We start from the raw sequence: 270981 nt of genomic DNA, 5'->3' as shown, positions 1-270981 counted from the left end.
TAAGTACAGTAATGTAGTTACACACAGGGAAAACAATCCTTCCTGCCCTGCAAGCGGAGCTATAAATGGAAAGATAACTAAATAGAGGCCAAAGATCATTCTCCCTTCTCCCCCCACCCCCAAGGAAATATTTGTGTTTTAAAACACTCTCAGACATGAGACTACTTATTTTGTCTTTAGCTAGTGGGCGGAAAGAGTTGCGTCATTGTGATGCTACTTCCTGACATTGCATCAGCCCATGATAAGGTCTTGTCCTTGCCTAGTGGTGCAACATCCTATTAGGAGCCAAGAGGTCATGTGCTGGCATTGCAGGGGAGCCCTAAATAAACTGAAGACTTGTAGCTGACCTAAGTGGGCAGACCCATGAAATCTAGGACTTTTCTTTTGAAGTCCTAAGCAGCCTGCAATATTTATTGAGAAGGAGCTCAGAATAATCTCACCCCCCAGAACCTTTTTACAGTTGTGCAGATTATTATATATTAGGACAAGGGTCAGTTTTTTGGAAATTTTGAGTGCACACAGCTCATATTGAAGTTAATGGCACTCTCAGTGTCCCTGCAAATCAGGCCTTTAAACTCTGCAGTTAAACTAGGCGGGAAGTTAGGGCAACATCACTTTTCCAACAGATATTAAAGGCCTGATTCTTCTCTGCCTTGCTTAATTCACCTCCATGCAGAGGACACCCAACCTGATATGGCAGCTATTTACAGGCACTTTGCACAAGAAAAGTTGACTACACAAAGTGCAAGGCTCTGGAGCATCAGGCCTTAAGTGCATTTCTTGCTATTGATATTTAGCCCTTACCTCTTCAAAGGGCTGTGCAAACATTACCTAACCAACAATTAACCCTCAACATACTCCAGGAAGTATTGTCAGTGTTACAGAAGGAGACATAAAGGTTAAGTGACTTTCCCAATACTACACAGTAAGCCAGTGGAAAGGCAGGATTAGAACTCACAGCTGCCACTCAGCCATGCTGTGTCTTTCTCATCATATAGAACAGTAAAGAGTGGATGGTCAATTGTCATGGGAGAATATTTCATTGCTAGATGATAATACTGCCACATACACACCCAGGGTCTTACTTCATTTCACCTACCTTATGTAGAAACTCCACCAGCTGCTACTAGGTCAGGTCTAGAACAGCGTTAAGGGAGAGCTGCCTACTAGTCAGCTCCTTCTCTTTTATGCGCTACCTCCTGGCTTCTCCTCTCATATACACTGCAGGAGTCGAGCTCTATTCCTGTAGAATGACAAAGCACAAAGAAAAGAAGGCCATTAGCAGTTAACCAGCAGCAGTAGCTCTTCCTTAAATTGGAAGAAGGGGCAGGAGCCATGGTTTGTTGCATGTCCAACCCCTGCTCAACCGGGGATAGGCTGAGTAGAACAATACAAGTGTGTTGCAACTGATTGGTTACACAGACTAGCGTTAAACTGGTGTCACTCTCATGTGGGAGCACTGTTAAATCAATTTGGGTGTGGCTAAAATTGATGTAATTTACTTAATTTAAGGGCCTTAAATTAAGGGATTTAATTACATTGATTTAGTAACTGATTTAGTTGAATCTGCAATTTCTATGTGTAGACCAACCCTAAAACAATCAACAGTGAAAAAATTAGCCATGTTGGCATTCACCATTCCAGCATCAGGTTTCTGAGTTAACACTCCGTTGTGATGAATGAGATCAGTTCACACTTCTTTCAGACCTATTGTTATATCTGTTCTAAGCAGAGAAACTCAGTATTGTCTCATTTCTCTAGCTCCCCCATTCCCTCTCCACTTCCCTTGGGGTCCAAGAGGAGAAGTGAGGGAAAGAAGAAAAGTGGCTGACACTAGCTAAATCATCAACCTCTGAATGGGGATTATATGAAAAATATGTTGTTCTCAGGGTCTATATTATTTTTTGGCTACTGATTCAATATAGCATTATTGTAGCCAGAAATTACTGCATTTAAAAAAATGAAAACTGGTTCTTTGAAGGAATTCAAGAGTTGGGGGGATGGAGGGGGGTTCCATTTCTTTTGGAATTTTTTCAACCAAACAAAATGTTTTGATAAGCATAGAAAGTTTTCATTGTGTGTATTTCTTAAAATTATTTTTCCTCACTATCCAGTGGGAGAAATTTTTTTAAAAAACCAAAACTTCCATGAAACAAAAATGTGATTGGAAATTAAATGACATATTTTGTTTTAGTCAAAAATTCCATGAAAAACTTCAGATAAAATGAATTTTTATCTCATTCAAACTTTTTCCACAGAATATACTTACCTTATTTGACCAGTCGAATTGTGGCCCATCAACTTTTATTGAGGATATTGCTGTTGTTAGGAAGGTGATAAGGTTTCTTATTTGCATGTACTGATATCATCAGAGTTTACTGTAATTTAATTATGGCACAAAATTTCACTTTTATTTAGTATGACAGATAAGAATCCATCTATATTTGAGATGTATAATAATACATCATTTAAGCTTTTTTGCGACCATGAATGCACTCCACTAGACAAGATGAAAGCACAAAATATTCTTCCGCCAGTTAGAAAATGTACTCACAAACCAAATCTCTTTAAAACATCTACCATGAATTATAGATCCACTCCACACACTCAAAAGCCTCTTCTGAGAGAGACGTAAATAGTGGTGTCCCCCAGGGGTCTCTACTGGGCTTAGTCCTATTCAACATATTAATAAATGATCTGGAAAAAGGGATAAACAATGAGGTGGAAAAATTTGCAGATGATACAAAACTACTCAAGATAGTTAAGTCCCAGGCAGATTTAAAAAAGCTACAAAAGGATCTCTCAAAATTGGGTGACTGGGCAACAAAATGGCAGATGAAATTCAATGTGGATAAATGCAGAGTAATGCACATTGGTAAACATAATCCCAACAATACATATAACATGATGTGGTCTAAATTAGCTGTTACTACTCAAGAAAAAGATCTTTCTTTTGGGTTTGTTTAGTCTGGAAAAGAGAAGACTGAGAGGGGACTGTGATGGGTTGGGTCACAGAAACCCCCTTGGGACCACCCCATGTGTTGAGTCTACCTCGCTTGGGACTTCAGTACCCTGCCTTGTTGAGCCAGACACACTAGCCTGCTACAAACACAGACCCAGGTCTGAACCACATCCCTCAAAAGCTGCAGATTTAACTGAAAACAGCTTAAGAAGTGATCCTGTCTCCAGCAGCCAGATACCCAGTTCTCAATGGGGTCCAAACTACAAATAAATCTGTTTTACTCTCATAAATTGTTTTAGTACTAAATTGTTTTACTAATAATAAATTGTTCATCCTCTATAACACTGATAGAGAGATATGCACAGTTGTTTGCTCCCAAGGTATTAATATTTGCTCTGGGTTAATTAATAAGCAAAAAGTGATTATATTAAATATAAAAAGTAGAATTTAAGTGGTTCCAAGTAATAACAGATAGACCAAAGTAAGTTAACAAGCAAAATAAAATAAAACATACAAGTCTAAGCCTAATACATTAAGAAACTGATTACAGATAAAATCTCACCCTCAGAGATGTTCCAATAAGCTTCTTTCACAGACTAGACTCCTTCCTAGTCTGGGTCCAGCAATCACTCACACCGCTGTAGTTACTATCCTTTGTTCCTGTTTCAGGCATCTCTTTGAGGTGGAGAGGCTATCCCTTGAGCTAGTTGAAGACAAAATGGAGGGGGTTTTAGGGCCTTTTATATTCTCTCTCTTGTGGGAGGAAACCCCTTTGTTCCCCTGACCAAGATCACAGCCACAAGATGGAGTCTGTAGCCACCTAGGCAAGTCACCTGTCTATGAATGAGTCAGCTTTTTGCAGGCCAACGCCATTGTTTACATGTTAGTTTGTGTTACCCTAAATTCGGCCAGCTAGTAAGCTTAGGGAGGACTAATGACCCACCAGAGTTTGGCAGAAAGCAGCATGTTTATTATACTGATAGCAAAGCTCAAAAGAAGGGTGGCAGGGGTCACACTCACATAGGCATACTCACGCTCCCAGGACAGGCACGGCACTGGAGATGTCAGAATCCTTTAAGGTAAGTGTCCCACAGTGCAACGATGGACGGTGCAATGTGGCGAACCACTGGCAAGGCAGTCTGAGCAAAGGGCCTTTATGGGAGATACAATCTTGTAAATGCATTCCAGAACACATGACCCCTTCCCCTTTTAAGGATCTGCTCCTCATGGCCTGCAACTACAGGTGACTTGGCCGTGTCTGGTTGGTCACACTCCACCTTAGGCAGTGTCCATGAAGTGTCCATGCATTGGGTGTGTGATCGCTGCCTAATTAGAGTTCCAGACACTTTGTCTACCTGGGAGCTCTTCTGATCTTCCAGCTGTTCAAGCAGCCCATTCATCCCACAAGCATTCCAGGAGGAGGAGGGTAGGGGGGAGGGAGAAAGTCACTTCACAGGTATTCAAAGAGGGAGAGGAGACAAAAGGGAGGGGGGAAGGCGTAACAGACCTTTTGATCATACAGGTTATACATAGCATACAGATCACAGCTGCTCCTATAACAGTTTGAACATTCCCAGGAAAGCTCAGATGTGGATTGGCGTCTCCCACAGTCCATTGTCAGTTAAGTGTTACTTGACTGGGTACTTACTGAGAATAGTCCTTTCTCAAGAAGCTGACCAAATACTTCACTGAGGCTACTTAGAATCAAACAAGTACATAGCCTATATTCATAACTTCAAATACAAAAATGATATTTACATACAGACAGCATTCAACCCCCTGGTACCCCCGATTCTTATCCGCACCCCTGTCCCCTGACCACCAGCCTGAACTCCCCTGCCCTCAAGCCAACCCCTCCTCTCCCTGCTCCCTTACCATGCTGCCTGGAGCACCAGTGTCTGGCGGCACTACAGCTGCACCGCCCGGCTGGAGCCAGGCCATGCTGCCACCTCCGCCACCACACAGCACAGAGAATCGGGTCAGGCCAGGCTCTACAGCTGCACTGCCCCAGGAGCTCACAGCCCCACCACCCAGAGCATTGCACCGGCGGTGTGGCGCACTGAGGCTGCGGGGGAGGGGCTGGTGGCTAGCCTCCCAGGCCAGGAGCTCAAGCTGTGGGCCGAATGTGGCCTGCAGGCCATAGTTTGCCCATCTCTGGTCTAGATAATACTTAGTTCTACCATGAGTGTAGGGGACTGGACTAGATGACCTCTCAAGGTCCCTTCCAGTTCTATGATCTTGGAGTCATAGTGGACAGTTCTCTGAAAACATCTACTCAATGTGCAGCAACAGTCAAAAAAGTGAATGGAATGTTGGGAATCATTAAGAAAGGGATAGCTAATAAGACAGAAAATATCATACTACCTCTATATAAATCCATGTTGTCCCACATCTTGAATACTGCATGCAGATAGGGCCGGCGCTTCCATTTAGGCAACCTAGGTGGTCGCCTAGGGTGCCAGGATTTGGGGAGGCGGCATTTTGCAGCCCTCGGCAGCAATTCGGCGGCAGGGGGGTCCTTCCATGCTCCAGGTCTTTGGCAGTAATTCTGCGGCGGGTCCTTCACTCTTTCCAGAACCTGCCGCTGAAGTGCCCCGAAGACCAGGAGCGTGGAAGGACCCCTCCACCGCAGAATTGCCGCCAACGACTGGGAGCATGGAAGGACCCCTGCCTAGGGTGCCAAAACCCTGACGCCGCTCCGGCATGCAGATGTGGTCACTCCATCTTAAAAAAGATATATTGGAATTGGAAAAGGTTCAGAAAAGGGCAACAAAAATGAATAGGGGTATGGAACAGCTGCGAGTCATATGAGGAGAGATTAATAAGACTGGGAGTTTTCAGCTTGGAAAAGAGACAACTAAGGCAGGATATGATAGAGGTCTATAAAATCATGACCAGTGTGAAGAAAGTAAGTAAGGAAGTGTTATTTACTCCTTCTCATAACACAAGAACTAGGGGGTCACCAAATGAAATTAATAGGCAGCAGGTTTAAAACAAAGAAAAGGTATTTTTCACACAGTGCACAGTCAACCTGTGGAACTCCTTGCCAGAGTATGTTGTGAAGGCCAAGACTTTAACAGAGTTCAAAAAAGAACTAGATAAGTTCATGGAGGATAGATCCATCAATGGCTATTAGCCAGGATGGGCAGGAATGGTGTCCCTAGCCTCTGTATGCCAGAATCTGGGTCTGGGCGACAGGGAATGGATCACTTGATGATTACCTGTTCTGTTCATTCCCTTTGGGGCAGCTGGCATTGGTCACTGTTAGAAGACCATACTGGGCTAGATGGACCTTTGGTCTGACCCAGTATGGCTGTTCTTATGCATGTGTCAGATTCCTGGGGAAACTGAGCTATGTCAACAACTGTTCACTATCGCTGTTAGTATTATTTTCAAAGAATCAGCCAGTTTTTAAGTGGAGATCCCAGCATGCCTTTCTGCAGTGAGAAGTGATTGTGTGAAAACAACATTATGGTGTATTCCATGCTTTTGTCTCTTGGTGATTCCCTAGAAAATTTGTCCTTGGAGCAGTATATTTTTATGAATAGTTCCAGTTATAAATTTACATTTATTTCCAGCTATTTATGTAGTACTCCCTTTTAAAACAGTATTAAGACTTTATTTAAATAGTTCAACTTTTTCCTCATTTTTAGTAGCTTTTCTTGGAGTAGATTTATTTTCCACGTGTTGAATTATATTTTTTTCTTATAAAGAAATTTTGATTACTGCTGGGCATGACAAAGGTCCTTCCTAAAGCCTCCCCAGATTTCCAGAGATGCAGTTTTGTTTTGGCTTTTTCTAAAATAAATATTTGTTGTCATAAAATTTCCTCCCAAGACCCAAAATCATTAAGACCTATTACAGTCACTGTTATTGTGCGTTCCTGTACCTAACCCGCCATTCTAATATCTGACGCATCTTTTCTTTTCTGTCAGTGTTTATACAAATAAATGCATGCTTCTTAGGCAGTGATCCAGCAAGGCAGACTGATATAGTGACAGATTCAAACTTCTCCAGAGTTCAGAGGTATTTGGACCTCAGAGTTTGATTCAGGACTATGATTCATTATCACATCCCCTCTGATTAGCTCATCTGGATCCGCCACACCCATTCATTCTAGTTATGACCATAGCAACACGTTTGAATTCTTGAATGAGAGTAATGTGAGCTCAAAATTGTATCTAATTTTTTTGAATTGATTAAGAGCCTGATTCTGTCCTGACTCCAGTGCAAATCTGAGGATATTGAGCATCTGGCAGGAGAAGTTCAGCACCTTTATCCTTGAATGTTCCACACACAGACTTTCAGTTACATCATTTAGTGAACAGTTAACATTCAAGGCTACCTGGATGATCTTATTTCAGTTTAAACCAGGTTTTCGGTTTAGTTTAAGTTGACGAGGCACAGGTTTAAGCTTAAACCAAAAATAAGCCATTCTTAAACAGAAGTGTCCACAAAGGCATCTGCACTGCTTTCACTAAATCAGCATTCAAACCCCTCTGTAATCACTTTGTTGTTCTTTCCTTTTCAAGATTCTCCATGATATATCTGAGTGCTGGTCTACACTAACGCTGTAAGTCAATGCAAGTTACGCTACTTGAGTTACGTACAATCAACTTACTGTGGTGTCTACATTGCGTTATGTCAATGGGAGAGCATCTCCCATCAACATGGCTTCCATCTTTCGGGGAGAAGGAGTACAGAGGTTGACGGGAGAGCACTCTCCCATCAACTTAGCGTGTCTTCACCAGATCCGCTAAATCGACATCGCTGCATTGATCACAGCAGTGCCAAGTTAGCTGGTAGTGTAGACATGGCCTGAGAAACTGCCCCTCCTTCTCTAAAGCTATGTCATCACTGCCAAAAAGGTGTGGGGGCAGGGGAAGTAAGTTACAGATAGATCACTGACACTCCTTGGTTATCTCACTGTAAAGTCTTAGTGAAGACAAAGCACTTGTACTGTTTATAGTGCAGTAGCTAGGCAAGGGTACTGGATTCACCTCAACCTAGTTTACCTCCTGGTACAACTTCAGAGCCTTGTCTCCACCATGATTTTACAGCAGGATAGTTAATGTGTGACTGTTGTCTAGCCCACGGTGAAAACACATCTTTTTTAAGCAGAGGAGGCAAAGCCTAAGAGTTTGTCTGCATTAGTGCTTTTTGCATGGGTCTGTAGCTGTATTGATGCACACCCCCAGTGTAGATGCTCTGCATAGCGGGGCTTCCTCCAGTATGACAACAGGCTTGGTCAAACCAGTGTGAACCCCACTTTAAACCAATGCAATGCATCTACATTGGGGATAGCACTGGGAGAGCTACATCCAAAAATACCTAGTGTAGGCAGGCCAAGTAACTGATGTGTGACTGGGCTAAAAGCAGCAAGAGACGTGTGGGTTGTCAAATTGTGGAGGTATGGTTTCCACATTTCTTTCTGAGGCTTCTCAGCCACTGCAGCAATCATTCCTATCTTCAGCTTCATCACTCGAGTGACTTTATCTGTGATTTGCTGTCTTTAGGCTTTCTGTGAGCACTCAGGAACCACACTGGCTTCAGATTTCTGGCACGTGACCTCCGTTCCTTCTGAACTGCTGCTCTGTCTTAGTCTCCATTGTACCTCTGACTCTGTTTATTTTTTCAGTCCTGACCAACCACTTGTCCTCTAGAGACAACTTCCTACTACTTGGAGTAAGATATTTATAAGCTGTGTGTGACACAGGAACCTCTTGGTGCCAAATGGCATAGGGGTGGGAGGACGTAGGGGTTTACAGGAATCACCTGGGCCTGTCTACATAATAGTGCACCAAAGAGTGGCATGTGAGGTCTCTACCAACGGCCAGTACTGCACTGCTCATTCTAGTCATTGCAAAATGTCTGTACCTATATACACTGGAAATTATGTTCTTAAAGTGTTGAAGTTAAAGGCAAATCACTAGGCAGAGACCAGCCTTGGATGGATTCTGTTCAGGCAGGGGATAGGCGACACTTCTCTCTGTGTGTCTAGGCAGACGTGTACTGTGTATCTCACGATTTCAGCCTATCTGCACGTGGACCCAGATGCTAATTAAAAGACAAGGAGGCCACAGGGAAGATCAATCAAAAGGGTGTGTCCTCTTTATGAATAAAGATCAGAGGACTGTTGTGATATATCTAGGATTGCAAAGAGGCACAGGAGATCTTTCTACTGAGAAGACAGGAGGATAATGTGACATCTCATGAATGGAAGATAGCAACCAAACCTGGCTGTAATGTATTGGAAGGATTTTGGGTGAGTGTGACATATACAGGATACACTCTAAACTAATGAGTAGCTGTGTCCCTTGCCCTCTCACCTGGGGTGCCCTTTACACTGCTTTGCTGTTGTTCCACTCATGGATTGCTCACAAACAGCCTCTAGCATGTAAGTCACTTCCAGCTATGTCAGTGCACTGCAAACTACCAGTCACAGTCAGGCTTTTACCAGCTTGAAATATATTGCAGGGCGACATCAGCACACTCCCTCATTTCCCCCCCCGAAGTGTGTGTCGTGCACTGCAAGGCCTTATCCTGGACAATACAAGTGCAGATCATGTTCACCATTTTATTAACGAGATTTGTGCATATTCTTTCTGTTATCCCAAGTGGAGTTTCCCCAGATACTTCCATTCAAACACACTAGGTTAGATAAAACAATAAAACAAGCTTATTAACTACAAAGAGATTGTGAACTGTGTCCGTTGGCCCACTGAGCCGCTAGGGGGTGGTGGGGAGATACGGCATCACTGGCCAGCCTGGGTCATGCTTCTGTCATTGGGGAATTAGTGGCGGGAAGAGCACCGGCAAAAGTCTATAGTGCCCCTCAGGCAGGGGAGAGCCAGCAAAAAGGCTGAGGCGCTGTCCGGATTCTGTTCCCGAGGCAGGTCAGGCAGGATGGGGAATGCAGGCCCACCGTACACCACTGCGTTCCAGCCCAGGGCCCTGACAGTGGCAGGACCCTTGCCTCGCCACTGGGTCAGCGGGGGTCCTTCCGCAAAATAGACTCAGTGCGGTGCAGTTCTGTCTCTGGGCTACCTCCTACCCAGTTGCTCGTACGAGTCCCTCTGGTCCCTCCAGTTCGTCCAGGTAGTCAGCTGCTGGCAGCTCCAGCTCTACTTGTGGCTCAGGCTCCTCCCGTTCCTCCCAGTACTCGGCTGCTGGCAGCTCCAGCTCCCACTCCGACTCCTCCAGCTCCTCCAGGTACTCGGCCGCGGGCAGCTCCAGCTCCTACTCCCACTCTCACTCCTCTAGTCCCTCCAGGTACTCGGCCGCGGGCAGCTCCAGCTCCTACTCCCACTCTCACTCCTCTAGTCCCTCCAGGTACTTGGCAGTGGGCAGCTTCAGCTCCCCCTCCACCTCAGGCTCCTCCGGGTACTCGGCTGCTGGCAGTCCCGGTAGCCCCAGTCCTTCCTCCAGGTCAGGATTCTCCTGGTCCAGGGCCTCCCCTGGCACGGCGGCAGGGTCCGAAGGGAGCAGCCCACGGTCTGCATCTGCCTCCCTCCCTGGTGCTGCCCTGACTGGGCTAAGCGCCCTGCCCTTTGTACTTCCTGTCCCACCCCTCCCCTTCCGGGGGGTGGAGTAAGCTTGGCCTGGCCCCCTCCACGCAGGCTGAGAGAGCGGCTCTTTGCCCTCAGGTTTGGATGGAAGCCACCCTGGCTCCCTACAGAGATTTTAAGTGAACACAAGTAATGAGGCCTAAATGTCAGAATTGGCTACAAGTAAAATAAAAATAAAACACAATTAGTGTCTAACTTAACAAACTGGGGTAAATGGAAAGCAAAGGTTCTCTCTCAGCAATTCTCCTGGCAGAAAAAAGTTCAGCCAGGATTCCGCCCTTCCAGTCCAACACTGCTTCTTTTGTTCCTTGGGTGTTGTGACTGCCGAGGCAGAGAAAAGGGAGGGATCATTTGGGGTGTTTGCCCCTCCTTTTTATAGTCCTCTCCCTTCTTTGAGAAACATCTCCAGCTGGGAACATGGTGACCGACAGACCATGTGGCTGGGAACCCCATGCTATTTCTGTGCTTAGATGTAGATTTTTTGCCCATGTCCCTTTTTCTGCCAGTGAATAGCCACTTAGAAGGTGATGGCCCATTTGACCTTGTTCACACCTGGCTGAGGCATCAGTTTATCCTTTGTCTCTGAGGAACTGGTTTGACCACTCCCGGGATTTGGAATGTGTTTTAATAACTGTGGTTGTATAAAAGAAAGGTCACCATGTTTACACTGACGTATCACACTGTTGTGATAAATCTTGTACAAAGTATGCCACTTTATCATTGGAAAAGTTCTAATCTGCTAAGCACGATTATCCTGTCTCTATGCATGTATTGTCATTGTATGTTAAGTTATGAAATGTTGCTAGGTGTTTGTATCTCAAACCTGTTGTGTTTCTGGATAACACTCCCAACACAGATTTACATAAAGGCTAGCCAGGCTGCTTGATAGCCCATTAAGGACAATCAGCTTTTCCAGGGACCCCTCCTGAGGTCTCTTTAGGCAGCACATAGGCAATGAATTCCTCATGACTCAGCAAGGCACAGGTGACCCAGGACTCCATGTCTGTACCCGTAACTTTCCATGCACCTGGATTAAGAAGTATAAATTGCAGACGATGACATCGTTCTTAGTTTTCAATCCTGCTCCATTTTTCTGGACTCTGATTTACAAACAAGCAGGAAGATTTAAACAAAGGACTGATCTTTTTGGGCGATCCAGAAACACTTATTGCAAGTTAGCAGAGTTACTGTCACTGCTATTATACTGACCTATAGACTCTGAAATTGATTGTAATGTATATGATTCCTTTAACCATTTAATAATGCTCTGTCTGTAAAAAACAAACAGACAAACAAAAACGTTAGTTAGTTTACTAAAGTTTGGCTGCAGTGTGGTATTTTGTAATATCCTGAAAGTACATGTTGACCTGGGAGTGAATGTATGATTCTTTGGGATTGGAATGTATGGTAGAGTTTGGTTTTAATAAACTTTCATCACTAACTCCAGTTGTCTGGGTGGTAACCAGGGGCTGGAGTGAGTAGAGGACTGTTGTGTGTCTCTCTGCGAACTAGTGTAGTTCCACAAGAGCTCACTGTTCTTTCTGGCTTGGTAAGATCTTAGAATAGAATATACCACCAGTTCTGGAGTGTGTCTGCCCTGTTTCCTATAGTCTGCCCTGAATCTGGAATTCTCAGCTGTGACCTGAATCAGGAAAAGTCTGACAGTAATGCCATACAGTGAAATCTTATAACTTTACGTACAATGTTGGCACACATTTTACTAGGACAATAATGATCAGCAAATTATGAGTATTCAAATGACACCTCACAAGGCATACTTTGCACAAAGATTATTACAAGAGTGTGCAAAGGGTGACTACAGAGGCACAGACTGTCACAGTGAACTTTTGCATTGTATGACAGGATAGTGCCTTGTTAGTTAAGTTTAGGCTCCAGAAAGCATGTTATGATTTTATTTTATATGTAACCATTTCTTTCTGCTACTTCTACTTGCTTATTCACAAACCTCTGTTCTTTGTTAAATAAACTTCTTGTTTTTACTACAAACATATCTAAGATATATACAGATTTCTGAAATACTTCCAGTTCCATGTACAGGGTCAGGAAGACAGGCAGAACTACAGGATCTTAATGTATGGATGAGTCTATAATATTGGTCATCAGGAACTGGGGAATATTTTGGGAAAGGAGGAACCTCTCCAGCAAGGATGGGCTTCATCTAAATCAGAATGGAATCAGACTGATGGCATGTCAAATTAAAAAGGTTACAGATAATTTTTTTAAACTAGGAGCTGGGGGAAAGCTGACTGGTGCAGAGGAGCACACGGTGTGGGCAGACATATCCCCTAAGGGTGAATTTATTAAAGAGGGAACTCTAAGGATAGGAAATAAGTTGGCAAAAGTAGAGGTAGGAGCTCGTGAAGAACAGTCAAACGTAAGAGTCCCATTTAATATAATACAGGAAGGCAAGCAACTGAATATTGATAAAATGTACACAGCTTATATACAAATGCTAGAAGTCTAGATACTAAGATGGGTGAACTAGAGTACCTTGCATTAAATGAGGATATTGATATAATAAGCATTGTAGAAACCTGATGGAACTTGATGGTAATCAATGGGACATGAAAGTACCAGAGAACCAAACATATAGGAATGATAGAGTAGGTTGTGCTGCTGGGAGACTGGCATTATATGTGAAAGAAAGCATAGAGTCATAGAAAGCGCAAATATTAGAAGACCCAAACTGTACCATAGAATCTATGAGGATAGAAATTCCATATTTATACAAGAGTGTAGCAGCAGGAATATGCTACCAACCACCTGACCAGTATGGTGACAATAACTGTGAAATGCATGGGAAGATTAGAGAGACTCCAAAGGCAGAAAATGCAACAACAATGGGTGATTTCAACTATCCTCCTACTGACTGGGTACATGTCACCTCAGGATGAGATGAAGAGATAAAATTTCTTGACACCATAAATGACAATTTCTTGAAGCAGCTTGTCATGGGACGCAAAAGTAGAGAGGCAATTCTTGATTTAGTCCTAAGTGGAACACAAGATCAAATCCAAGAGGTGAACATAGCTGAACCACTCAATAATAGTGACCTTAATGTCACATCCTTTTCGGGGGAACAATGCCAAAGAAACCCATCACTGTAGCATTTAACTTCAAAAAGGGGAATTGTACAAAAATGAGGAAGCTAGTTAAACAGAAATTAAAAGGAACAGTCACAAGGGTGAAATGCCTGCAAACTATTTTAAAACTCCATCATAAAGGCTCAGATTAAATGTGTACAAACAAATAAAGAGTACAAAAAAGCCAGTAGAGGTTATTATTACTAATTTATTTATTCAACATTAATGAATTCAGCACTGCACAGCACAAACAGCATGAGCAGTTCCAGCCCCCAGATGTTTATATGCCAAGTAAGACAGACACGCCATAGACAGGATGCACTGAGAAGCCCAAGGAGTGAATAAGTAGGATGTTTAGACAAACACACACACACACAGGCTGGCAGGACTTCAGAGATCTGGTTTCAATTCTTGGTCTGTCACAGACTGCCTGTGTGACCTTGGGCAAGTCACTTCATCTCTCTATGCTTCAGTTCTCCATCTAGGGATAATAATATTTCCTTTCTCCCATCGTGTCTCTGTCTTGTCTGTTTAGATTGTAAGCTCTTTGGGGGCAGGGACTGTCTCTTTCTGGGAGTGTCTATAGTGCCTTGCACAATGGGGCTGCAATTGTGGTTGGTACCTTTATGCAGTACTGCAATAATAATTAAATTATAATACAAATTCCTTTCTAATATCAGAGGAGTAGCCGTGTTAGTCTGGATCTGTAAAAGCAGCAAAGAATCCTGTAGCACCTTATAGACTAACAGACGTTTTGGAGCATGAGCTTTCGTGGGTGAGCTTTCTAATGATGCTCTTGGCATGGTGGAGGAGCAGTGGATGCAAGAACCGTTGGGTTTGACCGCTCAGGTCAGTCATCCATTGTCATAGTAACAAAATGACAATATGACTGGTAAAACTAATAAAAATTTGATCTGTGTCACCTTTGGTTATTAAGCTGTACTGTCCCTTGCCCCTCCCATCCCCCACAAAAGGTGCCGCAATCCAAAATCCTTTGCTCCAAACACACTCAGAGAGCTGGAACCGGAGCCAAACAGCATGGCTTGGGCCCATCTACCTCTGTTTTTAACATGTGTATTTCAGTTGCAGTCATGTACCTAATGGCCATGTGTCCCCATCACAAAACCCACCACAAGTGATTCTGACGGTCCCCCTTTACTGCAGTGGCTGGGCTGGCATTTCACGACCATCAGTAACTGGTGATTAAAGCTGCAGTGTGATGAGGCATTGGACAGGGCCAGCCCCATGGATGCAGGACCCCCCCATTGCTCCTAGCCCCCATAGGCTCTCCATTCCTCCTTTGCCCCTAACCCTTGCACTCCCCACCTTCTCCCCTAGCCCCCACACTGTCCTCTTCACAGCCCTCCTGCACTCGCATGGTGAAACTGACCTGGATGCATGGAGCAATTGGCATGGCTGATCTCTCTCCTCGCCCTCCTGCCCAGATGCTGCTCCTACATGCACCCCTAGGGTGCTGTGAGGGGAGAGCGAGGAGTAAGGTCAAGGCTCCCTGCATCCTGGTCACTTTCCCCACTTGGGCTGTGGGGAGAGGGCAGAGCACAGCAGCTCCTGATGCTTGCCTCACTGCACAGCCCGGGTGGGAAAAGTGACATGGATAACAGAGCACTTGGTGTTGCTCCTCACTCCCCGCCTCACAGTCCCCTAGGGGGCATGGAGGAACAGTAGGGCAGAGGTGGGCAAACTACAGCCCGCGGGCTACATCTGGCCCACAGGACTCTCCAGCCCAGCCCTTGAGCTCCTAGCCAGGGAGGCTAGCACCCGCCCCTCCCCCACTGCTCCCACACACACACGCAGCCTCAGCTCTCCGTGCCACCAGTGCTCTGGGTGGCATGGCTGCAAGTTTCTGACTGGCAGCATGGCTGTGAAACTGTGTGGCACATGGCTGGCTCTGGCTGGGCAGCATGGCTGCCAGTCCTGCTGCTCTGAGCAGCATGGTAAGGGGGCTGGGAGGGGGGGGGGGGGGTTGGATAAGGGGCACGGAGTTCCAGGGGGAAGTCAGGGGACAGGGAGCAAGAGGCGGTTGCATGGGCCAGAGGTTCTGGGTGGAGCAGTCAGGGATGATGAACGGGAGGGTTGGATAGGCGTGGGAATCCTGGGGCAGGACTGTCAGTGGGCAGAGGTGTGGATAGGGGTCAGGAGACAGGGAATGGGGTAGATGGATAGGCGCGGGAATTCTCGGGTACTGTCAGGGGGCAGGGGTGTGGATAGGGGTTGGGGCAGTCAGGGGACAGGGAGTGGGGGGTTGGATGGGTCCGGAGTTCTGAGGTTGGCAGGCAGGGGGCGGGAAGTTGGAGGGGACGGATAGGGAGTGGGGGCCATGCTGTTTGGGGAGGCACAGCCTTCCCTACCCAGCCCTTCATAATGTTTTGGAACCCCAATGTGGCCCTCAGACCAAAAAGTTTGTCCACCCCTGCATTAGGGGTGTGAGCTGTATCTGCGTGTCAACAGTCCCCTGCATGTTCCTCCACTGGGAAGAAGTGGGAAGAAATCTGGGTGTCCTGCTCCCCAGGGAGCAGTCTCTGACATTACACCAGCATCATGCACCTCTGTGCTGGTGCACAGCATCTGCTTGACCACCTCTAAGGCTGGCTCTGAGTTGGAGGGTGCGTGTTAGAGTGTCTGGAGGGTAGGGAGAGTTACCTCACACTGATTTCCCAACAGGGCCATGCTCAGCTGCCTACAAGAATGTGAATTGGTAACTCTGCTGGACACTAAAGAACATGGCCTTAGAGACACTGGTTTTATGGCTCATTACAACAATTCATAACACACTCTGCTGCCTGCTAATCCTTTATTACTCACTTCATTAAGCCTTTTATCCTCAACAATCTATCCCACCTTGGCTTCAGCTCAGACACTGTCTGGTTGCCGGTCCCAGACCTGAGGCAGAGCTCTGTGAAGCTCGAAAGCTTGTCTCTTCCCCCGTCGGTCCAATAGGAGATATTGCCTCACTCGCCTTGCTGATTTGTTTACTCATTGCTGAAATGACAGTTATTTCTCCTCCCAAATTTTCTAAGGAGGAGAAAAGAGGAAAAAACCCACAAATGATTCTGACCTGCTCAACTTTAGCATTAAATCTGAGGGCAGGAATTGGGGACTGCCCACCTTGCGCAGGGCTATTGTTTCAGGCTGGCATTTTCAAAGGGACCTAATGGAGTTATGTGCCCAATTTCCCATGGACATTTAATGGGCTTGGCGTAGCTAACGCCCACAGGCACCTTTTTGAAAGTCTCTGCTTCAGTCTTTGCAGATTCAGGAAGTGCCTGATCCAAAGACCATTGAAGCCAATGGATTTTGAATGGGTTCTGGATCAGGCTCTAAATCATGGACTTTAAGGCCAGAAGGGGACCATCATAATCATCTAGTCTGAGTTCCTGCACGTTGCAGGCCACAGAACCTCACCTACCCACTCTTATAATAGACCCATAACTTCTGCCTGAGTTACTGACATCCTCAAATCTTGATTCATAGACCGCAAGTCAGCACAGCATCATATTATACTGGAAGGTCTCTATGCAGAAGGGCTTTTTTTTTTTTTTTCCTTTCTTCTTCTTCCTTCCTTCATTTAGATTTAAATTCTTCAGAAAACTGCAGATTTTTCATAACCTGCCCCAACCTGCACAGAATGCCCAGCAATCCTGCCCAGTCAGATTCCTGGTGCCCTTAGAGTCTGTTGGTTTGGGGAGCGGGCAAGGATACACCTTGTCTGCATTGCTGCAGGAGGCCAAATACTGGAACTTTGCCAGCTGCCTTAATGACATCCCATCAGTAACCTTGAGCTGAGAGAGGGAGAGAGGCTGAGATCCTCCTCCTTAGGCATCTCCTGGAGGGTTTGTACTTGTTCACTACTGTTAGTGAGACACCACTACCAGCAAGGAGAGAGCGAGAAGGGGGGTTCTCCTTAGAGCTGCAAAGGATTCATTGTGGTCACACGAAAGGAATGAAGACAACAGCCAGCTGTCAAAAGGCTGGTGTACTGTACAGTACAGATGAGTCTCCCCCCCCACCTCCCTGTGATCACACTGACTCGCACATTGCTGCCAGATCCCTGTCAGCGAAGGTGAGCATACATCCCATTTTGGCTGGGACAGTCCCTTTTTAAAGCCTTTTCCTGGCCATCCCAAGTTTTTAGGCAAAAGTGGACATTTGTCCTGTTTGCCAGAAAAGTGGGGTGCGGTACGTAGGAATGTGCAGGGGCTAAACGGAGATGCCAGCTCTGTGCAGGGGGGAGGCAGGGCTGGGGAGAGGGGTGGCAGGAAGGGTTTCAGTGTGCAGGGGCAGGCAGGGCTCAAGTGACCAGCAACAGCCTTGAGCGAGGGGCTGGCAGGATCTGAGCGACCAGACAGCCTCTCGGGGTGGGGGTAGGCCCTTGAGCAACCAGCAACAGTCTAGCGGGGGACAGACATGTCGGTCGATCAGCTGTGGGGGGAGGCACAAGCCAGCCCCTCTGAGAAATATGGTCACCCTAATGTCAGCACATGCACTGGTTACAGTGGGGAGGAGAGGTTATTGATGGTTATCACTGCACCTTGATCACCCTGAACTCACAAGGATTTAATGAAATTCAACAGATTTCTTCCTGTATCCAGCATTTATTTCAAGTTTCCCAAGGTCAGTGGACACAGTGATAAACACAACAAGCTCATCCCTGCACCCTCCCCACCAATACACACACACACACACCAAGCCCTTAGAGAACGCCTTCCAATCACCCTGACTGTTCATCAGAAACCTGGAAGTATCTTGCATCATCCTCTGCATCTCCCTCTGGTTTCCTTCCCTTTTCATTCTGTGTCCCTGCTGCTATTTGTGAAAGGCTGGAAGGGGAGTTTGGGGAAGTGCGGGGGATGTAGGGCAAGCTGGAAGCATGTCTTCTGCTGGTCTGTGAACAGCTCATAGCAATGTGGTGGTGAAGAGCGATTCTCACTGCGGAGGGTAGTGACAGGACTTCCCTGTCGCATCAGTAAAGGGAGCAGGTTCTTGGCAGCCACCTTTTGCTTTCCTTGAGTATCCAAGCAACACTACCAGCAAGCGCTTGGAGCGTGGAGGCCCAAGGCAGGGAGGGCTCAGCAACCGGGGAGGCTGTGAGGTCTGATAACTGAATCTGCCAGTGGGAAACACAAGCCTCCTCTCACTGTTTAAGGCTTGGGTAAGAATTCCTCGTGGCAACTATTCCAAGGGAAACAACTCTCAGAACTGGGTGGTTGTGCATGGAACCAGGCTCTCCCCCCTTGCCCCCCGGAAGGGCCTCATCGTATTACATTACAGCAGGTTCTACACAGCTTGATGCTGAACATGATTAACCAGGGCAGGCGAGCAGCACTTTATCACCTCCTTCCTTGCCAAATGCCCACAAGTCCCCATTCAGACACAGTGAACTCTTGAACAGGCTCAGACATTAAGCAAGGATCATGCCACCCTCCCAGACATCATGCTAGAAACAAGACAAATGGGACATACATTCCGGGCACTTGGGGCCAATTTCACCCCTGCTGTAACTCCATTAAGTTCAGTGGATTTATACCACAGATGACTTTGACCCATGAATACACAACAGGTATGAAACCTGGACCTGCAGTGGCTGGGCTGGCATTTCATGAGCATCAGTGACTGGTAATTAAAACCGTGCTGTGATGAGGCACCTGGAGGGTGCATGTTGGAGAGTCTGGAGGGTAGGGACAGTTACCTCTCACTGATTCCCCAAGGGTGCCAGATTAATTGGCCCCTATGCTCTGATAATGATGTAAACGCCACAGGCATTGATTACAGAGGAAGGTGTGAGGGAAGAGGGCAGAGGAGAAGGACAAGGGAGAACGAAGTGAAAAGCACGAATGTGCTGGGACTGGAAGTCTACAGAACAAAGAGATGATGCCTCCAAAACAGACGAGGGAGGAGCCACAGGAGGGTAAAGAAGAATTGAAAGACCTGCCCGCAGCAGGAAAGGCATAGCACTTGGGCTTGGGTCCAGATCCTCAGCTGGTGTAAATCAATGTAGCATGGGGCTTTTGTATCTGGTGAGGATCTGCTCCTCAAGCTTTTTAGTGGGCTTTTTCTTTAGCCCCTCCCATCAGAGGACTGCAAAACTCCTTACAGATAGCCATGAATTATGCCTCACTACATCCCCCTGAAACAGCTATTACAGGAAGTCCCTGGAATGCTGCAAAGCCCAGGTTGACAAATATTCAAACTGAAATTCAGAACAGCTGTTTGGTTGAGGCCACCTTCATGCCCTTACTGTTAGCGATGTGTGATCATTGGGCTTTTGTTTGGAGGGAATGGTTGTTCTTTAAACAATCAACTATTTGCATGGGAACAAGGAAATTATACTCCTCATTATGTTATTCTCCTGTTTAAAACCTCACCCAATGAGGAAACAAGCACAGTGTATACGACTTAAGCATGAGCTGTCACAGAGCTAAAACACTAGCTATAAAGAAGAGCTCTGTGTGTCTGTGGCTCAAAAGCTTGTCTCTCTCACCAACAGAAATTGGTCCAGCAAAAGCTATCAACTCCCCCTCCTTGTCTCTCCAACATCCTGGGACCTACACAACTACAAACAAAACTTCATACAAGTAGTAAGGTGTCAGAATGAAAGAGTTCACAGCTAGACTTCCTCCCCCATCTTTACAAATCATTCCTGATGTGATCTTGATTTTTTGTAGCATGTGCATCATTCACAACACGTTTTTAGTAAATGAACCAAACATTGATTCTTTGTAGGTGAGCTAAAGTCACTCTGCTTTCGTGTTTATAATTCTTTGTACTTAAACTGAACTTTAGCTGACCTTCTTGTCTTATCATAAGCTAAGGCCTTGTCTACACTGGCAAGTTTCTGCACAGTAAAGCAGTTTTCTGCGCTGTAACTCCCGAGGTGTACACAACTGTGCAGTTGCAGTGCTCTAAAAAAACCCACCCCAACAAGAAGCGAACAGCTTTCTGCACTGCAGCTACAGTGCTGTGGTGCCGTTGTAGACACCCTGGTCGATTACAGCACTGCGATTGGCTCCGAGATGTGTCCCACAATACCTGTTCTTGCCTCTCTGGTCATTGGTTTGAGCAATACTGCCTTGCCCTCAGGTGACCAATCATCCCCACCCCATACATTCCTTTGCAAATTTGAAAGTCCCCTTCCTGTTTGCTTGGTGATGCATGCAGTGGTCTCAGCGCATGTTTCCAGGTGACCATACCTGCTCCACGCACCAGGCAATCCCCTGCTGGGAGCAATGCCAAGCTGCTGGATCTCCTCAGCATTTGGGGAGAGAAGGCTGTGCAGTCCCAGCTGCGCTCCAGCTATAGGAATTAGGATACCTATGGACAGATTTCACGATGCATGACCAAAAGGGGCCATGACCTGGACACACTGCAGTGCAGGGTCAAAGTGAAGGAGCTGCGGAACACCTACCACAAGGCACGGGAGGCAAACTGCCTCTCTGATGCTGCGCCCATGAGCTACTGGTTCTGCAAAGAGATGGACACAATACTTGGTGGCAACCCCACCTCCACTGCAAAGGCCCCTGTGGATACTTTGTTGGCTTGCGTGCCAGTCAAGAGCAGACTGAGCCAGGAGGGGGGAATCTTGGATGAAGAGGGGGAGGACCCAGAGACAGAGGATGACTCAGAGGCCAGAGATGCATGCAGCCATGAGCTGTTTTCTATCCAGGAGGAGCCTAGCCAGTCACAGCAGACCGATTTTGACAAAGCGCAAACAGGAGAGGAGGCCCTTGGTAAGTGGATCTGATCTGGGGAATTGCTGAAGCGAGTTGTTGGGGGCAGGAGGGTTGCAGAAAGCAGGCTTGTCTCCCACCGCATGCCTAGACTGAGTGGTGGAATGAGCTGTTGATTGACTCCCTCACTTCACGGTAATATCCCTCAGAGTTCTCCAGGAAACTCTTGTGGAGACACTGGGCAATCTGCTGCCACAGGTTCCTTGGCAGAGCTGTTTTGTTTCTTTCCCCATTAACGGTAACTTTCCTGCACCACTTTGCCATCATGGGGGGGTAGGATGGGGGTAGGGGGAGAGACCATTGCTGCACACAGGTGAATAGCACTGCAAATGCCACAAATGTGAACACACTATTGCACAGGCAGCTGTCAGTGTGAACACACAACAGCCGTTTTCCTTTTGTGTTCCTTGCGCAGTGCTGTAACTGCCAGCGCTGTAACTGTGCCAGGGTAGACGTGCCCCAAGTTTTTCGCTGGACCTCAGTATGTTAATAGAGTGTGTGCCCTCTTCCTCTAACCCGGCTGACATAGTCTAGATGCTCAGAAAGCAACTACTTGTAATTGATCAGATCATAATCCTGCAAGAGATGCTTTTAACTTATCAGGATCTCCCCAAATAGGTGTTTTGTCATAAGTGTGCACTATAATTGATATAATACTGGTAATTAATAAAATGGACAGGGAACATTTGTTAATAACACCTGTGCTCCTAAGTTCCCTTGAAGCTGCATGGCCATGTGGCTGCGCAGCCGGCTATCAAGGGCCACGCAGATGGGGAGAGGCGCCTCTCCCAAGGCCCCAGACTGCTGCAGTGAGAGCGCCATGGGAGAGTTTTCTCTCCCCGCTGCAGCCCTGGGACAGCCTGCACCCTAAACCTCTCATCCCCGGCTCCACCCCAGAGCCCACACCCCCAGTCGGAGACCTCAACCCTCTGCCCCAGCCCTCAGCCCCCTCCCGCACCCTGAACCGTTCATCCCTGGCCCCCCCCAGAGACCCCAGACAGAGCCCTCATTCCCCACAACCCAACCCTCTGCCCCAGCCCTGAGCCCCCTCCCGCACTCCGAACCCTCGGCCCAACCCCCACCACACATCACCTCCATATTGGTGCACATAACAAAATTCATTCCTAACATGGATGTAAACAATTAGAGGGAACATTAATCAATATAACAGCAAACTATTAAGTAGTAATGTACTGATTAATGTCTAAGTATTAAGAGCTAGATGTGGTCCCAGATGGTCTCCATAGTGATAAATTAGTTACAAATATCATTGGCTTATAGATTCAAAATAGTGACAAAGAATTTTCTGTGTTCTAAACCAGTATTTGAAGGGATGAATTTTGAGAAGTTAGTTGGAAGTGGACAAGCTACCACCAGCGCAACACTTACAGAGGGGGTTGTTAATAATGTATATTTTTCTTTCTATATTCTGTATAGTGCTGTATTAAGTACCGAGTGTTAGTCTTAAATAAAACTTCTGCTGAGTTGGTTATTTGACATCACAAAGTGTTAACCTAATCTAGCTACCTCCTAGTAAATGCTACAGGATTAGCAATTTACAGTGAGATAACTATGGCCATTACAGAACCAGTTTCTCCTCTCTTGGTTTTCACACCTCAACTGCTAGAACAGGGCCTCATCCTCCCTGATTGAACTGACCTCGTTATCTCTAGCTTGCTTGCTAGCATATATATACCTGCCCCTGGAAATTTCCATTACATGCATCTGAGGAAGTGGGTATTCACCCACAAAAGCTCATGCTCCAAAACGTCTGTTAGTCTATAAGGTGCCACACGATTCTTTGCTGCTTTTACAGATCCAGACTAACACGGCTACCCCTCTGATACTATGGCCATTAGTTATCCAACCCTAAACAAAAAACAATCACCTTTGTGGCAGAGAAGACAACGCCTTAATCATTTCCTCGGGCCAGATGTCAATTTATTCATAGATTTTAAAGTCAGAAGGGCTTTAATCTAATCCTACCTTCTGTATAAACACAGGCCAGAGAATTCCATCCAGTGACTCCTGTTCTCAGCCCAACAACTAGGGTTTGACTAAGCAGTTCTGCCTTAGAAGCATCCAGTCTCAATTTGCAGACACAAAGAGACAGATTTGGGTTTACATCATCTGAAGATTTAGCCCCCTTTTCGATGGCCGTGGCTGATATTGGGGTGGGGATACAGTACCACAGGAAGACTAAGGTAAAACTAGAGCTGTTTGAATCATGAAAAAATGAGGTACTTGACTATATTTGCAAATAGGTGCACAGGCTAGGGCTATATTACTGTGAGTATTCAGAGCAGCAGCAGGTATTCAGCATTTGCTCCCAAAGATGGCAAGAGCTAGGTTGTGGCTTTATCCATGTATAAGGGGACAGGCACGGGCAAGGCCGCTGAGAGCGTGTTCCAGCCCCTGTGAAAAAAAAATTTTGGGCCCCCCAGCAAGGGCAGACTGGTTAAACAGGGCTGACGAAGCCAGGCCCCAGGCCCCCTTCGGACCGCCGGACCCTGGTAATTTGTACTGACTTCCCTCCCCACTTTTGTAGGCCCTGGGCATGGGCTGAGCCGGCCTAGCCAGACTCCCCCAAGGCACTGAGTACAACTAGATGGAACTCTCAGAGTGGATTTTTGCCAGTTTTTTTGTTTTCTTTTAAGTTTAATCATCAAACAAAAATGTTTGTGAAAATTTCTCCTAATTTTTCAGCCAGCTCTGGCATAACCTAGAGCCACAATTTCTCGCTCCAAGGTGGAACAGGAAGAAGTAGGTTACTGCAGTCCTGAAGCGTTTTACTGCAGCCTTTTCATCATCCAGCTGGATATTTCTGCTAAACTGATCAGTGGTGATATGGTTACATATTCATTTAAATGGCCTTCAGCACTCGCACCCCTCTGAGGTCAATGCAGGTCAGTTCACACCTCTGCCCGCTTTTGTTTCAAGCTGTTGGCAGATTCAGGTATATTTTGCACTGATTTCACATTTTGAATGTTCTTTTCACAACTCTGAAGGCTAGAGAACCTTCCTTGATATAAAGCCTTGGGAATTGGTGTTTTTTTTTAATTTTAATGAAGCTTTTAACCCCTGAGCAGGGATCTGAGGCAATTTATGAATAATTCCAATGATGCAGCAATTTGTGCAGCCACATGATCACATTACACTCACAGCCCGTGGACAGATCAGTAGTGCTTTTGGACTTGCAAATTACATGCATTTTTGTTAAAATTATAGTCTACCTGAAACGGTTTCTTTTCACGTGATTGAACAATTGTGCCTTTAAAATACCAGTGTAAATGTTATGGGTCAAATTCCTCACGGGTGTAAACTGACTAACTTGTCTTAAATGGAGTTACATTAAAGAATTTGGCCTAATAACTTTGAGCATATCACCAAATCAGGGCATGCTCACTCATGGAATAACACTTACCCTACCCAGCCATTCCCAGCCCAATGGGGTGACCATCCAGTTCCTAGCCAGACTCATGCTAGCACATCATTTTCCAGGCTAGTTAGTGACTCCAAGCTGGATACCTCTGAGAGCAGGGCCTTGGGGAGATGCTTTCAGGCAGACAATGTCCTTGATGAGCTGCTAATTATTGTGTTAATTGGAATGAGATATACAGATGGTCTTAATTTACAGTGTGCACACTCCCCAAGCTCAGCCTGTCCGGGTTCTCTTGCATCATTCTTGAGTGCTAGTGAAAACACATCAGCAAGGGGAGGGAGAGCTAGGAAGGAGAATGTAGGCGGCAGGGTATAGGGAACAGAATGGAGAAAGAAAGAAACTTAGAGACCCAGGGAAAGAAGAAAGGGAAGATCAACTCTACAACATATGTGCCCCATCAGCCTACTTGCTGTGAAAGGGAGCAAGATGGGGCAATGTTCTCCTCAGTCTCTTATTACTGGAGTCCCTGTGCTGGGTGAGGGTGCTTAACGAACTCCCAGTGGCACCATTATCCTGGCGTAAGGGAGAGGTCTCTGAGTTCAACGCCGGGACAATTACCCACAGGGGAGATCTCAGGAGCCCAGTGTTAGGCACTACTAGCATGGGCCCTGACAGCCTGATCCAAAGCCCATCAGAGTCAGTGGAAAGACTGATTGAATTTGATGGGCTTTAGATCAGATCCTTTCTGAACACCTATTGGTCCTGGAGAGACCGCTTCCTGACCTCTCACTGGTCACAACTGACGACCTTTCCTTGGCATATTAATGGCACTGAAGTGCAGCAGAGCCATGTCTAAGCTGGTGGAGCATCTATGTCAGGGGAGGAGTCACTACTCCAAGAATCTGTCATTCAAAGCACTAACAAGGACCAAACATGCCCTCCTACTGCATCCAGACATGAAACCTCCTGAATCTTAGCAGCAGCTGTGTTACAAACAACCACAATGCTACACGCTCCTGTCTGCACTGCCAACCCCAGAGACCTGACACTATTACCCGATGCCTCCTCGGGGAGACCAAGTAATGTCACCCCCTTTCTATTTGCTCCACAGTCTCATGCCTCGTGTGCCTCTCAGAAGCCAAGCACGCTTTGTTTGTCTGGTTATTGTTTGCTGTTTACGTACCCAGGAAAGCTCAGTGCAGACACCGATTGGGAATATCAGCAACTGGCAGCTTCGAGTCCCAGTTTTCTCCCTGCATGGCTGAGGAGACCAAGTGTCATTACACCCTAGGTCACATAGTAAGGGAGTAAGTAGCTCAGCCAGGCATATGAACAGAGGTTCTTCCTCATTTCCAGCCCTTTGCTGTGACCAGCATTTTACAGCCGCTCTCCATTACCTGAATACACTTCTAGGAGCATATCCTAAGATGATGTAAATTAGCACCAGCTGAGGATCTGAACCCTTGATCTCAGTTACTCATGTAAATCCAGAGTAAACCCCCCAACTTCAATGGATTTCCACCACTGCAGCTACATGCAGCATTTGGCATTCTGTGTATGGTGTGCTATGGGTGCCATTAGCATTCAGGTTCTGATCCAAAGTCCACTGAAATCTGTGGAGACATTCCTGTTGATTTCATTGGGTTCTGGATCAGATCCCCAGACAAAAAGCTTGACCGTTAACCCATGCAGCTCTCCTTTCACTTGTCAGATCTTCTGCTATTCCCCATTAACCCATTGCCATATAACCCCAGCCCATGGCACCAGCAGGGTGCAAGAAAATACTGCCTTGGCTCTGGGAGAGGAGGTGACCCCAGGAGGAAAGTTTCAGAGACTAGGTGCCAGAATGCAGTAGTGTCTGACTGAAGCAGCAGTGATCAGGACCGGCGCTAGGGTTTTGAGCACCCTAGGAGGACGGCAATTTCGCAGCCCCACACGCTGGTCCCGTGGCTCCGGTAAAGCTGCCGCAGTCGTGTGTGCAGGAGGTGCACCGGAGCCGAGCGAGCAGCCGACTGTCCACAGGCACGACTGCGGCAGCCCCACGGGAGCTGCCTGCAGCCCCACGGGAGCTGCCTGCAGCCCCATCCGGACACCCTGGACTGCTGGCTGCCGCAGCGGCGTCCTAACCCAGGGTCAGTGTGCCTCTGCGGCAGCCAGCAGCCCAGGATTTCCCTGGGCCAGGGGACCCCCGCCCCTGGGCTGCCGGCTGCCGGGGTGGCGCCCCAACCCGGGGGACACCCTGGGCTGCTGGCTGCCGTGGCGGCGCCCTGACTTGGGGGACACCCTGGGCTGCCGGCTGCCACCGGCAGCTCAGACTCCCTCTCTGTCCCAGCAGCAGCGGCTGCTCAACCATTTAAAAAAAAATTGGGGGCGCTTTTTGGCACCCTCAAATCTCGGCGCCCTAGGCAACCGCCTAGTCCACCTAAATGGTTGCACCGGCCCTGGCAGTGATGAGGGGCTGGGATGCGGGGAGCTGTGGCTAGGCTGCAGAGAGTCAGGGACTGGGATCCATAGATACTAGAGAGGCACTCATAGGTTTCAGAACACAGAGGTACCGAGACAGAGTTTTCAAGCCCTTATATACATGCTGGCAGGGCAGACTAATGAGAAAAAGCCAGGTCCCTGTCCCGGGGAGCTAACAAGCTCCCAGGGATGAGGCAATCATGCTGAAATGCTAGCCCCCCCAGAGGAGCAAGCTATTCCAGCTTGTTAAGTCAGATAAAGAGCAGCCATTCCCTCAACCCCCTGCACAGAGAGCGGATGGCACAGTGCAGACAGCTCTGCATTTTTCACTGTACGGCTTGGTGATCAACTGTTCCAGCAATCCATGGTGTGGGGCATCTAGCTCCTGAACCATGAATAAAATCAGAGCTAAGTGTCGTTTTGCACTTCAAAAGTGACCTCAGCAGGGAAACAAAAAAGTGCCTCCTTTTTTAGTTTTGTGATGTATTAAAAAAGCCTGATTTTTTAAAAAAAATGGTTTGCTAGAGGTCTCCTTGGAGATTCAGGGAAGAAGACCGACTTCACAGCCCTTGAGAAGTCACCAAATGAAATTAATAGGTAGCAAGTTTAACATAAACAAAGAGAAGTATTTCTTCACACAGCGCACAGTCAACCTATGGAACTCTTTGCCAGATGATGTTTTGAAGACCAAGACTATAACAGGGGTCAAAAAAGAACTAGATAAGTTCATGGAGGATAGGTCCATCAATGCCTATTAGCCAGGATGGGCAGGGAGGGTGTCCCTAGCTTCTGTTTGTCAGAAGCTGGGAATGGGCAACGGGGGATGTATCACTTGGTGATTACCTGTTCTGTTCATTCCCTCTGGGGCACCTGGCATTGGCCGATGTCAGAAGACAGGATACTGGGCTAGATGGACTTTTGGTCTGACCCAGTATGGCCATTCTTATGTTCTTGATGGAAGAGACAGGGATATTGAATCCTTAACAGAAATCTTGTCTTACAGCTGTTCTTAGGCATTTGAGTTTAATAAGCATTTTCAAAAACAGCAAAAGAACAATGCTTGAACTCTGAATTCAAAGCACTTCGCTCAAACAGATTTCATTTGGTTGGTATCTATGATATTCTTACTAGTTTTCCTGCTGTGTAGAGAGTCTTCTAGAAAAAACAGGTCAGCAAGACTCCATTACTAATGTAGAAAGAGCAAAACTTTCTTTGAGACTTGTTTAATCATCAAAAAGCAGCAAGAGAAAGCACAATTTTCCCCGCATGCAGGTCACCTGTAAGTGACAGTAAAATACATCACCTCATCCAGCTTGTCTCTCAAAGTGTCAATAAACTCTTTGAGAGCCCGTCATTGAGAAGCGCCTTGGAAGACGTTTATAACAAACAGGAGGTGAAACTGCAAACATTGTCATTTTTATAGTCAAATGGCTTCCTCAAATGTCTCAGATTCTGGGAATCCCCTGAAAGTTTGCTGACAGCTGTCCAATTTACACCCAGCCTTGTATTCTTTTTACTGCACAGATACTAGAACTAATATATTATTTCTGTTCCTGATGATCTTATCTCTCCTAGCTGTCTAGGATTTTCAGGCAACTTGTCCTGAAAGACTATTAGGGGAAACTGAGGCATGCAGTGTGAGGTGACTTGCCCAACCTCATGCCACAGGCTATTGGCAAAGGCAGGAATAGATCCCAGGGGTGATCTTGGCTGCTGCCTCCCAGAGGCAGCACAGAACTTGCAACCCAAAAGAAGGGGAGGCTAGGGTGGCTGCAAGCCACCTTTGTGCCTTCCTGATCATGGGTCACTCTGAAGCCTTTGGCATAACTCCCCTGGGGGCCTGGCTGAGTTATGCATCCTCCCCAGGCTGTGCTAGAATCTCAGCATCATTGCATCCTGTGGTCCCATGCCCCAGTCCAGCCATTAACACAGGGGTGGGCAAACTATGGCCCAGGGGCCGCATCTGGCCCTTTAGACATTTTAATCCAGCCCTTGAGCTCCCTTCAGGGAGCAGGTTTGGGGGCTAGCCTCGCTCCACATGTACCGTGTCTCCACACGGCTCCTGGAAGCAGCGGCATGTCCCTCCTCTGGCTCCTACATATAGGGGCAGCCAAGGGGCTCTGCACGCTTCTCCCGCCTCAAGCGCCACCCCTGCAGCTCCTATTGGCCAGGAATCATGGCCAATAGGAGTTGCAGAGACGGCACCAGCATTTGGATCTGCACCCCAACCCCTTCCTGGGCCAAAACCCCCTGCTCCAACCCTCATGCCCCTCCTGCCCTCTAAACAGAACTGGGGCTTTTAGAGTCCCTTTTCCACTGCTCTTTTAACTGGTGTAAAGGAGCCAGAGCAGGGGTGGGGATCTCACCCCACAGCTCCCATGATTATTTAACTAGCAATAATAATGATGTGCAGGGAAGCTGGTGGGGAAGATATGACACACTAGACATATTGATGGCAACGCAATGATAAAGTACCCAGGTCTAGGTGTTTGTTCCACCTGGGTGGGCCAGTGCAGCCTTGCTGCCTCCCCCAGCACCTGATGACAATAAAGGCAAGTTAATTCATTTCCCTCTCTGGTAGGATGGTTTCCCCCTGCTCATGCTGCACCACATGCCTTGGCAGAAAGAGAGAGTCAGGGAATGATGCTTTAGAAGTACAGCTAGGACTGTCACATCACTACTTGACAAGAGGCCAAAGTTCTCTTCTCCATGCAAGGCTGGTCAGAAGACACACATGGCCAGCTAGAGGGAAATCAGAACTCTCCCCACTGGGCTCAGAGCTGGAGTCTTCATCTCACCCCAGGAAGAGCTGGGCAAGTATGGAGGAAGGTAAAGCAGATGAGGCAGGGTCCCTAAAGGAAACACAAGGTGCGGACACTCACCTCCAAATCACACACTGTGTCATAACTACTAGAACTGGGAGAATAACATTTCAGGGGATTTTTTTTTGGTAGTGGTAGGGGCTTGGGGGCTGAGTGTTTTCTGCATTTTCATCAACATTCACCACGAAAATTTCAGCTTTTCCAACAAAAAAAGTTAAACTGAAAACCAAACTTACAGTTTTTGAAATATTTTCCATTAAAAAAAACTTAGTTAAAAGAGCCATTTTTTTTTAGAAATTTGAATCAATTAATTTTCCAATGAAAACTCTAGATTTTGATGAATAGCGATTTTAATTTTGACTCGCTATATTAGGTACTAAACCGCTGCTGTCCTCTCAGGGGGCTCATAACATCATACAACCCCTTTCAAAGAGCGAGTCTTGAACACCCACATAGGTATGGAGAGACTGAGCTTCGGGAGTCTGATGGAAGATTAAAGGGAGGGTTTGGTCAGTGTCTCAGTATCTACGTGAGCATGGGTGGCGGGTATTGTAGGCAGTGGTAGGCTGTGCCTCCCCAAACAGCCTAGAGCAGAGGTCCCCAACATGGTGCCAACGGGCACCATGGCACCCGCTGGGGTGTCTAAGTGTGTCCCTGTACTGGCCGGCGGACGAACGGTCATCGAAATGCCTCTGACAAACTGTGTCATCCAGAGGCGTTGCAGCCGATTTTCAGCGGTATTTTGGCAGCAACGCCTCTGGATGACACTGCTTGTCGGCAGCATTTCGGCAGCAACGCTTATTGATATTGCCGCTTGTCAGCGGAATTTCAGCAGATGCTTGTCCACCGCCTCAGTCCTCCATGGCTCATCATCTGGCGCCCGCCAGATGAAAAAGGTTGGGGATCACTGGCCTAGAGTGGCCCCGCTCACGCTTCGCCCCCAGGCCAGGACCCCTCTCTGTGGTTCCCAGTACCCTGGCTGGCCGGTCTGCCTCCTGCAGGGACTCAGGGTGGCTGGTGCTGCAGCCATGCTGTTTGGAGCACCGGGGCTGGGGGGGCTGGCTGCGCCGCCTGGAGCACCGGGACTTGTGGCACTACCGCCCAGCTGCCTGTAGCACCAGGGCTGGGGCCTCACCCCCCCCCCGCCCCCCAGCCACCCAGTGCTGGGGTCCAGACCACAGTGCGGGTGCACTGGGCTCCTGTGAGGGAAGGAGACAGAAGGAGAGGGAGAAGGAGGGGGGGGCAGGAGGGGAGGGGCATGGCCTTGGGCACAAGGGGAGGGGCCAGGGGCCAGCATCCCCTAGTGGCTGGATCACCAGCTGTCCATGTACGTGAGCATTCAAGACTCACCATCCCAGAGAACCCCCTCACAGCAAGGCCCAGCATTGCAGCATGCCCACCTCAATCTTCCCCACCTCATTCTTCAACCCACTCCAGCCATACATATGACTTGGCTCTGCAGCCAAGTCACTTCAGAGTATGACACTCCTTCCAGGATAACAGAGCCCCCAGTCCAAGAACATCAGAACAAAGTCTTCAGTCCTGCTGGTGTCAGCCTTCAGCCCCCTTCCTTACAGGCAAGCTTCCAGCACCAATAGATTATCTCCTGATCTACTCACCAGCTCCTGGGCACCAATCAAGTCAACCCAGCCAGGTCAGCTCTATCCTTCTGCCAAGGGTCTGTGGCAGGCCTCAGCCAGTTTCTAGCTGAAGCCCAGCTTCTTGCCCTACATCACCAGGGCCCCCCAATCCTCAACTGTTAGGCCTGGGCTTTCCTTTTTTTAAGCTCTGAACACTGCATAGATGCAGCAGGGTGGGGCTAATTGCACAGGGCTTACTGGCTCAACACTCCCTCTGTTACAAGTTGAAGCTAGACACATTCAGACTTGAAACAAGGCACAAGCTTTGGAAAGTGATAACCATTGGGAAAACTTACCAAAAGTTAGTGGTGGATTCTCCATCACTGGAAATTTTAAAATCAAGGTTGGATTTTTTTCCAAAAGCCTGCCCTTGTTCAAACAGGAGTGAATTCAGGGGTCTTCTCTCGCCTGTGTTATAAATTAATGGAGATATCCTATCTCCTAGAACTGGAAGGGACCTTGAAAGGTCATCGAGTCCAGCCCCCAGCCTTCACTAGCAGGACCAAGCTGACCACAGTGGTCTCTTCTCACCAGTTTGAATCCAGTTGTGATCAAAAGCCTTTACCATCTAAAAGCCATTTGCTGGCCTGTATGAAATGATTTTTGGTCTTTGTCCCCATCACAGAAACTACAAGCCAAGAACTGAATGAGCCTGAAGACTGAACTATTGTCTCCCCTTTGGAGATAGTTCATCCAATACAGGTCTGAGGCATCTTGTTGGGAGCTGTGGGGGAAGGCTGAGCTGCGGTTGCTTTGCCTGTTCTCCCTCAAGGGTTGATTTTGGTTGTCTATCTTGTACCTCTCACTTAGGCTAAATTCATAGCCTCCTCCTCCCCCCCCACAGTTACTGGCAAACTCACATTGAGCTTGTGATGCTCATTGCCATACTCAAGTATTAAGGAGACCATCGCAGAGTTCCAAAAAGGATCAGGTGTTTATATAAGTGATGGAACACTCCCTGTGATATTAGACAAGATATAAAATTCATAAGGGATATAAACCATCATGCTTCAGCTGACTGCTGCCTGCTTGAAGTCAGGAAGAAAATTCCTTATGGAAAAGTTATTCCATAATTGTGTCAGAGGAAAGTACAAGGAGCTCCATGATGCACATCTGGTTCTGGACTGTCAGAGACAGGATACTGCTCTGGATGGAGATTGATAGGAACTTAGGAATGGCCATAGTTAATCAGATCAATCTGTTTCTCTGCCAATTCCTCCCACCCCACCTGCATAAAAATATGGCCTAGTGCTATAATATGACCTGGCCTGGCTGGACCTAGGATAGGCTCAGAGGCTTTGTCCTAAGAAATTCTTCCAAAAATTACCATTACGAAACCCCTGAAAACAAAGATTGTGCAATAAAAAAATCAGTGAAGCAAAATTCAGTTGCAAACAGTTGGTAAGTCTGAAAGCTCTAGAACCTAGCAGCATTGACCAAGCTATTGCTATCATAGTCACATACTGTGTCTTCCCTGCCAATATAGGGTGTGGCGGGGCGTACAGCGAGATAACTAAACCAGGATAGTTATCTCCCTATAAAATCCTAGTGGAGACAAGGCACTCATAGGTGGGAGGTAATGAGACACAGTTAACACTGTACCCCCCTGCCCAGGTTTGATCTTACCTAGTTTACTTCATGGTAAAACTCCAGCACCTTTTCTCCACTAGGGTTTTACAACAAGCTGCTAGAGATAAAGTGTGTGAGTTACCAGATGGTCAAAAGACACCGTTTTTTAGCAATGAAGCCAAAGCCACAATCTGGCCGTTAGGCAGGATCATGAATCAGGACTTTGACAGCCCTTTGCACTTCAACTAGAAGGAAAGCTGTGCTACTTCCTGGAACATGGCTGGCAGGCACCAAAACAGACAAGCTGAGGAGTGGTGACCAAGTGTGTGACATGTGGGAGAGCCTGTATCTGGGATTTGTTTGTCCAACCCCAAGACTGAGTCTGCTGCAGAATCTAATTCTCTCTCTCTCTCTGGCTCCTACAATAGGAAAGAAAAACTTCTAATGTAATAATTCTAATGTAAAATAGTTTTAGGCCTTGTCTATATTAGATAACTTGTAAATAATCAATCTGAAATTAATCTAGCTACACCAGTGCAAACACCGGATTGAATCAAGTTTATACCTATTTAGTTTAATGTTGTTTAAATACACTTTAAGCAGATTTTAGAACCACTCGATTACACTGATGCTACCACAGACAAGGCCTTAGCATGAATTGGTGCAAACTACTGTATCCATCTAAACAGGTGTTGATTCTGGAGCCTAACAATTACACTTTCAAAAAATGCCTTAGATGCACAATTTTATGACTGTATTAGTGCAGTTAATCACTCCAGTTGTGCACACAAATTGGGCAACTGAACACACAAGTGGCCAGATAAGGGCAGACAAAGTTCTCGCCCTAAAAGTGCCCAACTGGCTGCCAAGTAAGTAGCTCCTCAGTTAATCCTGCGCATGCAATGCATAATCAGAGTGAGCTTTTTCCTAGTCACTCTCTCTCCCTACTTTTCTAATAGTTATGATAATAATAATTAATAGATTGCTGTTAATGCTGACACCTCAGGATCTGACAGTGCTTTTGCTCACCTGAGAGCTAAGTCAGTTTCATTATCCGCATTTTAGAGAGGGAGGAAAATGAGGCACAGAGAACAGATGTGACTTTTTCCACAGATTTGAAGTCCAGCAGGGACCCTTAGATCATCTTGTCTGACCCCCTGCATAACAGACCAGAGAATTTTACAGGGTTACCCATGCACAGAGCCCAGTAACTTGTGTTTGTGTCTTGTGGCAAATTGCCAGCACTACTATGATGGGTCTCGCCCTTTCTCTTCGGGGCAGGGAGGGGGGGGTTCAGGACACCATTTCTTGCCCCAGAACTGGGATATTAACTGTCCCACTAGCATCCTAGAGGAGGGGAGTGAAGAGGGAGGGACCCAGGCCCACCCTCTATTCCGGGTCCCAGCCCAGGGGCTCTAGGGATAGCAGTAAACCACTTGAAATAGCAGTTCCTTCCCATGTGCTACTTCCCTCTCCTGCCCTTCAGCTTGCGGGGGGGCTTCCTGCCCACCCCCTGCACAAGCCAGGTGTCCCTTTACCTAGGGTTTTAGTCTTCTTAGCCCACCACAGCACTTCTCCAAACTTACCTCTGCTTCCCTCCAAACTGTTCTCTGCTCCAACACCTCCACTTGTCTGATTGAAGCAGGGGGGTTTTATCAGGTGATTGGCTTCAGGTGCTCTAATTGGCTTCAGATGCTTTAATTGGCTTCAGGTGCTTTAATTAATCTATAGCAAGCTTTCTTCCCTCTACAGGGAATAAGGCTCCCTTCTAACCCTCTCCTGCTGCCCTCTGGCCATGCTGTATCACAGTCTGTACAGCACCTAGCACTACGGGGCCCTGATCTCGGTTGGGGCCTCCAGATGTCACTGTAAAGCAAACCATAATAAAGAAGTTGGTTTGATAAATGAGATGTGATTTGCAGAAGTGAAGGTGCACAAAAGCCTGCTCAAGTATGCACGCTGATTTGCATGCATACTTACTGCCATGCACTGACAGCAATTGCAAATCCTTTGCTCCCACAAAGTGTGCGAATGCACTCACAAATCTTCCACGTGCCATTATGAGCCCTGATTATGAGGAGGCTTGTAGCTTCCGCCCTCCAAAGATCAGCTCATCCAAGTGTCATGGGACAGGAAGGGCAACCACCGAGGGAGAAGGAGAGGGTGGGCTGGGAGAGCTGGAGATATCATTCCTATTGTTGCCTATTACCTGTCCATGCATGGCCCCAGTGGGAGGTCAAGGCTGCGGAGAGTCAGTGGGGGTGGGGAGGGCTGTCTAAAGCAGACAGCCTCTCTGTACCTGAACCCATCCAGCAGCAATATGGGACAGCGTCAAGTGCCTGTATATGCAGCTCATCACCACACTCTTTGCAGAGCTAAATTATACATAGCAATGCTGCTTTATTTATCGCCCACTGGAGGCCCCATTACCATAAGGTCAGGAAACCAGCTGAGTGGACGGAGAGGAAATAACTGCAGCAAAGGAACCACAGGCAGAGAGGAGCCAAGTAAGGGTGTTCGGGGACTTAATGCTGGAGCTGACCCAGCGGCCCTGCTATGGATGTGATCCCAAACTGAACCCCACTACAGTAAGGCTGGCTGCCAACAACACAGAATCAGCACCTCTTTTGCATTTGGGTGAACATAAGAACATAAGAACGGCCATACTGGGTCAGACCAAAGGTCCATCTAGCCCAGTATCCTGTCTACCAACAGCGGCCAATGCCAGGTGCCACAGAGGGAGTGAATCTAAAAGGTAATGATCAAGTGATCTCTCTCCTGCCATCCATCTCCACCCTCTGACAAACAGAGGCTAGGGACACCATTCCTTACCCATCCTGGCTAATAGCCATTAATGGACTTAACCTCCATGAATTTATCTAGTTCTCTTTTAAACCCTGTTATAGTCCTATCCTTCATAACCTCCTCAGGTAAGGAGTTCTACAGGTTGACTGTGCGCTGTGTGAAAAACTTCCTTTAATTTGTTTTAAACTTGCTGCCCATTAATTTCATTTGGAGGCCCCTAGTTCTTATTATGGGAACAAGTAAAGAACTTTTCCTTATTTACTTTCTCCACACCACTCATGATTTTATATATCTCTATCATCTCTCCTCCCCCCTATTTCCTCTTTTCCAAGCTGAGAAGTCCTAGCCTCTTTAATATCTCCTCATATGGGACTCATTCCAAACCCCTAATCATTTTAGTTGCTCTTCTCTGAACCTTTTCTAGTGCCAGTATATCTTTTTTGAGATGAGGAGGCCACAGCTGTAACCAGTATTCAAGATGTGGGCATACCATACATTTATATAATGGAAATAATATATTTCTTACCATCTTACTCTCTATCCTCTTTTTAATGATTCCTAACATCCTGTTTGCTTTTTTGACCGCCTCTGCACACTGCGTGGACATCTTCAGAGAACTATCCACGATGACTCCAAGATCTTTTCCTAATTTGTTATAGCTAAATTAGCCCCCATCATATTGTATGTATAGTTGGGGCTATTTTTTCCAATGTACATTACTTTACATTTATCCACATTAAATTTCATTTGCCATTTTGTTGCCCAATCACTTAGTTTTGTGAGATCTTTTTGAAGTTCTTCACAATGTGCTTTGGTCCTAACTATCTTGAGCTGTTTAGTATCATCTGCAAACTTTGCCACCTCACTTTTTACCCCTTTCTCCAGATCATTTATGAATAAGTTGAATAGGATTGGTCCTAGAACAGATCCTTGGGAAACACCACTAGTTACCCCTCTCCATTCTGAGAATTTACCATTTATTCCTACCCTTTGTTCCCTGTCTTTTAACCAGTTCTCAGTCCATTAAAGGGCCTTCCCTTTCATCCCATGACAACTTAATTTATGTAAGAGCCTTTGGTGAGGGACCTTGTCAAAGGCCTTCTGGAAATCTAAGTACACTATGTCCACTGGATCCCCTTTGTCCACTTGTTTGTTGACCTCTTCAAAGAACTCTAATAGATTAGTAAGGCATGATTACCCTTTACAGAAACCATGTTGACTTTTCCCCAACAATTTATGATCTTCTAGGTGTCTGACAATTTTATTCTTTACTATTGTTTCAACTAATTTGCCCTGTACTGACGTTAGACTTACTGGTCTGTAATTTCTGGGATCACCTCTAGAGCCCTTTTTAAATATTGGCGTTACATTAGCTATCTTCCAGTCATTGGGTACAGAAGCCGATTTAAAGGACAGGTTACAAACCATAGTTAATAGTTCCGCAACTTCACATTTGAATTCTTTCAGAACTCTTGGGTGAATGCCATCTGGTCCCGGTGACTTGTTAATGTTAAGTTTATCAATTAATTCTAAAACCTCCTCTAGTGACACTTCATTCTGTGACAGATCTTCAGATTTGCCACCTACAAAAGCCGGCTCAGGTTTGGGAATCTCCCTAACATCCTCCGCCGTGAAGACTGAAGCAAAGAATTTGTTTAGTTTCTCCACCAAGACTTTATCGTCTTTAAGCACTCCATTTGTATCTCAATCATCCAGGGGCCCCACTGGTTGTTTAGCAGGCTTCCTGCTTCTGATGTACTTAAAAAACATTTTGTTATTAACTTTTGAGTTTTTGGCTAGCCATTCTTCAAACTCCTCTTTGGCTTTTCTTATTATATGTTTACGCTTAATTTGGCAGTGTTTATGCTCCTTTCTATTTACCTCACTAGGATTTGACTTCCACTTTTTAAAAGATGCCTTTTTATCTCTCACTGCTTCTTTTACATGGTTGTTAAGCCATGGTGGCTCTTTTTTAGTTCTTTTACTGTGTTTCTTAATTTGAGGTATACATTTAAATTGGGCCTCTATTATGGTGTTGTTAAAAAGCGTCCATGCAGCTTGCAGGGATTTCACTTTAGTCACTGTATCTTTTAATTTCTGTTTAACTAGCCCCCGCATTTTTGCATAGTTCCCCTTTTTTAAATTAAATGCCACAGTGTTGGACTATTGAGATGTTCTTCCCACCACAGGGATGTTAAATGTTATTATATTAGGGTCACTATTTCCAAGAGGTCCTATTACAGTTACCTCTTGGACCAGCTCCTGCGCTTCACTCAGGACTAAATCGAGAGTTGCCTCTCCCCTTGTGGGTTCCCATACCAGCTGCTCCAAGAAGCAGTCATTTAAAGTTTCGAGAAATTTTGACTCTGCATTTTGTCCTTAGGTGACATGTTCCCAGTCAATACGGAGATAATTGAAATCCCCCACTATTACTGAGTTCTTAATTTTGATAGCCTCTCTAATTTCCCTTAGCATTTCATCATCGCTATCACTATCCTGGTCAGGTGGTCGACAATAGATCCCTAATGTTATATTCTTATTAGAGTATGAAATTACTATCCATAGAGATTCTATGGAACATGTGGATTCACTTAAGATTTTTACTTCGATTCTACATTTTTTTTCACATATAGTGCCACTGCCGCCCCCCCTCTCCCCCGCATGACCAATCTATCTGTCCTTACGATATATTTTTACCCCGGAATGACTGTGTCCCATTGATTGTCCTCAGTCCACTAGGTTTCTATGATGCCTATTATATCAATATCCTCCTTTATCATAAGGCACTCTAGTTCACCCATCTTATTATTTAGACTTCTAGCATTTGTGTACAAGCACTTTAAAAAACTTGTCCCTGTTTATTTGTCTGCCCTTTTTTGATGTGTCTGATTTTTTATGTGAATGTTTCTCCTCTGATCTGGCCCTTACATTATCCTTTTCCATCCTCTGCTCCTGACTATAACCTAGAGAATCTCTATCAATAGACTCTCCTCTAAGAGAAGTCTCTGCCCAATCCACATGCTCCTCTGCAGCAGTCAGCTTTCCTCCATCTCCTAGTTTAAAAACTGCTCCGCAATCTTTTTAATGTTAAGTGCCAGCAGTCTGGTTTTACTTTGGTTTAGGTGAAGCCCATCTCTCCTGTACAGGCTCCTCCCATCCCAAATGTTTCCCCAGTTCCTAATGAATCTAAACCCCTCCTCTCTACACCATTGTCTCATCCACACATTGAGACTCTGAAGCTCTGCCTGCCTACCTGGCACTGCACGTGGAACTGGGAGCATTTCTGAGAATGCTACCATAGAGATCCTGGATTTCAGTCTCTTCCCTAGCAACCTAAATTTGGCTTCCAGAACATCTCTCCTACCCTTCCCTATGTCATTGGTACCTACATATACCACAACCACCAGCTCCTCCCCAGCACTGCACATAAGTCTATCAGATGCCTCAAGAGAGTCGCAACCTTCGCACCAGGCAGGCAAGTCACCATATGGTTCTCCCGGTCATCACAAATCCAGCTATCTATGTTTCTAATGATCGAATCTCCCATTACTAACACATGCCTGTTCCTAGAGACTGGAGTTCCCTAACCCGGAGAGGTAACCTCAGTGTGAGAGAATACCCTAACACCATCTGGAAGGAGGGTCCCAACTATGGGAAGGTTTCCCTCTGCTCCCATCGACTGCTCTGCTTCCCTGGGCCTTTCATCCTCCTTAACAGTGCAGGGGCAGTCTGAGCAGAGTTGGGACAATTCTACAGTGTCCCGGAAAGCCTCATCAACATACCTTTCTGCCTCCCTTAGCTCCTCCAGTTCCGCCACCCTGGCCTCCAAAGCCCGTACATGGTCTCTAAGGGCCAGGAGCTCCTTGCACCGAATGCACACATAAGGCACCCGCCCACAGGGCAGGTAATTATACATGCTGCACTCAGCGCAATAAACTGGATAGCCCCCACTCTGCTGCTGGGCTTCTGCCTGCATTGTCTCTTGCAGCTACCTAGTTAATGAAAGGGTTTTGTTTAAATCAAGAAGTTTTGAATGTAGTTTAGTTTACAGGTTTTAAAGGACGGCAAGTGAACCTTGCCCCCTTTCCAACTCCCTTGCAAAACTCCCTGTTAGCAGCCCCTGTTTGCAAAGCTCCCTGGTTGCTTGCCACTGCTTTATAAAGCCCTGGCCTTCTTGATAGCCCCGCCCACTGACTAAGGCTCAGCCAATTAACAGAGAGGCTTCTAGCTTCTAAACCTTTCTTTGAAGCTCACAGCTTCCAACTGACACTGTGACATTGCATCACTGTGTCGCGACATTGAAACAATGGGACAGAAGGGGCTGGCACTTCCCTGCAGCCCTCCTGGAAGAGCACTGCTCTGGCAGCCTGTCCCACCAGAAGCAGCTGGCATCTGACTTGTTGGCTATTGGGCATAGCATGGACCCATGAGTCTAAGCCCCATGTCATGTCTGCTTCTGCTTTTCTGCTCTTCCTAGGGGGCGCTGCATGGAGCTGAAGTAGAGATGAGAGTGGACACAAATCCAGATCTGAGTGTCCTGAGCTCAGATCCAGGATTTCAATTCAGGCCCATCGCAAACCCGACTACAGCACCCCACTCCCAGTCCCCGCTGAGCCTCACAGACAGAGACAGCTGTGCTGGGGCAGATGTTTCTGCTTCTGACAAGAATGCTGCCTCCCCCGTGCCCCTTGGCTGAAATGACGCATCACCCAATGCATGAAGGGCAGCTGCTGCTAGCTTAACCCAATTTGCTTCATTGCAGCCCCTTCCTTTATCTCAGGGCACCTGTGAAACCCAACACCTCTCCCATCTGCTGGCAGTGATTCCACTTGCCACAGTCCAACCTCCTCCCTCCTGATCGTGGGGGTGGGTAGGCTTGAAAACACGGCTGCTAACAGCCAGCCACAGCAAACTATATGAGACTGTAGCAGCCACACAGACAGAGCTGGTCCAGATAGGCAACTAGCCTCTGACTGAGAAGAGCCCATTGTGCTATGGAGGGGATGGGTGAGGTTTGGTGTGCACACTCCAGTGTAGTGCAGTTAGACGCTGCATTAGCAGATCAGTTCCCTTATCTCTGTCCTGGCCAGGGCCTGCTCAGAGGAAACCTCCTGTCATGTTCCTCCCAGCCACCCCTCCCTGAAGACAGACAGACACACACACAAGCTCTGGGCAGGATTTCCATTGCTCACACATCCTCCTTCCCTCCCTCCCCACGCCAGCTGGCATGACTCAGCAGTTTGGAGCAGATGTGTCACATTGAAGCTTGGGCCTTGCAGCCAGGGAGAGGGGCCAACGGACCGGTTGTGCTGTGGTCCCAGGTGCACCCGATCTGGCTCGGCGCTTTGACAGAACAGGCCAGAGAGGGTCCAAAAGAGGAATTATGCTCTTATCGGTCAGCTCCACATGCAGTCATGTCTGGCTTGATATAGCACCTCAGCCTCACATGACCTTCTCCCAGATGTTGAGACGCAGAGGGACTGACAGGCCAGAGCAGAGTGAGCTAGTGGTGCTTGGCTGCTCTCAAGAAAATTGCAGGAGAAATTCAGCTTTCATTTAATACTGAAAGTAGTGTGTTCCTAGCCCTGTTGGTTGCAGAGAAAAATCTGATAATGTGCCACAAGTGTACCCTAAAGGCTCCTCAAACTAGCAGGCCATATTTTCAGCTGGTGCAAATCATCATAGCTCCCCCTGATAAGGATCTAGCCCACAGCCCCTAATAACAGCCCAGAAATGCCTGACAGGAGAAAAACTCCACACAGGCACAAGGAAACTATGTTCCAACTCGTGGACTTTCCTTCTCTTCCTGACCCCCCAGTATCTCCCCTCTACAACACTGAAGCCCTGACTCTGCAGACTTGGGGCAGAGGGGCTCCAGTGGGGAAGGGGTGTAACTTGCCAGGAACCTGCTGCTCCCCCACCCCTTTATGCACCTCCTTCTCCACAGCCACCTCTTTTAGTTCCTCTCCTCCACAGGAACCTGAGGGGGGTGTCACGACCTACTATTTCCTGTAACATATCATATCAAGGTCTTGATTCTTGCTTTCAAGTGCTCACTGATATTTAAGAATGCTTAAAGCTCTGGGACAAGGACTATTCTCCTTGAGCACAGGGGAATGAATGGTCCACTCCCAGGATAAAGCTCGACTATGGAGGAGACAACTCCCGCAGGAACCAGGAACCACCTGAAATCTCAGCACCTCTCACCCTGCATGCTTTCTTGGGCCTGACTCTGCTAATGAAACACAGAAATAATATACAGAGACATAAGTATAAATGAGTTTTAAAAAGAGTCCACACACAATTTTTCAAAAGAAAGAAAGAAAGACTAAATCACAGTTGATAGATGCTAACACTGGAAGGTTTCTGCGCCACTGTGATGGGTACAATACATGAACTAGAAGAGAAAGAAAGTTCTTGCATAGAAGAAGAGCTAACAGCTTTCCATGGATATGATGGTAAATGGGATGTGGCCAAGCACTGGCCCAAGAATGTCCAGTCTGAGCACATGTGACCTGGCATGGATTCTTCAGAGGCTGCTTCTACTCTTGTTTCTTGTTCCAGAATCCTAGTCAGGTTGATGGAGGGGATCCTTGAAGGACATTATACTTGCTAGTTAATTTCCCACAATTCATTTTTCTCCTTCCCCTTCGGAGCCCCCTCCTTGTCCCCTAGATCCCCTGAACCCTAGAAAAACCCATAGATGAACAGTTGGCCAAACCATGCTAGTAGAACATTATTCATTGCGGCTAGTGAGCGAAAAGAAACAATATAGGAACACTGTAAAAAAACCATGGTTCAGCCTAGAGCCCAGATTCTCAGCTGGTGTAAATCAGAGTAGCACCAATGGGTTTCCTGATGTACACCAGCAGAGGATCTGGCTGTAGGTATCTGCCAGGGTTGTAACATGGTTTTCTGCTGTGCCTGCTCAGGCACCTCATTACACAGTTTGGACACAGCCATGCTGAACCATGATTATTTTTGTAGCACAGGCAGGGATGTGGCTCTGCTTTTGATGCCTGTTTTACATTAGTGATGCTCCTCAGAGTTACTCCTGATTCCACCAGTGTAAGTGGGAGGAGAATCAGACCCTGGGAGCTCCCCTCTAATCTTCCACTAATCAAAAGCGGGCAGTGGGGTGGGGTAGGGGGCATAGCGGGGTAGCAGAGACAGTAGGTCCCAGGGATTACAGCTCAGTCCAGCTTTAATAAAAGCTTATCATGTTTATGCAGCAGAGAATACAGGATCTGGTGATTGTGACGCCTCCTTCTTGATAAAGCCATACACCCTTTCCCTGAGTACAGTGTGTACCCAATGTTGAGAAAAATCCTTAACCACACATCACTTGTGATCTCAGGCAGCAGACCCACACCACTGTCCATTGTGGCACATCCTGCCCCTCCTAAGTGCACTGAGCATTGTCAAAATGCCTGCTGCTGCTGTGCAAATACATAATAACAATGTCTATCTGCACCACTGCGCTCTACTTGACAGAATGACTAGCCTGCTCAAACAGGTGTCATAGGCCCAAATGCTGGCAGAGGAGATTCTCCCACAGCTCAGGTGGTAAAGAACTGAGCTGGTTAGTTCTGAGTTCAATCCCCACTTGAGCTGCGTAGTCATAGCTCCACAGCAGCCTCTAACATCAGCTCTTTACGGATCCCAATTCTCTGCCACAGGGAGACAGCTCTGGAGCACTCCTGATACTGGCCCATCTACCCCCTAGTCTCCATGCTATAATTCTTCCCATCTAGCTAGCAGCTTTGCACCCTGAAATGGACCCAGACTTCATACACACTGCCCCCAGGCACCTCACATTTAAAGGAAAAGGTCTGTCTGTGTAAAGAAGACCTGAGCACTCTTTTCCCCACCTTCTTGATTTTCAAGAACACTTCTTCTACTTGTTTTTCACATGAGAAATATTACATCTGGCCTTCTGCTGGAAGATCAAGGTTTGCCAAGCCAGCTAGTGATTTGGGAGCCCAACGTGAGACACTTTAATTTTCAGAGGGGAGGTGTTTCAAACAGAGCACCCCAAATTTCAGGCACTCAAAATCACTAGTGACATTTTAAAACAATCTGGTGAGAAATCCCTTCCCAAATGTTCATATCATAGAAATGCCATAAACCCACAAGGTTCCCCAGACCCCAGATCTCTGCAGCTGAACTCTGCAGCTGCCCTCATCATCTGTGGGGCTAATCCAAAACCTCAGACCTGAACTCATGGAATCCCTGGGAACAGTCAAACCTGGACCCAAAGCCTGCAGCTCAGGCCCATCTTCATCTGAAATGCCAGATGGAGTATGCAGTGCCAAGCACCGTGTGCTCCAGGTCTTCCTTCTTCACCATGTAATGTTACTGCTTTTTGCTATTGTTTCATTTCTGTTGATTTACAGTTTCAAAAAGACCCTAGATACAATTCTTTCACCAGGTCTCCTTCATATGTTCTAATGACCATCGCATCCCTCCATGGAGAGTCCCTTTCCCAGCACACAATGTGGTAGAGACCCCCCCATGATGGTCCTGTAGCATTTGTCTGTACTGCATATGCTGTGGGTAGGCTACCAGCATGGATGCATCCTGCTTTCTCATGGTTCCTAAAGAGTTGGCAAGTCTTGTTTGCTCTAAACACCAGACTTGATACAAGCTTCCTACACTTCAGAGGATAAACGTGGCAGGATTGTGCATATGCACAACATAGCACGGGCGGGTGGCTCATTCCTTCCTGCTGGCTTCTAACAATCTCACGGTAGGCAGCAGTTGTAAGCCCCTTGACTGGTGTTGTCATCACTCCTTGGGGAACAGAGACCGTGTCATTACACGTAATGAACCAAGAGTTGTAGGTCTGCCAGGCATGGGCAGGCAGACACAGGCCCTGGTGCACTAAGGTAACATGCTCACTCAGCACTGATTTAAACACCTTCCAGGTGCAGCTGTATGGCTGAGCCTCCAGAGAGGGTTTGGCATTGGGTTCTAAAGTTGGGGAGGGCCGAGTTACAGCTGAGGATGTGATGCAGGACCCAGCCAGCATGGAATCAAGAGCCTTCCTATTATCCCAAGTGAGAGCTGTCAGCACCTCCCCCTGCCCAGACTGACTAGGGGAGCTGCAGAGAGGACATCCTGTTTTCTTTCCCCCCAGGTGTCCTCTTCTTTTTGATGCTTTGCCCTCCAAACCTTCCACTGTGTAGCTCAGGCCACTCCCAGCAGCCATCTCGTGCCCCTTCCCCTGTGACCTTTACCCTGCCTCCCTCCCTTATATCATCTCCAGATCCAGGGGCTGCAGGAACGTGGCCTTATAAGAGAAATCCCATAGTGATTTCTAGGTGACTAAAAGAACATGGGATTTAGGACTGGAAAGGACCTCCTGGGCCATCAAGTCCAATCAGTCAAGAATGGCCATGAGACAGTGGCCAACATGCGGATCAGAGTAATTGCTGGAGCAATGATAAATAGGCAAGAGTCAGGCTGGGGTCAGAGACTGGAGATCAGAGACAGTTACCAGACTGGAATCAGGAAGCCAGAGTCAGGCTGGGGCTGCAGACTGGAGATCAGAAAGCAAGGTGAGGTCTGCAGTCACAGCAGGTCAGAATTCTGCACAGTTGCCCAGCCAACTTCCTGGGGTGCTCTCCAGGGTTAAATAGTGAGCATGGCCAATTAGAAGGGTGCTGTCACTCTGGATCCTGTGGGCGGCACTTCCTGCAGTGCCTAATCTCCACAGTGCTCCCTGGTGTGGCTGTGCAGGGCCTCCCAGTGGGATGGGTGAGCATGAGCTGGTCCAGGTTCCGCAGACTTAGATTCTTATGCCATGGATGCTTACACAGCGCCCTGCTATAGTAGGCAACCCCATCATAAACTTATCAAGCTCCATCTTGACACTTGTATGTTTAGGATCCCAGTCTAAAATTGCTCCCATATCTCTCCATGGTGTCAATATCTCAAGGGCAGATATCTTCAGCTCTTCAGACTTCTGGGCAAATAATGGGAGGGTGAGGGAGGAGGAAGGCGGAATGCATTGCCAGCTGCATGTTGTTGACCTGAATTTGATGGTTTAGTTGTGCCTCGCCACTGATCGCATCCGACCAGAAGATTTATAGTCCAATTCAGACTACAGGGTCCAAGAAGTCAGAGAGTTTCATAGCGGGAGAGGACTCTTGGCGTGCCTGGCAAAAACACGTACACTGAGGACAATACTAAATTGATAAAACCTTTATTGAGATTAACAAAAAAATAATAAATGTTATGAAACTTATGACTGCAAAACAGTAAACTAATTCCAAAACTCCTGGTAGTAATATTCCTAATATAAGTACCTTAACCTAACATACTCTCACCCTTCCTTGAGTACCTGGTAATAGGAGGTGAAGGATCAGCCTCACTCCTGGCATGCCCAATAACACAATGGTTCCAGCTTCCGCAATGGTTAGGAATGTTGAGTAGTTGCACTGTACTTCATAAGCTAAGCTGATAGTGGGTTGGAAGATAGAATGATAGGTAGATTAAAAATGATCCTATAGGAGAACAAAGAAAAGGAAAAAAGCTCTCTAAGATATCCTTACATGGTATTTTATAGGATCCTGACCTATGTAATTCAGGCCCAACCTACTATACCCAAATCTTATTTCTGTACCCTAAGAAATTTATGGGCACCCTTATCCTATAGGTTAGTGGATTATGACACTTACTCTCTACATATTAATAAGGATTGTCTCACTCCAAAAACTGCCAGCCTAGGCTGTCTTGGCGAATTTCATAGATTCATAGATTCATAGATTCTAGGGTCAGAAGGGACCAATGTGATCATCTAGTCCGACCCCCTGCACAAAGCAGGCCACAGAACCCTACCCATCCACTTCTGTAACAAACCCCTAACCTATGCCTGAGTTATTGAAGTCTTCAAATTGAGGTCTGCGGCAGGGAAAGGCGAAAAACCTCCAGGGCCTCTGCCAATCTGCCGTGGAGGAAAATTCCTTCCCAACCCCAAATATGGAGATCAGCTAAACCCTGAGCATGTGGGCAAGACTCACCAGCCAGCACTCAGGAAATAATTCTCTCCAGTAACTCAGATCCCATCCCATCCAACATCCCATCACCAACCACTGGGTATACTTATCTGGCGGTAATCAAAGATCAATTGCCAAAATTAGGCTCTCCCATCATACCATCCCTTCCATAAACTTATCAGGTTTGTGGTACCCTGCGGTTACCAACCGGTCACAGACACTGGATAAACCTGTTCAGCGCTGGGTGTAGTTCCTCCCTTTGGTTCCCCAAAGTTCAGGGACCATTTCTATCTGTGCCAAAAGTTGCCAGCCTTTATGCTGACTTACTCTTAACTGATCATACTTTTAGTTATTTAGCTGATCTTACTGGATACAGGCTGGTAGGTTTCTTGCATTTCAGCAAAACTTATTCTATGTATAATTATTAGGAAACACATATCATGTGCCTCAACGCATCCTCATTTCATAGGAATGAATACCGATAAAATAAAAGAATCATATATGAAATGGATTAATTCAGCAAGAGAAACATATTATGTATACGACTTGATACAAGCTTCCTACCCTTCAGAGGATAAACGTGGCAGGATTGTGCATATGCACAACATAGCACGGGCGGGTGGCTCATTCCTTCCTGCTGGCTTCTAACAATTAGTAGGCTATAATAGCTAGCAAAGTAATCCTGTGGGCTACAGTGTCAAAGAGCTACCCCAAGTTCAGCTCATTGGGCTGACACAGTTCAGGCATGTCAGTTTCACAGTTAACAGTAGACAAGGAAGTGCTGTGGCCACCATCACATCTGACTGCCCTAACCCAAGGGGTCAGGATCCATTTTGCAGCTGCTGAACTGGAGGGGGCTTTTCGGTATGTGATCAAGCAACACTAGCCCACTGCCCTCAGGCGTGTAGCTGAGCGCTTTAACCGCTCAGCCAATGCATCTCACCAGCCTGAGCCATGGCCCACTGAAAATCCACTGCCAAAAAGGCCGGTGGGGTGGCTTAGCATGCTGTGCATCGGTTCTGTAATACCAAGACATCCTCAAGTGAAACTAGATATTCAGATCCTGGCAGCGTCCACTCAACCCGCCATCCATCTGAGGTAGATGCATTGGATGCTGCTGACTTGACTGTTTCAAGTGTGGGGTTTTCTGATGTGTCCTTGAAATTTGAGGGCCTGTCTGTTTCTGGCTCCTAGACAGGTATGCCTTTTTACATGCACATCCACGTGTGTACAAAGAAAGTGCCTTCCCAGTGGAAACTAGGCCCATACTTGTGTCTATTGCACCTCTCTAGGGTCTGAAAATTAGACCCTAAAGATCCCATGGTCCTTGTTGTAAGAGAAAGGGTAAACCCCACTGTCCTTGGTCAGTTTCCCTTTCGGCCACTGGTATGAAGGAGGTCATGCACCATATGCCTGTGTGCTGCCACCTCCTCCCCCTAGAAGTTGCTGCATGTCAGTGTGGTGAGGATCTAGCTTGTGAAGCTCCTTGGGAATAAAGGCGCTATCGAATAATGAAACACATTCACATCCATTCTCTCCCTCGGCTGATCTTTGAATGCAGAAATCCCCAGCTCTGTGGATCAAGGCTCTATCCTGGCTAACCTGTAAACCAGCATAGCCGGAGACTATCCCCCCACCCAGCCTGGACTGATACACAGGACACAGCCAAAGACCAGAAGGGGAGAGGTTCTGTGTGATGCCTCCAGGGCGTGGGCCCCAGGGGAGGGGGCACAAAGGTGGCTTTTCTTCACTCCCTTCTCCCAAACCTAGGGGGGACAGCAGGAACCTCTTCTCCCTCTGCCAGAGCCGGTGTTGCTGAGATGCAGGGGTGCGGGAGGATGCGACAGAGCCACTCTGAGCAGCTGGGCTCTGTCTGCTCCCATCCCCTCCTGCTCCTGTGACAACGGTGCTGGCTGTTCCCCCTCCTCCCCTCACTCCCCAATAACTCCTGTGGGCTCCTGAGGGGAAGGAGATCAACGTGCTTCCTGCAGCAGCTCTGATTGGCTGCTTTTCCCCAAGAGACGGGCTAGTGGGAAAGGCAGCCAACCAGAGGAAGTTTCTCCCTTAAGCAGGGCTGAAATTCATCCCAGGGCTGGAGCATGTGGGGTCATGGCCACAGCAGCTCCAGCCCTGGCCAAAACTGTGTCTTGAGGGAGGAGGCGGGGGAGGCATGGGGGGTGGGGAATAGCAGGCGATGGCTACACTGTAGTCTGGAATGTGTTCAGGTGGGGTCTGCTCCATGCCTTCAACAGCTACGTATCCTCAGTGGTTTGCAGGGTGGCCTGTGCCAGGGTGATCCTGCACCACCTCATGCCAAGGTGACCTCGCACCACCTCGTGCCAGGGTGACACCGCACCACCTCGTTCCACAGTGACACTGTTTCATGCCACGGTGACATTACACTGCCTCATGTCACAGTGGCACCATATCTCCATGTCCTGGTCTTGCCTGAGTTTGCCCAAGCACCTGGCAACTTGTGTCATCCACCTGGAAATAGACCACAGCTGGCCTTACCTATTCTAACTGAGCAGTATATTTTTAGAGGCACTGACTCTGCAGCAGCACAGCAGGGCAAGAGAGTTAGGCTAAGTCTTCACTACATGCACTACAATGGTATTGCTGCAGCGCTGCAGCTATGCCATTTTAGTGCCATAGTGTATATGCTTCCTACATTGACCAAAGGGGTTATTCCATCGCTGTAAGTAACTCACCTCCTTGAGCAGTGATAACTGGGTCATGGGACATGGATCAGTAAGTGGTTAAAAGACAGGAAACAAAGTGTAGGAATAAATGGTCAGTTTTCAGACTGGAGAGAGGTAAATAGTGGTGTCTCCCAGGCAGGGCCCTAGAGGAGTGTGGGGCCCGGGGCAGAAATGATGAATCCGGGACTGACCCATCACTTCCAGGACTGACCACGCTGGCCAATTGCACTGGCAGCCCGCGGGGCCCCCCAAAGCACGGGGCAGGAGTGGTCACCCCAATTTGCCATACCCAAGGGACGGCTCTGCCCCCAGGAATCTGTACTGGGATCAGCGCTGTTCAACATATTGCTAAATGATCTGGGAGAAGGGGTAAACCGTGAGGTGGCAAAATTTGCAAATGATACAAAATTACTTCAGATAGCTAAGTCCAAAGCTGACTGCGAAGAGTTACAAAGAGATAGCACTGAACTGGGTGACTGGGCAACAAAATGGCAGATGAAATTCAATGCTGATAAATACAAAGTAAGGCACATTGGAAAACACAATTCCAACTATACATACAAAATGATGGGGTCTAAATTAGCTGTTACCACTGAAAAAGAATCTTGGAAAACATCTGCTCAACGTGCAGTGGCAGTCCATTAAGCAAACAGAATGTTAGGAACCATTCGGAAAGTGATAGATAATAAGACAGAAAATATCATAATGGTACTATATAAATCCATGGTATGCCCACACCTTGAATAATGCATGCAGTTGTGGTCACCCTGTCTAAAAATTAAGATAGATTAGAATTGGAAAAGGTACAGGGCATGACAACAAAAGTGATTAAAGGTATGGAACAGCTTCCATAGGAGAAAAGGTTAAAAAGACAGACTTTTCAGCATGGAAAAGAGATGACTAAGGAAAGATATAACAGAGTTCTATAAAATCATGAATGATGTGGAGAAAGTGAATAAGGAAGTGTTGTTTACTCCTTCACATAACTCAAGAACCAGGGATCACTCGATAAAATTAATAGGCAGCAGATTTTAAACAAACAAAAGGAAGTATTTCTTCATACAATGCACAGTGAACCTGTGGAACTCATTGCCAGGGGATGTTGTGAAGGCCAAAACTATAATAGGGTTCAAAAAAGAATTAGATAAGTCCGTGGAGGACAAGTCCATCAATGGCTATTAGCCAAGATGGTCAGGGATGCAAAACCATGATCTGGGTGTCCCTTACCCTCTGGCTGTCAGAATCTGGGATCCAGATGAATGGGGATGGATCACTCAGTGCTTGCCTGGTCTGTTCATTCCCTCTGGGGCTGTGACTCTTTGGGCTAGCTTGAGCTGTGCACGCACCTATAGGACTTGGGTGGGGGGACTGGTGGATACTCAGACAGGTGTGACATTCTGAGGGTCTGCAAGTGTATTTGTGTCACCTCTAGAGCTTTGCTGGACATAAGAACTGATTTCTGCCAGTCAGGGGGATCTCGTGAAGAGTGCAGTGGCAGGTTCTCTATGTCAGGGCCGGCCCCGGTATATGGTATTAATGTGGCTCTTGGCCTTGTTAGGGGAAATCACAGGAGGCTGAAGAAAAATAATCTAAACAGCTTCCAAGCCACCCTCGGGGAGATCCTTTTACAGAGCACTATATCCTTCTCCTGACAAATACAGAACAAGCCTGAGACTGTGGGATTGTGCTGATGACTGCTAATGAGGGCCATGATGTAACTCTGGGGCAGGCTTGCAGGAGATCAGCCTGAGTAAGTCGCAGCATCTGCACAGGACTTGTTTACTTCTTCTTTGCCTGGTGGTTGCACTGGACAATCCTCAACAACTCACATGTCCCCCTCCCCACCTCTTACCCCTGCACTGCACACATCCAATTTATTTAAAGACAGAAATAACTGACATCTTAATGCTCCGGCTTCTTTCACGCTTGCTCGCTGCAGCAGCTGAGGGCTGCATTTATTGCTAAAGTAGCCAGTTAGCAGCCCTGACTCCGAGGGACTAGCGATTTGGCTGCTGTTGTGCAACCTCCCTCCCATAAAAGGCTGTAAGTGAATGTGATATCAAAGGAGAGCAGGGAGGTGGACTCTAGCAAACAGCTAAAGGTGCCGAATGGAAGCTGATGGCTTCATTACTGTTGCATGGAGCTGATGTTAACCAGGAATGGACAAACTATCTCCCATCTATTAACAGCTGAACTAAACTAAGCTCCCCCCTTAAACCTGAACTGACCCAGAAGTGAATTTTTAGAGGCCAAACACCACTTTCAGCAGGCTTTCAATTTCCTAGTGTCGGCTTAAGGCTTATGTTTAGGAAATGAGCTAGAACCAAACCCTCAGATCCAAACTCCCCCAAATCTAGAGGGTGCCTGAAGTTTGAACCTGGCTTAATTTGGGGGGAAGAGGGGAAGGGGGCCACAGAAGGGGCAGATGCAAATTGGTCTGTGCCCCCTCATTTCTGTGTGTGAAGCAGGGGTTTCAGGGTGGGAAGCAAAGTCTGGATTAGTCAGAAGCACTTTCTGCAGGCTGACCTTATAGCTGGTAATCAAACATCCTGGCCCTTTGCTTCCCAAATCCTGTCTCAGGTCATACACTGCCAGTCTCCTGATATTATAATGTATAATGCAGTGGAGAGGTGGGTTGGTGAGAAGACTCCACTAAGGGGCGTGGTGGAAAAGATAGTGGATGTGATTGTCAGAGCCCCAGGCAGCTGGTCCATGCTCTTGGGGGTGTGTGTGTGTAAAGCAGCACACTCAGCCGCCTTGCTAGTGCCTGGGCCTGTGTCTGGTGCTCAGGTGCAGAGCTGAGGGACGGAGGTTGAGTGCCAATGGATGTGCTGTGTGCATGATCCACTATTGTGCAGCCAGGCTCAAGGAGAATGTGCTGGCAGCAAGGGGAACCAACGCAGTGCGGGGGAAGGGGAAGACAGAGAAGCAGCCTGGCATGGGGAAAGGAAGGGCAAGATCCCAGCTGATGATGTAGCAAAGGATTTGGCCATGCAAAGGGTGATCCCTGTTTCTCCATATTCTTATCGTAGGCCCGGTAAATCCTGGCTGCTGACCAAGGTGGGTCAGGGAAGGATTAGTTCAGCTGGAAAGGTCAAAGCAAACAACAAATGTTCACTGTGAATGGAAGCAACTTGTGGCGATCACTGTCGGATCCAGCGCTGCAGAGTGGTACCAGCTGTATTCAGTGCATTGGGAATGGTGACAATGGAGCAACGCTTTCTGTGGAGAAAGGGGCATGTTAGTACACGTTTCCATGCGCAAGCCCTGAACGGTGTGCGAGTGCCCTGCTCTTTGCTTTCCACATAGATAACACACTCACTTTGCTCAGGGAGGGGAAACGTGGAAAATACCAGTCATTCCAAAATAATAGCAGTGAAACTGCTGGATCTGATGTGGGAGCTGGCAGCCAGACAAGTCTGCACAGACCACTTGACTGCAAGGAAGTGCAAGTTCCTTTTTTCCATGACCTCTGAGCCGACCCCCAACTGAAAAGGATCCCACAGGGCTCATTTTTCAAAAGTAATCCTGGGCAAATCCTTCTTTCTGACTCACATGTTTGTCACCCGCATCTGAGCACATCCATCTATGTAACAGTCACAAAATGGACTGAGAGGACTGGAGAATTTGCAGCAACAGATCCACAAGATAAATAAATTCTGCTGCCAACAAGGCATATTGTGTATGCTATGAGGGTTGGATTAATGCATGTGCACTATGGGCCAGTGTCTAGGGTCCTGGCTCCTGGAGTCATGTGATTCCATCAGTATCCCAGCTTTCATTTAAAATATACATTTTTCTAGCCTACATGAATGAAAAACTTGAAAACGTGACCTGAGTGTAACTGACATTTGCCTGAGTCTGCAGACAACCTGAAGCAATAGTCCAACGTTTTGGCTCTGAAATCTACTGCTACCATAAGAAATGATGGTGGGGCGTGTGGTCACGGCGCAGGGGTGGGACCATTGGGGCCCTACATGCTGGTGTGTTCCAGGCCCCTGGATTGCCTTAATTGTGTGTGTGCAAGATGTGGTAGCGTGGCAGTTTTACTCAAATGGCTTCTCAGCTTTACACTGCACAGGAATTGTTGGTAGATTCTATAAACTCTGGGCTCAATTCTCTGTTGCTCCAATTGGCAGATCCAGCCATTTAGGAATACCTCTTCTTAGCTGATATTTATTTAGCCAATGTTATGCCTTTTTAAACATTCCGTACTTATGCTAATTGAACCTCACTCCCGGTGTGCTCTGCACTGGATATGTATTCAGCTGTGCTGCTTTCATTGTTGGCATATGTAACCATTAAGGACAAAAGAGTGTTTTGCAGAGGTTTGCTAGACTAATGAGCAATTCTTATAATTGTTGCAGTTTGCTAGAAATCACTGGGCGCAGAAGTCCAGTAACCTTGAAAAGCAGGTACAAACTGGATGAGAAATACATAATGAGACAATGGAATTCAGGGAGTTTCCTTTCCATTGTAAACTACAGAGGCATATATACAGCTAGATGGGAGTTACTGGTTTTGGAGTGGATTATGCTGCAGTGAGGGCCCCAGATTAGGTAAGGAACTATTAACCTTTGCCTCTCTGTATGTGCTGCTAGGCTTTTACTTACTAAACTTAACTGAGCTTGGTTGTTTGATGTTTCATCTCATTAATGGTCTATAATCAAACTCTGTCACCCTGCTCTAAGGGGGAAACCTCTGGATGCCTTATAGGCTCTGAGCCACCCGTCTCTGCAGCCCTTGGCATGAGGTTATGGTTAAGAGAAAGTGGGTGTAGTTGGGGCACTTCGCTGCTCCAACAATTTCTAGCTGCTGGAATGGCCTCAGAGGCTTTGGCCCTTTGCCACCGTCAGAATTAAGGAGCCCCAGAAAGGTGGCATAAAGTCACCTTCATCTCCTCCCCTCACAAGTTCTGAGCTGGCCTGAGCCAGGGCTGGAATGTCCATTTCTGTAGAGCACAGAATTACTATTTCTGTAGCGCACAGAGTGCTCATTTACACGGTGCTTTGCAGGGTGGACTTCTGCTAATTCATCCTAAATAGTAGGGACGTTCGGATGCTCTGCTGCTTGATGTGGCCTAGGATCTGCATCCTAATAATAGTTTTTTCCTCCCTTTTCACTTGCCTCCAGCAATCTCCCTGCCTAAAAGGCCCAGAGACCCCTCTCCCTTGTCTTTCAAGTCTTCTGAGAGACTGTCCCAGTGGCCTGCGCCCTCTCCCCAAGCCTGGCTCCACTCCACGTGAGGTCATTGCTCCCTTTGCTCTAGGGATATTGAGGTGGCATTGGATGGCTTCTCCTCCCTTAGTGAAGTCTCAGCTGGGGAGAAGGGGGAAAGATGTCAGCTGGACCCACTGTCCTTCCTAAATCACAGGAGGATCTTCTAGAGGATGGCAGGGGAGCTCCCCTTCCCAGATGCTGCAGAAGCTATTGGACCATGTGCTCCTTGCTGCACTGAGTCATGGAGCTGGAGACAATCCCAGAATTTCTTCCACTGATAGGTCCTTCGAAATCAACATTCCATTAACTTCGAAGATCAGGGCTAGGCAGCCAAAAGTTTTTTTGATAAACCACCAGAACCATTCCACTCCCCTGCTCCTCAAGTCCCCTCGCTAGTGAGATCACTCCTGCCTGCTGGCACAATAACCTGCATGGAACAGTAATGATGGAGCTGCTAAGGAGACTCTCCCATCCTCTTTGACATGTTTCACATGCTTCCTCCATTAATGCCTAAACTATTTTCAGTGCCAGTATAGGGGACCCCACTGCCAAACACCACTTTCAGCAGGCTTTCAATTTCCTAGTGTCAGCTTAAGGTTTATGTTGGTGGCAAAATCAGGAATGGAACCCAGGAGAACTAACTCCCAGACCCCTGCTCTGACCACTAGATCCCATTCCCTCCCTTAAAAATGAACTGCAAGGTTTCATATCCTGTGTGATGAACTATATGAAAATACCAAGCATAGCAGGTCCTCACTTTCCTCTCTGAGGAGGTCTGTCTCAGCTGGAGCTGAGAACGGATGTCACACATGCTGTAACTGGAGCCACAGATCTCCCTCCAGTTTTCTTTCCTGTGCAGTTCACCTTTCAGTGCCCTCAGGGGCACAGGGCTATGCAGATTACAAGATGGAATTATGGAGCAAGTGTAAAACCACCAAAATAGTAGCAAGACCATCGTCCTTATCAATTAGGTTTGATCAGTGATTGTCTCTTGCACCCTCCAGGAGTGCAATGTGATTTCTTGGGTGGACAACCGGAAGAAGAAACTTCTCTCCTACCCCCCTTGTTTCAAGATTCATAGATTCTAAGGCCGGAAGGGACCACTGTGATCTTCTAGTCTGACTTCCTAAATAACACAGACCAGAGACCTGCCTTGGACCTGGCAGAAGCACTCATAGCAAGAGCCTCACTGGGTCAAACACAAAGAATTTTGGGCTTGTCAGGAGGGTGTCTGTGTGCCCCAAGCTGACAGTACCACTGAATGGTGAGTTTCCAGGGCTGCTTTGCCTATCAGCTACAGTTCACATCAGTGTCTCCCAATGGCAAGAGTCATGGGCCACTCTGCCTAGTGCTATAGTCCTTGATAGCGTTGCCCAATGGCGAGAGTCACAGGCCACTTCGCCTAGCAGCTATAGTCCAAGCAGGGGTGAGTAGGAGAACCCGACTCCACTGGGTTCATACCGAAGGCTCTGCAAAGCAGTAGGCCATATACATGGCCTAGAGTCTGGTACCCTTACTCATGCTCCCTGGGTCACTTCTAGCCCTGTTCCCCGTATCTCTGTCAGTATCACAGCTCAGTCTTGGGATCCCTTCTGGATTCCGCCCCAGTTTCTCTCCCGAGCCCTTTCCCCTGGTGACACTGAGTCATCATCCTCAGCTCCCGGGGTCAATGAGCTTCTAGCGGCTTGGCTAGGAGGCTCGGTCCCAGCAACCTGGGAGACCCAGCGGGCTTCCCTGGCAGGAGGCTGCTGCACCCAACTGCTCTCCTCCTCGGTCAGCCCAGAGTGACCTGAGCTGCTCCTTTTCGAATGCTTCCACCCCGGTAGCATGCCCAACAGAGGTGAGGGGGCGTGGCCTCCTGTGTCCAGAGTGGCTCCTTAACCCTCGCCTTACTACTGTGGGGTTGATAGATTCTGTCACAGGGCTGCATGTGGTAGGGTGCCAACTCTCAGCTTGGCCCAGGGTGCCAGTATCCAGAAAGCCAGTTTTCAGTTAGTGCATGAGCCTGGGAATCAGAACTCCAGGGTTCTATTTCAAGATAATCAGTTAACTCTGTGTGACCTTGGGCAAGTCTCTACTTTCTGGTCTCAGTTTCCCCATCGGTAGAGAGGGGATAATACTTATACCTCCTTCCCAGGGCAGATCGAGTGCGGGTTGATTAATGTTGGTAAATTCTAGATCCTTGCATGCAGCGGAAGTGCACAACTGCCTTGAAGTGCAAAGGAGGAGTAGCAGGTTACGCCTGCATGAAACTGGTGCACTATTTTCTCATGCAATGGTGCCCCAATGAAATATATACAGAAAAGAAGGAGCCCAGAAGGGAAATGGGAGGATAAAGCTCCTGGGTCTAGTGGGCTGCAGAAGACATCTCACCGCTGAGGGATTGGATTAGTGTTTCCTAACTGCTGCCCGCAGCTCCAGTACCAGACACAATGATAACCAGGGCCAATCGGGGGGTGGGGGGGAGGGGAAGGGAAGGGGCAGAAGGGCCATTTGGCTTGGGCCTCAAGCTCAAAGGGGGTGTCAGATTTAGACACTTGTTAATTTTTTGACATTTAATAAGTTTCACAACTTGTTTTTATGTGCATCCCTATCAGACCAAAATGTGACACATCCTCTCAGCTTAGAGCTGCAAATTTAAGCAAATACGAGATGTGATTCGGTAAAAGACATACTTTTTTTTTGTTAACTGATATAGATTTTGTCATATTAAAGAGTTAAAAATGTTCATACATATTAATAAAAATATATCCGTTCTGATGTCACAAGATTAGATCATGTGTTGTTATTTTTTTGTTTTTATTATGGCTAGGGGCCTCAACAGCTGGAAGTGGCCCAGGCCTCTATGGATCTCTGAGAGGGCCTGCCTTTAACACTAAGACTCTCCACCCTTTTTCAGCATTTGCTGGAGCTCCAACTGGGGGTTTCATTGCTTAGCTCATGAAGAATTACACTATATCCTGAAATCTTACTCAGGCCTGAGCCTGAGAGATGCTGAGCTCCCATAACTCCACTGATGTCCGTGGTACTGTGGGGTACTCATCATAGAGGGGGCTGAGACACAGTGGTTTTCACGGGAGTTTTGCCTGAGGAAGGATGGAGGATTTCAGGGCTTGGCCCCAGGTGAGGAGCAGCGTGAGGAAGCAGACGAGTAAAAGAATCCCAGGCCTGAACTCTCACCATGGATATGTGGTTAGCTCTAGATGAATAATCCATATGCATCTGGGTGCAACCTGGACTTCAGTGGGGTAGTCACATGGGGTTTTGCAGTACACTGCTTTCGATCCATGCGCACAAGCACGGCTCCATCCACTCTTCGCCCGTTTTTGAGGGGTGCTAAGCAAGCTGAATAACGTCCTCCCAGGAGAGCTGCACTCTTGTTGGAGATTTCCTGCCCATTGACTTCCCTATGAAACCCAGTTACATGCTAAAACGTTGGTTTCTCCATGAGCGAATGGCCTGGGATGTTGTGAAAATCTCACCCTCTGTCTCTGAGCCAGCAAGGACACAGCAGAAAAGAAATACCAAGCTCCCTCTTTGTCAGGACATGTGGTACACCTGGCTTTACCTTACTGTCCTCTGTGCTTTGTTTGAACAACTTATCTTATCTCACCATCATATAATTTGCTACAGTAATTCTGTATGTCTGTGCAGTCAGGCTGACATGACCTTATCTGATGCTGCAGGGAGTGGCAGGGCCTGCTGGATGTCGTTGGAATGATAATTTCCCCTGGCTTTCCAGTGAGGGCTTGGATCTGACCCATATCCTCTCTGAATTTACATATGGCACTATGGCTAGCCTCCAGGGCCTCTCGACACTGCTATAGCTGGCAACTGGATAGAGACAGCAAGGACATTATTAGGTCTCCAGTAAGCCAGGGGTTAACTGTCTTCCCGGTCCTCTCCCCTACAGTGGGATGGACAGGAAGGGCTGTAAGAATGGCTAGTGGGGACCTAGAGAATGCTTTGGGGAAGGCACCACTCCATACGGTTTCTGATGACTGGCTAGAACCCCAAGCTCAGGGATGCTTTTTGTTCCATTTGTTTGGGCTCATGGGAACTTGTCTGGATCCATGGTGATCAAGATCCTCCCTTGGTTTACAGATCTGGGTGGGTGCTGCTGTGATCTATTTCTACTGAGCCATCTCACTGGTTTAGAATAATCTCTGGGAGGCTCAATTCCCTCCCTGCTTCCCCTTGCTTTGGGGTGCAGGGAGTGGCCATTTGCTGGCCTACACCAGCAGCAAGTTATGGAACCCCTACAACAGCTCAGCTGCACTGTCCAGCATGTTGGGAGGCCAGAGCCAAAGGCTCTCCCTGAGCCAGAGGAACGGTGGGTGCTTGGCTCTTAGCCTTATTAGATATTAAAAGTCAGGCCATAGTTAATTCAGATGATTTACACTGAGGTCTCAAATGATCCTGGCATCATGATCATTTACACTATACCTATTAATAGGGCAATCCTGTCTTGTCCTTCTGGCAGTCACAGGTTTAGGGTTGTGCCAAGCATGGGGTTGCATCCCTGACCATCTTGGCTAACAAGACCATTGATGGGCCTATCCTCCATGAACTGATCTAGATCTTTTTTGAAGAAGTACTTCCTTTTCTTTGTACTAAACTTGCTGCCTATTAATTTCATCAGGCGACCCCTGGTTTTTGTATTGTGGGAGAAATCACTGACTATATGCTTAGCTCTTCAGCAATTCCCCTTTTTCTCAAGGAGTCTGTTCTCCCTAGACCAGCAAATTGCTCTTTAGGGACAAGTTGTGCAGCTTAGTGTGGTCACCTCTGCTTTGCTTTAGGTCATCCCCCCCGCAGGCCAGCTGTTTGGAAAACAGCCACGCCATGCTCCCATACTTGGTACTGTACCAATGTATTATGGGACTCCTACCATAGTTTCTGGCTCAGCTTTCCAGAGCCAAGGGTCGTGGGAAAATCTGTACTGTATTGCGGGTCCCAAAGAGAATCCTAGGAGTGATGTGAACAAGATACATGATTTCAGTGCTCCAGCACAGGGTTGTGTGCGGCTGACATGTGGCTAGATTTCATATGCTGCAAATATGACTTGCAGTCTCTAAATAAATTAAGCTTATTTAAAGGCAGCAAAGAATCCTGTGGCACCTTATAGACTAACAGACGTTTTGGAGCATGAGCTTTCGTGGGTGAATACCCACTTCGTCAGATGCATGGAGTGGAAATTTCCAGGGGCAGGTACGCACCTGCCCCTGGAAATTTCCACTCCATGCATCTGACGAAGTGGGTATTCACCCACGAAAGCTCATGCTCCAAAACGTCTGTTAGTCTATAAGGTGCCACAGGATTCTTTGCTGCTTTTACAGATCCAGACTAACACGGCCACCCCTCTGATACTTATTTAAAGGGATTGTGATTCTTAAAGGTGATGTGATACAAAGAAGATTCATAGCTTTGTAAGGACAGAAGAGACCATTATGATAATCTAGTCTGACCTCCTGCATAACAAAGGCCAGAGAACTTCACCCAATAATGTTTGCATGAAATCCATGACTTCCCTTGGAGTGCTTGCTCCTGTTAGCATTTCAAATCCCCAAGCAACACTGGAAGAATGAGATGAATTCTGTTCTGCCTCATGCCACCTAATGCCACATTTTTTACTTAAAAATGATAATCTCACTGGCAAGATGATGAGAAGAAGACTGGTTGTGTGCATAAAGCACGGAACTGGGACTCCAGAGGTATGGCTCAATCCCTGACTGCCACAGACACCTTGTGTGATCACAAGGAAGTCACTGCAGCTCTCTGTGCTATCTGTAAAATGGGGATAATGCTGCCTTTGTCCGTGTTGTGAATTGACTGTAAACGCTTGAGCAGGGACTGATTTTTACTGAGTGCATGTGCAGTACCCAGCACAATGGGGCCAATCCTGTAGGCACTGCTGTATAACAAATGTAAGGACTGGCCTGAGTTCTTTCTCCAGTCATATAATTACCACCTACAAGATTTAAGGACCCAAGGCAAAGACCAAGAATCACAGCTGCTTTGTGAATACCCACAAATGGATCGTTAATCCTTTTACAACCTATTATAACTATATGCTGTAAAAATATGAAAGGGTTTTTTTCTGCCTCTGCTCTTCTTGGCATCGTTTGCACAGAGCGCTGCAGGGAGCGTTTGAATGGTTTGCCAGGAAATGTTCAAGGGAAACATTTCTGCCCTTAATATTGCCCTAGGGATGCCCACTTTTCCACTGCTCATCAAGTTGCATTGCCAATAACATCATGGTAAAGGTTCAGTCAGTACAATATTGATCTCCTGCTGCTGTGCCAAGTATCAGGGGGTAGCCATGTTAGTCTGTATCCACCAAAACAACAAGGAGTTCAGTGGCACCTTAAAGACTAACAGATTTATTTGGGCATAAGCTTTTGTGGGAAAAATACCTCACTCCATGGATCTGAAGAAGTGAGGTATTTTTCCCACAAAAGCTTATGCCCAAATAAATCTGTTAGTCTTTAAGGTGCCACCGGACTCCTTGTTGCTGCTGTGCCATTGTGTTTGAGGTTTGGTTACAGCAGATTCGTTTTTTCATAACACATATTTGTAAGTAAAGTAGGATCGTCCTAAGACAGCTAGCCAATACAATTCGGCCAGATACCAAATCAGGTAACCACATCTGGTCTTCCTAAAATTCCCCTTTTAATGGATAGGATAGGGTAGGTAGGGTACTCTTCAGTGCTTTGTTCTGCATCATGTCATTGGCTTTAATTGCTGTGTGCCGTTAAACAGCTGCCACAGCCTAGAGGTGGCTGCATTTCATTAGTGAGTGGCTACATACCGCATCTAGCATGTAACATTTGTGGAATGCCATGTGATCTTTGGGTGAAAAGCACCCTGCAACAAATGCCAATTCCCTTCATCCTTATCTTGATCCAGTATGAATGTTTTATTCTGGTTGACTCAGCTGTTTCCCCTTTTGGGGGTTTATCTACAGGAAACAAATCACTTCAGGTATTACTAGTTACTCTTACATCTTTCTGTGCACATACACAATTAAAATATTCCAACTGTTAATGTGGAAGCCCATCCCTTCTAACACAAACACCACCTTGGCAGCTTGGCAACTGACTCTGTTTCACAATGCGTGGGCTGAGGGTTCCTTGGAACAAGTTCCTGTGTGTCAGCCTTCTTGTGTATAAATGGGCAGAGCCAAGGAGCAGCAGCTGCATTTCTCAGTCTGACAGCGCTGCCAAAACATAGAGAAGAGAGAGTTCTTGATCAAACAGGTCCTGCACCTCTGTTTGCTGCTTTGTGGACCAAAGCAATCTCCCCCTTTTTTTCCTGCACACTGAATGGGCAGAGCACATCTTTCTTGCTGTGAAGTCTGATTAAAGGCGTCAATGATGTTGGTCAATAAAGGTCTTGAATGCAGAGGGCAATCGGGTTGGCTGAGGACATGCCGAACAGAGCCTTTACAAGACTGTAATTGCATGAGTCAGAACTCATTAGGCAAAGGATTGAAATGAGCATTTTATGAGGGCAACAATGCACCCAGATTTCTGCAGCTGGCCTACTGGGAGACCTTGGGCAAGTCACGGAGAGACTTTGTGCCTTGGTTTCCCCATCAGTAAAATGGGGATAATTATACTGACTTCTGTTGTAAAGCGCTTAGAGCTCGCCGGCTGAGAAGAGCTATAAGAGCTAAGGAGGAGTGTTATTTGATTTTCTTGGGAAATTGCACTAGCTGGATATTCATGATGGGAGATCAGGCCTGGAATTCTTTTAATCCTCTGCTACTTCATGCTGCTCCTCATCCGGGGCCATGTCCTGAAATCCTCCATCCTTCCTCGGGCAAAACTCCCATGAAAACCACTGGGTCTCAGCCCACTCCATGATGAGCAGTCCCATGGACATCAGTGGGCGTTATGGGAGCTCAGCATCTCTCAGGATCAGGCCTGAGTAAGATTTTAGGATATGGCCCCTGGGCAGGAGAAGGGAACTCAGCCTGCACAGTGAGCTTCTTTACCTCACCCATCAATCAACCTGAATGCAAGCTCTGCAGAGTGTCTCAGTATTTGGCTATAGTGCATAATAGCAAGAGCTTTAGAAGCTTTAAATGTCAACAGGACACGAAGAATGGGGCCAAAAGTTCCGTGATCTAAGCAATGAAACCCCCAGTCGGAGCTCCAGCAAATGTTGAAAAAGGGTGGAGTGGCTTAGTGTTAAAGGTTATCACTGTGTCTGGTACTGGAGCTGCGGGCAGCAGTTAGGAAACACTAATCCAATCCCTCAGCGGTGAGATGTCTTCTGCAGCCCACCAGACCTGGGAGCTTTGTCCTCTCATTTCCTTTCTGGACTCCTTCCTTTCTGCATATATTTTGTCGGGGCACCATTGCATGGGAAAATAAGTGCACCAGTTTCATGCAGGTGTAACCCTACTCCTCCTTTGCACTTATAAGCAGTCGTGCACTTCAGCTGCATGCAAGGATCCAGAATTTACCAACATTAATCAACCTTCACCCGATCTGCCCTGGGAGGGAGGTGTTAGTATTATCCCCTCTACAAAGGTGGGGAACTGAGATCAGAGAATTGCAACTTGCCCAAGGTCACACAGGGAGTTAACTGAGGAACCTGAAATAGAACCCCGGAGTTCTGATTCCCAGGCTCTTACACTATCTGAAAACTGGCTCCTGGGATATTGGCACTCTTGGCAAAGATGGGAGTTGGCACCCTACGAAATGCAGCCCAGAATCTTTTGCCCTTTTCCCAGTGAGGATCTTGCTATCAGGGGCTCCGGCCAGATCCTACACACATCCTCTGGCTTGTGGTATACAGGAGGTCAGACTGGAGGAGCACAATTGTCCCTTCTGGCCTCAGAACCTATGAATCAACCATTTGACTACCTGCTCTTCCTCCCGTTGCTTGCAGCAATCTCCTGTAGGCCCCAAAGGATGAGTGGCCCTGGCATTCATAGCACAGTTCTAGTCCCCTTTAGATGTGCCAACCTATCCTGAAGGACAATCCTTCACTCTCACAGATCTTGGGAGACGGCCAGTCCTCGCTTACAGACAGCTCCTCAACCTGAAGCAAATACTCACCAGCAACCACACACTACACAACAAAAACATCAACCCAGGAACCTATCCTTGCAACAAAGCCCGTTGCCAACTCCGTCCACACATCTATTCAGGGGACACTGTCATAGGACCTAATCACATCAGTCACACCATCAGGGGCTCATTCACCTGCACATCTACCAATGTGATATATGCCATCATGTGCCAGCAATGCCCCTCCGCCATCTACATTGGCCAAACCAGACAGTCGCTACGCAAAAGAATAAATGGACACAAATCAGTTGTCAAGAATTATAACATTCAAAAACCAGTTGGAGAACACTTCAACCTCCTTGGTCACTCAATAACAGACCTAAAAGTCGCACTACTCCAACAAAAAAACTTCAGAAACAGACTCCAGAGATAAACTGCTGAATTGGAATTACTTTGAAAACTGGAGACCATTAAATTAGGCTTGAAGAAAGACGGAGTGGATGGGTCACTACACAAAGTAATTTTTCCCCTACTGTTCCTCACACTTTCTTGTCATCTGTTGGAAATGGGCCATCCTGATTATCACTACAAATTTTTTTTTCTCCTGCTGTTAATAGCCCACCTTAATGATTAGTCTCGTCATAGCTGGTATGGGCAACACCCATTTTTTTCAAGTTCTCTGTGTATATATATCTTCCTACTGTATTTTCCACTGCATGCATCTGATGAAGTGGGTTCTAGCCCATGAAAGCATATGCCCAAATAAATTTGTTAGTCTCTAAGGTGCCACAAGTACTCCTCATTCTTTATACCTAACACTGACTCCAGGATAACCAACAGACTACCCAGTTTCCCTTAAGAATGGAATGTGTTTATGCTGATTTACTCTCTTCCTGCAAACTAACAGCAGAAATAAACCTTGCCTCTCCTGGTACCAAGTGGAGTCAGGAATCTGCAAAGAGCTTTAAATCTGCAAAGGTGTCAAGGGGGCAGTTTGAACTTGAAGGAATGTGGAAGATAGAAGGATTGATAAGGAAGACATAAAGGTGCCACAGGAGATCTGGGAGATGTCCACCGGCAGACAGAGCTGCATTAAATGTTAATGCCCTGTCATGGATAATAGCAATGAATCAAAACATAATCTGGCTTTAAGGACATTTCCCTTGGTAATCCCTTTTTGTCAGAGGCACTTTAGCAATGTAATACAATCTTTCAACTGAGGCAGCTGAGTCAGGCTAACGCCTAAGTGCAAATTTGGTTTCTCTCTGTCTCGCCTTGAAAATATCCGAGGGCTCCAAACAGATCTAAAAAGAATTTCCGTGTGCCAGGTCCTTGGCTGGTGCCTATTGGCTTCGTTCCTTCGACTTCAGTGGAGCTGCAGTGATTTATACCAGCTGAGGAGCTGGTTCCGTGGTTTGCAAAAATGAATCTAAAGAAACATAGATTTTCAAATAGCAGCTGTAGCTCCTGTTATGTGAGAGACCAATGGGCGGGGCAGCCTCCTAACCCACCAGAAATTAACAGCAGTGCTTCGTGGACACATGGGGCCTGGTTTGTTCTCTGGGTCTGCCGGTGGAAGCCGACGCAACCCAGGCTTAGCCCTCCTCATCCTGGTGATAGCAGAACCCTCCTGGTCTTCTGCTGGATGGGATGATGCAAAGAATGGTGAAGAAAGAGGGCCTGAACAACCAGGTGATACTCATCTCCCAGCGAATCTTCTATGGAAACCAGGCTGAATGTATTTGTGCTCTGCAAACAGCACCATGGCATTCCATCTTTATTGTCTCTCGGTGACTCCAGATCAAATGTGCTCAGTTTACAGGTAAAAAAAAAGATGTGTTTTTTTTTTTGTTTTTTTTTTTAACTGCCAGCCCTGCAAACCCAGTCTGAGATCTGAACACCAATCTGGGTTCTTTCTGGCTCACTCATCACCAGCACTGGAGATTCTACAATCTGAACATGGTAAAGAATTGTGTTGATTATGCAGGATCCAGAACAAAAATCCAGCGTCTTCCCTCCTAAACGTGAGAGTTCTGCAGGACTAATGGGAGTTAAAAGGTATCCAAGTTAGCACAGTTGCAACAGGCAGCTATGAATCTGAATTCAGAAAAGCTGAATGAGAAGGTGCCACTTTTACAGGATCCCTTTTCAGAGACAAACAGCACTTTATAAGTGCCCTGCCCTAGGAGTGGTTTCCCCCCTTACGAGCAGGGTGGTGGTACTGGAATGAACCAAGCTCATTGCATAAAAGGTACCTCGTCACTACTGCTCACCTTGCTTAGCAATCCTCAGAAGGCCCTTCCCAGCCCACAAGTCATAAAGAGCAAAGCTGTTGATTGAGTCTTGGGAAGAAGCTGGAAGGATTGGGCAACAGCCTTAGCACCCAGCAGTGTTTTCTCTACACTCTGTGAGCTGGAAAATTAACCCCTCTGGCTTCAGGCTTTGAGCTGAGCACTAACCACAAACATCCTCTGTCCTTTCTACTCTGCTGCCAGGTTGTCAGCAAAATCTCTGTCTCTTGTAAATAACCCAAGGGAACACCAGCTGGGAAGCTTCAGAGCTCTCTCTCAATGCCAGCCATTGTTCACCAGGAGAAAACATTCCACCTAGCAACTGTTAGAGGGTGGGACTTCCCAAGGGCTCCATTGGATAAGAGGCTGCCACCAGTGAAGGAACCACAGAGATTGGCTGGAGACTTGCCTCACCTTTCGCCTCCATTTTCTTCACCACAGTCCAGTTTTAACCTGTTTGAGACCCACGCTGCAATTTGGGAGCACTTCCAGAGCGAAGGAGAGCTACTGCCTGCTCCTCTATGGGGGTGCTCTGCTGCTCTTTTCTTTTGATTGTATGTGTCTTCTCCCAAGGACACAGTCCTCACTAGCCTTGGTGTAGCTCAAACCCTCCCCCATGTTCTTTCCACCTCTTCCCCCTCCTCCCTTGACTCTCAAAGTTCTTCTGCATGAGGCCCGGATATCCCTCAGAGCCCAACAGTGTTACTCCATAATTGCTACAAAGATTACCAGTAAGTGATTACCAGTTGGCTCCCTCCCATCTTCCATCACTCTACTCAGAACATGAGTGCCACCTCCAGAGGCTTCCCACTCCCCGAAGCAAGATTTTGGTGGTCCATGGCAGCTGATTGTATAGCTCAGCTTGACAATCTTTTCAGAGGGATTGATTCTGCAAGAATCTGAGTGCCCAACCCTCACTGATAACAGGAGCTCGCAGGATTGGGCCCTTACTGAGGCAGTCATCTACTCAAATCCATAGCCCTTCCCCTTTCAGCATGAAGACATTTAAAGGTGAGTTTTTTTAAACCTCAGGGACCAGATTCTCCATTGCCCTGCTCCTTTTATAGATTATTTTCACCCTGTAAATTGAGTGCAAACTGCTACCCATTCAGAATGGCAATGACTGACACCGACTTTGGACTGATGTACATGACTGCACAAGGTCTAGACTAGAGAAAGACTGTCCAAATGTCGAATTTGGAAGCTCCTTGACTTTAGGGAAGTCTGCATCCATATCCCGACCTTGCTGCTGAGCCCCACAGCTCACCTCTCTCTGACTAATCACTTCTTTAGGTGATTAGGGAAGGAAGCATGCAATCCCTCAATGTGGCTGACCATGCTGGTCAATGGACTACAGTTTGCAGACTGTAGTCCTGGAGACCTGTATGTGTGAAGAGTCCCTCTGGACAACTGGGTGGAGAAGGATCCTCAGAGGTTAAAATGGAAAACCACTGCAGGTAACCAGAGATAAAGATATGGCAAAAACCTCCGTTGCCTGAACACCCAACCATGGGCTTCACAAACGACAAGGAGGGTTTTTTTGGTTTGGTGTTTTAAAAAAAGACTTCAAACACAAGGAACAAACAGCTTGGCAAGTCTGAACCTGTGAGCTTAAATCTTGAAACAAGTCCTAAAAGTGAGCAAACAGCTGGTATTGCTACAGGGCAGATGGCAAGGAGCACTAGGTATACCGAAATATACCCCACCCAGACAAGGCTATCCCTAGCCATTTTGGTGCCTACAGATCCACCCCCCCCCATACAGGGGGGCTGTGTGGGGCGCCAGGTCTCCGGGGGTGGGGGGGGGATGGCTTGGGGGGCAGGGAGAAACCACCCTCCAGCATAAGCCAGCAGAGTGGAGCAGGTTGGGGCTGGGTCATCCCACTTCCTGCCACCTAGTGAGTGTAGGACATGGGTGGGTGGGAAGTGGAGCGACCTGGCCCCAGCCCACTCCACTCTGCTCCCCTGGCTCCCAGCCTTGGGACTTGGGCAGCAGGGGGGAACTTCCCCCCAACACTCACAGGCAGCATGGCTGGGACCCAGGGGAGCAGAGCAGGCTGGGGCTGGGTTGCTCTTCTTACCGCTGCATGCAGGCCTGCCCCCTGCTGCAGTCCTCAGGGGAGTAGGGGTGGGAAGAGGCAGGGTGGAAGCAGAGTAGGGGCGGGGCTTTGGGGAAGGGGTGAAGTTGGGGTGGGACTGCATTTGAGCAGGGCCAGGGGCCATGGGGAAGAGGTGGAGCAAAGGCTGGAGCAGCACACAGCTGCACAGGGCACCAGGAAATTTGGTGCCCTATGCAACTGCGTACTTTGCATATGGGTAAGGATGGCCCTGCACCCAGAAGTCAAAAGACAGTTTTCTGCAAGCCAAAATAGCTGAATAAGCAAAGTAATCACCTTGATCTACATTTTGTGACTGCATTAAGTAACCTGTGGGGCTGCTGCGCTGGGGTGAGTCAGAGTTACACAGGCTGGCTTCTCAGCAGGTATAAATCAGCACTGCTGAGGGCTTGGCATGCTAGCTAGAGAAAGTGAGATTTATTTTCAAAATAATAATAAAAAAGGTTTTTTTATACTAGTCAGTGAGCGAATTACTGGAGAAGGAGCTCAGTGGGATAAAAGAACCTATTCCTCCACTAACACATAAGAGAGAAACTCAGTAACTCTATTATACAGAAACAATCAGCCAGTTGATTACACAAACAAATGAAACCTAAAGGCAGCACCAGGCTAGATAAAACTTTCACAATAATGAATAGAATGTGTCCATTAAAGGGGATGGTTTGTCTTCAAGTTAAGGCAATGGACCACGACTCAAGAAATCTCCATTCTGTTCCTTGCTCTGCCACAGACTCTATGTGGGACCTTGGCAAGTCACTTCCATCCAATGATTAAGCACTAGAACAGCCTGCTACGGAAGTGGTGGATTCTCCATCCCTTGAAGGTCTTCAGATCAAGACTGGATTCCTTTGTGGAAGAGATGATTTAGTCAAACACAAGTTATTGGGCTCTGGAGTAACTAGGTGAAATTTAATTACCTGTGATCTAATGGTCACTTCTGGCCTTAAAATTGATGACTCTACAAAAATCTCTCTGGCTAAAATTTTCAAAAGCACCTAAGTGTCTTCAGAGCCTAAGTCCTATTTTAAAAAGTGACTTAGGCACTTTTAACTATTCACATGTGTAAGTATTCGCAGGATCGGGGACTACAGACCAATCCCTGAAATCTTTACTCAGGCAAATCTCCCATTAAAGTCAGTGAGTGATTTGCCAACAATAAAGGCAGAGTGAAAACTAACTGGGAGCCTCATGAATTGGCCCAGTGTTAATTGATCTGACCTGGCTTCTGTGATGCTGACAGACCAGCTCAGGCCAGAGCCATAGGCCAATTAACTTGTGTGTGAATATCAAAGGAGTGAAATGTATTAGCATATATTCGGGCCAAATCACTTGTGTGTTAATAGAGATCAAAGGAGATGTTAATTATAGTTTTTGCCTATCTATATCCTGGTGTTTATTATTACATTACATTTACATTATGCAAGCCTGGTAACTAAATAACCCTAGATCAAAGTGTGTGTTAATGTGAGAGTGTATTCAGGTGTAAGAAATTCATGAAAACTAATGGAATGTTACTTGTATTGTTTTCACTTATTTATTCCTATTATAATGTAATGGCAGGTATTTACATTATGTATATCCCTGTAACTAAATAACTCATCGAATGCAAATGAAGAAGAATGCAAAATTCAAAGCAATTGGCCATTGTGAGAGTAAAAACACTTAGGAGATTGTTATCTGTGAAAAGAAGCTATAAGTACTGATTCAAAGAAAGATTCTTTATCTCTGGACTGTTTGGATTCTAACAGGGCAGAATAACTGAATGAGAAGACAGAAATCCCCAGAATTATTCTGGGTAGCTCTGGAAAAGACTTTGGGAAATTGGCAGTCTATTACATCGCCACCATTTGGAGTTACAATCTGTGGTTTACCTGTTGTTATATTTTACCTGATTGAAGAACGTGTCTTCACTTGCATGTCACCGCAAAAGCATCACTGGTAAGACCTGTATGCCTCTCGAGGAGGTGGTTTTCTTTTTACCGTGGAACTTCTCAGTTTCACGGCAAAAAGTCATTGGCAAGTCTAGACGCTCCCATAGTTTTTGCCCAAAAAAAGGGACTTTTTCCGCTTTAAATGGCAAGTGTAGACATGCCCAAATCCTGTTTACGCATCTTTTAGCCTCCAGAGGATATCCCACAGTGCCTAGGTGACCACACTAGCCAGCAGCTCTGCTGCTCTGCTGCCAGGTGAACAGACATCCACCCCTCCCCTTGTAAAGCCCCAGGAACTTTGAAACTCCCCTTCCTGTTTTCTTGGCAAGTGCTCACTTATCTGGGCAGGTGACAATGCCTGCTCCAGGGAGCAATCGATCCACTGTTTGGAGCTTATCAGTGTTTGGGGAGAGGAGGCTGTGCAGGGACCTGGGTAAGTGATTTGGGGTAAGTGACTGTTCTCTTGGAACTGGGAGAGACCTGATGTGGTGTGATTTTAGATTTAAGTAACATTTTGTCACAAAGTTCAGTTTGTTTTGGTGACAAAGTAGACTGGAGAGTCTAAGGGGATTGTCTGTGACTCCAGGATAAGACTGGTATAGAAATGTTCACATTTGTTACTGGCTTGGTGAAATCTAATAATGAAATACACCACCAGTTTGGGGGGTCTGCCCTTGTTTTCTCACAGTCTGCCCTGATATAGACACTCACAGTTGTGAGCCACTTCAGACAGTGTGACAGCTTCCATTCAAGTAAATTGGAGCTTTACCATTGACTTAAATGGCAGGAAGATCAGATCTAGTAGTAGCAGCTTCAACCCAATCTAATTCCCATGGAAGTCAATGGAAAGACTCTCATTGACTTTAATGGGATTTGTATTGGGCCTATAGCTGGCCTCTCAGAAATGCTATGCCCCATGGAGGGCTACGCCAGTAAATCACAATTGAACCCACAATAATTCTGACATATTTAAGGCACGGTGAGGTAGCACAGCAAATGTAATTGGTATGGCAGCTCTGCGGCTCTGGAGATCATTTCTTAGTTCAACAAGTATGAAATTACCTAACGTAGATGTGTCAGCTATTGTAGAACATAATGCAGCCTGTTGAGGAGCATGGCCAGTTTGTTCTAGAGTCCACAAAGAAAATTAATTTGTTCTGTAGATTGTCTTTGGTGTGAGGTTTGGCACATGGATAAAGACTGGGTAAATCTAGCTCTTTTCCTAAGGTCAGTAGATTGGTAAGTTCAAATAAACATTATTCTACCTTCAAGTGTTAGCAGATGAACCAAATGAACATGAACATTTGCGGATGAACCAAAGTCCCATAATGCTTTGTATCTATAATCCTTTGTATTCAGGCTAAATCTTAGTGTGTTGTTGAATGATGTGTGTGACCTCTTGCTCTGACCTGTTGACCATTAGAAAATATGCTCAGATGCCCAGGAAACCAAGAAAAGGAATATTCTGTGTTACTGATGTGTCCTATGGCTGATGAGATAATGATTTGTTGTCAGATGTCTTTAGCTTATCTGTTACGTAAATTGAAAGGAACTCCATGGGTTAGTAGATCATGAGAATGCAATTTTCTTTGTCCCTTTTTTGTAAACAAGTATGGTGTACTTTCTGAAAGATAGCTGGAATGGATCAGGCTGCAGGACTGCTTCCCTGTGTGGGTAATGTATTGCCTTTCTTTATCATACTCATTAATCTTTGACTAATAATCTTTGATTAATAAACCGATTGAGCCTGGTTATCTGATATCTTATTAACAACAGAATAGAACATTTAGCTAACACAAATAATCCCTATAATGGAACTATGCTTTATAAACTCTATTTAGCTCTCTTCTCAGGGTGTACAGCATGCGAGATCCAGCAGGGGAAAATAGTTCACAGTTTCTGCTTCCAGCAATCAAGGGCAGGCTTGGGTGTTGGATACCCATACATTGAAAATGTCTATCTTGGCAAGCACAGAAAACCTGTTAATGACCTGTAAATCCCCCTTTACCAGATAGCAATTATCAATGCCTAGAAATAAAAATAAATGAGTGAACTGCCTGGCTTTCCCAGTCATGACATTTCTGGATTCAGGTCCAAAAATGTGGGCTCGAGGACATGCCCCAACATGGTGATGAAGTGAAGCTCTTGGTAGTTACGTAGTTTCAAATTCAGGATCTGTCTATTATTACTATAGTATCTGTGAGCCCTGTTCCTTGGTTCTCAATTTTTCTTAATAAAGTTGTGTCCTGGGCTTTACTGAAACTCTTTTGGAAAAAATCTCTATAAATTAAATCCTGAATTTTAAAGTCACCTCATCAACCACCTTCAAAATCCTCTTCAAAACTGCCATGGCTACTACCAAAAACTTGACAAGGATCAAAAGGCTGGTGTGCAGAGACTACTACCTATCATGCTGACCAATACTGTCTCATTGTTTCCCTGTGCTCTCCATCCATCTATTATCCATCTGTTGTCTCATCTTGTACTTAGATTGTAAGCGCCTTGTGACAGGGGCCATCTTTTTTTCCTCTGTTTGTATAGCATCTAGCACAATGGGGGACTAGTCCATGACTAGGCTTCTTGGTGCTATGGTGATGATAATCAGTCCTCCTCCTCCATTGGCACTGCTTTATCTGCTGATTGGCCAGAAGTTCACATAACTCTGAATAAACTTCTGAACTTTTAGAAGCTTATCCAGACAATACAACTGAATACCCTCTGCTTCGCCCACCATTGTTAGCCTTAACCTGGTATCAAATCAGAGCTATTCTGATAGGAACCATGGCAAGAAAAAAGTTTTGTCTTTCTCTCCGATGAAAGAAAATAGCAAAACATTTAGAATTGCTCTTGTGTAACATAGAGATAAAGTGGGCCAACTTCTGTTGGTGAAAGAGATAAGCTTTGGAGCTCACACAGAGCAGGGTGTTGGATATCCATACATTGAGAATGTCTTTCCTGTTAATGACCTGTAAATCCCCTCTTTCCCATGCAGCAATTTTCAATGCCTGGAAGAAAAAATAAATGAGTGCATAGCCTGGCTTTCCCAGGCATGACATTTCCCAATGTGGTGATGGTAGGTGAAGAAGAGCTCTGTGCAAGCACCAAAGCTTGTCTCTCTCATCAACAGAAGTTGGCCGAATAAAAGATATTATCTCACCCACCTTGTCTCTCTAATATCCTGGGACCAATATGGTTCCAACACTACTGCTTACAACTTGTGCAACAACTTATTCCAATCCTTTTGGAGAATAGAACTCAAATACAAGAACATAAGAATTGCCATACCAGATCAGAACAACCTTCTGTCTAGCGTGGTACTTTTTTACTGGCAATGGTCAGTAACTATCTGTCAAGGCAGAAATGTTACACAGCCAGGGTGCTCAGGTCACTGTTTCCCTAGACAGTTGCTCTTGTTGTATGGGAGCTGAGGCTCTCTTTTTCCTTTCCAGGTCACTACGGACATACAGAGCCCATTTCTGTTCTGAATAATCATCATGTGGAAGAGGAAAACAGGAAGAAGCAGAAAGGAATATCTATGCACTGGGCAATGAATGGCAGGCAACCACAAAGCAGTTATTTGCTAGCACATAACTGATCTGGTCTTACACTGATGCACTACCAGAACATCAGCTAGTAATGGTACTTGTGCGGCCTCCGTTACTGTAGCATCTGTGCTCTGGGAGGGATGGAAGTGTTTATATACTCAATTTTACAGATGAAGAACAGAGAGAAAAAGTAGCATGCCCAAGGTCTCCAAGGCCAGCCACACCAGAACAGGGAACTCAACCTCTCCCAAAGAGAGCTGAATGAATAATTGAGTTTTCTGTTTTGGGGCCCAAACAAAAATATCAGGGACAAATAACTGTTTCCAAAATGGAAAAAAAAATCTCACCAAAACAACAAAAATCATTCTGGATTGAATAAAATGTTACGTTTGACTCATAACACTTTTTTTCCATTTAATTTTGTTTCAACAGAATGCGTGACTTTTTTTTTTTTTTTTTTTAACTGTCACGTCTTTTCTGGTCAAAACTATTCATCCAATTTGACCCGAATTTGTCTATAGTTTTGGTCAACCTGGCCTTGCATTTTTCAGCAAATAATCTATTAATTTAAATTTTTTTGCCCAACTCAGCTCCCAAGTCCCAGGCTAGCCTCCCAACCATCCTATTCTAGCCACCTTTCCTTTTTGAGCATCTGTCTGTTGATATGGATGTAGAGAACCTTGCAAAGGACTATGCTGCACACTAGGAAAAGCAGCAAGGCTGGGGAATCCCCACTGCCACCATTCTGTCAGTTCCATAATATGAACCCAGATCTCTTACATGTTTCTAGTAACCTTCTCTTAGGGCTAACACTCAAAATGTTACAGCAGCGCAGCTGCACTGCTGTAGAGATTCAGTGAAGACCCTATGCCAACAGGAGGAGTTCTCCCCTCAGCATAGGTGCTCCCCTTCCCCGAGAGGTGGTAGGTAGAGTGATGGGAGAATTCTTCCATCAACCTAGTGCTATATACACTGAGGATTAGGTTGACTTAACCACATTGTTCAGGGATGTGGATTTTTACCTATTTATTAGTTCCAACTACTTTCTTAGTGTAGACCACCTGACACTTTAATTGCTCTGAGTTGCTACGCATTTGCTGTCGTATGGGGCTACTGTAGGCCTATTTGATGAGCTTTTCCTTCACTGTGGGATCCAGCGTATCAGTACCACCAGTTCCACAGTTCAAAGCCAGGCTGTGTTATCGGGTAGTCTCTGAACCAACTTTCCTATCTTTCTCTGCTACTCACGGTCATACAGGGAAATGAAGTGAGGAGAAGCCTTACAGCACACACCTAGCACCGGGTTCCTCTCCCTACTACATTCCCTGTGGCAGTCTTCCTCTCCATGACACTGTTCCATTGCAAGGCCACAAGGCATGATATCTTCCAGGGCTCACATGTCATACAACTCAGTGCTGAAGCCTTCATGGTAGGGAGGGATTTGAAATGCTGCCGCTTCCACTGTGGTTCTATAATGCACCACTTCCTCCTTGTGAAAGACAAAGGCCAAGTCTTTTTGGCAGCAGATTACTATCAAAGATTGCTACCTTGAGTGGATTTATCCTCCACTAATCCCTGTGTATTCCATGCCACTGTTGGGGTAGAATGTTGTCCCCCGGGTCATTCAACAATGGGACCAATCATGTTCTGAGAGATTGATAGCTCCACATGACTGCCAGAAAACCCCATTTCAGCAATATTTGAATGGGGTCACTGACCATCCACAACAACACTGGTTAGAACAACCCCAGGTGGTGGCACATCGTGAGCCTGAACCGACCCATGTGGCCTGGACGAGGTCTGGCACGTTCATGGGCACAGATACTTCAGTCTAGGGGGCTCTTCTGAGACTTCTGCAGGGGAAGGCCAATGCTGTGTTGCTATTCCAAGCCGTGTTGTGCAAGCAGACACCTCACTAGAAATCAGTGGAATGAGGAAGCAAGGAGAAGTAGGAAAACAATTGTCAGCTGCTAGCAAAGAGGTCTAGTAAAGATATTAGCCATGACCATTGTGTCTGCACAATAATTGCTCCTTGTAGGAACTGGCTTCCCCGGATAGTCCCTTATGGGAGAATGGATGTCTCTGGGGCTGGATGATGTGTGGGGCTGGGACTGAGGCAGCCATAGTAGGTAAATTAGCCTGTCTTTGATTATTGGTGGGGGGCATTAGGATATGGATTTGAGGGGACAGTGCAGGCATGGCCCATTAAAGGGAAGCAGTGAGAGAGACTGGGGACCAGATATAGGAGAGGGCAGAGGCACTGGGCCAACTTCATGGTCGATGAAAGCTTATGCAACCCTCACTGACTTCAGTGACTAGGCTGATCTGGGTGCAAACAATGAGGAAAAAGCCTCTTGCTAGAGATAGGAAGAGAATGAAAGAGTGAGATAAAGACAGAAAGAGGGAGGAGAAGCAGTCAGCAGACAGACTGGAGGAGAGACAGAGAAGTAAAGATAAAAGCAGATTAAAAAGGGAAGTGGACAGAAACAGAAAGAAAGAGTGAGGGAGTGAGGGTGGGGCAGGTACCCAGATAACCACTGGAAAAGAGAGATAAAGAGTGAGGGGGGTGATGGTTTGACCAAGCTACAGGATTGTGTTTCAAAGAGCCTTTGTCCATGTTCAGGAAATGCCCTGGGTGTTGGCAGCAAATGAGCTCCGCACACCCTGGGAATTTACCTGATCCTGCTGGCTTGGGGAGCAGGCATGTCTTCAATCAAAGGGCCATTCTGCCAAACATTGAAACAAACTCTCAAAAAAACCCAAACCAAAATAAAGTCCCCCAGCTGCACCCTCTTCCCAAAACCACAGGAGGGTCAGAGATGCCCGTGGGCCCTTCCTGGGTGTGCTGTGGGTATCAGTTTTTAATCACCTTGCAAACTCCTATCTTCAAAAGGAAGAGCTCCCCTTAAATGCTGCAAAGCAACAGTAGTGCTGCTCCATGCTTTTAATAAGGTTACTCAGTGGATCCCCTGGCCCATGGCATCTCTGATAGCCCATGGCTATGCTCAGCATCCATGGAATTACAGGACTGAGACAGAGTCACACATCTCAGGCTCATGTTCTTTGCTAAACTGTCTTCACCTGTAGCGCAGACAGGGCCTCAGGCAGTGGTGAGCTGGAGGGATGTGGGAAATCTCTGCTTTTCTCCTCAGCTCAGCTCAGCCTCCTGTCCTTCCTCTCCTCATTTGTCTGTTGTGTCCTTTCTGTCATGTAGACCATGAGCTTGCTGGGGTAGGGACTGCCTTTTTGTTACAGAGCCTAGCACCATGGGACCCTAGTCAAGATTTCTGGCTGCTACTGAAATATAAATAATAAACAATTACAATAGTCGCATTATCAGTGAAATTCACTCCTGTGCTGAGAGCTAACACCAGATAAAGCCCTGCTTGGGATTGTTTTTAATCCTGCTCCTGTCCCAGCTCGCAATCACAGAATCACAGAATCTCAGGATTGGAAGGGACCTCAGGTCATCTAGTCCAACCCCCTGCTCAAAGCAGGACCAATTCCCAACTAACATCCCAGCCAGGGCTTCGTCAAGCCTGACCTTAAAAACTGCTAAGGAAGGAGATGCCACCACCTCCCTCAGTAACTTATTCCAGTGCTTTACCACTCCCACTTGCTCCTGCATTGTTTCTTGCATTTTTATCTTGCTCCCACTTGCAAAAACCTTAGATCCCATAAATCCCACAAGAGAGACAGATTTCCCCATGCTACTAAAAAAAAAAAAAAAAAATCAATTCCCCACAAAAAACTGTTGTTTAAGATAGATAGACAGGTTAGATAGAATTCAGACACAATTTTTACCACTAAAAGAATAAAACAAATCTTGCTTAAACCATATAAAAATACTCTAACTGCCGTTACAACAGACATCAAATCTCTTTCTATTCCTCACTTAAATTTAAGTATTAAAACCTTTATTTTTTTTTAAAAGAAAATCTTGGTTTATATTTCTGAAATTCTATTTATGACAAACTGACAAGACATTTTGTGTTTTCCCACAAATTACCACTGGCTTTTTTTTTTTTTTTTTTTTTGGCCACTCAAGCCCAGCCAAAACAAAGTACATTTTACCTGCTTCCACTATTATGGCAGTGGGTCCTGCAGGATCCATGGGATCCCAGTCCCACAGCAGGGGACTACTACCAGGTATATGCACCATTCTCCTAACTCCCAAATTAGAGCTTTAATGTGATTTAGGTCTTGTCTAGATGCGGAAATTATTCTGGCAAAAAGGTAGTGTGTGAATTTAAAGTACAACAGCTATTCTGGAGTAACTCTCTGTATGGACTCTCTTAATCTGGAACAAAAGTGCCTTTTTCTGGTTTATTTTATTCACTTCCAAACTGGAATAAGATTGTCCAAACAGGTCACTATTCTAAAATAGCTACTGTGGAATAGTTTATTCTGCAATAGGTATTTTGTTCAGTTTCCTCATATAGTCAATCCCTAATGTGGTGCCTGCACCTGGTGCTGGCCCTCTACATGTGGGTGAATGTTACTCTATGTGATTAAGGCATGGAACTGGGAGATCTGAACTCTCTTCCATTGACTTGTATGGCATTGGGTAAATTGCTTCACCTCTATGTGCCCCGCTTTCCCCATCTGTAAAAGTGGCTAACACTACTTACCATTCCTCCTACAGATGCAGGGATGATTAATTCAATTATGTTGTTGACCTGAATTTGATGGATTAGTTGTTATGGCTCGCCACTGATCACATCCAACCAGAAGATTTATAGGTTCTTGTCCAATTCAGACTAGAGGGTTCAAGAACTCAGAAAGTTCTAAATCGGGAGAGGACTCTCGGGGTGCTTGGCAAGAACACGTACACTGAGGACAATACCAAATTGATAAAACCTTTATTGAAATTAACATAAAAAATTAGAAATGCAATGAAACTTATGACTGCAAAAGAGTAAAATAATTCCAACACTCCTGGTGGTAACATTTCTATTATAAGTACCTTAACCTATCATACTCTCACCCTTCCTTGAGGACCCGGCAATAGGAGGTGAAGGACCAGCCTCACTCCTGGCATGCTCAATAAAATGATGGTGCTGGTTTCCCCAATGGTTAAGAATGTTGAGTAGTTATACTGTACTGCACAAGCTGAGCTGATAGCGTGATAGAAAATAGAATTAATACATAGATGAAAAGATAGTCTCTAGAGTATAGGAGAACTGGAAAAAGCATTCCAAGAAACTGAAGCTTCAGGAGTTGGAAGAGCCTAGAAGCTAAAAGAGCTCTCTTACAGGTATTTTATAGGATCCTGACCTATGTAATTCAGGCCCAACCTACTATACCCAAATATTATTTCCGTACCCTAAGAAATGTATGGGTACCCTTATCCTATAGGTTAGTAGATTATGACATTTACTTTCTAAATATATTAATAAGGATTTTCTCACTCCAAAACTGCCAGCCTAGGCTCTCTTGATGACCTCCAAGTTGTGGTATACCCTGCAGTTACCAACCAGTTGTAGATGCTGGATAAACCTGTGATGTGATGTGGATAGTTCCTCCCTTTGGTTCCGCAAAGTTCAGGGACCATTTTTATCTGTGCCAAAGGTTGCCAGCTTTTATGCTGACATATTCATAACTGATTATACTTTTTGCTATACAACAGATCTTACCAGATCTTACAGGCCAGTAGGCTTCTTGCATTTCAGCATTTCAGAAAAACTTATTATCAGGAAATACATGCCTCCACACATCCTAAATTCCAAGGAATTGATACTGATAAACTATAAGAATAAAATGGATTAATTTCAGAAAAAGAAACATTAATTGATATTGCTGGCTGGATTAGTAGGATATAATAGCTAGCAAAATAACCTTATGGGCTACAGTGTTTGCAAAGCATTGTGAGATCTTCCATAAAAGATGATCTGGAGGTGGAACCTGCTGGAGGTGGAATAGCGAGTAGACACTCTTCTTGTCTTCATTTGATTCACAGTGAACTCTTTGCAATTGTTATTTAAGGGCCGAGGACTGGATGTGCTCTGTAACTGAGACACTGCCAGAGGCAGAATATTTCTTCACATTTATCCAACCCACTGACCTGAACATCCCCCAGTTTCCTTTCTTACTCTAATTTCATGCATCTGGACTGGGTCTGGTCTTCCCAGCCTTGCATCACCAGAGAATACAGACAGCTATAGATCAGTTCGACTTTACCCAAACTGGGGCTTGTCTACACCACGCAGCTTCAAGCAACAAGGCTGTGTCAACACAGCTTTGTTGCTAAATGTCGGCATGTGTAAATGCTCTTTGTCGGCGCTTTTGCTGACAAAATACTTCCAGCCTCACGAGCGGCGTTCACTTTGTCGGCAGGATAGTGCGTCTGCCGACAAAGTCGCGTTCACACTGCCACTTGCTGCAGCAAAACTTTTATCTTTCAGGGGGAGAGGGACTTTTTTAAGTACCTGTGAAAGACAAAAGTTTTGTTGACAACTTGGCAAGGTAGACAAGCCCAAGCTTGAGGTATGTTCATTGCTTTGCCCTCAAAGAAGGTTTTCCATTATTGTTGTGAATCCTGACCCATCTGGCAAGCAGAAAAACCAAAGCCAATGTCACAAAGTCACTAGCGAACTTCCAAAAGAGCTTCCCAAATCCTAGTCTCATTGTGCCCAGAGAAAGGTAATGAGTCAGATGCCAGAGAAGGACTCTACATATATTAAGCATGAGATGAGTAAGTGGATGCAGCTGGAGTTTGGCAGCATTTAAAAGGATTACAGATAAAATTACTGAGGCTTGAAGAAACTGGTTAACCTTATTGTCAAGGTGACATGCATGGACTCAGGGCCTGAGAAGTTAATAAATGAACTAATGTAAAGATAGTTAATTGGCTGGTGAGACTGCAGGGCATTCTCAGAGCAGGAATGAATTCTTCCCCTTTGTCTCCTTTCCTTGTTCCCTGTGCATGTCTCTCCTTGTTCTCTCCTCACTATGGCTTCCCTGCCCCTTTCTTTCTCATCCTCTCCTGGATGTTCTGAAGACTTTCATCTCCTTCCATACTCTCTTCTTGCACAAGAGGCATTCTAGTGGGTGTGCTATGGAGAGGGAGCTGCGTGTTAGGAATTAGTGGGAAGAATGCACTTTCCTAGATTCATAGGTTTTAAAGCCAGAAAGAGGGACTGTTATAATCACCCAGTCTAACCTGTTTGAACACACACTGGCTGACCCACTCACACTATGTCGATCCTAAATCCCAGAGAGGTGGATCTGAATGGTACTATCACACCAGGCAGATAATAATATTGTTACCAAGCAGCTAATCAACGTTTGGAGCCCTGAGAATGTTCGAATTGGGAGTAGAAATTGATGATGGAGTCTGGTATTTTCTTTGATGCAATCTTGTTTCTTTACAAGGAATTTACACCCTGCTTCTCCACATGCAGGAGGAATCAAAATCAAAACAGTTTCTTAGCTCACAGGCTCAAAACTTCTTTCAGCCAGCATCCCCTACCCAGAATCTTTCTCTATGCTTTTTCCAGGATCACACCTAGCTTACTGGCTGCTGCTTGGCTTGCTTTCAGAGGTGAAAGTAAGCCAGTACAGTCCGGTGCGGCATACCAGCAAGAGCCAGTATGCCATGCCAGACCAGACCAGCTTCCCCAGGCTGGCAGTTTAAAGGGCCCGGGGGTAGCGGTGGCAGGGCCGGAGGCCTAGGCTCTTTAAATCGCCACCTGAGCCTGGCTGCTGGAGCCCTAGGGTAGTGGTGGCAGGGCTCCGGTGGTGCTTTAAAGGGCATGGGGCTCCACGGCAGTAGTGGTGGCCAGAGCCCCGGGCCCTTTAAATCGCCGCTGAGCCCTGGGGCGCCAAGCTGCCTCTGCAGCTGGTAGCTCCAGGGGTGATTTAAAGGCCCCAGGGCTCCCAGCTGCAGCCGGAGCCACTTGATTTAAAGGGCTGGGGTGTTTAAAGGCCCTGCCTCTTCTGGTTGAGAGCACACCTATTCAAGTTGAGACACCCCCCCTGCTCAGGACTCCGGCGTACCAGTTAGTCTTTAAGTTACTTTCACCTCTGCTTGCTTTCTCTGCTTTCTGTGGACATGTCTACACTGCAATAAAACACCTGTGCCTGGCCCATGTCAGCTGATTCGGGCTCGCAGGGCTAGGGCTGCAGGGCTACAAAACTGCAGTATGGATGTTCAGGCTCAGTCTAGAGCCTAAGCTCTGGAGGTGGGTCTCAGAGCCTGCAGCCTGAACCCAAGCTCGCAGACATGAGCTCTGAGACTCAGTGCCACAGGTTTTTTATCGCAGTGTAGACATCCCCTATTAGGCCTCCTGTCTACCAGGTTTTGATCTGCCCAGGCACCTGTGGTTGTCTCTGAACCGATTTCGAACAGGACAGGGTAACTGTATGGACAGTCTCTTTAAATGATGTTTATCTAATGACCCGCGATGCAGCTGTAGTCAACTTCAGACTATGTTGCATATCAAGGTCGAGTGCCCACTGACTTATTTTGACGGCTGGCTACAGCTCTTCACCTGGTTGATGATGACGCCATTAAATGGCTGGGCACATTGCATGTACTGCCGATGATGAATAGGCCTTGTTTTAGGTATGACTCCATAACTGTCCCTTATAGCAAACTTAAGTGAAGGGCACATTTGTACACTAGTTTCGGTGCAGTTTTAATTCAACTCATAACAAGGTTTAACCCAACTCATAACAATATTCTACCTTAAATCCTTTGCACTCCAACAGTAGCCACTTCTACAACATGGACTTCATTATCACCTGCCTAACCTGCAGCAGAATGCACGAACAGACTCAGATCCCATACTGCCTAATCATAGGTAATGAAGGGACAAACGTCATTATCAGTTTATGTAATGGAACTCATACCAGCCTTCTTAGCAGAGATGAATTAATAACTCACAGTGACTAGTTCAGTGGTTCCCAAATTGTGATCTGTGCAGAACTGGGTGGTCACACGGTCCGGGCTCCTCCTGCTTTTTTGCAACTACTGAATTCTATTAAAAGACAGCTACAGATACATGAAATAATGTCCTAATGTTACAGTTATACATAGGTTATTACTGTAGCTGCCAGAGAAATGTTATGAGACCATGAAGAGTGGTGGGCTGCATGACAGCCAATCAGAGAGGATAGGGTCCAAGAAATAATCACTCTTTAAAAGATGTAGTCCACAACTTAAAATGGTGGAGAACCTCTGACTTATTCAATGAATTCATCTCCTCGTTTTGTGTTCACAAATTGCCAGCAGTTTCAGCTTTCCTTTAATTTGTTACTCAAAATTGTTCATGGAATAACTTCTGTAAATAATTCTTGGTTCCTTGACAACTCAGGAACGGTTCATTTTAACATATTAATTAGCATTTATAAACTGTCGTCGAGGTGCACTCTGCTGTTTGAAAGAGTGACTTGTAGCTGTGACACTAGACTGATACTCAGGAGATTGGGGTTCAGTTCCAAGTCCTGCCACAGAATTTCTTGTGTGACCTTATCTCACGCCATTTAACTTCCCTGTGCCTCCATTACCCATCTGTAAACTGGAGGCAATAATTCTGCCCTAGTTATTGGACAGCAAGTTTTGTTGAGCCAGGCACTGTCTCTCACTGTGTGTCTGTACAGTGGCTAGCACAATGGGGCCGTGATCACAGTTGGAGCCTCTAGATAACAAAATCTACATAATACAGACATAATACAGACGTGTCCCTCCGATGAGCATTACGTATATACACAAACAGAGACAATTACCAAAAAATTATTATAAAATTTAATTGTGTCTAGCACTGGAATAGCTATTGTATGGGACAATCCCCCACAGGCAAAGGCTGGACTGCATGTTCTAATAGGATGTATCTGCTGCTAACATTAGCTGTGATTTAGTAGAAAGTGGATCATAACTTTAATGTTAACATCAGGAGAATAAATCATTAATCCATTAGTGTGCGGCTTTTCTCTCTCATGCCCTGCCCAGTTCTCATCATGGCCAGGCCTTTTGGAGATCCCACTGCCTCATGCTTCATTTAATGAGCAGCAGGCTTAGGATGATTGGCTGGCTTGGGCAGTTACTCCTGGAGCATGGCCCAGGGTCAATGTGAGACGTCAGGAGAGTCTCATAATTAGCCAGCTTAACATGAAGGCGTTTCAAAGAAAAACAACAACAAGAGAAAGAGCCCTTTGGGAGCGAGATCTTGGGCAAGGGACAAGCCAGCTTGGCTGGGGTGGAGGCATCACTGATGTTTCTTCTTCACTGCTGAGACTAAGGGAGAAATAACAGGAGAGGGAGAGAAATCACCACTGAAGGACTTCTGGGAAGGATTCTCAAAAGCAGTCACTCTGCATTTGGCTTAGTTCTGCACCCATTGAAGAGCATGGTAAGACTGCTGGTGACATCAAGAGGGGCTGAGTTAGACCAATGCTCAGTGCTTCTGAAAACCGCACCGAGATTAACCCCAGTTTATCACTACAGGAGACTTTACAACATTAGAGTGACACCCCCAGAAAGGCCAGGGCCTGCTTCTATGAGGCTCTGATCTTCCCCTGGCATCAGTGCGAGGTGTGGGCTGTCTGCACCTCGCAGGATCAGGCCACTGGTATGTGCCAAGGATTACGGATGAGTTTCCTGACTGAATTGTGATTGGGCACCTTCCACACCTGTCACCTGAACACATCAGCTGTTTCTGCAGAATCAGAACAGTTTAGCTGGGTGCAAAGTCCCCGCACTGCTAACAGCTAATGGTGATCCTCCTCTAGACTAAGTGCTAAGAGCCTGGGTTATAGCCAGATTCTACAGGATGTTGAGCAGGACGTCAAACACAGCTTCCAGCAGCCCAGTGCCCCAGTGACCCCCCACAGTGCCATCCCAAAAGTCCTGCCTCCTTCTCCAGGTGGATCAGCTCCCCCTCGTGTCCCCCCCCCCCACACACACACATTACACATACTTACCTCGCTCCTCTCCCAGGGGATAAGCCCAAGTAGGCTGCATACTGCTGGAGGCTAGGCCTGAGGATTGGCAGCCATATGGATTTGGGTGAAAAAACAGAAAAGCTGAAAGCAGGAAATGGAGGCATCTGGTTAACAGAGCTAGCAGCTTCAAACACCTGTGTAATTTTCTACAGATCAAAGGACCTGTTGATAGCAGCCACTAATACCTTCCAGCATAACAACACCCTCATTTCAGGTCCACCCTTCCTCCCAATACAGTTTTAAAATGTTGTCACCCTGAAGAAGAAAGGGATGGGGTGGGACAGAGGAATGAGGAGATAAGGGAGTGTGCACACAGAGCCCCTGGCATGAAGCAGAGAATGGGGGGCCCTGGCATGGGAAGAAAGGGGCACACAGATCTCCTGGTGGGGGAAAAATGAGGGATCCTGGGAGCAGGGCGGGAAAGGGAGAAATAGGGGTAAAGAGAGTTCATACAGAGCCTCTGGTATGGGGGCAGAGAATGGGGGATGCTGGTATGGGGGAGAGTGGTAGGGGGCACACAGAGCCCCTGATGTTGGGGAGAATTGGTGACTGTGGCAGGAAAAAATGGGGGGTGCAGTCGAAAGAGAGAGCCTGAAGCATGGACCTGGTGCAAGACCTGAGGTTTGAACCAAAGTTATGCTATGAGCAAAAGTCAGGCCCTGTCAAAATGTAGACGCTTGCCTGCAAATTCAGTGTCTCGTACATGAACTTACATATTCAGTGGCTAAAACACACAGAATTATGGAAACACATTCCAGCAGGCAAGCACACGGACACCCCAACCTAACACATGCTGGTTTGGCAGAAGGGATGAACAGGAATGTGTTGTCTGAAACATCAGGAGTAAAGTACAAAGCCAGGTGATGAATAGAGATGTCTTATCTGAAGCATCAGGTGACTGCTACAAGGGGAGGTAACAAACATGTCATGAAACACGTGAGATGGTAGGTAAGTTGTTTATCCCAGATTGATTGTCTCAGTCTATAAATGTTGGAATGCCTCGCCTTAACCTTTCACCTGGCATACAGGGAGGTGGAAAGTCCCACTGGTTCCTGAGCCGGTCCACTGTAACGGGCATATGTGTGTTAGTGCACCTGTAGCACAGCTAGGGCACTAGGACCATGCTTTATCAATAATAAACCTGGCCGAATGCCTTCACCACCGAATTGTGTCTGTCTCTCTTTGGGCAGTTTGATCAAGGTGTGCTGGGTCGGCTACCTGGCGAGAGCTGGCACAGCACACAAAGAGAGCTAACTGACAACAGAGGAATGAGGGGAAGAAGGCATAGGTAGAATGAGGGGCATGGGGAGAAGCAGGAGGAATGGGAGAGCACAGAGCCCCTGGCATGAGGGAAGGTGGGTGGGGGAGTTCCTGCAATAGAGGGGGATGGGAAGGTGGCACACAGGGAGCTGGGGATGGGTGGCAGTGGAGGGATTGCAAGGAGCCCCTGGTGTGTGCTGTGAGCTGAGTCAACAGAAGCAACGAAGTGTGACTCCCTCGTATTTTTAACACACATTAGAAGAAGGCAGGGAAGTTTTCCAAATGTGGAAGCAGAAAAAAACTTCCCCAAAACACAGAACTACTGAAAATCTGAAGAAACAAACAAGGCCAGGATGCAACATGGCAAAGCAGAACCAGACCCCAATATGAGCTAAAAATGCAAAGTGAGACTCACATCCTGGTCTGGCTAGATGCCATGAAATGAGAACAATTCACTCACGTAGGTCTTGGTTTCTGAGGCAATGGAATGCCAAATATTGCACAATGCTATTGATTGAACAACAGCTAGAAGGCAAAGCTATATCTGGATTTACTTATCTCGGTAGCTAATAATATTGTCTGATGTGCATATTTCATATTTTGTGTGTCCAAAATTCCCACCAGTATACTTGAGCTTTGCACTTATAAGGGCAGTTACTTCTCTGCAGGGTGGAACTTCCCTTCAGAAGCCTGGTGGCCATGGAAATGCACTGCAGGGTTAAAAACATACATATACATATAGAGAGACCTATCTCATAGAACTGGAAGGGACCCTGAAAAGTCATTGAGTCCAGCCCCCTGCCTTCACTAGCAGGATCAAGTACTGATTTTGCCACAAATTCCTAAGTGGCCCCCTCAAGGACTGAACTCACAATCCTGGGTTTAGGGGGTCAATGCTCAAACCACTGAGCTATCCTTCCTCCCTACCTAGGTTCTGGCAGATTTAGTTTTTTTAAAGCCTTTAAAGTTCTCTTCAGCAATGGAGTGTTAACCTTGGTGTCTTGGGTAAATTCCAGCTCAGGAAAATGGACTCTGACTTTCTAAATTCTCCCTGCTGTCAGTCTTAGTATCATGAACTGGGCTGAGAAAACAGTGCTTTTCGAGGAGAGGGCTTTTTTTGTGATTAGATCATGGGCTTGGGACTCAGGAGATCATATTGAATTCTGGGCTCTGCTACAGATTTTGTGTGTAACCTTGGGAAAGTCAAGGGTCTACTGGGTGCTGAGGACTTCTAAAAAAAAATTAAAAAAAAATGTTCAGTTCATTTAGGTGCCTAAGGGAGAGCTGAGTTCTTCTGAAAAATCAGCCATTAATCTCTCTTTCTCCAAAATGGGGATGATTATTCTTCCATTGCTCACAGCTGGGTTATGAGGAACTAAGCTGTCAATGTTTACAAAGTATTTTGAAATCCCCTGGTGAAAAGCTTGGTTTCTAAGCAGACTCCAGACCACCATTGTTTTCAGATGGGTTGAGCCAATCAAGCTCTCTGCCTGGTTACTGCAGATTGATTGATTTTCTTTCTCCAGATGAATTCACTGGATACAATCCTGTCTCACTGAAGGTAATGGCAAAGCTCTCTATCCCAGGCTACCAGCGCATTAATCAATTTCTACAAAACACTCCATAATATATTAACACAGGGCTCTCCGCCACTCTCCACTGAAGGAAAGTGTAGTCCTCCTGAAATACCTTCCTGATCCTGGACAAGGGGCATGATTCTCCATTGCCCTAAGACTCCTTTATGACTCTGGCACAGGGGGTATGCTGGTAATGTTTTGGGTGGGGTTGATGGAGAAGGTGTGACCTGAGAACTATTGTGCTTTAGCTCTTCTGGCTGTTTATGAGCTTGGGGGGCCATGGACCATCTGACAATATGTTAGAGCAAATGTGAGCTAGCTGGGGAGGCTCCCAGCCAGGCCCAGAATACTTGGAGTGCAAAGGGGTATCCCCTCTCCCCATTCATGCATCTCTGCTGGAATCTAGAAGCTGGCCCAACATCTCCCAGCCCATCCTCCCACAGACTGAAATTGTCTCTCTAACTGATGCCCCCAATCCATCATCGTCCTCCCCAGAAAAGCCTGGGCAATCAAATGAGGCCTGCATATTGCTCTAGCAGAGTGAATGTACATCAGTGGGAACTGATTCTCCAAAGTAGCATATTCTTATGCCCAGTTTGAACAGCAGTAACTTAGAACAAGGGGAGAAATAGTGAAGAAAAGAGATCTATAGGAAATAAACAACAAAAATGGGGTTTCAATTATTTTTGCAGCGTTTGGCGGGGCGTGGAAGGAATAATATCCAGTAAAGTTTTACTGAAGTCGGAGACGTTTTGTCAGCTGTTTGATTCAGCCAGTTAAGCAATAAGCACTCCTTGCCAGTTGTTGCCAGTTGTTCCCAGTGAGCAAAGATTGTGAAATCGATTGATTGCATAAAACAGATGTTAACATTTTTGTAACCTGAAAACACACAGGCATGAAAAACACATTCCCCATGTGACATCCACAGATTCCTCCTGCACACACGTGGCTGCTAATGAAAATCAGCAACATGAATGCAGCAGGGAAGATGGCCAAGGAACAGCTAGACAACAAGTGGTAGCTGACCTTTCACAGGATCTCACAGAGAGCCAATATAAGGTCTATGAACCACTTAAATCCCACTTCAGCCCACAGGATTGAGATTTAAGTGATCCACAGACCTTGTACTGGCCTTCTGCACAGGGATGGATTTCACCCAGAAAGCAAAGCACAGGACTCTGATATGTATGACCGATCTGCCTTGTAAATTGTCATCTTTATCCTCCTTCTGGGAGCCCCATGTCAATGTCAGAGGTATGTAATGTTCAGTTTAGTCTTCTTGGTGTTACTCTCACATGTATTCTTGGGCTGTTCCTAATCCTGGATATGACTCAAACACTACCTTGAAAAAGCATTGCAATTACAATTAATCCATTCTTAGAAAGACTCAGTAAACACCACTTCTCTCCTGTCCATCTCCAGTGATTGACCAGGTGGAAGATAAAGGCCTTGTGGCACTTGATCAAAACAGGAGGGGATTACCCCAGTGTCCTTGACCAGCATTCCCTCTCTCAACAATACAGGTTCCAACGTCCAAGGCTCCATGTATCAAATACCAAGCACGGTCTCTCTGTCATGTATATACCAAGCTCAGCATCCTGTTATCAGTGACAGACCAGCCACTATATCCTTCTACGCAGTCACTGTGGTTCTAGAATATAGATTCCTGCTTTGTAAAATGCTTTGTGAAACCTTAAACATGGAATGATCTAATCTAATCTATCTATTGAGTTTGTAATGTGCCCATCGCCATCATCCCGGGGCCAATGCATCACTATAAATCAATTCTAATCTCATTTTAAAAGTTTTAAAACATTCATCAAATGTAGAGATGGGTGACACGTACCTGAAATTCATGCCCAATACAGCTGATCTGTAAAAGAGGTATAAATATCAGTGAAAAAACCCACATACACACAAACAAACAAAAAGTGTATATAAATTTCCCTTTTCATGGCAATTTGCTGGTTTTGTTGTTGAGGCACTAAAACTGATTTGAAAGATAATTATGCATCCATGCAATATATTGCCACAGTCATTTAAAAAAGCATTTGGCTAGATCCAAAGTTGGTGTAAATTGACTTAGCTTTAAAGCAGGTAATGGGTTTACACTGGCTGAGGATCTGGATCTTTAACACACTCCAGAAAAGGCTTTATTTTTGCTACTGTCTTCTGAAGAATCCAGAGGAATGTTAAAATGGAGACCAGAATGTAGTCTAACCCTCAGGAGAAGAAATCATAAATTACGACATCTGCATTGCTTCAGCAGTAAGGATGGCCCCAATGGTCTGTTATCATTCACGTAATGACTGGCCTGGACAGTTAAAAGTTAGAGGGGAAGAGGAGGGTAGGATGTCTGGTCCTTATCTGATAGATAAAGCTACAGCAGTTGTTATTGATATAAAAACTTGAGTCATATAAATAAGTGTAAAACCTCAGGGACCTGAGCAGCTGTGTTTTGCGATATGCTTCATGGAGAATAACGGGTCGGGACCATAGATGTTAGTGGTGAAAGAATCCTATTTGACCACACAGTCCATCTCCCTGTCAGTGCAGGATTATTCCTTATTGCAAATGTATTAGCGCTTCTGCCAATTTAAGGGCCTAATTTTCAGGAGGCTGAAAGGGTCATGCACAGTGGTGAGTGAGCATTTGCCTGCCTCATCTGAACTTAAACTTGACACAGCCACAGATGGGATTTTTTCAGTTGGATTGTGCTATTTCCAGCACGGAGGGATGGGCATGTGAGGAGGGAGGTGTGTGGAGGGAGGTCTCCTGCATGGAGCCTCTCTTTCCATGCTGAATGGATGGGGTACCATCTCCACAGCATCACCTTCCATCTGAAAACCCTTCTACTGGTGATCCAGGATGGAGCCTCCAGCACAAACTCAAGCTAAGTCAACCAGGCTTTTTCCTGCAGGCTCCTGGGTGGTTCACACACACTGAAGCAAGAGCTGCCATAAAACAGCAGAGGATGTATCATGCTTCCTGCAGGTTCTGTGCAGCCAGAGATTTGGCTAGCTCTGCTTGGGGCCAGTTCACCCTACAAACTATTACCATGCCTGAATAGGATAGCGAACAATTGCAGATACTGATACAATGTTGGACATAGCTTGTATTGGTTTACGTTGATTGTTAAACCATGTTCAGTATCATGTTAGCTAACAGGGTGGTTCAGACACAGTGACGTTAACGTAGGGTGGCCACTCGTGCACCCCTAGAATACCGGACATTCTGGTACTAGCAGGAATGGCGTGATCCCACCCCACAGGTGTGATCTCATGTGCACTGTGTGTGTCAGGTCATGTTGGTTGGGGGCAGAGCAGTGCGCTGTTAAGAATGCCATCCCCTGTCCGTGATACTGGACGAAACCAGTTTTATCTCAGTACCGGACAGGGGACAAAGCATTGAAAATTAGGGCTGTCCAGGTTAAAACCGGACGAATGGTCTGCCTACTTTAATGTAGACAAAACCTTTACTGATCACAGGACCATAGCAATGTCACAGATGATCACCAGCGTAGCTGTGTTTGGGATCAGTGGCACAAGATCCTTTTGCCCCGCCTCCTCTCATGACCTAGATAACACACCCCGCGAGTGGGGAGGAGCTAACAGTGTTGCAGTCTCCTCCAGGGCAAAGGGCCTTATGATTTTGGTCCATTTTAAAACTGAACGGCAGGAGCTGAGAACAAAGGCTTTCCTGGAACACTGGCTGGGCTTGAAATTTGTACAGCCAGGATTTTGAAACACTCTTTGAGCCAGCAAAGCAAACATTACCAAAGAATTACTGAGTCATATAAACAAGCAACTAATTAAAACATTAAATAAATCTTATACGTAACCTTTCTATTTAAACACTGTCCAGGCTGGCTTGGCTCCAAGGCATCTGACCCAATGGGCCTTATGATCCTCTTTCTATGTGATGCAATCAAGGGTTTGCTTGGGCCTGTGTATTTTTTTTCTTCTTCCTCTATTATTTATTTAGCTGAATTTTATGCTGCTGAAAAGTGCCAGCTTGAATACCCTGAAGCCACACAGGTATGGCACAGGCAGCAGCACTATGCCTCTTAGCTCTACCCACGTATAAACTTTATAACACTGGACTCAGGAGAGCTGGGTTCTATCCTTGGCTGTCACTGGCCAGTGGGGTGACACTAGGCAAGTCACTTTAGCTCCCCATGCCTCAATTTCCCCATCGATAAAATGAAGATAATGATCCTGACCTCACTTGTAAAATCCTTTGAGAGCTACTAATGAAAAACAGCTGGGTATTATTACTGTTATTCTAGACCAAATAATAACAATGATTAGAGATGGGTGCGAGAAGCAAAGTTTGAAACTTGATCCCAACTTCCCTAAAGTTTGGAGGAGTTCAGATCCGGAGTATTAAGAATAATGCTGTACCCCTCTGTAGCACCTTTAACAGCATGGCTCCAAAAGTTCAAAAATCATGTGAGGCCTGAAAAAAAAAACCATGAAATTATCTTTTAAATCATGAGATTTGTTGTAAGATCATATATTTTAGGTCCTTTTACTTGCCTTCAGGTTTATTGTGCCTTTGGGTTCACTTTTTCAAGCTTCTGTCACCAACTAGGAGAGCTACAACCATTCAAACAAACAAACAAAGCTGAGTTTCTCATGTAATCAGATTAATCCAGAGCCTGGGGCTCTAAGAAAAGCACCAAATATTGTGATTCGTAGGATCAGTTTGTGAGAGTTGGAAGTACAGCTAGCTGAGGGCTTTAGAAATCTGAACCAGTCAAACCTCAGAATGTCCCTGGGAAGCGGTATTGCCAATTCTCAAGATTTTATCACAAATCTTGCACTATTTAATGGTTTCTCAAAGCCCCAGCATCTGGAATCATGATTACGTGAGAATCACAGCTTTCATTTGGGAAAAAAAAGTAAGCTTCTCGACCTTATGGTTACAAACAGAAGCTTGAAAACATGATCCAAGTCGAAAGATACAGAAACAAAAAGAAAAAATAAAATGAACCCCCAAATTACCATTTTCTCAATCTGAAGGTTTTTGACTGCTTGACCTTCATACTAGGGTGCAACACGGATCTACCAAGGTCCCAAGGTCTATCAGAATGGTTACTGAGAGGGCTTTGGGTCATCTCAAGCTGATATTCAGGTCTGCTTCAGGCTGGCTTGACAGTTAATGCATCCATGACAACATGTATCCATAAGAGTTAGCAGGCTATTCCTGGTGTGTTGCATGCAGCACAAACGCAGCCATGAGTGGCAGAACACCCTTGCCTGAGGGGGCAGAGAGTGATAATCTCATAACCTTGGCAAACGTGGTTGATCAGGGGTGGGGTTGTGGATGCTCAGGAGCTGAAAGGGCATGAGGGGAAATGGAACTGGATGGTGACGGCAGAACTGAGGCACCGGCCTAACAGCCAGTGGGGCCTAAGCCCCTGGACCATAAGAGAATTGTCAGTGAAAAGTGATTAACAGACAATAGTCATTCAGGCCCTGGGAGATGTCTCAGAACGCATGGGCTGTACAACGCAGCTGGCAGCGTCATCACAGGGGAGATGGGATGGACTGGCAGCATCACTCATTGACTTTTTTATACCTTTTGCTATGGTTGCCTTCTTGAATGGCTACCTACAGTGCATGCTGTACAAACCTGGGTGGCTGCCTCTGCACTGGCACTGCTCTGCCCATCTCCAGTTCAGAACTGGAATTTTCAGTACTAGAATGGACTCTGGCATCACCTTCTCTCTCCCATGATCCACAGTGCAGGTCAGGGGAAACCCATCCCTGACCTGCATTCCACCACCAGCCAAGGAATATCATCTTACCACCAGCCCCAGGGACCGCTCCCCCCAGTCACATCCACCTCAGGCAATAAAGGAACCCATTCCTCAACCTACCATCCAGCACAGTGTGAAAGCAGGCTGGCCCATAGCTAGCCAGCTACCCTACAGCCAGACAGGAAATGCACCTGTCATTGCTACTGCTGCTCTGTGGAACAGGGACCTGGAAGGGAAGCCACCTTGAGGAACCTCCAAGAGGTGCTGGGAAGGGGGAAGCATGGTGGATTGAGTAGCAATAAAAAGAGATATAGTCTTATATGGAGAAGAAATCATTTAAATAGTAAGCATAGAGCCAAATTCTGTTTACACAATATAAATCTAGAGTAATTTCATTGACTTCAGAGAATTTACTCCAGATTTACACAGATGTAATCAAGAGCAGCAATTGGTCCAATAAGCAATACCTTGCATGACTGAGCCCTTATTTCTCCTTCTTTTTTGCTTTACCTATTCTCAGACATTCTCCTGTTCAGACCCCACCAGTCTCCTGGCCTGAGATATGATGTTTGTGAGGGATGCTTACACCTCCCTTTTTTGCTCCTCAGTTCAGCTACTAACTCATTCTCAGCTGTAAAATTCGAGCAGTTGCCTGATCTCTGCCCCGCTAGGGTACCAATAGTCTTTTCATAGCTGAGAGACGGGGGTGGGGGTGGGGGGAAGGGGTAATTTTTTTGCGCTATGCAATGATTTTAAGCTCATGATTTTTTTAAACTCTAAAGCACTTGTTTGTCCTAACTGAATCTTTGGACATTTGGGTTCATTCACTGCAACATGCTAAGTGTTTTTTTACTGTTTTTGTATTTGTGCAGCACTCAGTACTATGGAGCCCTGATGCTGACTGGGGCCTCAGGGTGCTACAAATAATAATAAATTTCTTCCTCTTTTTAGCAGTTGCAGGCTGGACAATAGCAGGGCCCCACCTGTGATCCAGTGGAGTCACACCCAGCTTAGTCATGACTATGTATGGTGAAATCAAAGGGGAGGGGCATCATGAACAATCTAATTTTCCAGGGTCATGTTTTTGTGTGCCCAGTAAGCCAATAATTAATTCATCACTGGATTGTCAGTCTCCTCGCTCTACATCCTCTCCATGGATTGCCATATGCAGTGGTCGAGCGTCTCCACCAGATAAGAAAGTGCCCAAGATGGGGCAAAGACGACATGTTGTGGGAGGTACTGCCTTTCTCCAATGCAGAGAAAAGTGAATGCAAGGAGTGGAGGGAAGTAAACAGCAGGCAGAAAAAATCATAAGTTTGTTAATGACACTACTGAGCAGATGATTATAGCCATGGAGAAGCAAACACAGATGCTGAAGTCCTTAATAATGCTGCAGATTGAGCAAATGCATGTCTGCCCTCCCCTGCAGCACATTCAGAACTCTTTTCCTTGCCGCCCCAAACTCCACCCACAAAGTCCTTTCCACTTTCTGGGACTTCTTGGTTTCCCCTTCACTCTACCTCCTTGGACTACTTTCAAAATGATAGCTGGACCTATACATAGCTCTGAAAATCTGCCTTTCCCTGGTACCTCCTTTCCCACCAAGCCTCTGTGTGTGTGTCTGTGTGTGTGTGTGTGTCTGTGTCTGTGTGTTGTTTCTTGTGCAATAAAAGCAAAGTTTTTTTAATGTAATTCATCTTTATTTGTTTCCTACAAACTGAGTTAGCAGGCACTACCAATACATATTCAGGCAGTTTAATCATTTGCATACTGGAATGTAAGGCCCCAGATGTCACCATTGCTTCCCAGGAAAACTACATGTAATGTAACATTGCAGCATCAATCATAGAGATATACATTACTAGTTCTCATTTTCAAAGTGTTGCCTCAAAGCCTCCCTGATTCAAATTGTCCTCCTTTGGGCCCCTCTGATAGCCCTGGTATCTGGCGGCTCAAAATCAGCAGCCAAGTGGTCTGCCTCAACATTCCCCCACTGAGCAAAACTTTCACCCTTAGCTTCACAAAGATTATGCAATGTACAGCACATGGCTATGACCATGGCAATAGTATCCTCATTGAGGTCTAACCTGCCATAAAGGCATCACCAGCGTGCCTTTAATCTGCCAAAGGCACATTCCACTGTCATCCAGCACCCACTCAGCCTGTTGTTGAACCGCTCCTTAATTCTGTCCAGGTTTCCCATGTAAGGTTTCATAAGCCATAGGTGTAAGGGGTACACTGGGCCTCCCAGGATCACCATGTGCATTTCAACATCCCCCACTGTAATCTTCTGGTCTGCAAAGAAAGTCCACACTTGTAGCTTTCTATACAAGTCAGCGTTCCTAAAGATGCATGCATCATGCACGTTCCCGGACCATCCCGTGTTGATGTCAGTGAAACGCCCACAGTCAGGGCCAGCTCCAGGGGTTTGGCTGGCCCAAGCAGCCAAAACAAAAACCGAACAAAACAAAAAAAAGCAGATCGCGATAGCGATCTGCGGCAATTCAGCAGGAGATCCTTCGCTCTGAGCGGGAGTGTGGGACCCTCTGCCAAATTGCCACTGAATACGTGAAAGTGCCACCCCAAGCACCTGCTTGAAAAGCTGGTGCCTGGAGCAGGCACTGCCCACAGTGATCCACAAGTGCCTGCAACACGATGGAGAAGTACCCCTTCCTATTGATATACTCCATTGCAAGGTGGTCTGGTGACAAAACTGGAATGTGTGTGGCATCTATCGCTCCTTCATTTAGGGAAACCCATTTCTGCAAAGTCATCCACTATTTCATGCACATTACCCAGAGTCATGGTCCTTCGTAGCAGGATGCAATTAATTGCCCTGCACACTTTCATTAATGCAGCCCCAATGACCGACTTCCCAACTCCAAATTGATTTGTGACTGACCGGTAGCATTCTGGAGTCACCAGCTTCCACACAGCGATTGCCACGCACCTCTCTACTGATAGGGCAGCTCTCATTCTGGTGTCCTTGCACCATAGTGCTGAGGCAATCTCTGCACACAGTTCCAGGAAGGTGGCTTTCCGCATCTGAAAGTTCTGCAGCCACTGCTTGTCATCCCAGACCTGCATGACAATACGATCCCACTATTCAGTGCTCGTTTCCCGAGCCCAAAAGTGACAGTCCACCGTCTGCAGCTGTTCCGTGAATGCCAAAAGCAATCTAAAGTTGCTTCTATCCATATCACACAGCATGTCAGGCAACTGGGAGTCTTCTTCAGTTAGGAGCTTTGTGATTAACTGCACTACCATCCACATTGTCTTAGTGATGGTTAACAGAGCATAGGAGAGCTGTGTGCGATCCATCCCTTCTCACAAAGATGCTGGGCTGCAGCACATCAAACAAAAGCTGTTGAAAACTGCCACGAAAGAAAGCTGGAAGCCCATGGAGTGCTGGGAGAGAAAACAATGCATCATGGGACATTTAGCCCAGTCCCAAGATGCACTGTAATCTGCTCCGCCTTCCCACAAGACCTATCAACAGAAGGTATCGAGGTGGACAGTGGAATAGGTACCCACAGTGCATTGCTCACACTATTGATGATAGTGCCCCAATTGTGGACCCACTCTGACGACAGAGGGAGCAAGTGTGAACATGCAATACTGATTTTTATTATATTGCTTTTTGAATGTCGACATAATTTTCATCAACAAAATTCTGTGGTATAGACAAGGCCCTACAAAATGGGGAATAACTGTCCAGGCAGTAGTACTGTAGGAAGCAGTTGGTGCTGGCCACGTTGGAAACAGGAAACTGAACTAAATGGACCATGGGTCTGATCCAGTCTGACAATTCCTATGTTCCTATGAAATAAACTGTTAGTTTCAACTAGGGTGACCAGATAGCAAGTGTGAACAATCGGGACAAGAGGTGAGGGGTAATAGGCACCTGTATAAGATAAAGCCCCAAAATATCATGACTGTCCCTATAAAATCAGGACATCTGGTCACCCTAGTTTCAACTCAGTTCTAGTGGACATTACAGTTGGCACCACAAGGCTCTCCTAATGGCAGGCTCAGTAGAGAGGCCAAGGACTTAAAAGATACGGGGAATGAACTCCCCTCTCAACCCCTAGAGTTGGGTCCTTCTTGCTCAGGGTTGAGGCACTTTGCCAGGAAGCGCAAAAGCTTCCACTGATGCTGCATGTGCTACACCTGCTCTATGGACAGAGGAAGGGTTCCAGTCTCCAAGGTTGTCAATGTGGTGCCTTTCCCAAGCTGCTAAAGCAATCTAAAAAATGATGATAGAGACTCCAGGGAGCAAACAACTGTTTTAACTCATGAGCTGGAACAGAAGTCAGAAGTCATTCAGGCAGCTAGCAAGAAGGTCCATTCCTTTGGGGAGCACAAGGGCGGGGGGGTTGTCATTGGCACAGACAAATAGAGGAGTGCCATCCAATGTAGACACTAATGATAAGGACTCTAACAGGACCCTCTTTGTCTTTCTGGTGAAACTTTAGCTAATGGCCTTGTTGTATCAAGGATCATTCAGCTCTATCTACTCCTTGTTCTCATAGCTCCCTTTACTCCCTACCGGAGCCTAGGGTCAAACTGCCTTGAGCCAACAGAGGTAAAAAACACATTGATCCTTATTTTGCTGGTTTTAAACAAATGCTGCTATAGCTGCCATGCATCAGTGCCATGGCTGGCTGAGGTGGTTGCTGGGAGAAGGGTTAATAGATGATGAAACAGGAGGAACAAGTTGTTTTCCCTTCTGATGAAGCGACCTGAGGGGGGAATTCTTTTGGGAGAACAATGGCATGTTCACAAGGCTGGGTGGCTTGCCAACTCTCCAGGCCTAATTGTCACCATGTCCCTGCCAGGCAGTGTGTGTATGTGTAATTACAGGGGTGACACATGACCAGGCTGCAAATAATTCCCTGAAACAGCTGGGAATAAGCATTAGCTTCTGAGCCAACGTGAGCCATTCCAAGGCATCTAGTGGCTTCACGGTGCAAGGAGAGTGAGGCAAAATTGAGGGTGGTATCCACGGTCCAAAACCCACATCTGGTTTTTGGCACAAGCAGTGGTGTTATTTTCAAGCACATGGGAGCGGATCATCAAACTGGCATTTAGAAAAAGATTAGGCCAAATAAGCCCCATAACCATCACAAACACATTACCCTAGACTGTAAATTAAGACTGGGGCCTGGGCTACACTAGCAAGGAGGGAGGGTGTCAAATTAAGATATGCAACTTCAGCTACAAGTCAAAGTATCTTAGTTTGATTTACCTGGCCATCCTCACTGCGGCGAGTTGACTGCCACAGCTTCCCCGTTGACTCCTCGACTTTGCTTACTCCTCCTGCCGAGGTGGAGTACAGGCATCGATTAGCGGATCAATGAGACGTGATAAATTGATCCCCGATACATCAAACACTATCCGCTGATCCGGTGGGTAGTATAAACATACCCTGGGTGTCTGTCTAGCTCAATCAGAAGCCATGGGCTTGATGCAGGAATTACTGGGTGAGGTTCCCTGGCCTGTGTTAAGTAGGAGGTCTGACAAATGATCAAAATGGTCCCTTCTAAAGTGGACAATAGTTGGCAGGTTCAATGGAAAAGCCAAAGGACAACCAAATCCTCCCCCTCCCATTCCTCACACCCAAGAGATGGTTCCTTCCAGCTCAAGGCTGGAAATTGACGGGTTGTAGGATGAAGCCTGTATTGCTTCCACCTTAGCTATATTCTGTGTGGCTGTCAGTCCAGCACACGTCATCAGCACTAAGATCCTGAGTCAATGTGCACTGATGTCCGTGGAAACGCTCCCAATGATTTCAACAGACACTGGATCAGACACCACATTCACTCAAAAGTTGGTCAGTTACTCTATGTGCCAGAATGTAAACCAGGGGACAAACTCATCTCTGGTGTAACTACACTGACTTCAGTGCAGTTACACAAGGGATTAATCTGTCCCCATGCACTATTGTCTAGCAGAAGCTAAAGGTTATCCCCCCAGAGTAGTTCCACTTTATTGGGTGCTCCCTGTCCCATTCCTTATAATTACTCATTTTCCTAGTTGGTCTGACAGAGCCTGACTTTGTCATCAACTTCACAGGATGTTGCACGGGCTCTCTGCTGGCTCAGGACCCAGTTCAGCAAAGCATGCACTTAATCCCATCCATATTTAGCAAAGCACTTAAGCACATACTTAAACAAAGCATATACTTAAGTCTCATAGAAGCGAATGGGCTTACGTTATGTTGTTAAAAGAACAGAAGTACTTATGGCACCTTAGACACTAACAAATTTATTTGAGCATAAGCTTTCATGGGCTACAGCCCACTTCATCAGATGCATAGAATGGAACAAATAGTGAGGAGATATATATACATACAGAGAACGTGAAAAAATGGGAGCTGCCCAATCAACTCTAAGAGGCTAATTAATTAAGATGAACTGTTGTCAGCAGGAGAAAAAAAACTTAGTATTAACAAAGAGAATGTTTAAATTCTAAGGCCCAGAATACTAGCCTTTAACCGACAAGTAACCCTATTCAGGAATTCTATGCATTAAGCTGTATCTAATAATCCTTGGCGCCTCCGTGTCTATAAAATTCCAGATGTTCATGGAAGCCATCCCCTTTATATAGATAATGTTTCCTATTGGGGAATCAACAGGGAAGAATGATTATGGAGGAAAGAGGACCCACTGAAAGATATTAAATGTCATCAGAGCATATGGTTCTGGGAGAGTTCTTTTGGTAAAGAGGGGTATCCGTTTAAAAACCCTATCTAATGACAGAAGTTTGGGAACTTAGTTGGGGAACGAAACTGCACATCCCACCGGTTACAGTGAAGAAGAGAGCCAGAGCCAGCTCTTTACCTTACATCCAGGGTGGTAATGTATCTATTCTTTCTGTATTCTGTACATTCCTGTACTAATCTCTGATTGATAATCCTTGATTAAATAATTCCAGTTGAGCCTGTTATTTGACAATCTTGAATCATCATTCACTTCAGACACGCAGCGAGGTGCTGAAATGCTTAGCTGAACAGGGACGGATCACTCAGGCCTTTGTTGTGAGGGGGAGGTGGCCTGGCTGGGATGAGTTTCATTTCAAAAGAAAAGATTAAGGGGTGACTTGATTACAGTCTGTAAGTACGTACATGGGAATGAATATTTAATAATGGTTCTGTAGTCTGGCAGAGAAAGGTAGAACACAGTCCAATGGCTGGAAGTTAGAGCTAGATCCATTCAGATTGGAAATAAGGCATACATTTTTAACAGTGAAAGTAATTAACCACTGGAACAACTTCTTGAGCTTCATGGTGGATTCTCCATCACTGACAATTTTTGAATCAAGAGTGGATGTTTTTCAAAAAGCTCTGCACTAGGAAATATTTTGGGCTAAATTATTTGCTGATGTAAATGGGTTAAACTCCATTGAAGTCAGTGGAGTGGCACTCATTTACACTAGTGGAGAATGTGCCTGCTTACCTCTTGTTATGTATCCTTTCCAAACTTACAGCACTTATTCTGTGAGCACAGAATGATTTTTTGAAGAATTTACAAGTAAATCCATTAATTAGTTTGAGTGATCATTTTTAATTGGGCCCTTTAAGAAATTTTCTTTATAAATCTAAGTTCTCATAAGAAACTTTCTCAGATGTGCACTGGGAGTTCTGAATCTTTAATGGACTGTCTGTGGTGTTTAATCTTTAACAAAGATAGCACTTATTTAGCTGAAGCGCCTAGCTCAAAAGCTAACAGAAAAACAAGCAAGAGTTTTAAACAAATTGGTTAAAAATCCTTTTCTCTTTTAGCTAATCAAATTTTCCTGCCTTGGGATCTCTGGTGTCAGAATCTTACCAACTCTCCAGCTGTCCATAGAGCTTTTCAGGAAAAATGGGAGACAAGAACTGAATTTCTGGTTAAAAAAAGAAGAAACTAAAAAGTGATAAAGAAACTCTATGGGCCTTCTTTAGAGAACAACAAAGTGATAAATAAAATAACAATAATAAATTAATAATAGGGCTGTCAAGTGATTAAAAAAATAATTGTGATTAATTGTGCTGTTAAACAACAATAGAATACCATTTATTTAAATATTTTTGGATATTTTCTATATTTTCAAATATATTGATTTCAATTACAACACAGAATACTAAGCCCTGGTCTACACTATGAGTTTAGGTCAAATTTAGCAGCATTAGATCAATGTAACCCTGCACCCATCCACACAACGAAGCCATGTTTGTTGACTTAAAGGGCTCTTGAAATTGATTTCTGTACTCCTCCCCGACGAGGGGATTAGCACTGAAATCAACATCGCTGGGTCAAATTTGGGGTAGTGCGGATGCAATTTGATGGTATTGACCTCCGGGAGCTATCCCAGAGTGCTCCATTGTGACCGCTCTGGACAGCACTCTCAACTCAGATGCACTGGCTAGGTAGACAGAAAAAGCCCTAAGAACTTTTGAATTTCATTTCCTGTTTGACCAGCAGGGGCAAGCTGATCCGCAGAGGTGACCATGCAGAGCTCATCAGCACAGGTGACCATGCAGTCCCAGAATTCCAAAAGAGCTCCAGCATGGACTGAATGGGAGGTACTGGCTCTGATCGCTGTTTGGTGAGACAAATCTGTGATATCAAAACTCTGTTCCAAAAGACGAAATGCCAAAATATTAGAAAAAAATCTCCAAGGGCATGATGGACAGAGGCTACAACAGGGAGCCGCAGCAGTGCCACATGAAAATTAAGGAGCTCAGGCAAGCCTACCAAAAAGCCAAGAGGCAAACGGCTTCTCTGGGTCAAAGCCCCAGACATACCACTTCTATGATGAGCTGCATGAAATTCTAGGGGGGGGGCCCTACCACTACCCCACCCCTGTCCGTGTACACCTGCAAGAGGGAAGTCTCATGCAACAGGGATGAGGATTTTGGGGACAATGAAGATGAGGAGGTGGAAGAGGATGAGGACAGCACACAGCATGCAAGCGGAGAAACCATTGTCCCCAACAGCCAAGAACTGTTTATCACCCTGGAGCCAATACCCTCCCAACCCTCCCAAGGTGGGCTCATGGACAACAAAGCCAGAGAAGGCACCTCTGGTGAGTGTACCTTTGTAAATATAATGCATGGTTTAAAAGCAAGCATGTTTAATGATTAATTTGCTCTGAAGACTTGGGATGCATTCGCGGCCAGTACAGCCCTTCCTTTTAAATGGCCAACCCAACGGGTGCTTGGTATGGGAAAGGAAGGTGCTGCTGTTTGAAACCATTCCCACATGTTATGAAGGTAGAGGAAGCTGAAAGACTGTGACTTACCATGGCTGTCTGCAAGCTGAATTCTGTTGCCCAGCCCTGCATGTGTGATCTCTCACACCAGACTGGCAGGCCCTCAACATAAGAGGCAAAATGTGACCTTGTACCAAAAGCACATGTGCTATATAATGTTAACAGCTTAATTCATCGTGAAAGAATCTACCCATTGTTCTCTAAAATGTGTCGTTTTAAATACTACTCCCCCTTTTTTTCCTCCTGCAGCTGCAAATGTTTCAATGCTACCCCTATCATCTCTGTCCCAAACACGAGCACAGACAAGAAGGCGAAAAAACCACACTCATGATGAATTGTTCTCTGAGCTCATGCAGTCCTCCCGCACTGAAAGAGTTCAGCAGAATGCGTGGAGGCAAACAATGTCAAAATCCAGGAAAGCAGCAAATGAACACGAGGACAGGAGGGACGAATGAGATAAGAGGTGGCAGAAGCAAGAAGAGAGGTGGTGGGAGCAAGATGAGAGATGGTGGCAGCATGATGAGCAGAGGCAGGATGCAATGCTGAGGCCACTGGGAGATCAAACTGATATGCTCCGGCATCTGGTGGAGCTGTAGGAAAGGTACCAGGAGCACAGACTGCTGCTGCTGCCCCTGTGTAACTGCCCGCCCTCCTCCCCAAGTTCCATAGCCTCCTGACCCAGATGCCCAAGAACGTGGGTGGGGGGGGGGCCCTCTGGGCACCCAACCACTCCAACCCATAGGACTGCCCAAGCAACAGAAGGCTGGCATTCAATAAGTTTTGAAGTACAATGTGGCCTTGTCCTTCCCTCCTCTCCTCATCCACCACCCCACCCAGTGCTTCCCTCCTCCCCAACCCCTCTCGGGCTACCTTGGCAGTTATTCCCCTATTTGTGTGATGAATTAATAAAGAAAGCATGATTTTGAAACAATAATAACTTTATTGCCTCTGCAAATGGTGATCAAAGTAGGGAGGGCGGTTGGCTTAGAAGGAAGTATAACAATGGGTTATAGAGTGAAACAATGGGGCAGGTTTTCAAACAGGACTGTCACACTGTAGCCTGGCCAGTCATGAAACTGGTTTTCAAAGCTTCTCTGATGCGCAGTACGCTCTGCTGTGCTCTTCTAATCACCTTGGTATCTGACTGCACGTAATCAGCGGCCAGGCAATTTGCCTCAACCTCCACCCCGACATAAACGTCTCCCCCTTACTCTCACAGAGATTGCGAAGCACACAGCAAGCGGCAATAACAATTGGAATATTGGTTTCACTGAGCTCTAACCGAGTCAGTAAACTGTGCCAGCAGGCTTTTAATGTCCAAATGCACATTCTACCACCATTCTGCACTTGCTCAGCCTATAGTTGAACAGCTCCCTACTACTGTCCAGGCTGCCTGTGTACGGCTTCATGAGCCATGTCATTAAGGGGTAGGCTGGGTCCTCAAGGATAACTATAGGCATTTCAACAACCCCAACAGTTATTTTCTGGTCTGGGAAGTAAGTCCCTTCCTGTAGCTGTTCAAACAGACCAGAGTTCCTGAAGATGCAAGTGTCATGTACCTTTCCCGGCCATCCCATGCTGATATCGGTGAAACATCCCTTGTGATCCACCAGTGATGGCAGCACCATTGAAAAGTATCCCTTGGCTGCCAAAGTCGTCCGGTCCCAAGATAGGGATATGCATTCCATCTATTGCTCCACCACAGTTAGGGAATCCCATTACAGCAAAGCTATCCACTATGACGTGCACATTTCCCAGAGTTACTACCCTTGATAGCAGCAGCTCAGTGATCGCATTGGCTATTTGGATCACAGCAGCCCCCACAGTAGATTTACCCACTCCAAACTAATTCCCGACTGACCGGTAGCTGTCTGGCGTTGCAAGCTTCCACGGGGCTATCGCCACTCGCTTGTGAACTGTGAGGCCTGCTCTCACCTTGGTATTATTGCGCTTCAGGGCAGGGAAAAACAAGTCACAAAGTTCCATGAAAGTGCCCTTACACATGCAAAAGTTTCGCAGCCACTGGGAATCATCCAAGACCTGCAACCCAATGCAGTCCCACCAGTCTGTGCTTGTTTCCCAGGCCCAGAATCAGCATTCCACAGCATGAACCTGCCCCATTACCACCTTGATGTCCAAACTGCCAGGGTGAGAGAAGTCTGTGTCCATGTCCTCATCACTGCGCTGTCATCGCCTCCTTGCCTGCTTTTGCAGGTTCTGGTTCTGCACATACTCAGGATAATGTGTGACGTCTTTAGAATGCTCACAACAGCAGTAGTGAGCTGAGTGGGCTCCATGCTTGCCATGGTATGGCGTCTGCAGGAGAGCAGAGTTGCAGCTGAAGCAGTGGATGATGATGCGTGCCACAGAATAGATGTTTATACCGAACGACGAGAGGACCTGTGAGGTGGATTCATGGCACCAGGAGAGTAGAGTTGCAGCAGAAGCAGTGGATGACTGAGCTCATTTACTCTATTAAGCTCAGTTATTATTTACTCAATTGAGACTGGGCTCATTTACAACAGCAGGAGAGCAGAGTTGCAGCAGAAGCGGTGGATGACGATGATTTGCAGACCTACTGCACCGTCTGCTGCTAGCAGCACTCTGGACACAACAGCAGTGGTGACAGTTAGCTGAGCTGAGCGGGTTCCATGCCTGCCATGGTATGGTGTCTGCACAGAAAAAAAGGCACAAAACAATTGTCTGTCGTTGCTTTCATGGAGGGAGGGGCAACTGACGACATGTACCCAAAACTACTCGCGACAATGTTTTTGCCCCATCAGGCATTGGGAGAGTAAACCATTATTCCAATGGGTGGCAGAGACTGCGAGAACTGTGGGATAATTACCCACAGTGCACCACTCCGTGAGTCAATGCTTGCCATGGTATTGAGGAAGCACTCCGCCGACCTACTGCACTTAGCGGGGATATACACGATCGACTATATGAAATCGCTTTCTAAAGATTGACTTCTATAAATTCGACCTAATTTCCTAGTGTAGACATACCCTTAGTGTACAGTGCTCACTTTATATTTATTTTTTATTACAAATATTTACACTGTAAAAAAACAAAATAGTATTTTTCAATTCACCTAATACAAATACTGTAGTGCAATCTGTTTTTCATGAAAGTTGAATTTACAAATGTAGAATTATGTACAAAAATTACTGCATTCAAAACCAAAACAATGTAAAACTGTAAAGTCTACAAGTCCACTCAGTCCTACTTCTTGTTCAACCAATAGCTCAGACAAATAAGTTTTTTTAAATTTGCAGGAGATAATGCTGCCCGCTTCTTGTTTACAATGTCACCTGAAGGTAAGAACAGGTGTTTGCATGGCATTGTTGTAGCCAGTGTCACAAGATATTTACGTGCCAGATGCGCTAAAGATTATATGTCCCTTCATGATTCAACCATCATTCCAGAGGATATGCATCCATGCTGATGATGGGTTCTGATAGATAACGATCCAAAGCAGTGCGGACTGATGCATGTTCATTTTCATTATCTGAGTCAGATGCCCCCAGCAAAAGGTTGATTTTCTTTTTTGCTGATTTGGGTCCCATAGTTTCCACATCAGAGTATTGTTCTTTTAAGACTTCTGAAAGCATGCTCCACACCTCATCCTTCTCAGATTTTGGAAGGCACTTTAGATTCTTAAACCTTGGGTTGAGTACTGTGGCTATCTTTAGAAATCTGATATTGGAACTTTCTTTGTGTTTTGTGAAATTTATAGTGAAAGTGTTTTTAAATCAAACAACATATGCTGGGTCATCATCATGAGACTACCATAACACAAAATATATGGCAGAATGTGGGTAAAACCCTGGAGCAGGAGACATACAATTCTCCTCCAAAGACTTCAGTCACAAAATTAATTAACACATTTTTTTAACAAGCATCATCAACATGGAAGCACGTCTTCTGGAATGGTGGCCGAAGCATAAAGAGGCACATGAATGTTTAGCATATCTGGCACATAAATGCCTTGCAATGCTGGCTACAAAACTGCCATAAGAATGCCTGTTCTCACTTTCAGGTGGCATTGTAAATAAGAAGTGGGCGGCATTATCTCCCATAACTGTAAACAAACTTATTTTACATTGTTTTGTTATGGAGTGCAGTTATGTAACAAAAAAAAAAATCTACATTTGTAAGTTTCACTTTCATGATAAAGAGATTGCACTACAGTACTAGGTGAATTGAAAAATACTATTTCTTTTGTCTGTCATTTTTACAGTGCAAATATTTTTAATCAAAAGTAATATGAAGTGAGCACTGTACACTTTGTATACTGTGTTGTAATGGAAATCAATATATTTGAAAATGTAGAAAAACATCCAAAAATATTTAATAAATTTTAATTGGTATTCTATCATTGAACAATGTGATTAAAACTGCAATTAATTTTTTTGAGTTAATCATGCGATTAATCGACAGCCCTAATAAATAAATAAAAAGGGACCGTGCTGAAAATTTCCTGTGCTTTACAGATCACTGTTAAGAACAATTGCACGGCATGTACACAGACACCCTCACAAGCAGGATGAGGTCTGCAGAAATAGACACTGGACCTCATTCTCAGTTACATTTAGGCCCCTTTATTCCACTTGTTGGCAGTGTAACGATGGCTTAAATGTGCATAAATAGCCCCCTGAAAATATCCCTAATGCAGGGGGCCTCCCCACTGGGTGTACAGCTGGCGTAAGGGCTCTACATGAGCTCTATTCCTAACCTAGTCCCAAGCATAGACTGCATCAGGAGCCTGGCCAACGTACACTGCATTATGGATATTCTCTGCTTCTCTAGGCCTATAGGGGGTCCTGGGAAACAAAGTGTAAATTAGAGCTACTTCTGGGCTGCTCTAATTAACACCAGAGGCAAGGTAGGGCCTTATACAGCCCCAGAATAACACTACCTGTACCTCAACCTGTCTCTGCCGCAAGGACAGGGAAGGAGTAACTGAGAATTGAGCCCATTTGAGAACAGGGAAAGGCCAAGCTTTAATAAGCCACCACCACCAAGCAGATCATTTCCCTTTTAAAGTGCTATTACAAGTCCACTTCAAAAGGAGCAGAAGATAATTTGTGCAAAGCAAATTAGCAGCTGTCAAGGTTCCTTCCCCACTCTGAACTTTAGGGTACAAATGTGGGGACCTGCATGGACACTTCTAAGCTTAATTACTAGCTTAGATTTGGTAACTCTGCCACCACCCAGAACTTTCAGTGTCTGGAGCACTTCCTGTCCCCCCAAAACTCTCCCCTCCCTGGGTGGCCTTGAGGGACTTCACCAATTCCTTGGTGAACACAGATCCAAACCCCTTGGATCTTAAAACAAGGAGAAATTAACCATCACCCCTTCTTTCCCCCACCAATCCCTGGTGAGTCCAGATCCAATCCTCTTGGATCTTCAAACAAGGAAAAATCAATCAGGTTCTTAAAAAAAAGGTTTTAATTAAAGAAGAAAGGTAAAAATCATCTCTGTAAAATCAAGATGGAAAATACTTTACAGGGTAATCAAATCCGTATAGCCCAGAGGAACCCCCTCTAGCCTTAAGTTCAAAGTTATAGCAAACAGAGGTAAAATTCTCTCAGCAAAAAAGGACATTTAAAAGTTGAGAAAACAAAAATAAAACTAATCCGCCTTGCCTAGCTGTTACTTACAATTTTGAAACATGAGAGACTGGTTTAGAAAGAGATGGAGAGCCTGGATGGACGTCTGGTCCCTCTTAGTCCCAAGAGTGAACAACACCCAAAACAAAGAGCACAAACAAAGACTTCCCTCCACCAAGATTTGAAAGTATCTTGTCCTCTTATTGGTCCTCTGGTCAGGTGTCAGCCAGGTTTACTGAGCTTCTTAACCTTTACAGTTAAAAGAGGCATTAACCCTTAACTATCTCTTTATGACAGCAGCCAAAAAAAAAAAAAATTCAGTGAGTGCAGAAACAAGCAAACAACCAACATCAACAGGTTGGCTTGGCACAAATTTTCTCAAAATACCAAAAAACAAAAGATCTCAAACTTTCCTCTTCGGAGCGGCATTCTCTGTAAAATGTCTGGTGAGTGCTGTGGTCTGACTCACAAGCAGAGCCTGGCACCTTCCCTTTTATACAGCACCAGGTGAAGAACACCAATCACGTCCACTCCAGACTCAGGTGAAATGAGGAGTTAACCCTGTAATGCATTAGGAGCAAAACCCAGCCCCTTGGTGAGAAAGGATTTTGCCAGACAGGCTGCGTGACAATGGGAAGGAGGGTTTTCCCACACATCATCAGAGACAGGTGAAGGGTCCAATTGGGAAAGTTTCTAGAATCTGTCAGCAAAAAGGACCAGTGGGAAAATGAAATAACCAACAACAGGCATGCACTTTGGAATGTCTGGTGGTTCCAGTTATTTATGTGTGAGCAGAACGATCTGACCCAAACTAGCCTCAGCAGCTTTGAATATCCCAACTCTCCTGCCCAGGCTGCTCAATTCAGCTTCTTTAAAAAGCAAGTGCTATTTTCCGTCCCTCCTAGCACTGCCTCCCCTACACCAACACTCACTCATGCCCGTCACCCCAATCGGGGTATGGGCCGCCAACCACAGATCTCCAGAGTCCTCTATACTGGGCCATTCGCTCTAGCTGGTTCCAGGTATAGCCCATTTTTTTGCTATCAGCCTGAAGGTCGCGTCGCCAGGTGTTTCTTGGACGGCCTCTTTTCCGCTTGCCTTGGGGGTTCCACCGCAGTGCCTGTCTGGTGATGCCTCCAAATTGTCATGCCTGGAATAGCAGTGAGTTTCACCTCCGAGTACCTTAACAAAAAACCCAAATGATAAACCACCAGAGCATGCCCAGATACATCCCAGTGCTCGATGTTCAGTGCTCGACATTGCACTCTATACAACAGAGTCAAACCACCACCTACAACTGCATTTGAAATAATTCTGGCTCTGGAAGATGCTATTGTACGTATACTGACGGGGAGGAGAATTCTAGAGCCCAGGGGCTTGGCGGAGAAGAATCTTCCCTTCCTACCCCAGCCAACCCTCTCAAGGTTTTAGACTGGCCAGGTTAGTAGTGCCTGCCAATCTCACCAAAGTTTAATTAATGAACAAGTCCAGACCTGGTGCTGGAATTCCCTCCCTCATTTCCAGAAGTGGGCCATACCCCCCCATGCCTTTTGCAGGCTTGACAGTCAGAGGGAGTAAGATACACCGACATCAATGACACAGCCCAGAGCAGGAAAGAATTTGTAGCTAAGGCCGCAGGAAAGGGTCAGAACCAAGAAAACCTGCCCAGACAGTGAAGTGAAAGAAACACAAATAGCCCTCCCACTGTTTCACATCACTGCTTTTAGTAATCACAGCTGTTTTCACTTCTCCCTAGAGCCTACTATTGTTCCTCTGAGGTTCAGTTTTGGTTCCTCTTACCTTCCCCTCTTCTCTATTTCAAGGCCAGCCTAGTCTTCAAACCACCTCAGCTTTTACTTCCAGCTTCTAACCACAGAAATCCCACCAGTTTCTATGCACTGCACTGATCAATCTCTAAGCCCCTCCAAAATCTGCAGAGGGATAGAAAGTCCCATAGAAATCACCCCCAGCTGCCAGGTTTTGGCACTGGCTGTCTTGCCCGCAACAACTGGAGATATAGACAAAGATGGGAAGGACCAAGATTCACCGATGCCCCAACTCTCTCGCCCTGAGATGTATGTAATACACCAACTTGAGTCTTATCAATGAGTATGGAGGAGGGATAGCTCAGTGGTTTGAGCATTGGCCTGCTAAACCCAGGGTTGTGAGTTCAATCCTTGAGGGGGCCATTTGGGGATTGGCCCTGCTTTGAGCAGGGGGTTGGACTAGATGATCTCTTGAGGTCCCTTCCAACCCTAATAATCTATGATTCTATGAGCTCGGCTCAGTGTTCCATAGGATGGTGAAACCCCCTCCAGCTTGCTGTCATTGTGATCTAGGATGGGAAAAGGAAAAAGCCGTCCTGACCCTAAAGAAAAAACAGAGAAATAAGCTGGAGGAGGAGGAGGATGGAAAGTCATAAGCAAAAATGGCCAGGGGATATCCCCTTAGCTACCTTGACATTCTAGGGCAGAAGCTTCCTGGCCCAGAGCAGGACAAAGTGAGGGCACAGGAAAGAAAAGATTCCTTTAGGATTTCTAGGCCCACAATAACAAATCCAGACCAGATTCATTCCTGGTGTTAACTCCACTGATGAGCCCTGAGTTTAGTCCTACAAATAATTTTCTGAACTTCAGATACAGAACACGGGAACCTACATATCCAGTGAACGCAGGAGTCAGCTGGCACTTCAGGCCTGGGAAGTCATTTGACAAACTGACATCCTTTATTACATTACTTATCTTTTACCAATCTCAATATTGTCTCAAACCAGACATAAACGATGCCAGGATGCCACAAAAGCTCCATATAAAGGCATCTTGAGCCTTCACCTTCTTTCTTGGAGTCACTTCTTCAGCTCCTGACCCAGTTTTTCCACATGTTGGATGAATCAGAGAGATTTTTAAAAGTAACTCAACCCACTGCTGAGATGATAATGCTTTGATGGGCTCCAAACCGATGAGCATGGGTTTCCCACATAGATTCATCAGCTCTTCACAGGGAGAGGAGGAAGTGACCAGAATAAGTAAACACACAGATACATGTGAAACTACTTCAAGGAATTTAACCAGCAGGGTCAGCATCCTTCTGGTTTGACATGCAGTTTTCCCTTGGCTAGTGTCAGCTCGTCTGGCTATCAACTGCCCAAACAGCATTGGAAAGTCTGACCATGTGATTCAGCTCTGACCCATGCTGTGCCTAACAAAATCAGCAGAACAAGGCAACTATTTTGTTCTGCTTTCGTTTATTTTAGTATCAATAAACGAAAATGATTAAGAAGAATAAATATTGAGTTCCACTGAAGTAACCTTCAGGGTTCATTGACCACAGGGGAAAGACTGGACCTTTTGCTTAGGGTCAGTGACTACCTAGAGGGACTATAAATCTTGATACTCATCAAAATATAAAGTCAATGGACCAGATCCTGGAGCCTGAACCTTCTGTACACAGTGCTGTTCAGGAGAGAGTAGTAAACCACCCCAATCCTTAAATTGCCAGTCTGATCCAAAGGCACATCTTGGAGTACCCTTGGGGCTGCTCTACATTGTGCTGCGGCCCAAAGCCAATAGGGACAACTCTAGCAGCCAGGGTTCAGTTGGATGCAATGGTACCCCAGCCATGCTACCTATGTCAGAGGCAGGGAGGGGCGAGAAGTCAGAGCCACGATACCAGCAGTAAGCCAAACAGGGACTTCTCCACACTGATGGAATACTCAGGCAGCCAGACCAATCAGCTTCCTGGTACCTTGAGCTGGTGAACTGGTGCAAAGTGGCGGCAGTGGAGGACAGGAGCTGATCTAATACATTTTGCTACCTATGTCCCAGTGTCAATATTTTCAACAGAAACCTTTAAATCTTGAGCCCATGATTTTGTGTACATGCAAAAAGCTCAGGTCTGCATAGGCAAATTATGTTTTGCTATGCAAATCTGGCAGACTGACAACTACCTACTAGTGTGTGCGAAAATACAAGGTGCTGGCTTGCACAGCTTTGATCCCTCCAATTCAGAAAGCCATTTGAAGCTGCCAGGAAAATATGGCTCTGAACTTCCTTTATCAGAACTCTCTGGATGATAAAGCTCTTGAGCATTAAAAAAAATAAAAATAAAAATAAAAAATTACACTGTCATTTTAAAGAGTAGAGAAGGCTGAGATTCAGAAAAAAAGCTTTGATGAGGCTATTAGGGAGCAGGAATTTGCATATGACATCCAATTGTCTTATCAGTGGCGAATAATCATTTTCATTCAGCTGTGAAACAATCACAATTCATTCACAGATGAGAAGTAGTGTGGCTGTGCACTGGACTGGGATTCAGGAGACCTGGGTTCTTTCCTACCTCTACCAGTGGCCATTAGGCATGTCTGTTCATCCTTCTGTGCCTCAGTAACCCTATCTGTAAATTAGGGGTAAAATGCTTTGAGATCTATAGATGAGACATGCTAGGTATTATTATTTAAATTTTGCAATCTTATAGATTAACAAAGCACCAGCCCTCAGTACTGTTAACCCTTATGAAAATAAACAATTGTAATGACCTGACTTGACATAAGACTGTCATCAGCCAGTCATAAGACACAATTTTCTTCTTAGTGTCATCATGATACAGCAATTACTTCATGTTCATTCAGCACCTTTCACACACAAAAATTGGACTCCAACATGTTTCTACATTCACATACCCGAGGCTCTCTTTGCTCATTACTGAAATAGAAACCTCCTCCAGGGTGGGATGCAGCTTGTGATTTACCAGCTCCAGGGACACTGCACATCATTTGTGATGATCCAGTTAAAACAACAGGGGAAATTTAGGACAATTTTGGAGGTAGCATTTTGTCAGAAAACCAAAGAAAAGTTGTCAGAAAACTTCTATGGAAAGTGTCATGGGATTGTTAGTGCCATCAGAGGCAGTATTGACTAGCAGTTACAACACCAGACTGGGAATGAGGAATTCCTGAGTTCTGTTCCTGATGTGGCCACCTCTGGGTAGCTTTGAGCAAGATTTTCAGAGGCGCTGAGCATACACAATGACAATCGAGTCATGGGAACATAGGGATTGCCAGACTGGATCAGACCCATGGCTCATGAAAGTCCTGTATTGTGTATCACAATGCTGGCCAGCGCTAGAAGCTTCAGGTACACAAATCTCACAACAGCAAATGTGGGAGAATCTTCCCCCCAAAAGGGCTCATCCTAATCCCTAACTCCTTTCCAATACTCTTATTTTATCCTTAATTATTACAACTCTGGATATTTTTGTTGTCCATACAAATGTCTAATCCATCTTTGAAGTTTACCAAGTTCTTGGCCTAAACAACATCCTGTGGCAATGAGTTCCACAGTCTAACACTGTGTTATGTGAAAAGGAATTCCCTTTGATCAGTTTTTCACTTCTCCCCTTTCAATTTTATTGAAGGCAGTGCCTGCTGCGGGTGCTTAGCAGTTGTGATCAGGGCTTTCTGTCTCAGTTTCCCACCTGTACAATGGGAGAAGTAATATTTCCCTATTCCATGACATAGGTGGGGTGCTTTAGGAATTAATGAATTTGTGTTAGAATAAGCACTAATTACTCCTTCTAATGAAAGATTCTGTATGACTATGAGAGGATATTATTTGCCATCAATGCCACCTAAATGATGCACCTTCTTGTTGCTTTCTCCCAGTAATTTTCCTCTTCTAGCTGATGTTCACCTGCGGAACAAGAGCCAAGAACTGTTCAGTTATGTACAGGTGTTTAGTAAGCCAGTAAAATTGAATAGCAACCTCCAGGCAGGGGTAAAGTTCTCCATCAGTACAGTGAGCATGCTAATATTTTGGATTCAAGTTTTCGGAGGAGCTTCAACCTGGTTTCCCAGAACTTCAACCATTTGTGCAGCTTTGCACATGCTATCACATGTATTTTTAAATATTATCACCTGTGCACACAGGTGACAGTGCTAAAAAATGAGTGTCAAAGTGGTCACACACACACACACACACACACACACACACACACACACACACACAAAGTGGAGGGCATGTTTGGATATTCATGGGTAAAAGCCACAATTACGTGTGATGTGTGGGTGGGCTGGGAATTTCCTTAGTTCAGCTTCCCTTAATTAAGTGTCCCCTGCAAACCCCACTGGGATATCTCAGACAAAGACCTCTTCTAAACAAACAAATAAAATATCAGTCTAAAACCTATTCCACCAGTGAACCTCAACCCTATTCTGAAAGGGCCACCTCTAGGAGTGAAAGGGGAACCTCTAGGAGGATGGAGCTCAGAGTGTGTGGCTCAATTCATCTTTATTATTATTATCACTATTGATTTGTATTGTAGTAGAGCCTAGAAGCCACGGTCATGGATGAGGACCCCATTGTGCTAAGGGCTGTACAAACACAGAATAAAAAGATGCTCCATGCCCCCTAAAGCTTACAATCTAAGTAGATATTTGGCTTCTCTGCTGAGATTTCCAATTAAGGGACCAATTTTTTTATTAAATGAAGCAGAGGAAACAGGATGAGATCCACCAAGCTCACTTCACACAGACCACTCAATAAGATCCAGATGGTAGCAGTTTACAGACACTACTGACCTGGACCAAATTCAAAGAGACTAAAGGCAAAAGGCTCCATATTGCCTGAGCCACCCAATTCCTGGTTTTTTAGCCTTTAGATATATTTAATTCATAACCTTAGTAGGGAAAGGAGAATAAAATAGTACAAAGCCCAGAAACTGCTCCTCAGCACCTCTGGGCAAACAGGCCAATGTGCTGTTGAAGGCCTGTGCAATATGCAAAGCCCAAAAGCCCAGATGGTGACCCAGCAACTCTATCTGCTTGGTCTACCCTTTGATCCCTGGAAGACACATGCCAAGCCCTCTCACATTTTACAAAGGCTTAGAATAAACAGTAACAAATTTGCAAGGCCAGTTTGCAAATGATTTGCATGTGGTATTGACATTTGCAAACACAGTCTTCATCTGCCTCTGAGCTTTGGACCATGTCTTCCCACAGAGCCTATAAAATCCTCACCTTCATAGCTCCACAAAAGATCAATCTCTTAGCAGCAACAGGCTGGAGAGGCTAAAATGCCATCAGGAAGGGAACGGCAACATTCCCTCTCTCTTTTTAGGTGGGGAGGGGGCGGAGATGTCTTCAGGTTTCTCAGGGCTTGGCTACACTGGAGAGTTGCAGCGCTGGTGGTGGGTTTACAGCGCTGCAACTTACTCACCGTCCACACTTGCAAGGCACATACAGCGCTGCATCTCCCTGGCCGCAGTGCTGGCTGTACTCCTGCTCTGCCTGGGGTATAATGATTGCAGCGCTGGTGATGCAGCACTGCTCCGCCAGCGTGGCCACCAAAAGCACTGTAATTGGCCTCCAGAGGTATTTGGAGGTATCCCAGAATGCCTGTTCAGCCACTCCCAACAGCGCTGCAAATGCTGCAAATGTGGCCACACTGCAGTGCTGCTAGCTGTCAGTGTGGCCACACTGCAGCGCTTTCCCTACACAGCTGTACAAAGACAGCTGTAACTCCCAGCGCTGTACAGCTGCAAGTGTAGCCATACCCTTACTCTTCTTGTCCGTCATTTCTGATCTGTGTTATTGGGCACCCAGCACCATAAACGTGCATGGTATTTCACCTGTTCAGCAGGGGAAAAGCCCACCTTTGTCCAACCCAAGCCTTGCAAAATTCCACTGCCCATGGACAAGCATGTGCATTCCCATCCGATGACCATTTCACCACCATACTAATTATCAAACCTACACATTAGGCCCTGGTGAATAACCTATTCAAACAATATTCAAATTCTGAGAGTTGCAGAAAACATTTGCTATTCAGCCCTTCAAATAACCCAGAGGAATCTGGAAGCCCTTGGCCCCATCGAGCACTTTCCAGGTCCCTCCTTTGTCCCCACAAGAAGAGTGGAGAAGTGGGTACCTGCTCCCTTCAATTCAGGAAGTGAGAACTTGTTCCTCCATCAAGCAAAGAGAAAGGAGAAGCTCCAACCAGGCATCAGGTTCATGTATTCTATGTATCCAGTGTCTTGCACAATCACAGAATCATAGAACTGGAAGAGACCTCGAGAAGTCATCTAGTCCAGTCCCCTGCACTCAAGGTAGGACTAAGTATTATCTAGACCAGTGTTTCCCAAATTTGGGATGCTGCTTGTGTAGGGAAAGCCCCTGGCAGGCCGGGCCAGTTTGTTTACCTGCTGCATCCGCAGGTTTGGCCGATCGCGGCTCCCACTGGCCGCGGTTCGCAGCTCCAGGGCAATCAGCAGAACCTGCAGACCCGGCAGGTAAACAAACCGGCCTGGTCCGCCAGGGGTTTTCCCTACATAAGCAGCGTCCCAAGTTTGGGAAACACTGATCTAGACCATCCCTGACAGGTGTTTGTCCAACCTGCTCTTAAAAATCCCCAATGATGGAGATTCTACCACCTCACTAGGCAGTTTATTCCAGTGCTTAACCACTCTGACAGTTAGGAAGTTTTTCCTAATGTCCAACTTAAACCACCCTTGCTGCAATTTAAGCCCATTGCTTCTTGTCCTGTCCTCAGAGGTTAAGAATAATAATTTTTCTCCCTCCTCCTTGAAACAACATTTTATATACTTGAAAACTGTTATCATGTGCCCCCTCCCACCCCCATCTTCTCTTCTCCAGACTAAACAAACCCAATGCTTTCAATCTTCCCTCATAGGTCATGTTTTCTAGACCTTTAATCATTTTTGTTGCTTTCCTCCAGATTTTCTCCAATTTGTCCACATCTTTCCTGAAATGTGGTGCCCAGATCTGGACACAATACTCCAGCTGAGACCTACTTAGTGCAGAGTACAGCAGAAGAGTCTTCTTACAACACTCCTGCTAATACATCCCAAAATGATGTTTGCTTTTTTTTGCAACAGCGTTACACTGTTGGCTCATATTTATCCTGTGATACACTATGACTCCCAGATCCCTTTCCCCACTACTCCTTCCTAGGCAGTCATTTCCTATTTTGTATGTGTGCTACTGATTGTTCCTTCCTAAGTGGGGTACTTTGCATTTGTCTTTATTGAATTTCATCCTATTTACTTCAGACCATTTCTCCAGTTTGTCCAGATAATTTTGAATTTTAATCCTATCTTCCAAAGCACTTGCAACCCCTCCCAGCTTGGTATCATCCGCAAACTTTATAAGTGTACTCTCTATGCCATTATCTAAATTATTGATGAAGATATTGAACAGAACCGGACCCAGAACCAATCCCTGTGAGGCCCCACTCATTATGCCCTTCCAGCATGACTGTGAACTACTGATAACTACTCTCTAGGAATGATTTTCCAAACAGATATGCACTCACCTTATAGTAGCTCCATCTAGGTTGTATTTCCCTAGTTTGTTTATGAGAAGGTCATGCGAGACATTATCAAAAGCCTTACTAAAGTCAAGATATATCACATCTACCACTTCCTAACATCCACAAGCTTGTTACCCTGTCAAAGAAAGCTATCAGGTTAGTTTGACATAATTTGTTCTTGACAAATCCATGCTGACTGTTATTTATCAGCTTATTATCTTCTAGATGTTTGCAAATTGATTGCTTAATTATTTGCTCCATTATCTTTCCAGGTACAGAAGTTAAGCTGACTAGTCTGTAATTCCTCGGGTTGTCCTTATTTCCCTTTTTATAAATGGGCATTATATTTGCCCTTTTCCAGTCTTCTGGAATGTCTCCCGCCTTCCATGACTCTTCAAAGATAATTGCTAATGGCTCAGATATCTCTTCAGGCAGCTCCTTGAGTATTCTAGGATGCATTTCATCAGGCCCTGGTGATTTGAAGACATCTAACTTGTCTAAGTAATTTTTGACTTGTTCTTTCCCTTTTTTAGACTCTGATCCTACCTCATTTTCACTGGCATTCACTATTTTAGACATTCAATAGCCACCAACCTTCTTGGTGAAAATGGAAACAAAGTGGCTCCAGTACAGATCTGTAATACAAATAGTAATCATTAACTGTGACGCTGTACCCCGTAATGCTTTATGGGAATATGACATAACTGGAATATGTTTTGTGCTGCCTGTGCCATGTAACATAAGTTATGGTCTACTATATCTATTCATCCTATCTGTACACATTGTGACAAAGTTCCTCCTCTACCTTGGTGGATCCTGAGCTTACTGGCAGATTTGCTCACCTCAGTGATCTTCCCCAAACTCTGGGTCAACTCCTCCTGTGTCTGATCAGGAGTTGGGAGGTTTGGGGGGAACCTGGGCCCACCCTCTACTCCGGGTTCCAGCCCAGGGCCCTGTGGATTGCAGCTGTCTATAGTGCCTCCTGTAACAGCTGCATGACAGTTACAACTCCCTGAGCTACTTCCCCATGACTTCCTCCAAACACCTTTTTTATCCTCACCACAGGACCTTCCTCCTGGTGTCTGATAACGCTGGTACTCCTTAGTTCTCCAGAAGCATACCCTCACTCTCAGCTCCTTGGGCTTCTTGCTCCCAGCTCCTCACACGCACTTCCTCTCCTCTGGCTCCCCCCGCCTGACTGGAGTGAGCTCCTTTTTAAATCCAGGTGCCCTGATTAGCCTGCCTTGATTGGCTGCAGGTGTTCTAATCAGCCTGTCTCCATTAATTGGTTCTAGCAGGTTCCTGATTACTCTAGTGCAGCCCCTGCTCTGGTCACTCAGGGAACAGAAAACTACTCATCCAGTGGCCAGTATACTTGCCCTCTACCAGACTCCTGTACCCCACTGGTTTGGGTCTGTCATAACATATATCATTTTGTACTTGAGGTTAAGAATATTGGCTTTATACTTACTTAAAAATCAAGCAAGCTTTGTGAGGCATTTGGTCAGCTTCTTTTGGAAGGAATTCGCAAGGTTAAGTACCCGATCAGGAAGCGCTTGGGGAACAATGCATCTTGGAATGCTCCAATCCACATAAGTAGTCTTCCTGGAGACATACAAGATACCATGTGGACAACGGCTTCTGCCTGTAAAGACTGTGAGTCATGCATGGACAGGTCACTTGCCTAGGTGACTCCAAAACTCCACATTGGAGTTGGACTTTGAATAGGAGTGAGGAGGGGGTCTCCACCCACAAGAAAAAGTCTATTTAACCCCCTGGAAGACACTTCCATTTTGTCTTCAGCTGGCTAAAGATGGAGCCTCTCCTCCCCAGGATTCTTGGAAGAAACTGGAACAAAGCGGTGTGAGTGATTGCTGGACCCAGGCTAAAAGGAGATTAGCCTGTAACAGGGAGCATTCTGGAACTGGTGAGGATCTTATCTGTATTCAGTTTGATTAGACATAGATTTGCAGATTTTATTTTATTTTGCTTGGTGACTGACTTTGTTGTCTGTTATTTCCACTTCAGGTACACCTATACCAACTGTGGCTTTCACAGGTCAGTGTATGTACAGCTGTGATTGTCTTTAATGTCCCCTGGGGTGGAGTTGCAGGGATAGTGCAGCAGTCTCTGATGTCATGTAGAATGCTGGAGGCCGGGGGGCAGGTAGGAAGATCCCAATATTGAGTTGGCTATCGGCTGCAAAGGGAGGAGAGCGTGGAATTTTTGGACCTGTAGGTCCACCAGAGTCTGCCACATCTCTGCTGCCTGAGAAGACCCATTATGTCCTGGTGCATCTCCCTCTCCTTATCCTTCTTGGACTTCCAGGCCTCTTTCCTCTCCACTTTCTCCTTCTCCAAGTAGTGTGCAAGGGTGAGCCTCCTGGCCCTGGTCTCATTTTCTGATGCAGCACAGAATTGCAGCTTCTCTTGGAACATGCCATCCCGAGTTCTCTTTTTTCTCCTCCTCATCGGGCTCAGGTATTCTGCGATTATGACCTTGAGGGTCCCTGCTCCACAATATCAGCAGCTGCAGATACAGTACACAGAGGTACCATGGTCAGTGTATTCACGACAGAAATAGAAACTGAGGATACTGAATTCACTCCACTTGATCCCCACAAGTTGTAAGCACGACATGCTCACTTCTCCTGGGGATGGATACAGAACTACACCAGTCACAGCACAACGATGGTGAGTATGGCCCTCGGGGATGGGGGAGATAGCTCAGGCACGAGTGTACGTGTACAGGGCAAGGGACTGAATACTGGGACTGTTTTCCACAGGCAGGGGGGACTTTAGCACATACCTCACTCCTGAAAGTAACAAAGGCAGAGAGAACATAGCTGCTGCTGGCACCCGAATGCCACCAAAGCCCATACGCTCCTAGCCTGTGTACTGCAATGGTGCCTACTGAAGTAATTGCTGAATGGTGTGGAAAAGTGTCCAACTGCGGTGGAAGAAATAAGGCAGCCCTCCCCGGAGTACCTCCATGAAAGTTTCACTGAGATCTCTACGGAGGATTCATGGAACATCCCCGAACACATAAATTGCTCTCCCTGGCTCCCCTCTCCCACAACTCTAAAGGGGTGTTGTGATGGGGTCTTCACCCCATACTTGCCCAGAAAGGGTTAATGCAAAGTGAGAAGGGGGCTAATGAACCCAACAAACCACAGCTAAGGGGAATCAGGTGGCTAAGCAATCCCCTGACAGAGTGAGGAAGCCCAGCAGAGGAAGAACCAGATGGCTGGGACTATAAAGACAGGAAATTGGCAGCAGAAGAAGGCTGCTGGAAAAGTCTGCAATCACACCCTGGGAAAAGAGAGGTGTGTTTAGGCTGGAAAACCCAGAGAGGGGGAAGCCAGGAAGGTAGAAGAGATCTGGGAAAAGCAGTAAGGTCTAGAAGGGAATAGACCTTGACTGCTGACTAAAGAGTCTCTGAGCCAGAACCTGCAATAGAGGGCGGGTCCATGTTCCCCTGCCAGCCACTGAGAGTGCGGCACTGCAAGGCAGCAAATGGGAAGACTGCCTAGGATTTGCTGGTGAGACTTTGATATCCCAAAGGGGAACATGTGTATAGTGACCTGGCCAGAGGACTGTGAAATGAAGAGGCGGCGGCAGCTCATGGAGTGAGAGATGGGCTGCAAACCCAGAGAGAGAGGTGGAGAGATGGTGTGCAACCATGGGAAGGGGTGTTGACCTTGTGAGCTATTCCCCAGAGTGACCAGGAGGAGGCGCCATCCTAGTGGTGAGTGGAGCAAGCTCACAGGAATGGAAAGCAGATAGCAACACACTCTCTCTTGGTTGTTTCAGTACCTCTTCTACCACAAGTAAAAGAGAGTAAATCAACAGATGTGTCCTACTACTTTGGTGGTTTCATGCCTGTAATTTCAAAGCAAACTGCATCCTTATCAGACATTCCTTCCCCTGCATCAGGCTCGCCCATGCTTGACTGTCAGGACTGGCTGCACTGCGCTTGAGTCAAAAACAGGTCCTGGCTCACTGTGCAGCTGGATCCCCTATCCCCCATACTCCTCCTCTTCCTCATCCATCTCCTCCTCCTCGCTGTTCACAGTCTGTGACTTGGGCTCCTCTGAAGTATCCGCGGGGGTCTTAGAGGTGGTGGTGGGGTCTTTGCCGAGGATGGCATGCAGCTCTTTGTAAAAGCATCAGGTCTGGAGTTCTGTACCACACTGATTGTTGGGCTCCCTGGCGTTCTGATGCATCTGCTGCAGTTTCTTGGCTTTCATGTGGCACTGGTGCTGGTCTCTCTTGTAGCCCTTTTCCTCAATGCCCCAAGCGATCTGCTCATAGATATCAACATTCCTACGTCTGGATCAGAGCTGCGCCTGCACAGCTTCTTCTCCCCATAGACCCAGGAGATCCACCATCTCCTGTGTATTCCAGGTAGGAGCACATCCGCAATGTGTAGCCAGCATGGTCAGCTGGGCAGTTGCACACAACAATGGAGAGTTGCTAGGTGTGCCTGCCAACCCAGGCAACCAGGAAAAGCAATTTAAAATATTCACAGGGTTGTAAAGGAGATGGTCAGCTTCCTGTCCACCTGGCCAGCAGAGTTCACAATGGGGTGACCAGAGCAGTCACCATGGGGCATTGTGGGACAGCTCCTCGAGGCCAGCAACAGTCGATGTAAGTAATGCTTTGTTTACACTAACACCGTGTTGACCTAACTACATCGACCTTAACTCTATAGTGCTTGGGGAAGTAGTGTTATGAAGTTGACATAGTGGGCCAGTTACATCAGCAGGAGTGAAATTTAAATGCAAATACATCCACAGCTAGGTCAACATAAGCTGCCTTGTGTTGACCTAACCATGCAGTCAAGTATCAGAGAGGTAGCCGTGTTAGTCTGGATCTGTAAAAGCAGCAAAGAATCCTCTGGCACCTTATAGACTAACAAACGTTTTGGAGCATGAGCTTTTGTGGGTGAATACCCACTTCGCCGGATGCATGTGACGAAGTGGGTATTCATCCACGAAAGCTCATGCTCCAAAATGTCTGTTAGTCTATAAGGTGCCACAGGATTCTTTGCTGCTTTAACCATGCAGTGTAGACCAGGCCAAAGATACCCCTCTTTGCAAATAATACTCTCCCAGAACCATACGTTCTGATGCCATTTCTTATGTTCTGATGGAATTTCCTTTAATATCTCTACATTCTTAGTTTACCTGTTTGATGTGTGAAGGTAGGATTGTTTGCAGTTTAGAGGACCAACAGTTCTTCAAGATAGTCTTTCAGTGGGTCCTTCTTCCATACATAATCATTCTTCCCTGTTGATTCCCAAAATGAAACATCTGCCACAACAGCCCTCATCAATCTCTCAGGGAGAGATAGCTCAGTGGTTTGAGCATTGGCCTGCTAAACCCAGAGTTGTGAGTTCCTTCAGTCTTTAGGGGGTCACTTAGGGATCTGGGGCAAAATCAGTACTTGGTCCTGCTAGTGAAGGCAGGGGGCTGGACTTTATGACCTTTTGGGGTCCCTTCCAGTTCTATAAGATAGGTATATATGCTTATATAAGGATTATATATGTTAAGAGGATGGTTTCTATTAATATCTGGAGTTCAATAGACATGTAGATGTGAAGGATTATTAGATATAGCCTAATGCATAGAATTCCCAAATAGGGTTACTTATAGGTTAAGGACCAATATTCGGGGCCTCAGAATTCAAATATATTGTTTGTTAATATCACAAAGATTCTAAAGCATAGTTAATATAAAAATGAATCAAATATACAAAAAAAGGACTAAAAGGTTTAATACTAACAGGCACTAAGAGGCCCAACACTACTGTCTGGTTGCCATAGAGCAGTGGTTCTCAACCAGGGGTATGTGTACCCCGGGGCTACGCAGGATCAAATCATCTAGAGATTTGCCTAGTTTTACAACAGGCTACATAGAAAGCACTAGCGAAGTCAGTACAAACTAAAATTTCATACAGACAATGACTTGTTTATACTGCTCTATATACTATACACAGAAATGTAATATTTATATTCTAAATTGATTGATTTTATAATTATATGGTAAAAATGAGAAAGTAAGCAATTTCAGTAATAGTGCGCTGTGACACTTCTATATTTTTATGTCTGATTTTGTAAGCAAGTAGGGGTACGCAAGACAAAGACTCCTGAAAGGGGTACAGTAGTCTGGGAAGGCGGAGAGACACTGCCATAAGGCAACTCTGCCTCAAGAATTGACTTTCATCAGAAACCAAGGCAGAAAGCAAACTTCTGCTGCTTGCACAGCTCCACACAATAGAACACTGCCACTACATGGAACCCTGCATAACAAAATCTAACAAACACATCATGTCTTCCCAAGACTGAACATTTGCTCTCATGCTAAGAAAAAGAACTTGGAAGACTGTATGTAACAGCACCACCTGGTGACGCCTGCCATAACAATACAGTTAACCTGTGTCACCAACTTATACAACACTTATACACCTAGAATTAGAATGTCTACACTTCAAGCTAGGGTGTGATTTCCAGCTTGAGGAGACACACCCTAGTGTGTTAGTTCTAACTGAGCTAATGTGCTAAAAATAAGAGTGTAGCCATGGCAGCGTGAGCACCAAGAGGGGCTAGCCACCCCAAGTATGTGCCTACAGTCATAGATGGGATTGTACTTGGGGCAGCTAGCTCCCCCTGCTGCTCATGCCACACAGCTACACTCTATTTTTAGCTGAAGTAGCACAGGTATGTCTCTTTGAGCTGAGAATCACCCCCTCTAGCCCAAAGTGTAGACATCCCCTAGTGTCAGAGGAATAGCACCCACAATCAGCTCAGACATCTAAGGATTGTAACAAGAAGAACAGGAGTACTTGTGGCACCTTAGAGATTAACAAATTTATTTGAGCATAAGCTTTCGTGGGCTACAGTAACGTGACCCAATGTGACAGCATTATAAAGGCTCTGCCTATACTGCAACCCTGTTGAGGAACCCAGTTACAGTGCAGTGTAAACCAAATAGGTTACACCATGGTTCCATTAAGATAGAACTTTAACCATGTCCTCAAATCATCCTAAAACGTTAAGCCATCCCTAAATCAGTCATTTTTTATATTTTCAAAGACATGGTTACAACTTGGAGTCCAAACAAGCTGAAGTTATTTTGGATTAACTCATGCAGGGCAGTTCTTAAGAGTTGCATGGACAGAGATAATGCAGGAACAAAGGCTAGGTCAGACCAAGAAAGGACCTGATATCCTGGTGCTGCTTAATTTCTCCATCTCTGTGCTGAGTTTCCCTTTTAAGAATAAAACAACGAAGAGTCCTTGTGGCACCGTAGAGACCAACACATTTATTTGGGCATAAGCTTTTGTCGGCAAGAACCCACTTCATGCATCTGATGAAGTGAAAAATACAGGAGCAGGTATAAATACATGAAAGGATGGCGTTGCTTTACCAAGTGTGAGGTCAGTCTAACGAGAAATCAATTAACAGCAGGATACCAAGGGAGGAAAAATAACTTTTGAAGTGGTAAGAGAGTGACCCCATTACATACAGTTGACAAGAAGGTGTGAGTAATAGTAGGGAGAAATTAGTATTGGGGAAATTAAGTTTAGGTTTTGTAATAACCCAACTACTTCCAGTCTTTATTCAGGCCTAATCTGAAGATATCCAGTTTGCAAATTAATTCCAGTTCTGCAGCTTCACGTTGGAGTCTGTTTTTGAAATTTTTTTGTTGAAGAATTGCCACTTTTAGGTCTGTTATTGAGTGACAGAGAGATTGAACTGTTCTCCTACTGGTTTTTGAATGTTATGATACCTGATGTCAGATTTGTGTCCATTTATTCTTTTGTGTAGAGACTGTCCGGTTTGGCCAATGTACATGGCAGAGGGGCATTGCTAGCACACAATGGCATACATCACATTGATAGATGTGCAGGTGAACGAGCCCCGGATGGTGTGGCTGATGTGGTTAGGTCCTATGATGGTGCCCCTTGAATAGCTATGTGGACAGAGTTGGTACCAGGGTTTGTAGCAGGGTTTGGTTCCTGGGTTGTTGTTGTTGTTGTGTGGTGTGTAGTTGCTGGTGAGTATTTGCTTCAGGTTGGGGGGCTGTCTGTAGGCGAGGACTGGGGGCTGTAGGTGACAGCTAGTGGCCTTCTGTTACTTTCCTTGTTGGGCCTGTCTTGCAGTAGGTGACTTCTTGGTACCCTTCTGGCTCTGTCAATCTGTTTCTTCACTTCACCAGATGGGTATTGCAGTTTTAAGAACACTTGATAGAGATTCTGTAGGTGTTTGGCTCTGGCCACGTCCAGACTACCCGCCGTATCAGCGGATTAAAATCGATTGCTCGGGGATCGATATATCGCGTCTAATCTAGACGCGATATATCGATCCCCGAGTGCGCTTATATCGATTCCAGAACTCCATCAACCCCAATGGAGTTCCGGAATTGACAGGGAGAGCCGCGAACATCGATCCTGCGCAATGTGGACGGGTGAGTAATCCGATCTTAGATATTCGACTTCAGCTACTTTATTCACGTAGCTGAAGTTGCGTATCTAAGATCGATTTCCCCCCCCCTAGTGTGGACCAGCCCTCTGTCTGAGAGATCAGAGCAGATATAACCGTCTGCAGCCCCCAACTAAAACCTCTCCAGTGCATCATCAAGGATCTACAACCTATCCTGAAGGACGATCCCCCATTCTCACAGATCTTGGGAGAGAGGCCAGTCCTTGCCTACAGACAGCCCCTAGTTCCCACCTAAGACATGTTCCCACCTAAGACATAGGTGCGGGGACTAGCTTAGAACAGGGGTGCAGGAGAACCCCCAGACTCCCAGCCTTGCATGACTGGGGATGTGCTGCTGGCCTAAGCTTTGGGGGGTGCGGGAAAAGGACAGGGATAAGGGGGCTGGCTTTCAGCAGCCCTATTAAAAATGTTCTAGCGCCACTGTCAGAAGACGAATCCATCACTTCCGCAGGACCTGCCATCTTGTTCACAGTTAGCAGAGACAGCACCCTGTTCGGGCGCCCACATTTTGATGCAGCAAGTGCCTCACCCTGGCCAGAGCCCTGAGCCACCATGGCAGGCACCGTCAACTGCCAGCAGCAACGGGCAGCCCACCACCAGGCCAGATCCATCTCACTGGCCCAGCCGCCGATACAGAGCAGGCCCCCAAACCAGCAGGGCTGATCTGTCCCAGGCCCTGCACTCCCCGAGGAGTGATACTACATGATCTGCCCAAGGTCATCCAGGAAGATCAGGTCATTGAGAATAGGTCTCCTGAGGCCCAGGCTAGCACTTTATCCACTGGACTGTCCTCTTCTCAAAACCTACAGCAGACAGTATCGTAACCTGCCTATAAGCTCCTCCAGAGAATGTCACCACAACATTTGGCTTAAAATAAGACCCTCAGTTCATCTTTGGAGGATCAAGGCCTCAATCTGCATGTTTATTCAGACCAGGTTTTTCCATCAATGAGCACAACCCTGGCAGGGGCAAGCATCTCTGTTCACCGCCACCACTGACGATGGCTCCCAACTGGGAAATCAAACCCAGGCCTCAGTACAGAATATTAACAAGGAGGAGCATGTCCCCAGGGAGTTCACGTTCCTAATTAAGCTTCCTTATTTCTGGAAATAATTTTTTGTGGGCAGTCATTGCACCTGCACATTTTAATTGGGAGTTAGCTGGTTCAAAGCAGAGATATCGCTGTAATTGGTGCTGACTAGTCTGTACAAAGCTTTTTGGTCTCAAGACCCCAAGGACTTCCCTTATCAAATAATTCTGTAGCTAAGCTGGCTTTTTATCTATAACATAACTGAGGGAAGACCTGTAAATGACCTGAGAGTGAAAGGATGCTGCAGCTGGAAAGTAATACCACGAAGATGACTGAGAGGAACTATAGTTGCAGATCAGAAGTTGAAGTGCAGAATAGAGTACAGAATAGACCAGATTAAGGACAATTTGAGAGGATGCATGTATAAATCTATATAGAATGAGCTCTGAAACCACCACAACGGAACACAGCTGTTAACTTTGTTAGTTTAAACAGCCTATCCTATGTTAAGGAAGTCAGAGCGTATCTGAGACTTTGGCTAGTCATCCAGATCTCTTACCTTGAATCCCTCCTTCCAATCCTAAATACAGTGCAGTTCTGAGCCAAAGTTTTAGTGACTGTCCAATGTACGCGGTCCAGTGCCAAGAGGAAGTGGACTATAAGCTAGTTCAGACTCCCCTACTTTCTGGTGAGCTGAGAAGGCAAACCATACACCAAATCCAGTACAAACATGAACAAACCTGAAAAGCACAAGTTCTTTCAACAGATGCAGGGCTTTAACCTGGATAGAACACAACACTGACCCTTGAGAAGGAAGGAGGATTCAAAGGATCCACTCTGCTCCCAGATCCTTGTATCACTCTGTACCCCCTTGCTGTGGGACCTCTGACAAATGAGTCCCTGTAAGCAACATCTGATGGGGAGAAGTATAACTAGTTTTTTACACACAAATCTGACAATCTCAGCTGAGAGTTTGGCTAGTAGTTAATTTGAGCTGCGGAATTTAAGCAACAAATGAAAATCTGCTTAATCCTGTGTTCCAATTTGACTGTAATTTGATATGATTGAATGTATAGTATGACAGGCTCCTCACCTGTGTCAGAGACTTCTCAGCTGACCATCACTAGGGTCAGTGGAAAACCATGGCAGGGAGAAGGGAATGGGACACATGGGAAACATTTGGGGGCATTTCAAGAACACAATGGCGAATAATTTTCATTGATTTTTTTTTTTGACATTGTGATAGTCACTACCATGCTCACTCACAGTTAACCAAATCTCCTCCTGCTGGTGTTACTGACTCCGCGAAATGGCATCAGCAAGAGGAGTCAAGAAAAATCCTCACAGCATGATGGACTACTTGGGCTTTCCCAGGCCAACAGACAGGGCACACTGCTCTGATCAGTTTCCAATTCCAGCAACTTCTAAAACAAAGAAGAAGGTAAGTGCTACTAAAGGGCGCACAGGGGTGGGACTCAGGAGACCTGAGTTATTGTCTCAGCTCTACCACTGCCCTACTGGGCTACCCTGGGCAAGTCATGTCCCCGCTCTGTGCCTCAGTTTCCCCCACCCTTTGTCTTCTCTACATTCTAAGCCAGTGGGTTGCAAACTTTTTTACTGGCAACCCCTTTCACACAGCAAACCCCTGAGTGCAACCCCACTAATAAATTAAACACACTTTTTAATATATTTAACACCTTTATAAATGCTAGAGGCAAGCGGGGTTTGTGGTGGAGAGAGACAGCCTGCAACCCCCCATGTAATAACCTCACAACCCCCTGAGGGGTCCTGACCCCCAGTTTGAGAACCCTGCTTTAAGCTCTCTGAGGCAGGGTTTGACTCTCACTATGTGTTGGCACAGTGCCTAGCACAATGGGGCCCTGATCTTGGTTGCAGCTTCTGGGAACTACAGGAATTAAAACTATAGCTATGGTGGGAGCTTGAGTCTAGTTTTGTACTCACGTTTTCTACCCACAAGGCCTGGGCACTAGAAAGGTCTCCTGAGTCTTCAGGAATGAGAAGCTGGCTTTGCAACTGCACAGAGCCTCCTTTGGCAGGAGGTGGACTGAAGCTTGTAGTCAAAGTGGTCCAGATAGTCAGTCAAGCAGCATCGTTTCCGTTAGGCTGAGAAACTGGGGATGCAAGTCAGTATATGCTTGGTGTAATCTTGGTTACTTACAAAGAATGTACCCACAGGCCTGTCTCCCTGAACACAGCAGAAATAACCAAACGTAGGCAGTTTCCCTGCTTGGAAATCCCCAAGTAAGCCTCTCCAGCAAGGTCTGTGCCCAAGAAGCTATGTCCCTCTGCTTCCTTGCACGGTCACACTTTACCTGGCTTTCTTCAACACACACAGTTTACAACTGATATCTTAGACCATGTCTACCATGCAGGTCAATATCAGTATGACTACATCACTCAGGGGTGTGAAAAATCCATCCCCCCGAGTGACTTAGTTATTACCCGCCCCACCCCAACAGACAGTGCTATAGCCACTGCCTCTTGGGAGCAGGGCCAGCTCAGGCTTTTTAACCACCTCAAGCAGCGAAGGGGAAAAGAAAAGAAAAGAAAAGAAAAAAAAAGCCGTCATCAGTGGCACTTCGGAGGCAGCTCTACCGCGCCGTTTCATTCCTCAGCTGCAACTCGGCGGTGGGTCCTTTGCTCCAAGAGGGACTGAGGGACCCACCACCGAATTGCTACCAAAGACCCAGATGTGCCGCCCCTTCCCATTGGCCGCCCCAAGCACTTGCTTCATTCGCTGGTGCCTGGAGCTGGCCTTGCTTGGGAGGTTAATTAACTACTGTGACGGGAGACGCTTTCCCGTTGGTGTCATAGCATCTTCACTAAGGCACTACAGCAGCACAGCTGTACTGTCCTGTAGATGAGGACAGGCCTTTAGCCCCTGCATTTGCCCTCTTAATCTACCTGGGTTAGTTCAGGGCCAGCCATGCAGCCATTGCTTTGTTTCCTACACAAAGGAGTTTGATTGCTCCTTCTGTTGAGCATCTAAGGGCATGGCTAGACTTGCGAGTTAGAGTGCATTAAAGCAGCCCAGTGCACTCTAACTTATGACCCAGCCCACTGGCAAGGCACACAGAGCGCTCTGACTCCACGGCTAGAGTGCTCCTGGTACTCCACCTTGGCGAGTGGAATAACGTTTGATGTGCCCCCACTGGAGTGCTCCTGCGCCAGTGTGGACGACCTGGTCTGTTCATGCGCTCTGATTGGCCTCCAGAAGTGTCCCACAATGCCTGGTCTAGCCACTCTGGTCACCAGTTTGAACTCTACTGCCCAGACTTCAGGTGACCAACCGTCAGACTCGCCCTTTCAATTCTCTGGGAATTTTGAAAATCCCCTTCCTGTTTGCTCAGCCAGGCGTGGAGTGCTTTCAGCTAATCTTTCCAGGTGACCATGCCTCCACGTGCCAGGCGATCCCCAGTATGGAGCAAAGGCAAGGTGCTGGACCTCATCAGTGTTTGGGAGGAGGAAATGTCCAGTCCAAGCTGCACTCCAGCCATAGGAATTACGATACCTTCGGGCAGATATCAAGGGACATAATGGAAAGGGGCCATGACCGGGATGCACTGCAGTGCAGGGTTAAAGTGAAAGAGCTGCAGAATGCCTACTGCAAAGCCCGCGAGGCAAACCGCCGCTCCAGTGCTGCCCCTGCAACCTGCCATTTCTACAAAGAGCTGGACACGATACTTGGGGGTGACCCCACCTCCACTGTGAGTACTAACATGGACACTTCAGAGCCCAGTTCAACAAGATAGGAGGAGGAGAAGCAAAGCAGGAGTGAGGGTGCTGAGGCGGAGGAAGTCATCCCGGAATCCCTAAATGCATGCAGCCAGGAGCTATTCTCAAGACAAGAGGAAGGTAGTCAGTGGTGGCGGCCATTGCTTCAGGAAGGACAAACACCAGAGGAGGTTCCTGGTAAGCGGCTTTTATTTTGGGAAGGAAGTTATTCGGTAAGGGCTTTTGGGGCGAGAAGGGTTAGGGCTGCATGCATGCCTAGATGCAGAATATGGCGTGATGTGCTCTTTCACATTGTGATAATTGGCCTCAGTGATCTCTTCAAAGGTCTCAGCCAGAACTTGGGCAATGCGCTTGCGCAGGTTTCTTGGGAGAGCCATTGTGGTCCTTGTCCCAGTTAGGCTAACATGTCTGCACCACTGTGCCGTGAGGGGCAGGGGGACCACTGCTGCACACAGGCAAGCTGCATATGGACCAGGGCAGAAGCTGCATTGTAGTAAAAGAGCCTCCCTTGCTTCCAGGTCAATCCTCAGCAGTGAGATATCTTCAAGGACGAACTCCTGTGGAAAATGTGGGGGCAGTGTTCAGTATAGGGTCCCCCTGCAACTGTTGGCTCTCCCCAAAGCACAGAAACCCAGAGGACAGTACAGCCATGAAACAATCAGTCCCCCTTGAATCTGCGCTTACTCATCATTTTGGGGCTCCCATGGGTTATGTGCGCTCGCTTTGGGACGGGCAAATTATGCTATAGCGTAGACTATGCCTGCCCTCCTTAAGTCCAGGGGAATCATTGTTCTGTCTGGTGTGAACAATGCTACCTCTGTTAAGTGTTGCGTTTTGCCTTTACAGATGCACCTTGAGAACTCAGCTGTCTGTGTTATCACCGGCCGAGAGACTGCAAAGAATCAGGAAGAGGCCATGTAGAAGCAAAGAAGACATACTGCATCAAGTAATGCAGCAGTCACTTAATGAGAATCTAAAAGCGCAGGAGTAGAGGGAGAGCGAAAGGAGGATCCGCCAGCAGAATACAGATCGCTGGCACAAAAGTGCAGAGCTCCGGCAGCAAAGCATGGACTGGCTGATAAGCATCATGGAGCATCAAACAGACTCGATCCAGGTGCTCATACCCATGCAGGCAGAGCACTACCGCTCCCCCCCCCCCCGCAGCCCTTGTCCCAAAACTCTTTCCCATGTGCCCCCATGTCACCTCAAACCCACTTTCCCCAATATCCGGGTTCTTATCGCCACCAGCTGCCTCCAATACTTGTAGCTTAACTACCCAGCCCTGAAAACTACAACCCTTACCCACTGGACGCAACCCCCATTACCATGCAGTATAGCCATCCTAAAGTGCAGTACTCATTGCACAGCACTCCAGACAGGACATACGCAAATCTGTGATTGTACCATTCTCCACCCCACCCTTCTACGCTTTCTGCTTCCCAAGGAGTTGTTTTTCTTTTCAATAAATGAATTTTCTTTTCAATAAATGGATTTTTTGGCTTTGAAAACATTCTTTATTATTGCATAAAGTAAAAGATACCTTAGCCCAGGAAACCAACAAGCACTGCAAGTCAGCGTAGCAAACACAGATTCCTACTAACACTGGAACCACTGCACTTCACTCCCATTCAGGGCACCAGACATTACTGGTGGCTTTCAGCCTCAAATTGCTCCCTCAAGTCATCCCTAATCCTTGCAGCCCCACGCTGGGTCTCTCTAATAGCCCTGCTCTGGCTGTTCAAATTCAGCCTCCAGGTGTTGAACCTCCGAGGTCCATGCCCGAGTGAAGCTTTCACCCTTCCCTTCACAAATGTTATGGAGGGTACAGCACATGGATATAACCATGGGGATGCTGTCATAGGCCAGGCCCAGCTTCTCATACAGAGAGCGCCAGGGGCCCTTTAAATGGCCAAAAGCACACTCCACAGTCATTCTGCACTGGCTCAGCTTGTTGTTGAACCACTCCTTGCTGCTGTCAAGGCTCCCCGTGCAGGGTTTCATGAGCCATGGCATTAAAGGGTAAGTAGGATCTCCAAGAATCAGAATGGGCATTTCGACTTCACCTACGGTGATCTTCAGGTCTGGGAAAAAAGTCCCAGCTTGCAGCTTCCTGGACAGGCCAGTGTTCTGATAGATGCGTGCATTATGTACCTTTCCGGGCCAGCCTGCGTTAATGTCAATGAAATGCCCACGGTGATCCACAAGCGCCTGGAGAACCATAGAGAAATACCTCTTCTGATTAACGTACTCGGAAGCTAAGTGGGCTGGTGCCAGAATTCGAATATGCCCCTCCACAGTTAGGGAAAGCCATTTGTGCAAAGCCAGCCACAATGTCATGCACGTTACCCAGAGTCACGGTTCTTCTGAGCAGGATGTGATTAATGGCCCTGCAAACTTGCATCAACACAATTCCAACGGTAGATTTTACCACTCCAAACTGGTTAGCGACTGATCGGTAGCTGTCTGGAGTTGCCAGCTTCCAGACTGCAATAGCCAGCCCCTTCTCCACCGTCAAGACAGCTCTCAATCTCGTATCCTTGCGCCACAGGGTGGGGGAGAGCTCATCACACAGTCCCATGAAAGTGGCTTTTCTCATCTGAAAGTTCTGCAGCCACTACTCGTTATTCCAGACTTGCACGACGATGTGATCCCGCCACTCAGTGCCTGTTTCCCAAGCCCAAAAGTACCATTCCATGGTGGTGAGCATGTCCATGAATGCCACAAGCAATCTCATGTTGTATGCATTACTTGAATCGATATCATCGTTCGAGTCCTCACTGTCAGTTTGGATCTTAAGGAATAACTCGACTGCCAAACGTGACATGCTGGCGAGACTTGTCAGCATATTCCTCAGCAGTTCATGCTCCATTCCTGCAGACCAAAAGGGTACAGCATGCAGCACAAAAAACATTGAAAGATGGCACCAAATGTGGACGGAAGCAGAGGGATTGCTGGGATGCGAACCGATGCATTACAAAGTGTTGGGATAGGACCCAGAATGCCTCGCATCATCCACCCCCTTCCCTCACCCACAGCGCCAGAATGGGAAGAGGTGCTCTGTGGGACAGCTGCCCAAAATGCAATACTCTCAATGCCGCTGCAAATGCCGCAAATGTGGCCATGCCAGTGCACTTGCAGCTGTCAGCATCAACAGACTACAGTGCTTTCCCTACTGCACTCTCCGAAGGCTGGTGTAAGTCAAAGTGCTCTACATCTGCAAGAGTAGCCATGCCCTAACAGTGTTTAGTACACACATAGGTTTTAACAAGGTCTATGATTGTGTTTCAAATCTGATGGCAGCTATTAACACTGTTCAACATAACAATATTACTAGTTATATTGTAGCAGCAGTCAAAGGCTCCATGCAGAACAGAGCCCCATTTGTGTGCTAGGTGTTGTACACAACATTGGTAAAAACAGTCTGAAGGGTCATGTGCTCATCTTCTAAGGATGAAGGGACAGAGAGAATCCTTCCGACCAAAGGTATGTCTACACTTGCAGAGTTTTTGCACTGTAAGTTTTACGGGTGATAGGGAACCGGTGAAAGTGAAGTGCCGGTTTGTGTACTTACTTAATTCCTCAGGCATCGAAGAGTGTTTACATTAGCAGTACTTCCATCACGAATGAGAGCAGCGCTATAGGGCAGCTATCCCACAGTGCAGCTCTCGCCAGTTTGACAATGGGTCTTGTGGGATGGGAGTGCTGATTGCAGGTCATCCTGGGTCCCTACACATCCTCTTCTCCCCAAACACTGATCAGCTCCAGTAGCTCAGCATTGCTTCAAGCAGGGGATCATTTGCTCAGTGGAGCAGGCATTACCACCTGCCCAGATAAGTGAGCACTCACCAAGAAAACAGGAAGGGGAGTTTCAAAGTTCCTGGGGCTTTACAGGGGGAGGTGTGGATGTCTGTTTACTTGGCATCAGAGCAGCAGAGCTGCTGGCTAGACTGGTCACGTAGGCACTGTGGGATGTCCTCTGGAGGCTAAAATCTGTGCAAAAGCATCACTGGTAAGAGCTGTATGCCCCTCAAGGAGATGGTTTTCTTTTTGTGGTGAAACTTCTGAGCTTCACAAAAACTCATTGGCAAGTGTAGATGCCACCAATATACCTTTTATCCTCCTGAAAGATCACCATGAAAGGAGATACTGTGCAATCCTCTCCCAAAAGTTTCTAGGGATGGCTGACTTATTTCTTCCTCCCCGGTAAGACACTTTCCGACACCACTTCGCGATGAGTTAGGTTGGAGACATTGCAGTAAACAGGCTAGTGGTATATGAGCCCGTGCAGCTTCAGGATGCCAGCAGCTGTGTTCTCTGTACCTTTGTTATCCTTCGTAGCGAGATATCAGCTAAAATCACCACCTCCTGTTGAAACTAGTGCCAACAGTCAGTGCCATTTGTTTATGCTTAGACCCATGGAATAGGGATGAAAATGGAATAGAGATGAAAATGTTATAGCTTCGTGCAACAGAAAATCACTCATCATGGTTGGGGTCAACAGTGGTGCTGTGCTGAGGTGCTCCAAAGCTGGTGTCAATAAGCAAGTCGTATTAACATTGTTGATGGGAATAAGGAAACGGAGTTTTGAAACTTTTCTTTCCCTTTCTATTGTGACAGTAAATCACAGTATCTGTCTGTTTTTATCAGGAGCTTCTGGTGTGGTGACCTTCAGGGTGCCTCTTCCACACCCGCAGAAAGACTAACCTGATCAGGAGAAAGAAGAGGATGACTGAGGACATGTTCTGCAGAGTCCTACAAGCCAAGCATCAGACCATGACCAACGGATTTGGAGGACCCATATGACCAACAGCATGTAGAAAGACATAGAAGATAGGAAAAAAGCCTCGCCGTTCCATCAGGAAAAGGAGAGGGAAATGCACCAGGACATAATGGGTCTTCTTCAAGCAGCAAACCCAAATTCTTCAGATCCTGGTTGATTTACAGGTCCAAAAATCCAGGACTCTCCACTCTTTGCAGTTCCTGGAGAATGCCTAACCCTCTGAACTATGTGGCATAATGGGACACACCAGTACCCATACCACTCCACACTGAAAGACAGCAAGAAAAACCACAGCTTCATATAACACTGACCTGCGACAACCACAGTTGGTGTACGTACACCCACAATGGACTACATTTGTGCATTTAAATGGACATAATGTTTCCTTCCTTTCTAATTTTAAATTTGCACCTCACTAAGTTATGTTAAAGATTTCTATAACATTGCCTGTGGATTTTTTTGCACATTATTTTCTGCAGTATTTTTTCCTACCAATTTAAGTGCTATTCTGGAGAATCAAATTACCTTCATTAGTTCCAACAAATATCGCAGAACAGTGTTTAAAGGAAACAGTACTTGTAAACGTACACCAACCATCACAGAATTTATTGCTTTTGGAAAACACCCTGTCATATTTATAAACGTACAGCAAGCACTACCCAATTCTTAGCAGAAACCAAAACTCCAGCAGAAAACACTACTGAGGCTGACTGTTAAAGTGCTCTTTCAGAGTCTCCCTCAACCACATAGCTCCACGCTGGAGTCCTGTAATAGCCCTTGTGTCCACAACAGGCAGCTATAGCCATTGGGACATTTTTCTCACTGAGATCCAATGTAGTGAGTAAACAATGCCAGTGTCCCTTCAACCTACCAAAAGCACATTCAGCTGTCATTCTGCACCTGCTAAGATGGTAGCTGAATCTTTCCTTAGTGCTGTAGAGATGGCCAGTGTATGGAGCCAGGAGAGCAAGGGGTAGGCTGGGTCCTCCAGAATCACTTTTGGCAGCCTCATTTCAATATTACCAATGGGAACCCGCCAGTTGGGAAAGAAAGTCCCGGCTTGCAGCTTTCTGAACAGTCCTCTGTTCTTAAAGATGTGAGTATCATGCACCTTCTCTGACCAGCCTACACTGATATTGGTGAAGCATTACAGTGATCCACCAATGCTTGCATAACCATAAAAAAGTAACCTTATCTATTGAGTGCTCTGGGGCAAGGAGGGTTGATGCCAAAAAAAGGGATTCCCTCCCTCCCCTGCAGTCCGGGGAACCCTATTGCTGCAAACGCATTCACTATTTTTTTTGCATATTGCCAAGAGTCACAATCCTGTGTGGCAGAAGACAGCTAATGGCCCTACACACTTGCATGACAATGGCCCCCACTGTGGATTTTCCAATTCCAAAATGGTTTCCCACTGACCAGTAGCAATTCAACATTGTGAGCTTCCAAAGTGAAATTGCCACTCACTTCTTCACCGTCAATGCAGCTCTCATTCTTGTGTCCATGCGCTGCAGGAAGCTCGGCCCACAAATCCAGGCACCTAGCCTTTCGCACCCAAAAGTTTTGCAGCCACTGCTCATCATCCAAACCTGGATTATAATGTGATCCCACCAGTCAATGTTCATTGTGCAGGCCCAGAAGCAGTGCTTCACCATCTGCAGCTGCTCTGTGAACACCAGCACTAACCTTGAATTATTTTTTGCTATGTCCTTCAGCAAACCATCTTCAAAGAAATCATAATCTCTGTTGTTGTGGTACTTCCTGTGGGTCTGCCAATACAGGAGAATCACCTCTTACATTGGGTCATCTTTACACAATTCCATCACTATAAACTAGCTATCACTCTGTGATCTTCTCCGTACTGCCTTACTGTTTCTTTAAATAACTCTTCATCTTTGTCACAGCCACGGGCACCCCATTGCACCCGTTCTTGGTCAACTGTGGCAATGGAGGCATTCTTTCCTTCTGTACTCTCCTCTGGAGTGGGTCTCCTTGACTTTTCCCACATGGGTTGGTCACTCCCATTCCCTCTGGCCAAGTCACTAAACAAATTTAAACCCTTCCAGTGTATTTAAGTAACTGGTCAAACCCTAAGATGGCTTCTCTCAGCTGGCCTTTTCAAAGGCCCTCACTTTGGGTTCATCTGGGCTGGCAGAAAAGTTTTTAAAAATTAAGCAGAAACTCAATGGAGTCATAGTCTTCTTTTCAGGGTAGCAGACCTGAAGGTTTCTCTCATCCTGGGGGCCCCTCGGAAGAATTAAAACTACAGACAAAATCAAGTATCACTGAAACATCTTCTGCCCCTCTCTGGGCTTGAGCGTCTCGCCCTTCTCAGGCTCCTCTACAACTCTCAATCGCTCTTCAGCAACAGCAGTCCATAGGACTGCCTGCCTGGAGCCTCACCCTTGGTTCAGGGCCCACTAAATGAACTAGCTCCACTCCTGTAGTTCTCCTCAATTCAGCTTAACTGCTCTCATCTACAGCCAGCCTCCAACTGCCTGTCTTTCCTCCTTTTAAATCCAACGTGCAGTCCAGGTGTAGTGGGGGAGGGCTAGCTGAAAATGGCTGGCTGGCCCAAGGCCTCCTGGCCCTTACAGGGCAGACTCCCTTGTTACAATCCCCTTTATAAAATATTGTCTAAGATCTCAGTGCCAGCATTACCCCCCTTTAATTTCAATGATCCTATATCATTATAGGGCTATATTGAGACACTGTTCTTGAATCCTCTAGCTAAACCATTCTATAGGATGAGTGTTTTGTTTTTTGCCACTCTACCACAATGATGGGTCATTGTAAAATAAACAATGTCCGAGAAGAAGCAGTAAGCAAAAGGACTCTGTTACTTCCATGCGTGGCTGCATTGTAATATAACACTGTCCTTTGGGATGTTACATCTGGCCATAAGAGTTGGATGTTCTCATTTCTCAAAATTCAGTGCAGTACAATAATAAATAAAAGTACATTGCTGGTTAATTATATTCGGCTTTGCCTTTGTCAGATATGTTACAGCTAAAGACTATATGTCTATGGACAGGTGTTATTCTTAATAACCACCAAAAATCTATCACCATCAGTGCTTCTTCATAAAGTTGCAGCCCACTCAGAGCTGCAGGGGAAGCCTCTGCGCATCCCCTGTGATGTTGAGATCTCTCTGCTTCTTGCTGAGGTTCCTGCTGCTGAACTCTGCAAAATCTGCTCTCTTCAAAAAGAAAAGCACCTCACTTCCTGTTGCAAAGAGCTTTCGAAGATGTAAACCACACCACTCCCTGGCTTGCAGAAAGGCGTCTCCAGCCTAACAGCTGCAAAAGTGTGAATGCCACCACCCATCTCAAACAGGAGTCAACCCCGCAGCCCGTGCACACAAACATCTGGAATCAGGGCTCTTAAAAAAAGATATTTCACAATATTTACTATGGTGACAGGCACCCTATATATACCTATAAAAGACAGCAGAGGAAAAATATTTAGGATCATATTTGTACCTGGCAACTCTACCAGATACCACGATGATGGATGGGCAGGAAGATCAATCATTTATTTATATATATATACGATCTGCAAAGGACAAAGAATTGAGTTTGTGCTTTTTTTTTTTTTTAATTGTTCATGTTGTAATAAAAGAAAGTGTGAATATGGGAGATTTATTTTTGACTTGCTTGTTTTTTCACTTTAGTAATATCAGAAATATCACAATGCGTGTTCCCTGAGGTTTGCTGGAGTTGTCTTTGGAGGTTTTAGGCCTTGCTAGAGCAGGCTTTAGAAGGCATTTGCTAAAATGTGCTAACGGCCTCATGTAGACAAAGTACTGTGCCAGTGGGCTTGTTTTCACTGGAAAGTTACCTCAAGTTATAACTTCAGTGTTGTCCCTCGCTTGTGTCCAGTCCACACAGGAAAACCTTACATTCCCTCATGATGATGCTTTTATCTGGAGTGGGCTGACCTGAAGAAGGCTAGAGCCTGAGATGGCACAATTTGTAGGTGTGACAGGATCACAGAAACCCCCTGGGAACTGCCACCTGATGTGCCAAGACTACTTCTACCCCTGCTTTCTCTGACAGCTCAGGACTCAGCACCCTGTCCTGCTGAGCCAGACACTCCCATCTGCTTCAACAAAGACCTGGGGTCTGAATTACTTACCCCAAAGCTGCAGCTTTACCTGAAAGCAACTCACAGAAGTGTTCCTGTCTTTAACACTCAGATGACCAAATCCCAATAGGGTCTAAACCCAAATAAATCCGTTTTACTCTGTATAACGCTTATACAGGGTAAATTCATAAATTGTTTGCGCTCTGTAACTCTGATAGAGAGATATGCATGGCTGTTTGCTCCTCCCAGGTATTAATACATACTCTGAGTTAATTAAAGTGATTTTATTAAATACAGAAAGTAGGATTTAAGGGGTTCCAAATAGTAACAGACAGAACAAAGTAAGTCACCAAGCAAAATAAAATAAAATGCACAAATCTATGTCTAATCAAACTGAATACAGATAAGATCCTCACCAGTTCCAGAATGCTCCCTGTTACAGACTAATCTCCTTTTAGCCTGGGTCCAGCAATCACTCACACCACTTTGTTCCAGTTTCTTCCAAGAAGCCTGGGAGGAGGAGGAGTTTCCCTCTTTAGCCAGCTGAAGACAAAATGGCGGTGTCTCCCAGGGGTTTAAATAGACTTTTTCTTGTGGGTGAAGACGCCCTCCTCACTCCTACGCAAAGTCCAGCTCCAAGATGGAGTTCTGGAGTCACCTGGGCAAGTGACATGTCCATGCATGACTCTCAGTCTTTACAGGCAGAAGCCACTGTCCACGTGGTATCTTGTATGTCTCCAGAAAGACTTCTTATGTGGATTGGAGCATTCCAAGATGCATTGTTCCCCAAATGCTTCCTGATCAGGTACTTAACCTTGCAAATTCCTTCCTAAAGAAGCTGACCAAATGCCTCACAAAGCTTACTTAGAAATCAAGCAAGTATAAGCCAATATTCTTAACCTCAAGTACAAAGTGATATATGTGTACAAATAGGATGAATAGATATAGCAGACCATAACCTTTACAGAGATATGTTACATGGTACAGGCAGCACAAAACATATTCCAGTTATGTCATATTCCCATAAAGCATTATGGGGTACAGCGTCACAATAGGCTCCTAACATCACCACTTGGTAGTGTGGACACAAGCTATCTCCATTTGACTGCCTCCAAAACATTCCCACAATTTCTTCCATGTGCCCAGAAAGAACAGAAAAGTTCTCCCACAATGTACTAGGAAAAAACTTACAGAGCAGCAGTCACAGCTTAGAGCAGAACCATGAAATGTGCACCCAGAAATCTTAATACCCCATACAAGTGACTGTAGGCCCAGTGTGGATGCAGCAACTCAAGTGTTACTTCACTGTGTAATCAGGTCACTCTTAGGCCAGGTCAACTAAAAAGTGAGGTTGACCAAGCTACGTCACTCAGGGGTGTGAAAATTCCACATCCCTGAGCAACGTAGTTAAACTGACCTAAGTCCCTGTGTATACCTAGCTAGCTACCGTCTCTCAGGGGGGTGGACTACCTATGCCAACAGGAGAACCCATCCCGTCAGTGGAGTAGTGTCCATACTGAAACACTGCAGCTGTGGTGCTGTAGCATTTCAAGTGTAGACAAGCCCATAGCCTCACTCAAACTAGGCTAACTCTAGAGAAGTAACTTGAGTGTAGATAATTTGAGTTAACCCCGCAGTTAAGACACACCCTTTAACATGAACTAAACTGGATGAGTTTCTAGGCTTTAACTCAGCCAGTATAACTAACGCGTTAAAGGCACACTGCCTCGTTTGCACTAGTCTGCTCAGATATGTTAGCTAGCCTTCTAAATCCTACTCTAGATAAAGGCCCTAGATATGGATCCTGAGTTTTCTCAGCCCTTAAAAGCAAGGGATACGGGCACTGAGGCTTTAGCAAAAAGAGCTTTAGCTCTAATTACTTATTCACACATTTGAGTTAAACATGTGCTGCTCCCCCCTTGCCCCTCCCCCCAAACAAAGAATTCTAAACAAAATGTGAACAAACAATACTGTCAGTTAATTGGGTTCCACTTGCATGCTGTCTGTGATGTCACAATCACACTAAACCTCCAGTCATCCGTGGAGATTTTCAAGAAATATAGGGCAGATAAGGCCAGAATTTATAATGTCAAAAGAACAAAACAAACCCCTCCTCTCAAACATTTCAGATCCACTATACATCTGAAAGCAGCAAAAAAAGGGCAAAAGTCCAGTTTTCCTTCTTCTCTGTTTCAAAGATCACCTTTATGAGATATCCCTCATTTGATGCCTAATATACCATTACCCCTTTTACACTGAAGTGGTTAGCCAAAACTCAGGGTCCTGAGGGCTGTTTCAGTTAGTGGGGGAAAACTGATGATAGAGCAGGTGTCTTTGATGCAATTCTATTTACAAAGTACGTACGAAGTCCTGTTTGTTTGAGCACAGCAAGAATTAAACAGCAGGACACAGTTTCTCTGATCACAGCTTCAAGCCCCTTTCTAGCCAGAACTCAGCCCAAAAGCACTCTAAGGCCACGTCCACACTACAGAGTAAAATCAAAATTAATAAAATCGATTTTATAAAACAGATTTTATAAAATCGATTTTACACGTCCACACTAGGGCACATTACTTCGGTGGTGTGCGTCCATGGTCCCAGGCTACCATCGATTTCCGGAGCGGTGCACTCTGGGTAGCTCAGTAAAAGAATGGGACCAATAACTTCGATTTCTGTCCACACTAACCCTAAATCAATTTAGTAATATCGATTTTAGGGTTACTCCTTTCGTTTAGCTGGAGTACAGAAATCGATTTTAAGACCCCTTAAAATCGATTTTAAGTGCCTTGTAGTGTGGACGGGTACAGCGTTAAATCGATTTAACGCTGTTTAAATCGATTTAATGCTGTAGTGTGGACCTGGCCTAAGTTTTTTCCTCAGATCTACGCTTCCAATGCTTCTGTTGTTGTGTCTGATGCTTCCTTGTAGCCTTGTCAGCCTCTCTTCCACACACAAAAGTTCACAAAACAATACCCAGCAAAACCCCTCTGCCTCCATGTGCAGGGCAGTCACATGTTCCTGTGTTTTGGATGGAGGCTGCTATTGTTTCAGCTATATAGTTCCATAAAGGAGTTGAACTGTCTCTTACATTTCTCTCAAATGAAAAGTAGCTGTTACACTCAGTGGTTTCAACGAAGTTTAAACTAACCCATGCTGACACCATGACCCATATCCAATAAGAAGCTACTCTAAGAAGTGTCCACTCAGGTTTCCAAGCAGTGATCACGCAAAGGATCACATAATGGCACACTAATGTCTGATATTGTACCACAGGTAAAACAGAGCGGGGTCCTTTAAGAAAAAGCTCCATCCTTTATTTTTCAGGCAGTTCTCTTTTACTTCCTTAAGGGGTCATCTCACTGTCTGCTCATATTTCCTCATGCCATGGATCAAGTTCTACTCTAATATATATTTATACAACTTCATTGGCATAATCTCCACTGGACTCTCTCTTTTGGCTCTGAAATTGTAAAATTCCTTTTATTCAATGATCTGCAAGTGCTTTACAATTATATTAGCCTCACAAGATAGTTTTGTGTTATTTCCAGTTTAGCCTTTTTTTTTTTTTTTTTTTTTTACAGATGAGGAAACTGCAGCACATAGAGGGTAAGTGATTTTTCCAATCCCACAGAGCAAATCAGTTGCACAACCAGGAATAGAACCCAAGAGTCCCAATTCTCATTCCATTATAACCACCAGCAGAACACATTCTCTCTTCAAAGGTTCTGTAGTCACTCAGTGAGGGCCTTATCCAAAGTCCAGTAAAGCCAATGGAAGTCTTTTCTAGCGATGTCAATGGGCTTTGGATCAGGCCCTGTGTCAGCATCACAAAGCTATTCTAATAGACTAACAATAAAAGACTTTTCCCACAAACATGGGGAAACCCCACAAGTCAGTCACCCTCACAATGTGACACTGCTAGAGGCAGAAGCCATCAGGCCACCACTCTAAAACGAGGATTCTAACTGCTACTGTGGAACAGTATCACCCAGCCGAACATCCCTGCTACTCTTAAGGCTGTGACATTAGACTCTCATCTGTCTTTATCCTCAGCAAATCTGGGCCCCCATGGGGCCTGCTCTACATCAGTAAAGAAGCCAAAGTGGGAAAGTTCAGAAGCCTTTTTATTTGTGTAGCATCGATAAGGAAACTAAACACTCCATGATAACCTTTCATGCTAAGGAGCTCAAAGGTTGTCTAATATGTAGGTTCTGTACAGAAGGCCTTATATTTGATTGTGACTAGTTAAAAATAAACTCTAGTATCTGTAAACAAACCCCCGTGGTCTGCTGACTGCAGCACCCTCCCCAGTCCACTCCCATCCCCTTCAGGTGGAAGGATCGCATTTCAAAGGAGGAGGATGAACTGTGGGACCCTTGCAGGTCTAACGGCTGGTGTCCATGGTCAGGATTTCCCAACTTTCTCACATTATGCAGTTAATTTTCAATTTCAAAAGGAGCATTAAAGTCTCTTGGGAACAGCTGCCCCAGGCTTTCCAGAGTGGCCAAACGTGTTGATTCTAAGACCTGCAGCATACTGCCGGGCACAGCCAAAAGTTCTTTTTGGTTTATGTTTGACATCTGCATCTCCACACCTCAATGGATACAAAAGGGCAAAGGTCAATACATGGCATGTGCTCTCTTTCAATGTATTCTCTTCTCCTGTGATGTTAAAAAATAACATTCAAGTAATTTAGAAACTGCACATCAGCCACCAAAAACATGCAAAGACTGAGTCAAACCACCTTCAAATGTAGAATTGGAGCCTTTTCTCATTATAGTTTCTTGGGGAAATATCGATAATATAGGGTCTCCTGCTGAAAAGGTGAAGACTAGAGCAGCTTCTGTAGGAGCTTTCCAAAACCAGTGCTTTTACAACATTCATTACAGTGACTTTTAGTGGGAGAGGCTGGGAGCATTCCCATAACAAATGTTTTTACACCAGTGATAGGCAACCTGCGACCTGTCATGGTAATCCGCTGGTGGACCACGAGACAGTTTGTTTACATCGACCATCCACAGGCACGGCCGCCTGCAGCTCCCAGTGGCCGCAGTTCACCATTCACAGCCAGTGGAAACTGTGGGAAGCGGTGGCCAGCGCGGTTCGCCATTCCTGGCCAATGGGAGCTGCAAGAAACGGCAAGGGCTGGCCACTTCTTCCCACAGCTCCTATTGGCCAGGAACAGCAAACTGTGGCTACTGGGAGTTGTGGAGGGCCGTGCCTGCAGATAGTTGATGTAAACAAACCGTCTCACAGCCCGACAGCAGATTACCCTGACGGGCCGTGTGCCACAGGTTGCCCACCACTGTTTTACACCATTCTCTTCTCTGACTCCTCTTGGTGCTGGACCTTAGAAATTCTCTTTTCAATGTTTCAAAAACTATTCCATATAAAATACTCAGGATCAAGAGGCCTAGTATGATAAGTCCCTCTCTATAGAGATGTTTGTATGTGAACTGTGTTTAAGGTACGGCAGAGGGCCCCCAAATAATCATATACAGAAACTTGACTTCAGTTCTCAAAGCTCTCTAACGATGCAAGAGGTTTAATGTCAGAGCAGTTGATGGCACTGGAACCCAAACATCTTATTCTTTCAGCTTATGGCAGTGTTCTTGGAGGCACATGCCATCTCAGCTCCCATTGCTTTCATCCTTACACAGAAAAAAACTGTCAAGAAGGGGGGCAAATGTGATTTGCATCAAGGAATCAGCTCTGTGTCAGCAAGTCCCGCTCTGAAAGGATCGCCTTCACCTTCTCCACAATGGTCCATACTTCTGCCATGGCACCTCGACCTGGAGAGCAAGGTCACACACACAGTAAAACTCAGGTCCCAGGGAGCCTGCACAACTGCTAAGCATTGACATACCACAAGTCCTGCTGAAATTTGGCCTTGTTCCTTCCCATACACTCAGCAGTGCAATGTGCCCATGCATTTTCTAAGCACTGCATTGCAGCGAGTTACACCAGAAATGCTGGCAGGACAGAAGCAGCCTAGTGTGAAGATCAGCTCCGACTGCCAAAATCCAAGGGACCAGACACTGCCACAAACTATGGGTCCTCATGAGTAGGCCTTGTGATTCCCATAGTGGCCTGAATATCAGAAAGCAACTGTGTTCCATATGGGCAGGTGAAAAATACCCATGACTAGCCACAGAGCCTCATCGGTTCTCCAGGGTCTATGTGAATTATGCATCCTAGTTAAATGCCAATTGGTTGATTACAAAAATTGAGTGGAAATGACCAAAACAAATTAATGTGAGATAATTTTTTTCATTTCACTTCTCATTTTGAAACCCAGAAACTTTATTTGTGTGTGAAATTTATGCAAAATGGCCATTTTTTCTACATCAAAACCATGCACACTTTGTATTTTTGTACGCTTTCAATAGACAATGAAATTAAGATGATTTTCAAGTGAAAATTGCCCTGACTTTGCTTTGGCTTGCATCCTGAAATAATTCTTGGAAATGTAACAAGAACAAAATGTAAAAACTCTTCCTTTAGGATTGGTTACTTGCCAGATGGGCACTCAATCTTTCAGTGGAGATGTGGCTTTCACTCCTGCAGGCTTTTTTCATAGATTCATAAATTTCATAAGTTTTCAGGCCTGAAGGGATCATTAGATAATCTAGTCTGACCTCCTGTTAAACACGGGTCATAGAATTTCATCCAGCCACTCCTGAATTTAAAGCAATAACTTGTATTTGATGAAAGCATATCTTTCAGAAAGGCATTCAGTCTTCATGTGAAGACTTCAAAGGTGTAGAATCCATCTCTTTCCTTAGTAATTTGTTCCAAAGGTTAACCACTTTCACTGTTAAAAAGTGTGCCTTATTTCTAATTTAAAATTTAATTACCTAATTGCCAGTTAGTTACCTAGTTCATAATTAGAAATTAGTTACCTTAGACCTGTTTTAGGAAGACCCCATAATTGTCAGCAACTGTTGGTGAATGATGGTTTTGAAAGAATAAAGGAACTATTTTCCTAAAAAGCAGAAAGAACCTTCATTCTACACTAGAATATTTCAGACTCATAATTCCGAACAGGTGAACTCCAACTGGTGGATTGCATTGTAGATAAGGAATAGGTAGGCTTGTGTGTTAATCTCCATACTGTCTAACCCTGAACAGGTGGATCAGCACCCAACAGATATGGACAAGAGACATCCTCTTGGATTGCTTCCTTACCAGAGGCAACGTGCGGGAGGAGGGTATATGGGCTCACATGCCCTCCCAGATTTCTGACTTCCATTTCCAGCCAGGCATTGACTGGGGGCCTTGCAGGGAGGAGCCAACGCAGTTCAGAGGGCTCAGCAGGAGCATCTGAGTCCTGGGGCTCTCCATGGGGGGACCATCCAGCTGGGCAGCACACTGGGACTGGGCAAGGCCACTGGAGCAGGTGGTGGCAGCAGGCAGGGCAGGGCTGTTGCTGGTGCCTGGCAGCAGGAAGCTGGGCTACGGAGGAAACCAGCAAATCCCCACCTTCCCTGAACCAGCTGCAGGTGCCGGGTGCTGCAGGGGCTTCAGCAGCCGCGAAGCCCAGCCAGAGGTGGCTCAGCGAGGGAGGATGCCCCCTGCAGGAGGAGAAGCACCACATGTGGCTGCTGCTTTGGGCACAAAGCATATTGGACAGATCAGTCCCATGCTCTCTGAGGCTGGGGCCAGGGCCTGGGCCAAGCGGGATGATGGAGGGAAAAAAACGGCTCTAAGCCCCTGTCCATCGGACTGCTGGGGAGCCTGCAAGTCCAGGGTGGGAACAGGCTGAATATCACTCCCCAGCCCCTACTCCAGCGCTTATCTGAGGGGCAGAGAGCCTCCCCCATGCCAATGCTGCACAGGGTTCAGGACAGCTTTGGCACATGCAGGGCTCGTCTCCTCCTGGGCCATGTCCTGTGTGTGAGGATCTTGGGCTTTCCGGGGGTGCTGTCCTGGTCAGAGGCAGAGGGGAAGGAAGGAGTCCGCCAGGCAGGCTGCAGGTGTTTTTAGTGCTCCCGCTGGCTGTTTATGGAGGAGCAGTGGGGCTAGGGATGGGGATAGCAAGAGGGAGAGCTGCAGGAGGAGGCAGAAGGAGGAGAGCATGCAAAGGGCCGATAGGTGGGCAGCAGAGCCAACACATGGGGCAGTCAGGTCCCCCCCAAACTTTTAAATTGTGCCTTCCACTATCAACAGTTACGTGTCATCTCTGCTCCTTACAGTTCTGCATACAGAGCCATTCATCTTAATGATCCATAAATAACATTTCCAAGACCTGCCTGTGTTTTCCCAGCTACTTCCATTTCACCTTTGGCAAGTCACATCTGGACTTTTTAGCTGTGCAAAATCTTGGTAAGCAGTATGTCCTGAATCCATAAATTATTCATACAGGGTAAAATCCACCCAACACAAAACCTACGCACCTCTGAGAGATAATCACAAACAAAATAAGAAAACAAATAAAATAATCATGAAACAGAAGAGAAACACTCTTCAGTTTAACCACTATGAAAAGCTTAGCTAGGTAGGCTCTACTGTTAGCTCATGACACAGAATACTGGTTAAGCAGGATGAAAAGCGTAAGCATTAAGAAGTACTTTGCCTGAGCCAGCTGCTGCAGGCCAGTCTGTCTTACTGTCCCAGAAAGATTAAGCAATACAGTGATAAAAACACTTCAGCTCAGCTGAGTTTTGTTTATATTACAGCATTCATTGAAGGAGCAGAATCTGTTAGGAATTACAGATCCAAAAATTCAGGAGTAGACACGGTTAGAGACTTCTTGGGTCTACTAGGGAAGAGAAATTACAAGGGAAAGTAATTCAAGCAACGACTGTGTGCTGACGCCCTTGCTAATACTGAGGTTTTGCACCAATTCCAGCCATCAGTGGCCTGTCATCAGCGTAACTGCACGAACACAAACCTGTAGAATAGACAGGCAAAACACTGACTGGTGCAAATTGCAACTTTCTTTTGCTACTCTATGGGTTTGGACCTTGCTGGCATCAACTGGTGGGATCAGAGCAAACTTCAGTATGGACAAGACTTAAAAATCACAACTGTTTCTGGAGATGGAGGTGATTGACGGCTGTAAGATATCAATGGTGAGGGATATACAGGAAGGATGGTCCAATGGCTAGGGTGCTCACTTGGGTGACCTGGTTTCAAATCTCTGCTCTGCCACAGACTTCCTGTGTGACTTTGGGTAAGTCACGGATCCTCTCTGTGCCTCAGTTCCCACTGGTACGTTATGGATAAAAGCACTATCCTACCTCACAGGATGTGTGAGGATAAATACATAAAAGATTGCGAGGTGCTCAGATATCATGGTAATGGGGGATCTTCGGTAAATAGATAAAGGAAAAGACAAAAAAGGGAAAGCGTGTTGATCCAGATGGCTTTTTCCTTTTTGCCAAAGTCTATTGTGTGGTTTGATCTCATTTGGGTGTTTCCATTTATAGTAATCATAGACATGTGAGAAATTTGATGTGACGTGCTATAAGAACCCTGGCAGAACAGTTATGGCCCAGTGTGTTTTTACTGATTTAAATGTGTTTATCCAGCCATAAATGTATATTGGTATTCAGTTCCAAAAAGCCTCTCTTTCAGAGATGCACATTATTTACCTGAGAGATCAGGAGGTGTGAAAGCCAACCGCTACTCAGCAACCACAAAGACTATTTTTAAATGTGTCTTATTTTCCAGACAGATTCCTATGCACTGTGTCAATGCACACCATAGAGCTTGGTATCAAACTATACAGCAGAGTTATTAAAATATGAACATAAATGTGCTTGTTCAAACATGATTCTATACAGGTGCTACAGCTCTTCTGTTTTTATGAATAACTCGATTACACATTCATAAAACAGGCCAAAGAAACAATTGCCTTCTCTAGCCATATATGGTCCTCATTACTATATAGTATCTGAGTGCCTCCATTTTTTAATGTATCTATCCCTTCACAACTCCTCAGTGAGACAGGGGAAGTGCTATTCCCCTCTATTATCCCCACTGGGGCACAGAGAGACTAGACCAAGGTCAAACAGAAAATCTGTGGCAGAGCAGAGAATTGAATGTGTGTGTCACAAGTCCCAGAACAGCATGCTAATCACTGGCCCATGCTTCCTCTCTCTCATGCACTTATCATTGATTACTAGTTGGCAATATTTACTTTATAAATCTTAGGTTGATTTGAGTTATTGAAGCTAAGTTAAGCCCCTAACCCCAAATTTCAACTCCTGATTCTGCTTTGGATTCCTAGCATCTCACAGCGTCTGCATGGATTTTGAAAATTGGCAAGAAAAGAAATATTTTCTTCAAGGCTGGTCTGAGACCCAATTTCAACACATTTCTGTAAACTTTGGCAATGGACAGTTACAGCACAAACTGTACTTGTTCACCTCAGCCCAGCACACTGAAGTTCACAGGGTGAGAAGATTGTCTCACCATCAGTATAACATTTCCATGATCATCATGGGAAAAAGCACATCGGAAAGTAGCCAGAGGCCATGCTAAAGACTGACCTTCATCCCCACACACCAGCCTCTTCACCACACAAGGGATCTCTGTGTAGCCAAAGTCCTTTAGTTGCTCCACCTGCTGAGCTGTAATAGGATGCTCCCACATGGCTGTATTCATAGCAGGACAGAACAGCAGGGGTTTAGTCATATCCCACGCGCGGATGACACAGGTCTGTAAGAAAGACAACAAGAGACCCAACCCTAGCGTGTTTGCTGCCTTTCCTGTTTGCATCTCCTATCACACTGCTGCAGAAGACCTTTGCCAAGCCAAAGACCATTAGGGCTGGGGTACCCAAAATTTGCCCAGCCATGCTGGAAACTTGTCAGCAGCTTCCTGGTTGCAACGAATTAGCACTAAATGGCATAAGATTGCAGCAAGGAAAAGGAGGCAAGTCCCAGAACAACATGCTTCATCTTTTCTTGAGTCAAGTGAACAGCCCACTCAGATCCAGCCGACAATCTCCTTGGGCTGCACTTCCACAGTAAAGCTAAGGATGGCCACAAACCATACTGTAGAACTCTCTAGACCGTATTTGAGGGAAGCCAGGTGTACAGTCATTTTGCCTAAGTACCGTGTCGACTGGATATGTCACTTTTGCAATGAAAAGAAACATCCCATCTTCCATGGATGTAACTAGCATCAAGTAGAAGAAACATGTCTGGTCTATTTCAAAACATGCAAAACACCTCAGCTTCACAGCCATTAAACAACTCCTACATATTACATCAGAATCTACAGTGACAGAGTTTGCAGATCGTTAATAGAGAGCGCAGTCAGTTCTCTGTCTGGCTTCTTGAACCAGCAAGTTATTATCTTGTCAGATAGGGCACATAGGGTTTGCTACAGCATCCTAAAGACAAAGGGACAAGAGGAAGTTACTCACCTTGTGCAGAAACAATGGTTCTTCCAGATGTGTGTCCCAAGGTTGCTCCACTGTAGGTGTATCTGCGCCCCTGCTCCTCTAATCAGAGATTTTAGTTAGCAGCGTCCATTCAACCCATACATGCGTTCTCCCTCCCTTGTCGTCTGCCTAGAGGCTACCTAGTACTGTGCAGGCAAAACCCCTTATGGAGAACACTAGAGGGAAGGAAGGTGGGTTGTGGAGCACCAGTAGGGGAACACATCTCAAAGAACCATTGTTACCGCACAAAGTGAGTAACTACCTCTTCTTCTACAAGTAGTGCCTCTTGGGTGCTGCAGGTGACTTTACAGCAGTATCCCCCATGGAGGGCCAAGGCTTCGGAGTGGCATCTGTTACTACAGAGAGTACTGTGGAGTCGAAGATGGCATCAGAGGCCGAATCTCCAGTGATAGTATAATACTCTGCGAAAGTGTGGGTAGAGACCCAAGTCGCTGCTCTGCAGATCTCCAAGATAGGGACATCCTTAAGGAATACGACTAAGATAGAAATTGACCTCGCAGAATGCATATGGATTAAGGATGCAGGCAACAGGGTGCACCCTTGATAACAGTAATTAATGCAACTCTTGACCCATTTGGATAGTCTTTGAGTCAATACTAATAATGCAGATAAGGAAGGGACAACTGCTCGCTTCATTCAAGGCCAAAGACGGTTGAGAAGGAACTGAGGGGGGTTCGCCCGCGCAGTGTTAGACAGGCTTGAGGCAGACCATGAGGGAGGGAGAACACATGTATGGGCTGAATAGACACTGCTACCTAAAATCGCCGATTTGAGGCACAGGGGCGCAGATACACCTACAGTGGAGCACTCGTAGGAACACTACTCAAAGAACAACTTGCATTTGTCCTTGGAATAGTATCTCAGCTGTAGTCATCTTGTGTTCAGTAAACCTTTTACCTGTTGTTTTGTACTGTATAATGTGAACTTTCTCCAGTACAGGCAAAATTTAATTCTGTTAGGTCTAGGGTGACTAGATGAGAGGGAGAAAATATTGGGACACATGGGGGGTGGGAGGGGAGAGTTCACCGGCGGAGCAGCAAGAGAAAAGAAAAAAAGCCAAGTGCTGCCAGCGGAGCAGCAAGAAAAAAAAGGGGAGGGAGGGCGGCGAGTGCTGCTGGCGGAGTGAAATATCGGGACAAATTGCATCCCGACCAAATATTGGTTGGGACGCGGGACAAACACCTAAATATCAGGATGGTCCCAATTTTATCAGGACAGCTGGTCACCCTAGTTAGGTCTTATCCCCTCCAAGCTTCCAAATGAAACCCTAAATGGCCTGTTTCATACCTCTATGTTATTTTATTTCCCTCCCAAAACAGGCTAGCAGTCACATAGTTGTAATCTTGTGTGTCACTGACCGATGGGATCTGTCTCTTGGGCCGTATAATGCCCCTCCTGCTAAGCCAACACCTCCAGAGACATTCTAGACGCTCACGTAGGTGAAGCCTGTAAGTCCAGCTGTACTTTTCTCATTTATAGGCACTGTGGTTTTCCTTAGCACTGGGGTTCAGCCATTCAGAGTTTCTTGACCTGAATGGCACCTGTCCAGACAAATTTCCTTTTGAGATTGTGTGTGCCTACATCCCTAGCTCCACCCACCCTCCACTCATTTTTGAGAGCCACTGAACTGGTATACCAGTGCTGCATGTGCAGATTTGCATTCTCTTTGAAGATTCCTCAGGTGTCTTAAAATTCTATGACCTTCCCTATATAATGAGCATCTACCTCTGGTCCCAAAGTGCTTGGGTGTACAGGGGGCTCTTGGGTAGTCTGTCTTACCCAAATGCAGGAGCTGCCTCCCTTCTTCCATCCACCCCAAGCTACTTGGGGTACCAGAAAACAGCATTGCCCCAAAAGAGACCTGTGGCTGAAACTGGAAGATAAATGTGTGAGTGTGGGTGGGTGGATGTCCATGTTATGCTTTTAGATGAGGGAGTGAGGACTAGCAGGAAGAAAACAAACGTATCTGATCTCACAGGTGTCTTTCCAGACTACATCTAAAATACAGAAAGGAAAAGGAACTGAAGAGTGAGAAAGTGTGTCTGTGAGATAGAGAGAGACAGAGAGATGGAGAGGCTATAAGCTGCAGGAGAGGAAGAAGAATCATGCATCAGGAAAAGGAAGAGGAGGAAATATAGGGAAAGGGATGGCGAGTGAAGACCATGAGAGAAGAGCCAGGGAGATGAAGAAGGATGTGAAGAGGAAGAGAGAAAGAGGTATAAGGAGGGAGCCAGGGGAAAGAGTAGGCATTATTTATTAGTAGTAGTAGTAGAAGTAGTATTTTAATGCCTAGAAGCCCTATGTGACATTGTGCAGTCTATATGGTTTTACAAAAATTTAATAAGTGAATATAATATAACTGAGATATGCTTCATGCAAAAGGTCTTTTATAAGGTATCATTACAAAGCTTATAATCTACTGAGTGTGATCATCCTATCTGTATAAATGTACCACTCTTGTATCTGAAAATAGAAATATGAAACAGAACTCTGACAGCCTATTGTAATTATGTAAAGTGTGGGCCATTAATGGTGGTTTGGAATCTTGATGACTCCCATTAACTAGGACCATTGACTGCAGATGGTTGTGTTTTACCTGTAAGTCTTCCTGTACACGTGTGTGCTGGCAAGTGGGCAATGAAGTCTTGCAGTGACATAATCACGTCACCTAAACTGGAATCCATCTTTAACCTGGTGTCTTTCCATTGAGAAGGAGGGGTTAGGAACTCAGAGACGGACAAAAGGATTCCCACCTTATGCAAAAGGTATATAAAGGAGTGGAAGAGAACGAGAGAGAGAAGTCATCATAAAGAATCCTCTAGCTACCACCTGAGCTAGAACAAGAGCTGTAAGGGGAAAGAATTGTGCCCCGGCCTGGAAGGTGTCCAGTCTGAGGACAAAACTTACGGAGCATCTCTAAGGGTGAGATTATCTGTATTCAGTTTGATTAGACATAGATTTGCGCATTTTATTTTATTTTGCTTGGTGACTGACTTTGTTCTGTCTGTTACTACTTAGAACCACTTAAATCCTACTTTCTGTATTTAATAAAATCACTTTTTACTTATTAACTAACTCAGAGTATGTATTAATACATGGGGGAGCAAACAACCATGCATCTCTATCAGTGTTATAGATGGCGAACAATTTATGAGTTTACCCTGAATAAGCTTTATACAGGGTAAAACGGATTTATTTGGGTTTAGACCCCATTGGTAGTTGGGCATCTGAGTGCTAAAGACAAGCACACTTCTGTGAGTTGTTTTCAGGTAAACCTGTAGCTTTGGGGCAAGTAATTCAGACCCTGGGTCTTTGCTGGAGCAGACAGAAGCTTCTGGCTCAGCAAGACAGGGTGCTGACGGCCTGAGCTGGCAGGGAAAACAGGAGCAGAGGTAGTCTTAGCATATTGGGTGGCAGCTCCCAAGAGGGGTTCTGTAATCTAACCTGTCACACCCTAGTCATGGATCGAGGCTCCATTTCACTAGGCGCTATACAAACACAGAACAACATGGTCCCCACCCCAAAGAGCTTGCATGAAAAGGAAAACAGAATAGAGTTACAGTGAAAGCAATAGAGGGATAAGGACAAAGAGCATGAAAGAAGTCCTCAGCCAGTATTCAGGGCAACTAGTGGCCCAGATGCAGACAGTAACTCACCAGTAAGTTGTCACAGATGCCATTTGCTATTTTTGCCAGTGTATTCGCATCAAGAGGAGCCACTAGCATCAGGTCGGCCCAGCGCCTCAGGTCGATGTGGAGGACTGGGTCCGTACGCCCTTTCCACAGCTGCAGACAACAGAAGAGGCTGGATCACTGAACTCTCCTGAGACATTTACTCATTCACAGAGCGCTTGGCACTGTACTAACCCCAGATGCATAAATGCCATGTCAAATCAGGGGGAAAAGAGTAACATCCACACGGAGCAAGGCCCAATCACAATGGGGCTCTGAGACAGCAGTGCTGCTGCTGCTTCATATTTAACCCTTCTCTTGCTTCACTCTTCCTATAGTTACTATTTTATTGTGGTAGCACCTAGAAACTCCAGTCAAAGATCAGAGCCCCACTGTACTAGTCGCTGTACAGACAAACATAAAGGAAACAGATTCTGCTTCAGAGAGCACTCAGTCTACATCTCAGACATCAACATCACTCTGCATGCCAGTACAGACTTCCCCATCCCATTCACCACAAGGCATCTGTGAATCTCAGGAACAGTTAGAAAAACTTCCTGAAATTTTTACCCTGGTGACTATGCTGCATTGAACAACCCCGGCCAAAGTCCCATAGAATAGACTAGATGAGGCCAGATAGGCCTTTCTCGCTCCAGCCTTTGTAACTCTGATCATTCTGGTTTACCCAGAGGCTGCTCTGGAAATTCTCTGTGTGACAGACATGGTGATTTCCTGCAATATCCTGGGCAAACCTTGCTGAATTAAGTTAAACCTTATTGAATTAAGGTTAAGTATCTTTGGAGCCCACTGTATTAAAAACGCAAAATGTGGGATTCACTAGGGTGAAGACTTGTAAACCTTGGGAAGTGTTGTGAACTTCAAAGGACTATTTTAAACAAAGTTAAGTGGGGTTCCTAGGAAGTATCTGGGCGAAAGTGTATAGGTTACAGTTCAGTGCAACTGCTGCCGCATTCCTCCTTTATGTTCGAGCAAAGGAAACCCACTGTCAGGTTTCCAGATTTGTAGCCACCACCTCTCTTGGATGGAGACACACGTCTCTCTCCCTCCTGACCGGGGTTTTTCCAGACTGCACAGCTCTCTGCCTACACTGTGAGTTCCCCAGCAAGTCAGACTGCCTAAGCTAGCCTGCTTTGCTTTTGCCTCAGAGGCAATAAACAGTGTAATTACCGATAGGTATAAATTACAAAACAACTTGTCCTCAGCAAGCACATTTATTCTTAAGGTGAAAGCACTACAGAGAAAACGTATTTAAAAAGTAAAAGAAACTACACATATGCGGCATATTAATCAGCTTACCGGAGATCATCTCATTTCCAACAAGGGCTCTGACACGTGGCTGGTCCTTCAAACTCCACCATGGGGGTTTTCTGTGGTCACAAGTTCATATCAACTGTTAGCTCAGAACAAGCACACCCTGAATCTGATTGTCACCACTTTACACAGTTTGGGTCTTTGATCTACAGAGACCGTAAATACCCAAGTACCCAGACAGTGGTCCCCTCCTCGGGATGAAGCTTCAAAAGGCTGGCTCTCTGTACAGCTGGAAGTGGTCATTTGCATTTACCAATCTGCAGGTATTTTCTAGAAGCCCACTTATATTTGTTTGTCTGGCACATTGCTTAAAATATGCTTCTCTGAAGCATATTTTAAGCAATGTGCCAGACAAATTAAGCAATTTAAGCTTAATTTTTAAGCAATTTAAGCATTGCTTAAAAATTGCTTCTCTGAAGCTCATAACACTTCCCAAGGTTTACACTGGCCATGTCTCCCCCAGAAGAACTTACATACAATCCCACAATAACACACAAACTTCACATTTTAAATACAATAGACTGTAAACATACTTAAAAGGTTAACTTAATCCAATCAGGTTTGTCCTGGATATTGCATGAAATTGCTATATCTGTCACACTCTGACCTCGATGGAGCATCTGAGCTGGTAAAATGTCAAGAGAAGCAGCAAATGAGATGAGGTGTCTTACCTCCAGAGGCCAGGCACGACCACAGGCCAGTGAGAGGTGTGCATCAGGGCTACAAACTGCTCACTCTATGAGTCACACACAACCACAACAGAGAGGCAGCATCCGGAATAACTAGTGCTCCCCACCCTTCCAAAAGTAGGGCTTAAAAACTAAAAAGAGAATATTCTCTTTTTAGTTTTTAAGTACATTAAAGAGTCTTACCTTCTTTTTAAAGTAACTTTTTGTATTTAACTCTTCTGGAGTCAGATATAATGCAAGCAGAAGCTATACAGGCTCCTCTCACACAACTCTGTCAATGCACCTCAATCCTGACCTGCAACATCCCTTGCCCACCTCTACCAATGTATCTTAATCCTGATCTGCAGCATTCCCTGGTATTTCAGTACTGCAAGCCATACGGCCCAGCAGGGCCGGTGCAAGGATATTTTGCGACCTAGGCGAAACTTCCACTTTGCACCTCCCCACCCCCAAAAAATCACATACATTATACATGTATACATTTAAATCAACCCGGGGCTCCCAGCTGCAGAGGTGGCTGGGAGCCCGCAGGGCTCACAGGCAAATTAAAGGGCCCAGAGCAGTGACTGCTGTGGAGCTCCGGGCCCTTTAAATCCCCATCGCAGCTCCAGCTGGGATTTAAAGGGCTCAGGGGCTGGGGCCGGGATTTAAAGGGCTCGGAGCTCCTGCAGCTGGAGGGAGCTCCAAGCCCTTTAAATCCCGGCCCCAGCCTGGCCGCCAGAGCCGCGGGCAGGATTTAAAGGGCTCTGGGCTCCCCGTAGCAGTGGGGAGCCCAGAGCCCTTTCAATCCCAGCCACGGAAGCCGGTGCAGTCCGGCACGGCATACTGGCTCTTGCTGGTACGCCATACCGGATCTTACCGCCTTACTTTCATCTCTGGTGGAGTCTGAGCCGAATCTCTGCTGTCACGCCTGTCGCCGGGCTTGTGCCACATGAGCACTAAGCGGAGCTCTGCCCAGCCGCCGGCACCCCCACCGGCAATGACAATAATTGCATGGAGGGGCTGCTGCGCTGGGAGAAGGAGTCTGAGCCGCACGTGTCAGTGTGCTGCTGGCAGTCCGGCCCAGGAACGGTGTAAAAAACAAAAATAAAAAAAATTTAGGAACACCACTTTTTGGCACCCCAGGCAACTACCCAGTTTGCCTTAATGGTAGCACCGGCCCTGCGGCACACTCAATGCACCTCAATTCTGAGCAGCAGCCCCTCTGCTATTCCAGACCTGGGCACCAACAGAGCTCTGCCAATGCACTACAATGATCTCTGAAACGACTGGAAAGCTTTCTGTTCATTCCCACTAACATGCCTTTCTATGAAGGAAAGCAACATATGCTTGTGGGTGCAAAAACAGAGGACTGCTCCCATAGTGATGAGCCGGTCTTCTTGTACTCACTCACGGTATGTCTACACTACAAAATTAGGCTGAATTTATAGAAGTCGATTTTTTAGGAAGCAGTTTTATACTGTCGATTGTGTGTGTCCCCACTAAGCGCATTAAGTCGGCAGAGTGCGTCCACAGTACCAAGGCTAGCGTCAACTTCCAGAGCATTGCACTGTGGGTAGCTATCCCATAGTTTCCACAGTCTCCGCCACCCATTGGAATTCTGGGTTGAGCTCCCACTGCCTGATGGGGCAAAAACATTGTCGTGGGTGGTTTTGGGTACATGTCATCAGTCACCCCTCCCTCCGTGAGAGCAACAGCAGACAATCATTTCGCACCTTTTTTTCCACGCAGACGCCACACCATGGCAAGCATGCAGCCCGCTCAGCTCAGCCACCACTGTTGCGTCCCGGGTGCTGTCGGCAACAGACTGTGCAGTAGGGCTGCAAACCATCATCACGCATACGCTGCCACTCTGGTCTCCTGCAGACGCCATACCACGGAAAGCATGGAGCCTGCTCAGATCACAGCAGCAGTTATAAGCACTGTAAACACCTCATGCATTATCCTGCAGTATGTGCAGAACCAGAATCTGCAAAAGCAGGTGAGGAGGCAACAGCAACGCGATGATGAGAGTGATGAGGACATGGACACAGACTTCTCTCAAAAGTAGGGGCCCTGGCAATTTGGACATCATGGCGGCAATGGGGCAGGCTCATGCCGTGGAACGCTGATTCCGGGCCTGGGACACAAGCACAGACTGGCGGGACCGCATAGTGTTGCGGGTCGGATGATTCCCAGTGACTGTGAAACTTTCGCATGCATAAGGGCACTTTCATGGAACTTTGTGACTTGCTTTCCCCCGCCCTGAAACGCAAGAATACCAAGATGAGAGCAGCCCTCACAGTTCACAAGCGAGTGGTGATAGCCCTGTGGAAGCTTGCAATGCCAGACAGCTACCGGTCAGTTGAGAATCAATTTAATAGAATCATAGAAGTGTAGGACTGGAAGGGACCTTGAAAGGTCACTGAGTCCACGGCCCTGCCTTCACAGCAGGACCAAGTACCATCCCTGACAGATTTTTGCCCAGATCCCTAAATGGCCCCCTCAAGAATTGAACTCACAACCCTGGGTTTAGCAGGTCAATGCTCAAACCACTGAGCTATCCCTCGCTGACGGGAAACTGTTTTTGTGTGTTCACACTGTCAGCTCCCTGTGCAATAGCATGTTCACACTTGTGGCACTTGCAGCGGTATTCAGAGCAGTGCAGTCTGGGCAGCTATCCCACAGATCATCTCTTCCTCTTCTGCCACTAAGAGTTGTGGGAAGGCAGCAGGGGTACTGGGGCATCCTGGGTCCTCTTTCAATGTCCCAGGATGCATTGCTTTGCATCCCAGCAATCCCTGTGCTTCCGTCTAGATTTGGCGCCATCTTTCAAAGCTCTGTATCTTCAGTCTGCAGGAACGGATCCCACACTGTTGACCAATATGCTGCTTGCTCTCACTAACACATCACGAGTGGCAGTGGAGTTATTCCTTAAACTACAAAGGCAAGATGACATTGATCTCACCACACGTAGTAGCTACAACACGAGATTGCTTGTTTCCTGAGCCCAAACGGAGCGTTCCATTGTTGTCAGCACCTCCATGAATGCCACAAGCACTGAGTGGTGGGATCACGTTGTGATGCACATCTGGGATGACGAGAAGTGGCTGCAGAACTTCGGATGAGGAAAGCCATTCATGGGACTGTGTGATGAGCTCACCCCAGCACAAAGACACAAGAGTGAGAGCTGCCCTGTTGTTGGAGAAGCACATGGCAATTGCACTGTGGAAGCTGGCTACTCCAGACTGCTACTGATTGGTCGCTAACCAGTTTGGATTGGGAAAATCGACAGTTGGACTCATGTTAATGCAAGTGTGCAGAGCCATTAATCATATCCTGCTCTGAAAGACCATGACTCTGGGCAACATGCGTGACAATGTGGACGGCTTTGCCCAAATGGGCTTCCCTAACTGCGGAGGTGTGATAGATGGTACACGTATTTCAATTCTGGCACCAAACCACTAGCTACCGAGTACATTAATACATACATAAATACAGAGGGAGTATTTCTCAATGCTTCTCCAGGCACTTGTGGATCATAGTTGGCATTTCACGGACATTAACGCAGGCTGGTCCAGAAAGGTGCATGACATACGCATGTTTCAGAACACTGGCCTGTTGAGGAAGCTGCAATCAGGGACTTTCTTCCCGGAACAGAAGATCACCACAAGGGAAGTTGAAATCCTGGGAGACCCTGCCTAACCCTTAATGCCGTGGCTTATGAAGCCAGACACAGGGCACCTTGACAGCAACAAGGAGCGGTTCAACAACAGGATGAGCAAGTGCAGAATGATGGTTGAGTGTGCTTTTGGCTGTCTAAGGGCCTGCTGGCGCTGCTTATATGGGAGGCTCGACCTGGCTGATGACAATATTCCTATGTTTATAGACGTGCGCTGTACGCTCCATATTTGTGAAGGGAAGGGTGAAAGCTTCACTCAGGGTTGGATCGCTGAGGCTCAGTGCCTGGAGGCTATTAGAAGGGTGCAGGTGGGGCTATAAGAATCAGGGATACCTTGAGGCAGAAATTTGAAGCTGAAATCCACTAATATTTGTTGCTATGCTCAGGAGTGCAGTGCTTGTAATGCTAGGAAGTGACTGTGACTGGCGCAGACGATGCACTATGAAGGTTTAAGAAAACTGCCTGTTGCTTTGCAGGCCTCTGTTTGCTTTCACAATTAATGGAATAAAGATTGCTTTCAAACCAAAACAATTCTTTTATTTAAAAAAAAAAAAAACCCACAACAATTGGAGGAGAGAGACTAACAAAAAACACATCAAGACTGTGGAGGATGGGGAAAGGGAGGGTCCCAGGAGGAGGTGGGGTCCTGGGATGGTTAAAGATTTGTGTATGTCCAGGTATCATATGCAACCTTGTCCTTTGGAGTACAGTGCAGTGGGTACTGTACTTCAGCAGGGCTAAACTGCAGAAGGACGGGTGTTGAGTGCAGTGGGTACTGGGAGACCACAGGGCTGGACTGTGACAGGGCAGCAGTGGAATGCAGCAAGTACAGACTGGAGCCAAGAGGTTGATAACACTGTGTTGGCGGTGTCTGAGAGGTGGCGGGGTGCACAGGTAAGAGTTTTACGACAGCAGCTGCAGGGGAGGGCAGGCGCGGAGCTACTCGGTTTGTAGTGCTAATAGCGCTTGAAGCGTGTGCGCTTGGAGCTCCATAACTTTTAAGAGCAGCTCCGGGGCTTCGTTCTGGTGCGCCACGTTCTCCTTTCAGTCCCTCTTCTTGCTGTCCCACCACTCGTTCAGTTCTTGTTTTTCGGCCGCAGAGTGCATCGGGACATCGTGCAAAAAGTCCTCTTTAGTCCTTTATGGCCGCTTTCTAATTCTACACAGCCATTCAGCCGGCGACGATAAAGAGGGAGGCTGGTCTCCCAAGGTCATCTCTGTGAAGCCAAAATGCAACACTTCAAAGAAGCAGTATTGTTTGCAACACACAGAACACTGATTCAGTGATTTAAAACACAGCCAGTATTCACACACCTGTCACTAACTGGCTGACCCCAGGCAAACACACATGAGCCACAGGACCCCCAAAATGGTGAGTAACCACAGAGGCAGGGGAAATCAGTGTTCCAAGACCGTACTGTACACTGGGCATGTGGCTCTTGGGGAGAGCCAGCATGGGGGGGGGGCCTTATAATCATTCCTGTCCCCCCATTTTCCACAAGCTGTGTTCATTATGGAAGATATTTTGCTGCTGAGGGTGAGCAGGGGATCAAGGAACGGTCTTCTCCAAGACTGTGGCTTCCACCCTGGCCCTTATGCGGCTTGCCTGTGTGCAGCAATGGTCCTGCCCCAGTGACGGCAGAGTGGCGTGGAAAAGTTACCCTTAATAAGGCAAGAAACAATGCAGCTCTGCCAAAGAATCTACGGCAGAGGATTGCCCCATATCTCCATGAGAGTTTTGTGGAGATCTCTGAGGCAGATTACTGTGAAGTGCGGGAGTCAATCAACACCCTATTCCGCCACTCAGACTAGGCATGTGGTGGTACGTGCATCATACAGACACAAGCCTGCTTTCAGCAACCCTCCTGCCCACAACAACTCGCTCTGGCGATTCCCAAAATCAAAGCCACTTACCAGGGGCCTCCTCTCCTGTTTGTACTCCACCAAGCTCCAACAGCTGTGACTGGCTTGCCTCCTCTGGGGTAGAGAAGAGCTCCTGGCTGCATGCATCTCTGACCTCCGAGTCGTCGTCCACCTCTGGGTCCTCCCGCTCCAATCCACATCCTCGTCCAAGATTTCCTCCTCCTGGCTTGTTCCACTCTCGACTGGCATGCAAGCCATTGAAGTATCCATAATGGCCTTCACAGTGGAGGTGGGATTGCTACCGAGTATTGCGTCCAGCTCTTTGTAGAACCAGCAGCTCATGGGCACAGCACCGGAGCAGCAGTTTGCCTCCTGCGCCTTGTGGTAGGCATTCCGCAGCTCCTTCACTTTGACCCTGCACTGCAATGTGTCCAAGTCATGGCCCCTTTCTATCATGCATCGTGAAATCTGTTGTGACAAAGTTCCTCCTCTATCTTGGTGGGTCCTGCGCTTATTGGCAGATTTGTTTGCCTCAGAGATTCACCATGTGGGTCAGGGAACAGCCCAGAGACCTTCCCCTCTAGTAGAATCCACAGTCCAGGTCTATTCCTCCTGTGTCTGATCAGGAGTTGGGAGGTTTGGGGGGAACCCGGGCCCGCCCTCTACTCCAGGTTCCAGCCCAGGGCCCTGTGGACTGCAGCTGTCTAGAGTGCCTTCTGGAATAGCTGCACGACAGCTATAACTCCCTGGGCTACTTCCCCATGGCCTCCTCCCAACACCTTCTTTATCCTCACTACAGGACCTTTCTCCTGGTGTCTGATAAAGCTTGTACTCTTCAATCCTCCAGTAATACACCTTCCCACTCTCAGCTCATAGTGCCTCTTGATCCCAGCTCCTCGCATGCATGCATGCTACAAACTGAAGTGAGGTCCTTTTTAAATTCAGGTGCCCTGATTAGCCAGCCTACACTAATTGATTCTAGCAGTTTCTTCTTAAGTGGCTCCAGGTGTCCTAATTAGCCTGCCTGCCTTACTTGGTTCCAGCAAGTTCCTGCTTTTCTGGAACTGTCCCTGTTACCTTACCCAGGGAAAAGGGATCTACTTAATCTGGGACTAATATATCTGCCTTCTAACACTCTCCTGTATCCATCTGGCCTGACCCTGTCACACTGTCCATAAGTATCATAATTCCTACAGCTGGAGAGCCGCTGGGAGTGGACAGACTCCTCTCTCCAAATGCTGATGAGGTCCAGCAGCTCAGCACTGCTCCAAGCAGGGGATCACCTGGTGCATGGAGCAGGCATGGTCACTTGGAAAGATGCGCTAAGACCACTGCACACATCACAGAGCAAATAGGAAGGGGACTTTCAAAATTCCCAAGGAGTTTAAGGGGTGGGGCAAGGCAGTAGAGCTCAAACTGACGGCCAGAGAGGTGAGAATAAGCATTGTGGGACACCCCCCAAAGGCCAAATCGCAGCGCTGTAATCGACCAGAGAGTCTACACTGGCACCATGGTGCTGTAGCCCCAGCGCAGAAAGCTGTATGCCTCTTGTTGGGGTAGGTTTTTTAAAGCGCTGCAACTGCGCAGTTTCTGCTTGCTAAGTGGCTTGGCAGCATGTACACCTCGGGAGTTACACCACAGAAAGCTGCTTTGCTGCGCAGAAACTTGCCAGTGTAGACAAGGCCTTGGTTTAACATCTCCTCTAAAGTACTGTACCTTTGATAAAACATCCCTCTCCCACAGTGCTGCACTAACTCACTACAGTTATTCTACACCGCAGCTGGGTGCAAAGCTCACTCCCAGCTGCAGTGTAGACATCTCAGAAGTGTCCAGGCCCTGAAATGGGACTTCCGCCCACATTATCTGACTTGACCCTTCCCTAAATCCTTCATTATATGACTTGACCCTTCTTTAGCAGCTTCTATCTGAAGATGTCTCAGAGCACCTTGCAAACGTTAATGAACTAAGGACCTGTCTATACTGGAAAGTTTTGCACCGCTGTCACAACAAACATTCAATGTAGACACGGTGCACTGGTGTCAAAAGTGACACGCACCAGTTCAGTTTATGCTAGTGCAAGCCGCATTTTAGATTGGTGCAAGACACCTACATCACTAAGGTTTGCACCAGTCCAACTACATTGGTATGGCTACACCAGTACAAACAACCTCAGTGTAGACAATTGCATGTGGGTTATAGGAAAGCATTTTACAGAAGGAGAAGCTGAGGCACTGTAATGAGGTGGAGTGGCCTCCCACGGACCCGGAGGGGGAGGAGCCCCTCACTGAGCCCTGGTGGGCGGAACCAGGGCATGCTCACCCCTCCCGCCAGAAGTCAGTGGGAGGGACAGGAAGTATAAAAGGTGGGTCTGGGCACTCAGTTGGGCTATAGCCACCAGAGGAGTCAGATGCCTCTTGCTTGCTCCCAAGCGGGGAGACTTTTGCAGGCCCTTGGGGAGCTGAGAACTGGCCAGAGCCGCATGCTGACCAGACCACACCACAGAGGAGCTGTCAGGACTATTGCAGGCCTGCTACTCTGACGATCTGACAATCTTCTACAGACTCAAGTACACCCCGAGGAGGAGTCAGGAAGTGGCCCAGGGACAGCTAACCCTAATGTGGTTCTTTGTTGCATGTTGCAGTCAGGATCCCCACTGACCTAGTGGCAGACCCTTCTGCCAGTTAGGGCCCTGGGCTGGGATGCAGGGTAGTGGGTGGGCCTGCGTTCCCCCTGCCAACCCAGCCCCTAGGGTGGCGGTCTCCTCCTCTCTAGGCTCAGTGGCCAGTGCTTGTCAGGCATCCGCCGGAGCTAGGATGCCCGAACTCCTGAACACAAGCCAAAGCTATAGACTCTCATTGCCCTGCCCTGAGTGAGCCAAACCTGAGCCGTTCTTTTTGGGTGACAGATCTGAGGAACTCTCTCAAATTGAGGTATCATTAGAGGAGGTTTTAGAACAAATTGATAAACTAAACAGTAATAAGTTTCCAGGACTTGACGGTATTCACTCAAGAGTTCTGAAGGAACTCAAATGTGAAATTGCAGGACTATTAACTGTCATCTGTAACCTATCATTTAAATCAGCTTCTGTACCAAATGACTAGAGGATAACTAATGTGACGCCAATTTTTAAAAAACGGCTCCAGAGGTGACCCTGGCACCTCAGGCCAATAAGCCTCACTTCAGTACCAGGCAAATTGGTTGAAATTATTATAAAGAACAAAATTGTCAGACACATAGATGAACAGAATTTGTTGGGAAATAGTTCACGTAGTTTTTGTAAAGGAAATCATGCCTCACCAATCTATTAGAATTCTTTGAGGGGGTCAAAAGGTATGCGGACAAAGGAGATCCAGTGGATATAGTGTATTTAGAATTTCAGAAAGCCTTTGACAAGGTGCCTCACTAAAGGCTTTTAAGCAAAATAAGCAGTCATGGGATAAGAGGGAAGGTTCTCTCACAGATTGGTAACTGGTTAAAAGATAGGAAACAAAGGGTAGGAATAAATGGTCAGTTTTCAGAATGGAGAGAGGTAAATAGTGGTGTCCCCCAGGGTCTGTATTGGGCCCAATCCTATTTAACATATTCATAAACGATCTGGAAAAAGGGGCAAACAGTGAGGTGGCAAAATTTGCAAATGATACAAAACTATCAACATAGTAAGGTCCCAGGCAGACAGCGAAGAGCTACAAAAAGATCTCACAAAACTAGGTGACTGGGCAACAAAATGGCAGATGAAATTTAATGTTGATCAAAGCAAAGTAATGCACATTGGAAAACATAATCCCAAATATTCATATACACCTCTACCTCAATATAACGCTGTCCTTGGGAGCCAAAAAATCTTACCATCTTATAGGTGAAACCATATTATATTGAACTTGCTTTGATCCACCGGACTGCGCAAACCCACCCCCCCGAGCACTGCTTTACCGCGTTAGATCCAAATTCATGTTATATCAGGTGGCGTTATATCGAGGTAGCGGTGTACAATGATGGGGTCTAAATTAGCTGTTACCACTCAAGAAAGAGACCTTGGAGTCATTGTGGATAGTTCTCTGAAATCATCCACTCAGTGGCAGTCAAAAAAGTGAACAGAATGTTGGGAATCATCAAGAAAGGAATAGATAATAAAGCAGAAAATATCATATCGCCTCTATATAAATCCATAAATATTGCATGCAGATGTGGTCACCCCATCTCAAAAAAGATATATTGGAATTGGAAAAGGTTCAGAAAAGGGCAACAAAAATTATTAGGGGTATAGAACAGCTTCCATATGAAGAGAGATTAATGAGACCGGCACTTTTCAGCTTGGAAAAGAGGTGACTAAGGGGGGATATGATAGAGGTCTATAAAATCATGAGTGGTACAGAGAAAGTAAATAAGGAAGTGAACATAAGAACATAAGAACGGCCGTAGTGGGTCAGACCAAAGGTCCATCTAGCCCAGTATCCTGTCTACCGACAGTGGCCAATGCCAGGTGCCCCACAGGAAGTGAAACTAATAGGCAATGATCAAGTGATCTCTCTCCTGCCATCCATCTCCATCCTCTGATGAACAGAGGCTATGGACACCATTCTTTACCCTTCCTGGCTAATAGCCATTTATGGACTTAGCCACCATGAATTTATCCAGTTCCCTTCTAAACATTGTTATAGTCCCAGTCTTCACAACCTCCTCAGGCACGGAGTTCCACAAGATGGCTGTGCGCTGTGTGAAGACGACCTTCCTTTTATTTGTTTTAAACCTGCTACTTACTAATTTCATTTGGTGACCCCTAGTTCTTGTATTATGGGAATAAGTAAATAACTTTTCCTTATCCACTTTCTCCACATCACTCATGATTTTATATACTTCTATCATATCCCCCCTTAGCCTCCTATTTTCCATGCAGAAGAGTCCTAGCCTCTTTAATCTTTCCTCATATGGGACCCTCTCCAAACCCCTAATCATTTTAGTTGCCCTTTTCTGAACCTTTTCTAGTGCTAGAATATCTTTTTTGAGGTGAGGAGACCACATCTGTACATAGTATTCGAGATGTGGGCGTACCATGGATTTATATTAGGGCAATAATATATTCTCAGTCTTATTCTCTATCCCCTTTTTAATGATTCCTAACATCCTGTTTGCTTTTTTGACTGCCTCTGCACGCTGCGTGGACATCTTCAGAGAACTATCCACGATGATGCCAAGATCTTTTTCCTGATTTGTTATAGCTAAATTAGCCCTCATCATATTGTATGTATAGTTGGGGTTATTTTTTCCAATGTGCATTACTTTACATTTATCCACATTAAATTTCATTTGTCATTTTGTTACCCAATCACTTAGTTTTGTGAGATTTTTTTTGAAGTTCTTCACAATCTGCTTTGGTCTTAACTATCTTGAGTAGTTTAGTATCATCTGAAAACTTTGCCACCTCACTGTTTACCCCTTTTTCCAGATCATTTATGAATAAATTGAATAGGATTGGTCCCAGGACTGACCCTTGGGGAACACCACTAGTTACCCCTCTCCATTCTGAGAATTTACCATTAATTCCTACCCTTTGTTCCCTGTCTTTTAACCAGTTCTCAATCCATGTTCCCTTTTATCCCATGACAGCTTAATTTACGTAAGAGCCTTTAGTGAGGGACCTTGCCAAAGGCTTTCTGGAAATCTAAGTACACTATATCCACTGGATCCCCCTTGTCCACGTTTGTTGACCCCTTCAAAGAACTCTAATAGATTTGTAATACACAATTTCCCTTTACAGAAACCATGTTGACTATTGCTCAACAGTTTATGTTTTTCTACATGTCTGACAATTTTATTCTTAACTATTGTTTCGACTAATTTGCCCGGTACTGACATTAGACTTACCGATCTGTAATTGCCAGGATCACTTCTAAAGCCCTTTTTAAATATTGGCATTACATTAGCTATCTTCCAGTCATTTGGTACCGAAGCCAATTTAAAGGACAGGTTACAAACTTTAATTAATAGTTCTGCAACTTCACATTTGAGTTCTTTCAGAACTCTTGGGTGAATGCCATCTGATCCCGGTGACTTGTTAATGTTGAGTTCATCAATTAATTCCAAAACCTCCTCTAGTGACACTTCAATCTGTGACAGTTACTCAGATTTGTCACCTACTAAAGCCAGCTCAGGTTTGGGAATCTCCCTAGCATCCTCAGCCATGAAGTCTGAAGCAAAGAATCCATTTAGTTTCTCCGCAATGAGTGTTATATCAAGTGTTATTTACTCCTTCTCATTATACAAGAACAAGGGGCCACCAAATGAAGTCAATAGGTACACCTCTACCCCGACATAACGCTGTCCTCGGGAGCCAAAAAATCTTACCACCTTATAGGTGAAAACTGCGTTATATCAAACTTGCTTTGGCCTCGAGCATTTCCATTATTAATAGCCAGCAAATATGACTGGTCCTGCCCCTATCTGACCCCACCTACATCCCGCCCCCTGACTGACCCCTCAGAACCCCCAACCCATCCAAACCCCCCGCTCCTTGTACCTGACTACCCCCTCCAGAGACCCCCTGCCCCTAACCACCACTCCCAAGACCCCACCCCCTATCTAAGCCCACTTGCTCCTTGTCCCCTTACCGCCCCCTCCAGAGAACCCCCCAACTCTAATCACCCCCAGGACTCCCACACCCTATCCAATGCCCCCGTTCCCTGTCCCCTGACCGCCCCTCCTCCAGAACCTCCGAACCATCCAACCCCGCTGCTCCCTGTCCCCTGACCGTCCCCCCGAGACCCTCTGTCCCTTATCCAACCTCTCAGCCCCAGCCCGGCACCCTTAACACACCACTCAGAGCAGAGTGTCAGAGCCAGACACACTGACGCGCTGATCCACCAGAGTACGCAGCCCCACCCTCCAGAGTGCTGCTTTACCGCGTTATATCCGAATTCGTGTTATATCGGTTTGCATTATATTGGGGTAGAGGTGTAGCAGGTTTAAAACAAACACAAGAAAGTATTTTTTCATGCAACATAATGTCAACCTCTGGAACTCCTTTCCAGAGGGTGTTATGAAGGTCAATACCATAACGGGGTTCAAAAGGGAGCTAGATAGATTCATGCAAGATATTAGCTATGGCTATTAGCCAGAATGGGTGGAAATGGTGTCCCTAGCCTCTGTTTGCCAGAAGCTGGGATTGGGTGACAGGGCATGGATCACTTGATGATTACCTGTCTGTTCATTCCCTTTGGGGCACCTGCCTTTGGCCACTGTCAGAGGACAGGATACTGGGCTTGATGAACCTTTGGTCTGACCCAGTATGGCCATTCTTATGTTCTTATGACTAAGGGCCTGGCCTCCCTACCTGTATTTTGTTGCTGGGCCCTTACCACAGGCCTGAGCTACAGACTTGAGCAGTAGACTGTTGTCACCCCACTAATGCCCCACAGTAGGAGACAAATAGACACATAATGAGGCGGAGTGGCCTCCCACGGACCTGGATGTGGGGAGCCACCGCCGCTAAACCACAACAGGCACAGAGAGGTATAGTGACTCACCTAAGGTCACAAGAATGAGTCAGTGGCAGAGCCAGGAATAGAACCCAGATCTCAGTCTCGCAGCCCTAATCATAAGATGATAAGAATAGGACAGAGCAACTCATTCATGCAGCACAAACTGCTGCCTCTGGCTGCCAAAATACAATTTGGAACTATTTTTCACCACACAGGCCATCTGTTTTGATTGGCTGGATTTCATGTTATGATCCAGGACTAAGAAGAAAGGCTGTTCAGTACCATAGTCTCCAATCAGAAATCCTAACTAGTATTTAATTACAAGAGGAAAATGAATAGGAGGGATCCATCCAAAACAGCAAAATGCTAAAGTTGTAAATGAGATAGAACTCTGCAGTGAAACTGGGCACAGATGAACTTTTTCTCCTGGTGCTCAGGCATCGGATCTGAGGCTGGGAATCTAGAACTTCTATTACACTCCGTGTGATGTATAATAAGCCTGGGAAATTCAGTGGTGCCGGAGGTTATTGAGTCATATGCTGAAGGTAGATTTTAAACAAGGCTGGATAATTTTATGACTATTAATAATGTCTGTAGATTTGCAGGCTAAGATAATGACAGGGGATAATCAAGCTGCTGCCCTCTAAGTTGGGTAAGGCATAATGATTGTATAACATCTGCACCCACAGCTCTTCAGTGGTTTCCTACCCACTTCCAGCTGCTATTCAGGGAGATGGGGATAGCTCTTAAGTCCTGAGTGGTCAGAAACCACCTTTTATCCTACACGCCTTCCCTCGTCCATCTGGGTGTCATGTGTTTCTCTGGCATAGCGAGGGCAACCTTTGTTTTAATACTTGGTTTCCAATGTAGTTGAGACCATGTAATTTGGGAACTGTGCTACAGTCCCAGGTCATCACAAACAAAATGTGACAACATACAGATGCTCCCTAACTGTGCAGGAAAATTGCACTGGCACATTTCGACCTATAGTGTAGAGGTAGTGTGACCGAGAGACCCAGATACAGGAAGTGACCAGTCCTTACCTAGACCCAGCAGTCTTAGAAGCACATGGGATCCAGTGGTTGGGTCTTCTCACAACATACTGATGCCTGTCCAGAGAGGGGAACTGGGCCAGGTTGTGGCACTACCCATTAACAATCTTTCCTTTCTTCCACACTTAGTCGTTCCTGTTTATTTAGACTGTAAGCTCTAGGACAGCGCCTGTCTATTATGTGTTTGCACAGTGCCTACCAGAATGAGGCTATGATATTGGTTGGGACCACTAAACAGTACTGTAATAATAATAAATACCACCATCACCGCTATCCAGAGCGGGCAACATATTATTTGCATGTTTTTAATACTCTGTACTTGGATTCAAAGGCTCTGTAAAAGTGAATGAAATCAGTCCATCAGCCTCATGCTGAAAAACTGATCACTTGCACGGGACCAGGAAGGAATTCTTTGACTACACCCAATCCAGCATCTGCACAACTGACCAAGTGCATTATGGAGGGAGAGGCTTTTGCCTTGCTCTGAAGTATCCACTATTGGCCATTTCTGGAAGACTAGGTCAACTGAATGAACAAACAAATCCTATATAAAAAGTGAAGCTGGCATGGGAATTAGGTGTCCCCAGCAACCACAGAGAATGGATCAGATGGGGTAGAAGAGGGATACTGACCTGCCATTCCTCAGCGTCACTGTAGAGGGTTACAGGAATCTCCTGGGGGTTGTAGAAATGTTTTGCCCTCTCGGTTGTTACCACACGCACTTTCAGCTAATGAGAGAAAAGGAGAAGGAGACACAAACAATTACCTTTCATAACATAAAAGCCCTGAGCCAGGCAAGGGAAGGAGGACCTGAGTGGCAAAGAGTTTTATATCAGGCCCTCACACCAAGACTTCATCCTACTACTCATATTTGCATAACCACTTCCAGTCACTGCTGAAAGGTCAGGCACCAACAGGTGCAATGCAAGCCAGATACTCATTTCTGTTCTTCACATGAGCAGGCTGGGCCTTAGTCATTTGGTTCCTAGCATATGTAAATAACCAAACAGCAGTTGGGCCAGTGAAGATGACCGAAACAGACAAAAGAGAGGTGTGGTTTAGAAAAGAGGGCTGCCAGGAAAAACAAAGCTCCATACAAGATACTCGTTTGATCAAGAGATATGTATGGAAAGAGGGTGTGAAAGTGCCTGGCTCTGGAAGGCCCTATTAACCAGGGCACCTCATGGCCGTGGACAAGAAGACACCATAAGAAAACTTTTTGTTTCCTAGGGCTATTTCTGTCTGGCAGGATTTTTGTTCATCGGTCTATGTCTAACTACACCTGCTGCATTTGCAACCAAACTGCATGCAAACAGTCTGTCTACCATGTGAAATTATGGGTGTAACTCAATGGTTTTAACTACAAGGAGGCTTTTCTCAAATTCTCTGGCTGCTGTCCTACAACCAATGAGGATGCACACTTACTACCGATTATGGAGTGTGATGCTGGCATACCAGGTGCCAGCTCATGCCGAGATCCCCATGCCTCAACTGAATACTTACAAATATATGGTTGAAATCAGCCAGGCTTACCTGTGTGTTAGTATTGTTAAAATAAGTACTAGAATAAGAATGCATTTAGTGTTTAGATTTTATGAAATGCTTGTAAGTTGCTGCATTCATTAATCTCACTTATCATATCTGTATCCCATATCATAAGGTAATATTTGAGTGTTTTCACTGTAATCCTCTGCGTAAATCACCAGATGGAAGAGAGACATTAACTAGTGTAAAGTGATTATCTCCAACAGAAAGTGGCCAACAAGGAAGGCCCATCAACAGCAGATAGACTAGAGTGGAACACTGAAGAGGACAAAAGACTTTGTTCGGTACTGATGATGGCCAGTATATGCTAGCACTTCCTGCCATTATGTTCACCAGAATTTGAAGAAAACCTCTGTGTAGGCACATCCATAGCAATATACTTGATTATAGGCTAAGTGTACTCATCATGCTAGCTGCTATACACCTCTGTTGTCACCAAAAGCTGCTGACCATCTCCAACAGCAGCAGTTGAGACTTGGGAACAGGTTAACCTATCTCCCCAACAGTGACTGTTTTATAGTCTGTTTTATCTTCCTAGCAATGACAATTCTAGGCTCATCTTCTTCCACTCTTGTTACCTATGATGACCTGGGGCAGTGGAAAATTCCAGCTCCCAAACTTCAGGGTCTTTGATCACTTTTGCTGTTTATTTCAGAATCTAAGGAGAGCTGGTCTACATATAGAAATTTACATGTATATACCATGCAGGTATATTTATACCGATACAGGTGGAGCAGTACATCATACTGGATTGACAGTTTTATTCTGGAATAAAAGTGATTTTTTCCAGTTTAGTTTATGTTGCTTTGAAAGTGGCAATGTCAAAGCATAGTTGGGGCACGTACCTGTGAACTGCAATCTAACAAGCAAGCAGCTAGCTGGAGTCAGCCAGCACTAACTGAGTGCATGTCTTTCAGCTCTTCCTCCTCCAGGCTGGGTTCTGTGGTTGCTTGTTCTCCACAGCAGGGCACTATCCAGTTATTCTGCATCAGACTCTGGGACATTATGCTCTTTCTGCAATGTTTCTTCATTTTCCATAGCTTTCATTTGAAATTACACACCTTTCTGGCCCTTTCCAGTGTCATAATCATTTTCAGAACAACAACCACAGTTTCCCCATTAACCTCACTTTGCACAAAACTGTTTCCAACCAAACAGCGGCAGCAAAGGTGCTAACCGCACTATCTGCTACCCCATTTGCCTCAATGAGGTGTTTACCTCAGAGCCTCCACAGCCTATTTAAATGCTGATTTTATACATACATATCTTCCTTCTGTATTTTCCACTACATGCATCCGATGAAGTGAGCTGTAGCCCACGAAAGCTTATGCTACAATAGATTTGTTAAGTATCAGAGGGGTAGCCGTGTTAGTATGAATCTGTAAAAGCAGCAAAGAGTCTTGTGGCACCTTATAGACTAACAGACATTTTGGAGCATGAGCTTTCGTGGGTGAATACCCCCTTCGTCGGATGCATGTAGTGGAAATTTCCAGGAGTAGGTATATATAAGCAAGCAAGAAGCAGGCTAGAGATAACGAGGTTAGTTCAATCAGGGAGGAGGAGGCCCTCTTCTAGCAGCTGAGGTGTGAAAACCAAGGGAGGAGAAACTGGTTTTGTAGTTGGCAAGCCATTCACAGTCTTTGTTTAATCCTGAGCTGATGGTGTCAAATTTGCAGATGAACTGAAGCTCAGCAGTTTCTCTTTGAAGTCTGGTCCTGAAGTTTTTTTGCTGCAGGATGGCCATCTTAAGACCTGCTATTATGCGGCCAGGGAGGTTGAAGTGTTCTCCTACAGGTTTTTGTATACTGCCATTCCTAATATCTGATTTGTGTCCATTTATCCTTTTCCGTAGAGACTGTTCAGTTTGGCAGATGTACATAGCAGAGGGACATTGCTGGCATATGATGGTGTATATTACATTGGTGGACGTGCAGGTGAATGAACCAGTGAGGGTGTGGCTGATCTGGTTAGGTCTTGTGATGGTGTCACTGGTGTAGATATGTGGGCAGAGTTGGCATTGAGGTTTGTTGCATGGATTGGTTCCTGAGTTAGAGTTACTATGGTGCAGTGTGCAGTTACTGGTGAGAATATGCTTCAGGTTGGCAGGTTGTCTGTGGCAGAGGACTGGCCTGCCACCCAAGGCCTGTGAAAGTGTGGGATCATTGTCCAGGATGGGTTGTAGATCCCTGATGATGTGTTGGAGGGGTTTTAGATGGGGACTGTATGTGATGGCCAGTGGAGTCCTCTTGGTTTCTTTCTTGGGTTTGTCTTGCAGTAGGAGGCTTCTGGGTACACATCTGGCTCTGTTGATCTGTTTCCTTATTTCCTCATGCGGGTATTGTAGTTTTGAGAATGCTTGGTGGAGATTTTGTAGGTGTTGGTCTCTGTCTGAGGGGTTAGAGCAGATATGGTTGTACCTCAGTGCTTGGCTGTAGACACTGGATCGTGTGGTGTGCCCGGGATGGAAGCTGGAGGCATGAAGGTAGGCATAGCGGTCAGTAGGTTTTCGGTATAGGGTGATGTTAATGTGACCATCACATATTTGCATCGTGGTATCTAGGAAATGGACCTCCCATGTAGATTGGTCCAGGCTGAGGTTGATGGTGGGGTGGAAGCTGTTGAAATCGTGGTGGAATTTTTCCAGAGTCTCCTTCCCATGGATCCAGATGATGAAGATGTCATCAATGTAGCGCAGACAGAGAAGGGGCGTGAGTGGATGAGAGCTGAGGAAGCGTTGTTCCAGGTCAGCCATAAAAATGTTGGCATATTGTGGGGCTATGCGGGTGCCCATAGCGGTGCCACTGATCTGGAGATATATATTGTCATCAAATTTGAAACAGTTGTGTGTGAGGATAAAGGCACAGAGATCAGCAACCAGTTGTGCTGTGGCATCATCAGGGATACTGTTCCTGACAGCTTGTATTCCATCAGTGTGTGGGATGTTTGTGTAGAGAGCCTCTACATCCATGATGACTAGGATGGTGTTTGTTAGTCTCTAAGGTGCCACAAGTACTCCTACTCTTTTTGACTTTATACAGTAACTGCATTCTTTAGGCTTGTCTACAAGGTGTCTCAATGTGCACCGGAGGGGTGTAAATTGTAGAGCATTCTAAAATGTTGTGCTGAAACTGCCCCATGTAGACCTGGCTGACACACTCTAAGGGCTTGGCTACACTTGAGAGTTACAGCGCTGGTGGTGGCTTTACAGCACTGCAACTCACTCCCCGTCCACACTGACAAAGCACATACAGCGCTGTATCTCCCTGGCTACAGCGCTGGTTGTACTCCACCTCGACGAGAGGAATAAAGAGAACAGAGCTGCTCTTGCAGCACTGGGGTGCCAGTGTAAACAGTGATTAATCTTACTACGCTGTAACTGACCTCCGGAACCTTCCCATAATGCTTTTAAGTAAAGATAACACTCTTTGTTTTGTTGTGAACTCGGGGTTCCCAGAGCTGCTTATCTAAAAAACAAACACAGCTACTCTTTGCTCGAGCAGAGGCAGGCAGGGGGATCCCTTTGGAATGTCCACAGCTAGTGTTTGCTTGAGGAGAGAAGCAGCCCAGCGGACGGCGGGGGGTGTGCGTTTTGGAGCAGCTGCTTATCTGGTCTGTGAGGAAAAAAACAAAGAAGGCTATTTGCATTTAGTGAATGAGAGAGGGGTGGGAAGGGGTAGGAACTTGCAAGGCAGGGAGCTGACACAGTGTCACCTCCAAAAATCCACTCTCTCTCTCTCTCTCTCTCCTCTCACCCTCGAACGCTCCCTGTCACACTCCACCCCATCACCCTCTTTTGAAAAGCACATTGCAGCCACTTGAACGCTGGGATAGCTGCCCATAATGCACCACTCCCAACAGCGCTGCAAATGCTGCAAATGTGGCCACACTGCAGCGCTGGTAGCTGTCAGTGTGGCCACACTGCAGCGCTTTCCCTACACAGCCGTATGAAGACAGCTGTAACTCCCAGCACTGTACAGCTGCAAGTGTAGCCAAACCCTAAAAGGTACTTAGCGTGTGTTGATGTAATCCCAATGTTAACATGTACTAGGGGTATGGCTACACTTACAGTTGTACAGCGCTGGGAGTTACAGCTGTCTTCGTACAGCTGTGTAGGGAAAGCGCTGCAGTGTGGCCACACTGACAGCTACCAGCGCTGCAGTGTGGCCACATTTGCAGCATCTGCAGCGCTGTTGGGAGTGGTGCATTATGGGCAGCTATCCCAGTGTTCAAGTGGCTGCAACGCCCTTTTCAAAAGAGGGGGGTGGGGTGGAGTGTGACAGGGAGCGTGGGGGAGACAGAGAGAGTGGATTTTTGGAGCTGACACTGTTCTCAGCTCCCTGCCTTGCAAGTTCTAAGGACTGGAAGATACACAGCACCAACCTGCAATCAATTTAAAAGTTTTGAGCCCTTCCCCCGCCCCTCTCTTATTCACTAAATGCAAATTATGCACTCCTAAATAGCCTTCAGACCACATAAGCAGCTGCTCAACACGGACTCCCCACCCCCGCCGCGTGACTTCTCTCTTCAAGCAAACAGCTGTGAACCTTCCAAAGCAATTCCCCTGCCTGCCTCCGATCAAGCAAACAGGAGCTGTGTTTGTTTTTTAGATAAGCAGCTCGGGTGAGCTCGGAGTTCAGCCATTCTTCCGGTTTGTTGTGAGCAGGCATTCTGGGATACCTCCTAATACCCTGGAGGCCAATAACAGCGCTTTTGGTGGCCACACTTGACGAGCAGCGCTGCATCACCAGCGCTGCAATCATTACACCCCAAGCAGACCAGGTGTACAGCCAGCGCTGCAGCCAGGGAGTTGCAGCGCTGGATGTGCCTTGCAGGTGTGGACAGCTACTAAGTTGCAGCGCTGTAAACCCACCACCAGCGCTGCAACTCTCCAGTGCAGCCAAGCCCTAGGAATCTTTTGGAGCAAGCTAGCATAACTGTGGCCAGATCTATACTATACACTTTAGCTAGAATACTAATATTGGATGAGATTTTTAATGACATTTCTATATTAATAAAAGCCTTGGCTTAACCACAAAATACTGGGTTCAAGGCAGGAATCACTGGGTGCACTTCTCCTTGTTCAGTAACTGGTATAGACTAGACCAGCAAAAGCACTGTTTTGCTGCTATAAGCTGCAACTACACTAAGGCTATGTCTACACTGCACTTTCAGCAGTAAAACTTTATTCAGTCGGAGTGTGAAAAAAAAAAAAACCCACTCCTGACCGACAAAAATTTTACTGACAAAAAGCACCGGTGTGGACGGTGCTTTATCAGCAGGAGACGCTCTCCCAACGACAAAGCTATCGCCCCTCGTTGGAAGTAGTTTTATTTTGTCGGCAGGAGAGCTTTTTTTCCTGGCTAATGAAGAGCGGTTACATTGCACACCTTATAGCGGCATGGCTGTAGCAACACACCTGTCACTCTAAGGTGCATAGTGTAGACATTCCCTTAGAGGGTTTGCTGGCATAGCTATAACTAAACTTTCTGTGTACACAAAGCCTACACTGGTTAGAGGTTTCATATATTAATTATTATTAGTATTGCCAATGTAGTTATACCAGTAAAAGCTCTAGTGTATAGGCAGTTATACCGATATAAAGGTGCCTTATAGCAATATAGTTTATTTCAGTTCCTGAACCAAAATAAGCTATATAGTGATATAAGAATTTTCATACTGATATAATTGTGTACACAACTAGAGTTTTTTTGCTGCTTTAACTGTACCAGTACAGGTAAGGCAGCAAACCTTTATAGTGTAGACAAGCCCTTCGAAACAAACACATAGCTGCAGCCAAGGCACTTTAAAAAACCATTCTCTTTCTGCCATTTCTTTCACAGATTTTAAGGACAAAAGGGACCATTCTGATCATCCAGTCTGACCTCCTGTATAGCAGAGAAGTGCACTCACTGATTTGTGCATTTAACCCAATATTTATAGTTAAGCTAGGGTGCATCTTTTCAAAAGACATTCAATCATGATTTTAAAATTCCAAGTGATGGAGAATTGTAACACATTCCTGGGTAAGCTGTTCCAATGATTAACTATTCCCACTGTTAAATTATTTTCTGCAGGGATAGGCTTGTTGCTTACTCATCCTAAGTGGGACTTTCATGTCCCTCTACCTAAAGTTGGAAAGAGATCAGTATTCCCTCCTTTCCATATATCTGCAACAGCCTTTGTTAGCCTTTATAACAGTTGTGTTGCTTGATTTTAGGGGAACAATATTATTATTTATATAAGTTAAATGGCTTGCCAATCGATCTGATCAGAAGATATGGTTCTTGTCCCAAAATCAGGCTACACAGAGTCTTGCAAGAACCCCTCCGGATGTATGACAAGGACACTTATGCTGAGAACACAATACAGCCGTAGAGACTTTTACTGACATAAGTGAAAAAGTAATCAAATGGAAAGTAATCAACCAGAATTAAAAAGGAAATAGTACTATTTTGGAGGTACACGTGGTATCCTTTACTATAAAACTTCCTAGATTAACACATACTCATCCTTCCTTGAGAACCTGATGGTAAGAGACAAAGGACCAGCCTCATTTCTGGCATGCCAAAAAGAGTCCGATGGTCCAGGTTCCTCAATGCTTGAGTGGAAGGTGAAAAATTGAGGGGAAACTAGAGAGCTAGAAAGCCAGGAAACTAAGCCAAAAAAGACGAAAAAACTAACCTAACCCTAATCAGGGTGGTTTGCCCTCTTATGTGCCCAACCTTCCATGTCCAATTTCTTCACTCACATCAAATCGGGGTGCTCATTCTCACATCTGTTATTTCTGGCCTGAATCAGTTTGGTGGTTATTTCCATGTTCTTTGTGGTGTACCTGTTAAGTTTATAGCACACAATTGCTTGGCAAATTCTCTATGCCAAAGCTCGCAAACATGTGTACGCTAACTTGCTTTAGCTCATCACACAGGATGTGGCCTGTAGGTTTCTTCCATTACTGCAAAAAAATACTCTAATACAAAGCTATAAAGCTATTATCAACAAACCCATAAGAAAGGATATAAGCAAGCAAGCAAGCAGGCTAGCCCTATGGGCTACAAAAGACATTCAGTCATGCTTTAAAAACTCCAAGTGATAGAGAATTTAACACATTCCAATGATTAATTATTCTCACTGTTAAATTCTTTTCTGCAGGGATGGGCTCCTTGCTTGCTCATCCTAATTAGGCCTGGTCTACACTATGCGTTTAGGTCAAATTTAGCCACGCTAAATCGAATTAAGCCTGCACCGGTCCACACAATGAAGCCATTTACTTCGGCATAAAGGGCTCTTAAAATCGATTTCTATACTCCTCCCCGATTAGGGGAGTAGCGCGAAAATCGACACTGCCAGTTCAAATTAGGGTTAGCGTGGAAGCAATTCAACGGCATTGGCCTCCAGGCGGTATCCCACAGTGCACCATTGTGACCGCTCTGGACAGCAATCTGAACTCGGATGCACTGGCCAGGTAGACAGGAAAAGCCCCGCAACCTTTTGAATTTCATTTCCTGTTTGCCCAGGGCGGAGAGCTGACCAGCACAGGTGAACATGAAGAGCTCACCAGCACAGGTAACCGTGCAGTCCGAGAATCGAAAAAGCTACAGCATGGATTGTACGGGAGATACTTGATCTGATCGCTGTATGGGGAGAGGATTCCATGCTAGCAGAACTACGTTCCAAAAAATGTAATGCCAAAACATTTGAAAAAGTCTCCAAGGGCATGTTGGAGAGAGGACACCATAGGGACTACAGTGTCGCATGAAAGTTAAGGAGCTCAGGCAAGCATACCAGAAAACCAAAGAAGCAAATGGACGGTCCAGTGCAGAGCCGCAGACATGCCGCTTCTAAGTTGAGCTGCATGTAATTCTGGGGGGGGGGGAGCCACCACCACTACCTCACCCCTGTCCCTGGATTCCAAGGAGGGGGTACTCTCAGCCATGCCTGAGGATTTCGCAGATGGGGAAGATGAGGACAACGAGCTTGTGGAGAGCATACAGCACACCGTTCTCCCCAACAGCCAGGATCTTTTTCTCAGCCTGACTCAAGTAGCCTCCCAACCCTTCCAAGGCGGCATCCTGGACCATGAAGCCATGGAAGGGACCTCTGGTGCGTGTACCTTTGTAAATATTACATAGGGTTTAAAAGCAAACTTTTTTAATGATTAATTTGCCCTGAGGACTTGATATGCATTCGCAGCCAGTACAGCTACTGGAAATGTCTGTTAACGTGTCTGCGGATGGAGCAGAAATCCTCCAGGGACATCTCCATGAAGCTCTCCTGGAGGTTACTCCAAAAGCTTTAGCAGAAGGTTTCAGGGCAGTACAGCCTTATTCCGTCCTCCACAGTAGGACACTTTACCACGCCACGCTAGTAGCAAGTAATCTGGTAGCACTGCATGACAAAGCATGGCAGCGTATAGTCCCGGTGTTTGCTGGCATTCAAGCAACATCCATTCTTTATCTCTCTGTGTTATCCTCAGGAGAGTGATATCGTTCATGGTAACCTAGTTGAAATACGGGAATTTTAATTAAGGGGACAGAGGTGACTGTTCCTATGGGGCTGTTTGCCTGTGGCTGAAAAGAAATCCGTCCCTGCAGCTAGCCGGGGGTGAGGGGGGGCATTGGCGCTGAGCTGTTTGGGTTTGGCTAGCAGGGATCTTCCCTGATACCAGCCTTGCAGTGGGGGGAGGGGTAAAGTAATCATCCCAGAGAATTGGAAGAGGGGCGGGGTTAGTTTGGTTTCTGCTGCTGCACGCTAACACGAAAACCGTAGGTATGGAAAAGGAGGGCGCTGCTTTTATGAAGGTTGCAGAAGCTAAAAGACAATAGCTTACCATGGCCACATGCAAGCTGAATTCTGTTGCCTGGCCCTGGGGCTGTGATCTCTAACACCAAAGCCGCAGGCACCCAATATTAAGATGCAAAATGCAACCTCGTACCAAAATCACACGTGCTGTGTAATGTGAATAGTGTTGTTCACCGTGAAAGAGTACACACATTGTTCTGCAAAACGTACCTTTTAAAATATTTCTCTCTCGTTTTTCCCCTCCCGCAGCGGCAAATTTTTCAAGCCTCCCTCCTTCGTCCCGAAGGCTATCTCAGATAAGGCGGCGAAAAAAACGCACGCGAGATTAAATATTCTCTGAAATCATGCAATTGACCCACAGTAAAAGAGCTCATTTGAATGAGTGGAAGGACACAGTATCACAGTACAGGAAAGCGGCCAACGAATGCGAGGACAGGAGGGATGAACGCGAGGACAGAAGTGGAAGCGACAAACGCTCGAGATGAGAGGTGGCAGAAGGAAGATCAGAGGAGGCAGGATGCAACGCTGCAGCTACTGCGGGATTAAATGGACATGCTCTGGCATCTGGTGGAGCTTCAGGAACAGCAGCAGGATCACAGAGTGCCGCTGCAGCCTCTGTATAACAGCCCTTCCTCCTCCCTATGTTCCATAGCCTCCTCACCCAGATGCCCAATAACACGGGAGGGAGGAACCATGCACCCTGCCACTCCACCCCAGCGGACAGCCCAAGTAAAAGGCTGTCATTCAGCAAGTTTTGAAGAGGCCTTTTCCTTCCTTCCCTCCTCCCCTACCCCACGGGGGCTACCTTGTCAGTTCTCTCCCTATTTTTATAATCAATTAATAAAGAATGCATGGTTTTGAAATGATATTGACTTTATTTCCTTTGAAAGCAAGCTGTGATCGAAGGGGGGAGGGTGGGTGGCTTACAGAGAATGAGTCAATCAAGGGGGCAGGTTTTAATTAAGGAGAAACAAACAGAACTCTCACACTGTAGCCTGGCCAGTCATGAAACTGGTTTTCAAAGCTTCTCTGATGCACAGCGCTTCCTGGTGTGCTCTTCTAATCACCCTGGTGTCTGGCTGCACGTAATCAGCAGCCAAACGATTTGCCTCAACCTCCCATAAAGGTCTCTCCTTTACTCTCACAGAGATTGTGGAGCACACAGCAAGCAGCAATAACAATAGGAATACTGGTTTGGCTGAGGTCTGAGCGAGTTAGTAAAGTGTGCCAGCGAACCTTTAAACATCCAAATGCACATTCTGCCACCCTTCTGCACTTGCACAGCCTATAGTTGAACAGCTCCTGACTACTGTCCAGGCTGCCTGTGTACGGCTTCATGAACCATGGCACTAAGGGGTAGGCTGGGTCCTCGAGGATAACTATACGCTTTTCAACATCCCCAATGGTTATTTTATGGTCTGGGAAGTAAATCCCTTCCTGCAGCCGTTTAAACAGATTAATGTTCCTGAAGACACAAGCATCATGAACCCTTCCTGGCCATCCCATGTTGATGTTGGTGAAACGTCCCTTGTGATCCACCAGTGCTTGCAGCACCACTGAAAAGTATCCCTTGCGGTTTATGTACTGGTTGCCCTGGTGCTTCGGTGCCAAGATAGGGATATGGGTTCCATCTATTGCCCCACCACAGTTAGGGAAGCCCACTGCAGCAAAGCCATCCAATATGACCTGCACAGGCTCCAGAATCACTACTTTTGGTAGCAGCAGCTCAGTGATTGCTTTGGCTACTTGCATCACAGCAGCCCCCACAGTAGATTTGCCCACTCCAAATTGATTCCCGACTGACTGGTAGCTGTCTGGCGTTGCAAGCTTCCACAGGGCTATCGCCACTTGCTTCTCAATTGCGAGGGCTGCTCTCATTGTGGTGTCTTTGCACTTCAGGGCAGGGGAAAGCAAGTCACAGTGTTCCATGAAAGTGGCCCTATGCATATGAAAGTTTTGCAGCCACTTGGAATCGTCCCACACGTGCAACACTATGCGGTCCCACCAGTCTGTGTTTGTTTCCCAGGCCCAGAATTGGCGTTCCACGGCATGAACCTGCCCCATTAACAGCATGATCTCCAAAGTGCCAGGCCTTCGGTTTGAGAGAATTCTGTGTCCATGTCCTCATCACTCTCGTCGCTGCGCTACTGCCTCCTCCTCACCTGGTTTTGCAGGTTCTGGTTCAGCATAAACTGCACAATCATGCACGAGGTGTTTACAATGTTCATGGCTGCTGCGTTGAGCTGAGTGGACTCCATGCTTGCCGTGGTATGGCATCCGCACAGGTAACCCAGGAAAAAAGGCGTGAAACAGTTGTCTGCCGTTGCTTTCACAGAGGGAGGGGGGCCTGACGACGTGTATCCAGAACCATCTGCGACAATGTTTTTCGCCCCATCAGGCATTGGGAGCTCAACCTAGAATTCCAATGTGCGGGGGAGACTGCAGGAACTATGGGATAGCTATGGAATAGCTACCCACAGTGCAACGCTCCAGAAGTCGATACTAGCCTCGGTACTATGGACACACACCGCCGAATTAATGTGCTTAGTGTGGCCGCACTTGACTTTATACAATCTGTTTCCAAAAATCGATTTCTGTAAAATCAGAGTAATCCCATAGTGCAGACATACCCTTAGTGGGACTTTCATGTCCCTCCACCTAAGTTGGAAAGAGATCAGTATTCTTTCCTTTCTATATACCAGTAACAGCCCCCGTTTGCCTCTATAATAGCTAAAACAGAAAATGAGCATGTGACTCCTCTGTTTAACTGCTGAGACAAGCTGATGTACACGTCACCTGTCAAAGAAGTGTGCTAGAGTCACAAGTTGTGTGTTTTACATGAGGAGAGACTAGTGGAGTGCCAGACTTCATCCAGGGCTAAGCTTGGATCTCCTGCTTTGCTGTCTCCACACAGAGATCACTAGCCAATGCTCTGCCAGCCTGATTTTTGCCCACATTTACGTGAGTACCATTTTAAAGAGTCAAGAAAGCAGTGATTTCACTTATATTAGTAACCCTGAGCAAATACATAAGTGACCATCAGAATTTTCCACTGGCCTGGATAAAACAAGACTTTTTTCTGCTTCAACAGCCATGGTTATGAAGAAAACCTTTAAAAAGTTAACTGACACACTGTTAACTTCCTGAGTCTGCAGAGAGTCTAACCTGATGGCTACGAGATGTATTAACTACCTCATTCATCTCAATGAGTGGTTGATTCTGAAACCTAATGATTACAACATTGATATTTAAATTGTCAACTATTTCACTGCTGATCATTTTAGCAGAAACTTCTATCTAACATGCTTATCCTACAACCCTAAACCTCTCAGCACATCTCCTAATGATCCAAAAACTTCAGCTGTTTTCTACCCAAGTTCCTCTGAGAACTTTTGTAAGACAGTTCTCTGTTGTCAGCACAAAAATCTGCAGCAAGTTAAAACTGAGGGCCTGATTTAAAGTAACTGGAAAGACTCCCATTGCCTTTATTTGGCTTTGGCTCAGGCCCTGAAATTGTACAGACAGTAGAAGATCAATTGAATTTATTGCCAAAATAAATAACCAGGGCTCCTAGATTGAATGGAATCTTTATATTTCATTTAGTGAAAACTTTTTTTTTTTTTAATTTAAATGAAGCTGTCACAAAATCTGCAGACTCCTGCACAGGAGTATCACAGAATCCAGGAGACTTGCTATCAAATTTGGATCTAGCTTGCTGCAAAGTTTGTTTATGATCAAAATATTCACAGAGAAGGGATGTGCTTTGATCTAGACTCCTGCAGAATGGGTAGTTTTCTCTCTTCCTGTCACCTACAGAGTGGAGGGAGGTCCTTCAGATACCAGTACAGGATGGGGGTGAGGGGAGAGAGAGAGTATGCTGCGGGCTCTATGATTCAGGCATCTCCTGTTGCAAAGATGGAAAACTAGAAAGCTGGGGATGACGGCTGGGGGAAATGGACAATCCCTGCATAACATACATTTCATACACATAGCAACACATGACCTGAGGTTCTGACATGACCTCTTCCTGTCTCTGCATCACTTTCTGCTGTCCATTCCCATCCCTATCCCCCTCCCAATCTGGTCTGGAACCTTAAGCCTCTTTCAGTTACTGGAACTGAAAAGCTTAACTAAGCCTCCCCTTCCGCCCCCCCCCCCCCACATGCCAGCTGAACTTTCTTTCCAACAGCTGACAAGATACAGCACTGCTACCCTGACAGCTCTGTGTACCTTCAACAGCCTTTCCAGATTTGCTACTGCCACCACCAATCAGTTTCACAATTACATTTCCAAAATATCATCTCCTGTGTCCAAATCTCATGGGGTACCTTGAGCTCTGGAGTGAAGGAATCCCAAATATATGACTCATCCAAAGGGTATTAAACCAGGCCATCTAGCAACCCAAGCAATATAAATGCATTATGTATTTGGCCTAGGTTTACGAAAGGTGGTGCCACAAATTCTCTCTCTCTTTTCAATGAGCCACGATAATTGGGTTGGTTCCAAAATGTGAGAGCATTCTGAATTTTCCTTTTACTTTAAAGCAAAAGCTATTATAGTTCCCTTTGTTTTGGGAAAGTAAGTCTATTTACTCCTGACTAATACTGCCATCTCCTGGACAAATTGGTTACTCTAGGACAGGGGTCAGCAACCTTTCAGAAGTGGTGTGCCGAGTCTTCATTTATTCACTTTAATTTAAGGTTTCGCGTGCCAGTCATACATTTTAACATTTTTAGAAGGTCTCTTTCTATAAGTCTATAATATATAACTAAACTATTGTTGTATGTAAAATTAAATAAGGTTTTTAAAATGTTTAAGAAGCTTCATTTAAAATTAAATTAAAATGCAGAGCCCCCCCAACCAGTGGCTAGGACCTCGGCACTGTGAGTGCCACTGAAAATCAGCTCATGTGCCACCTTTGGCACACGTGCCATAGGTTGCCTACCCTTGCTCTAGGAAATAATTTTTTTTTAAAATGTGCATACAGATGCTTCTATATTTTTATAGGTTTCACAGTAGCAGCCGTGTTAGTCTGTATCCGCAAAAAAACAGGAGTACTTGTGGCACCTTAGAGACTAACAAATTTATTTGAGCATAAGCTTTCGTGGGCTACAGTCCATGATTTTAACAATTTCCATCCCACCATCAACCTCAGCCTAGACCAATCCACACAAGCAGTCCATTTCCTAGACACTACTGTGCTAATAACCACCACTCTATACCGGAAACCCACTGACTGTTACACTTACGTACATGCCTCCAGCTTCCATCCAGGACACACCACACGATCCAATGTCTACAACCAAGCTCTAAGATACAACCACATTTGCTCCAATCCCTCAGACAGAGATAAACACATACAATATCTCTATCAAACATTCTTAAAACTACAATACCCACCTCTGAAGTGAAAAAACAGATTGACAGAGCCAGAAGAGTACCCAGAAGTCACCTACTACAGGACAGGCCCAACAAAGAAAATAACAGAATGCCACTAGCCATCACCTTCAGCCCCCAACTAAAACCTCTCCAGCACATCATCAAAGATCTGCAGTCTATCCTGAAAGATGATCCCTCACTCTCACAGATCTTGGGAGACAGGCCAGTCCTCGCTTATAGACAGCCTCCCAACCTGAAGCAAATACTCACCAGCAACCGCACACCATACAACAGAAACACTAACCCAGGAACCTATCCTTGCAACAAAGCCCGATGCCAACTCTGTCCACGTATCTATTCAAGTGACACCATCATAGGACCTAATCACATCAACCACGCCATCAGGGGCTCGTTCACCTGCATATCTACCAACGTGATATATGCCATCATGTTCCAGCAATGCCCCTCTGCCATCTACATTGTCTGGTTTAGCCAATCTCTATGCAAAAGAATAAATGGACACAAATCTGACATCAGGAATCATAACATTCAAAAATCAGTTGGAGAACACTTCAACCTCTCTAACCACTCAGTGACAGACTTGAAGGTGGCAATTTTGTAATAAAAAAACTTCAAAAACAGATGCCAAAGAGAGACCGCTGAACTTAAATTAATATGCAAATTAGATACAATTTACTTAGGTTTGAACTGAGACTGAGAATGGTTGGGTCATTACACTAATTGAATCTATTTCCCCACGTTAAGTTCTCCTCACACCTTCTATGGGTCATCTCGATTATCACTTCAAACGTTTTTTTTCTCCTGCTGATGATAGCTCATCTCAGTTGATTGGCCTCTTAGGGTTGAAAAGGTGGAAGTAGCCATGCCATGTTCTCTGTATGTATAAATATCTCCTGTCTGTGTGTTCCATTCTATGCATCTGAAGAAGTGGGCTGTAGCCCACGAAAGCTTATGCTCAAATAAATTTGTTAGTCTAAAAGGTGCCACAAGTACTCCTATATTTTTATAGTTTGTCCTCTTCCGTTTTACACTAGCATCCAACTTATAAGTTTTATGTCTCAACTACTGAGACTACTTATATTGCATGATCTGAACTACAAATTTGGAGTTTCAAAGAGCATATGGCACTTTTTACTATATGTATCTTGTAAATTCAGGTTTGGTGACTTTACTGACATTTATGTTTTTACACCGGTGAGCCCTATAAAGCCCACATAATGATGAGAGACAAAGCTGGTTTCCATCATGTATTGCGTGATATCAACAAAACAGTTAGGTAAACTCTTACTGTGAGAATTTATGAGTTATTACTGATCATGGGGAAAGAGATAGAAAAATGCTCAGCCTGATTTTCAGACCCCAGGACCAGCATCTAGAATCAGCTTTAAAATTCTATCTGACCCAATCTGATCTCCACTAAGAGAGGATAAAAAGGAAACATGAAGATATCATATTTACAGTTTCTCTTCTAACTCACTGGAGCATAAGTTACTCACCCCAGGAATCTCCAGCAATTCTGAGACAAGAACAGGCAACTTCAGGGCAGCCACACTTCCAGTAACACCCACCAGCACATGGTACGTCTTTTGTGGTGTGGGCAAGCTGTTTTGTGGGGAAGGCTGTGGCTCTGAAAGGGTTAAGGGCTCCATTATGCACCTTGGCGACAATCAAATCTACAAACAAGGAGAAACAGTCTTCAAACTCTGAGCTGGATTTATCCAATGATAGACACGCAGAGAAATTATTGATTTGCCTCCCTATACAGAATATCAGTAAGTGGCCTCAAAACACACTTCAGTTCAGAACAATATAAACTGACCGAAGAAGTGTTACACTTCTTTCACTAATAAGGTGGGAGGGTCACCATAACATTCTGCTCCTCAGCAGTTACCTATTATTCTAAAGATCACATCAGGGTTAACTGTGAAATTAACTTAATTTAAAAAATATTAGGTATTATGGCTCAAAGCACTTAATGTGCTTTCACCAGAAGGGACTGCTTGTGATCAAGGGTTATATGAACGATGGCTGCCATTTTGGATGACACCAGAAATTGATCCAGAGCTAAATGGATATGTTGCTACAGCATGAGCTAAAGAGTCAGGTTCTGTAGTTTGAGGATGTAACAGACTCACATGCTCTGTGGACTGGGCATGGAGGGAAACATGTAACACACACCCACCAGTGGGGTACCTTTGCAACATGCAAATCCTCAGAGTTGGGAACTCTGATACATCTCTCATTGAAGTAAATGGGATCCTTTCCACATCCGGAATAGCCCAATTGGTGAAAGTGAGCTAGCAAAAGTACTTACAGATACCAGGAGGTAAAACAGGTGGTCTTGAGGTAACATTTCAAAATTTTTAGAGTAATCCCATTTTATTGTCAATTAACAGAGAGGCACAATGGAAGGGATCCCTTCCAGTGTTATTAAGGGAAGCAAAATTATCTGCATTACTAAAAAGTGGAAGGATCCTAGTAGATCCTAAATCAGGTCACCCAGTTTTAGGCTCGATTCTGCGAAGTGATGAGCAATCTAACCCTGATCCAGAAAAGCCCTTAACCACTTGCTTAACTTTAAGTACATGAGTAGTCTGTGCTACCCACAGCTTGGGGTCAGTATACTCAGTACCGTGAAGAATTTTCACCATTAAATTACAATATGTTTTTGCTAAAAGACTTGAAAATACAAAGTGGGGATTCACCCACGAAAGCTCATGTCCCAATACGTCTGTTAGTCTACAAGATGCCACAGGACTCTTTGCGACTTGAAAATAGACAGCCTAGATTCATGGTTCAGACAGTGGCATAGCCGGGTTCTAAGAGCGGAGGGAGCAAACACAAAAAAGGCATCCTCTCATGGCTCCTCCTCTGGCCATGCCCCCTTTGGCTCCTCCTCCGGCCGCTCCGCCTCCTCCCCCCCCGCCCTCATGGGATCCACTCTGCGCTGGCCTCCCCTCTGCACTGCTATGGTGCCGAGCACCCCCCTCGCCAGGCCCCCCAGGCGGGGGGTGAGGTGATGTGCCCTGGGCTGGGCCGAGCCACAGTGGAGTCCATGTCCCTTTAAGAGCGGGGCTGGGCTGAGCCGAGCCAGCAGGGGGGTGGCTCCGCTCCCCGCTGCAGGCTGATGCCGGAGCCTGGGCTGAGAGCCAGGCTCGTCTCCTGCCCCAGCTCTGGGCGGGGCTTTGCTGCGGCTCCCCCAGTGTCCCCAGGATGGGCCACCCCACGGTAGGGGCAGGATTCATGAGGCAGGGCAGGACCCGGTGAGGCCGAGTTGAACAGGCCCGGCAGGGCGGTGTGGGGGCTGCTGGAGGGGGAAGCTGGGGAAGGGGGCACGGCCTCAACCCCCTGGGGCTGCCTGCGCCGCAGAGGAGGCAGAGGGGCACAAGCTGCAGCAAGACCCCAGCCCGCCCGGGGGAGCGGATATGGGGCCAGCTCGGGGAGGCAGGAGCAGCCCCCAGGGGTGCTTGGTGTGTGCAGGGCAGAGCCCCAGGACAGCCCCAGCCCCACGGTGGGCAGTGCTGCCAAGAAGGAGCTCGCGCCTCGCGGCGGGAGAGGGGAGCCCTAGGTGGGGTGGGGGGAGGCTGGACCACCCGCACCCACCTCTCATGGCCGCTCCATGCTGCTCCCGGTACCAGTAACCAGCCCCGCCGCTTTCTGCTTCCTGTGCCCAGCACCACCCTGCCCCACCACAGGGACCAGCCCCTTCCTTGTGTGCAGGAGTACTGCACCGGCTGGCAGGCCAAGCTTCAGAGCGGAGTTGGCGCCATGGTAACCCCTAACTAAGGCACGCCACTTTTGGAAAGCGTGCTGAGGGGAAGTGGCTGCTTCTCCTGTACCCCACTAGCTACGCTACTGGGTTCAGGACTTGTCAGGCTTTTTCTGTAAGGTCAACAGAAATAAATGTAAAGAGGCTACTTCATTTGTCCAAATTGGTACAGGATTTAGAAAAGGCACATGACTCAGTAGAGTTGCATACCTTCAGTCTCTAACAGTAGAAATGAATGCATGTTGTTTTTTAATACATCAGTCACATGTATGCACCTTGGCTCTCGTACAACAGTTATTATCATCATTATTTGCTTCACAGGAGTACCAAGAACCCAGTCTGGGATTAGGACCCCTGATGTAATAGGTGGGCAAAACAGACCAACAAAGTGGAGGATGAAATAGCTATGAAGCGAACACAATTTTGCAGAAAAGCAGAAGTCACATCTTGTCACTTGCCGAACCAATGCCAGCCAAGAGTGTTAATATCTTGTGCATCACAGCAGAAACAGATTGGAGTTACCACAAGCAACTACACTTCCTGAAATAACTGATGTATGAACTTACATTTAAGGCACAAGACTGAGATTCAGGTCTGAGTCAATGCCCAGTTCTGCAACAGACAACTTGTGTGATGTTGGGAAAGACAATTAGACTCCCTGTACTTCTGATTTATAAAATGGGGAGAATAATATTTCCTTTCTCTCACCCTTTGTCTGGCTTGGTCTACATTTAAAATTTTAGGTTGACATAGCCACATTTCTGAGGAGTGTGAAACTATGCCAACCTAACCCCCACACAGGTTCAGCTAAGCCAACAGAAGAATGCATCCATCAACATAACTACCATCACTTGAAGAGGTGGTGTTCCTTGACCGATGAAAAAACCCGTTCTGTTAGCATAAGTTGCGTTTACATTACAGGGTTATGATGTCATAGCCACAGAGCCATAGCAATGCCACTATACTGTAGACCAGGGATCAGCAACCTTTCAGAAGAGCTGTGCCAAGTCTTCATTTATTCACTCTAATTTAAGGTTTCGCGTGCCAGTAATACATTTTAATGTTTTTAGAAGGTCTCTTTCTATAAGTCTATAATATATAACTAAACTATTGTTGTATGTAAAGTAAATAAGGTTTTTAAAATGTTTAAGAAGCTTCATTTAAAATTAAATTAAAATGCAGAGCCCCCCCGGACCAGTGGCCAGGACCCAGGCAGTGTGAGTGCCACTGAAAATCAGCTCGTGTGCCGCCTTTGGCACGTGTGCCATAGGTTGCCTACCCCTGCTGTAGACATATCCTCTCTCTCAATAGTGTTTGTACAATGTTTAACACAATAGGACTGTGATCTCTGCTGGATCTTCTAGGCAATATTGTAATACATATAGTAATAATAATGACTTTTTCAGGATTCTGAATCACTTGGGAGACATCCATTAAATAATAAAGACTACTTAAAACACCTTTCTTTAAAATGAACTTCAGATAAATTTGGGCATATGGGTAATGGATCTCTAACAATAAGAAAGATATGGTAGCAAGTATTTTGAATAAATTACTCACAAAAACAAAGGGAACATTTGTGTTTATAGAAAGATCTAATATGCTAAAAATGAATACGCTCCTGAAATTTTTATACATTTTCCATTGTTTGCCTATGAACTTAGGACATTTTTCCAAAATATTTGATAGATTATTTATAATTTAATGAAAAATAAAATCACCTAGGGCAAATTTAGCCCCTGATCCTGCAGTTGCCTTTGCGCAGAAATGAAGGCCATCACACATGAACCACTCATCATAACAGGTTTTTATCTTTGGCATTAAGCTTTAACACATTACACATTAGAAAATTAAAACTAATTTTCATTATGGCCATTATATTAAAATGACTTTGAAGTCAATGGGAATCTGCTCAGATCGCAGTGGTCCACCCACACATCATCAGTTGAAGGATCAGGGCCTAACTTTGTTAATACTGTCTCATAATACAAGGATATATAGGCAACCCACCCTCCAAAATATTGCTAAAAGGTTCAGTTTCTTTTGTCTTGGGGACAGGGACACTCGACTTATGTATTGGCTAAGGTAACTCAGGACACTGTAACATCTTATAATTTATATCATGTTTTATCTATATTCAATTGAAATGAAATTAAGGCCATCACAAATTATTCAGTCAGAACAGTGTTGAGTTTTTTTGGCATAAGCCCCACATGACTATTAAATAACAACTCTAAATCACCAACCTAACCCTGTCCTAAACTTTGCAAAAGAAAATGACATAATTAGGTTAATGAATATCATTTCAAAAGATTAATGAACAAAATTAAAAGTAGGATATTCCAGCTAGTTATTTCTTCTGATTCTTTATTTAACTGGAGCTTTGGGAAATTAGCTGGAAGAGCCTTAATTGAATACTTTGGAAAGTAAAATGATTAAAATGCAAGCAAGATCTAAAGGACTCAATCACAGGGATACTTTTGAAAAATTGCTAGAGAGGTGAAATATGGAATTAACTACAATTAATTAACTAAACTAATTTGGGGAAGACTAAGGTATAAACAAACTTGTAGGTCACATAGGATGTTATTTAATTTTCAAGACATATATAACACTCAAACAAATGAATACCGATAATCTAGGTATTTATACCACACTAAACACCACGTCTGTAATGTTTTTAAATAAATATATAAAGCTAGTGGTGGAAGCTGGGGGACGTGATATACAACTTCCCAGACCAAATGTAAAATGTTAGGGATTTCTGGTTCTGATCCAAAGTCAACTGAAGTCAATGGGAGTCTTTCCATTGACTCTAGATAAAGCCCTTTATGCATGTGGTTTGGAAATGGCGAAGACTACAAAGCTTTGGTTACAATTATATACAAGATTTGCTGGATGTGTTTGGTTTATTTAACCCAAATGTTTGAATTATATATTATTTTCCAAATGCTCAAATTACTAAGCCCCTATTATACATGGAGTTGGTAGTGACATCTGTAGTTAAGGTTACCATATCCTTTCCACTTTAGTCCACTGTTTTCAAGTCTTTATAACCTTGCCAGACTTCAATCATTTGGGCTGGAATGCTTGGTCTTTGCTTCAGGATGATTTCTGTTTAAACCAAATAAATAAATAAATAAATAAATAAAAACCTGTTCTTCAGAATAAGGTCACAGTTTTACATATACTCAGCACAGCTTAGAGAGGCTTGCTGCTAAAATCTCTGAAGATTTCATCTGCATTTAGCCTGCTCCCTAGCCTCACAGACCTTGAGTTCTCAACAGAACACTGCAACAGTAAAAGCTGCTGTCCCTTTGGCCTACGGGAAGGCATGCTAAACTGAGAGCCAGAAGGGTCTATGAGTTCTTGTCTCGGCTCTTCCATCAATTAGTGTTGATAATTCCATGTTCTTCACAGCCCTTATTATTGGGCAAGGCCTCATTCCCCTAATTTAGAAGGCAGATAAGCAAAACTCCTCACATTTTACAGATGGGGAAAATGAGAGGTTGCACAAGGCCACTTCAGGAAGAGCTGGGAATAAAACCCTTGTCCAGATCCTCAAAGTTATTTAGGCACCTAGCTCCCACATGGAGGTGCATTTTAGAGACACATTACAGTACCATGTGTCTCTAACATCTGACCAACATCTCAGTTAGCCATGGTGACAGGTTTCAGAGTGGTAGCCGTGTTAGTCTGTATCAACAAAAAGAATGAAAAGTACTGGTAGCACCTTAGAGACTAACAAATTTATTTCAGCATAAGCTTTCGTGGGCTAAGCTTATGCTCAAATAAATTTGTTAGTCTCTAAGGTGCCACAAGTACTCCTCATTCAGCTGGCCATGTTACTTTCAGAGTAAATGTGCCAATCTATGTGCTTGGCTGTGCTTTCTGTAACCATTAGGCCTCTCTCATCTCCACAGACAAGAATGCAATCCAACAATATCGATGTCTTCAGATGCCACCGGTGTGGTGCTTTGCTCTGTTCAATGATGATAACAGTCAGCTGCACGCGTGTGTTCCCATTGTGTGCTGCCCCGGCTCTGCAGATTGCTGACACAGCAGGCCCTGAGAGAACCCCCAATGACCACAGACTCCAATAAGGTATGAAGGCACACAGCCAGATTTATTGCCAAATGAAGCACAGTAATAGTTTCCCACAGACTCTACAAGACATACTACGAATATGTGCCCCCTGACAATGGACCGGCTCAGTCAGTGGTGGACTCTCCATTGCCCCCTAGGCCAAAGATATTCACTCAGGGATGCATTCTTATACACAGGTACAAACAAGTAACATCACTCCTGACCCATTGAGGTATAATCCCTCTACGCATTAGGGTGCTGCCTCTCTCCTGGTACATGTTGGTTCGAACAAACAAGTCTATCCATCATATTATTCTTTTGATCCAGACTTCAGGATGGGTCAGCCTGTTCCCCATTATCTCTGTGGAATGTGTTTGTACCAGAATGTTCCGGTGCCATCCTGGCACATGTTCATCCTATTAGTACTTGATACCTTTTAGATATGTGTATACGTGCAATTAGCAGTCGTCTTCTTGCCAACTTCTGTGAGCAGGGTCTGCCTCTGGCTCACAGCTTAACTTTGTTTTATGTTAGTAAACTCTTGACCATTACTTTAGTTCAGGCCTCAGGCCTCATACCAGGCTTCTGATACCAAGGGTTTATGTTTCAGGACCTCATCTTACTACATTCTCCCACTTTTTGTCTTTTTATGGGGTGGATGTTTACCCATCATCCCAGAAAAGCATAATGCATGGACTAAAGATAACAGTGTTTAGCTTACCGGGTTATGTGGTTACCTTATTTTGCCATCCATACACTCATGCCCCACCTGTCTTTAGTCTGCACATTCCCTCGATGAACAGATTTTATTTTCCAGTTGACTGTAGTCCCTTACAGTGGGCCTGGGAATGTTAGGCCTGGGACCATGACTAAGGAATGTAGTATTCAGGGGGCACATATTCGTAGTATGTCCTGTAGAGTCTGTGGAAACTATAACTGCTCTTCGTTTGGCAATAAACCTGGCTGGGTGCCTTCATACCTTATCAGAGCCTGTGGCCATTGCAGGTTCTCTCGGGCCTGCTGTGTCAGCGATCTGCAGAGCCAGGGCAGCACACAAAGGGAACACATGCATGCAGTCGACTGTTACCATCATTGAACAGAGCAGAGCACCACACCAGTGGCATGTGATGACACTGGTGACCCCAATGGCTGATCTGATGAGTAAGCGAGCTGTCTGCTGTAGGAATCGCTATCTAACATGACAGAGAACCATGAGCTACGGAACCCCCTTAACCCCTCCCTGCAACTCCCCACAGAGTTTAAAAAATATAATGGGGAAGAAACACGAAACGTAATCTTTAAGGCTATGGCAGAGACTGTAGCCTTAAAATGTAAAATATTGCAAACTATAACCATGGCTGTTAAATGGTTAAAACTGTAAGTCACAAAATTGGCAGGGCAAGAAACAGTAACAACTAAAGAGTTAAAAGAATCAAAAGAAGCTACACAGCCCTGGAATGCTCCCACCCCCTCTTGCAGGGTGGCAAGCAGCCCAGAGACAACCAGCACAAGAACATGGAAACAGCTGCAAGGAACCTATAAAAAAATACATGTGCTGTCCCATTATAAATACTGGTGGTAAACAGCAGGCTTCAGGTAGCTACCCTGTGCCTGAAGAATGGGGACAGAAATGGAAAAAGGTGGCCCTAGCAAAATTAAAAGATGAAACAGGGTCCACTGCAGTGCAACCACTACCTTATGATAAAAGCCAGGTTCTGGTACAACCTAAACCAGGACCTAGACTGGTGCCTGTCAAAATGAGACAAGAAAGTGCACAGATGGAAAAAGTAGCACACAATAATTTCACTGAATTGGTAAATCATATGAAGAAAAAATGGAATGGTTCACAGAACATATTACAAGACAGAAGCTGTGACTCAATCACAGGGGAGTGAATAAAAAGGAATTTCAAAGTCAAACTAAAATTGAGCAGGTTAACACCTAAACTGAAACATGAACATATGGAGTTGCCCAAAAACAGTTAATTGCAGGAAAAAAAGGGCACTCCTGCAATCTGTTTGGCATGCAGACAAAAACAGACATCAGGGGAATAAATTCAGGTTTTACAAGAGCAGATAATTACCCCCACTATCATCTCAGAGCCAGAATAAAAACCCAAGGCACGGTTTCCCAACTGCTTTTACCCACGGAACCACACTCCGCACTCAGCTAAAAATATAACCTTCTTTCTCAAATATTTTTACATACCAGGCAGACACACACACACACACACACACACACACCCTTTTTCCCTGCCTCTCCTAACTTCGAATCTTTCTCTGTAATAAAAGTTATACTTTTTACAGAAACCTCCAAAAGACAAAGCAATTGAAAACAGAACAAAGCAAGAAACAAAAAGAAAACAAAGTAAAAAACTTTACTTGAAATAAATCCAGTACATTAATTATTTTAACCCTTCAGGAATGCAACAGCTAGAATTATTCCTAACTTTCTTGAAGATATGGTTGCCAAGCAACAGAAATGCACACTCTGCTTCTAATCCTAACCACTCACTGATATTTGAAATATGGGCTTTTCTTATTTCCATATAGCAGAGTTTTAAAATAATGTTAAATATAGGTAATGCAAAATTCCTTGTTACCAAATACATACAATAAATTTGGCAAATAACACATTTTTATCAATTTTTGTTAAAAGTTTTAAATAAGGTAATAACTTGTTTATTCAAATGTTTAACCCTTTTTATTTTTGTCTGTCTTATTTTGTATAGTTATGAACAGAATTCTGGTGCCATTTGTTTTTAATTTTAAGTTTGTCGTGTATGTCCTGTGTGTTGTCCTGTGCTGTATGTTGTGTGTGTCGCGACACTATTTTTTATTTTGTTGCAACAAAAGTCAATTTTATACTTTTTTAACATATATGTATACATGGTACCACACTATTTTAAGATCCTGGTTGGGGTAGAATCATAATATTATTAACACCAATTTTTTTGTGCAAAGTTCAAAAAGGTTTCAGTTACAAATATATGTACATATATATTTCTGTTTCAACAAATAATGCAATTGCAAACAAAAAATTCTCTTTTATTAATCACAGTTTAGTTTTGTTTAAGGTTTTTTTACTTATTATTCAAAGAAAAAATATAAGGGGAAACCTCAACATTAAAGCAAAGATAACATTTACAAAATGTCCATTTCTTGTTTGGGTTTTTATAAACTTGTTTGCACTTTTAAATATACTTATAAGAATGTGATAGCAAAAATGTTTAAAAATAACAATTTATCCATAAAGCTAACCAAACAATTTCAACACGTTTCCACCTTTGGATCCCAAACACAACAAAGCATCCTGAAAGTTTAATACCCTCAAAGTATTTGCATGGACCTGTATTTAACATTTATTTTGGTTTAATTTTATACACTTTTCTTTTGTTGTTATGTAATGTTAATGGGAAGCAGTAGTTGTTAAAGTTCGTGCTTCTAAACCAGGGATGGCCAACCTCAGCCTGAGAAGGAGCCTGAATTTACCAATGTACGTTTCCAAAGAGCCACAGTACAGGGGAGTCGTGTCTTATGCAGGGGTTAGGTTCTGAAGCTAGCACGTAAGGCGAAAATCACATATAGTCAAAACACTCATTGAGTGGAAAGGCAGGCGGAATCGCCTGCACTACATGTACAGTATTTAAATTATTTTTCTTTTTCTTGTTTTGTTTTGCCGAGCACGTATAGTTAAAATAGTGTAAGTTAAATGTGCCTATGATGCGACTCCACTGTAATACATCAGCAGCCCACCATCAGCTCCCCCACCCCTGCTCCCAGCACCTCCCACCCACCAGTAGCCCCGCTGATCTGCACCTCCCTCCCTCCCCTGATCAGCTGTTTCATGAGATGCAGGAGGCTCTAGGGGGAGGAGCAGCAGCAGCAGCAGCAAGGGCACTACAGGCTAAGGGGAGGTGGTGGGAAGCGGTGGAGTGGAGGCAGGGCCAGGGACTGAGCAGTGAGCAACCCTCCCCCCCCCCCCCCAGCACATTGGAAAGTTGGTGCCTGTAGCTCCAGCCCGGAGTCGGTGCTTAGCTTCTGAAGAGCCGCATGTGGCTCTGGAGCCACAGGTTGGCCACCCCTGTTCTAAACAGTTAACAAGAGTGAAATTGGTATCACAAGCAAACGACCTCTAAAAAGCTAGGTAAAAATTATGTTATTAACTCTTTTGCTAACACAGAACGTTCAGCAGGGGGGGAAAAAGCAACACACCTTCTCACATAAGATTGTGAGCATTTATTTTAGTGGTTAAACATGATATTAGTATAAATATTAGTAATGCACCTCAAATGAAAATAAATGTCTATATAACAATTGCAAAAGTATAGCTTGTGTTATAAAAGACTTGGTTCCTATTACATTGTCCCTATTACACTGTAAACAAACTAAGTTAAACTTTGTATTAAGTTTGGGTTACTGAAAACAAAAACAAAAAACTACACTGTGTTAACTAACAAAAGTTGTTTAAGTTGCACCCCACGAAGCAAAGACACCAGAAAATATCTGTATACAGTGAAGAAACCCCCAAGCTGGTAGAACACCAGTGGGCAACAGCATTAAAGCACAGGGCTCCGCTTTTAGCCCTGCGCCTAGCACCGCTCCAGAGAGCGTGTTGGGCGCGCACGTGGCCCAGGCGCTAAGGACGGTTGTTTTGAGATCACCTAGATCACGGCAGAAGTTGGGGGAGGGGCTGTCACTCCGCTGGGTGCTGCGCGCCCGTGGAAGCGGACCCGTCGCTGCTCCCGCTTTTACATGGCAGTTGCGCCGAATGCCCCTCCCCCACACCCTCCTGTCACCGCGGCAGCGCGACACCAGCCAGCCCCCCGAGTTACTGGGGCACTGCCGCTCCGGCCTGCCCCCCTCAGCCAGACACATCCCTGATAGCAGGGTAAATAGCTGGGACCGCGGACACCTCCACACCTCGCTGCGCTCACCCCTGCGGCTGCGCTCGGCCCCGCACGGCCGGAAGTGCTGCCTGCACCGGAAGCGGCCCCGCGAGCAGAGCATGGTGGGAGATGTAGTTCTCTCCTCAGGCCGAGGCGTCCCACCTCCTCGTCCCGCCCTGAGCCCCTAACAGGCAGCCCTAGCCCCCAGGTAGCTGAGTCCTACGCGGAGGGCGGGGGCCGCATGCACGCGGGAGGCCTTTCCGCCTCCTAAGCAGTGACGTCACGGGGGTCCCGCTTGACATCACCAGGGTGATACGACGAGGAAACCGTAGTGGCTCTTGCCCCCCTACCTCCACTCTGCACCCTCGGCTCGGCCCCGCCCTCTGGCCACGCGCAGGAGCGCCCGGCTCTGGGGGCCCGCTGTGTGCACGCGCGGTGGGTGTGACGAAAGGGAGCCCGCCAATCCCAGGCCGGCATCGCTCTCCCCTGCCCGCATCCCTGCTCCTCCGCCGGTCGCAGCCCGAGGGGCCCTGGGCCGCTCCCCCAGCTCGGGCGGGCCCGCGAAATGCTCCCTGCGGCAGAGAACTAGGGTTGCCAACGGTCCAGGGTCACCTGGGAGACTCAGGAATTAAAGATTAATCTTTAATTAAAGATTCTCTCATGTGATGAAAGCACCACGTGACCAACTGTAATTAACAACCCTGCAGAGAGCAGGGCAGGACCCTACCCTGCTGGGCCTGGGGGTGCGTCTGGCAGTGAAGGCAGACTGCAGCAGCCTGGTGCATGGAAGCACCATAGGGTCCCCATTAGTCCTGCTGGCTTTCATCCCACCTGAAAATGGTAGGGCTTGAGCCCCTCTTTCTCCTAAAGGGGGAATTACCCAATGGAGCAGCGTTGGGTGCTCTGCTGCCAGGAGTGAAAGTAACAGAGAATTTTCTGCCGGAGTCCTGAGGGGGGCGTGGTCTCAAGCGGAAGAGGCGGTGCCTCTCAAGATTTAAAGGCCTTGGGGCAGTGGCTGTGGCTGGGAGACGGAAGTCTTTTAAATCAACCAGGGGGCCCCTACTGAAGAGGTGGCTGGAAGCCCCCCGGGGCTCAGGGGCAAATTAAAGGGTCCAGGGCTCCGGCCGCCGCGAGGAGCACCGAGCCCTTTAAATCCTGGCCCCAGCCTGGCCGCCGAAGTCACGGGCAGGATTTAAAGGGCTCTGGGCTGCCCGCAGTGGCATGCACTATTCAATATGTTGGCATGCCATGGATTTATATAGAGGCAATATGATATTTTCTGTTGTATTATCTATCCTTTTCCTAATGATTCTCAATATTCTGTTAGCTTTTTTGATTGCCACTGCACATTGAGTGGATGTTTTCAGAGAACTGTCCACGACTCCACGATCTCTCTCTTGGTGGGTAACAGCTAATTTAGACCCCATCATTTTGTATGTATAGTTGAGATTATATTTTGCCATGTGCATTACTTTGCATTTATCAATCAACATTGAATTTCATCTGCCATTTTGTTGCCCAGTCATCCAGTTTTGTAGGATGTCTTTGTAATTCTTCGCAATCTGCTTTGGACTTAACTATCGTGAGTAATTTTGTATCATCTGCAAATTTTGCCACCTCACTGTGTACCTGTTTTTCCAGATCATTTATGAATGTTGAGCAGCATTGATCCCAGTACAGACAGCTGGGTGACACCACTATTTACCTCTCTCCATTCTCACCATTTATTCCTACCTTTTGTTTTCTTTTAACTTGAGTGCCTGGCAATGCTTTCAGAATCATCTAACAATCCTACATTTACTTTAATGACAAACCTTTTGTTATCTTAATCACCCTCGTCGTTTATAAACAAAATCCCTGCCCCAAAAGCAGAAGTTGGGAGCAGCACAGAACCATCACGTATCACACTCAGGCTATGTTGCAGTTAAAAGTTCTGTCTAGTGCTAGGGTGTGCGCTGTGATCAGACCTCAGGTATGAAACTTAGAGGGGGTTAGAGCTCCCCCTGCCCTGCAAGTGGGTTAGCCCTTATCACTGCAAGACCTAATCCCATTGCTTAGACCAGTGTGAGAGCTACAAGGCAGCATGTTTAACGAGTGGTGGAGGCAGAGGGAGTGGCTGTCAAGGGAACCTTAGAATGGATGGGTATTGAAGAGTAGTAGAAGGAGCCCCATCCAGTCCCTCTCAGCCAGAAAGATGGAAGCTACAAAATGAGTACTCCATGGTGATCAGCATTAGAGAGTAAAGTGGGATATCCTGAGGGATGCAGGAATCCTGGTAAAAGCCTATGCATTCCTGAAGTCACCTCTAACATGCTAGCAATTGCCAGGCACTGTTGATTGTTCCAGACTCAGCATGGCTTTTCACAGGCATATTTGTTATAGGTGGATGCTTTATGATGACCACAGTTCTTATGCAGGTGGTGATGAGAATACAGATGCCTACATACTGACACTGGGGCCTGCCTCATGGGGTGGAGGGAGATCCTGTCTCTTTCCCAGTGTTTTTTTTTTTGTTTGTTTACTGTGGGATGGATGCATGAGTGAGTTGGAAGCAGGATCCATTACGGGGCACTGAGAATGGGAGCTGCAGTATCTGACATCCCTAAAAAAATCATAAAACTCAGGACTTAATTCCTACCTCAGTATTGCAGGAACCCAGTTTGGCAGAGCGAGGCTAAACCTTTTGCTTCTGCAGTCGTAGCAGACACAGGCTGTGCACTCAGTAGAAAAAGAGCTAGCACTAAGCCCAGCAGATAGTGACATGGGATTGCTGTGAGGAAGTGAATGGTATTGGGTGGGCAGCAGCCACTAACATGAAACCAATGGAGGAAAATTTTTGTTCGAGCTTCCAGTGATGTTGTGAGGAACCAATGCTGCTTTAACTGCATGAGTAACAGAGCCAGTAAGTACAAGTGGAAGATGGCAAAATTCAGTGAGTTGATGTATTATATATTCTCTATGCCATAATCAGTGTATAAAACTCTCAGCTATCTGAAGTTACAGTTGGTCTTCAAAACCCAGAGACAATATTACACAGGAAAAAGCAGGAGCAAGATGAGTGGGTTGCTCAAATTGTGAGCCACTTAAAAACAGGAACATAGGAATTGCCATACTGGATCAGACCAGTGGTCCATCTAGTCTGATATCCTATCTCCAACACTGGCCAGAGCCAGATGATGGCATAAGAATCATAGACTTTAAGGCCAGAAGGACCATCATGATCATCTAGTCTGACCTCCTGCACATTGCAGGCCACAGAACCTCACCCACCCACTCCTGTAATAGACCTCTAACCTCTGGCTGAGTTACTGAAGTCCTCTAATCATGATTTGAAGACTTTCAAGTTACTGAGAATCCACCATTTACACTAGTTTAAATCTGCAAGTGACCAGTGTCCCATGCTGCAGAGGAAGGCAAACCCCCCCCCCCCCCCAGGGTCTCTGTCAATCTGTCCTGGGGGAAAGTTCTTCCCAACCCCAAGTATGGCAACTGGTTACACCCTGAGCATGCGGGCAAGACCCAGCAGCCAGACCCCTGGGAAAGAATTCCATGTAGTAACTCAGAGCCCTCCCCATCTGGTGTCCCATCCCCAGCCATTGGACATATTTGCTGCTAACTATAGCAGATCAGCTACATGCCATTGTAGGCAGTCTCATCATACCATCTGCTTCATAAACTATCAAACTCAGTCTTGAAGCCAGCTAGGTTTTTTGCCCCCACTGCTCCTCTTGGGAGGCTGTTCCAGAACTTTGCTCCTTTGATGGTTAGAAACCTTCATCTAGTTTCAAGCCTAAACTTGTTGACAGCCAGTTTATATCCATTTATTAGTAGGCATCTGTGGGGCAGGCGAGCTCCAACAGTTAGAGATTGCTTTAAGCATGAGATTTAATCTCTCTTTAGCTCTTGACACTCCACAACTTTATGCATCTCCATTGCAAATTTAAAAGCAAAATGTTCATGGGGCAGTGATGTGATACAGAGCCTTTGAGTGCTGGGTCACTGGTCTCAACTGCAATGACACTGGCAGTACCCAAATGTCATCACCAGCAGATGGATCATTTTTGTTATTGCAAAAGGACTTTGTGGTCTCCTTCCAGCTCCTAATGTATAGGTACCCCCTTTACATGTCAACCCCATATCTGGCAGGCTGTTGGACTGCTATTAACAGACAGTGAACATCATCAGGTTGGCCTCTCCAAACTAAGTGTAAGAAAGCTTGTACTGCTGCTTCCTGTGCTGTAACTGTCCTCTGGATAAAGAGGAGACTTCAGTCTTAAGGAATGTCAAGCTGCACCTTTTACTTGCACAAAATTCACTTATAAAGAGCAACAAACGACATTTTCACACCTTGCTTTAGAGAATTTTTTATGTTTATTCTCCAGAATGACACTGATTTAACAGGACAGACACTGAAGGAAACAACAGCTTTCTGAATAGTCACAAATGGTCCAAATATTTAATAAAACCATCCATCCATTTGTTTTATGTTTTAAAAAAATCCTTGGACTGTTGATACATTGAAAGGATAATATGGCACCATCACTACCCTGAACTATGCTGAAACACACACTGCTCACTGAGGTTCTTTCCTTCTCTACTGTCCAGCTGAGCTCCATAGAACCTGTCACGCCGGAGCATTCTCTACTGTTTGCTACCGAAGCAGAACCCACCATGATTCAGCGCAAATTTCCCACAGAACCTTCTCTTTCCTTCTCAGAAAGCACATTAGTAGATCTCAGAACACTTCACGTTAGGACTAATTATGTCACAGAGTAGGCTACGCTCACAACCATATTTTGCCTCCACCAACAAATTAAAAGTTACATGTTGGTATGCAATGTTCCAACTAGAGTCAGGACTGAGCTGGAATCACACATCCAGGAGTTTTGGGAGATGCTAGGTTGGATTTGAATCCACAGATCTACACCCACCTCTCTAATTCTGGATCTGGGTTGAATCCAAAGAGCAAAGGGACCATTTATTCTCCAGGATCTTGTTTGGCTTGGTGTAATCCAAAAACTGATGGAATTCTCCTGAGAGGAGATTGCTGGATTTCAGCCTTCAACTTTCACCTGACTCAGATCCAAGTACTGACCCTCCTCAGCCCATCTCTAGTTCGAACACTGAGCCAGATTCTTATCCAGAACCCAAAGGCCCTTCTCTTAGGATTTGAAGAGATTTGTTCTCATGCTGCTATGGAGCCCCATGTCCCTTTTCTCATTCTATGCCTGACACTTTACTCCCAGGCTGTGAGGTTATTAGTTTATTTTTGTGTTACAAAGGTGGGCCTGAGTCAGTTCCGTAAATGGGGATGGCATAACCATGGTGCTTTAGTGTAGTTAATCTTAGAATACCTGCTTCAATACAGCTGCAGGTCCTTATTCTGATCAGCTGAAACCCAAACTAGTTTAGCAAATTCTTTCCAGCCAGAATTAGGAATAAAGCTCCATTTTAGCAAAGTGAGGAAATAGCTATAATAAGTTAGCTTGTGAGTGTCTCAATTCAGTGAAATATTTTTTATAGTGCCACAGCGCATATCCGTGCACTTAAATGTGTTGGCTTCTGAAAGTTGTTTCCAGGTCATGAGGATGAAGAGAACCAGAAATATTAATGAGCACAACTCACCATTTAAAGAACTTGTGTAGTTTGCTGAAGTAGGTTTTCAAGTTCTCAGAAAATTATTCTATTTACTCTAATAAGGATTCCATGTATAGTTGTGTTTTAATTTAACCTTGAGGCCAGCAAGAAGTTTGCTGCTGAGAGGGGGGAAAATAAGAGAAAGGGGAAAGAAATAGAGCTGTGAGAAGATAAGAGCAGAGCACCAGGTATCAGTAAGCTTTCAAAGCACCAATCTACACTGCAGTCTAATCCATGCAGGATTAACCAGTTTTTATTAGATCTACACAAGAGGCGAGAGGATTACTCCAGGTAGCCAATGAGCAGATGGTGGAGATTAGCTGAGGGACAGGCACTGGAGAGCAAAAAGTGAAATATTTTCTATATAATACAGTCTTTAGAGCAATGATAGGTCTCTGGAAAGACCTATATTAAGTACTAGAGGCTTTATACTAGAGATAAAATCTTAGCATGCATAATTTAGTGCATAATAAGGTTGGACACAACGCACTCATGAGGCATAGACAAATGGACAATGCAAACAGATTCTAATGTTCTGTTTTTCCATTTAGTAGATACAGTCGGAAAGAACACTGTGTGATTTCTTTAACAATATCCGTATTTTTAATAGGCACGAAACACTCCCAATTGTGTGGTCAAGGAATCTAAATGCTACTGTTTGCAAGATAACAAAATGCCTGTGCCTCTCAGAATGGAAGTTGGACCTATGATGCATCATTATGGCTTAAGATTTTGTCACAGTAAAATTATGCGCAATTCACAGCACAATCACAGTAAAAACAGATCATTTCACACTATGGTCATAGCAATTTTGTGGACCCTGCTGCTTGCTTTGATATAGTGCTCTTTGAAAAAGGTCTAGATCAAAGCTAATGAACCGTTAATCCAAGGCAGCAAGGTCTATATAAATGGCAAAATTCACGGTTCTGTACCAGTGATGATCACTGTGACATAATCATATCTTCATGGCCCTGCCTTTCGGAATTGGCTGGACACACGTAGAACATAAAACTCAAGACAGAGTGAGGAATCTCCAGACAAAAAGATAGAAAATGGGGGTTGCAGGTTTATGTGGAATTTAACTGTGTGAATACTTTATGGCCAATGAGCTGTTGCTGTTTTGAAGCAACACCTTCACTCACCCTACCTGCCAGCCAAAAAGCTACATTGGCATCCGATTTGCCATTGGAAATGCTGACTCCACCAATGCACATACCATCATTGGGCCAGAGCAGATTATCATCTCATATTGGTGAGAATCGGCTGTAAATCCTTTGATTTCATTGGTGTTACTCCAGAATTAGAGCAGTATCTAAACTCTTGGCATCACTCGGTTAGCAGTCACAGGTTAAGTACAAATAATAATTAAATCAAGGTACTGTATTCTGCACAGCTTCTGTCATCGGTGGCAGCCATGCTGATGCATTCAGTGTCATTTTACTGAGGATCAGCCACATTCATAGATTTTGGGGATGTAATAGACAGGAGAGTTGGCTAAAGCTGTATGTTTGTGTTACTGCTTGTTTTAATAGCTTGTCTTTCTTATGATAAATACAGAAGGTGAAACTAATCACTGTTAATTTGTACATTCTCAACCAGGGGACTAACAGACCACAAGGTTTGGTAGAATACATTTTAGACTAGCTATAATTAATTGCACAATATTTAAAATCTGATTAAGTATATAATAGGCTCAGTGAAGGCTTCCTTTCCTCAATAAGATATATACATTTTTATCAGACCTTTGTTTCACAGCCTTGTCAAAAGACAACTGGCTGCTGCAGAATTACTTAAGTTGCATCCTTAAAAAGGAAACTTCTTTATTTTTGGTTGGCTTTGCTGGAAAAAAATCATTCATATGGCATAATTCTTGCATATATATTTCATATACAGACATTATTAGGTAGCTAAGAGAAGGGGTTTTGATGGCCTGAAAAGCAGCGCAACTAGAAAATTAATAAGCTGTGGAATGTTGGGTTACTAAATTACAGGACCACCATTTGCCTGCTACAGGTTTAAGACTTTGGGGAGTATTGATCAGGGAAGAAAGGAGATACTTGATCAAAGGGACCAGATTAGATTAAATTTGAACTAATTTCTGATTATGGTTTGGAGAAAATTTGGCCTCCCTACTTAAAGTGCATTCAAAGTCTAAAATGTCTCTCTCTAAAAATAAGCATATTTCACCCCTATTCCTTCCCAGTAATATCCATTTTCTTTTAACTGCCAGAGCTGTAAATTCCAGCCAGGATCTGAAATTGAAGTTGTTGTTTTCTTCTGCATTTTGTATCAGAAAATGCGGCAGGGCAAGTTTAATTGACCACTGCACTGACAACGTGCATGACGTCTGAATCCAACTCGCTCTCCCCTAGCTGTGTGAGGTTTTCAGGGCCAACAGGAGTAAACACTTCTTGGACATTAAGCTTGTGATCTGCAAGCAAGCCTGATCCCACTGAATTTCAAGAGAAGTTGGGCACTTCACTCCCTTAGGCTCTGGTTTTCAAAGGAGCCTAAAACCAGCAGATGATAATTTGTAGGGCCAAATTCTGTTCATATTACTTACATAAGTAGGGTGACCAGACAGCAAATGTGAATAAAAGGGACAGAGGGTAGGGGGGTAATAGGAGCCTATATAAAAAAAAGACCCAAAAATCGGGACTGTCCCTATAAAAATCGGGACATCTGGTCACCCTATACATAAGCAATACCACTGAAGCAATGTGTCTAGTAACAAGATTTGGCCCTTACTGTGCCGAAGAGTAGATCTGTTGAAAAACACTACACCAATTTTACCATCACTTTTCCCCACCTGAACACCTTAAAAATATATGGCTCAGAGCATGGAACTCAGTCCGGAGCTTCTGGAATGTACCAAAGTTTCATACTAATGGGAAGGTCTGCTACAATTCAACAGGGCAAATTCCCAACACTGCCTTGAGGCCCTTGATCTATGGTTACACACCAATACTGTCTTCCTCACAATACATCGAAGAATAAATTACAACACCATGTGTTAGGAAAACCTGTTGTCTCTGAACCTAGGAGGGAGGATATGGACTGGCTTCAGAGAATTTAAGTACTAAATCAGCTAGTAACCTGCTACAAGAAAAAGGAGAATTCCCGGGATTGGATAAACTGGTACCAGTCCTCGCTAGAGGCAGCCACTACTAACCACACATTAGCAACTGGAAGTATTAGCCACTGGAACTCCCAAGTTGTCAGGGATCTCCAGTTTTGCTCTTGACATTTTAGTGAGCTTGTTGGGGTTTTTTTTTTTGCTGATGTTATAAACATACACCTATCACCACAGTAATTTAAAAATCACCACCATACACTACTTCACGGGGGAACACAAGCACACAGTTACTACTGCACAGCACAAGTGTCCCGCAGGTCAACTCACAGCTTCTTCAAAATGAGAAAAGAGAATCAGAAAAAAAAACGAACAAAAAATACCCTGTTCTAGAGTAGAGGGAAAAATCAAGTATCTTACACTTCCCTTGTTGAAATGCTTACACAGACTTGGCTCAGCAGTATTCTCCCTTTCCTCCCTCCCCCCCACCTCAGGACAGTCTTCTGCTCACATCTCATTGGAATAGGTGTAGTTAGGGGTGGCAGAATACTGTGTTTCATGCTGCATCGTGGCCCCTTGTGCAGCACTGACTGCTGCGTTGTGCGCTGCCTGTTGTACATGCGGGTTCTTCCAAGCTCCCGTGGTCCACTCTTCTTGCGCTTTGCTGAAACTCCCCCCGCTGCCCCGGTAAAATTTATGCACCTGTGTGGAGCAGAGGTAGAGAGAAAAGAGATCACTGATTCACAGAGGCGAGCCTCCAACTTTTTTTTTTTTTTTTAATTATCGGGCTAGCCTGACAGAACCTAACACAAAGTGTCCGATCCCGAGAGGTGCAGAGCACTTGCAGCTCCCATTGACTTAACAGGCAGTTACAGGTGCTCAACCCCTCAGAATCAGGACCGAAACCAACAGATGTTGGAATGACAGCCATGAAGTCTGGGCTGCTCCATGCAACAATCCTGGCAGTGCAACAATTCTGACCAAAGAGGCTCAACCCTGACCTAATGGGACCTCCTCTGATGGGTGAAAGCGGTTCATCCTCCATCTCCATTTAGTTTTTGTACTCTACCTAGACTGCCAACTAGAGAAGCAAACTGACCTGTTGGGATGGTAGTTCATGATGTGGGCAACTGTCCACTGGAAACAGTAGTGAGACAATCAACTCAACGCACACGTCATCGATCAATCACCGATTAGTTACTAAGATTGGAACAGCCAATCTACCCTATTACAAGTCTTCCCCAGAGTCATTCAGTCCAGGGCTTTGGAGCGGAGCCCGGAGCTGGAGCACAGAGCAGCTCCGGAGCCGTGGAGCTGCAGGATTTTGCCTGGAGCTGGAGCAGAGCCAGAGCACAGTTCCAAAGCCCTAATTCAGTCCCCTCTATATCCATATTCCTAAGGCAGGAAACAGGATAAAGGAAAGTTGCATTTCATCAGATACCTTTCACAAACACCTACCTCATTTTCTAACCTCGAGAGCCCCCACCCATCTTGCTAACCTCAGAGAATGCATGTCTCTGCTTTGGGGGATCAGAGAAGTCATAATTAAGACTGAGCAACACACACATCAAAGAAAGAAAACAAATAAGGTGAAGGCTTAAAGAGCTCGTTCCTAGCTCTAAACCATAAAGATCACCATCAATGAACCAATCACAGGGCAGTGGACCTCTGTAAGCGAGAACGAAGTCCAGGAACAGGAGAAACAGAAAGTTTGGGGCTTTAGTGAAGACTTGAGTTTGATTTATTTTAGATTCTTGCTAAACTTTTTAAAAATTCTAAACATTTCTTACCGTACCCAAGAATTTCTCAAGGGAGCCCAAGTTATGCAAGCAATCAACACTCTTATTGAAGTCATTCTTGCTCAGCTTCTAGGATGAGCTGAGCAATAAGAGTACTTCTCTGTTGTTTTTTATTAATTCAGCAGCACACAACCTGCATCTTGCCAGAGCCTAAGGGAACTCAAACATCAAGGGTCAAGTCCTGTCTTGGATCTGACAGCACTAGATTTGGAGAGGTTCTAAATTTGATAGTTGTTTCAGCCCTAAATGCAACAGTGGCACCAGAAATTGTGAACAAAGGGTTGCTCCTAACAGAACAAAGGATGGAAAGACCCAGTGGAGCTCTCTCTAGAAACACCATGAAGCAATAAACAGTACATCCCAGCTTGGATCTCCTCCCCAGAAGACCACCCAGAAAACGTCACAATTTCTGGTCTCTAATCCAGCACTCATACCATACTGAGGGCAATGAAGGAGAAGACTGCCACGACTGTAAACATGATGGTGGGGATAAGCATCACCACAGCTGCACCTACGTTGGTCCCAAAGAAGGATATTGCTGCAATCCAGCCACTGCAGGGAGATGAAAAAGGGTTCTGGTTAAACAATGGCATTGTTGCAGCCATGCATATCCAGTAGCTATGGTTTTTTCCCCATTGGCTTTGTATGCTGCAAGTGGCAAACCTAACTCTAAAATGATTCTTCTCCCAAACCCTTTAGTATCTTGGATGACCCTTTCCCTGGCTGACAGAAGATAATGCTAAGCCATTCCTGAAACCAACAAGCATCCTAAGGGCCTCCCCAATGCCTCCTAAAAGAACTAGATAAGTTCACGGAGGATAGGTACCTCAGTGGCTATTAGCCAGGATGGGAAGGGATGGTGTTCCTAGCCTCTGTTTGTTAGAAGCTGGGAATGGGTGACAAGAAACAGATCACTCGATGTTACCTGTTCTGTTCATTCCCTCTGGGGCACCTGGCATTGACCACTGTCAGAAGACAGGATACTGGGCTAGATGGACCTTTGGTCTGATCCAGTAGGGTCGTTCTTATGTTCTACCGCCTTTCTCCGCCACATCATATCCTTCATCACCCTTCTCCTCCCACTCCACTAATGCACTCCTACCATACTCCCACTTCCACCCACTCGATGTCCTGAACTAGCTGAGCCAGGGGACTCTGGAATTTTTTTCTTCCTCCCTCCTAACAGGAGTCAGCTGTGCCTAGCACCTGACGAGAAGAAAAGTTGAATGTGACAGCTTCCTGTCTTCCTTACCAGACTCCCCAGCCAGGGATCCCCACCGCCTGGATAATGCTGATCACCAGCTGGGCCATGAATGTGAAGAAGAAAGCCATGAAGCTGAAAGAACTGTCTGTCCTACAAGAGAAACAACTTATCATCCTCATCCTCCTCACTGCTACTTGTGTCTCAATCGGTACTCAAGTTGCACTCCGAATGGCAGCAAGGAAGCTATCACCACCCTGAACACCCAGTATCTCTGCAACCAGCTCAGCTAAATAATCCCTTTTATTCCAGCAGAGATTTTTTTTTGCCATGATGCGGTGGATGAGAATGGGAACGGATGGTCCAGTGTGAACAAGAGTTGCCCTCAAAGAATAGTCAGGATAGTGACATCACAGCATAAAGAAGAAAGGAAAATGAGGGGCTCAAGCTAGCAAACGGGCGTCAGAGAGCGGAGCTTCTCCAAGGCTCAATGGATATGTCTACACAGGAATAAAAAACCCATGACTGGCCTGACTCGGGCTTGCAGGGCTCCTGGGCTGAAAAATCTGCTGGTAGGCATTTGGGTTCAGGCTGGAGCCAGAGCTCTAGGACCCTGCGAGGGGTGGATAGTCCCAGAGCTGGAGCTCCAGCTAGAACCCTAACATCCACACAGTGATTTTTAACCCCACAGCCTGAACTCCATGAGCCTGAATCAGTTGACCTGGGCCTGCTGCAGGTCTTTTATCCCTGTGTAGACATACCCTATTTAGCTACTTATATAGTCCTAAATATCATATTATTAGAGCACCTCATAGTTAGCAGATTTTATCCTCAACACCCCTGTGAAGCAGTGAAGTATTATCCCAAATTTGCAGCTAGGAAATGGACAAAGTCACACCAATCTGTGTCTGACTGGGGAATTTGAACCCAGCTCTCCTGAGTCCATGTGCAGTGCCCTATCCCACTGAACCATCCTCCTTGCAAGCAGGGTGGACAAAATTTTTTTTTAATTTAATTTTTTAATTTTGTTATTTAAATTACCAATAAACCTGTTTAAAATGAAATCAGTTAAGGCCTAAAATTATTATAAGCTCTTGAAACATTTAAATAAAAAACAACTAAGCTAAATCCAGAAGCCTGTATCAAAAACTGAGTTAAAGGCTGTTTTTCTGTATTAAGAAAGAATTAGGAGGAAAACATATAGCTTCAGAGGTCAAGCTTTATAAATATGGCACAAAGGTCATGTACTGTATTAAGGGCTTGTTTTTTTCAATAAAAATTAATTTTATATGCTGTGCTGAGTGTTACATTCAATTCCAGTTACCATCACAATGCAGCTTGACACAAATCATAAGCAAAAAGTAAATTATCTGGCAAATATACAATATACTGTTCACCAGTTTCTAAGATATAAAAATAGACAATGAATAAAACTGAAAATATTAAGCTAAATAACTGTTTAAATACACATATATAGTTATAGCGTACCCTCCTAGGTAGCCAAAAAGACGTACCAAAACTAATGTAAAGGCTCTATTTAGTTGTAAGTGAACATGCTTTAATGGTTATACCAACCAATGAGAATGCACTTCTCTTTAGAAAATGACTGAAGTGCAAATGGAAAATTTGATTAAAATCGAGTATCTAACTCAAGGTATTTCACTTGGTGATTTAAAATCACCTTGATTTAAATCAGTCCACCCTGCTCTCAAGCAGGGAACTAATGAAGCATTCAGCAAGCTGCAGAGGACTGGTAGAATGGTGTACTTTACATTTTGTGATGCACGGATTGCTCTAATGTGTACACATAACCAATACAAATACATGCTATCCAGCCCCAAAAACTTTGTACAAGGAGTCTCTAGTAGGAAGGACTGTAGAACGCTTTGGTTATTGACTCAATGCAGAGGATTCTAGAGTCAGAGAAGCGTGCTGTAAACACTAAGATTGCTGGTACCCTGCAGTTCTTAGCTGGAACGAGGGGGCTGTGATGTTAGGAAGAAGCACTTGCAACTCATCTAAATATTGACCTATTTTCCCATCTCCGGTTCTAGTATCAGAGAAGGGCTGTCAGAGTTTCTCTGATCCCCAGGCATCTCTCTTCAGGAGCCTCCACGTTCTGCAGCAAAAGCACAAAGTCTGTCAGCTTGGACAGGAACAGAGCTGGAACGTATCCATTCATTATGCACTGTACCTTTGGACTCTGGTCCAAGTTACCATGTGATAGAACACTGCATTCAAAGTTTTCTGTTCACATACACTTCCCAATCTCCCATGACTCAAGGTCAAGAACCCCACTCAGAGGGAAAATATATTATATTAGTCTTTATGGAGAGCTGAGCTCTTAATCCTGAACATCCAAGATTTCAAGGTAGGTAAGTACAGTTAAAGGTGGGAAGGGAAGGGAAGGGAAGGATTCCCAGATAGAGGTGACCCAGTCTAAGCACTGGTTAGTCATGAGAAGAAAGGGGAAAGACAATGAGCTGTGCCCAGTTGTGACCACTTACTTGAAGGCTTTGTAAATAGGTCTAAACCAGCAGACATAGGAGCAGGGTGTAAAGAGAAGGAGCCAGAGAATTGCCAGTCCAAAATTAACAGCTCCACCGCCTCCAATCAGCCATGCGAGGCAGCCAATCAGATTCACTGCCAAGGTGATGCTGTTCACTGCAAACATATATACACACACAGACACACAGAGGGAGCAAAGTAGCACACTGCAAGAAAGTAAGCTGTGACTGGAGGGACCCTTCAGGTGGCTACATCCATAGGGTTCAGAAATGTTCAGGCAGATTTATCCAAGGGTAAGGTTTTGTCTTTAGTTTTTATCATCCTTCTCCCGTCTATAATTCTCACAATTAGTCTTTCCATGCCCACCAGGCTCCCTGGGGCAATAGTTCCAAGCTAGCCGGAGCAGACTGGCATCAATGAATCATGGCCCAATTGTGGCTCCCCTGCATACATCACTCATTACAGGAGGTGAGAGTTTGGGGGCAGTGGAAAGGTACAATCATCTACAAGTTAGAGTAACTGAAACACAACTAATTTCTCTCTTGCCACCAAAGGATGGAAATGAGAGAACTAAAGAAAGCTTCTCACTTGCCACCAGCGATGGCTTCACTAAAGGGAGTGCGCTCCTAGGCAACTTGGACCAAGTAGCCAAGCTGCCTTTCCAAGGACAAATCTGCTTGAGCCACTAACTGATCGATTCTGAGAACTGAAGTCACAAGTTCCTAACTGGTCTATGGAACGTCCCGATCAGTTCAACAGGAAAAATATTTCTCCAATAAGATACTAGGAGGCTAAGTGATACAGGCCTACTACAATGACGGGAAGCCTACCACAAGCTAGACAATGCAGAGGAGAATCTGTCATCTGCATTTCTGTGCCTCAGAACTTCAGGATGAATCTCTGTTCCAGTCAGAATTAACGCCCATCAAGCAATGTAATGGAGCAGCCTGCTGGGATGCTTCACTGTACAAGATGAAAATATTCGGCCAATCCAGTGATCTGATGGGCAGGGCATCCACATATGCATTACATCATGCAGCACTCAAGGATGTCCCATCACTGTCTGAGCCCTCCCCCCTGCCCCGGCCTTTTTATCCCCCAGGGGACATTTGAACTCCTTTCTGACATGTCTTCTCCCCAGGGGACAGGCTCACCTAAAGGGTCTCCTTGGACAGCAAGTTAATAGAAACCATCTCAGCAAGTTCAACAGTGATGTGGTGTTTATGCTTTTGCTTTAAAAGGCTCAAAGAACAAAAGGGTCCTATTAAATACAAGTGTAATGAGTGCAGCCAAATCAGGGCTGGGGCATCAAAGTGATTGTACACCTCCCTCCTGGCACCCAGCAAAATACATTTAACAGAATAATTTGTCAGCGTCACCACAACAGCCTCCCTGAATGAGGAAGGGAAAAGCTAGCGCAGCTCCAGACTCCTAGCAGGACACAGAACCAATGCTGAAAACTGGGCAGGTCCGCAGCATGGGAAGTCCATTGGAGGAGACAGACACATGAGTTAAAAGCATAAACACTCAGTTCCTTTGGTGCTGATTCAGCTCCTTTCAACCTGCACTTGGAGCACACCACTCCCCAGGGAAGGTTGCTTCAATGCAACACTCCATTTTGCTTTCAATATTCAGAGAGAATACCTGATAAGGAACAGAGGTCATCTTAAATGCAGAGGGTGCCCGGCACCTGCTCCCACAGACCCTGTATGTGCCATCCAATCACTCAGCAGCATTCCCACCCCACCCCAAAAAAAGAAGGATGGAAATATTCATTAACAGCTCCTCCTCTCCCTGCTTCCATCCCACCTTATCTCAGAACTTCTACCTAAAAAAAACATTTGCACTGTCCTGGCTTACATAGCAGCAAACTCACCAGAGGAGCTTCAGAAATAGAATGTGGGGAGGGGAGGGAAATGGGCAGGGCTGTCCCTAGCTATTCTGGGGCCCTATGCCCTGGTTTGGGGGGCAGGGGGAACCACCCCCCAGCAGTCATTGGCAGAAAAGCTGGGGCTAGGTTACCGCACTTCCCTCCACCAGTGAGTGCAGGCCTGGCCCTGCTTCAGTCGTCAAGGGAGAGGGGATGGGGCTGGGGCAGAGCAGGGGTGGGAAGAGGTGGAGCTGGGGTGGAGCAGGGGCGGGGGCCATGGGGAAGAGGCAGGGCAGGGGTTGGAGCAGCACACCATGGCACAGAGCACCAGGAAATTTGGTACTCCGAATTTCCTGGTGTCCTACACAGCTGCATACTTTGCATATGGGTAGGGACGGCCCTGGACATGGGTGGAACAATCTTCCATCTCGTTTAAAAAAAGGGTAGTGACTTCAGTCACTAAGCCTATCACTGCTACACAGATGTTCTCAATTTAGGCACAGAACAGATGGAGAAGCTATGCAAGTTCTCCACCAGTAATGCTGTAACCTCAGCCTGGAGGGAGCTCCTCTGGGAACAAGTTTAGTTTCCAAGGGCCATTCAATCCTTGGTCCTCCACCGGGCCAGCCAGTAAAGGGGCCAAATCATGCCAAATGCAGTGGAGGTTTCTCAGAAATGGACTTCTGATTAAACATTCCCCGCATACCCCAATTTGCTTGGGCAGTTGTGACACTGACGCCCAGCACTGGCTGGGTTTCCTAAGCAAGTGTATCTCCTGGGGAAATTTACTCACTTAGCTGCATTCTGTTTAGTAAAGTTACACAAACTGTGCACTCTGGCTACACTGAATGCCCTTAGGGTCAGGATACCCAAAGCAAAGAGATGGCAAGCTCCACACCAGGCTTCAGAAGGGGGAAAAATACACCTGAAGGAAGGGCAGCCCAAAGGGGATGTAAAACCTATTCTATTCCCTCATAGGGAAGCCTGCCATTCTGCCTGCTTTACCTGCCCACAGGTCAAATTAGTAGATGCAAAGGAAATCAATTCCAGCTGCCAGTTTGTTGCATCAGTGGCATTAGGAACTATCCAAGGGACCACAACTTGGAGAAGAGCACATCACACAGTAGCTGCAGAAGGGGCAGGTGAGGTTTGACTCTGAGGAAAGCCTCAAGCGCCTGCACCCTGGGGAGCAGGGTACTGCAGAGGTTACACTTTTTGGCTGGATGAAAGCAACCGCTCACTGCATCAGAGGCCCTGTACTCGGTAATTTAAAGTGGCATTTCAGTTTCAGAGGCAGCCATGTGGTTTTGGGCTGGATGTGGAATCTGCAAACTGGGAAATGGGGGAGTAGAGACCTAAAACACAGGGCTGGAGGACAGCTCCGTGTCTTCCACCTCAATCTGGCTCAGATTCCTGGCTCAGGAGGGCCTGGCAGGATCTGCAAAAACCTTGCATGGGTTTTTTGGCAGGGAATGGAAAGCCCAAGCACAGATATCACTGCAATTAAATACTTGGAAGTGTGCTGGTAGGCCTACATTTCCCAAGTGACGAGTCCTCTGGCTGAGAGAGTCTGACAGGGAGAAAATCAGAGCAGTAAATCCTTCAGCAAAGAGAAACTCATTGGCTGATCTGTTCCACCTCAGGGCAGCCTCTGTGAGGGAGCAGAGTTCATGAGTTGTCTCTAGTTTGTGAAGTGCACGTGATCACCTAGAGGCTGTGGGAGGACACCCTGAGATGACTTCTAGGACTGGCTCCAACAGAGTTAAAGCTAGAGAGGAGCTCAACCTTCCAGAAAATCAGATCCCAACTGGAACCCAAACTCTGTGACTGGGGCCTCTTTATAATGGCCCAACCCAGAACCCCACTCCCCAAATATGGAGAAGCTGAGATTTGGAGCTGAATGTCAGGACCCATATCCCATCACTTGTTTAAACCTCTTCAGAAATATGCAAGAGACAAAAAGTCCCTAGACTCTGGGACAGGATGATGTTTCCCTTAGTGACAGTTTGTTCTTTACACTAACACTTCTAGAGAAGAGCATTCAGAGAAGCAAGCATGAGCATTTCTCTCTTGATCCATCTGATCCCTTCCTCTCCTGCAGACACAGGGTGCCTGCCCGACGGATGACTTACACATCCAGAGGTAGTAAAGGCGCTTGGCCAAGATGCGATGCTGTGGTGGAATGTCATCATCAAAATCCTGGTAGAAACATGGCTTCAAGGGGATGAATCTTGGGAGTGGAGGAAAATTGTTCACCTTTTCTGTGACAAGAGATAAAATATGTATCACTGAACAGAGCCCAATCCAAGTCTCTGTTCCTCCAAACTGATCTGATGTTGCTGATTGGTTAAAATGCTGATCTAACCTGAGCAGTGACTTTGAAAGTAGCCTAGTGGGTTTACATGTTTCTGTCCCACTGATTTCCAGCTCAGATTTGCTCAGTTTATAAGTAAAAAAAAGATGATTTCCCCTCATTGCCAGCCTTGCAACTCAGCTTGGGCTCCAACAGTCTAGCTGGGCTCTCTCTTTCCACACACAATCACCAGGAATAAAAATTGTACAGGCCAAATCATACCCTTTGTGACACACATGACCCCACTGAACGTAAACTTGATTGCAAAGGCCAATATGATATCTTCATTGAAACACTGAGCCCTTCAATAGAAAAACCAGTTCTACAAGATCCAGCAGAGATTTTTCCTTACCTGCCATGGTGTGTGTCTGTCCCTACTCCACAGCTAAGTTAGAGAACAGCTCGCACCTCTGCCAAAACTGGAAGAAATCAAGAGACAATAACGACACTAAGGAAACAGACACTGAGAACAACAGGAAATAATGTTTCCTCTACATTCAATCACTTCCCAGGATTTACTCTGTTACCGGAAGTGCAAATATCCTAACACCATAATTCCTCCCCATCACCCCACAGATTCAAGCCTGGGGAAATCCTGTAGTCTCTTGGAATTTCTCCAAAGTATATCCTTCCAAAATTAAGGCCTGGTCTACACTACAAGTTTAGGTTGAATTTAGCAGCATTAAATCGAATTAACCCTGCACCCGTCCAAGCAAAAAAGCCATTTTTGTCGACATAAAGGGCTCTTAAAATCAATTTCTGTACTCCTCCCTGACGAGGGGAGTAGCGCTGAAATTGACATTGCCAGTTTGAATTAGGGTTAGCGTGGACGCAATTCGATAGCATTGGCCTCCCGCAGTGCACCACTGTGACCGCTCTGGACAGCATTCTGAACTTGGATGCACTGGCCAGGTAGACAAGAAAAGCGCTGTGAACTTTTGAATTTCATTTCCTGTTTGCCCAGCGTGGACAGTTGATCAGCACAGGTGACCATGCAGCCTCAGAATCGAAAAAGAGCTCCAGCATGGACCATACGGGAGGTACTGGATCTGATCGCTGTATGGGGACATTCATAGGTGGCCATTCCTACTGGGCTGTTTGCCTTTGGCTGAAAAGAAATCCTCTCCGCAGTTAGCCAAGTGGTGGGGGTTGGGGGGCACTGGCGCTGAGCTGTTCGCGTTTGGCTAGCAGGGATCTTCCCTGATACCAGCCATGTGGTGCGGTGGGGAGAGGGTTAAAGTGGCCATCCCAGAGAAAAGGATGGGGATGGGGTTAGTTTGGTTTCTGCTGCTGCACCTTAACACAAAAACTGCAGACCTAAATGGAAAACTCAACAGGCTTTGTTTGCTTGGAATGGGAAAGGAGGGCGCCGCTGTTATGAAGGTTGCAGAAGCCGAAAGACTATGGCTTACCAAGGCCGCCTGCCAGCCAAATTCTGTTGCCCAGCATGTTTGATCTCTAACACCAAAGCCACAGGCACTCAATATAAGATGCAAAAAATGACCTTGTACCGAAATCACATGTACTATGTAACGTGAAGAGTATACTCATTGTTCTGTAAAATATATGTTTTTAAATACTTCTCTTCCTCCCGCAGCTGCAAATGTTTCAAGCCTCCCTCCACCATTCCAAAGGCTATCTCAGATAAGGCGGAAAAAAAAAACGCATGTGTGATTAAATGTTCTCTGAGCTCATGCAGGATCCCGCACTGAAAGAGCTCAGCAGAAAGGGTGGAGAGACACAATAGCACTGGACAGGAGAGCAGCCAGTGAACGTGAGGAGAGGTGGCAGTAGGCAGATCAGAGAATGCACGAAGCAACGCTGGGGCTCCTGCGGGAACAAACGGACATGATCCGGCATCTGGTGGAGGTTCAGGAACGTCAGCTGGAGAGACTGCCGCTGCAGCCCCTGTTTAACCACCCTCCCTCCTCCTCATGTTCCATAGTCACCGCCTCACCCAGACGCCCAAGAACACGGGGGGGCGGGAGGCTCTAGGCACCCAACCACTCCATCCCAGTGGACAGAAAGCTGTCATTCAACAAGTATTGAAGTGGCCTTTTCCTCCCCTTTTCCCACACCCTACCCAGGCTACCTTGTGAGTTATCTCCCTATTTTTTAAATCAATTAATAAAGTATACATGGTTTTTTAAATGATAGTGACTTTATTTCCAAGCTGTGATTGAAGTGGGGAGGGCGGTTGGCTTACAAGGAATTAGAGTCAACCGAGGGGGTGGGTTTTCATCAAGGAGAAACAAACAGAACTGTCACACAGTACCCTGGCCAGTCACGAAACTGGTTTTCAAAGCTTCTCTGATGCACAGCGCTTCCTGATGTGCTCTCCTAATTGCCCTGGTGTCTGGCTGTGCGTAATCGGCTGCCAGGTTATTTGCCTCAACCTCCCACCTCGCCATAATCGTCTCCCCCTTATTCTCACAGAGATTGTGTTGCACACAGCAAGCAGCAATAACAATGGGGATATTGGTTTTGCTGAGCTCTGAGTGTGACTTTATTGATATAATCTGGGACCACACAGAACATGGTTGCAACCAAGGTCCTGTAGTGGCACCAAATCTTATGTAAAGGGGGTCCATATAAGGTGTCTAAGACCAGGTTATGGGTGGCTGGTTATGATTATGCTGTCTGTATGCATGTGTCATTTTGTAGTTCAAGTTATTAATATTGGCTCTATACTGTCTGTACTTCAAACTTATGCTATGATTCTGGGAGACATCCCAGACAAGTTTGTGTTAGCTCTGTCTAGCCTGCTTGATGGCCCTTGAAGGACCATCAGCTATACAACTGACTCATTGAGAGAAGGGAGATACTCAGCCTTGTAACTCCCTTGCCCATGTGACTCCAGAATCCATTTTGCTGTAATTTTCCACAGTAAGAACAAAGAGGTGTTCTTACACCTGGAAAAGCCTATAAAAGGCTGATGCCTCATCTCCATCTTGTCTTCAATTCTGCTTCTTACCTGTGGAGGGACTTTGCTACAAACTGAAGCTCTGAACAAAGGACTGAATGACCCATCCCAGCAGGGGATGTACTCCAGAGACTTGATTTGAACCTGCAGTTATTCTGTCACTGCTACAAGCCTGAACCAATAACATTGCCATTACTGTATGTAATTGATTCCATTTAACCAATTCTAGCTCTCATCTCTATCTTTTTCCTTTTATGAATAAACCTTTAGATTTTAGATTCTAAAGGATTGGCAACAGCGTGATTTGTGGGTAAGATCTGATTTGTACATTGACCTGGGTCTGGGGCTTGATTCTTTGGGATTAAGAGAACCTTTTTCTTTTATTGGGGTGTTGGTTTTCATAACCATTCATCCCCAGGACGAGAGGCACTGGTGGTGATGCTGGGAAACTGGAGTGTCTAAGGGAATTGGTTGTGTGACTTGTGGTTAGCCAGTGGGGTGAGACCAAAGTCCTCTTTGTCTGGCTGGTTTGGTTTGCCTTAGAGGAGGAAAAACCCCAGCCTTGGGTTGCAACTGCCCTGTTTAAGCAATTGGTCCTGAATTGGCACTCTCAGTTAGGTCCCGCCAGAACCGCATCGTCACACTGAGCAAGTCAGTAAACCGTGTCAGTGACCCTTCAAATGTCCAAATGCACACTCCACTACCCTTCTGCACTTGCTCAGCCTATAGTTGAACAGCTCCCTACTACTGTCCAGGCTGCTTGTGTATGGCTTCATGAGCCATGGCATTAAGGAGTAGGCTAGGTCCCCAAGAATAACTATAGGCATTTCAACATTCCCAACAGTTATTTTATGGTCTAGGAAGTAAATCCCTTCCTGCAGCTGTTTAAACAGACCAGAGTTCCTGAAGACGCAAGTGTCATGAACCTTTCACGGCCATCCCACTTTGATGTTAGTGAAACGTCCCTTGTGATCCACCAGTGCTTGCAGCACCACTGAAAAGTACCCCTTGCGGTTTATGTACTGGCTGTCAAGGTGGTCCGGTCCCAAAATAGGGATATGCCTTCCGTCTATCACCCCACCACAGTTAGGGAATCCCATTGTAGCAAAGCCATCCAATATAACCTGCACATTTCCCAGAGTCACTACCTTTGATCGCAGCAGCTCAGTGATTGTGTTGGCTACTTGCATGACAGCAATCCCCATAGTAGATTTGCCCACTCCAAATTGATTCCCGACTGACCAGTAGCTATCTGGTGTTGCAAGCTTCCAGAAGGCTACTGCCACTTGCTTGTGTACTGTGAGGGCTGCTCTCATCTTGGTATTCTTGCGCTTCAGGGCAGGGGAAAGCATGTCACAAAGTTCCATGAAAGTGCCCTTACGCATGTGAAAGTTTCAGAGCCACTGGGAATCATCTCAGACCTGCAACATTATGCGATCCCACAAGTCTGTGCTCGTTTCCCGAGTCCAGAATCCACGTCCCACAGCATGAACCTGCCTCATTAACACCATGATGTCCACATTGCCGGGGCCCGCAGTTTGAGAGAAGTCTGTCCATGTCCTCATCACTCTTGTCACCGCACTGCTGTCACCTCCTCGCCTGGTTTTTCAGCTTCTGGTTCTGCATAAACTGCATGACAACGCGTGAGGTGTTTACAATGCTCATAACTGTTGCAGTGAACTGAACGGGCTCCATGCTTGCCGTGCTATGGCGTCTGTGCAGAAAAAAGGCGCAAAACGATTGTCTGCAGTTGCTCTCACGGAGTAAGGGTGACTGACAACTGTAGCTATACCAAAGTTCCTGCAGTCTCCGCCAACCATTTGAATTCTGGGTTGAGCTCCCAATGCCTGATGTGGCAAAAACATTGTAATGGGTGGTTCTGGGTACATGTCATCATCAGCCACCCCCCTCCCCGAAAAGCAACAGGAAAAAATAGTTTCTAGCCTCTTTTCACTGTCACCTCACGTCTACTAGGTGCTGCTGGCAGATGTGGTACTGCAGCACTACACAGCAGCATCCCCTTTTGCCTTGCCTTGCGGACGGCAGACAGTGCAGTGTGACTGGTATCCATCACTGTCATCCCATGGGTGCTCCTAGCTGGCCTCAGTGAGGTTGGTCGGGGGTGCTTGGGCAGACATGGGTGCTCCTGGCTGGCCTCGGTGAGGTCAGTCGGAGGCACCTGGAAAAAAATGGGAATGACTTCGGGTCATTCTCTCTTTAAGTTTTGTGTAATGGAGATTCAGTCCTGCCTGGAATATCATGCCAGCTGAAGGCTTCTGCTCCAGTCTGCTCTCCCAGTTGGCAGCACCACATGGTCGTGCCTACCCCTTGCTCCCATGGCTCCTGAACCCTGGACAGTAGTAAGGAGCAGTCCAACTATAGGCTGAGCAAGTGCAGAATGGTGGTTCACTCTACTTCCCTGTAAGCCAACCGCCCTCCCCTCCCCTCCCCCTTTTGATCTCTGCTTGCAGAGGCAATAAAGTCAGTGTTGTTTCAAATACATGCATTCTTTATTATTTCATCACACAAATGGGGGGATAACTGCCAAGGTAGCCCAGGAGAGGTGGGGGAGGAGGGAAGCAATGGGTGGCGTTGTCGTATGGGCACCCCCTAGAATGGCATGCAGCTCATCATTTCTGCAGGACCGGAGTGGCCATTTGCATCTGTGGTTCTTTAGTAGGCTTGCCTGATATTCTAGGCAGCACTGACCCTCCATTAGACAAAACCTAAAGAAGAGAATGACCTGGGGAGTCATTCCCATTTTTGTCCAGGTGCCCCCAATCGACCTCACGGAGGCCAGCCAGGCGCACCCATGCTTGCCTAAGCGCCCCCAACCGACCTCACAGAAGCCAGCCAAGAGCACCCATGACAGCAGCAGATGGTACAGTATGACTGGTAACCGTCTTTGCTAACTTGCAAAGGCAAGGAGCTGCTGCTGTGTAGCACTGGAGTACCACGTCTGTAAGCAACATCCAGTAGACATACAGTGATAGTGAAATAAGGCTGAACAGGCTCCATGCCTGCCATGCTATGGTGTCTGCTTGGGCAATCCAGGGAAAAGGGCACTAAACGATTGTCTGCCATTGCTTTCACGGAGGCAGGGTTGACTGACAACATTTACCCATAATCACCTGTGACAAATTTTTAGTGCTTAGTGTAGACACATGCACCCGACTTTATACAATCTGTTCCCAAATATCGACTTCTGTAAAATCGGAGTAATTTCATAGGGTAGACATACCGTAAGGGAGTAAATTGAATCCCTTCTTGCCTCCTCCTCCCCCTCAGCAAAAAAACAAAAACAAACCCAACCTCCCCCTACCCCCCACCCCCCCAAAAAAAAAAAAACATTTGGCTTCACTGCAAAATTCCATGGGATGATCCTCAGACAGAAAGATCCCAGCTACCTTCAATCAGCATGAAAATCACCCCTGGTATGGCAAATCACTCCTTTCCGTTGTTTATGATATATATATAGCCCTTTGTTTTCCAGTTTTATTTTATTTTTCCGGGGAATTTATCAGTGTTTATTATTACAACAGCAAAAACAGGTGGAAATTGGTGCTAAACATATTAATTTTTCTGGTAAATATTGGGGTTTATTTTGGCTGATGGAAGAACTGGGGGGAAGTATTCAGCAGATTAATGCTCTGATTAACAGAATTCAATGTGGTTTGCTGCAGAACTAAAACAGAACTCAAAACACAATGCCACCTCCGAGTTTAAGAAAACAACACATCTCTAACCCCCAAATAAAACTTTTCACTTGAATAAACAGTTGACTGTTGCAGACTTAGAACTATTAGCCTATAACTATTTACATTTAATAATTGGGCCACACCATTTGCAGTGCACACACTCAACTGCATCCTTTTCTCCGGTTTATTTTTTTTTTAAACTTTCGAATATTTCCTTGTGTTCTGAAACGTATTCTAATACAGATTTTAGTTTTTTTCCCATTTTAGTGTGTCAGATCTTTAAACTGTTATCTGCTAACAGCTTGAAATGTACACGTGGTGGGCGTGAGATTCATCTGTACGGTCAGATGTGCACCCATTTCAGAGCTTGTGTGCATACCTGTTTGTTTATTGTGTTTATCTGCTAGACTAATACATAGCCTTGCTTCAACAGGCAGCTTTGCATATATACACAGACTAAAGCATTATCGTAATACATATATCTCATGTTTTCCTAATAAAACAAGTTTTTTAATATATTTGAATGATACAAAAGTAGGATGAAAAATCGGAAAAAAAATAATACTTTTTGTAAAACCCGGGATTATTTTGGGTAAAAAATAGGTTAAATTGAAAATGAAGGAGCTTTTACATATATTAGACACACGTCTCTACTGTATTTATATATATACCCAGATCTATTGTCCACCCCGGGAAAGCCATTAGAGTAGGCCACTGACTACAAAGGCCTAAAACATGTGTTCCAACTGAAGTGCTGGCTGCAGCCAGAAGAGTAAAAGAAGGTTCAGTAATGTGGGGCAGGGAGAGGCTTAGGCCAGGTCTACACTTCCGCAGTAAATCGATCTAACTTATGCAACTTCAGTTACGTGACTAACATAACTGAAGTCAATGTTGTTAGATCCATTTACTGCGGTGGCTCCACTGCACTGTGTCGACATCCCCACTCCTCCCTCCTCCCTTCTGGAAAGTCCTAAGTGCTGTCAAACAGCTGTTTGGCGTTGGGAAGCGCTGGGAGTTAGGCCGAGGAGGAGGGACGCAGCGCGCTTGGGGGGTAGGGTGGAGGGCGAGGAGAGCTTGGCAGCCGGTGGAGAGGAGCTTGGCTGCCAGTGGAGTTAGCCCCTATGGTGGGCCACAGGAAATAACTCCATGGGCCGCATGCAGCCCGTGTGTTTGAGACCTTGATCTACAACTTATTTGCATTCAGAAATTAAAGTGCTTGTGAACGTTTTTAATTTATAAAGTGCACCAAGTGCAGATCAGTTCTGGGCACATGCAGAGTTTAAAAAACAATACACTGCAAAATAAATGAATAAATAATCTCAAATGCCTTACACTGGGTCCCGAAGGTCAGCAGACTTGGGCTTGGTTAGATCAACTGAGGGAGTAAGTGGGGAAGGAGGAGAAGGAATGAGAATTCTAGAGTCAAGAGCCATCCACTTAGAACGCCATGTCCCCAGGCATTTAAAGGTATGGGCTGTCTGCTTAGGGACCCATAGTGACCTCAGCTACTACTGCTGTGCATAGGGAAGGAGAGTGTTTCTCAGGAAATTAAGCTCCAGGGATTTTTAGATTGATAGGACTAAGGGCACACATAGGGTATTAGAAATCAGTATCAGCACCATGAATTGCACCCAGAAGGAAGAGCATTTGTCAGAACTTTGGTTTAATATATGCACCAAGGTTGCCAAATAGTTTAGCAGCCACATGGAGCATGTGTCTGCTGAACCTGTAGAGCTCTGAACTAACTGCATCACAGCTCAAATGGTCTAGTTCCCACAACGTCCTCATATGTACACTGAGAAGAAATGGGTGTGTACATACTCGTGAATAGAACCCCACTTAAGCCTGCACACGAATCCACAAGACAGGTAAGCCATTGCTTCAAAACACTTTCTGGGATCCTTCCAGAGAAGAAAACCAGAAGCACTCAAGAGCGGTACCATCCACTCGATCATGGCTTTCAGGCTAAACAAAACCTCATAGATGATGGTCCCAAAGGCTGCTGATAGATCTAAAAGAAGCAGAATAAACACCTACCCTTTGTCCATCACTAGGCAGAATTTGCTCACCAACTAGGCTACAGTAGTGTCAACTGCATGTCACTACCCAAAACAAAAACAAGATTTAGAGGGATCAAGGAAATCTAAGGGACTCCAGGTGATACCAAAGCTGCACTAGCAAGATTCTTAACTGTAGCAGAGGCTAACCACCACTCCAGTTAAACTGACAATTTGCCCTCTCACAGGGAGGCATTATTCTCAATAACAGACCTAGTACCTGTTTGATTTTACTAACCATGAGGGGGCATATGTTCATCTTGTAGGACTCTGTCTGAAGCTCTCCCAGTGTATCTCCTTGGTGAGCTTTAAAGTGATAGTGCTTATACACTATAAAAAAACCTATAAATAGATATGTACAAATAGCACCTTATTATTAAGTCCCTGTACCAATGGCAAGCTGGACCTAAATTTTGCAGCAAGGCATCTTCATTAAATGAAGTTTCATTGAAGTAAGTATAGAAATAAATAAGTCACTACCGCAGCTCCTGTATTATTTGGATAAGAAGCTCAATTGGATACCATCTCCAGGTTTTCAATTTTTACTGTGCTGTCAATTTTTGCATCTACAAGAAGAGAAAAAGAGGTAGACAGAAGAAGAGATGGACTGACAACATAAAAAAGTGGACAAGAATGGACTTCACGGAGACTCAAGCACTGACACACAATCGTCAGGGGTGGAGACAATTGGTTGATTGCTCATCAATGATGGTGCCCCAATGACCAATGCGGTTATGGGAGTGATTATGAGATTTTTGCATAGAAAACAGAGAACAGCATCACAGAATGTGCCAGGGGAAAGTGAGGTCCTGATAGCTGGTGCTTTTGACACCCAGGAGGATGCAGAAGAAGGTCTGGCATTGGGGATAACACACACTACCATGGCATTTCTGCCAAGATGAGCAGCTGACCCCTCTGACAGCATGTGCCCAAACAGGAGACACAGTGGGCCTGATTTTTAAAATAGTTGAGCACACATTGCAGACAATGGGAGTTGTATCCCAAGGGTGCTCAAGTTAAGTACCCAATCACAGATGCACAGAAAATTAGCAAAAACATTTACAAAAACCCTACCACACAAATCCTGTAAAGCCCCTTTAGTGATCAAACCCAAGTATGGGGCTTAAACTGATGCAAAGTCACTTTCACATAAACAAAGTCACCCAACAAAACCGTCCGAACCCAGCTTACTGTCCCCCTCACCTGCACATCTAGTCCAGCTATTAAGTTCATGCTCAGACAGTCAGTTTGCTGAATATTCCAGTCCCTCTGTTATTACTTGTGGTAGAAGTGCAAGTGTAGACCAGAGAGAGTCACTTTTACCTACCGGGCCTATCTAGCCCTCCAGTAAGAAAATCATTTGCACAGACAAGGTCCAATAGGTTAACTACGAGTGACGAAAAGTAAAACAAATACACAACACATGTTTGGGACCAAATCCTAGCCCTGCTGGAGACAATGGACATTTTAATATTGACTTTAATTGGACCACCATTTGGCCTTCATAAAAAAAAGGAATGGACATTTTCTCTTTATGCAGTGCAATTCCCACTACTGCCTGCAGATCAGCTGCATGCGGTTCCACATTTCCAACATCGGGACCCGGATTGTCTGTATAGCCAATGCTATACACAGAAAATAACTCTCTGAACCTTCCTTGACATTTAACTGAAATGACTAACACTCCAGCTCCCTAAAATGTGACATACTGGGTGGTAATAGGCTTTACACTAATTCAAACTTTCCCCTTGATAGAGAAAAACACACAAGTGAGAAAAAGGACCATAAAAATAGGCAGGTACAATATCTTCTCCCACAACCCTGTAACTCATCTTCAGATGGGGACTGTGGTGGGGATTTCACTGGAATACTCAACTCCTCTCTCTCCTGTAATAGGGAGGTCTGTGGTGAGAGTCATTGGGTTATTAACCCACCTCCCACACGCAGTAGGCACAGGGCCCTAGTGTATTTCAACTGGGCAGCATTAATTCACCCGCCTACCACTTTAGGAAGGAATTTTCTCTTGCATTGTAATTGGAGCTGGGATCAAGACACAAGACTTGCATCCAGTTAGCCAATGCCCCAGCATGCTAAGACACTCAGATCTAGGGTTTGGTTCAGCACGTTATAAAGATGGGGGCCCTCGACAAATTCAAATCCAAGTTCCAACATCAAAACAGCCCACAATATCAGGGAAGTAGGTTTCTTCTGCTTGGGCCCATCTTTCATTGCAATACACATGACAGTTACTCACTGCATGTTAATAAACAAGCCAGTTGTGCATTCCACTGATTATGTCACCATGCAGAAGGCAATCAGGTCTTCCAAAAAAAAAACCTGCACACTCAGTGAGAGAGACAGTAGGTGGTGGAAGGCCCCTTTGCACACGCAAACACACCCACAGAGGGGGACAGAAGGCCCCTCTGCATACACACACCTGAAAGGGTATTTTTGTCATTTAAGGTTAGTGAAAAGACCATTTGCACACATGCACAAGAGGAATGGTGGGGGGCATATTGGCAGTCACAAGCCGGCACGGGACTGGGGGCTGCATGGTCCCTTCTGGGTGCCTAAATGCACATGGGCTATTGCGGTGCAAAGCCCCTTCTGGGCAAGAATTTGCACACGGACTGGGGGGTGCAAGGCCCCCTCTGGGTACATGCACACACTTGGGCAGAGAGGTGCAAGGCCCTTTGGCACGTGCACGCCCACAAGTTGGGGAGTGCAATGCCCCCTCAGGGCACATGCACACCCACGGGTGGGGGGGGAAGTCTCTTCTGGGCATGAGTGTGCACTCATGGGGGGGGCGCAAGGCCCCGTCTGGGCACAGGAGCGCACCCACGGGTGGGGGGGGGGCGCAAGGCCCAGTCTGGGCACGGGCGCGCACCCACGGGTGGGGGGGGCGCAAGGCCCAGTCTGGGCACGGGCGCGCACCCACGGGTGGGGGGGGCGCAAGGCCCAGTCTGGGCACGGGCGCGCACCCACGGGTGGGGGGGGCGCAAGGCCCAGTCTGGGCACGGGCGCGCACCCACGGGTGGGGGGGGGCGCAAGGCCCAGTCTGGGCACGGGCGCGCACCCACGGGTGGGGGGGGCGCAAGGCCCAGTCTGGGCACGGGCGCGCACCCACGGGTGGGGGGGGCGCAAGGCCCAGTCTGGGCACGGGCGCGCACCCACGGGTGGGGGGGGCGCAAGGCCCAGTCTGGGCACGGGCGCGCACCCACGGGTGGGGGGGGCGCAAGGCCCAGTCTGGGCACGGGCGCGCACCCACGGGTGGGGGGGGCGCAAGGCCCAGTCTGGGCACGGGCGCGCACCCACGGGTGGGGGGGGCGCAAGGCCCAGTCTGGGCACGGGCGCGCACCCACGGGTGGGGGGGCGCAAGGCCCAGTCTGGGCACGGGCGCGCACCCACGGGTGGGGGGGCGCAAGGCCCAGTCTGGGCACGGGCGCGCACCCACGGGTGGGGGGGGCGCAAGGCCCCGTCTGGGCACGGGCGCGCACCCACGGGTGGGGGGGGCGCAAGGCCCCGTCTGGGCACGGGCGCGCACCCACGGGTGGGGGGGGCGCAAGGCCCCGTCTGGGCACGGGCGCGCACCCACGGGTGGGGGGGGCGCAAGGCCCCGTCTGGGCACGGGCGCGCACCCACGGGTGGGGGGGGCGCAAGGCCCCGTCTGGGCACGGGAGCGCACCCACGGGTGGGGGGGCGCAAGGCGCCTTGGCAAGGGCGCGCACAAAGGGGGGTGCAGGGCCCCTTGGCACGAGCACACTGGCACCGGGACGGGGCAGCTCCCAGCTCGGCCAAGCCCCGCACTGCTCGCCCGGCTGCCGTCACTGCGAGGCTGACAGGGCCGGCGGGACTCACCTCCCTGCAGCGCCCGAGCAGCGCACAGCGTCAGGCCCCGCAGCCCGTCCCGGGCAGGCAGCTCCGGTTCCGCGTCTCACAGCCCCCACCTCCTGCCGCAGCGACCGCGGCTCCCGCCTGGCTCCGCCCCGTCACTGCCCCCCCCCCGCCCCACGCGCAACTCTCGCGAGAGCCGGAGCAGCCGAGCGGGCGCTGTCCAAAGTGCTAGGCCCGCTGGCGGCGCGGGGTGCGATCCCCACAGCCGGGCTGGTTCCGGCGGGGCCCAGGGCGAGGGGGAGGGGACACAGGGGGACCAGGCTCTAATCTCAGAGGCGGGAGGGGCCCCGGCGCTAGGGACACAGGGGGGTGCAGGACTCTGACGGGGGCAGGAAGGACCGGTCTGTGAGGGGGGTGGGTGCCCCAAGCTCCGGGGGGGAGGGGGGAGCAGGCTCTGGGGGGGTGCCCCAGGAGGAGGGGATTCCAGGCTCTGAGGGGGTTGGGATGTCCTTGGGGAGAGGGAGGCAGGAGGGACCAGGCTCTGAGAGGGCAGGAGGGCCAAGCTGTTCGTGGAGCGGGTGGGGCTGGCCCTAAGGGGGGCAGGGAGCACAGAAGGGCCCACTGGTCTGGAGGTGGCAGGCTTTGAGATGGGAAGAGCAGGCTGGAGGCCCCAAAATTATACCACTGCAGGATTCTCCAGTATCTTTCTGTCTGTTCAGTTTATCAAAAAGAAGACCGAGAGATTACTTGATTTTAAGGTATAAGTACATTCACACGGATTGTGAAGCTTAATTCCATCGCATTTATAAATGGTTTTTAAGATTTTCAGATGAAAAGTACCATAGATATCAATGTATTATTAATAATTCAAGAACTATCACAATTTTTGCAATATGTATTGTATTTGGAGTCCTCAAACACTACAGCAATACAAATGTAACGTAGTGTTTGCACCATTCATGTTGATTGCTGTTGCTTTTTTTTTAATTGTTATTTGGTGTTTAATCAAACAGAGAGAAACTGCTCAGACAATAGAGACTGTGACAACCCACATATACACATATTTACTTTATGGAGTGCTTCCATTGGAAGTATGCAGCAGCATAATAGTTAAACTCACATCTTCTGACAGCAGTGCAATTCCTAGGCAGAGATAAAAATAGTAGGCATGACACACAAAGTAGTCATGACAATCTGCACAGCTCATTCCTACCTTCTTATTGCTTGTTTTATTAGCAGGACACAGTGAAGATAACCTACTGAAGAAATAGACATAGTCAACAAGGACTTTACAGTTGGATAATAGCACACCATGGGAGACACATCTTCACCAGTACAGGCAATGGTGCATACTGCCTACCATTTTGCTCAAGATAGGTCAGAAGAGATCAGTTTAGTGAGAAACTGTGAAAGAAAAACCAGGATACCACAAGAAGTTGTGCTGGTGATTCAGGATATGGTGCTCTTCCTTCTGAATCAGTACCAAAACAATACCCTAGCCTGGTGTTATGAGCCACAGTGCTGTTGATTTTTCTTCCTTTCACATGAAATGTAGAAGTGAAGACCTGACCATTTGTGGTCATTAAAGATCCCATTGCACTTTTTGCAAATCCAGTGTTAATCTCTATCCTGGCCAGATTCCAGCCTGGATCTGTTGTTGTTGTTGTTATTATTTCTAAATCTCCAATCAGGATTGGTGTCCCATTTTTCAAGGTACTATACACATATATAATGAAAACATGCTCCCTGCCCTAAAGAATTTACAATCTAACTGTGTGAGAAGAGGCAATAGGTGGATACAACAAACAGAGGGATGGAGTGCAGTAGGAGCACAAGGTAACAGTGACCTCTTCAGCTGAATACAGGATTCCAGTTCATTTTACAATTCACTGTTGATCTCAGTTACACTAATGTTAATACAGAGTAATTTCAATGCAGTTACCATAGAATCATAGAATATTAGGGCTGGAAGAGACCTCAGGAGGTCATCTAGTCCAATCACCTGCTCAAAGCAGGACCAACACCAACTTAATCATCTCAGCCAAGGCTTTGTCAAAGATGGGCCTTAAAAACCTCTAAGGATGGAGATTCCACCACATCCCTAGGTAATCCATTCCAGTGCTTTACCACCCTCCTAGTGAAATAATGTTTCCTAATAGCCAACCTAGACCTTCCCCACTGCAACTTGAGACCATTGCTTCTTGTTCTGTCATCCGCCACCACTGAGAACAGCCTAGCTCCATCCTCTTTGGAACCCCCCTTCAGGTAGTTGAAGGCTGCTATCAAATCCCGCCTCACTCTTCTCTTCTGCAGACTAAATAACCCCAGTTCTCTCAGCCTCTCCTTGTAAGTCATGTGCCCCAGCCCCCTAATCATTTTTATTGCCCTCTGCTGGACTCTCTCCAATTTGTCCACATCCCTTCTGTAGTGGGGGGACCAAAACTGGACACAATACTCCAGGTGTGGCCTCACCAGTGTCTAATAGAGGGGAATAATCACTTCCCTCGATCTGCTGGCAATGCTCCTACTAATAGAGCCCAATATGCTGTTGGCCTTCTTTGCAAAGAGGGCACACTGCTGATTCATATCCAGCTTCTCGTCCACTGTAATCCCCAGATCCTTTTCTGCAGAACTGCTGCTTAGCCAGTCGTTCCCCAGCCTGTAGTGGTACATGGGATTCTTCCTTCCTAAGTGTAGGACTCTGCACTTGTCCTTTTTGAGTCTCATCAGATTTCTTTTGGCCCAATCCTCCAATTTGTCTAGGTCACTCTGGACCCTACCCCTATCCTCCAGCGTATCTACTGCTCGCCCCATTTTAGTGTCATCTGCAAACTTGCTGAGGGTGCAATTAATCCCATCATCTAGATCATTAATAAAGATGTTGAACAAAACCAGCCCCAGGACCAACCCCTTGGGCACTCTGCTTGATACCAGCTGCCAACTAGACATCAAGCCGTTGATCACTACCCATTGAGCCTGACAATCTAGCCAGCTTTCTATCCACCTTATAGTCCATTCATCCAATCCATACTTTTTTAACTTGCTGGCAAGAATACTGTGGGATACCATATCAAAAGCTTTGCTAAAGTCAAGATATATCACATCCACCACTTTCCCCATATCTACAGAGCCAGTTATCTCATCATAGAAGGCAATCAGGTTGGTCAGGCATGACTTGCCCTTGGTGAATCCATGTTGACTGTTCCTGATCACCTTCCTCTCATCCAAGTGCTTCAAAATGGATTCCTTGAGTACCTGCTCCATGATTTTGCTGGGGACTGAAGTGAGGCTGACCAATCTGTAGTTCCCTGGGTTCTCTTTCTTCCCTTTTTTAAATATGAGTGCTATATATGCCTTTTTTCAATCATCCGGGACCTCCCCGGATCGCCATGAGATTTCAAAGATAATGGCCAATGGCTCTGCAATCACATCAGCCAACTCCCTCAGCATCCTTGGATGCATTAGATCTGGACCCATGGACTTGTGCACTTCCAGCTTTTCTAAATAATAGCAAAGGAACAGGTTAAGGAGTGAGCAAGTCACAGGTGGAAATCAATGGAGCTCTTTGTGCATTTGCAGGATTACCCCTCCATCTAAGAACCAAAGGAGACAACTGGGATCTGTTGCCAAATTAGAAGACAAGATGAATGTATGCTGGAATTAAGAGATCACACAGAGGATAAAGAGTGTACAATAAAAAACAGAATGGATACACTTGCCTCTATGAGTATGTAAATCCCAAAGTGCTTCTAGATGGAGAAAAACCTCCTTGATGGCATCTGTCCATCTATCCAGCAATGTGGCCATCATCACAACCTGATTAGATATGAATATTTCAGCAGGCTTCTAACTTGGGTTAATTTTCAGTGAGACCAGAACCTGATTCACTGATGTAATATATGAGATTTTGCATTGCAGATGACAGCCCCTATGAAAGGGCAGGAATAGTTTGGTGGACTGCCTTGCTTCTGAGAGTTCTGGAGGCTCTGCTTTTGTGTTCTGATAATTGTAGGATAGGGGGTATAGCAGTCATCGGTGGATGAAATCCTGCCTATTGAAATCAATGGGATTTTTATCACTGACTTCGGTGGAGATAGAATTTCACTTGTGTCTTGTTGGAACTATTTGGTCTATTACAGAGTTGGTCTGGTGATGAGCTTGAGAGGAGGATTTGGCTCATATTTGTCCTTTTAACAGGTCAAGTTCTCAAAAGCAAAATAAATTAAATTCATGGTGGAAATATTTTCAAACTACAAAAAATAAGGCAACAAGAAATCATTAAAATGCTTATCCCAGCTACAGCTTTATATCTGGGCAGCATCCTCCACAGAATAACTAGGTCTGAGTCTGGGAAGAAAGCACCTTGTTCATCTCAAGAAAAATCCCAATCAGTTTAGCTTGGTGTCTTTCCCATGAGCTTTCCTTCTGTTGAATTTCCAGTTGCTTAGCTCTCACAGCTTGTTTAACTAGATTTAGAAGGAATCTTTTCAATTACTGATTCCTCTCCGTTCAAATCTGGGATTCAAGATACTTGGGCAGCCAAATAAAAGTTTGAATTCCATCCAATCTATTTAAAAGTATGTTGTAATAGACATGAATGATACCACAAACTAGGGTCAGGATTAACTGCAGTAGTCTACCCACTTTTGGTGCCTTTAATCTTGTGCTGTATATTTTTCTTAAATGCTTAGGGCCAAATTATGATCATTCCAGAGATATGAAGTAGGAGTTGGAGAGGATGCAAAGAGCATCAAGGTGAATTCAGAAATAAATGGGATATAGCATGGCATTAGAATAGAGATGTATCCATGTAATCTATCTAGTGTTTATTATACACCAATGTCTGTGGTACGAGTGCTAGCAGATCATCAAATCATACAAACAGGCCACAGACTCATGAGTCAAGATAGAAGTCAAGTTTTACAGACTTGATGGTGAGGAGCAGGAACTTGAATGTGATGCAGAAAAAAGAGTGGAAAGCCAATGAAGGGATTTGAGGGGGAGGAGAAAAGAGTTTGCCTTGATTGTAGGTGCAGGAAAAATGATAACTTTAGCATCAGTGTGAAATGCAGAGAGACCAGGAAGAAGATTGCAGCAGTTGATGCAAAAGAAGCCCAGGGTTTTATTAGCAGAGATGGAAAAGAAAGGACAGACAGCTTGTGCCCCAGTACTAACAATGTCTCCCAAAAGTGCTGGAATTTTTGGGCAACATCTACAAGATGGCCTCAAAAGGGCAAACCATGCCCACACAACAGGTCATATGTGAAAGCTCCTCTGTAATACAGGCTCTGTAATGTGACTTGAGTTTGGCTGTCTCATCATGGTTTCTAGTAGACAAGCAGGCACATCACAAAACCACCAGCACAACTGGTACAGCTTGTGGTCCATTTTTGCAGTCTCAGCAATGCAGTCAAGGATTCTCTGGGGCATGGCGGCTGAGCTCTCCTCTCAGCCCTGGAGATGAACCCTTCAGGGGTATGTGCATACATGAATGGAGGGAGGAAGCTTGCACTGACACTAACAATGGTGTAGCCATTCTGTATATATTATTATTATTTATTATTTGTATTGAGGTAGCACATAGAAGCCCCAGTTATGGTCTAGGATCATATTGTGCCAGATGCTATATGAACATAGAAAAAAAAGATGCTTCCTGCCTCAAAGAGCTGACAACCTAAACAGAGACCTTCAGCCTCCAGCCCTGTTCACTAAAGAAACAGAGTGTTTTTCAGTAGATCAAATGTAACTGCTCAAGAGAGTCAGAAATGTATGTCTGTCAAGACCAGAATATAATCAGGAGAGAGACAAATGAATCCACCTCTCAAAATATTGCAGACAGAGACAAGGAAGGGTGTAATGTAGCAAAATGTCTGTTTTAATGCTCCCCATAAATGTCAGTCACTGATAATATGCGAACAGCACTAAATAATAATAACTATTAATATTGTTGTTTGATGTTAATTAACTTCAATGATTCTCATCCTTTGTGATACCACAACCCCCTTTTCCCATCGGGAACACCCTGAGAGCCCCTCCCATTTAACAATATGGGAAAATCAGTCTGGTTGTTAATTCACAGTTTGAGAATACATTAATTAATTAGTATGTTGTATTTGCATAGTTCCTTTCATCCAAGGATCCCAACCTAGGACAAAAATCATTATTTTTTAGTCAAGGTGGGTAAAGGATTGTTATTTTTGTTTCACAGATGGGGAAGCTGAGGAACAGAGAGAATAAATGAACTGCCCAAAGTCACATAGTGACTCAGTGGCAAAGCAGAGAACCCAATCATCTAACCACTAGACACACTGCCTTTAGCTTTAACAACTCAAGTTCTAAAGGTCTGGTCCAATGCCCATTAAAGTCAATGGAAGTCTAATAATTTTGAATCAGGTCCCACATGCATAAAAATTAAAGAGAGAGACAGAAACATTTTTTAAAAACCCAAGAATATATTATTTTAAATCATCTATTGAAAACCATGATACCTTGCATGAGGGCTCTAGCTTACTGACTTGTTAATGCAATATGAAGTGTTATTGCCATTTTGGTCCCAGGATATTAGTGAGACAAAGTGGGTGAGGTAATATCTTTTATTGGACCAACTTCTGGAGGTGAGAGAAACAACAGAAGTTGGTCCAATCAAAGATACTACATCACTCACTTTTGTCTCTCTAGTTAATATAATGTCTTACTCAGACCTCAAGAGGGTGCTCTGACACTTTCTGCACACCATACTCAATGTTCTTTCCTGTGAATAGAAGTTAGAATATATATACTCTGTTTAAAATGAAAAGCATTTGCAAACATGAAAGATCCTCACATTCTTTGACATCCTGGTAAAATGAAACACAGTGATATTGGACTCACACAATAGAGTAAGGCCTTGTGGCATACACAAATGACTGGATGTTTCCATCTTCTGGAAGGGAGTTAACCATCATAAGCATATAACAAACTCATCTGTTGATTTTACCTGATTACACAGAGTATCATCTTAAAGATCTATTTGTTAGTTCACATACCTAGGAAACAGCTCCTTCCCTGTCTATTCTTCATTTCCTATCTCTATCTGTGTTTTCCTCTCTGTTTTCTCTGCTACTTATTCTTTTTCTACCTGTCTCTCTGCCTCCATCCCTCTCTCCCCACTTCTGTCCATCTGTTTCTGCATGACACACTGATCTTTTCTCAGATCCTCCATCTAGAGTTTTAATATAGCCATTTCTGTAAAGCTATTTCCCCCAAATTTCCATCTGTAGACAGGTTTTACAGAAAAAGATGTTCTGAAAGCAGATGGACATTAGCTCACAACAGCTGGGCCAAGGAATGATGTTCCCTTCCATTTTAGGTAAATTCCTTTCCTTATCTACCTGGAGTGAATTTCGTTCTGGCACTGAACTGGCAGCCTTGAAAACTTCAGCTCTGGTACACTATGGACAGCAGGAGTGCATGCTTCTTTCACATTGCCTTGTTAATATGCATCGAAACTGGCCTCTGTTGGAAGTTGAGATACATTGGTATGACCACATGGGAAGCTTGCCTTGATGCTGCTAGTGGTGCATAGAGCTTGTCCTGGGGTTTCAATCCAGCACTTCACAGCAGAGTGATATTAAAAATCATCTCTATGTTGATGATTTGAAAATCTTGCATTCCACCACTAAACTGTCGCCTTCCATCCATTCCTGTGTGGCTCTTGGATGCTTTGTCATCATCTTAAATTGAACATGGCTAAAATGGAACTCTTTTTCTTCTCTCCCAAACCTTCTCCTCTTTTCCCCTTCCCTTCCTCTATTGACAACATCATCATTCACTCCATCACTCAAACCCTCAATCTTGGAGTTGTTTTTGACTCCCCCGCTTTATCTTGTCCCACACAGCCAGACCATATCCCAATCCTGCCACTTCTTCCTTCTTAACATCTTCAAGATCCATCCTTTCCTTTTCCTGCCATCACTATTGACAAATCTCTAAGGCCATGTCTACATTACCACTTTTGTCGGTATAACTTATGTCACTCAGGGATGTGAAAAAACATACCCCTGAGTGACATAAGTTACACCGATAGAAGAACTGATGAGCTTCTCCCACAGACATAGCTACCACTGCTCATAGAGGTGGTTTTAATATGCCAACAGGAGAGTTCTCTCCCATTGGCATAGACCGGCTACACAAGCGATCTTACAGTGGTGCAGCTGCATCGGTGCGGCTGTGCTGCTATAAGCTCTCTAGTGTAGACATGACCTAAGGGCTAGTCTATACATACAGTGCTGCAGCTGCACCACATACAGCACTTTAGTGAAGATGCTACTATGCTGACAGGAGAGCTTCTCCCATCGACGTAGTTAATCCACCTCCCCGAGAGGCAGTAGCTATGTCAGTGGGAGAAGCTCTCCCATTGACATAGCACTCTCTATAAAAGGGGTTAAGTCAGTATAACTATGTTGCTCAGGGGTGTGGACTATTCACACCCCTGGGTGACGTAGTTATACTGATAAAGGTCTGTAGTGTAGACGTGGCCTAAGGCCTTGGCTACACTGGAGCTTTACAGCGCTGCAACTTTCTGGCTCGGGTGTGAAAAAACACCCCCCTGAGCGCAGCAAGTTACAGCACTGTAAAGCGCCAGTGTAAACAGTGCCCCAGTGCTGGGAACATGGCTGTAAGCTAATCCCCACAGGGAGGTGGAATACCTGCAGCACTGGGAGAGCTCTCTCCCAGCGCTGGTGCCGCGACCACACTTGCACTTCAAAGCGCTGCCACGGCAGCGTTCCCACGGCAGCGCTGTACAGCTGCATGTGTAACCATACCCTTAGAGTTGGCCCTCACCACTTCTGCTTGCCAGTGCCTCAGCCTTGCCTACCTAATTATCAGCTTCTCATAGTTACCTCTGCATCTTCCTCCATATGTCCCCCAAGCACAGTTCAGCTTCTCCACAAGTTCACCCTCAAGGCAGTAATCACCTTTTAAAGACTCACTTCTGCTATGCTGCCTATAGTGAATCAAGTTGACATATATATAAATTCTATATGATTTTCCTATTGTTCCTATTCCATTTCCCCTAATTTTTGTCTGTTTGTCTTTAAATTGTGTGAGTGCCTCCAGGACTTTCCTTCCTGAGTGTTTAGAATGCTCTCAGCAGATAAGAGGTACTACTGTAAATTATTATTAGTATTAGTATATAATTAGGCTTGGCAGACTTACATTTTTATTTTTTTATAAATTTGATGGATAATATCAATGTTGATTTTTAAGCATTTTTTAAAATGTTTATCTATTTAAATTTTCAGTTTCACAGTGGGGCTGCAGGGGGCTCCCTACCCATCAGAGGGGCCTTGGAATACCAGATCCCTATGGGTACTAAGTGAGGGGAAGGCTGCACTAACTAGGCAGAGCAGAGACCACTCCCAACCCCACAGTGTCTTTTCCGTGTTTGAATACAACTGATAGATGTTTTATTTAGTTTATTTCTGTGTGTATGGAGAATTTTACTTTTAAGGACAATATAATATAGAATCCTACCAAGCCTGTATATAATAAGTAGGGCTTCTAACTGTAGGTTTTAACTAACAAACACCAATTAACGCTCCACCAGATACAAAAAAATGAAATCAGTGTTTATCCAATAAACACCAGAAATGTTTAGTTAGTTCATGTTAACGTCACCTCTTTCCAGTGCAGTTTGTTTACGTAAGTAATGTCCCTGCTCCCTGCTTTGTACCTAAGGGCTTGTTTACATGGAGCAGTAATGAGCATCATAGGGGGTGTGATTTCTAAACTGCACTAACATGTTGTGCATTAATTGGTCTGTGTTACGCATTAATTGGTCTGTGTAAACCCTCCTTGTGCACACTAAAGGTTCCCTAGTTTGCTTTAATGCAGTGCTGTTGAAACAGTACTACATGTATATACAAAAACAAAGCCCCCTAAACTCCCAATTTTTGGACATCTATATAGAATTTTTAAAATGTTCAAAATAAATCCTGAACAATTAAATTAATAAACCCCTCAAAACAGCAGGGCCACCCAGAGGATTCAGGGGGCCTGGGCAAAGCGGGGGAGTTGCGGCACTTGTACTCACCCAGCGGCAGTCTGGGTCTTTGGCGCCATTTTGGCAGCGGGGGACCCTTCAGTTGCTCCACGTCTTCAGCAATACTGAAGGGCCCCCCCGCCACCAAAATGCTACTGAAGACCCAGAGTGACTGAAGGGCCCCCAGCCGCCGAAGTGCCACCGCAGACCCGAACCGCTGCCGGGCCAGGGCTCGCGGGGCCCCTGCGGGGCCTGGGGCAAGTTTCCCCTCGCTCCCCGAGCAGCCCTGCAAAACAGAAGTCGTATGTGATAAGGTGACAAAGAGTCCTATGGCACCTTATAGACTAATGGACGTTTTGGAGCATAAGCTTTCGTGGGTGAATACTCACTTCGTCAGATGCATGTAGACGTGATAAGGTGTGTACCCCACACAGGGCCTGAAAAGGTTAATGTAGGCCTGTGGGACCAATGAGGGTACCTGGCTGCGCTTGGAGAGAGAGCCAGATTTAACTGAATAAGAGGTCTGATGGGCTGGAATAGGTTGGATCGTAAAGCCAGGAAGTTTAATAGAAAGAGTCTGCAGGGAGAGAGTCTGCAGTCAGTCTCTGGGAGCTGAGAGGAGTGGGAAGGAGAATGAGCCTGGGGTTTTAGACCTAGAAGAAAGGTCAACCCCAGAGAAATTGTGGGGAAAGGAATCCTGAGAAGGCTAGATAGGAGAAAGCCCAGGGAAACAGCAGTAAGGGATAGGTCTGTGCAGACATTAGCTGCTTGTATAGGCACCCCAGAGTAGAGGGTGGACCTGGGTTCCCATACCAGCCACTGGGAAGTGGCCCTGGAGCACTGGAGATGCCAACCAGACAGCTGGCCCTGTTACTTTGGAAGGGGAAGACTATAGTGACCTGGCCAGAGGGCTGAGTCATGAAGAAGGAGCACCCAGAGTCCTGGAGAGAAAAGGGTCACAGTGCAAGGAAGGGGGCATCAGAATTGAGTGGAGCTAATCCCCAGAGGCGGCCACAAGAAGGCACCTCTCAAGGTGAGTGATCAGGTCAGGAGAGCGCGCACGCACGCACACACACAGAGACAGAGACAGTGTTGCCCACCGGGGTGTTGCAAAAGTTGTTAAAATGCTATCCCCTCTCAGAGAAGCAAAGGCATAGGTCTGAACAAAGGCTGAAAGGCTGACAATATGGAATCGACACTCTCAGATCAATACGTTGGTGAGATCCTTAGTCTAGAAGAAATATATTGTAGACTGATGATGTCTGACATATAGGGAAAGTGATGGATAGTAAAGGAAGTGCTTGAGCGCTCTCTCTGTTCCATCAGTGTAGAGTCTTAAGCTGTAGCCTGTGTTCTCCCCAGTGCTGCTCTGTATGTAACCACAGGATGGTGTATTGGGGTGCCCCCTCTCTATCTGGGACCCCAACTTGATACAAGGGCCTTACTCATTGTAACTCTGGCAGCTTCCCTAATTCTAGAAATGCTCTTTGTCCCATTGGATACTTTCCCATCAGTTTGTAATATTTGCAGTGATTAATAAAGAGGTCAATTCCACTCCCTTCCCTATGCCCAATGGAAACATAACACAGGTGAGAGGCAGGATTTGGAGATCCTGCACAGGGTGTGCAGCATCCCCTGGGCTCCGTGGAGCCCAGATCCCTGGGTTCTCTCTGTGCTGTCATGCAGCAGAACATGGGGTAGAAAGACACAGAAGGTGGATCAGAAAAGTGGTGGATCCACCCTTACACAGATCCACAAATCATTGTTTGCCATGATGTGGGAGCTGTATAGCTTCAGCAGTGGGTGCAGGAGCAGCTGTACAGCCAGTGATGGGGGGATCCCTTCCTTTGTGGAAAACTGTCACATCCAGCCCAGCCTCTCAGGGTATGTCTAAACAGCACACTAACCCTGGGATCTGACTCAGGTTTAAGCCTAAACCTCCCTTCTATCCAGACAGAAATTAGTTTGACTTAGGCCAGTAGCCCCTCTACTCAGGACCACAGACCCTGCTAGGGGTAGGTCAGAGCCCAAGTTTCTCTGTAACATGAGTCAAAGCCCAGGCATTTTGCAGTGTGGTCACAGCTCAAGCCCAGGTCCCCCAAATCAGGTATGGAGAGTCTGCCAGAAGTATCCCACAAGCCCCTGGGGCTTTGCTTCCCAGCCCTTGAATTCCAAAACTTGAACTCACTTCCCAGGAACCAGAAGCAACCTCCTGATTCAAATGTAGCTGCTCAGCATTTAACCCTTCATTTCCATGTGGGCTGCTCAACTGGAAACACAGTCAATGCTGACATGTATTAGCTATGGACAGCAGTACGATGAAGTTCTAACCGGCCAGAGAAACACAGCCAAATTCTGGTTAATCTCTGGTGCAAGGCAAGCAAGACATATGACATTGGTAACAGTTCGAGAAATGATCATGTCTACAAAACTATATCCAAGAAGCTGGCAGCTTTGGGGATTGGCTGGATAACAAAACAACATAGATAATGCATCGAGCAGCTGAAGACAGAGAACCACAAAGTCAAGGATGCCAACAGCACCACTGAGAATTCTCCATATTCATGTCTCTTTTACAAGAAATACAATTGGTTACTTGGAACTGTAGCAGGCACTGAACCCACCGTGGTGAATAAGAGTCTCCTGAGCAGGGATGGTGACCTTATTAACACTCCCCTCCCCCATCACAGGAGGAGAGACAGCCACTAGATGAAGGGCAAGAAGTGACTCTGGAGTTGAGGCCAGTAACCAAAGAGGTTATGCCACTAGAGCAGCTACCGCACATCTTGAGTCTGTACTTGGAGGACCTATTTGAGGATGGCCATGGGGTGCAGCCTGCTGAGGAACCAGCATTAGAACAAGCACCAGAGCAGGAGCCAGATCCTGGTAAGTTTCTGCTGCCATGTTTATTGTTATTAATATATGGATAGGAGGAATTTCCGGCTTATGAGCCTATAAATAAACTTATTTGTACAAGCCAGGATTTTTATATGCTGTCACTCAGGGTGGAACTCAAGCAATTTGCCTAGTACTTGCTACCCACTTCCCCACGATGCCAATGGGATTCAAAATGCAAGCTGCAAAAAGAAGAATTTAATAAGCATTTTTCCTAAAATTATCCATAAAATTGTCACTAAAATTGTTACTAGTTAATCACTGATTTTTATTCTTATGGTTTGGGGCTCAACAATTCATAGCCTCATGTACCTCTTCCATCTAATACAGTGTACCTTATAAACTGGCTATGCACACACTGTTCCTGACTATTGTGTGCGGTTTGTCCCTAGTAGCAGTGGAAACAGCAGAATGCCAAAGCACAATATTTGTCTTTCTACCTACAAAAATGCTTTCTCAATGGGGAAAAATGTGTGTTTGGCGCTAAAGTGAAAATAAACAGACTTTAAACACCTGGACAAACTGGGTGGAAAATGCTACTTCATCAGATTGGTAACTTTTCATGTGCACTTTGCACTGCGATAAATAAGTATGTAAGGTGCAGGGCAACGAAGAATCAGGCCCCTGGCTTTACTCATGTAGTTCCCTTGTGGTTGTGTTCTTTGCTGAGTGAGATTCCCTTTGGTGACTCATTGATCCAGATCAAAACAAAGTTTCACATTTATTATTTTGCCAAGTACTAACTATTCTGAACTAGTTTTGCTTCTTCAGACCCTGATTGTTTTTGTTTGTTTGTTTGTTTGTTTTTTGTTTGTTTGTTTTAACTAAGCCTCAATGCATGGGAAAAAGTGTTCTAATAAATTCACCATCATGCAACAACTGGTGGCTTTTAATTGTGAACTAACAGAGAGACATTCCAGTTTCCCAGTTCATGTCCCATTTTACCAACGTAATACATATCAATTAATTTCTTATACCAATGATGTAGCCCACATAGGCAGGGTGCAAAAAAAGACTCTGGTGGACCCAACTGTCATGTACACCACTTCTGGCAGTGTACAGGGTGTAAATATAAGTTAGATTTACAGTAAAGTAGAGCTGGTTGAAAAATGGATTTTTCAGTCCTGCTAAAATAATTGAGAATTCAGAAAACATTCTTCCTAATTCAGGATGAAAAGGCAAAATTTTGAATTATTTTGTGAAACAAAAATCTGAAAAAAATTAGTTTTGAGCCAATCAAAATGTTTCTCTTCCTTGAATTTGAAATGTTTAGTTTTAGTTTCAACCCTTTTTACTTATTTTATTATAAAATACTTTTTGAAATGAAAAGTTGAAACTTCATTCCTAAAATGTCAAAAAGGCCATTTCAGCATTTTCAAAACTTATTTCAATTTTTTAAAAATATTTTTGCCAAAATTGATGTCAATTTTTACTACACGGCATTTTCCGATGCAAAACTGTTTTGATAAAAATATTCTGCCCGGCTCTACTGTCAAGTCCTTTTACACTGTTGAAGTAGTGTAAAGGAGATAGTGTAAAGAAGAATTGCCCTCTCTCTCTCTCTCTCTCTCTCTCTTTCATTCTCTCTGTCGCATACACACTCTCTAAATAAGGATTATCTTGAGCTCTGCTATTTTCCGCTCATGCTGGAGATGGTCTGGCATAGATCAACTGGCTAATTGAAACATAAGCCCATACAACTGAAGTAACCTGCTTCCATTGCACAATGAGCAGTCATGCTCAGTGGTATTACTTGCAATTACAGGACTACTGGGAATCAAGGAACTGTTTAAAAGGGCTATACAAATACAAAGGTAGTGAACCATGCATGTCAGAATTATTGGTGAAGATTCCAGGGTGCTTTAGGCAGAAACATTGTACAGGACTGGTTCTGCTCCTGGCTTTGCCATGGTCTTGGCCAAGCTACTTCCTCTTTCTATGTGCCTCAGTTTCCCAACCTGCAATTTAAAAATTGGGACTACCTCACAGGAGGGTCATAAGCCTTAATTTATCTCTCTGTGATGTGCTTTGAGATCTTCAGATGAAAGATATTAAAGAAACTGAAAATGGAGGAACACCAAAGGGCAGTTAGGGGTCTAAATGCTATTGAAAGTCAATGGCAATTGGGTGCCTAACTCCCATTGGTGCCTTTGAAAATCCATCCAGAATTATTAGTTCTGTATTCATCATTGGGCAGAGGGAGGGGTAATCTAGCCAATGGGGCTGAGAATTAGGAAGTCTTGAGTTGTTTTATTTGGCTTATAATTAACAATTATTAATTTATATTTCAAATGTAGTATAAATCAGTATGGGCTAGTGGACTTTCCATGGCCCTCATTCAGCAAGGCACTTAAGCACATACTTGACTTTAAACACATGCTTAACTCTCATTGACTACAGCAGAAGGGGAGAGGAAAGATTACTTTAAAAGTGAGGGGGAGAGGCAGGGAGGATCAGATGGGAAGGTCGCAGTCATTACAGTATGATGAGTTGAACTGAAGAAGGAGGGTGAGATCTCAGGAGGGTCCTGGTTTGGCATAACACCTGGGGCTGAGGAATGCAAACCAGAGCAAGGTTGCTACCTCAAACTGTGTCTCAACATGCTTGTTAATTATTAATTATTTATTATTATTGTTTTGTTTGTAATGCAGTAGGGCCTAGGAGCCACAGTCATGACCCAGCACCACATTCTGCTAGGTTGTGTACAAATACAGAACAAAAAAAGGCCCCTGTCCCAAAGAGCTTACTAGCTAAGAAACAATAGGTGGAGATAGATAGACAGATAGGGGGCACAAGATCGCCTTCCTACAGCTCTGCCTGCCTGCTGCATCGCTTATTGCTAATGAAACCTGGCATCAACGATATGTCTGTTAGAAGTTCTGGAGCACAGCAACTTGCGCAATAGGCACCAACTCCGTGGGTGCTCCAGGGCTCAAGCACCCACCAAAAAAAATAAGGAGTGCTCAACACCCGCAGGACCAGATTAATTTTTTGTGGGCCCGGGGGGCAAAAAGGCGCACTCACCGGCAAAAACAAAATTCAGCGCCTGTGACTCACACGGTGAACTATGTCATACAGACAGGAGTTTAGCCCAGCTGTGGACCTGGTAGAAGCAAATGAGTTATTACAACTGCTCAGCCAGAGATCTACTGGCTCTGGAACAGGGCTCTCCAATGTGGTCCCAGCCTTGGGAAAGACACAGGAAAGAAAAAACTAAAGGAGTCATGAATAGTGCATTGGCTCCCAGGTCACGTGAGGGGATCACCCAGGAGAGACAAATGCTCTCATGAACCCATAGGAGGCATCTATGAGCCAACAGATTCAATGGAGAGTCAGAAAGTACCGAACATGAGTCTGTCGAGATGTCAAGCTTGCTGAAGAGCCCAAGGACTGAGAATTATCCTGAGGCCAACTCTGCAGGTTGAAACTTGTGAGACTCAGCACATGAGTTAATAAAGAACTCTTTCATATACCTCGGCCTGCTTGTAGCATCACTTATCGCTGATGAAGCAGCCATTACAGCAAGATTGCCATTAGTGCGGCTGATTACAGAATGGAGCCCTAGATGCCTGGGTGTTAATAGCTTTGAACTGCTGGCATCTCTGTTTAAATTTTCTTTTTATTAGCAGGGCGAAGGGGACTCTTCCAAAATCTCTTGAACACTTCTGGATGGGTTTGTTGCCTGGGGACCCCATAGCCACCCTGTGTCCGCTCCTGCATTGACTGTATCCATTATGCTGTGTGAAATGGAAGTGGGTGAAGAAGACTGATTGTAAAGCACCAGGGAAGGGCATTCCTTGGGCATTTCTATTTGGAAGGATGACTGCATGGAAGCCCCTGTATTCTCTTCCCTTCTGCCTCCCCCTAGCTTTTCCAGAGGGGATCAGAAGAGCAAGGTCAGGGAAGCAGCTGTTTTAATTGAACCTGAAACAAATTGATTCTTTTCCTGGGTTTATAGCAGCCAATTGGAGATGAAGTGCGCCTGAGCCCCCACAGCAGTATGGTCCCAGAGGCAACTCACTTGTCTCAGATGGTTTCCTAATAACCCTTTCACTGCTCATATCCTCGGCATGCATTAAGCAGTTTAATTTCATGCAAGATTAACGAGTGTATTATTATCACATGGAGTTTCTTTCCTCAGCGAGAACACATACGTTTATTTGCTCGCCTTGAAGTGCTTCCCAGCAGATGAGGAATCCAACTAGTCTGGACAAGCCCTGATACTTCTAAACACTGGATTGCTGTCACACATGAGACTATCAAATATTCAGTCACTTGAGCATCACCTCTCTGTTGCCAGCAGGGCAGATGCATTTAGGAGCACAGGGCTGATCCAGCAAAGTGCTGAGTGCCACTTGAAAAAATGTTGTCAATTCCTACTGGAGTCAATAGGACACTTATTTAGCACCTCATGAGGCACTGTGCACCTTTCAGGATCAGGCCCATAAGTTTTGCCACACTGGATCACACCAATGTCCATACATTGCAGCATCCTGTTTCCAGCACTGTCCGAAGCCTGATGATTCTGAGTAAGGCAAAATGTCCCTAGTAATGCATCTAGCAAGTTGTGTGGCACTATAAATGGGTGGAAGGATTCATTCCTGACCTCTGATCAGCTGATGCTCTGGAGAATGAGATTTGATAACAAATGTCATAGGACCAAAGAAAGTCTCTTCTGAGTCCATGTGAATACATGATTCTATATACTTTGAAATTATACCTGAAGTGCATGTCATGAGAAATACTAGGCGCTCCTTGAATCAAAGTGCTGAGGCTTTATTTTGAGCTACACAACCACCAGCTTTATTGATCATGCCCACCCTGCATGGGGACACACCCAGCACTGACAAAACTCTCAATATCCTGTTCCCTGCCACATTGAACTCTCAGTATAAGACCTGTCTTGGATTTTTGGGGGTCTAATTTCATAGATAGTTGGCCCAAAATCCTGGTTAGGATTGTGAAGTAGATTTCCCCAGAACATTACAGATACAACCTAACAGGATTGGAAATGGCATATGTCCTCACACAAGGAGCATGTGGCTCATGCAGCAGGAATCAAGCCTCATATGGTTCAGCTTGATAACCCATGCCCAGACTGCAATGTGATGACTGGCTGAGACCCGAGAAGGGATGATGTGACACAGAGATTGAGAGAGGCAGAGAGAGTGACCTTGTTGTATCGTATGCTTTGACTTTCCGAATTACTCCAGAACAAGGTCACCTCGGATGAAAGAAAATAGACTGCATGTAGCAGACAAAATCTCAAGTTACTCTGCACTCCTTACTTTCTCTCCATTCCAGCTCTCTGTTATTAATGTGGTTCCTCTTCCCTGTCCCCTCTCTCTTCCTGGTCCTTCTTATTTTAACCAGTGTGTTTTCCTGTAGCCATGCCATCTTGTGTGGGACTATCAGTGCTCACAGACTAAGCAGAATTGGGCCAGATCAGTATTTGGATGACAGAGCATAAGGAGCATTCAGAGGCTGCAGGGAATGGTGTTAGTGAATCAGCAGGTGGTACTCTCTCCTCTGAGCCAATGAACCAATGTGGTGTCAAGGGCTACTTTGTCAGGCAGGCTTGGGTTGGACGTGCTCCCCAAGGTTCTGAACTCTTGTCATCACGAGGCAGGGCACGGCACTGTTTGTAAGAGTATAGGCTTATGTATAGTTATTATATATATTATATATGTTTGTGTGTGTTGTAGAGATGTTGGCCTCAGTGCCCTGAGCACATGCTTTCTAAGGAGCTCGCATTCCACAGTTTCATCTGGATACACTTCCTCTCCTGAAGCTCTTACCTCGTGGTCCTGAGTGCTGTCAAGCAACTGCTGCCTTCCTGGCTACAGCTGGGGGAGTCACCTCAAGATGACCCTTCACCAAGGTATCATGAGATTTACTTAATGGGTTTTATTGACTGTCCCCTTTGTTTCTTGTCCAACTTCAACTGCAACCTCAGCTCCTTTACCCTTTAGTTCATCCAAGTCCCACATCTTCTTCCTCAATGACTTCATCCTGCTGCTCCGCTGCCTCTCACTTCCCTTCCCTGACCTCCTCATTTGTGGTACAGCTCTAGATTTGATGGCACCACTCACTTCTCTGGTCCTTCTCGCTCTCCCATTCTTTCTCATCCCTCTCTCACAGAGCTCCCTTCCTGTAATCACCACCTCACCCCGTTTACCAAAATCACTGCCACCTGCCCTGGTCTGAGCCCACAATCCTTCTCATCCCTCCTACCCCTTTATATCCCTGACAGAACTCCCTCTGTAACATCCCTCCACTCCTTTGCTTCCACCTTCAACTCCAGTCTCTTTTCCGGGCTTGCCTCCTTTCCCCGGTTGCTCCATTTTGGCCATCCCACCAATCCCTAGCCCTGTTTTATCACCCTGATTCCTCTGCTCCTGTTCCTGAAATGCTGCGACTCTCTGGAGAAAATCCAGGCACCACCTCAACTTCTGCCATCCCCACCTCACTCTCTTCATCCATCTTCTGCACTACACAGCTCTGCTTCTCCCCCAAATTGATTCCTGTGCCTACATTTCTGAATATCTCTTCCCCACCTTTGACTCTCTCAGCAAATCCTTCTCTCCCCAAGAATATCACCAGTTTGGAAATCAGCATCATTATCAGGAACTTTCACTCTCTCCCACCCAGCAACCCCTCCTTTTTTTGCTCAAATCTCCACTCTGAGGGGCCTCTCCTTCTTTCACCCTGCCCCCTTGACCACATCTCCTGGGGCCTGATGGCCCTGCTCCCTCCCTCACCTAGTGTTCCTTGCTTTCAGTCAACAACAGACTATGGCTTCTCTTAGCCTCAAAAACTTCTCCTTAGCCCCAACCGCCCCTCCAGTTACTGGCCCATCTCCTTCCTTCCTTCCTTCCTTCCTTTCTCCAGACTTCTAGAATGTGCCTCTGCTCTCACTGTCTCCATTGTCTCTCTCATTTTGCCTCTGATCCCCTGCCACTGGCTTCCTTTCCCCACTGACACTGCCCTTCCCAAGGTTGCTCACCAACCACCAGCTCTGGACTTAATCTCTTTTCCAGTCTCATCCTCCTTGTTTTTTCCCTCATCTTTTACACAGCTGATTCCCCTTGGTCAGCTCTTGACATCACTACTGCAGCCTGCCTGAATCCCACTACCCTCCCCTCCAGTCCCCCTGCTATGATGGTGTATGGAAACCATCTCCCTCATCCTTTACATCTCCCTCTTTGATCCCCTTTGCTGCCTTCCTCTCTCAGCCTACACCAAGTTCAGGCTCCTGATCCTCACCACCTTCTATACTACTGGGCTGTGACCTACAACTCAATTCCTCACTCCTGCTAATCCCCTGCCTGCTCTGCCCACATCTCTCACCTAACCATCCCCTTTGCATTCCTGTTCCTTTCCCTTCTCTGTGCCTTCTTCCACTCTGCTCTTTTCAGCTGGAATTCCCTCCCACTAATGGACAATGATATCCCACAGACAGTCCCTTATCTCCTGTGGCAGGAGAACAAGGCTTCTGGTGTTGCAGCATCCTGCCTTCCCCTCTTTCAAGTCTCCCCTCTGAACATAGGCTTCATGGAAGAAGTATCAGTGTCAATCCACTGCCCAGGGAGTCATCTTACGTATCTGTATTAAAAAATCCCACTGCCTTGCTATTCAATGAATCCGCCTTCTGCTCAGCCAGACCTTTCTGTATCTGTATGGTTGTCTGTTGCTTCTCTATTCAGTAGTAAGCTCTTTCATGCCCTGCGTGGAGCTGAGTATCTCCACTCAACAGTAATGATAAGCAACGGGAGTTCAGAAAGTGCTTTGAGATCTTCATGAAGAGAAGAGGTGCTTGGATACTACAGTGATGGGCACTACGGAAAAACCTATGACAGACAGATCAAAGTATTATTGTTTTTAATTACTCTGCCTCATTGTTTCCTCCAACCTTCTCTTATTCACTCACTCTCTCTTACTTCTCCATTATTTATTACTCTTTCTCCATTCTCTCTCCTTTCATCTCACCTCTCTTCTTTTCCTAACATATTTCTAATTAATCTGTCTCTGATTTTCTTCCCTCCAGTGTCAGTCTGTCTTTCCCTGTTTCCTCCTCATCCACCCGCAGCTCCCATCCTCTTCTCCAGCTCATCTGCATCCCATCTCCCACTCTCTGTTCTTTATGTATGAGCTAATTTCAGCTATTCCTTCACGTGGGCTAAACGATCCACTCTGTTGTCCTCCAACAAACAAGCTGACAGGGTAATGAATGGCTTTGGATAGTAATTAGTGATGGAGTTGCTAATAATGAAATTCATTTACATTTTAAACACTGCACACAGAGAGAGGGGGAGAGAGAGAGAGAGAGAGAGGAAGTAGGACCCTGTCATTAACACCCCCTGATATCCCTTGCCTTGGGGGGAGCTCCCGACCAATCAATTTTAGTGATGCGTAAACTGTTTAACATGATTGCACCTCATCTTCCCCATTTAGGAGGCTGTAATAAGCAGAGTTTGTTAAGCAGCAATTAGACAATAAATGCTGCCTTGGATTTAAATACCCAATCAGTGCAGCACTGTGGAGGCAGGCTCCATAGAAACATGCTGAGATTTCAGGATGCATCCAACCAGTGGAGAAGAGGTACAGAATTCTGCACTGGACCATCAAGCCCTTGACTGGCTGCTTTGCTTATCATCATGTCAGGCATTAGCAGGCATTAATATGAATTTGGAGACAAATGCTGAGCACCCACAACTGCCACTGATTTCAAAAGTGGGGACTCAGCCTATAGCATCCCTTGGGATCTGGTCCATATGGCATGGACTGGATTGGGACATATAGCTATAACCCTATGCCACTCTGAGGCATTGTGCATGATACCATTCAGAACTCAGGGAGAACATGCATGTTACACCACCTTTGGAGAAGGGGTAACATCCACTCCCCCCTGCACTCAGCCAGTTCCACTGGCTGATTCAGAAGGGTTGGGTTTATTATTTGTATCGGTCCAGCCCTCCCCCCAAGCACCATGAATTGCCATTGTTCTCAGCTCAAATGCAGGAATGGTGGGATGGGTAGAGAGAGATAATCTGGTCCCAATACATATGTGGGGCCAGATCCTCAGCTAGGGTAAATGAGTGGAGCCCCCTAGACTTCAGCACATATAAACCCATGAGAAAATCTCTACAGCAGGCAGTATCTCTGCTCCTGATCCTGTATCATTCAGGGCACAGCTTGATTCTCAAGAGTCTTGAGAGATGCACAGCATTGTGCTGAAGCAGTATGCATTTCTGGAGCTGTTTAATGTCTTATCAAGATTTGTCATCTTCTGTGCCCGCAATAAAGTTTATGCATTGAGTTAATGGGAGCTGCCTCTGCCTTCCCGGCCCTTTATTCTATGTCAATACATTCCATGAACAGTTGCCAAATTCCTTCCCATTTGTTTTCCTAGGCTTTTAGCCTGAAGATGCATCTTTTTAAAAGAAGCAATTTGTGTGAGAAGCTTAATTCATCCCAGCCTGACTGAGAAAGGAGCAGAGCCGCTCTGTGCCTTTCTTGAGAATTTCACAAACATTCATCAGACATAAGGGAGAAAAATAACATTGTTTTTCATCATATGAATGAGGAATTTGTGTTTTAAAAGTAGCTACTGTGCATGATCACTACAGCAGGCACTGGACAGGGACATAGGACATCTGATTCCTTTCCCAGCTCTGCTACATACTGCTTGCGTAACCTTGGCCAAGTCAGTTAGTCTCTCTGTGCCTCAATTCCCCACCTGTACAATGGGGACAATTTGTCCTCTGTCTGTCTTGCCTACTTAGGCTGAGATGCATATACTGGGTGTATGTGCAACCCACAGCACAATGGGGCTCTGATCTCAGCTGGGGCGCCTAAGTGCTACCTTTATACAAATAACATCGTTAAGGGCCAATCTTTAAGACAGTGGGACTAGCCCAATTCTACTCAGCAGGATGGAGCTCACTGGGCAGGAGAGAACACAACAGGATGTGGTGCATCTACAACTGTACTAATCCACCAGCCATCTCTTCACTAGCACATGTCATCTGTAGATCTCAAAGCCATTTACGAGGTATCATAGAAATTTTTTCATAGTTGTGGGAAATTATCATAGAATCTCAGGGTTGGAAGGGACCTCAGGAGATCATCTAGTCCAACCCTCTGCTTAAAGCAGGACAAATCATCAGGCTATCATTAACTCCATTTTACAGATGGGAAATTAGCGAGACAGAGAATTAGCCACAGTCATACAAGAGGTCTCTGATTCCCATCCCATGCCAGTGCACTGTCCTCCAGATCACACAGCCTCACTGGGAAGGTGCCCCTCACTTCTCCCCCTCCATGGAGAGCAGCCACCAAGCAATTCTGTTCTCACTCCACACTCTTATGGGGAAAAATTCCCTCCCTCTGCAGCATTGTGGGAAGCCCATGTCCTCAGGCACAGGTTCCAGGCTTTGGCCATAATATTATAACAAGTCAAAGTGTCAGTCCAGGTTTCCCAGACACTCACTGAATGTGGACTGGTCTTTGGGGTAGATTGGATCTGAACACCACTTGTAACTGCACAGCCGGGTTTCATCCAGGCTCCTGCTGACATGAGATCAATTAGATTTTTAGTTCAGATGAAAATAGTCTGTGGGTCTCGAGAGGCAGAGCAAACTCAAGTGCAAGTCAATACTCAGGATCTCTTTCCAACTCACAACTCTGTGTTGCAGTGGAGAGGACCACACATGCATTAGGGATTATTCCATAGGTGGAAGTGAATTTAGTGTGGGGAAAGATGCCAGCTTTGGAAGCTGAAGTCTCTCTTTAGCCATGGCATGGTACAGCACATGCAGCATCAGTGCATGCTTCTGCACAGACCTGGAGAGGCTGGAACAGGGTCTGAGGGGAATCCAGTCCCCAGTGCCTATTCAGGTCTTGGAGTTCCTGCTGAGACTTACACGTGCTCTCATCCATGTGCTCATGCAGCAAGGCAATTGTGCATGCAAAATCTACAGCTGGGACTTTCAAAAAAACACCTACAGGAGTTAGGCTCATAATTCCCACTCAAATTCCATGGAACTTCGGAACTGAACTCTCATGGCTTCTTTGCAAATCCATGGCTAAGTGTTTGCAAAGATTGCTGGGCTAGGTAAGGAAACCAGCTGAATATTTGTCCCTGAGCATTAGATCTGTGCTGGGGGCACCTGTCCATGAGATTTTGCACACAGACCGCTAAGAGCTGACATCACCTGGTGTAAGCTGCAGGGGAATCTCATCCTACCTTCTAGGCAGTCAGTGCCACTTGGTGGTTGAGGATGGCCCTCTACTGAGCCCCGGCTTTGGGATAGATTTCCTAATAGCAAACAAACTGGTGCTGCATATGTGTTTGAATAGGAAATGACCCAGTGGCTTTGCCATGGGACACTCACATGCCATGCGGCCTCCATCACTGGGGAGGTTAATCACAGCATAGAGGTGAGTCTTCCTGCTCTTGGCTGAGCATAGTGAGACAGCTGGGAGGTCCTGAGACATAACGGGCTAGCTAAGCACCCAGCTGCACAGACAGGGTAATTACTTGCTTAATTGGGTGCCCAGGCCCACTTGTGCTGCTCGCAAAGGGAGATAATTGTGATTGATTTGAGAGCTCATTTACATCGTGTTTCTTGCTTGGTTCCAATGAGAGCTCAGCCCCTCAGTGGATCAGGCCCTCACTCTTCATGTAAGGTACCCATGGCAAGGGTTGCATTGATATTCGTGGGCCCTGTTGCTTGGGGAGACAATCAGAACTCTTAATGCACATGATCCCAAATAACTGTCTGCCTCATCCCTGGCACTGACCTTCCAGGAGCCATCCCATATCCCCTGGGAGTCACAGGGATCACCAGCTGGATCTTCACTCCTTTCTGTTGTGAAGTATTGGGAAAGGAGCCAGTGGACCAGGGAGCTCGGTGCTGTCTTCCCCTATGTCTGGGCAAAGGAGGTAGCAGTCCATGGGGGCTCTTTCCTCCTTCTCTCTCCTGAGAACCCATGTGTCTGAGCCCTCCCCACCAAAGGCTTTCCCTCTCTCCTCTGAAGGGCAGGGAAGATTCACCTTGGGGATTGTCCCTCCCCTTCCACACCATATGGTCAGGAGGAGAGGAGTAGCCTGATGACTCCCAGGCAGATCTGGTCTCCTCTGTCACCGTCAGCAAAGACTGGAGCTCCGTTCTCTCTTGCATTTAGCACAGGGATAGAGGGAAGTAGGCAAAAGCTACCTTTGTGCTCTCCATAGTGCCAGAGCAGGCTGGGTTGTCCCCCTATCCCTCAGATGTACGTTAGAGCAACCTCATAATTGCTCTAACTTGTGCCTGCCCAGTGCTGGGGCTGGGAGTGCTCCAGCTGTTCCGCCTGCCCAGTGCTGGAGCTGGAAATTGGAAATTGTGTGGCAGGCCATGAATGCTCATGAAATGGAAGGTTGGGGTGCAGGAGGGGAAGTGAGTGAAGGCTCTTGCTTGGGTACTGGCTCTAGGGTCGGGCTAGCATTGGGGCTGGGGCCGCTCTGGCCGTGCCACCATCCCAGTGCTGAGCAGGGCTGGCTCTAGGCACCAACGTTCCAAGTATGTGCTTGGGGCAGCTCTTTTCAAGGGGCAGCACTCCAGTTTGTTTGTTTTGGGGTTTTTTTTTGCTTGCGGTGGCAAAAAACCTGGAGCCAGCCCTGGTGCTGAGGCTGGGTCAGGCAGCTCGCCTGGGGGGCGGGGGGCGCCTTCAGGGGCCGGGGGTCCCACCGGGGGTCAGGCCAAGTGGTTTGGCCCAGGGCTACTGAGGCATGCTGGCTGGGGGCTGGGTCAGGCAGTGCAGCCTGGGGAGGCTGAGGCCACGCTGCCTGGTGCTCTGGGGCCAGGAGGGACTAGAGGTGCTAGCCTGGGGCAGGGGCCAGTGGCCACAGTGGGAGCTGGGATCCGGTGGGCATGGAAGGGATGGGGCCTCCTCAAGCCAGGGGTTTACCCACTGCCCATGCATGTGGGTGCCAGTGGATGCAGCAATGCAAATTCTGCTTGCAGAGCGCTGGGAGCCTCATGCCACCGCCCACTGGATATTGATCCTTGTCTTCCCGGCGAGGCTACTTTTCCTCCTTCTTGATGTCTCCTTTATTGCATTCATTCACTCCCTCTTTTAGGCAGTGAAATGAGGACATCACCAAATGGCAGGCTCTCCATCCCTCATCACTACTCCGTGGGAAGGCATTACTGTCAAAGGGAAAGTGGGCCCTGGCACAGAGGGGCCATTCCCTCCTGGGAAGAGATTGAGGGTAATATGGTCCTCATGCTCATTTATTTCAGGGCTCATATGCACTGCCCCACTGCTGGACTCAGACACTGACCTAGGCAGCCCGCTCACCTGAGCTCATTTCCTCTCAAGAGACCCTAGGCAAGGATGGGCCACACATCTCCTGGAGTGAGCAGAGGATTCAGTCCCTGTGGTCGTGCACCATGCTGCTCTGAATCACCAATGAGACATTTATCCTGACCCATCTCTGCACCATGAGGTCTTTAAACCATGATTTGAGGACTTCAATAACTCAGACATAGATTAGGAGGTTGTTACAGGAATGAGTGGGTGAGATTCTGTGGCCTGCGTTGTGCAGGAGATCAGACTAGATGATCATAATGGTACCTTCTGACCTTAGAGTCTATGAGTCTATCTCCTCCTAGAGGGGCATGGCTGGAACTCCATGTTCAGTCAGTCCAGAGTTCATTTGACTGCAGCACTGAATCTCAGCAGGACTCTGGGGCACTGTGGGCGTTTACTCACTGCTCTAACTCTGTACCCTCGGTACCCCATCCCTCTAGCCACCTTCAGACTCCCCTCGATGGCAGGAGAACTGTTTCCATGTTTGCTCATCTTCCCTCCACGTTGCTCCAGCCAGGGCCCAGCTCAGCCCTAGCGTTCATCCCCAAGTTCCTAGGAAAGGGACAAATGAGACTAGGAGGTCTGGGCTGAGTTATCCCTGAATACTCTGCTCTGGCGGCTGAAGAGGGAGATTGAATCATGCTAAAAGCCTTATAACCTACATGGGGATGAAATGTTCTATGCTGATCCGTGAGCGGGGTCTGAGGAACAGACGGGGCTTCCTGCACATCTCTCAAGAGATTCCCCATTGACCTGAGGTCAGGGATTGAGGGACAGGGCTCCCTGCACCCCTCACAGGAGACTCCCTGTGACAAACTGGAAATTTCCTGTAATATTTTTATGAATCCTGGTTGTACCTCAGTTTCCCCATATGCTGCACTGTTACACTATGGGTGCAAAAGAACTGTTTGCTCTCAGGGCATGGTAAGAGGCATAGTTATGAACGCCACCTGGTTGTCTGAGTCAGGATGGGTCATTAAAAAGGACTGGCTGAGGGTGACCCCATTTCAGTGGAGAATCTGAGAAGACAATGGAAAATGCAGTCACCAAGTCATTTTAAAGAAGGGCCACTGAGATCTGTGTCCCTTGTGGGGATGCATGGTGTGGGAGCTGATCCAGCCAGGTAGGGAGAGGCACGAGCAGCAGCAGCTGCCTGCACTTTGCTGACATTTGCAGTTAGCAGTTAATGTCCTTGAGCTGGAGAAATCACCCATGAGAAGGGGCCAGTTTCTCTTTAAGGGGGCAGGACTCCGGAAGCATCATGAAGAGAAAGAGTAGCTTTCCCTCTCCCTCCCCAAGCTGCTCCTGGACTGGGGAAAAGTCAGACTCTCCTTTTGCCAGAGACTGAGGGAAGTGCAGCTGAGGGATGAAGCAGAGGGCTCCGGGCTGGGCTGGGAGGCTGATCAGGAGTGTGGGGAGAGGGAGGAGGAGAGCGTGGGGGAGGAGGAGGAGGAGGGGGAGGATCTGCTAATTACACAAAACAGCTCTGGGGGCTGCTGAAGTCCAGAATGAAGCAAAGAGCAGCAGAAGCGAGTGCTGCAGTGGGAGCAGAGTAGGCACCGGCAGGGATTCCCACCCTGGGGAGAATTCTGCAGCTCCATTCCTTCTGGGGATTGATTCTCCGGCACAGCCAGGAGGGAACTATCTGGGCTTGACAGAAAGTCCTTCACCAGGGGAGGGAGAGCGCTGAGTAGCCAGATGGAAGAGCAGCACTAAATTTGCCCCCTTTTTCTGCTGACCTGGAGCAAAAGGAGTTTGGAGCCAAGGATAGTCTCTGGGATGGATGCTGGCATTTAGTCATCTGATCTGACTCATTTTGCCTCCAGGAAGGGCAAGCAATGGCTGCCAAAGGGGTGGAATCCACACCCATGCCACCCGTAGCCCAGTCCAGGATGGAGAACTTCAGGAAGGTCAAGACGTCAGAGCAGGATAGCCCACTGCCCTTCCCAGACTTGCCCCCTGGTGTGGTGGAGATGAAAGTGAAGGAGGGCAGCAAGATCAGGAATTTGATGGGCTTTGCCATGGCCAGGATGGAGCTGAAGGGCACCCGGCAGATAGTCTTCAGTGGCTGTGGTCGGGCAGTCACCAAAACCATCACCTGTGTGGAGATCATGAAGAGGAAGCTGGGGGGCCTCCACCAGGTCACCAAGGTGCGTTATAAGACCCTGCTGGAGGTCTGGGAGAACAAGGACCCTCAGCCTGATGGCCAAGTGGAGAAACTGACCGTCCACAAGAATGTGCCTTCCATCTGTATCCTATTGTCCAAGGACCCCCTGGACCCCAATGAGATGGGCTACCAACCTCCGGAGCCCAGGGATGGGCTGTGGGCTGAAGATGGGGGAACAGAGGAAGATAGACTCAGTTCACTTCCGCAAGGGGTGAAGAGACCTTTGGCACTTCCGCACGGGGAGCTGACTAACAAGAAAATGCAGGTACAGGTACCAGAGAGTCAAAAGGGCTTGGGGACTATGGACTACATGCTGGACTATCATCACTGACTCACCCCCACCCCCCAGAGAAATAACTTAAGCCATATGTAGTGTACATAGAAAAGAGATTATATATTGAAGACACTCTAGATTTTTAGACGCTTTGTAATCAATAAAGGGATGATTAAGCCAGTGCCTTGCTTGGTCATGAGTCCTGGTGATCTCGCGTGTTGCGTAGCTTTCCCCACAAAGACTCTGATTCATAGACACTGCTGCTCCCCTTCACTTCCCCATCCCCTCAACCTTTGCTGCTCTTAGGGCTGGGGGCAGTGATCAGCTCTGTTCTCAAGCTGCAGGGAGCTGGCTAATTAGAAAAAACGTGATGAGAGAGATCAATCCAGTGGAGGGGGCAGTAATGCACCAGGAACAGCTCATTTGCATGTGGAAGAATGCGGGGGGAGATGTCATAATTGGATGGGCATGAGGCTTTGCATACGGTCATGGGTGCCAGGTAAAGAATAGGTTCCCTGCCCAGAGAAACTTGTAAACTGAAAGGCATGAGAGGGCAGGGGTCTGACAGAGTATGCTCCAGGGTGTGGCAGTGTGTGGTCACTGAGGCTGGAAAGGGTTAAAGCCCAAAGATCATATTAGCTGATGCTGAGGTGAAAGAAGGGTCCTGCTGGGGCTGCTGACCTCAGGCTGTGTGTGTGTATCCATCCTTACATCCATTTCCTGATCCCTCTCCAGAGAAATGGACGTAATAATTTTAATCTAATATCCCTACAGGCCATAAAGGTGCAATTTGATTTGGGGGAGCTCTGAGGCTCTAACTGACTGTCAGTAGCACAGCGTGCAATTTCCCTCAAAGGCTTCTCCATTTCAATAACTGCTCATTCGAATTGGGTATGTAATACTCAAGATCCAGGAAAATCCACAGTGCCAAAAGTTTTTCTCCCTCACCTAGGCTGAGATCTCCTGATGCTGCACCTGTGCTTTTGCATGTGCAGGAATTTTGAGAGGTTTTTTAAACCGTTCCTCAACCTCTTCCCATCCCCCTCCCCGCCCAGCTCTTCCACACTAAATAGTACCCTCTTGCTTGAAAGGCTGCCATCTCCCCAGCCCTGAGAGTTCCTTCCTCTGCTAAAGTGTTCTGCTTCTTTCTCCTCCCATGTGTGTGTAAAGTGAGCAATTCTCTCTTTCCGTGACACTGAGATGGTGTTTATCAGACACTGTTCATAACACAAGTCCCACTCTGTTCCTTCAGTGTATCTTTATATTCCTGTTGGGAGCACAGAGGATGGAGGTAGGGAAGCATTAGTTGATTCTGAATGTGATTGCTTATATCTATAAGTGTCCAGCTGCTGTGGAATGCAGCAGTTTCTTCTTTAGCTACAGGGTGTGTCTCAATCCATAGGCAGGAACTCCAGACCTGGGGAGCTCATGTGTCTCAGATGATTGAGAATGTGTGTCTAACAGACCCCTTGCACTTGTCAGTGGGACAAAGAAAACCCTCAGGAAAGGAAATCGGTGTAACTGGTCTGTCTCTAACCACAAGTGGAATGACTTGTTTGAATCTCAGTGCTCTGACTAATTGGTGACAAAGCTCACAACTGAGATGTGCAGGTAGTCTCAGATAGTGGCCCAGACACCAAACTGAAATTGCGGGGACTTAATATGAAGACCAGACTCTTCTCTCACTCGAGCTGAGGGGGATTTCCTCCATAATAGGCTTTGGGTCCATTTCTGGAGTACTGTGGCTAAAGACCTGCAATGAATAAACATGTAACCCAGGTCTTCCCTGACCCTGGGAAGTGAACAGTAGTTGAGGCCATTCGGTACCTTGCACGATTGGTCCCTAACATCAGGAGATGTGGTCCTTCCATATCTGGGGTGGAGTCCATTGGTAGAGCATTGTGGACACCTAACATTGACTAAACAGCTCCCAGGCTGGGGAAGGTGAGGAGCAGTGTGAGGAAGCACAGGAAAATATGGATGTGGACACAGTTCGTGCCCTGGGAGGGAATGTTCTTCAGAGTCCAGCGTCAGGGGGTATGTGGGACTATATGGAGGTTGTGCACCTAACGCTACAGGAAAGAATCAAACCATCTGCAGTGGGTGTTGTAGGGAATACAAAAGCTGCTAGTCACGACTCTCCATGCGCAGTGTCTGGGGGTTGTCAGATCACTGTGAGACATCAGGAAAGATGGTTTGCTTGAAGCTTGTTGGAGTAACACCTTCATTATCGGAGCTGCTTCAATTACAGACAGAGAGGAGCTGTCAGGGTTATTAATGGAGGGCTCAGCAACTCATGGCTCTGTGATTCATTTTGAATAAAACACACAAACAAGCAGATGGGTTGTTTTCTCCTCTCACCATTTATTGAGTACCAAGCTCTCCATTTTCCATAAACTGTGAGCCACAGGGCATTGATGCATCTGAAACCACTGTGTCTTTTTCCTCTCTAGTGTGTATTTTTCAGTAATTGTTTTATTTTGTGCTCTATGGTTTTGGACTCTGCTCTGAAGTAGCTGAAGCCGGACTATCCTTTGCATTCCTTTCTTGGGAACCTCACACAATAGCTAGTATACAAGGGCTACATATTATCATGATTTTTATGTTGTGAAGATCTTTCAGCTGTTCAAGAAAGGTACTGATTCCACCTTGAGCAAGAAGGAAAGGAAGATGGCTTAAGTAATACATGGCTGATCTGAAGGTCTAGGGTTCAAACCCTCCCACTGATCCAATGTGGGCGAATGCTATGGTTGTATGTGATGGAATTGTGGTTGAGCCAAGCAGTGTGACGTAATGGCTGAGGCCCTAAGCTAATGCTCTGGAGACCTGGGTGCTGTTCCTGGCTCTGCCTGTGACCTTGGGCAAGTCACTTCCCCTGTCTTTGCCTCATTTTCCCCTCCCACCCTCTGTCTGTCTCTTGCTATGTGTTTGTATGGCACCTACTGCAATGGAGTCTTGGTCAGGGCCTCGAGTACAGCAATACTAATGATTATAAAGGGTCTGATTCTGCTCTCAGTGTTTTTTACACTTATCCAGATAAACTATTTACACCAGTGTGAGAAGAGAATCGAGCCTGTGAGAGTATCTCATCAAAATCTTGGTCCAAGTTCTCTGCTGTTAATGGTTGCAGCTCTCTTGACTTCAATGGAGTTTTACCCATTTATACAAGCAGAGAACTTTGCGCTTTGTTCTTATTCATACTAACTACCCTGGAGCTGATTCTGCTCTCACACTGACTTTATACCTGTGTAATTCTATTGGCTGCTGTGGGCTCACTCCTGATTTACGCTGTTATAAATGAGAGCAGCACTGGGCCTATTGACATAAACACAAATAATTCTTGACAACAGTATGGCTCAGCCTCCAAACTGGGGGGAAATGATCCTACAGCCTGGAAAACTGAGGAGAGCTCTCTGGTTCGGTCTTAGATAGGTGAGCGAGAACATCTAACTCATCTATCTGTCCAACGATCATCACTGTGACATCTGAGCTTGTTAGAGAGTTAGTAAAGTCCACTGGGTGATCCAGTCCTGTCCCTTTCACATTTTAAATTTAACCTGTAAAAGAAACAAAGATTGGACTTCTGTCTTTTTTATTAGAAGTTCTGAAAGATTTTTTCACTAAAAAAAAAAACAAATCTGTTTTTATTTTAGAAAATCAGGTCTTATCTACCTTGGAAGTTTCTGAAGAATCAGTGAAACTATGACATCACAGGAGACTGAGCAATTGGGATGGGGAAGGATTTTGTGTCATACTGTTCTGTTTTATTAATCTAATTTCAATGCACAATGAACACTTGGGAGAAAGTACATCTTTGTTAACACTCTTCAGCTAAACCAGTGGCTCTCAGCCTTTCCAGATTACTGGAGTCTGATTTGTCTTGCATACCCCCAAGTTTCACCTCACTTAAAAACTACTTGCTTACAAAATCAGACATAAAAATACAAAAGTATCATAGCACATTATCACTGAAAAATTGCTTACTTTCTAATTTGTACCATATAATTATAAATTAAATCAACTGGAATATAAATGTACTTGCATTTCAGTGTATAATATGTAGAGCAGTATAAACAAGTCATTGTCTGCATGAAATTTTAGTTTGTACTGACCAGAGGCGGCTCTAGGTATTTTGCCACCCCAAGCACAGCAGGCAGGCTGCCTTCAGCGGCTTGCCTGCGGGAGGTCCACCAAAGCCGCAGGACCAGCGGACCCATCGCAGGACCAGCGGACCCTCCGCAGGCATGCCGCCGAAGGCAACCTGCCTGCCGCCCTCACAGCGACCGGCTGAACGCCCCCGTGGCTTGCCGCCCCAGGCACGCGCTTGGCATGCTGGTGCCTGAAGCCGCCCCTGGTACTGACTTAACTAGTTCTTTTCTGTAGTCTGTTGTAAAACTAGGCAAATATCTAGATGAGCTGATGTACCTCCTGGAAGACCTTGCTTACCCCGAGTGATACATGTACCTCTGGTTGAGAAGCACTAAGCTAAGCTGCTGAGTGCTTGTAAGCACATGTGAATCTCCCAAGAAGTCCTCCCACAAAACCAGGGAAGAGGGGGCTTGACATTCCTGATATTTCTGAAGTGAAAAAAAAAGGAAATAATAAAAAAAAAACTATTTTTTCTGGTCATCTTTAGTGACAGTCTTAAAGTATGGATGTGGGGGCTTGAAAATAGAGGAGAGTCTTTCCTGTTGAGGGTGATTGATCTCTCAATTTGGGTTGAAAGAGGTTTTTCATGCAGGGAGAGTGACCTCAGGTGTTTCTGTCTAGGAAGCTCATCCCTGAAAGGCACAGTCCCCAATATCTAAGCTTTCTCTCCCCTCACTGGTCCTGCTATCTCTGGGGTATGGGGTGAGATGGCCACCACCAGTCACACCACACAGTCTCTGCTCCAGCAGCACCAGGCAGTCCATGGTGCTTCCCACATGTCTCGGTCCAAGTCTGCACTAGAGACAATTTGCCCATATAGCTATTTTGCAGAACCATCTAGTGTAGATGCAACGTATACTGGCAAAAAATGCTTTTGCCAGCATAGCTTATCCTGGTTTGGCAAGTGAAATAAATTATAGCAGCAAAAGCACTTTTTAGCTGGTATAACTGCATCTATACTAGGGCTTTTGCAAGTATTGAAATGTCATTAGAAAAAAAAACCACCCCTAACTGATGCAATTATACCAGCAAAAGATTCCAGTGTAGACCTGGCCTTGCTTGGCGGTGTGCTCTGTATGCACTGGTGGGTATGTGGTGTGGCACATTTCCACGTGTTGTCTGGCTGTGTTGTGAATTCAGTTGGTGCAAGTTACACCAAAAGTTACAAGTGGCTAGTTCACTTTTGGTATGGAAAAGTGTGTGTGGCTTTCCCGACAGGTGTGGCCAGGGCTGCATCCCGTACTTGACTTGTTCCCTGTATTTGCCTAGAACAGATATAAATTTCTCCTTTTGCCCCTCTTTGTATCTAAAACTACTGCTAAAGGAAAGTTATTGCTCTTTGGGGGACAATGTATTTGCTGAATAGGCTGATGCCAAATTGAAAATAGTCCATTCTAGTGATATCCGTGTCATATTGATAATATATATTGACTTATTTCTAATCTGGATCAAGACCCTGTTGTGCTAGACATTGTTCAACATGTAGGAAGAAACAACCTCTGCCCCATGAAGCTTACAATCTGTTTGCAATATGGTCCTGCTTGAACCCCTCCGCATTAGGTTGTAAGCTCTTTGGTGTTCAGTTTAACATTATTGAATTGAGGGGTTTCCGGCTGATTGACTTTGAATGGGCTGGGTGCTTGTGAGGGAGATAAGCCTTGTTAGCTTAACTCTGCAGCAGACGTTACTGATTGTACAAAACAATCCACTGTTTTCCAACTTCAGCATCTGTGAGACTGCTGTTCTGGAGCTAATAGGTATGTGTGATTATGGCCAGATTGAGATGGGAAGCGCTATTAGATAAAGAATGCAGCACTCTCTCTACATGCAGGGCTTGATTTTCAGAGGGGACAAATATCCTCAGCACCCAGGGACTTCAATTTGAGATGTGGCTGCTCAGCACATCCAAATATCAGGCCCTTACTGTACGGAGTGTACAGCGCTCGCTCTTCTTGACCCTTTCAGACTGATCTTTCTCACAAATTATCCTCTCTGCCAGGATTCAGCACCACAGTCCCACTCTCATATTGCTTGTGTGAATGCTCCTGCTGAAACACCTGCTGGCTCCCATGCCCTCTCCCTTGACTTAGCAAGAGGGATCTCCCGTTTGAGATGATTGCTATGTTATAGGCAAACAGCGGCATGCTGGGTCTCCAGGAGTCATCAGTGAGGCTGCTTTTACTGCATTTGAATAAATGTCACCTTTTCCTTCTATGAAACATCTGCCTTGCCCTATTTGAAATTCTCAGTGGGATAACAGGATGCAATTTCTTCTTTTCTAGCTTTGCTCCTCTTTTGCCCTGCTCACATTTTTATTGTAAAGGGAAAATCTGGTCTGTGTATTTTAACTGTTGAGAGTTCTCCTTTGCTTGGGGTTCACGATTTTTCATTCCTGTCTATGTGTTCGTTTTGTGAGTTTGTCATGTGGCGTTTGTATGTGGAGTGTTTTATGTTTGCTTAATGTTTTTAAAAGGCGGCTGTGTGTAACATGAGGTATCTCTTACCGGCAGGCAGCCAAAACTTAGGGCATTTCTAAGCAAACACATGGCGCCCTCTGCTCCAGTACCTGACTGTTGTCTCTGCCAGGTAATAATGAATGTGAATAATCCCTAACAGGCGACACCTCTCCGCAAGTTGCATAGCACAGGGGCAACAGGACATATGCTCAGACCTGTTCAGGGGCAGCTATTTCTTTTGGAACTTTCAGGACCAGATCCTCAGCTGGTGTAAATCAGCATAGCTCAACTGACTTCAGCAGAGCAGCACCGATTTATATCAGCTGAGGATCTGGCCCTCAGTGTGTTGATCAGTGCGAGGTAAATACCATCTCAGCATCCCACTGAATAAGTCAGGACAGTCTTGTGGTTAAGGCCCTGGACTCAGGAGATGTGGTTCAGTTCCTGACTCAGCCACAAATTTCCTGGGTGACTTCAGGCAAGTCACTGATCCTCCCTCCTTCATAGGTCATTTGCTAACTCTAAAGAAGATAGCGCTACTGCAACTTTAAATTAGATTATGATCAGAGAGCAATGTAACTCTTTCCATCCTTCCCTCTTCCAAGCCTGGGTCCCAATCACATTATACTTTGAGGGGGATCCAGACTCTACCAGTGAAAATATAGATAATTATTCCATTTAACAAATGGGAAACTGAGGCACTAAGTGATGTGGCCAAGGCTATACACTGAGTTAGTGACAGAGGCAGGATTAGAACTCAGGAGCTCCTAATGCCCAGGCTTGTATAGATGCTGCCTGTTTGGAGAGCTGCTGGACATGTTGTTATGCAGTCCAAGAAGCTTCTCACTAACATCAGAACAAATCAAACTGTCACTTGTTCTGTATTACTGAGCTGCTCGGCCTCTCGTTCTTCACTAGGGTTCAAAGCAAAGGAGATGGTATCAAATTCAGAAGTCTCCTGCGAGCTGCTGTTACATCCTGCCAAGCGCCCAGGTGGAATCTAACTCTGCGGCTTCAGGCCAGAAATACTGAGGTACAGCAGTGCCAGGCTGGTGCCAAAGTGCAATAGGACATGAATATTTATTTGGCAGGCAAGGTTAGAGAGAGGATGCAGTAGGACTCAATTCATTGTTGGGCAGTCCAGGGTCAGAGATGGTGCAGAGCAGGTAGGTGTATGTGTTCAGTAGGACACAAATCCTCTCTGGGTATGGCAGGATCACTCAGAGGGAGAGGTGCAAGCGATACAGAAATGGATCCACTTCCTGTTTCAATTCCAGGCTGCTCTTGCTCCCCAGTAAGGCAAATACGACAGTGCCCCAACTTTTCCAATTGCTCCCCCCAGTCTGAAATGAGGCCGGGAAGGGGCTCAAAACCTACAGTTTTTAACAGTAAAAAGCCAAGGTGCCAACTGGAAAAGGAGAAATGAAGGGGCTTGTGGTACTCAGCAGAATCAAAACTTCCAGGGAAACCAGGACTTGTATGGAACAGGAGATGGATGATTGAAAGAATGGAACCTTCATCTGCAAATGAGCTTGAAGCAGCAAAACCTCTTCAGGGCACATGTGCTGCTTGGCCAATTTCTCTTTAGAGTTAAAAAAAGCAATTTCTCAGATGCCAGCCTGCCTCCCGTTTTCCCCCCCTGTTCAGCTTGTCGGCTGGAACTGCCGCTCCAGCAGCTTTTGCTTTACATTTCGTTGGTGGACCTCGAATCTCTCCCTCAGGATAGGGAAAGCAATGGCAGCTGGGACATCAGCTGTCAGGGCCAGGCGGGGAAAGGGGCCAAAGCCATGGCATCGCTCAGGCTGGGTGTAGCTCATGAGGATCAGTGCTTTGGTATGTGCTCAACTGGTTGAATGTTCAGCCCAAGCCTCTCAAAACCTCTCCTTCCTGGGGATCTCATGGGAAGAGGCTTTCTCACGTGGCCTCTACCCAGCTAGAAACTAGAGTAGCTGGGGGGTGGGGAAACCCACTAATCAAAACTCAGTTCAGACTCTCAGAGTGATGGTTCTGAGGGGTTCTTGTCTGATCAAACCCAGTTGCAGAGCTATTCAGGAGCATGTGCCTCTGAAAGGCAGTGTGCAAACCACCTCTGAGCCCCATCTGGTGCCCCCTTGGGATAGTCGCCTACACTTGGCTCCTCCCCTTTTTGCCCTATGCCAGTCGCATCTCTGTTTGTTCTCTGTATTTATTTGTATTTTAAAATCTCTTTATTGTCTTGTCTGTTAAGGGCCAGATTCAATTAAAACAAAAGTCAATAGTTAGAGTCTATTTTAATGGGCATTTAATTACATTATAAACTCTTTGGGTCACTGACCCTCTCATGCATCCGTACAGAACCTAGCACAATGGGATCATTATCTCACTTGAGCCCTGTCATAAACATACAGCTAAAGGTAGCATAAAATCCCTCCTTACCCTGTAAAGGGTTAAGAAGCTCAAATAACCTAGCTGGCACCTGACCAAAAGGACCAATAAGGGGAGAAGATACTTTCAAATCTGTGGGGGAAGGTTTTTGTTTTGTGTTCCTTGGTTCTCTCTGGGTCAGCGAGGAACCAGGGCAGGGAAAATACATCTCCCTAAGCCATATCTGAACTAAGCATCAAATATTACAGAAATAGTAAGTAATAGCAAAGAAATGCATTAGATTATCTTTTGGTTTAGCTTGTGAATTTTCCCTGTGCTAAGGGGGAGGTTGTTCCCTGTTTTTGTAACTTTAAAGTTTCTGCCTAGAGGGGAAATCCTGTGTATTTTTTAATCTTTTGTTACCCTGTAAGGTTATCTTCCATCCTGATTTCACAGAGGTGATTATTTTATCTTTTCTTTCAATAAAATTCTATTTTTAATAATCTGATTGATTTTCAGTATCCTAAAGACCCAGTGGTTTGGGGTCTGTGCTCACTTTGGTTAGGATATTATTCTCAAGCCTTCCCAGGAAAGGGGGTGTAAGGGCTTGGGGGGATATTTTTGGGTAAGAGAGGGCTCCAAGTGGCCCTCTCTGAATGTTTGTTAAATCACTTGGTGGTGGCAGCAGACGTCCAAGGACAAGGGATTTGTGCCTTGGGGAAGTTTTAACCTTAGCTGATAGAAATAAGCTTAGGGGGGCTTTCATGCTGGTCCCCACATCTGTACCCCAAAGTTCAGAGTGGGGAGGAAACCCTGACAAGCCTGTGGGTGCTACTGTAGTAAAAATTAAAGTAATAATTAATATACACCAGCCAGCCCCTTTGGCAGGAGGCTTGATAAATAACATTATTGTCATTGAGCCAAATTTTCAAATGCACATTAGGGATTTAGGAGCCCATGTACCATTGAAAAAATCAAAGAGCTCTAGGCTCCCAAGTCACTTATATGCTTTTCCAAGTTTTCCCCATTATCCTAGTAAACTCAAATTAATAAAATTTTAGCCACTCTCCAACAAAAGAAAAAAAACGATGGTCATCTCATCTCTGACTGCACAGAGATCGTTAATTCTCTTTATCACAGAATCGTAGAAGATTAGGGTTGGAAGAGACCTCAGGAGGCCATCTAGTTCAAACCCCTGATCAAAGCAGAAACAACACCAATTAAATTTGTCAAGCTAGGCCTTATTTCTATCTATAAGAATTACCTATCTAGCGTTCTCTGTGCATCAAGGTCAAGTATGAGAAATTCTTGTAGACTTAGAGAAAATCTGATTCTAATGATTTATGGTATAACATCCAGGTTCTAACAGACAAGGAGGAGATCATATCCACCCAGGCATTCAGCCTCCACCCACTCCATATTCTAAAAGCTACAGGGACTCTCTGATGGTAAACTAAAAAATTCTTTTTTACATAGCCATCTGCCTCTCTTTTCAATAATCCAGACTGCCCTGTATGTCCAAGATCATCTGAAGTCACGTGAGGGACAGAATATATATATAATGTGTGTGTGTAAGGGGTAAATAACTCTTAGCCATTCAGTCTGCACCCTCTCTATATCATTTCCTGGTTTAAAGCAGCAAGGAGACGTCACTTTTCCAGCTTGCCACTAGAGGATAGCAGTGCCCTAGATGAAATGTCCAATCTTTTTGAATCCCAGGCTGACCCATGTTCAGTGCTGGCACGTCTTGAAATTGTCCAACTGATGGCAGTGAGAGAATTCAAAGAGATGCAAGCACTGCATTCTCTCCAGGGAAATGGAAAAATCATCTAGAATGATTATGACATCCATGAGGAGTAAGGGCCTGGTTTTGCTTTCATTGAAGGCAACAGAAAACTATGCATGGACCTTGATGCAATCTCAAAGGAAAAAAAAGCTTAAAACGAACTAGCTGTGTTTTTGAGCCTGGGCCTTTCAGATCAGGCTCTCTTGTGAAGACTCGGGGATCTGTTCTCTGAAGAGTTGGTGATGTGCTCTAACCCTGGCGAGCAAGCGTTACTGTTCATGTTCCCAATGCCACCGTGTGGGGTAGATCCTTTAAAAGAGGCATGAAGTCGTAAATCCATGCAAATAATTTAGGAATCACTATTTTTTTTTTCTGTCTGAAGGCAATTTAGTACTGGCAAACAATGCTGGATCAACAGCCCTAGAGAGTGGGGTACAGCGTGGATCCCTGGAGTGCTAGCTTCCCCCATACTGCCCCACCCAGAAACTTCCACTCTGCTCTGGAGAGGGAGTTCATTCTCCCAAACCCATTCACTAGAGAGACCAGCACTGTGTACCTGCCCATGAGCAATTGAACTGGGATCATCAATCTCATTTCACATCAAAAAGTCATCAGATGGTAACGACTTTTGGTCATGCCCCACCTGGTCTGGCTTTGAGCAGCAGCTCCATGTCCCCAGTAAACAACCCTCTAATCAGTCAGCCTCTGCTCATGGTCCTACGCTTACACAGCATTCCAAAGAGCATAACAAACTGATGCACGCACCTCTGGAGCTGGACCACAGCAACAACACATAACGCGACGCAGCTGCAGCAGTACTACACAAAAGCTTAGGAGAGGAAGGGAAGAAGGCAAAGAGAGCTGTCAAACCAACAGGCACAGCAGGAGCTCAGATCACAGAGACACTTCCCTGCCATGATGGAGAGGGGCCTTGATCCTACTTTAGGGACCCCATGACCCTAACATCTGAGCACCTCCTAATCTTTAATGTATTCATCCTCACAATGCCCCTAAGAAGCAGGGAACAACTGTTCCCCATTTTGGAACTGAGGCACAGATCCACAAAGGTATTTAGTCTTTGAAACCAACGGAGGGCAAGGTGGGGAGGTAATATCTTTTATTGGACCAACTTCTGTTGGTGAGAGAAAC

The 270981-nt window shown here is 46.0% G+C and overlaps 3 protein-coding genes and 1 long non-coding RNA gene across 19 annotated transcripts; 1 reads left to right on the top strand and 3 right to left on the bottom strand.

Moving 5' to 3' along the window:
- Positions 1-103617: 103617 nt before the first annotated feature.
- PPCDC (phosphopantothenoylcysteine decarboxylase) lies at positions 103618-199884 on the bottom strand. Of its 15 annotated transcripts, XM_050968804.1 has the most exons (8): positions 199478-199550; positions 193469-193569; positions 188183-188359; positions 171575-171670; positions 154856-154984; positions 150280-150448; positions 145481-145575; positions 144286-144444 (listed from the first exon to the last, which is right to left on the bottom strand). In XM_050968804.1, exons 3-7 carry the CDS (start codon positions 188333-188335, stop codon positions 145490-145492), a joined length of 633 nt encoding a protein of 210 aa, XP_050824761.1. In that variant the 5' UTR covers positions 188336-188359; positions 193469-193569; positions 199478-199550; the 3' UTR covers positions 144286-144444; positions 145481-145489. The 15 variants fall into 15 exon arrangements, with proteins under 15 accessions (XP_050824753.1, XP_050824755.1, XP_050824752.1 ...); XM_050968796.1 differs by lacking the exons at positions 144286-144444; positions 145481-145575; positions 199478-199550 and adding exons at positions 103618-105360; positions 199780-199801; XM_050968798.1 differs by lacking the exons at positions 144286-144444; positions 145481-145575 and adding an exon at positions 103618-105360 and having other exon boundaries at positions 193513-193569; positions 199478-199556.
- LOC127058613 (uncharacterized) lies at positions 108800-129410 on the bottom strand. Of its 2 annotated transcripts, none has more exons than XR_007776405.1 (3): positions 129124-129410; positions 128428-128585; positions 108800-109485 (listed from the first exon to the last, which is right to left on the bottom strand). It is a non-coding gene; the product is annotated as an uncharacterized LOC127058613 (long non-coding RNA). The 2 variants fall into 2 exon arrangements; XR_007776406.1 differs by lacking the exon at positions 108800-109485 and adding an exon at positions 119844-120155.
- Positions 199885-203871: 3987 nt separating the features above from the next.
- SCAMP5 (secretory carrier membrane protein 5) lies at positions 203872-230510 on the bottom strand. The gene is made up of 7 exons (XM_050966840.1): positions 230407-230510; positions 218223-218289; positions 217650-217778; positions 213647-213803; positions 211191-211292; positions 210373-210490; positions 203872-208841 (listed from the first exon to the last, which is right to left on the bottom strand). Exons 2-7 carry the CDS (start codon positions 218227-218229, stop codon positions 208647-208649), a joined length of 708 nt encoding a protein of 235 aa, XP_050822797.1. The 5' UTR covers positions 218230-218289; positions 230407-230510; the 3' UTR covers positions 203872-208646.
- A 27619-nt stretch (positions 230511-258129) lies between these two features.
- RPP25 (ribonuclease P and MRP subunit p25) lies at positions 258130-259260 on the top strand. The gene has a single exon (XM_050966842.1). It carries the CDS (start codon positions 258496-258498, stop codon positions 259153-259155), a length of 660 nt encoding a protein of 219 aa, XP_050822799.1. The 5' UTR covers positions 258130-258495; the 3' UTR covers positions 259156-259260.
- The last annotated feature ends 11721 nt before the right edge of the window (positions 259261-270981 follow it).

Source organism: Gopherus flavomarginatus, chromosome 9, assembly GCF_025201925.1.
Source record: "Gopherus flavomarginatus isolate rGopFla2 chromosome 9, rGopFla2.mat.asm, whole genome shotgun sequence".
NCBI classification, from domain to species: domain Eukaryota; kingdom Metazoa; phylum Chordata; order Testudines; family Testudinidae; genus Gopherus; species Gopherus flavomarginatus.
Note: the sequence above shows the minus strand (reverse complement) of the source record. Positions and strands in the feature narration are given on the sequence as shown.

Bases quoted from the DNA above. Each gene is read 5' to 3' on its own strand.
- PPCDC (XM_050968799.1), bottom strand. From the start codon at position 188,335: ATGGAGCCCTTAACCCTTTCAGAGCCACAGCCTTCCCCACAAAACAGC. The intron at 150,449-154,855 runs GTGAGTTACTGT...TCTTTCTTACAG, and splicing joins GCATCTGTGACAACTTACTG to ACCTGTGTCATCCGCGCGTG. The intron at 105,361-150,279 runs GTCAGTCTTTAG...TTTTCTGTGCAG, and splicing joins GCTGGTGTGTGGGGATGAAG to ACACCATACCATGGCAGGCA.
- RPP25 (XM_050966842.1), top strand. From the start codon at position 258,496: ATGGCTGCCAAAGGGGTGGAATCCACACCCATGCCACCCGTAGCCCAG.
- SCAMP5 (XM_050966840.1), bottom strand. The intron at 211,293-213,646 runs GTAAGTGGTCAC...TTTCTCTTGTAG, and splicing joins CCTATTTACAAAGCCTTCAA to GACAGACAGTTCTTTCAGCT. The intron at 210,491-211,190 runs GTAAGGAAGACA...ATCTCCCTGCAG, and splicing joins ATCCCTGGCTGGGGAGTCTG to TGGCTGGATTGCAGCAATAT.